This window comes from Mesoplodon mirus (assembly GCF_964341445.2).
Source record: "Mesoplodon mirus genome assembly, chromosome: 15".
Classification (NCBI taxonomy): domain Eukaryota; kingdom Metazoa; phylum Chordata; class Mammalia; order Artiodactyla; family Ziphiidae; genus Mesoplodon; species Mesoplodon mirus.
Genome location: NC_138991.1, coordinates 53,717,335 through 54,005,692, shown reverse-complemented (window position 1 = coordinate 54,005,692; position 288,358 = coordinate 53,717,335). Strand labels below are relative to the sequence as shown.

The window sequence follows — 288,358 nt, the reverse complement described above, 5'->3', positions numbered from 1 at the left end:
TGGTCAGAGGAATGAGTTGCCTAGAGGGAGACAGGTCCGGATGATGTGCCAGCCCCAGAGTCAGGAGTGGGTCTGCTCCACTCAAACCCCAGGTCCGAGAGGAGAGAGCAGTGGTGTCCAGAGGGGAATCTGGTGTCTGATGTCTGGCAACTGCCCGCACTTTACAGCCTGATATCCCAAAGTGGACATTGATGTGTGGACTTCTGTAATCCCAGGGAACAGAACGGACTATAGCTGGGCTGCAAAGACTGGCGCCAACCAAAATTAAGAGCTCTCATCCGAGACTCCCTCAGTGCCAGCTTCTGACCAACTGGACCAGCTGAACTCAAACAGGATCCTTCCCGGAGCCTGACCTGCAGCCTGCCAGGTGCAAAGCCAGCATCCTGGATGGGAGGCTGACAAACTGGGGGCCTTTCCAAAAGCCTCCATCATTAATCCTTGTTCCACCTCCATTGTGATTTACTACTTATTTGTCTTTCCTCTGAAAAGAAACCAGCCATAATGCAAATGTCCCTTGATGGTGCCCCAAAATAAACACAATGCACAGCAACACTGTTATTAAATTGCAGCCAGTTGCTCTCCTGTGCTCCAAGCTTGAGGTCTGCTGTTGAAAGGAAGGTTAGCCAGTGTCAGGGAGGCGTTAAGGACCCACCCAGCACCAGCTCCAGACTTGATGAAATTAAGACAATTGAAACAACTTAGAAAGGGAATAACTTCCCACCAGGTGATTTCGTGGTGTTGAACGCTTTTCAAGTGCTGGTACATCGAAAATTCTCACTGCCAGGGAGTGGGCCACGCCTCACAGCTTGCCCACTATTTGATACTGGTTGATCTGTAACCCCAAAGGCACTCTCGAAACTTCCCCTCTCCCCCCTCCTCCCCCAGCCTGCAGCAGAGATGGAAAAGAAATGGATAAGAGAGTACGAACAATTTTTAAAAAATAATTATGGTTATTATGTATGCATTTCCAGTGGGAGATTCTGGGAATTATTCCTAAAAGGCTGGAAAGAATTTTTTCTTTTGATCTCAATTCTGAGCCAGAGAAAATCAAATTAAGAAAGAAAAGCAACAGAGAATTCTCAGTGGGGAGGAAGGAGCAGGGTCTGGGCTGCTCACAGGGTCCTGGGGAAAAGAAAACGGAAAGAGAAGTCCCCAGACACCTTCGTGTCCTGATGTTGGCAGCCTAGGAGGAGGGGCAGCTGGAGGAGCCGGACAAAAGCTGCGAGGAGAGTGAGGCTGTGTCCCCACATCTTCCTGCGAGCCTTCCTTCCCTTCTCTTGAGAGGCTGGAGAATGTTCCCCTAGTTCCTGTGGCTCTTCCCACCGCACACGTGGCCGCCACCCTTCCTCCAATGGCCCTGACTTCCAGAGAAGCCCAATTCAGAACAGCCACAACAGACCAGCCAGTGTGGGCGTGTGAACAGTTCTTTTAAAAAAAATCCTGCCTTAGAGGACCGGGAGAAATGGTCCTGCCACTTCCCTAAATCTTCTGCGGTTGCTAAGCAGCCCGCCTCCACCCCTTTCCACTTCCCTCTGCTCTGTGCCTTTGTCTCTCTCCACCCTCCACCCCCACCCCAGCTCTTCCCCGCCTCCCTGCCGGGCTTAGAAATCAGAGAACAGTCCCTGAGTGTCTCCCAGCTCCGAGGGCCACAGCAGTGCCATGGCACGCAACCTCCCTCCCTGTTCTGCAGATCGTGCTCTTATGGCCTGGCTGGAAAGACCACTGCTGAACCATTCCCATCTTCCTTCCTCCCTGCCTCCCTCCCTCCCTCTCTCGCTCTCTCCCTCCCTCCCTCTCTCCCTCTCTTTCTTTCTTTTCCTTTCTTTCTTTCTTTCTTTCTTTCTTTCTTTCTTTCTTTCTTTCTTTCTTTCTTTCTTTCTTTTTCTTTCTTTCTTTCTCTTCTTTCCTTCCTTCCTCCCTTCCTTCTTTCCCTCCCTCCTTCCCTCCCTCCCTTCCTCCTTCCACAAATAATATCAAACACTTACCTTGTGTCAGGATCCCTCACGGAGCTGAGTGGGGCGCAGGCACTAGCAGCTGGAAACCATGGGAAGCACTAGTAGTCTGTCAGCTGCCCCATGTGCAGCCTCATCCTCCCATCAGCATTGGTGCTCTGGTACCTCTTCTCAGGGCTCCCTGAAAGCACCTGTTTACCCCTACACGTTGGTAAGGGCCGTAGGTTTTCCTGAGGATGTCACAGGAGCATCCAAAGAGGAGGTTGGCAGCCACTGCTCCAAACATCCCTTGCACGTTTCTCTTTTCTTGAAGACCTTCTCCACCTGGGTCCTCACTCTCTGATCCTTTTCTGACAGCCTGTCTCCCTCCCCCGGCTTCTGCTCTCGTCCCCTCTCTCCCACATCATCCCTCCCCACCTTCCCTCTCCCCTTTCTGCTTTTTGTGCTATGCAGTTTATTGCTCTTCTAGTTTTTGCCTTCAAAGTTGCAGGAAGTTTCACCCACTGCTTCCCATACTCATAACGCCACCACCCATCAGGAAAGGGCCATCCAATTTTCTGGACTCAGGTGTGTGTGTGTGTGTGCATGCATGTGCAAAATAGCACTCCAATATCATTTAGGGATTGATTAAAGTATAAAGAAAGACACACAAATGGTAACCCTCAATTTTTTTTAACATCTTTATTGGAGTATAATTGCTTTACAATGGTGTGTTAGTTTCTTCTTTATAACAAAGTGAAATAACCCTCAATTTTAATATATCAATGGTTTCCTCTGATGGGAAGCTTGGGGGGTTATGATTTCAAGGAAAGGGTATACACGGAGGTGAGGGTAGAGGAGGGCTGCTCTAGGGTGATCCATTCTGGTTTGCCCAGGACTGAGGGGTCCCAGGATGCAGAACTTTCAGTGCTAAAACCAGAAAAATCTGGGCAGATGGGGACAACTTGGCCACTCTAGGCAGTGCTGTATCTGCAATGCTTTGTCTATTAAGGATGGGTGGTCAGTCCATGGCACTTTGTTACATTATCTCTGTACCTTTTTGTAGACTTAGAACATTTTATGTATTGTAAAAAGAGAGAGAGAGACAATCATCTCTCCTGAGAGATATGTGTCTAGGAGCATCCAAGAGAGAGTCACTGATTATATGGGAAGATCAGAAAAGATTTGGAGGAGATACTATTCAAGGGGAAGCTTGAAATAAAAGTGAGAATTCCTCCTGCACTTATTGCTTATTTTGGAATTCTTTTCCAGCCTCTCTGAATACCCTGCTGAGTTGTAGGCTCCAGGAGAGCAGGGGTTGGATGTGATGGCTAATTTTATGTGTCAACTTGACTGGGCCATGGGGCGCCCAGACATTCAGTCAAACACCGTCCTGGGTGTGTCTGTGCCGGTGTTTCTGGTTGAGATTAACATTGGAATCAGGAGACTGAATAAAGCAGATTGCCCTCCTCAGAGTGTGTGTGTGTGGCGGGGGGGCGACGACTCATCCAATCCATTGAAGACCTGAATAGAAAAGGGTTTAGTAAGAAAGAATTCTTTCGCTCTGCCTCACTGTCTTGGAGCTGGGACGTTGGTCTTCTGCCTTTGAACTTGGACTTGAACTTATGCCATTGGCTCTCCTGTGTCTCCAGCTTGCTGACTGCCGATCTTGGACTTCTCAGCCTCCATAATTGCATGAGCCAGTTCCTTATAATAAGTATCTATCTATCTATCTATCTATCTATTCTATTAGTTCTCTCCACTGACAATTTTTAGTGGAGAACCCAGACTAATACACTGGGCCTTATTATCTTTCTATCCCCAGTACCTGGCTCGGATCCACCATACATAATATATATCTGCTAAGTGAAGATATATAGAAGTACAGATAGTGGAAACTGTGTGGAATGTAGAGCTGTGTTGGTACCTGGCTGGTTTGGTGAGCAGAGAGATTGGTGTGACCAGTATGCTGGGGGATAGGGCTGAGGGGAGGGAGGAAATGGAGGGCTGAGCAGGAAAGCAGACAGAGGTCATGTCATCTAGTGCCCCTCCAAGCCTTTGCCTGGAGACTAGAGGAGGAAACTCAAGAGCATGCAGGTACCAGGCAGGTCATGTAAAAAATACTGGCTGTAAGACAACAGGGAGTGGTGGAGACTGTTCCCCAAGGAACACCTGCCTAGAGAGGCATCGTGCTCAGTCCAGCCAACTGTGGTTATACAGGAATAGGGCTCAGTGTCTCAAAAAAAAAAAAAAAAAGCTGGAAAAGCCAGCTTTTCATGCAAAGCTTAATTTTTTTTTTTTTTTTTTTTTTTTTTTTTTTTTGCGGTGCGCGGGCCTCTCACTGTTGTGGCCTCTCCCATTGCGGAGCACAGGCTCCGGATGCGCAGGCTCAGCGGCCATGGCTCACGGGCCCAGCCGCTCCGCGGCATGCGGGATCTTCCCGGACCGGGGCACGAACCCGTGTCCCCTGCATCAGCAGGCGGACTCTCAACCACTGCGCCACCAGGGAAGCCCCGCAAAGCTTAATTTTTAAAAAACTCAATGCCGACCAAGCAAAAACACATCTGGGGGCCACCAGTCCATAGAGGGAGCAAAGCAGGGTTTTGCAGGCAGGCCTGTGACACAGCCCCATTTGAGTTGTATCAGTAGAGAGATGGCTTTGGCAGCAGAGTGGAGGAGGGACAGGAGGAGGGCCAGTGGCTGTGGGTCATAAGCTGCAACTCCCAGGAGCCCCTTGGAGAAGAAAAGGGCTTGGTGGCAGCCCTGGACCCTGACTTCTGGAAGGCCCTCATCTCGGGGGAGAATGGCCCAGCTAGACACCAGAGCAATGACTGGGAGTGGGGAGAATGAACCATCACTTTTCCCTTGGTTCCTAAAACCATCCATCCCATTCCATCCTGGCCCGCTGTTGGCCAGGAAGACCACAGGTTAATAAGGGTCAGTCACTGGACAGATGTGGTCCCAAAGGACCATGGGAGAGCTACAGTGATGCAGCATTTTCCAGGCTAAGTTGTGACCCCAGGGAGTCACAGTGGGATAATTGCAGCTCAGCCAGAAGTGGAGCAAACAGGGCCTGTGGTCTGACATGCGTGGGCGCCGTTGGGGGCCACACTGGGCAGTGCACCACCCACTGGGCCCCACGGGGCCCTGCCACCCTGCTCCCCTTTCCCATCAGCCACAGACCTTGGGTAGCCCTGAGGCCCGACCCAAGCACAGAGACCACAGCCCTCTCCAAACCAACCAGCCGAGTCTCAGAGCAACCAAAGGAATGGCCCCCTGCCAGGTCTCTGCCCTGGAACGGACATTTGGAGGCAAAAGCTTTGAGCCCAGAGCTCCGAGAATGCACTTCCCAGGCTCTGTTCAGTGGCTGGAATTACCTCCATGGGACCAATTCCCCAGCAGCTCCTACGGTTGCTCCAGCACAACCGGCCAACCTGGTCAGCTCCCAGCACAGGCCCAGGTCCCTTCTGCCTGCCTGGCCTCAGGACCCCTTTCTTCTATTTTTTTTTTTTGTGGTACGCAGGCCTCTCACTGCTGTGGCCTCTTCCGTTGAGGAGCACAGACTCCAGACGCGCAGGCTCAGCAGCCATGGCTCACGGGCCCAGCTCATGCAGCTCTGCGGCATGTGGGATCTTCCCAGACCGGGGCACGAACCCGTGTCCCGTGCATCGGCAGGCGGGCTCTCAACCACTGCGCCACCAGGGAAGCCCCTCAGGCCCCCTTTCTGAGGCCCGGCTCTCCCTGCAGGTTCTGGGCTGCCCTGGCAGGGAGGGCTGAGAGGCACTTGGATTTTACCTGCCAAGGGCCTGGACCAAGGCATCCAACCTTCTAGCCTCCAAGAAGGGCTGAGAGAGCCCACCTGGCTGTATGGGGGAAGGTTCCAGACAGATAAACACACACACACACACACACACACACACGCACACCATCATCCTTTCCCTTGGCCGCAGGGGGCTGGCCCTGCCCTGTGAGCCTCCGGGAATTGATGAACAACAGCTGGGAATACAAAAATGACCCATGGAGAATGACACAGCCAGCTTATTTATACATTTCTTCATTTTTAAGAGCAGTGAGGGGAGCTCTCTTCACAGGCCTTTTCAAAGTAGTGAGGAAGAGAGAAAGGAAGCCTGGCTCTCAAAGTTAATTCCACTCAGCAAGTTTTGACTGATGGCCGATCACACACCCTGCAAAGGAGTGAAGGATGGAACAGACGGGAGGGGAGTGGGGTCCAGACAAGAGCCTCACCCAGAGCAGGCGGGGCATCTGGGCATCTTGTGCAGGCTTATGCGTTCAATCTGCACCAGTTTTGAGGAGTAGGTGGTATTTTTCCCATTTGGCAGATGGGGAAGTAAAGCTCAGAGAGGTCAAGTAATTTGCACAAGGTCAGGAGCCTAATGATGGCAGAGTGGACATTCAAGCCAGGGGCTGACTGGCCCCAAAACTCCAGCTCTTTGCTGCAGAAATGCCAGCCAGGATGCTCCAGAGATGGTACCCTGTTTGATTCCATTCAAAGTATGTCTCCTGGGTGTGGGGAACCCACAGAGGCCCAGCTCTCTTCGGTCTGGCCCTGTACTCACCCAGTCCGGGGCTCCTGAGGCCAACCTCCCACCTACCTGCATCAGACACACATGGCCAACTTCCAAAATGTTGGCGAATGTCTATGAAAAGTGTTTACAAAGCATTTAAGTAAACAAAAAATGTATATGAAATAATATCAGGAACGCCCAATCTCCAAGCTTAAGAAATCAATGTTACAAATATAGTAGAAGCACCCTGCATTCTCCCTCGTCCACTAACCATCCCCTCCCTGGCTTGTAACTACCATCCTGAATTTGTGTATTTCTCATTCACATGCATGTCTTTATGTTTTCACTGCATTTGTACTTGTTCCTAAAAAAGAGTGTTGTTGTTCCTAAAAAAGAGTGTTGTTTGCACGTTTCTATTTTTAGAAATAAATGATACCATGTTATATGTAACCATCTGCAACTTGCTTTTTGTAAACAGCTTTATCGATGCCATACAACTCACTCATTTATGATGTACAATTCAATGTATCCGTGTACAAATGTTTAGTGTGTTCACAAGCTGTGTGTCCATCACCACAGTCAATTTTAGAACATTTTCATTACCTCACAACAAAACACTGCCACCCCCTTAACCATTACCCCCCTTCCCCGCCCGCCTCAGACCTTGGCAACCACTAAGCTCCTTTCTGTCTCTATAGATTTGCCCTTTCTGGACATTCCACATATGGAATTCCATAAATGGAATCCCTGGCCTTTTGTGTCTGACTTCTTTCCCTTAGCCTAATGATGTCAGAGTTCATCCACATTGTAGCATGCATCACTGCTTCATTGTTGACAAACAATATTCCATTATATGGATATACCATATTTTATTTATTCCTCTATCAGAGGATGGACATTTGGGTGGTTTCCACCATTTGGGTGACTATTATGAATAATGTTGCTGTGAACATTCATGTATAAATTTTTGTGTGGACATGTTTTCATTTCTCTTCTATATATCTAGGAGTGGAATTGCTGAGTCATGTGGTAACTCTATGACTAACTTTTGGAGAAACTGCCAAACTGTTTTCAGAAAGTGGCTGAACCACCTTGCATTCCCACCAGCAATGTATGAGGGTTCCAATTTCTCTATATCCTCACCAAAACTGGTTATTGTCTGTCTTTTTTTATTATAGTCATCCTAGTGGGTGTGAAGTGGTATCTCATTGTACTTTTGATTTGCATTTCCCTGGTATCTGATGATGTTGTGCATCTTCTCATGTGTTTATTGGCCATTTGTTTACCTTCTTTGGAGAAATGTCTATTCAGATCTTTTGCTCATTTTGTAATTGGGCTGTCCTTTAATTATTAGGTTGTAATACTTCTTTATATACTCTAGATACAAGTCCCTTATTAGATATATGATTTGCAAAACTTTTCTCCCATTCTGTGGCTTGTCTGCACTTTCTTGATGTTCTCTTTGAAACACAAAATTTTTCATTTTGACACAGTCCAATTTATCAACTTTTTCTTTGGTTGCACGTGCTTTGGTTGTTATATCTGAGAATCCATTGCCTACTCCAAGGTCATGAAGATTTACCCTATGTTTTTTCTAAGAGTTTTATAGTTTTAGCTCTTATATTTAGGTCTTTGATCCATTTTGAATTAGTCGTTGTTTATGATGTGAGTTAAGGGTCCAACTTCATTCTATTGCATGTGACTATCCAGCTGTCTCACCACCATTTGAATTGTCTTGGCTCCCTTGTAAAAATCAATTGACTATAAACGTGAGGGTTTATTTCTGGACTCAAAATTCTATTCTGTTGGTCTGTATGTCTATTCTTATACCAGTTCTACACTGTCTTTATTTCTGTAGCTTTGTAATAAGTTTTTAAATCAGGAAGTGTGAGTCTTCCAACTTTGTTCTTTTTTTTCGAGATTGTTTTTACCATTCTTGGTCCCTTGAATTTCCATATGCATTTAAGGATCAGCTTGTCAGTTTCTGCAAGGAAGTTAGCTGGTATGTTGATAGGGATTGCATTGAATCTATAGGTCAATTTGAGGAGTATTGCCATCTTGACAGTATTAAATCTTGCAATCTAGAACATGGGATGTCTTTCCATTTATTTAGGTCTTTAATTTCTTTCAACAGTATTTCGTAGTTTTTCAGTTCAAAAGTCTTATGCTTCTTTGGTTAAATTTATTCCTAAGTATTTATTCTTTTTTATGCTATTGTAAATAAAACTATTTTCTTAATTTCATTCTCAATTTGCTCATTGTCAATATATAGAAGAAATATAACTACTTTTAGTATATTGATCTTTTATCCTGCAACCCTGCTGAACTCATTTAGTAATTTTAATAGTTTTTTTTTTGGATGGATTCCTTAGGATCTTCTATGCACAAGATTATGTAATCTGCAAATAAAATAGTTTTACTTCTCCCTTTCCAATCTGTATGACTTTTTTTTTTTTCCTGAATAATCGTCCTGGCTAGAATTTCCAGTACAATGTTGAACGGAAGTGGCAAGAACAAGAATCCTTGTCTTGTTCTTGATATTAGGGGGAAGGATTCAGCCTTTCACCATTAAGTATGATGTTAGCTCTGAGTTTTTCCACAGATGCCCTTTATCTAGCTAAGGAAGTTCCCTTCAATTTCTAGTTCGTTGAGTGTTTTTATTGTGAAGCATGAGATTTGCTTTTTCCTCTCAACATTGTTTGTGAGATTTATCCATGTGTCACTATAGTTTGAAACGTCTACTACTAAAGATTTTATAGGGGAGATAGGGGAAAAGGTTAAGTCACATATCACTTATCTCCTTTTTAAAAATATTTATTTATTTATTTTTGGCTGCATTGGGTCTTCGTTGCTGTGCACGGGCTTTCTCTACTTGTGGCGAGTGGGAGCTACTCTTTGTTGCGATGCGCGGGCTTCTCATTGCAGTGGCTTCTCTTGTTGCGGAGCACGGGCTCTAGGTGCGCGGGCTTCAGTAGCTGTGGTGTGCAGGCTCAGGAGTTGTGGCTTGCAGGCTCTAGAGCACAGGCTCAGTAGTTGTGACGCACGGGCTTAGTTGCTCCACGGCATGTGGGATCTTCCCAGACCAGGGCTCGAACCCGTGTCCCCCGCATTGGCAGGCGGATTCTTAACCACTGCGCCACCAGGGAAGCCCATCACTTATCTCCTTTAATTAAGTCTTCCTTATCTCTCTCACACCACTCCCCAAGCACCCCTGTCACACTCTCTCCCCCCAGGCAACTCTCTCCTCTCTCATCTACTTGCTCACCAAAGGGCTTTCAGCAATACAAAAATTCTCCTCTTTCTCATCCATCTGGGGACAAGTATAAGAAATGTGGGCATTCCATAGAAGAACCCCTTCACTCTGCTTGATGATAGAAAAATAAATCATCAAACGCTTCCTGAAGGAGGATGCTTTTGAACCTAGATTAGAAGGATGGGTAGGATGTTGCCAGGAAAGGGAGGAATAGGTTTGAGCAAAGTTGTCCCAGGTTGTGCCCTGCCATTAAATGAAACTAAATGTTGCCCCTAACAAGGGCCGAGTAGTTTAGGCTCGATTTTTATCACAAGGATCTTCTACTCATATGATAATTGCATGGATTAGGTCTATAGACTCACTATGATTTCTGGTCTCTAGAGTTGCCCTATCCAATATGGTACCCACTAGCCACGTGTGACTATTTAAATGTAAGTTAATTAAAATTAAATAACATTAAAAATTCAGTTTCTCATTTGTACTAGATCCATTTCAAGTGATCAATAGCCACATGGAGTTCGTGGTTAGCAGAATGGACAGCACAGATATGGAACATTTCCATCATCATTTCAAAAAGGTCTGTTGGACACATTGCTCTAGTTCTGGAGGGAGGGAAGATGGAATTAAAGAAGATGGCTGAGGAGCTTGAGCCAGACATGTGAGCCCTAGGTGTTAGGTAAAGGCAGCCAGGCTTGGAGGTTAGTAGGCTCGGTGCCCATTCTGGCTCTGCCACTCCTCATTCTTGGGAAAAATCACTTCCCCTCTCTGGTTTTCTCATTGCCAAGAAAATGAAATTGTTGGGCAATGTAATCCTAAGAGCCCATCCAGTGATTTATAGATTCTGTGGTTGTTTAGCCAGAAAGGGATATATTAAGCTGTTTCTTCCAGATGTGAAGAAAAGAGCCTTGGACTCAGAGAGAAAGCAGCTGGTTCTGGCACTACCCAGCTGGACCATCATGGGCAAGTCATTTAACCTCTCTGAACCCCATTTCTGCATCTGTGATGAGGGGATTATTGGGAGGATGACCTGAGAGGATGAAAATGAAAGCACTTAGAAAAAAGACCAGGGATAATTGGATGCCACTGGGTCAGATGAAGTAGGAAAATTACAGTAAACAAAGCTAAATGAATTTATCTGCTGCATGATTCCTTCAGTGCTTATGTGCACTGTGAATCTCTAAGTGTTTCCCAAATTGATATGACTGCAGAACTCCATTTTTTAAAAAATTCTCTCAAGAAATGCTTACAGGCATTAGTTATGATTACACAGAACACACTTGGGAATCGCCATTCGCAGGGATGGAGCGCTTTCTGGGGCCACAGCTTATATTGATGGCCATCACCCATGGCGGTCCCCGAACAGCGTGTGACCTAAGGAAGAATGTGAAAGATCAGGATTGGATGACATCACAGAGATTGCTTAGAGTGGGGGTAGCCACAAGAGGAAACCAGAGAAGTGAGAGAAGAGGGCAGATCTGGGGAAGGTGCGGAGCAGCACGGAGAAGCTATGGTTACTGAATGCAGATGCAATCGACAAGCCAAGCGCTGACCTTGACATTTTCATATGCATCGTCTCCCATCCTCAGAACAATTCTGAGAGGCCGGTGGTGTCATGTCCATTTCATAGATGAGGAAACGGAAGCTCAGAGATGTTAAAATATTTACACATTTCAACATGTAGTAAGTAGATGATAGAGCTGGAATTTACACCCGGGGCTTCCTGAGTCCAAAGCCCCATACCCTAACCCTTCTTCCTTGGAGTCTAAAATGTAGCAACCCTAGAGCATTAATCCTGTAGGGGATGGGGACGGGGCCCAATCTGCCTGAGGTTTATAAACCTAGTACTGTCATCATCTGGCTTTGTCCTTATATCTGAGTGAGCTCTTTTCAATGGAATGAGCTTCATCCATTATCCTCCCCCAGTCTCTCCAGCCTTCAAAGATGATTCAAGAGGCCCCAAAAGCAGAGCTAAAATCAGCCTTTCATCCCTTCCACCTCCCACTAACTCCCCCGGGAATCGCCAGCACTTAAGAGGCCAGTGTGAATTCTGAGATTTCAGGAACTGTTTTTGAGGGCCCAACACCCATATCCAGAGCCCTCTAAGTGAAGCCCAGAGGCACGGGCTGGTAGGTGGGAGGCTGGGCTCTCAGCAAGGATGAGGAAGCAGGGCATGGAGCAGTAATTGCATGAATGGAGGGTACCTATTGGTGGATTGTGCAGTCTCCAAATCTTGGGGACGGGATACAGATCAACTGTGATCAAAAGCAGTTGTACCAATTTGTTTTTTCACAAATCTAATGTCCTAAGGGCACTGAAGCTTTGCCTGTGTGGTGATCAAGCCAAAACAGCAAACAGAAACCCTCATGTCATGTCACCAGCACTTTGGCATTCAAAAATAGAATGGCAGGTTGGGGGGGCCTTACAAAGAGAAAAGAGGGAAAACCATTGTAAATACTGTGTCCTTGTGACCGTTTTGGCTGAACTTGAAAACAGGCCTCTTCCTTTGCAGTTAATTAGGTTAACTCAGCTGAGGTTACAGATGGACTCCCTTTGCTCTGGTAACAACCAACGTTGGCTGGACATGTGTTGTAATCTTGCCTTTAAATACAACCACATGTATAACATATTTTGTTTTCTCTTGGCCATTGGACTGGAAAACTATTAAGACAACATCTGCTTTGCTTTCCGATTGAATCAGGGGCAAAGAGCAGGCCTCTCTAGTGTCCTTGAGATTATGCCTGGGATATCAAGTTACAGCCACTAACCACTTTCCCACTCCTTGAGAATCCGATCCTGAACATGAGTTTTCTACCGGAAACACAGCTTTCACTCAGTCAAGGACCAAAGTGCCTTCCGACCTTGGCTTCAGTATGTGAAGTCCACCCTGGTATATCCCATGCCTCTCCAACTTGCTATTGCAACACTTGTCGTTTTTTATTTTGTTGTTTGTTTAGGGATACTCCATCCAATTTGAAATTATTTTATTTTCCGTGTTCTCGTTTGTCTCCCCCATGAGGATTTCCCCAGCCCTATGTCTCTTCCTCACACATACCCATTCCTCTGGGGCCAAGAACACTTAGCAGAGAGCTCGATAAATATTTGTTCAATAAATCATGGTGTTCCCAATCCGGGTGGCGAACGAAGTAAGAGTGAACCATTTGGTGAGAAAGCCATTGCCTTTGCAATCATTGCAGTCCCTCTGATAACATCAAGTATCCAAGTTTTGTGTTAATGCATCTCTAACATCTCTTTTACACTTGTTATCCCCTCCCCACCCGCCTTACCACCCACCCCACCCCCCACTTTACTCTCCCCCCTCTTTTTTTTTTAACAGAAAGAACATCTCTGGGCTCAGAGCTAAGTACAGTTACCAAGACCAGCTAGGATTTGATAACACTGTTTGGTTTTCTGAATGTTTCATTTTTTTTTCAAATAACAGTCATGGCTCTCCAATTATGGTAGGGATAGAAAGTTTCCTTTTAAAAGAAATTTAAGTTCAAGTGTATTGTTTTAGAGAAAAATTGTAAAAGTGCAGGTGGAATGAAGCCAAAGTTTTGAAGGTGGTACCTGCGTGACTGACGTTTGGGAATGAATAAGCACGCGCATGTCTGAACGCAGCCTGTGTGCGCGTTCATCCCTGGGAATAGCCACTTCGAGTTCTGTTTGGCCAGTGCCTTAGGAAAGGCAGTTCAGTGAAGAGCACTGTATTTTCCTCTCTTCCTCAATAATTTAGCTCCCTGCTGTTAAATCCCACCTCCTGATCTCCTCCCCTTCTTTTTCCCCCAAGGCTGTCTTTATTATTGAGAAAGAGACCAGGAAAGGTAAGGGACTTGGGACAACATTAGGCCTCGATGGGAGACAACACTAGCCCTGCAGGACACTGGGAGGAAATACCTAGAGCTATAATCTTAGCTGAATCCTGAATTGCAGACAAATCGTGCCCTATTCTGGAAGGAAGGTTGCCATCATTCATCAGGTTCTGAATGTGCCCTAAGAAGGTCTCAGAAGGTCCTAGAGGTTCCACCAGGAATGAATCGTTGCTGTGGAGTTCTGACCCTTGGTTTTCTGCCACACACAGCTGGTCAGTTAATAATGCAGCAAGTTAATAATTAAAATGGGGGTTATAGGGGCTTCCCTGGTGGCGCAGTGGTTGAGAGTCCGCCTGCCGATGCAGGGGACGTGGGTTCGTGCCCCGGTCTGGGAGGATCCCACATGCCGTGGAGCGGCTGGGCCCGTGAGCCATGGCCACTGAGCCTGCACGTCTGGAGCCTGTGCTCCGCAACGGGAGAGGCCACAACGGTGAGAGGCCCGCGTACCGCAAAAAAAAAAAAATGGGGGTTATGTGATCCTTAAAGATGCACACTTGTTCGTTCACATCTTCCCTTGAAGACTGCTGTCGCCATCAAAGTCGGCCGGCTTCTCCCAGAGGGCTCTGTGCTTACCTGTGTCGTAAGTACAGGGAACAGTAGGGTGTGCTTCTTTGTGCCCACACCAGACTTTAAGCTTATGCATACAGGGACCAAGTCTGTCTGGTTCACCTTCTGCCTTCAGAAACTTTCATGTTTAAATTAGCCTGTCATCCTGCCTCTCCCCTATCCTATTTTCCCCATATCTCTTGTTAGCAACCAGGACCAGAGTGGGTAGACCCACTGCTCTGGTTATAAGCCAGGAGGCAAGAAATCTGGGGTGGCTGTGTGACTTAAGCAAGTTACTTAACTTCTCTGGCTCATAGGAGTGTTGTTAAATGTATATCGAATAAAGGAACAGATGTAAGAGCTCTGTGGAAAGTTAGAAGAGTTATAAGGTATAAAAGATCTATTCAGAGAGCAGGATTCAAGTCACCCTCATGAGGAATAACTACTGGAAGCCCCTGGATTAAGGCTCTTCCCATCCAGAAATAAGATGTGAAACTGGGACTTCCCTGGTGGCGCAGTTGTTAAGAATCCACCTGCCGGGCTTCCTTGGTGATGCAGTGGTTGAGAGTCCACCTGCCGCTGCAGGGGACACGGGTTCGTGCCCCGGTCCAGGAAGATCCCACATGCCGCAGAGCGGCTAGGCCCGTGAGCCATGGCCGCTGAGCCTGCGTGTCCAGAGCCTGCGCTCTGCAACGGGAGAGGCCACAACAGTGAGAGGCCCGCGTACCGCTGAAAAAAAAAGAATCCACCTGCCAATGCAGGGGACACAGGTTCATTCCCTGGGCCGGGAAGATCCCACATGCCACGGAGCAACTAAGCCCATGCACCACAACTACTGAGCCTGCGCTCTAGAGCCTGTGAGCCATTACTGAGCCCTCGTGCCACAACTACTGAAGTCCATGTGCCTAGAGCCCATGCTCTGCAACAAGAGAAGCCACCGCAATGAAAAGCCCATGCACTGCAACAAAGAGTGGCCCCTGCTCGCCGCAACTAGAGAAAGCCCACGCACAGCAACAAAGACCCAACGCAGCCAAAAATAAATAAATTTATTAAAAAAAAAAAAAGACGTGAACCTTGCAGTGTTTGCAGCATTTTTAAGCATGATTTTGGTTTTTTTTAAAGATGGATCCCACTTACATTTTTCAAAGAATAATAAATACCCTCTGTCAGTAACTATCCATGGTGGGTGGGTGTGGTTGTTTTAACTACTCCTTTTATATGTGTAAACCACCCAGCCCCATTTCCAGTCCAAGTGAATGATATGGTATTGATTGGTTCCAGATATGGTCATGTGACTCAGAATTGGCCAATTAGATCATCACATTCCCCCCTCAAACTATGTCATTTAGTTTGGGCCAATGAGATGCAAGGCTTTTACAAGAATTTCTGAGATGCCACCATGTTCCTTTCACATAGATCAAAACCTAGCTTTATATGGGGCTGAAGCTGCTGCAGACCTCATGTCATCAGGAAGAGGGAATTTGTCTGAGGATGGCCAGCTAGAAATGGAAAAAGAGATAGAGAGACGGAGTTGTGATTTTATTACTTGAGTCCTTAAATCCAACTGTTTCTGAATCATTGAGCTTTTTAATGATATGAGATATAAGTTGTATCGTTTTATTCTGAAGCCACTTTGGCATGAGTTTTGTGTTGCTTGCAACCATAACAGAGTCCTGACTGACTACACTATTCATAACGTCCTTGTCAAGAGCTGTTCCTCTCTTAATGTTGACTGTTTCCAACCTGTGTTCTCAGGTCCCATCTAAACCCACTGACCCACTGAAATTATTTTTTTTAATTTATTTTATGGAAGTATAGTTGATTTACAATGTTGCATTAGTTTCTGGTGTACAGCAAATTGATATATATATATATTCTTTTTCATATTCTTTTCTATTATGGTTTATTACAGGATATTGAGTATAGTTCCCTGTGCTATACAGTAGGACCTTGTTGTCAATCTATTCTCTATGTAATAGTTTGCATCTGCTAATCCCAAACTCCCACTCCATCCCTCCACCTTCCCTCTCCCCCTTGGCAACCACAAGTCTGTTCTCTTAAGTCTGTGAGTCTGTTTCTGTTTCACAGATAAGTTCATTTGTGTCATATTTTAGATTCCACATATAAGTGATATCATATGATATTTGTCTTTCTCTTTCTGATTCACTTCACTTAGTATGATAATCTCTAGTTGCATCCATGTTGCTGCAAATGGCATTATTTCATTCTTTTTTATGGTTAAGAAGTATTCCATTTTATATATACGTCATATCTTCTTTATCCATTCATCTGTCAATGGACATTTAGGTTGCTTCCATGTCTTTTTTTTTTTTTTTTTTTTTTTTTTTTTTGCGGTATGCGGGCCTCTCACTGTTGTGGCCTCTCCCGTTGTGGAGCACAGGCTCCGGATGCGCAGGCCCAGCGGCCATGGCTCACGGGCCCAGCCGCTCCACGGCATATGGGATCCTCCCAGACTGGGGCACGAACCCGTATCCCCTGCATCGGCAGGCGGACTCTCAACCACTGCGCCACCAGGGAGGCCCATGTCTTGGCTATTATAAATAGTGCTGTTATGAACATAGGGGTACATGTATCTTTTTGAATTATAGTTTTGTCCAGATATATGCCCAGGTGTGACCCACTGACATTATTCATCTTAATTTCCATTTGTTTTTTGCATCAGTTTAGCACCACACATATGGTGAGAACCATCTATCACATTTATTCAGCGCTTCCCAGTTTACAAAGGGTTTTTGCTGTGCTATGTCATATAACCATGTATTATCCACTTTATAGGTGAGGAAACTGAGGATCAGAGAACTAAAGTGACTTTTGTGCCCTAGGCCACACAATTAGCAGGTTGTGTGTGGTCTCCAGCCCAGGGCTTCTGGTTCTCAAGAGTATGTTCTTTTGTACATACCAGTGGCAGATGATTTAAGGGTCTGAGGAGATGTGGGTAACATGCTAACTTCATGAACAAGGTAAGTACTCTATTCACGATCCTCCTTACATGTCCCCACAGCCCTAATTTTCTGTTTGCAGTAGCAGGTGCCCAATAAGCTCCCGATAGTGTCTGGAATACCAAAGCAACCCTAAGGTTTGTTTGCCCCCAAGCTGAAGATACTTCCATCTCAGACTTTGGCAAAATTGGCATCCTCAGCTGTTATGTTCTCTTTGCCATGTAAGACTATTTTTCACCCCTGTGCATAGGCTCCTTTCCTGCTTCCTTTCCTACCTTTTCCCCCTACTTAATCATCCTTCCTGTATTTGTCAGAGCTCTTGGTTGCAAACAACAGAATTCATTTTAGCTACTTTGAAAAGAAAGGGAACTCACAGAATCTCCAGCAGGACCAGATAATCGAGCTTGGAGGGTACCCGCATCTTATTTGAAGGAGTCTAGGAAAGTGAGTTTCTGGCTTCCACCTTTAGGGGAAGAGACCCTTAAGTTGGAAAATTTCCCTAGGCATTGTATGTAAGAGGTGCAGCCAAAAGCACAAGAAACTGTACATTAAACTTCCTAATTCTGCTAAGATGTCACTACTACCACTAACCCGTGACACCTACTCAGAGTTAGGTGCTACCTCTGTGTTCTCATGGGACCTGTGTCTACAGCTATGATGACACTTAGTTCTCATTTGTGTACTTCTCCCCCAAGTTGAGGGCATTCTTTCTCCATTCACAAGGCCACGCAGTTCACTCTGCCTGAATTGCTCTTCAAATCCTAACCACCACCCCTCTACCTTTTCATCTAATAGCTTTGAATTCTTCATGTCTCACCTCATAAGCAGTATCCTAGAAAAGCAAACACTGATTTCTATCCTGAGTTATGCAACACCTTAGTCCGTTCAAGCAACTATAACAAAAATACCATAGACTGTTCAGCTTAAACAACAGAAATTTCCTTCTCACCATTCTGGAGGCTAGGAAGTCCAAGATCAAGGTGCCATCAGATTTGGTGTCTGGTGAGGGCCCACTTCATGATTCATGGACAGCTGCCTTCTCACTGTGTCCTCACATAGTGGAAGTGGGTGAGGGAGTGCCCCACCCACTTTTATAAGGGCACTAATCCCATTCATGGGGGCTTCACCCTCATGACCTGATCACCTCCCCAAAGCTCCACCTCCAAATACCACCACATTGGGGTGAGGTTCCAACATATGAATTTTGAGGGGGACACAAACATTCAGTCCACAGCATACATTCATAGTATCTTGTCCCTTTAAATTCACCCACTACTCTTCATAGTTTATGTGTTGTAAAAATTGTCTTCCCTACCAGGCTCTTGATTCCATGAGGACAGAGAAACCCACGTGTTTTGACTACCCTCAGCCCCTAGCCCAGTGCAGGTACTCTGTAAATAGCTTGGATAGAAGAATGAATTGAGTGGATGTATTCATCCTAGACTGAAGTCAGGATGTACTTCAGAAGGTTTCTGTCCCAACAAGAGATGATCACACAGTCCTTTCCTGTTAGAAGTGGTGCTAGGATACCATTGAGATCACATGAATCTGATAATTATGTCAGAAGAACAGAACACGTGTGAGGGGGACAGGGAGGCTGTTTTTCTTGGAGAATGCAAAGAGGCAGCGACCATTTCCCAGTCTTGGAAAGAAGCAGAAGCTGGATGGTTGTGTGAGCGACATATGCTAGCAGACCCTCTGAGCACACGGACCCCAGTTCTTTCAGCGTGAGCAGGCTGCTGGCAGGAGCCCCATGCGAAAGCAGGACAGGGTGGGCAGGTGGGAAACGCTGTCCAGCTTTACTCCTGGGGAGGGGGTGGGCAGAGAATAGGAGGGAAATTCCTCCCCCTTTGTGAAACCCTGTTTTGGTTCAGCTCAACCAGCCTCCTTGGGATGCTCAAGCTTGAGAGCCAAGGATGGCTATTTTCCTTGCTTTGTGAGAACCATAAATCCCTCAGTCTCTCCCTCCACTCTGGCCCCCTTCCTCAGTGGACAAAATGCCCAGGTCTCCTTTATCTTAAGAATCTTCCCTTACCCCTGCTTTCTCTTCAAGTTACTCTCCCCACTGTTTCTCCCTTCACTGCCAATATTCTAGAAAGGGCCCGTACCCACCATCTACAGCTGACTCTCTCTTTGACCCATGACCATCCAGCTTCTGTACCTTAGTCTCTGGCTCAAAGTTATACATGGTCCTAAATCAGACACTCCTCACCTTTTGAATCTCTTTGGGAACTTAATGAAAGCTGTGGACTTCCTTTCCAGTGAAAACACACTCTTGTATCCACATACAAATTTGTAAATAATTTCAAGAGTCCATGTGCCTTCTTAACCTCACCCTTAATCCCCAGGATAATAACCTGTTCTCGAGTGTGGAATCCAGAGGTCTTTTCTTAACCAGCTTTGGGGATGAAGAACCCAGGTTCCAGAGTCAGACTGCTTGTTATAAATCCCGGCTCCATCCTTCCTGGCTACATGAACATGAGCCTCTCTGAGCCTCTGTTTCCCCAGTGATTAAAAAGGGGATAATAATATCTAACTTTACAGGGTTGTGAGAAAGATTAAATGAGTTCATTCAGGTCAGACATTTAAAATAGTACATGGCATATATTAAATATCCTCCTGTTCATCATCATCATTTTAGGTTCATTATGTATTATTCTCACTGACCTCATTAATTCTAGATCAAACATGGTTCCTTGTCTGACTCATAGATATGTCTTGTGGGCTAAACATTATTCTAAAAAAAATGAATTCATTGACAAAATTTAGAAATTAAGAGTTCATACAAAAATCTGACGTTTTGGCTTCTCATGGAAAATCGGATCTGACCATCCTCGGTCCACATTTCCATCTGACATCGTGGGCTGGGGCTGAGTAGCTAGAGTAGTTCTTCAGTTTTCCACAATCCCCATCCATCCTCTGCACTGAAACCAAGAATCCATAGCCCAGGATCATTTCACATACTTAGTCGTATTCCTTTCAGTCAAAAAAATCATTCTTGTACCCGGGAAAATGAAAGCTAGACCAAGGAAGCTGTTTATTTTTTAAAAGAAAACGTAAATTAATCTGTGTAAGTAAAGACGACGATTATGAGTTTTATGCTATAAACACCCTCACTCACTTACTGAACTGCTCGGCCCTGCAGGCATTTGAGTTTTCCATCTCTGGCTCTGCGAGATGTCTACCCATTGGCCACTGCTTGCTTCTTGCTCACATTCTCTCCCCCACCAGCTTCCTTGTCACTGCCCCCAAAGCACTTCTTTCTCATCTCATTCCTCTTGGGTGGGAATGACATGAGTTTTAGAGCAGAATAAACCCGGGTTCAATCCTAAGTGCTTCTGAGCTTCAGTTTTGTGTCTATGAAAAGGGTACAGTATTCTTGCCTTATAGGGTTGTTTAAAATTAAACCAGAGAGTAAACATCCAGCCCTTTGCACAATGCCTGGAAAATAATGCTAGTTCCTTTCCTCCGGTTAAATGAGGATGATGCTCAAGGTTCTGTCCTCTGACCTTTTCCCTCACTATCCAGCCCTCTTGTTTTAGCAATTACTCAACTATACGAGGAAGTGACTGTGAACTGCACAAATATAGCCCACTCAACCCAAACTAAATGTATCCCCCACTCAACTTCCCTTAGCTAGGTCCAAAAAATACCCACGGAAACTCCAGTGCCCCCCAACACAAGAGGAAGTGAGACGGGTGAGGCAGAGGGAAGTCAAGTGGAAAGAAACATTGGTCTTAATTGATTAAGGTGACACTATCATATTCCTGCAAATTTTACAGAAATGTACAATCATGTGAGCTCCTTGCTAGGGCCTTGGAAGTTCCCATGCAAGTGATAAACCCTGAAGCTTAACCTTAACAAGCTTCACTCTTCACTCTGGTCAAACTAGATTGACACCCATTGCTGAGACTTTGCTTGTGTTAGTTCACCTTCCTGTGGACCAAATCCTATCTAAGTCAGACACCATGAAAGCATCCCTGTCCTTTCCAGTTAGTTCTCTTCCATCCTCCTCTATACCCTTATAGAATCTCATCCTTTATGTCTTTTATTGTGTATGGCAGACATTACCTTGAATTTTAGTGTTCCATTCATTCAGCAAATACTTGCTGAATGCCCATAATGTTTCAGCCATTGTTTGGGCACTGGGGATACCTTAAAAGAGACCAAGTCTTAGCATTCTTGGAGCTTATAGCTGGTTGGGGTGGGAAGTATAAGCACCTTAAAATTCAAAGAAGATCATTTCAGAGGTGCCATGGAGAAAATCAGAGTGACTAGGGGAAGGGGATGCTGCTTTAACTGGATGGTACGGAAGGCCTTTTTTTTTTTTTTTTTTTTTTTTTTTTTTTGCGGTATGCAGGCCTCTCACTGTTGCGACCTCTCCCGCTGCGGAGCACAGGCTCCGGACGCACAGGCTCAGCGGCCATGGCTCACAGGCCCAGCCATTCTGCGGCATGTGGGATCTTCCTGCACCGGGGCACGAACCCGTGTCCCCTGCATCGGCAGGCGGACTCTCAACCACTGCGCCACCAGGGAAGCCCTGGAAGGCCTTTTTGATGATCTGGCCCTGGATGATGAAAGGAAGCTGGCCCCAAGGAGAGCTGAGGGAAAGGCATTCTCAGCCTAGGGAAGAGCAGGTGCCAAGGTATAAGGCAGGAAAACTGCAAGACCATGGTGACTCCAGATAAATTATATTGGGGGCGACTCTCCTTCCTGTTTCTAATGTACCCTTAGTCTCTGCGTGCTGTTTGGGACTCACTTATGTCTCCTACCTAGATCTTTCACTTTAGAGCAGTATCTTTTTCTGTTTGGAATTTGTGGTCTCTGCATCAGAACATGCCTGTTTCATGTTCCAGAGCAGGAAAAGCCTCTGGTTGCATGTTAATTAGTGATAGATTACGAATGTGTTACTTTGTCTCAGATAGTGTCTGTGATTCTCAACAATACTTTTGAAGGAAAACAAATGCCTTAATTTCAAGACGTGCCTCTGACAGCAGGAATATCAGTCAGTGTGGCAGGTCCGTAGAAGAGATATTTTTAGACCGAGTTAGTGCTCAGGCCCTGCAAATTGCCTGAGGTGTGGTGACACCAACACTGGGTATATTCGTTTTCTATTGCTGCTTTAACACATTACCATACCTTTAGTTACTTAAAACAATATCTATGTATTATACGACAGTTCTGTACATCAGAAGTCCAAGTACAGAGTGGTTCGATGAGTCTTTTACTTAGAGTCTCACCAAAGTATCGGCAGGACTGCATTCCTGTCTGGAGGCTCTGGGGATGAATCAATTCCAATTCATTCAGGTTGCTGGCTGAATTAAGTTCCCTATGGTTGTAAGACTGAGGTACCTGCTTCCAGCTGGGGGCTGGTCTTTGCAACTAGAGGCTGCCCGTATTTCTTCTCATGCTCTCCAGGTGTCCCCGCACCAGCAACAGTGGAATGGCTCTCTCTCATGCTTTGACTCTCTCTGACTTCTTCTGCCACATCTCTCTGCCTCCAGCCAGACAAAGATCTCTGCTTCTAGGGACTTTTTAAAATCATATAATTAGATTGAGCCCATCAGGACAATCCAGGATACTCTCTCTATTTTAAGATCTATAACCTTAATCACAGCTGCAAAGTCCCTTTTGCCATGTAATGTAACTCTTCACAGGTTCCAGGGATTATGGTGTGGACATCTTTGAGGGGCCATTCTGCCCACCACAATGGGCAAGGAGGCAGAGTAATGGAATTTGCACTCTTGCTCTGACGTTGACTGTAACTATGAGCAAACCTGTTAATCCCCTAAATTCCAACTTCTACGTCTGTAGAGGAGGGATGAGAGCCAAGGCTTAACAACCCTAGCATCATCCCATTTTACAGTTTCAGTTTAAATAAAACTACATGCACAAAAGCACTTCATCAATTCAGCATACATACATGAGTCATTGTTATTTTTATTGTTCTTATGTCACATGGTGCTATAATTGTTCTGATGTTGTCTGGTGGCCCCTCTGCCACCTCCAGTAATTCTCCAGCAGGAAGGGGCAGCTTTGGCAGAGTTGGTTAACAATCTGGGCTCTGGAGCCATATTGCTTGCACTTAAATCCTTGTCCCTCTGGTTACTGTGTGACCCTGGGCAGGTTTTTAAGCTGCATGCTTCAGTTTCACCATCTGTAAAATGGAGAGAGAGTAATGTCTGCCCCATGTGGTAGTTACAAGGAAGAAATGAGTTTACACATGCCAAGTGCTTGGAACTGGGCCTGACACATAGTGGCAGCTGCCATTATCTCCATCATCCACCTTATTATCAGCACCCACATCACCACATCCTGCTGGTGTCCTTCACAGCCCTTTTTTACCATTTGCAACCACAATTTTTATCTGTGTGTTTGCTCAGTGTATGTTACTTGCACTGGATTTAAGCTCCAGTGCTATTATGTTGAGGGGAGTTGCTTATGATTAATTTTTAATTACATTAGGTCATCAAGAATACATTTTGTAAACAAGTGGAAACATTGAGGATAAAGCTAATGTCTCCTTTGGAGACTGTGTTTCCTCCTGGCCCTTCCTCTCCTCCCCAGAGAGAAGTAGACTGAAGACTGACAGTATCAAGTATTGCTGTAGGTGTGAAAAATGGAAATGCCCAGACATTGTAAATTGATATGGCCACTGAGGAGGGCAGCCTGGCAGTGGGTATTAAAATTAAAAATGGGCACTTCTCATGCCTCAGCAGTTTCACTTCTTGGAAGACACCTTAGAGCCACATTGGCACACATGCCAAAGAAGCCACAGAGAAGGATGCTCATGGCTGCATCCTTCATAATAGCAAAACAGGGACAAGCTAAACCTTCATCAAAAGAGGAATGGTTAAATAAAACATAGCATCTTCTGAGAGGTGGTGCAAGAAGTAAATGTAGAACTTCTATCTCTATTATTAAATTTCATATTTTTTATACTTTACATGTGTCAATAAGAACAAACTTGCTATGAGTCAGACCCTATTTACTCATTTAATTTTCACAACAACTTTATGAGGTTGGTGCTATTACTATCCCTATGTTATAAATGAGGAAAGTGAGACACATGGAAATTAAGTAATTCCCCCAAGGTTACCCAGTGAACCTGAAATTTGAATCTAGGCAACCTGACTCCCAAATAAGTGGGATTAATCACTACGCTAAGCAGCTTTTCTTTTTTGTAATGTATGTAATATATTCATATAGTGGCTCATGTCTTAAAGTGTAAAAAAGCAGTATGCAACAGCTGAGGGTTGTTTAAAGTTTAAAACTTTCAGGATTCTTGATCACAAAAGTTTTGAGATAGTTATGGAGTAGTGTATGGCCATAAAAAAGGATGAAGTAGGTCTCTTTTTTTTTTACTTTTTATTTTATATTGGAGTATAGCTGATTAACACTATTGTGATAGTTTCAGGTGCACAGTAAAGGGACTCATCCATATATATACATGTATCCATTCTCCCCCAAAATCCCCTCCCATCCAGGCTGCCACACAACATTGAGCAGAGTTCCCCGTGCTATACAGTAGGTCCTTGTTGGTTATCCATTTTAAATAGAGCAGCGTGTGCATGTCAATCCCAGACTTCTTAGCTATATCCCTTCCCTCTACCCTTCCCCCCTGGTAACCATAAGTTCATTCTCTAGGTCTATGAGTCTGTTTCTGTTTTGTAAATAAGTTCATTTGTATCATTTCTTTTTAGATTCCGCATATAAGTGATATCATACGATATTTCTCTTTCTGTGTCTGACTTTGAAGTAGGTTTTATGGGCAAATTTTGTCTTGTTTACTTGTGTTTCTCTGGTGTTTATTAAGGTACCTTCCACATAGTAAGAACTGGCCAGGAACTGGGGAATAAATGAATAAGGTTAGTGCATGTCTGTCCTAGTCTGACTCTGAAGGTAGGAAAAGGGAGCCCAGTCTTTGTAGTCCTTGCTTCCCCTCCCCCAGGCCTGTGTCCTAGGGTCCTAGCTGGGCAGGTGCAGGGAGGCTCAGGTTTCTTGAGCATGGAGATGAAGGTCTTCAGAGCTGGGGATTCCTGGAATAACAATAAGCTACCTTTAAAAAAAACTTCTAGAACAACTAAGTGAGCATAACAAGGTTACAGGATGCAAGTGCAACACACAGAAATCATTTTTCCATTACTAACAATGATAGCAATGAACCACTGGGTCCAAGATTTAAAATACAGTGCCATTTAAAATTGCTCCAAAAAAGTAATAATAAAATGCTTTGGTATAAACCCAACAAAACATGTACAGAAACTATATGCTGAAAGTTTTAAAATATTGATGAAAAAAATGTAAAAAGACCTAAATAAATGAAGAGATACAGCATGTTCATGGATTGAAAGACTCAATATAGTATAGATGTCAATTCTCCCTGAACTGATTTATAGGTTGAACACATTTCCTATCAGAATCCCAGCGGTGTTTTTTGTAGATATAGACAATATGATTCTAAAATTTACATGGAAAAGCCAAGGAATTAGAATAGCTAAAACAAATTGAAAAAGAAGGAGAAAGTGAGAGGTTATATGCTTACTCTGATGCTAAGGCTTATATAAAGTAATTGAAATTGTGCAGTAATCGCAGGGTAGAGAGATGAATGATCAGAATAGAGAACTCAGAAGTAGACCCAGGGGCTTCCCTGGTGGCGCAGTGGTTGAGAGTCCGCCTGCCGATGCAGGGGACACGGGTTCGTGCCCCGGTGCGGGAAGATCCCACATGCCGCGGAGCAGCTAGGCCCGTGAGCCATGGCCGCTGAGCCTGCGCGTCTGGAGCCTGTGGTCCACAACGGGAGAGGCCACGACAGTGAGAGGCCCGCGTACCGCAAAAAAAAAAAAAAAAAAAAGAAGTAGACCCACACAAGTATGCCCAACTGATTTTTGACAATGATACGAAAACAACTGGCCATCCATAGGCAAAAGTATGATCCTTGAACCAAGTCTCACACCTTGTACAAAAATTAACTCAAAATGGATCCTAGATCTAAATGTAAAGCAGGAAAATGTAAAACTGGCAAGAAAATATAGGAGAAAATCTTCATGATCTAGAGTTAGGTGAAGAGTTCTATACATAACACCAAAAGAACAATCATAAAAGAGAAAATATTATTAAGTTGGGCTTTATCAAAATTTGAAACTTTAGTTTTATGAAAGAACCAGTTATGAGAATGAAAAGACAGCCACAGACTGTGAAAAAATATTTGCAAAATTTTGGATCCAAAGTATATGAAAGACTTGGATCCAGAATATATAAAGGACTTAGATCCAGAATAGATTTTTAAAAACTTTAAAGACTCAAAAGCGGAAAAAAAATACCCAATTAGAAAATGGGCAAAAGATGTGAAAAGACATTTCACTAAAGAGGAAATACAGATGGCAAATAATCACATGAAAAGATGTGGCCATTAGGGAAATGCAAAATAAAGCTACAATGAAATATAACTACACACCTATCAGGAAGGCTCAAACAAAAATATATTGACATACCAAGTGCTGGTGAGGAAGTAGAGCCCTGGATCTCTGCTACATTGCTGGTAGGAATGTAAAATGGTTTGGTGACTCTGGAAAAAAGTTTGTCAATTTCTCATAGTTAAACATGCACTTACCATAGGACTCAGCAGTTGCGCGCCTGCACATTTAAAACATAAGAGCCACACAAAAACCTATACATGACTGTTCATAACAGCTTTATTTGTAATCGCCCCAAACAGAAACAACCCAATGTCCCTCAACAGGCAAATGGATCAAACAACTACTACTCAGCCAGTGTGTGTGTGTGGATAGATAGATAGATAAATAGTAGATAGATAGATAGATAGATAGATAGATAGTATCCTGAAATGACAACATTATAGAGATGGAGAACAGATCAGTAGTTACCAGAGGTTAGGGTTGGAGAGAGCCTAACCATAAAGGGGTAGCATAAGAGGGTTTCTTTATGGTGATGGAACAGTTCTTTTTCTTGATGGAGATGGTGGTTACACAATCTGTGTATGTGTTGATATTTATGCTAAAAAAAAATAAAATGAATGCATGGGAAAACTGCTGAAGTCTGAATAAGTTCTGCAGTTTAATTTACTATTGTAGTTTAATGAGTTTCTCTAGTTTAGTTTCCTATTGTACCATGGCCAGTTTCCATGTTTTGAAAGTATACCATGGTTATGTAAGGTGTTATCACTGGAGAAAGCTGGGTGAACATATGTGAGAACTCTGTTCTTTTTGAAACTTCTTAGGAGTCTAAAAATTATTTCTAAATTAAAAACAAAAACTTTAAAGGGGCTTACTCATGAAAGTTTGGGGCCAGTGATAGAGTAGTATACAGCCATAAAAAAGGATGAAGTATCTTTATGGAGCAGTCCTGTCTTATGTACTGTTATTTCCCCACTGCCACAGTGCATAGCAAATCACAAGAACTTAACAAGTGACTGGGGAGTAAATGAAGAAGCTTAGTGCAATGTCTGTCCTCGTCTGACTCTGCAGGTAGAAAAAAGGAGCCCAGAGCTTCGTGCTCCTTGGTTCCCCTCCCCCAGGCCCTGTGTCCTGGGATCCTGGCTGAGCAGATGCAGGGAGGCTCGGGTTTCCTGGAGCCAGAGATGGATGTCTGTGAGGCTGAGCAGCAGAGCTGGAGATACCTGGAAGAGCAACAAACAGGTGGGCAGAGGGCACCAGCGCTGGCACAGGCCTGGCAGGGGACAGTCTTCCCAGGGTTCCTTTCTGGCCATTTGGTTGGGTAGATGGCCCCGGGGAGAAGGAGCCTCTTCTCCTGGCACAGGCTTGGGCTTTGGGCTCTTTGAACTGCCTGCCTGCAGCTCTTTGAACTGTACTGCCCTGCTCGGAGACTCTTAGGCCTGGGTTTCAATCCCCATTGCAGCTTCCTAGTTGGGTGATCTTGAGACATGTCACCATCTAATTGAGCCTCAGTGTTTCATTCTGTAAATTGGGATTAATATCCCCTTAACTTGCCAGACTCTTGTGTGGACATTGAGATTATTCAGGTCAAGGACTGAGAGCTGGGCAGGTTCTTGTTCAGGGAAGAGGTGCCTTTCACTTTCCTGTTTGTAACGTGCAGCAGGAGCCAATGGAGAAGGTGGGCCCAGCATTCTGGGTGGGTTTGTTCTTCCCACTGATCCACTGCACTGACTTCTCTCTGTATCTGGCTGCATGTAAGTTAAAACAAGCATCCCGGGCAATCTCAAGAGGCCTTACAGGGCAGGGGTGTGGTCAGGGCTTTGGTGAGGGTGCCAGGATGCTGTGTACTGGTGGTGGGTCAGGCTGCCTGGATTCCTATCCCAGCTTTGCTCTGTGTCAACCCTCAGCACCTTATTTAAGGCCTTAGAATCTCAGTTTCCACACTTTAAAGTGTAGACAAAGGCCCCCAACTCAGAGGGCTATGTGAGCATTAAGTATTTGGAAAGAAAAAAATACTGCATGCAAAACACTTAGCACCATGCCCTGCACTTGGGGGTTCTCAGTAAATGGCAGGGATGCTAATTCTCAATCATCGCCATTGTCTTCATGGTTACTGCATGCACGCACGTGTAGGGAATGGCATTACAGAATTTGCAGGTGTTTGGAGCTGTAGGCACTGCCTCCTCTTCCACCCCCGTGGCTGTCGTGAGGAATCCATGGCCAGCCATCACAGCAGAGCCGAGGCCTCTGCCCTGTGTGCTGTCCCCTGGGCAGCCTCCTCTGGGGACCACACAGACAGTGGCTATGTGGGTTACCTGCAGCCTCACCCGACTCATTCCCCGGAAACTGGGCCCCAGCGTTCTGGGCCAGATAACACTCTCCTCGTCCTCAGATGCCCTAAGCTTCGTAGGGTAGATGCCTGGGCCTGGAGAGGGGAGGACGAGGCGTGAAAGCCTGCCTGTGATCAGCCAGCAGGCTCTCAGCGGGCACAGTGAGGAGGAGAACTCAGTGTTCTGGAAGACAAGCTTCTGCTGCCTTCACAGGGCCGCTGACTTCCCCTCTGGCCCCGCTGCCTGGTCTCCCTGAAAATACAGGTCTTAGGAGAGAGCAGGAGCCTCAGAAAGCGTTCAGTCCAAAGCTCTTATTTTCTGATGGGGAAACTGAGATCCATAGAAGGTCGGGAACGTCCCTGCACAGAAAGGAGCAAAACAGCTTCCCAAACTTGGTTTCCCAGTTCCCAGTTAGTGCTCTCCCCTCCCCCTCTCACCACGTTACCACAGAGTCAGATATAACAGGGTTCAGCCCCTGATTCCACCGCTTGTTTGTTGCGAAGGTAAAGCTGTGGAGGACATCACTCTATGCCTTCATTTTCTCACCTGTGAAATGGGATCATAATATGAACCTCACAGGACTGCTTCGAGGATGAAGTAAAGTGTGCAAGGTACACAGCTGGAACACGGTAGACAATGAAACTGTGTGGGTATTAAGCTGACCTCCTTTGCTTCCTGTGTGCCAGACACCATTTAGAGGCTCTGCGTGTATTAACTCACTTCATCCTCCCGACAGGCAGGTGCTAGTTCAGTGTCAATCTACAGAAGGGGAAATGGAGGCGCCGACTCACTGAGTAGCTCCTCTGCCACTGGGGATTAGAGCTGATTATCTAAGGTTATGTCATTGCTGTGCACATACATTGGCTTCTCAGCAAAATGGTGAGACTTAGAGGCTGGGCATTGTGGGGTGAGACCAGGAACTGGTTTGTTTTGACCAGGAGACTCCTAGGAGTTGTCTCAACTGAGGGCCTTGGATATGTGAATGGAGAGGGGGGTCTGGTTGTCATGATGACAGAGCCCACAGTGGGCCTGTAATGGGAGGGGCCCAGAGATGGGAAATGTCCCTCAGGAAAGACACAAAGAAGTGTCCTGCTCCAAATGCCAATAGCCCCCAACTGAGAGACCTGAGCGTTAAGAAACATCCAAGAAGAGGGGACTATCTTGTGAGGACAGACCCAGGGGCAAGTCTCTGATGAGACATCTGGGGCAGAGCATCCAGGGCGCCTGCAGGATGGGGCAAAGCCCTGGAGCCCTGGGCCTCTCTTTGGGTCACCTAGGGAAAAAAATAAAAGGGAGAAAGGCCAGGATTAGATGAGGCCTTTGCTTCCCAATCTTTGGTAGGTGGACCAATGCATCATTTCAGTAGTTACATATTTCAATATGTACTAGAAAAATGACTAGCACGTCAAATCCACGATCAAATGAATATGATATTCCAGATGAGTGTAAAGGAAGTATTTAAGATTGTTTTTGAAGCGGATAAGAAATGTTCAGTAATAGGGCCAGCGGTAAGCGGGTTTGCAGAAATCAGTAAAGTTATTGTTGGGGAATGACTGACAGTTGGGAAGCTCTGGACCCGGGGTCCCCCAAACCCTTGTGTTCTTAAAATAGGCATTAAAAACCACGATGGGGCATGAAATCGTTTAAAAGGGAAATCCACTACTACTCAGGGGACAGACCAGAGGATGAAGGGGAAGATGCCCCGTGTTCCTCTTCCCTGTTGTGTGGCTGTGAGCCAAGGTCTGTTTTGGCACTAACAGGTGGTCCTACCCTTCCCCTCTCCTCGCCAGGACCCACCAAGGTAGAGGAGGGCCTAGGCCAGGGCCTTGCCACTGCTCTTTGTCATTCAGGCCTTATATTAGTTGCTGAGGGCTGCTGTGGCAAAGTACCACCAGCTGGGTGACTTAAACAACAGAAATTTGTTGTCCAACCATCTGGAGGCTACAACTCCAAGGTCAAGATGTTGGTAGGGTTGGTTTCTTCCAAGGCTGGGAAGGAAATCTCTTCCATGCCTCTCTTCGCTTCTGGTAGCCTCGGGCATCCCTTGGCTTATAGATGGTGCACTTCCCGTCTCTTCACGTGGTCTTCCTTCTGTAAGTTTCTTTCTCTGTGTCCAAATTTCCCCTTTTCACAAGGACACCAGTCTCAGTGGGTTAGGGCCCACTGTCATCGAGTACGACCACATCTTAACCTTGATGATCTGCAAAGACTATTTCCAAACAAGGTCACATTTACAGATACTGGGGAGTTAGACCTCAACCTCTTTTGGGGGGACACAATTTCAACTCATAATCAGCCTGTTTCAGTGAGGGGAAGGGAGGACCCCACACCCACCAGCCTCCCTCTCCTGGCCCCAGTCTCCTCCATGCTCTCTGCTGGGTCTGCCCTGTCTTGGCTTCCAGGAAGGGTATGTTTCCCTCCATCAGTGGAGACAAAAATATGGTCAGGAAGTAGCTGGGCTTGACCCTTTGGAGATTTCACTTCTGGGGTGGCCATACTCCGGGATGTGATCCCCCAAACCCAAGAGTAGTCAAAGCTGCCAAAGGATGCTCAGTTACACCCTAAACAACTGTGGCAGTCCCTGCGTTGAACTTGACCTGGCAGAGCATGCATTCAAGTGTGCTCCTCCCCGCCCTGTGATAATCCCCTTCCTAGAAACCAGCAGGTTGAGGAATAGAGGAGTTGTGTGACCGCGGCGGGGCATAGCCGACGGGTGGCGGATCCCCAGGTGTGCATCTTCTGACCCCCAAATCTGCTTTTATTCCAACCGATCTGCTCCACGGCATTCTTCCTGCCTTTCTTTCTTGAAAATTTAGTTAATTGTTGAATAGGCAGTTTAGATAGACTTGGTGCAAACTGCACAGCTGCATCTTGCCTTTTGATGGCTATGGGGCAGTAGTAATCCTGTGATAACTTCTCTCACTTCTACTGATATGCTTAGATCGTGTTACTAAAATGTGTGCCAGACGCTTATCTAAACGTTCATCATATATTAATGCTCAGTGACTCCATGATGTAGGTACTATCATGTCCCCACTTTCCTGATGAGAAAACTGAGGCCCTGTGGTCACTTGCCCGAGGCCCCACAGAACTAGAATCTGCACTCATGGTCTGCACTACTCACTGTGCCACAGTCTCCCATGTAAGTGTCTGGTTGATAGATGGGCCTAAATGGATTTGATCAGCATCCAATCTTTTGCCACTATTATACTGCTATGAATTTCCTCAGACATGTGTGATTTCTGCATGCAGGTGAATATATCTTTTAGATAAATGCATCAGAGTAGACTTCTTGGATCGAAGGGCCTATGCGTATATTACTTTATCTTTACCCTGATTCCTTGCCTCTCCTATGAGTGAACAGAACAGCAGCCAGGCTATAAACTAACTTTGTCTTGGTCACCAATTCTTATTCAATGTGATGTAAGAAACATGTATTGGACCACCCCTGCGGAGGCAGAGAAAGGATGTCTTGAATGCTAGCCTCACAATCTAGCAGGGGACACAGACCAATCTCTGGTCCCTGGATTACCTATATCTGTTATGGTCTGGGGCTTCACAGGCTTACTGTTTCAGAATCTGGCCTGGGACAGCACTCCAGCTCCACTGTGCATGCTCCTGGCCCACCATGAGTGTACAGTAAACATTCACCATTACTAGCATCCTGACACTCTGGGCCAGCGTCACCCCACCTCCAAACACTCTCTAGTGCTGAGTAGCAACTGCCTCCTTTTTATTATCCCTACTGAGTCCAGAGAAGTTAATGATCTTGTCAAGCTTACACTGCCAGATCATCTTTCTCTCCCTCTCTCTCTCTCTCTCTTTTTGGAGACTCCAGAAATCTGGCTTTTTATGTGAAATGTCCTGACTTTTTCAATGTTAGCAACTAATTAGGATTAAAAATAAAAAAGCAACAAAAACCCACTGTCAAGGCCAAACAAAACCCATCTGCAGACCAAATGTGGCTGGTGGCTCACCAGTTTGCCTTGGAGTCAGGCAGGCATGGCTTTGTGTCCCAGCTCTGCCATCTAGGAGATCTGTGACCACGTCATCGTTGGAAGCCTGGGTGTCCTCATCTGCAGAAGGGCAATGATAATCCCCACTTCGCGTGATTGATTTGAGGGATGGATGATTCGTGTAAATTACCTGACATATTGCTGGCACTCAGTAGGTGGTAGATCACAGTGATTATTATGGCAATGACATTAAATGAAGTCAGGGCTGTGGTAGGCGGAGATGTTCCAGCAAAGCTGATTCCATGTTGAGCCCGTAAAGTTTTAGTTGTTGGGGAGACACCCAGATGGAGTTGTCCAGAGGTAATTGGAAATGTGCGTGGGGGAAGGAGATTTTCATATGGGGGAGGGGTGTCTTCTATTGAAGACAGTTTCTCTTTACATAGAGATAAGACCTTTTTTTTACTCTTTATATACTTTTCTGAGTTCTGAAAGTTCATGGTCTTCTGGCCACACCTTCATGTTGGATGGTCTGAAAGGCTTTCTGTCATTGCTTCCTGGAAAACAGCACATTTCTCCGATGGCTGATCTTCTGATGGGAGGTGAACCTGGGGAGAGAAAATCAAACCAGGGCTGGTTCTCAGAGAGAAATTTGCAGCATGTGAGGCAAAGGTGATGGAGGCTATCGGCAGAGGTTCTATCATGTACAGGAGCTCAAATGATGCCAAGAAGCATTTTCTGAGAACTCTCACTGTTTGGAAGAACCCCTGGACTCCAGTTAGGGAGATACGGGCTCTCGTTGCCGTTCTGCTGTGTATTATCTCTGTGACCTTGGCCAAGTCACTTCCACCCTTTACACCTCGGGTCATTATTTGCAAAGCAAATGTGTTAGACTGTGTTTTAGTTTGCTAGGGCCACCAAAACAAAGTACCATCAATGGACGGCTTAAGCAACAGAAATTTATTTTCTCACCATTCTGAAGGCTGGAAGTCCAAGATCAAGATGCCAGCATGGTCAGGTTCTGATGAGAGCTCTCTCATCAGGCTTGTAGATGGACATCTTCTCCTTGTGTCTTCACATGGTTGTCCCTCTGTGTGTGTCTGTGTCCTAACCTTCTTGTCAGGACACCAGTCATATTGGATTAGGGCCCACCCTAATGACCTCATTTTAACTTAATCATCTCTTTAAAGACCCTATCTCCACATCCAGTCACATGCTGAGGTATTGGGGATTAGGATTTTAACATATGAATTTGGGGAGGGGGCCCAATTCAGCCAATAACAGACCAGATCAGTGTTTCCCAAAGTATGGTCTCCTGCTACCGTTAGAATTGACTTTACATCAAATGCAGAAATAAGCCTTAAAGAACAATCAATTCTTCTGATTACTTGAGGAAGAAAGTATTTGGTTCAGTACTAATGTGCCTTTAATGCCCTTCTGACACTTGCCAGAACAAATGGAAAGCAGGCCTCAGGCACAGAGCCGTAGGCAGGCAACCATATCTGTATTAGTCACCTATTGCTGTGTAACAAGCTACCCTCAAACTTAGTGGGTTAAAACAATTCACATTTATGGGTCAGGAATTCAGAAACAACCTAGCTGGGTAGTTCTTGTTCAAGGCTTCTCATGAGGTGTCATCACTTAAAGGCTTGATTGGGACTGGTAGATATACATCTTGAAAGTGAACCAACTTGGTGCTGGTTGTTGGAGGGAGCCCTCAGTTGCTTGTCGTGTGGCTGCTTGAGCATCCTCACAACATGGCAGCTGGCTTCCTCCAGAAAGAGCAATGGAGAAAACAAGAGAGCAAGGAGAAGCCACAGTGTCTTTGGTGTCCTAGCCTCAGAAATCATACACCATCATTTCCACAGCAATCCTATTGGGAGATTGTGAAATGAACAAAGCACAAGCCAGCCCTATTCGTTGTGGGAAGGAACCACACAAGGGCATGAATACCAGGAGGCAAGGATCATGGAGGGCTAGCTCAGAGACTGACACAATAGAAATGAATAAGAATTTTATTTTCTGGTTAACTATTTTTCTGGTTACCTTATCTATATTTGTACACAGAGAAAATATATATTAATATGTTGTGCTCATTTAATTTCCATGAGTGATATGCTATATATAAATATATAATCTGCCTTTTTTTCCACTCAATAATATGTTTTTGAGATCAGTCTGTGTTGCTCTAAATAGATTTGGTTCATTCCCTTAAATGATCATTTATTCATTCCCCTATTAACGGCCATTTAGATTGTTTCCAATTTTTTGCTTTTATAACAATGATGGCTGAAACATCCTCGTACATGTCCTAGGATAGATAATGAGAAGAGAAATTGCTGAGGTATAGAATATGTGTATTTTATATTTTGCTGAATGGGGCCAATTGCCCTTTAAAACAGTTATACTGATTTTACTGATTTACACTCCCCTACAAAATACTGTTTCCATTTCTCCACAATATTACTAACTCTTGATGTTGCCAGCCATTTTAGTTTTGGCCAATCTGATGGGTAGAAAAATGGTATCTCAATGTTTGTTTGTTTTTTTAATTGTGAGAAACACATAACATAAAATTTACCAATTTATGTGTACAGTTTTGTCATGTTAAGTCTATTCGCATAGTTGTGCAACAGCTGTCTAGAACTTTTTCACCTTGCAAAATTGAAACTCTATACTCCATTGAACAATAACTCCCTTTACTCTCTCCCTCCAGCCCCTGGTAACCGCCATTCTACTCTGTTTTTCTATGAGTTTGACTACTTTAGATTACTCATTAGGTAGAAACATATGGTATTTATCTTTTTATGACTGGCTTATGTACTTAGCAGAGGTCCTCAAGTTTCATCCCTGTTGTAGCATGTGACAGGTTTTCCTTCTTTTATGAGGCTGAATAATATTACATTGTATGGATAAACTATATTTTCTTTATCCATTCATCTGTAGGTGGATATTTGGATTGCTTCTACCTCATGGCTATTGTGAATAATGCTGCCATGAACATGGGTGTACACATATCTCTTCTTTTAATTCTTTCGGATATATACCCATAAGTGGGACTGCTGGATCTCATGGTAATTTTATTTTTAATTTTTTGAGGAACCTCCATTCTGTTCTCCATAGTGGGCTACACTATGTTACATTCCCATCAACAGTGCACAAGGGTTCCAATTTCTCTACATCTTCACCAACACATGTTATTTTCTGGGTTTTTTGTTTTTTGTTTTTTGCGGTATGTGGGCCTCTCACTGCTGTGGCCTCTCCCGTGGCGGAGCACAGGCTCCGGACGCGCAGGCTCAGCGGCCATGGCTCATGGGCCCAGCCGCTCCGCGGCATGTGGGATCCTCCCGGACCGGGGCATGAAACCGTTTCCCCTGCATCGGCAGGCGGACTCTCAACCACTGCGCCACCAGGGAAGCCCCTTTCTGTATTTTTTTTATAATGACCAGTCAACATTTTCATTTTACACCTTCCTGAGTTGAGAGAGGTTGGATATTTTACATAATCCCACTTGAGCAATGGAGACATTATGGTTCTGGGAGATAAAGTCACTTGCCCTAAAGCACAGAGCTAGTCAGTGGTGAAGCCAAACCAGAACCCAGGGTTATGAGGTCCATACCCCCATGTTCTTTCCAGTACCTGACCCTGCCTTTAAACTTTCAGTGCTTCCTTAAGAAAAGAAAGGAGATGGGGAGAGCAGCTCCTTGTTTCTGAATTCCTGCCTGATATACCTCTGACGAGTGGGGAGTCTACAGAGCAGTATTGTTCTCGGATCCGCAGGCCAAGTGGCGTTACCTCCACCTAGGAGGAAGTGGTGTCTAAGCTAATACCCTGGACGGGAAATGTGTGCCCAGAAGATTAGCTCCATTGTGTGGGGCTGGACGCTTTCCACCAACTTTGTTTATGGGACAGATTGTTTTTGTGAAGTTGTTTGCTCCGGTGAGTCTCCAAGTGCTTGAGGCCTGCTGGCCATGAAGAAGGCCAAATTTACGGGTAGCCCAGAGTGCAGCCAGGAAAGGCCCACAAAGGCACAGATCCCCTGGGGGACTTCTGGAGTCTGTCTGGGGCTCCCTCGAAAAGCAAAATTGTGGCTCTGTTATATTTTATTTTATTTTACCTTATTTTATTTTACTTTACTTTTATTTTATTTTAATTTCATTTTACTTTAGCTTTATTTTATTTTACTTTACCTCACCTTATTTTAATTTACCTTTATTTTATTTTACTTTACCTTACTTTATTTTTTTTATTTTACTTTACCTTTATTTTATTTTATTTTACTTTACCTTTATTTTTATTTTACTTTATTTTATTTTAAAAATTGGCTGTGTAATGTACCCCAGTGTTCATCGCAACACTATTTACAATAGCCAGGACATGGAAACAACCTAAATGTCCAACGACAGATGAATAGATAAAGATGTGGTACATATATACAAAGGAATATTACTCAGCCATAAAAAGGAACGAAATTGGGTCATTTGTAGAGACATGGATGGACCTAAAGTCTGTCATACAGAGTGAAGTAAGCCAGAAAGAGAAAAACAAATATCGTATATTAACGCATATGTGTGGAATCTAGAAAAATGGTACAGATGAACAGACGCAGATGTAGAGAACGGACATGTGGGCACAGGGGGCGAAGGCAAGGGTGGGATGAATTGGGAGATTAGGTTTGACATAAATACACTACCATGTGTAAAATACATAGCTGGTGGGAACCTGCTGTATAGCACAGGGAGCTCAGCTCGGTGCTCTGTGATGACCTAGATAGGTGGGATGGAGGGGTTGGGAGGGAGGTCCAAGAGGGAGGGGATATATGTATACATATAGCTGATTCACTTCATTGTACAGCAGAAATTAACACAACATTGTAAAGCAATTATACTCCAATTTAAAAAAAAATTGGCTGTGTAACAGGGTGGTGGACTCTTCCCTCTTTGCTCTTGGTTCTGACATTTTTCTGTCACTGCCTACCTTCCACGTCAGCTCACCTCTGCACACTTCCATGTGTTGGGAGGTTGTTGAGGTTGTTGTTTTTTTCCCTAATTATTTCTGCCAGAAGCATCATGCATCTAACAGCACATGTTCCCTTGCACCCATTTGTCCCAAATCAGTGAGCAGATGGCGCCTGTAGGGCACATGGCTTACACTCCTCGCCGAGGCCACTAGGCAGCTCTCCTCGGATGGTCTGGGAGGATGCCTGGTGTCTGGCAGGTGGTGCAGATGCCAATTGCTAACATGTGTTCCCTCTTCATTGTTCCATCCTTCCTACTCACCCAACCAGCCACCCACCCGGACAGACCGCCCCATCACCCTGAGCTTCCATTCTGTTCCCAGACCTCAAGAATCTAGGCCAGGCACTCTGGCAGAGAAGGATGCAGAAATAAAGAAGAGAGAGAAAGCTTCTTAGCTTCTCTGAGCCTCAGCTTTCTTAACCATACAATGGCATGATAAGGCCATCTGGGCTTCCGAGGTTATTGAGAGTCAAGGACATTGGCAACTAAAGCACGTTAGTGATTTGTACTTGGAAAGCACTCAATAAATGGTTCCTGTTATTTCCCCAGTGCCCTCCTTGGGGCCAGAGTCTGTTTTAGGGACACAGGAAGATGAAATGAGCCAGAACCTTGTCTCTAAGAACTCACCTTCGAGTGAGAGAACCACAGTGAACAGACCAGTATATATAGTGCAATGAGAGGCAGGAGCACAGAGGAAGCACCTAAACCAGGGTGGGGGTATCAGGGAAGTCTTCCTGGAGGAGGCAACATCTGAACTGAGACTGAAAAGTGACTCCCTCTGCTATTTAGGTGATCCTGCCAAAAGCATGCCAGAGCCTCATATGACATCAGTGGCAATGTCCAGTGGGAGGCCTTTCCTACCTTCTCCAGCCCTGGCTGACCTCCTTTCTTGAACCCCCTCAGTTCTGTGCTGGAAAAAGAAATTTACATTTAACTATTTCTTCTCTCCTATAATATGTTTTCAATGCATATGAATGTATCTAAAGACACCATCTTAAATGTTTCCATGACTCCCATATTCTCCAGCAAAGACCTTAATTGTTCATTCACTCATTCATTCACTCAGTTAATCAATCTACTAAGTCTCAATCAACACTGATTGGTGACAAGATGAGGAAGTCAGGTCCAGGTTCATTAAAGTGAAGTCTGTCTGAGGAATGTTTAAAGAAGATGTGGTACATATATACAATGGAATATTACTCGACCATAAAAAGGAATGAAATTGGGTCATTTGTAAAGATGTGGATGGACCTGGAGAGTGTCATACAGAGTGAAGTAAGTCAGAAAAAGAAAAACAAATATAGTATAGCATATATGTGGAATCTAGAAAAATAGTACAGATGAACCAGTTTGCAAGGCAGAAATAGAGACACAGACGTAGAGAACAAATGTATGGATACCAAGGGGGAAAGGGGTGGGGTGGGAGGAATTGGGAGACTGGGATTGATATATATACATTATTGATACTATGTAAAAAATGGACAACTGATGGGAACATGCTGTATAGCACAGGGAACTCACCTAGTGCACTGTGGTAACCTAAATGGGAGGGAAGTCCAAAAGGGAGGGGATACCTGTATGTGTATGGCTGATTCATTTTGTTGTTCAGTGGAGGCTAACACAACATTGTAAAGCAACCATACTCCAATAAAAATTAATTTAAAAAACAAAATAAAATAAAAATAAATACATAAAAATTTGCATATTAAAAAAAAGAAAAAAAAGTGAAGTCTGTTCCTTTCCTGTCGCTGAGCTGCCATCCGGGTCCCAGTGGCTCCAGGCATCACTAATGACAGCATCCATGGCAAGATAGCAGGATAGAAGGGCGGCTGAGTCTTGAACACCCACTAGACATGTGTGTAACCTTTGTCATGTTCCTTCCTGGCTCTGACCCTCATTTTACGCTCATAATCCTGGGAGGTGGCATCTTTTATTCCCATTTCGCTGGTCACTGTCCCAGCAGGTCATGGTTGGGACAATTGGTGGTCAGCTCAGTCTACTCAAGGCGCCCAGCTGGCCCTACCTCAACCCTTTCTGTTGCTGAATTTCCCTCTGGGGTCTGGCTGCCACACCCATTTGCCCCTGGTCATCTCTAGTCACTTTGTAACTCTATATCTCAGAGCCACTTTACCCCTCCCATGGCAACTCCTATTAATCTCACCCACGAGAACTGTCAGCTGTTTTCTGTATAGGAAGCCAGCTGACTGATGAGGAAATGTATGTCAGCAGATACTTGAAAATCTTACCTGTTACACTACCTGCCAAGGGTCTTGGGAAGGTTAAACGGGAGATGTATATGCATGCTATCTGTACACATGGGAATAGATTTTTTAAAAATACAGAGCGGATAAACTCTAGAATCAAACTTCTTGGGTTGACATTCTACCCCCACCAGCTAGAAGCTGGGTAACCTTTGGCAAAACACTTAAACTCTCTGAACCTCAGTTTGCTCAACTGTAAAATGGGGATAATATTAACCCCTACCTCACTGACTTATGAGAAGTAAATAAAAGAATGCCCCATGTTCATTAGGATGTGTGTTTGGGTGCTAATAGTAAAAATTGGGTGCCAATTTTATTTGAGGATAGGTGCTCTTTGGTGTTACCCTGAATAAAAATGAGATTTTTGTTAATAGGGAAGAAGAAAGTGGGTGTTGGGTAGGTTTCTAGCAAATGATCTTTGCCCTGGTTGGTAAAGTCATCTCAGCATAGTGCCTACTACTGAAAAATGCTAGTTAGTAGCAGTGATATTGGTCATGAACTACATCCATGGGACCTGAAATTTGGACTGGCAACTACATGGTTACAAGGCAGTTAAGGGAAGAAAGGCTGTGGGGTCCTCTGGATTCACCCAGTTGTCATCATTGCAGACAACTTAGTACTCATCATTTCCTTGCCAGATCCCTCTTTGCATGGCAGAGATTAGGTGCTTAATAAGTATTTTGTTGAGTGAATGAATGAATGAACCCCTTTGGTTTACCCTTCCCAATGCATGTTGAATCTCTGTCCCCACAATCTCCTACTGACCTCTGAGTGGCTTTGGTTGAGCACCAGTGGCAAAGCCCAGCTCTGTACTTCCCACAGTGCACAACAGCAAAATCTCATATTAGATTTCACTTCCAGCATTTCCTGGCCTGAACTTTGGAATATGACAGGCTTTATGCACCCTACCCTTTTGTGTGCCAGTGTCTGTCTCCCTCGCTATCCCCTAAAGGTGCTAATCCAGCCACTCACTGTAAATGGTGTGAATTTCTTCCAACTGCCAAGGTCATGTTTCTTAATCAATAGCCCAACTTGTCAGCACCAAGTAAATACAGCTTTGATTTGAAGAGGAAGAAGCCAAAGGACACTGCTGCAAAAGCACACAGAGAAGGAATCCTTTCTTCTGTACACTAATTAGTTAAGTCAACAAATAATAGCAATCTTTGAGCGATGATTATGTGCCAGGCACTGCTCTGAGCATTATACACGTGTGGACTCAGTTCATCCTTACAATCTTTCAAGGTATTGTGACTGTCCTATTTTATATGTGAGGGAACAGATAGCTTAATAGTTAACTGAAATGTATCATGAGTCAGGCACCAGGCCTAGGAGCTGAAGATGTGGTAGTGAATAGGAACAGGCATGAATTTCTCTCTCATGGTGCTTAGACTCTAGGAGAAGGACATGGACAAAAAGAAAGCAGCAAAGTCAACACACTCATTTCAAACACTGTTTCAGCTGGGATGCTTTGGGCTGCAAGTACCAGATAACCTAATACAGTGGTATAAACCCTAGGGATTTATTTTTCTCCATGGAAAAGATGGTAAAAGGATGCTGGTGCTGGTTCTATGGCTCAAGAATCCAATATTTGCCAGGTCTTTCCCTCATGGTCGTGGCATGGCTGAACAGTTCCAGTCATAGCCCCTGTGATTCAGCAGAAAGGTAGATGATGGGGGAGGGGCAGTGCCTGCATCTCTCATTGGCCAGATCTGGGTCAGATGGCCACCTCCACCTGGATGGTCACTAAGGAGAAGGATGCTGACAGTGGAAGTCAGGTCAGCCAACCAACAGTGTCTGACACAGAATGTGCTATGGAAGAAACCAAACAGGATCGTGGGAGGGAGGGCTCCTGGTTTGGGGAGGGGACCTTTGAACAGAAAGCTGATGACTAGGGGCCAGCCCTGCAAAGATCTGGGGACATAGCAAAGCAAAGAACCTTATTCAGAAATGAGCATGGTGAGGTCCTGGGAGAGAGAGAAGTCCAGAGTGGCTGGAGCATGCAAGTCACGGGGAGCAAGACAAATGGAGGGTGTATAGGAAGACAAGAGTTAGATCATGCGGAGTCTCTTAGGTCCTTTAAGGAGCTTGGATCTTACTCCCTGTGTGAAGAGAAGTCACTGGAAGCTTTTAATTGGGGTGTGTGTGTGAAATGACCTGATTCACGTCTTAAAATGAATTATTGGAGCAGAAGAACTGTTTGAGAGTCACGAGGCTTAAGGAGACTTAATTCTAGGGGATGGTATTGTTTTTCCCTGCTCCTTCTTCTCGGGTTTACTTTTTCTGCCTTTTAGATCTCTTCCATCCCCACTTTTTATTTCACAGCAGCTGCTGGAGAGCTGGACTGTGTCATCTCTGTGCTCCCAGTACCTAGGTCAGGGCCAGGAACGTGGTAGCACTTGGTAAACATCACTTGAGCTGAACAGGATGGAGGCAAGCACTTTACTCCAGGGTTCCCAAACTCCTGCCACTCACACTCCACGTTGGTGGGTTTTGGCTAGATCAGTGGCTCTTAACCAAGGAGTTTGCCTTCCAGGGGGCATTTGGCAATGTCTGGAGATATTTTTGGTTGTCACAACCAGAAGGAGTGCGGGATTTGCTTCTGGCATCTTGTGGGTAGAGACCAGGCATGCCGCTAACCATCCTACACTGCGCGAGTCAGTCCCCGCACTGCAGAATCATCTGGCCCCAAATGCCAACAGCGCTGAGGCTGAGGAAACTTGGAATAGATCTATATACCTATTCTATTATTTCCTTAATCTTTTCCTTTACATTAGTTCACTTTTTAATTTTAAAAAACATCTAGAGAAACCATTTATCATTGCACAAGAAAGAAACCAGTGTCTTGCAAATATTGATTACATTCTAGCTGGACATTGTTACTAGTCAAGGCTCTGAGTTTTCTTTTCTTAGAAAAGGAGTTTGGGGACTCCCCTGGCCAGGGAACTAGATCCCACATGCATGCCGCAACTAAGAGTTTGCATGCCACAACTAAGAAGCCTGCGTGCCGCAACTAAGACCCAGCACAACCAAATAAATAAATAAATAAATAAAGGGAGTCTGGGGACTTCCTTGGCCGTCCAGTGGTTAGGATTCCGAGCTTCCACTGCTCGGGGCACAGGCTCGATCCCTGGTCAGGGAACTATGATCGCTCATGTCAAGGCGTGGCCAAAAAAAGCGGGGGTGGGGGGAGTTTGGTCAAAGTCTTGAAAGACTGAGGAACTGTTTCAGATTAAATGGGAGTTTAGAGAAGTAACAGATAAATGCATATAATTCTGGACTGGACCCCGGATCCGAAAATCGAAAATTACTAAAATGACTTTATTGGGACAATTCACAAACTTTGACTATGGACTACATATGAGATACTGGCATAGTATCAATATTAAATTTCCTGAATTTAGTAGCTCTATGGTGGCTATGCAAGGGAGTGTTCTTGTTCTTAGGAGATACATGTAATATTTAGGAATAAAAGATCACAGTATTGGCAACTTATTCTCAAATGCTATTTTTAAAAATTGTGTATATGTGCATGTTTGTGTATATATATGTACACACACATATATATGTATGTATATATGTGTGTCTATTTTGTGTGTATGTACACATACGTATACATAAACACCCGCACAGAGAAAGCAAAAATGCCACAAATGGTGGATCTAGGTGAAAAGTATAAGACAGTCTATTGTACTGTTCTTGCAACTTTTCTGTAGGTTTGGCTTTTTGCAGAATAAAAATTAAAAGCAAGCAAACAAATGAAACATCTCTCTTGAATGTATCTCTAATATGACAAAGTTCTCGAATTTTTTAAAAGCTCAGGAGGGCTTCAATGTTAGTTTCTAATGAGTTGAACACTTTGTAATTTACTCCTAAAATAGTTTAAAAAAATTAAGATGTCTACCAAATGGAAAAATACCGTGTTTCCGCCATCATATTTATGTTGATAAGATAAGCAAGTTGACTCAAGAATGGTGCTAGAATTGTTTGGTGGCGGGGGGGGGGGAGGTGTTCTAATGTCATGACATCACTTGTCTGGAGAGGTTAGTTACATAGAGCTTTGAGAGTGTGTTCCAGTCAGTGTGCCTGAGGTTGTGATGCTCTTGGTAAGTGTCGATTGATAAATAAAGGAAATTTTTTTCTTTAAAAAAAGATTAGCAGGCATCAGCCAGGTGTTAAAGATAAAGGAGCACCAGCAAGAGACTTTCTCAGCAGAAGGACAGACAGCCAGTTGAAAGAGGGGTGATTTTCTTGCTCTGTGAGTCAGGATTTTCAGCCCAGGGTTAGCCACCCTGAGGCCTCTGGAGGCTCAGCCACTGGTATTTCTCTTCAGTCCCATGAAAGTAGGAGCTGTGAGACTCAGTTTTCTCAGCTGTAAAATGGACATAACACACCACAAGCCAGGTGCCAATCTGGAGACAGGTGGTCCTGCGATCTGTGGTCTCTCAGCAGTACTGACTTGACTTGCCACACCCACCCGCATTCCAAGTCCCAAGGAAATTCCAGTGTCCTTGCAAAGATGTCATCGGATTCCTGGGGCCTGACACTCTCGCTGTCAATGGAGTGGGCCTCGACTGCCTCCTGTCTCAGCCCACTTTTCGTTCTCCCTCTGTGTCTCATGGCAATCATCTCCACTCTGCAGGCATTCGGTCCCTTGCTGTGATTTCTGGCATACACACAAAGACACACACAAACACACCCAGACACAAACACACACAGACACACAGGGACATACACAAACTCAGAAACAAAGGCACATGAAAACAGACACGCCCAAGCATAGACAGGCACAGCGATACGCACAGACTGAGACAAAAGCACTCACAGACACACACACAGACACACACAGATGCACATCCAGACACACATACAGATATACACAAAGACGGACACATACAGACACACAGATATACACAAAGACAGACACATACAGACACACCAGACCTCAGTGTGTGGTAGACTTTACAAGGGACTGGGGGTCTGGAAGGAGTTTTCAATGCAAACAATTGATAAATGTGTACTTGGTATCTTCCATACAAGTCCCCAGAATATCCTTCTCTTCCTCCCTTCTTTTACCCCCACCCCACCCCCAATATTCTTCTCTACTTTTATTTTTTAAAGGAACAACTACTTTCTTCTCAACTTCCTAATTTCAAGCTCTGCTCTGGACATCCCCTCGCATGTCTTTTCTCTCACGAACGTGCTCTGCTAAGGAACAGGCCTTCCAGTCTGGCCTCTTCCACTCATAGCAGGTTTCATGAAGGAAGAGAGCAGCAGAAAGATTGATTTCCTCACTGATACAAATTATGCCACACGCCCTCACACAACCTTAAAATACTGGCATGGTGTCTTAGTCTGTTCTGGCTGCTATAACAAAAATACCATAAACTGGGTGGCTCCAAAACATTTATTGCTCACAGCTCTGGAGGCTGGAAGTCCAAGATCAAGGTGCCGGCAGATTTGGTGTCTGGTGACGGCCCACTTCCAGGTCCACAGACACTGACTTCTCACTGTGTCCTCACATGGTGGAAGGGGTGAGGGAGCACTGTTGGGTCTCTGTTATAAGGGCACTAATCCCATCCATGGCGCTCCACCCTCATGACCTAATCACCTCCCAAAGGTCCCACCTCCTAACACCATCCCAGTGAGTGTTAGGTTTCAACATACAAATTTGGGGTGGGGGAGACACAAATATTTAGAGCACAGCACATGATTACGCTGTCTGTTATTACACTTAGGGAGGGTTTGGCCTGGTGGTGGTGGTGATGGTTTCATTCATTGCTGCCCGGTAGGGTCGCTGGGAGGACCACGTGAAATGCAGTGGTAGTTGTGGTGGTGGTGGACACTGTGGGGTTAAGATTCTTTTCTTCGTCAACTTATGGCCTAGTGTGCCTGGTGGTCGGTGCCTCATCTTCTCAAACACACCAAGCCCTCTCCTGGCTCAGGGTTTTGTACATGTTGTCCCCTCTGCTTGGGGTTCTTCTTCTCCAATTTTTTTTTTTTTTTTTTTGCGGTACGTGGGCCTCTCACTGCTGCGGCCTCTCCCATTGTGGACCACAGGCTCCGGACGCGCAGGCTCAGCGGCCATGGCTCACGGGCCCAGCCGCTCCGCGGCATGTGGGATCTTCCCAGACCGGGGCACAAACCCGCATCCCCTGCATCGGCAGGCAGACTCCCAACCACTGCGCCACCAGGGAAGCCCTTTCTTCTCCATTTTTGACGTGTTTATCTCCTTCTCATTCTTCAGGTCTCAGCCTTGGTGTTATCACCTTAGAAATATTTTCCCAAACCTCTTGTTGATTTCCTTCATGCTATTTGTCATGCAAATAGTAGTTATTTTCATTTTCTTTTGTACTTTATTTCTGGTCTCATCCCCTAGATGGTAAGCTCTCTGAGGACAGGAACCATGTCTCATGTTCACCATCATATCCCCAGAGCCCAGCAGAGGACTTAATATGCATCTGAGGTTGAATGAAACACCCCCTCAAATCCCTCCTCCAAGAAATGGATAGCTCTTACGGGCCTTACTTTTTTTTTTTTTTTAACATCTTTATTGGAGTATAATTGCTATACAATGGTGTGTTAGTTTCTGCTGTATAACGAAATGAATCAGCTATACATACACATATATCCCCATATCTCCTCCCTCTTGCGTCTCCCTCCCACCCTCCCTGTCCCACCCCTCTAGGTGGTCACAAAGCACCGAACTGACCTCCCTGTGCTATGCGGCTGCTTCCCACTAGCTATTTTACAAGGGCCTTACTTCTTATACCAGTTTTAGAATGGACTATTTCCAGGTTGCTCCCTATCAGCAATAACTAGGTAAATTCAGCACCTCATTTTTAAAAACTTTTTCTTTCAGACCTACAGAAAAGTTGCAAAAACAGCAGAATATTTGCGTATACTCTTCACCCTGCTTCTCCTAATGTTAGCGTCTTTTACAACTGCAGTACAATTGTTGAAACTAAGAAATAAATATGGGCATAATATTATTAATTAACCTATAGACTTTGTTCAGATTTCACCAGTTTTTCCTTCTGACATCAGTTTTCTGTCCAGGGTCTCACGTTGCATTTAGTCCTTGTGTCTCCTTGGTGACCTCCTATCTGTGACAGTTCCTCAGTCTTTCCTAGTCTCGTGTGAATTTGATATTAAAAAAAAAAATACTGGTCAGGTATTTTGTAGAATACTTCCATTTTTTTTTTTTAATGTTTTCTCCTGATGAGACAGGGGTTTGGGGTTCTGAGGAAGTGTACCACCAAGATGAAGTGTGCTTCTCATCGAATCGTGTCAGGGATAACTAAAAACGTGACTTACTACTAGTGATGTTAAACTTAATTGCTTGGTTAATGTGGTGTCTGTTGGGTTTCTTCACTGTAAATGTACCACTTTTTCCCTTTGTAATTAGTAAATATTTGGGGAGAGATACTTTGAGACTATCCTGTTTCTCCTCACAATTTTGACCGCTTAAATTTTAGTATCCATCTGTGGATTTTACCTGAGGCAATTATTACTGTGGTGTTCTGGACGTGATTCTTCTACTTCCCTTATTCCTTCTACATTTATTAATTGTAATTCTTCTTTAAGGTAAGACTCCCTTCCTTTCTTCTTTCCTTCCTTCCATCAATATGGACTCATGGGTATTTATTTTATTCTATGGCTTATAATCCAATCCTATCATAATTTTCTTGCTCCAATTGTTCCAGCTTTGACCACTGGGAGCTATTTCAGGCTGGTTCATATACCCTTGCAATAAGCCCCTAACCTTTTTTGAGCAATTCCCTATTTTCTGACGCTACGTGGTGTTCAAGGCTCATCTTGTATTTTCCTTGCCCCAGCTTTGGAATCAACCACTTCTCCAAGGAGCCCTGGTTCCTTTCATTGAAGAATGGTGTTTAGAAACCAAGATCTTGGTGGCAAGTGTGCTCATTGCTACTGGGGAATCCTTGCTTCTAGGTCCTCGCAGTGTTCAGAGCTTGGAAATATATTGTGTATGCTAATCCATGCATACACGCTTCTATATTTATATCTGTATCTGTCTGTCTACCTATCTATCTATTTTTTTAAACTTTAGTTCATACTGATACTACTGATTTCAGTTCATCACCATAGGGTCATCCATGCCTCCCTCCTTATTTGTAACTTTCCTGATTTGTAACTTCATTTGTTTTTTAATTGAAGAGCTTGATAAATTGTGAAAAATGTTCCCTTCTCATGCCTACCCTCTTCTTTTCTCCCCTGGAAATGACTAACATGAGAATAGGACGTTGAGTGCTAGAGGCTGCTGTCAGAAGCTAGACAAAAGAGAACCCAGTAGATTTCATGGTCCTTCTTAGTGCAAAAAGCACTAATTATACACTTTATCAGCAGTGGGGTGCAGGAGGGTCAGCCCAGGCTCTGGAATGTGAGCTCATTGTTCCAGCCAAATGAGTCAGATGGGAATGCAAATTTTATTCGAGCAGTTGTGTATCAACATTGTTATGGAAAAAAAATTTTGCCTATTTTTTTTTCTCTCTGGAGAAAACTCTCACCCAGTGGTCCTCTTACCCTGACCACTGTCCTTGCTCCTGGAAGCACCTTGCCTCTTGCTGCTGCCCTCTTACTGCTGCCCTCTTACCTCCTCATTGGTTTCTGCCCTCTGTTCCTCCCAACATGCATGCTGTCCTCTTTCCCTCTGACTTCCCATTTCCATTTTCACAGACTTTGTGAATTTTCACTTAAATGCAGATCCCAGCAGAAACCATTCATGGCTGGGTCTTCAGAACCTTCTCAATCAAAAAAGCCAACTTCATATTTTAAAAAATTTTGTTGTCTGAGGTTTGGTTTTCCTCTTCCATTCCCTGTTCTTGTAATACTTCGGGTGTGGGGGAATGTTCTGTTTTTCCGCCCTTTCATAACAGCTTGGAGTTGTTCATCATGAAACCTCAAGAAATTCTTTGCTGAAAACCCATGTTTTGCCCTCCACACTCCGGATATGTGAAAGATAAGCAAGGAAGAGCAAGAGTGGCTCACTCTGATGGCATATGAAGCACGTTTTATTTGAAACTCAAAAGCCTGACTCTTTTAGCTCCCCACAAAAAAAAAAAAAAAAAAGCCCATTGGAGGTATTATTCCTTTTGGTGTTATCAACAATTCCAGAAGCCCACAGACCTATTTGATTGGTATCCGGTCACTCCCATAGCCAGGGGACGGGGCACCCTCGCAGTGGCCTGGGCTGACCAAAAATGAACCCAGAATGAACCCGGAGGGGGATGATGTCAAGTCAGTGAGAGAGAGCACCTCGGGAGAGCCCATATTTTCTTAGCTGTATCCAGGAAGCCTGGATGGAAAGGTCTTGGCAGCCACAAACTTCCTGAAGAGCCAACTGGGCATCTTCCTAGGGGGTAGCAGGGATGCTAAATCATAGTGGGCACTGAACCATCAATGAGACAATGAAGAACTGCTTTCGAGAATTTCAAGAATACTGTCTATTCTTGGAAGGAATGCTTAGCAAAGTCACTTAGGGCTGGCGGGAAGGGAGGAGGATGTGGTGAGTAATAATTTTAACAATGATAACTATGGCGGCACGCTGAGCCATAGTAATAGTAATAATAAGAAGGAGATGATGACAACAGTGATAGCAACGGTGAAATCAGCTGGAAATTAATTCAGTTCTTCCTTATGAGCTGGGTGGTATACATAAATTTATTGTACACATCATATCTCATTGAATTCTCACAACAACTGTGTGAGGCAGGTACTGTCATTAGCCCCATTTTTCATCTAAGAAACTGAGGCTTGCAAGATACTACATACGGGGCTTGCAGTCCCCAAGCTACAAAGTGGCTGGATTCGAATCCTGCTGTGTTGTCTCCTTGGGAGGGTCTGTCCAGTAAGCTGTAGGGTCTTGGTTTTGCTGAGCTAGGTATTCGGGTGGTTGTGGCGGATGCATCAGCAGAAGTGCCCACGATGCTAGTCACGCGGCCTAGAGAAAAGAAGCGAGGGGCCCTCCCTCCACAGGCTGCAATCTAATGGAGGAGGCATTTGCAAGGCCATGTGTAAGACCTACTGTGGGGCATGGTCAACCACGGAGGATGGGTTTATCAAACCATTTATCTAAAGATCTGGCAGCTGTTTGGAGGCAGGGTAGTGGGAAGAGAGGGAAGGCATGCCAGGCAGCGGGGCCAGCAGGAGCCAAAGCACAGAGGTGTGAAATGGTAGTGTGGGCGAGAAAGGCAAGCAGTTTGATGTGGCTAGAAGCTAGGCTAGGTGAAGAGGTAGACAAAAGCTATAGCTGGAGAGACAAGCAGGGGCCTTGTGTGAACCAGCTACACCCAGTGTTTCGGAAGGTCAGCTCTAAATACAGAAGAACCTGGGTGTGGATTCCAGTTCAGCCTTGTACAAGCTGTGTGACCATGGGTGATGTTTTAGAACTTCTCTGAGTTTCAATTTTCATCTTTGGAAAACAGAGAGGCAAATAATACCATCTACGTTAGGACGAGGAAATGGAGAGCCCAAGTACCCAATCTTGGATCACACCATTGATGAATGGATTTGCCAGGATGCACATCTACTTTCTATTACACATACAACTTTACAGTTCATAAAGCTCCTATATATTGTCACTTAATTTTACAGATTTCAGATCACTAGACTATATTTGCATTGTATTTTTTCTCTCTGTAATTGTCATGCCTAGTCCACGTGGCGTTCTGGGGTAAGCATCCTGTCCGGCTCTACCATGACATGGTGGGTCAATAGTAATGCAAGGGTCTCAGGTTTGCCAGTGCATCAGAATCATGGGGGAGCCCCAGAAAACTGCAGTGGTCTGGGCCCCATCTCAGCATAACTGCACCAGAACCTTCAGGACTGCTGCTTGAGCTTTCTCTTTTATCCATCTGTGGTTAGAACCATAGCAGAAAAGTTTCTTGAGTAAGTGAGTAAATGACCGTACTGTATGTATCGATCAGTATAGGCTAGTAAATGCTATGACAACCAGCAACCCCAAACAATAAAGGTTTGGTTTTTGCTCACATTATATATCCATGATGGATTGGCTGGGGGCTCTGCTGCTCGACAGAGCAGCAGCCCGGAAGTGACACATACTCCCTCCATTCACACACCCTGGCTGGGACTCGTCATGTGACCCCACACAGGTGGCCCAGGAAGTGGGTTCCAGTGTGTGCACAGAAGGTGGGGAGCCAGAGGTGGGCCACACAGATGACTGCCAGATTCTATGAAGCTGGCATCATTAACTTCATTTTCATTTCAAAGTGAGACTTAAGAAGCTTGCTCAAGGCCAGATAGCAAATATGGAGCTGGACTTGAGCTCTTTTTCTGTTTTTCTCCTGGCTCAAGGCCATACTTTTTTTTTTTTTTTTTTTTTAATGGAACGAGGCTGGATGGTGCATGGCATTAAACATAGTAGTTAAAAGCCTGGGATCTGGATTGCCTCCAGACCTTCAGCTCTGCCACTTACGAGATGTGTGAGCTGGGCAAGTGACAGAACCACTTTGTGGCCATCAAAGAGACAGTCAAAGGCTGGGAAGGGCAACGGAAGGAGATGTTTTCTGGAATGAAGTGTTTGGGGCCAGGTAGGGCTTCCTGAGTGGGATTGATATTGGGTGAGGATGAAGGAGGTTGGTGTCAAAGGTTCCCAGGATTTGGGGTGGCCCCTGACACACCCAGGAGAGATGAGTGCCTGTTCCCCATAAGTTGCTTCCTTCCTCCCTGCCCCAGTGGGAATGTTTGGGCTGCAAGGAACGGAGAAGCCAACTCAGGTTGATTTAACCACATGCATTAGCTCAGAGAAGGGATGTCCAGGGACTTGTAGGTCTGGGATCAGTCCAGCAGCTTGGTAATGTAGTCAGGGACCCAGGATCTTTTGGTTCCTCCGCTCTGCCTTGCAGACTTTACCTTATCCAGCAGTTATGGAAGAAGCCACTGATGGCAACTGAGATTCCATGCCAGGCAGGGAGAGCAATCTGGCTTCCCGGGGCTCTCTCTTCCAGTAGAGAAAGTGCCCTTTGCCACTGCCCCAGCGAGTCTCTCTCCAAGTCTCACTGGCTCCAACCAGCTTCAGCCTATGAGAGGTCAGCGTTCTTGGTGGAAACACTGGCCGATTTAAGCAGAAAGGGGAATGTAATAAAGGATGTTAGGTAACCCACAGAATCATTGGGAGGGCTGGAGGAAAGAAATTGAGGCTAAGCTTCTAGGAAGAATGCCCCAAACCACACTGCAGGCCCGGCCTGATCAGCTAACCATCACCCTGCCTGAGTTTGCCGTCACTACAACCATCACTGCCGTCAGCACCCGTGCGGCTTCTCCACTGGGAGCTCAGCCCTGCAACCGCCATCCCCAAAGCTGGTTGCTTTGGCCACTGGTCACATCAACAGAACCGAGGCTCACGACCAGATTCAGCCTCACGTGGTACATCTTGCTGGCAGAGCTTATGTCATATCCCTTGTCCTAGTTGCAAGGGAGGCAGGAGGTGTGCAGCCTGATTTCTGCTCTAGGGTGGTGGGATGTAAAATGTGAGATCTCCTCAAATACAGATCAGCTGGAGATACAACAGCTGTGTCACGACAGCCTGCCCATCCTTGACAGAGCACTGGTGGGGCAGAGGCGGTAGGAGTCCATAATGAGCTTGGATAGACCAATGGGGAAGGATGGTATGTGGAGACCAATGGCGTTGCCCGGGACACACATCTGTCTCCAGGCGGGCTCTCTCCTCTCTACTGTCCCCATGTGATCAGGGTGTGTACCTGCCTGAGATGCCTCTTAAGGCCCCAGTCCACCTGGCTCTCCCAGTTACCTACTCTCACCTATTCTTTACGGACCCATCCCTGTCTCCGCAATGCTCTCCCCTCTCCTCCTTACCTAGTTCACACTAATGCATCCTCCAGAACTCAAGTTCAAGGCAAATTCTTTCTTACCCTTCCATCCAGCCTCTTTTGTTTTTCCTGGTCATTTGCTCTTCTTTTTCATTCTGTATATCACAAGACATTTCAACATTTATTGGTTCAGTTATTTAATTAACACCTCTCTTCCCTCTAGGCCATCAATATGATGGGAGCATAGACTGTGTCTTCCTCACAGCTACTAACACAGTAATTGGCACTTAAGTGCTTAAGTTTTTATTGAATGAATGAGGGTTAAACAAATCCCATTATGGTCATTTATAAAGTTCCTCTTGGATCAAAGACATTTTAATAGTGCTTTTTGGAAACCATAGGTTAAACCCTTAGAGGTATACATATTAGAATCACCCTGATTTTTTTTCTCCATCTATAATGCCCTCTATGGATGTTATTACATCCACCCCTGCCCTGTGAGAATCACTTCCACAGTGAGCCATTGCCATTGATGGGAACATGTGACATGCCTTGTATCAGGGTAGAAACCTAACCTGGGGTACCATGGCCTGAGGGTAGTGGCAGCTTCAGTTCCTATAAAAACTTTCCTCATGATGTCACAGTGATTATATTAACCCCCAACCTCACGAAAATTCTCTTAACAAGTTTCTTTTTGTTTTTGCCAACAACTTAAAAATATTTGGGTGGCTTTTACTATGTAAGGGGAACCTTTTGTAAAACAGGCTGCCAGTCTCCCAGGAAACTGGGAAGAGAGGGTGTATCAGAGCTTCAGGAGAGCCTGGTCTCTTTCCACCATCAGGAGGAAGGGCGGGGGTAATTTTGTCCACTAAAGAGCAGTGGATTGTTTCCAGTGAGCTAGAAACTAATTTTATTTCCATATCTGAGCATATAAGGTCACACTCTCCAAATTGATTTGGAATTTATATCAGGAGATGGGGAGAGAATAAAATAACTCAGACATGTAATAATAGCTATAATTTCCTGAGTGCTTAATCTGTGCAAGGCACTTTTCTACATGCTTCACATACATTAACTGGGTCCTCTTCCCAGCAACCTATTTATATCTTTATTTTAGATCAGCAGCCCTCAACCTTTTTGGCACCAGAGACCGGTTTCATGGAAGACAGTTTTACCACTGACGGGGTGCAGGGGGAGGGGGGAGATGGTTCGTCGGTAATGCGAGCGATGGGGAGTGATGGGGAGCAGCAGATGAAGCTTCACTCGCTCACCTCCTGCTGTGTGGCCCGGTTCCTAACAGGCCACGAATGCAGCCCGGGGGTTGGGGACCCCTGTTTTAGATGAGAATATCAAGGCACAGTCCACCCAGATATGTATGGTATCTTAGATTGGAGTCCTGACCTCAGGGGATTTCTACCTTTACAGCTTTATGAAGGCCTTTGGGGCAGAGAGAAACTTGTTGGTCCTTGAGGCCAAAGTTTGCAGGTCTGAGGACAGCCTGACCTGGTGGAACTCCAGCCTTCCCACTTACCACCTGTGTGTATCTTTGGGCTGGGCAACTTCTCTCCCCTCTTATGCCCTTAGTTTCCTCACCCGCAAAATGGGGACAACGATACCTCCCTCCCGATGGGATTATTGGGAGGACTAAATTAGCTAATGAATGGACAGCACCTGGAGCAGTGCTTGGTACCCTGTAGCTGCCCATCAGATGTGATTTCCCTTCCTCTCTCACTTCTTCCATCAGGTGGGTTGGGTGCTGTTCACACATGGAGGGCACCTATTACCTCTGGCCTGCAGGAAGTGGCATTATTTCTGGAGGGAGTGAGCAGCCTTGCAGGGTGGGCAGGCCAGAGATGGATGTGACTGTCAGGTGGCCTGGGCAAGCCCCTGCAGACCCTGATGCAAGGTTAAGGAATAGCTAGAACCTCCAAGGCTTTTGATTTTACAGCAGCTTGTTGGCCCAGACATGCTAGCTCATGGGACTTTAGTGCAAGGCAGTACTGGGTTCTGGATTCAGACCCAGGTTCAAACCCTGTCTTACTGTGGAGGCTTAGGCTAATTTCTTCATCTCTCTGAGTCTCCATTTTCCTATGACTTGAGTTGGAAGAATATTGGTAGTGACCTTGAAATGCCCTCAATAAATGTTAGCCCCTCTTTTTTAGAAACAATTATATGTATAAAGTTAAGATTTTACCCCTAGGAAGAAGTCACACCTTTCTCTGCACCCCCTGACATCCATGTACATTCTGGTTCTGTGTCCTGTGTCCCATTCTACTGTGCTCTCTACCATCAAAACGCCACCAGTATAAAGAGGAGACCATCGAATATAAATAGTTTTCAGGGCCCTGTACAGGGTCTGGCACAGGGAGGTTTAGGAAGTTCGTGTATTGGGGGAGAAGCATTTTCCTGACGGCAGCTCCATAAAACCAGAGGGACTGTAGCAACTGCCCTCCTAGGAGCGCCTCCTCTCACCTTGGTGAACCTTGGGAGGGAAGTGAAGAAGGGCTGAGATTTGGTGCCCTCAGCGGAAGGAACAGGGACAGGGTCTGGGGACTGTCATGGAGGCGGGAAAACTGGGCTTTGTCTTGAGCGTCAGACAACCCCGAATGCCCACTCCTAGCTTTGTGACCTAGAGGTAGCAGTTGTTAACCTGGCCAAGCCTCCATTTTATCCTCTCTGAAACGGATAGGATGGTAATACCCACTTCTTGGGGGCTCTTGTGAGGACCCAGGAGGAGCTGTAAAAGTACTCGGCACCTAGGAAGCATTCCAAGACTGGCTGCTGGGATTATTGTTGTCACAGTGGTCACAGCCTTTGCAAACACTCCAAGGTCCGGGGCCCCGGGCGCGCGCATGCGCACGCGCACCCGGTCAGCCAGGTGAGAGGGAAGCTGCCGACCCGCACCTGGCTTTTAACCCTTCACCTTCACGGAGCGGAGGTGGGCGGAACGGATGCAGAGACCCGGACGCAGGGTCGCGAGCCCGGCTAGACCTAACCCCGAGGCGAGGGGGCGGCTCTTCGGGAGCGCGCCTAGCCTGCTACAGGCCGGGGTCCGCGCGCGCCGCGGAGAGGGCGGGGAAGCGCGGAGGGGAGCGAAGTCTCGCGAGATCGCGCGGCGGCTGTAGCGGCGGCTGTAGTGGCGGCGGCGGCGGCGGCGGCGGCGGCCCGGGAGGTGAGCTGCGGGAGGCGGCAGCGGCGGCGGCGGCTGCCGTTGGGGCTGAGGAGCGGGTGAGAGCGGCGGAGACCGAGGGCCGGACGGGGGAGCCCGCTGGGCGGGCGGACCGTGTCCTGGGCGGCCTCCCCAGCCGGCCCTGCGAGGAGCCGCCGGGTCCGCGCCGTCCCGGGACCCGCGCGGGCGGGGCGGGGCTGCCGGGCCAGGGCCGCGGGGCCGCAGGGCCAGTCCCCTCGCAGCCAGTCCCCGCACGCGGGTGCGACCGCGAGGCACGCCTCAGTTTTCCCCGGCGGCGGGTTGGCGCCGTGGACGCGGCGCTGCTGCCCGCGGCAACACCATTTATTGAGCCTTAACCGTCTGTCCGCGCTTACGCGGTTCCACTGCTGGGCTGCACGGAGAGGTGAAGCGCCCTGCCCAGGGTCACGGTGCTGGGACACGGTGGAATCGGGGTTTAAGCCCAGGCACAGCGAGTCCAGCGCCCCGCCCCGTACTTGCCTCCCATCCTTCTCCCCACCCCCACTCGCTGGGTTTTAGGGCTCGAGTTCTACTCTGGTCCCGATTGGGCTGCAGAGGGTGTGTCTGGGAACCCCCCTCCCCCTACTTGAATGCAGCATGGCATATGAGTTTATTGGGTGAGAGTCCTTGGCTTTTGTCGATTTCCCAAAAGGGTCCCTGCTCCCGAAATGGTCAATAACTTTTGTTTGGCCCTGTGTGAAGGCAGAAGTGGACTTAAAAGCAGCGGTGTGTGCCGGGGGTGGGGCGTCAGGTCGAATGGAAGTGGAATATTGGAGCCCAGGGCTTGCTTTAAGCAAAGGAAACTTTTCAAGTTTGTTTTTGGTTAAGCACGTGATTCCACTCTTTGGAGCAGTGGTGCTCAACTTTGTCAGACCAAGGCTCCTCCCACTTGCAGCAGAAGTTTGTAAAGCCCCCATTACAGCTCTGAAATGAACTTCGTCAGTAATGTAACCTACCTACATACATAATTGAAAATCAGTGTGATGCTCCGATTTAAATGTAAGGGAGAAGTAAAAGGAGAACTATATATGACATGCATTGCCATATCACATCTAGCACATACTGCTGTGTTGTACCTGCTTCTAGTGAATAAGCTTGGCTTGAAGAGAGGTAAAAATATCAGGAGCTATTTAATACAAGAAAAGGAAAGATAAGAGAGAGAGATAGACACAGGGGTAGGGGACGCCTAAGTGTTGGGATAAACTTTTTATGATAATGAAGAGAGAAACAAGTCCGGGTTGAATTAGGAATAACATGCCAAGATAAAGTACAGACTATCTCAATCAACATGTAAATAATATTAATATAATCCCTCCATGATCGCCACATTTTCAAACGACATTGTAGGGCAGCTTTTGTGCCACAAGCTTGGAGGTACTGCTGCTTCGAGGCACCATGATGGATTCCTACCGCTTATCACTGATAATAATGAATAAAATATTAGCTAGATTGAAAGGGTTTTTTTGTTTGTTTGTTTTGCTTTGTTTTTGATTCGGTGCCAGTATGTTACTTAGTAGTGTAGGTATGCTCAGTATTGTGACACTGCAATTATATGTTGAGTTAATGCATGGTGTGAGGAAATGGTCACTAATTTTCAGACACTAGTTATTATTCAATCTCAACTTCCCTCACGTTAGCTACCTTCCCCTGAATTACTGGGGTTTTTCCATAGTTTCTTGTGAAAACTGTTTAGTATTGTGTTCTAAAGTAACACCAGTTATGGTGATAAATCTGGCTGGTCATTGAAACGATTCTCAGGACCAGGATAAATCTTCATTATGTAGATCTGTCCCATGCATTGTGAGAAGTTCAAGCATCCTGGCTTCCAGACACTAAATGCCAGTGGTGTGCCCTAGTCACTTGATAACTAAACATATCTCTTAGAGGACCGTACTAGCTCCTTTGAGATCCACTCTAAAGAACAGTCATCGTTGTCTAGTCAGTTATAACAGGGAGTGGGGCAGAATTTAACTGACATTCAAACAATTCAACAAAACTAAAATGACCTATAATCATATTGTCCTCAGTCCTCCTAATATGATTCATTAGAAATTGTTTTCATTTGAAACTCTGTTAGTCTTGCTGCTATGGGGAAAATGCAAATTGAGTTGAGAAAGTTCAACTCCGACTATTATATAGCTACAGTGTAACATGATGAATTTCTTCAACTTTTGTTAAATCTACAAAGGAAGTTTATTTTTCCTTTTCTTTGGATAGATAAATTGCTTCTTTGCTATAAGATGTTTGTTTATTGTTCATTGCTTGTTACTTTTGAAAGGTGCTATGGAAACAAGCATGTAAGTAAAGGCTTTTGTCAGAAAAGAAGGATATATTTTGTACCTGCTTTTTGTATTTGGAGAGAGTGTGACTATTGAACTTGAAACCTTTTATCCCGGAGTCTTGGTAGTTTCTGGTGGGATTAATCGGGTGAGAGGGAAGAAGGGAGTTGGGGGGCTCCTTCCTTTCAGAACGTGAAGTTTCTCCCACTGCCTCCTCTCCAGAGGTCTCCCAGGTGCCAGACCTAAAGGTTTTTCTTACAGTGATCCTCTGATTATTTTTACTTCCCCTTGACCCATATGTTTTAACAGGACTTTAACAAACTGCACTTATTAAGAAATGTGTTTGCCCTGTTTTGTTTTGTTTCAATAAATGACATGGCACCTCCTAGCAGGAAGGAAGCAGGGTTTCAACCCTGAAGTGTTACTGCAGTTGGCCTTTAATTGGGTTGGGGGTCTTTTCAGGGGGACATTATTTACTCACTCATTAAACACTTATTGTTGGGGGAAAATAAATAAATAGCCTAGAGATAGCTACATTGAATACTTTTGGATTGGAAAATTATCCAAATTGAGTGATTAATTTGTATTACTTTGTGCAAGCAGTATCATGTTCCAGGGTAAAAAGAGGTCACTCTTTTTTAATCACTACCTTTTAAAAAAATACTCATATGTACAAAAATGAACCAAATAATATTGCGTGGAAGTTGAAACCGTTCCAGTGTTTAGGCGTGGGACAGATTGTCATATGGACAAAAATCCATGCCTCTGTGGATGAAAATGCATAATTTATTATGTGCATATGTCTGAGACTTATAATTAAGCTATTTCATTGATATATTTTTTAAGATGCATATCTGAGATGGACTGGTATCTTAAAATTGACAAGTCATGGTTTAATTGGCAACTTTTGTTCTTTCTTAGTGGTACATAAAATAATAGTGTGTCTGGAAATGATGGCATCTTATCGATAGATGCAGTAAGATAGGGATATGTAGAAATTTCAGCACATTGATTAATGTTTAACACCAAAAACTTTATACAAAGGATGACTTGCAAAATGAAGATACATAACAGTTCCAGGTCCTTCCATCTCAACTAGAATTCTTTACTTGGAAGATTCCTTTAAAGATTTTCCCCCCATGTAAAACAAATGGAGAATCAGTGTTTGTAAATATAAGAACCATTTTCAAAATGTTTAGAAGGAAACAAACTGGTGATTTTTCATGGAAAGCAGATGGTATGGTTAATGTGTTTGAAATAAAGTTAATCAGACAGTATAACCAGGCAGATGTATGAATATGCCTTCTTGGTTTTTTTTTCCCATTCTGGAAGGTTCATGGGTCCACTTATAAATGAAAGTTGTCTCAAATGAGACATCCTTAAATTGAATTTCAGCAATTCACTGTTATTTTAATAAGACATATGCTTGAAAATGTATTTATTCCGAGTTAAAGACAGAATTTATATGGGAGGCTACATGATGTCTCCCATCCTGGAAACCTGTGTACGGACTCTGCTACTGCGGGCAAACTTCATAGGAAACTCAGCCACGTGAAGACTATATACCTTCTTCCCCAGGTGGATTTGAGCTTTTCTTCGCAAGTGCACTCCCCAAACCAGCAGCACATCAGCAGCTTCCTGGAGCTTGTTTGAAATGCTGACTCAGGGACTCACCCCAGACTTCCTGAACCAGAATCTGCTTTTTAACAATATCCTCCTCCAAGTGATGCATGACGATGTGTAAGAAGCATTGGACCAAATCACTGGCTCTCAAACTTGAGTGTGTATTACCAGAATTACTCCCTACCACTCCCAGAGTTTCTGGTTCAGTAGGTCTGGGCTGGGGCTTGAGAATTTGCATTTTTAACAGGTTCTCAGGTAATGCTGATGCTGCTGGTCCAGGGACCATACTTTGAGAAGCATTAGGCTAAAGCATCCTCATTGCGCTTTCCTATTCTCTCTTCTGATTCCTTGCCCCCCAAATAGCGCTTTTATAGATTATTATAATCATGTGCTTTAGCTTGATTAAAGGAAAAAAAATCGATTGTCTTGTATGATTTTTAGTGATGGCCACACTAATCTTGCTTGTTAATATCTAATTTCAGAGAAAAATTCTTTCATTTTTATTTACTATTACTGTTTTAATTGAAGTATAGTTGATTTACAATGTTGTGTTAGTTTCAGGTGTACAGCAAAGTTACTCAGTTATACATACATACATATATACATATATACACATATGTATACTTTTTCGGATTCTTTTCCATTATAGGTTATACAAGGTATTGAATATGGTTCCCTGTGCTATACAGTAGGTCCTTGTTGTTTATCTTTTTTATATATAGTAGTGTGTATCTGTTAATCCCAAACTCCTAATTTAGGAAAAAATTCTCTTTTAATGCATGTTGGATTTTGACTCTAGGTGATAAGTAGTTCTCTTTCTCTTCGTCCTGTGAGTTATACTTTTAACACTTTAAAATTCTTTTTGTATATATAAAATGTTCATGTGGTTCAAAAACTAAAATGGAGTATTTTGAGGAGTCTAATTTCCAACTCTGTCTTGGTCTAATATGCTCCCTTCGGCCACAGGTAATTTTTTCTATTTGTTTCCTATAGATGTCTATTGTTTCTTTGTGTAGATACAAGCAGATACCAGTATACTCTATATATTCCCTCCTTTTTATATAAAATGTAAATTGTTCTGACCTTGTTTTTTTTTTCAGTTAGTATACCTTTAGTATCTTTCTACATTAGTATATAGAAAACATTTATTTAACAGATGCAGAATATACCATTGTGTGGCCTGTGCCAGAGTTTAAGTAGCCCCAATAAATGATGAAGTATCCCAATAAATGATGGATACTTGAGGGTTTTCCAGTCTCTTCCAGTCACAGCCTGTGGTGAATAACCTTGTGCACATATCATTTCGTATATGTGAGGTGTATCTGTGGGATATCTTTCCAGAAGTGGGATTGCTGGGTCAGTGAGCAGTGCATTTATAATTGTGACAAATGCTGCCCTCTTTCAGGGTTGTACAATTTTGAACTCCTGCAGGTAATGCATTAGAGTACCTGTCTCCATAGCCTCTCCCAATAGAGTGTTTACCAGCCTTTGGATTTGTATCAGTCTGAAAGGTGAAAAGTTACTCGTGGTGTTAATGTGCATTACTTTGATTATGAATGAGGCTGAGCATCTTTTCACATGCTTAAAGGCTGTTTCTGTTTCTTTTTCTATGAACCATCTGTTCATGCCCTTTCCGTGTTTTTCTTTTGGATCGCTTTTTTCTTATCAGTTTCTAGGAATTTATAAATTAGAGAGATTAGCCCTTTGTGATGTGAGTTGCAATTTCCTCAAGCTTGTCGTTTTTTAAAAAATTACTGTCATGTATTTTGGTATAGAGAAGTCTTTAAAGTTTTTTCTTTAAATTTTAAGTAGTTAATATTTTATGGTGTCTGGATTTTGAGTCACGGAAAGGCCTCCAAGAATTTGGATTTGGCCCATTTTTTTTCTTTCAGTGTTTTTTTCTTTTATGGTTTCATTTTTACACTTAAACCTTTGATCCATTTAGAATTTATTCTGGTGTTCAGGAGTGATATATAGATTCAACTTTTTCCTTATGGCTACCAGTTATCTTTACCCATTTGTTTCAGAATACAATACACCTTCATTATATTCTGAATTTCCAGATGTGTTGGGGTGCATCTCTGGACTTTCTGTTCTATTCCATTAAGTCTTTCTATTCCTGCACAAGTACACATTATTGGTTTTATAAAATGTCTTAATGCCTTGTAAAACTAGTTTTGCCTGTTGCACTTCGTTTTCCTGGCAATTCTTGCTTGTTTATTTTTCCATGTGAACTTTAGAATCATTTGTCAGTTCCAGAAAAAAAAAAACTTAAGCAAATTGAGATCGTGTTAAATTTATAAACTAACATAGGGAGAATTGATATCTTTCAGATATTGAATTTTCCTATCCAAGAACATTGTGTATTTTTTCATTTGTTTGGTTTTACTCCCGAATCCTTCTGGAGCATTTTCAAGTTTTTCTCATATAGGTTTTGCCCATTTCTTATTAAATTTATTGTGTGTGTGTGTGTATATATATACACATATACATGTGTTTATATATATATTGTTTTTGTGAGATCTTCTTTTCCTTTATCTTTTCTAAGTGGTTTTTTTTTTAAGGTTTGTTTTTAGTTTTTTTAAATTAATTAATTAATTATTTTTTGGCTGCATTGGATCTTCGTTGCTGTGCGCGGGCTTTCTCTAGTTGCATTGAGTGGGGGCTACTCTTTGTTGCAGTGCACTGGCTTCTCATTGAAGTGGCTTCTCTTGTTGTGGAGCACAGGCTCTAGGCATGCGGGCTTCAGTAGTTGTGCCACGTGGGCTCAGTAGCTGTGGCTCGTGGGCTCTAGAGCGCAGGCTCAGTAGTTGTGGCACACGGGATTAGTTGCTCCGTGGCATGTGGGGTCTTCCCGGACCAGGGCTCGAACCCGTGTCCCCTGCGCTGGCAGGCAGATTCTTAACCACTGCGCCACCAGGGAAGTCCCTCTAAGTGGTTTTGATTGTTTGTATGAAGGCTGTTTATTTCTGTGTAAGTACAGAGGTTTATATACCCTGAAGTTCTAAGTAGTTTTTAACAGACGTTAAATTCTGCAGAATCCTTTATACATTTTTGCCTAAGAGAAAAGAAAGCCTTGGGAGTCAGGCTTACAGTTAAATTCTGTGGCTGCATTTATGAGCTCTGTGGACATCTGGGGATCTATTTGACTACTCTGAGCCTCAGTTTCCTAATGAGTAAAAGGAACATTTCTGGCTTGGTAAGAATGTTGGGAGTATTAAAAAGAGCTTGGGACTCATCACTTAGTGCCACTTCCACCACCATCACTGCCAGCGGCAACATAGGTTGAGGTTGCTGTGCTCTTTTTCTTCTTCCTCTTTCCCCTCTCACCTTTAAAAGAGAAAAAAAGAAAAGAAGAAAAATAATAAAATGATGCTAGACTTAAAGTTAAAAGCAAGTTGTGATTCACTCCGAGCAGGATAATCAGTATACTGAGAAGAGAACAAACTCAGCCCCGTGTTTGAGGGCCCTCCTGCCTGCCTTTCTAGCCTTGGTGCTGCTTGCCCTCTCCGGTGCACCCTGACCAGAGGCTGCTTAGCTTTCCCCAAAGGCCCCGTGTTTCCTATAATGCCATCCCTTCCACCCAGAATGTTCTGCTACCTAATTCTACCAGTTCAGATATGTGCTGCCCTGCACCCAGTAAAAAACACGATCTGTCTCCATGTGTAGCTTGTCGGTCCTATAGCTTGGCCTTGATGGACTGGAAACTGTGAGGAGGGAAACTGTGTCCCTCATGTCCACCAAAGAATGCAGAATACCTGGCAAAGAACAGACACTCAGATATTTTAAAATAAGTAAATGAATAATTGACTTCGATCTTTCTTTTGCCTTGTATTATGTGTCTGGGTAATTCATCTGTCACCCAGTACATTGTAAACCCCTTGAAGATAAGGCTTATGCCATTTCTCAATAATAATAGTAACAGTAATAATGGTGGTGGTGGAGGTGGTGAGAGGCAAATGGATTTATTTTATATAAGAACATGTAATAATAAAAGCGAAAATTGATGTTCACTGAACATTTATTATGTTACAGGAACTGTTTTAAGGTCCCCAATGTGGATTATCTCACATAACCCTCAGCAGTCCTGTGAGTTGGATCCTGTTATTATGCACGTGGGGAAACCGAGGCACATGGGTTTATGGACTTGCTCAAGATCAGACAAGCTAGGAAGTGGTAGAGGTGAGACTCAGGTGCAGGTGTTCTAAGTCTAGCAACCCAGCTTTTCACCTGCTGTAAGGTTGAATACAGTCATGTGTAGGCCCTCCACCCATTTAAGAAAAGTTATTTATTCCACTTGCACCTGCTCATTTTCCTTCCCAGTCGTGCCATTTTAGTAACTTGTATTTTACTCTCTCCGATTCCTCTCAGACTTCATGTTCTCCAGGAGGCTTTCTCTGACCACCCTGCCTGGCATGAGTAGATGTTCAATTAAAAGTAATTTTAACTTTTTTCCCCCCTAGGTTCACAGTAAAGGTGCTAAGAAAGAGAATGTAAGACAGGAAAATAACTAAATATTTTTACTGAGGTAAGTTTTTTATGATTTAATTTTTTTAAAGGAAATGTCTCTTATTTTTTAAAAATTCCTTTCCATAGCCTGCTTTCTTAAGATGTAAGAGGGAGATTGTTTTAGGAGTGTTTAAGTTCATAGAACCTGAGGTTCTTAAAGTAGATGCCAGGAATGTAGGCTGTTTGAATAAGGTCATTTGGCTTCCTTACTTCTTTGACTTGAATCTTTAAATTTCCATCATCTCATGGTTTTTTTTTTTTTTTTTTTTTTTTTTTTCCGGTACGCGGGCCTCTCACTGCCGTGGCCTCTCCCGTCGCGGAGCACAGGCTCCGGACGCGCAGGCTCAGCGGCCACGGCTCGTGGGCCCAGCCGCTCCGCGGCATGTGGGATCTTCCGGGATCGGGGCACGAACCCGTGTCCCCTGCATCGGCAGGCGGACTCTCAACCACTGCGCCACCAGGGAAGCCCCATCTCATGGTTTTAAAGCATGGTGCTGAGAAGGAGGTCCCACAGGTGGAAATCCATAAGCTGTTTGGTGATTATATATACTTGCAACATTCAGTGAGAACTTTGATTTTAAAGTAGGGAGTTGAAGGGATTTGAAGCCACTTGGTGAGATTGCAACACTTTATTTTCTTAAATGAAAATGTGTTGTTTATTTTCCTATTATAATAGTGAGAAAAAACCTCCCTCAATGACACCTAATTCCTGCCACCCAGAAATGGCTGCCATTAATATTAATATTTTGGTGAAAATCCTTTTAGAAATTTATCTATGAATATAGAAGTATTTATATACAAATCTTTAAATAAATTGGTTTATACTATATATGGTGGTCATTTTTAAATGCAACAATATTTTTATATATCTACACATGAATTGTAAGAGGCATGCATAATCATATATGATCACTTTACTGACCATGTAATATTCCATTGTTTTAGAGGCACCATACCTTATTGAATCATTCCTTTGATGACCATTTAGATTGTTTCTAGTGGATAATAGTGTGTTGATTAACCCTGTACTTAAATCATTGTATACGTGTTCATTTATCTTCTTAGAAGGATAACTACCCACACTGAGTTTTGTTCATCTTTTTAATCCTTGCCAGTCCAATAGGAGAAAAAAATGGTATCTTTTTTTTCTTTTTAATTTTATTCCTTAATTTATTTTTGGCTGCATTGGGTCTTTGTTGCTGCGCACGGGCTTTCTCTAGTTGCAGAGATCAGGGGCTGCTCTTCGTCGCGATGCCCGGGCTTCTCATTGTGGTGGCTTTTCTCGTTGTGGAGCATGGGCTCTGGGCATGTGGGCTTCAGTAGTTGTGGCACGCGGGCTCAGTAGTTGTGGCACACGGGCTTAGTTGTTCCGCGGCATGGGAGATCTTCCCGGACCAGGGATCGAACCCGTGTCCCCTGCATTGGCAGGCGGATTCTTAACCACTGCACCACCAGTATCTTTTTTGAGATAGCAGGGTTTTTGACTGGAGTAAACCTTTTATGTTTTGAAGACCTCTTTCATTTGATAGTCTTACATAAAGAATTTCCTCATTGAGAGCATACCTGTGATTCTCATGTGTAAGTGAGACACTCTCTTGGACTTTAAATGTGATGAAAATGTTAAAATATGTTGAGTTCTTTGATTTTAGGTCTATTGCCCTGATTAACTCATTATAAGTATTTTAAGATTATTGGCAACTAACTGTCTTGGATACTGAAAGTTTTCCTTTATAGAGAGCAATACCTTTGTTTTTTATTCACTTACAGTGGACCTTAAAGAAGCTTTAAAAACTAACATCTTTCAAACATGGATACCAATTGTAGAATAGCATACAGAATGTGATTTACAAATTTGGGTGATAACAGAACATTGCTGAGTTATGTGAATATGTGTTCACGTGTAAACCTATGAATACTGATGTTGAGTCTCACCTGTCCAAAGGATTTTGCCAGTTTCTGATATGAATGTGAGATCTAATTTTATGTTTGTTTTAGATTTTATTTCAGTCAAATAAGGGTTACCTAAGGAAGGTCTCACATGAAACAGATACCAACTTTGTTATTGACCTACTGTTTGTTCTTTGACTTAATAAAAAGCCAGTTAAAATTCATCTCTTTTTCCTTGACATAAAATGTATCTTATAGAATGCCTTTCATGTGGGTACTTTACTTTTCACTTCAAGTTAACATTGTTGAGGCTGGGACCAAGTGTGTTTTATTCACCATCTTACATCCAGCAACTAATGTGATATCTGGCACGTACATGGCAGACACTCAGGTCGTTTTTGAAGGAATTAATGATTGGTGAATATCATCACTGTTAAGTTAGAATTAAGATGTAAATGAGAAGTGCCTTAAATTTTAATTAAGAAATTTAATTTCTTGGAGAATAAAACTAGCATTTGTGATTTTTAAATGCATCTAAATCTAGACATGCATAATTGTAGTGACACTTGCTACCATAACATTTTGTGATGTTTTGTTTGGACTGTTGATTTGGATTCTGTCCTGTTTCTTTGCAGAATCACATATACTACTGTGTTTTAAATCTGCTTTTTTGTCTGTTTTTTGTTGTTGCTGTTAAGGGCAAAGTAAGTGAAGTAGGTCAGGTACTAGATCTTATTAAAGAACCCTATTTGTTTCATATTACAGGCATGGGAATATCTTACAGTTATGTTATTTGAAGACAAGGATAAAGTAAATGCCCCCAAATATATTTTAAGTTATAATGGAGAGAAATTGAGTTATGTTTTAGTTGGGGTTCAGCATTTATTAAAAATAAAGTAGATAGGGCCTCCCTGGTGGCGCAGTGGTTGAGAGTCCGCCTGCCGATGCAGGGGACGCGGGTTCGTGCCCCGGTCTGGGAGGATCCCATATGCCGCGGAGCGGCTGGGCCCGTGAGCCATGGCCGCTGGGCCTGCGCGTCCGGAGCCTGTGCTCCGCAACGGGAGAGGCCACAACAGTGAGAGGCCCGCATACCGCAAAAAGAAAAAAAAAAAAAAAAAAAAAAAAAATAAAGTAGATAAATAGATTGCTAGCCATTAAGAAGAATGTGTAAATCTTTGTTAAGTATCCTGCCTATTAAGCTTTTCTGACTCATAACCCGTTTTTCACAGCCAAAATAAACAGAGAGAATGGAACAATTATCTAATAGAATAAAGCAATGTTGAGGACTCTTGTTTCATACATTTTGTTTCCACTAGAGTATGGTATTCTAAAGAATGCATGTGCTAGTTTTTTGTTTTTTTTTGTTTTTGTTTTTGTTTTTTTGCGGTACACGGGCCTCTCACTGTTGTGGCCTCTCCGGTTGCGGAGCACAGGCTCCGGATGCACAGGCTCAGCGGCCATGGCTCATGGGCCCAGCTGCTCCGCGGCATGTGGGATCTTCCCAGACCGGGGCATGAACCCGTGTCCCCTGCATCGGCAGGCGGACTCTCAACCACTGCGCCACCAGGGAAGCCCGTGTGCTAGTTTTAATCAGTATTTTAGCAGCAGTTATTTCATGTAAAAAAAATTTAACTTATTAAATAATCCCCTAGCAATTTTTATTTGTACTTTAATTTTCTTAGCAACTCCTTCCTTAATAAATAGTCTAAAGTTAAATCTAGGCAGACTTGAAAGGAAATTATTGAGTCTTCATTAGTAGGGTCTAAATTAATTAGATTTCCTGGACTTTACCCTCTGATATCATATTGTGGCAAATGGTATGATCCTGTATTCGTTTTCTAAAATACCCAAAGTTCTGGGTTCTTATATCTCTTTTCTGCAGTAGTATAGGGATTTGCTTATATTGTAGCTTTCATTTCACTGATGAGTTAATTTCTTTAATTGCATGCTTTAAAACCCCAATTCTAAAAATACTCCTGGAAAGTGAGGCATTACTAGTAGTAGTAAAACTGGAGTCTTAATTAAACTTAAGACTTTAGCATTTATTTCTCCTTTTAGCTGCATTTGTAAAAAATGTTATACTGTATTTAAACAGATTTCAAGACATTCTTATGTATTTAATGGGTTGGATTCTGTGCATTTGCAAGTTTCCTCCTATTTTAGGCATAAAGGTTAAAGTTTAGACTGGCAGTGTAAGTGGTTATTTGATTGGAAAGTTAGAAAGAGGAGAAGTTCTGTCTTCATATACAGGGTGTGTGGTGGTAGAATATTTAGGTGAAACTGTTTCATGGTCAGGGTGAGAGTACTGAACTGCAGTAGGAGGGCAAAAAACTTGTTAAGTGCTTGTATGTGATATAGATAACAGCTCCCTAGCAAAGCCGGCACTCTGGCCTTACTCCTGTAGTATCTGTAATGAGGTGGTCTCTCACAGAGGTTTTTTTTTTTGTTGTTTGTTTTGGGTTTTTTTTTGTTGTTTGTTTTGTTTTTTTGGTTTTTTTTAGAGGGCTGTATTATTTTTCACTTGTGAGATCAATGTTTTATTTTTTATTTATTTTATTTATATTTTATTTTTGGCTGTGTTGGGTCTTCATTGCTGCGCGCGGGCTTTCTTTAGTTGAGGCGAGTGGGGGCTGCTCTTCGTGGCGGTGCACGGGCTTCTCATTGAGGTGGCTTCTCGTGTTGTGGAGCACAGGCTCTAGGTGCACGGGCTTTAGGCGCACGGTCTTCAGTAGTTATGGCACATGGGCTCAGGAGTTGTGGCGCATGGGCTTAGTTGCTCTGCGACACGTGGGATCTTCCCGGACCAGGGCTTGAACCCGCGTCCCCTGCATTGGCAGGTGGATTCTTAACCACTGCACCACCAGGGAAGCCTCCAGAGAGGTTTTATTAAACTCTGAGTCTTAACGGGAGAGTTTTGGAAAGAGGGGAGAGAACAATAGCTTTGGGCCACAAGTTCCATAATGAACGTGGTGCTTAGTGAAACTCTCCAGGAATAGCTATCTCCAGCCTCCGAATGTCCCATTACCCTTGAGACATTTCCCTCCTTGCTAACCCTAGAAACTTTTCCTGGTGTTGTGGTGTGATGGAACATTGTCTGGAGCTGGGCGGAGGGAGTCTGACCGTCTACCGCCGCAGAGTCTAGATGCTCTCTTTAAGTAGACTTCCAGCATGGGAGTATGGCATATCCTAGCACTGATGACAAATATGGGAAGTCCATACAAGCTTTACCTTCGTTCCAGTGTGTTCAGAGAGGACTCCTAGTTCATGGTGAGGGTTATGTTTGTGTCTGCTAAACCCAGTAAGTTTTGTTTTAAGTAGATTTCAGTCTATTCTAATGTAACAAAGTTTTTCAGTCTGAATGTTCTAGCAGCCATCACTCAAACGTTAATTGCTGTCAGTGGGAAGGGATATCCTCCTACATCTTTTCTGGAGCGTTTGAAACCATCCCACTTCCTTTTTCTTTTACCTTAAGAACTGATTACTGACCCTTGGGAATTATAATCAGATTGCATCAATCTTTATGGAAAGGTTACCAATTATTGCACTGGAAAATAGACATTTGTCTCTCATAGTAAGTGTTTCTCTTGGTGTGTCTCTCTCAGTTCATTGCTTTTAAATACCTCTTAGGTGAATGAATGCTTTGTGTCGTGCCCTGATTTAATACATTTAAAACAGACTTTATTGATGGCTTTCTTACTTTCAGCTATATGGGAGGGGGAATAATTTATTCAATATGGAATTTTCATAGGATATTTCGGTTGCTTAGATGTCCTTGGGGTAGAAAAGAAAGGTTGATGTCAATTACTTACACTGTGATACAAGCTCCAGAATCAGTATTTGCATTGAAGAGTTGAGAGCAGTGAGGATATTTATGGTGGGGATGTACATATAGAGCATTGGACTCTACCTCTTGTGTGTATTCTCTCATTTTGTTCTCTAATGACTCTCTGAGGCTAGATACAGTCACTCCAGTTTTAGAGAATAGAAGGCCTTGGTTATGAGATTTGTCCTTCGGCACTCAGCTAGTAGGCTTAAAACAAAAAAGAAAAACAAAGCAATGACTTGAATCCAGATGTCTCTGGCTCTTCTTGTGTACACCAACAGAGAAAAGGGTCTCACGGTTGTTAGAATGTTTCCATTATTGTAGGTAAGTGAAATGTTGGGTGGAATGAAGACACAGCTGCTTTACTACCACCATCACCATCCTTCTTACCCTCCTTTTTATTTCTAATGTTCTTCAACATTAACTGATAAAGTTGAGGAGCCTGCCAGTGTATCTGGCTTATTGTGTTCAATACAACATAGGCTTGTTTAATTTAGCAGTGCTCTGAGATGAAAGGTTCATGACGGCCAAGTACAAACAGACCTTCTGTGGGATGTTAATTTTGTTATAGGAGAGAATGCTTGTTTTTCCTCGCTCTGTGCTAATAAAGAAGCTGGCACATTTTCTCGTGAGTTAAAAAGGCCTTGGACTTGTTGAAATCTGTGGAATCAAAGGGAAGTGAGTGGTTCTGATAAACATTTTTCTTTGCACAGTCTTTGGTTAATTCCATGTCATACCTGCCAGGGAAGTGCAGTGTGCTCTTTCCTTCTTTCCTCTTTTTACTTTGGATTTGATATTATGGTTGGGATTTGGTGGTAGGAAAATAAATCATTTCCTCGTTTGAACAGATTGTGTGTTTTTTTGTTTTCTTTTATGACAGATTATCCTGTAGCAGGCAAAGTGATTCAATCAGACCTCTACACAGAGGTGTCACTATATGATTTTGTGCAGTGATTTTTTTTGTTAACAGTTCTATTGAGATGTAATTCACATACCATAAAGTTCACTCGTTTAAAGCATAGAATTCGGTGGATTTTAGTATATTCAGAGAGTTGCACACAGATCCCCACTAATTCCAGAACACTTTCATCACCCCAAAAAGAAGCCCCAGGCCCAGTAGCAGTCACTTTCCATTCTTCCCTCTTGTTAGCCCGTGGCAGCCACCATTCTACTTTCTGTGTCTATGGATTTGCTTATTTAGAGTATGTCATATAAATGGAATCATAAAATATGTGTGACCTTTTGTGTCTGGCTTCTTTCACTTAGCATGTTTTTGGGGTTCATCTGTGTTGTAGCATGTATCAGAACTCATTCTTTTTTGTTGCTAAATAACTCTGTGGCACGGAGATATACATTTTGTTTATTCATCCCTTGATGGCCACTTAGGTGGTTTCCATGTTTCGGCTATTATGAATAATGCTGCTGTGAACATTCATGTACAAGTTTTTTGGGTGGACATCTGCTGTCGTTTCTCATGGATTTATACCTAGGAGTAGGATTGCTGGGTCTCATGGTAATTCTATATTTAACTTTTTGAGGGACTGCCAAACTGTTTTCCAAAGCGGCTGTACTATTTTACGTTCTGATCAGCAATGTTAGAGGATTCCAGTTTCTTCACATCCTTGCCAACACTTGTTATTTTTTGTTTTGTTTTGTTTCTCATAGTAGCCATTCCAGTGGGTGTAAAGTGGTATCCCATTTTGATTTGCATTTCCCTAATGGCTAATGATGTTGAACATCTTTTCATGTGCTTCTTGTCCACTTGTATATCTTTTTTTAGAGAAATACCTATTCAAATTCTTTTCCCATTTTTAAAATTGGGTTGTCTTTTTATTGTTGAGTTATAGGATTTCCTTGTATATTCTAGATGAACCCCCCCACCCCGGCATATGTCCTTATCAGATATATGAATTGTAAAAATTTCCTCCCATTCTGTGAATTGTCTTTTCACTTTTTTTAAATGTTCTTTGAAGAAGTTTTTAATTTTCATGAAGACCAGCTTATCTATTTCTCTTTGGTTGCTTATGTAGTCTTGTCTCTGCTTGAGATTTTCTGTAAGTTAAAAAAATCACACCTTATTTCTACACATCTCTCATTTTTAAAATTGGTGCAAAATTAAATGGTCAGCTGTTAACTATACAGTGGGTTAGAGGTTTTAAATATCTTTCATGTTTTTCAAATATTCTCATCTAATTCAAAGTGAGAAGACCAAGTTTCCTAATCTAATACCGAATGTGCCTTTTTCTAAATTACAAAAATGTCTTACGGTGTTCTGCCTAGCTCAGAATTCATGTGTCATTCTGTGAACATTTTTAAGTGTTTTGTATGTACTGAGCACTTGATTTGGCTTGGGGATCCAGAGGTGAGTGAGACATGGCCCTATCCTCATGTGAACAAGAGCTCACATGCCAAGCTAGAAGCATCCACGGAGGACAGTGGAGGTCCACAGAAGGCAGGAAGGAGTAGTCTCCTGTATCTAAGTAAGAATGCCTCGCTGAAGAGTGGCCACTTACAGCAGCTCTGTTGAGATATAATTCACATATCATGAGGTTCACCCATTTAAAGTATACCACTCAGTGGATTTTAGTATATTCAAAGTGTTGTGCTCAATTCACAAAGGTGGGTAACAATCAGAACTTTTAGTTAGGGTCATTGATTCTCTCCTTCAGTTTCTTGCTACTGTGTATACAATATGTCTGGGACCAGGTATCTTCTAGTAGCTGTATTTATCATTCTTAGTGTAATAAAATGTAGGCAAATGTAGGCATAGGTGTGATGACTTTGATGCCTAGAAGTGAGCCTAAAGGAAACCACTTTTCTTTAATTTCTTCAGGTTTTCCACGTTTTCAGAAAGGAAAATATCCTGCTTACCAATCAGTTCAGCATTGGGGTGTGTGTGTGTGTGCGTGTGTGCGTGTGTGCGTGTGTCTGTCTAAGCTGTAGCCCAGGTATTTCCATATAGTCAGAGCATGAAATGTTGCTTGCCTGGAGAGGAAGGGTGATTGTAGAGAGCTGAGTGTGTCCTGTTAAGGAAGTTAGATTTTGCCTGTATTGATGCTGGAGCCACTCCAGCAGGGGGAGAGTGATGTGGTCCCTCTGGCTACTGTATTATGGATGCTAGATGCAAGGGCAGGACTGGGGACAGGAGACCCGTTAGGCTGTTGAACTAGTCCAGGAGGTGATGAGGACCTGAACTAAGGTATTCATGGCAAAGTTGGATAAGACACAGGCTGGAAGTGTTTAGGAGCTATTAGTCAAGAATCCTGGCTACAAGTAACAGAAACCCTCCTCAAACTATCTTAAGTTCAAAGAGGGATTAATTGGAAGGTTCCTGGAGAAGGTTGTAAAAGGTATGATATGCTGCAGAAACCAGGAAAAGCCAGAGACCTTGTGGATTGGAACTGGTCTCCTCAACACAGAGATTCTTTCTCCCATCTCTGCTCCCTCGGGCGTCTGCATATGGCAGGGGCCGTTGTCATACTCTCCAACCAAGAGGAGGAAAGAGCTCCTCTTTCCCAACTTTAGTTTTTAAAATCCCAGGGGCTCTCTTGGCCTTGGGTTTTGTGCCTTCACCAGGCACTGGGATCTTTGGAAGCTGTCTACCACCATCTCATTGGGGGTTCCCAGAAGAAGTGGAAGAAGGTTGTTCTGGGCAGAGCCAACCATGTACATCTATTCTGGAAATTCTGAGATTAAGAAAATCTGAGGAGGAAGGGAGGGCCAAGAATGCCTCCCACATTTGTGACTTTGGTAACCTGTGATGGCACATTTCCATCCGAGAATGAGTTCAGGGAGCAGGCAGACCGGAGTGCAGTGGGTAAACTGAGTTCAGTTTTAGACCGACTTAGACTGGAACATAGGACTAATCACAATTTGTATGTTACATATTTTTATGATTATTAGACTAGTTTGGCTTTCTTTACAGTTAGAAGCCCCTTGAAGACAGGGACTGTCTTGTTTTCTTCTCTCTGAACCTTCAGAGCCCAGCATACTATACTTGGCACATAATAGGTATTCAGTAAATATCTTTGTGAATGAATTCAGGAGAACAGGTTCAACAGGCAGCTGTATGGACAGTCTGGATTTCAGGTGAGGACAGGAAATATGGATTTGGGAGTTATCAGTATAGGGCTACATAGTGGACAAGCTTACATAGTGGCTAAGCTCAGATATTGTATAGACCTGTAATTTTCATGTCCAGGTAATGAACTTATTCCTTTTCCTTTTTTTTTTTCCTTTGTCCTGCCGAGTATTTAATGTCAGTAATTATCTACTGACAGTTCTGCTATTTATTTTTAAAAATTTTGTGATTAGAATTAGATTTGTGGTAGATAGGGAAATAAAGGTGATAAAGACAGAGATTCTAGTTCCTTTTAAGAATAACTGACTCATAGGATGAAACCTTGGATATGATTTCAGATCACACCTGTAAACTCTCACAAAAGATGTTTATAAAACACTTGGAACAATACAGATTGTACTAAGAAAATGTGCTTTGATCAACTCTGGAGATACAAAGCAGGGAACTTAATAAATAAAGTTCTATTTGTGAATGGAAAAGACTGGAAGTTCACCTTAAAAGTAAGAACTCAGTTCACACCAAAACTTAAATTTTGTGTTCTGAATAGCAGATGTTAATTTAGTTTCATCTTTTCTATAAAAATAAAATGAATTGCAGATTTCAGATCTTGGCATCTTGAAATCTGACTCCTGATTCCTATCTCTTAATAGCCATTGGAACACTAGTGTAGAAATGGCATTTGACTTTGGTTTTTTACCCTTTAATTTTGAGGTGAGTGTGCTTCCAGCTTTGTCTTCCCCCTATATTCAAGAAAACCAAATCACTGGTAGCTTGGATATGGCATAATTTTTATTATTTAAATATTAGAAAAATAGGGCCTTGTTTATCTAAAGTAGTAATATTATGTTGACACTTGGGAATGATGGTTTTTTGGTTTTTGTGCCTTTTTTTTTTCATTTTAAGGCATAAATACAATTGTATTACTTTTGTGGGCTAAACACTCTCGTCCTACTACCTTGCCATATGACAAGATATTCTAGTAAATTGCGTATATTTTAAGTGTCTTTGTTTATTGCCTAGATTCCTTTCTTCCCCCCTGCAGTAGGGGTGAGCCATATTTATTTATTTATTTATTTAAATTTTCACCGAAGAACTTTCACTAAATTTGCCTGACCCCCGATGCAGGCAAGTGTCTTTTAGCAAGTTAATCTAAAGGAGCATTTCTAAAAACTCAAATTGAATAGATTATAGCATCCCTGCTTTTTAAATTACTGTAAGGTATATATTTAAAATATAACACAGATAATTTTCTTTTGGTTTATAGATTAATGCTTATTCTTTCAAATGGAGTTTCAACACATATCTAATAGACTAAGACTTTGTGCATTCTGAATTTTACCAAAGCTGCTCAAAGACTGGGAAAGAGAATACATTTCAGATTTTAATGATCAAAATTATGGATTTGACTCCTGCATAAATTAGTGAAATAATACAAGGAAAAATCTCTGTGCTGAGACCCCAGACCCCAGCAAACTGTATCCCTGTTGAAATCAGTTACAGAGCTGAAATTAAAGAATGTTGATTTTTGGAGGTACCCCTTATCAGCTCCTGGGAAAAAAATAGTTAATGTGCCTCACATAGAGTTTAGCTTATTCTGTATTCTGAAATGATTTTTATTAAGAGATACTTAGCTTCATTGTTTACTAATTAATTCTTCAGAGGTAGCATGATTCAAACTAGAAAAGTTCACAGCCTAGCTGTCAGAGAAGGAGTCAGCAGCCCTTACAGATGTTGGTGAACAGCGGCCCTGAAGAAAGAGGCCTGAATCCTTTATGCAGCTGGGCTCAGGGTTTGTCAGGGTCACTCTTCTACTGCACCACCTAAAAGAAAAAGATCGCTTTCACATATGCACTACTTCCATCCATTAATTTTTGGATTTTTTGATGACTGATAAATACAGTTCAAAAAGGAGCATTAAATAATGGGGGGGAATCCAGATATTTTGTTGCTACTCAGATTTAGTCTAATTAGGGAAAAATTTGAGTTATGGAAAGTATGTACAATTGAAACGCACCTCTGATTAAGTGTGGAATTTAGGCTAACGTGTTACCTAGCAGTTGTAAAGATTCTGGTAAGTCATTCTAAGTAATAAATACGTATTCTGTATGTAAACAGACATTTCTAATGTACTTCAGCTGTGGTTTCCATAGTTTAAGTAGTGACAGATCTTGATTATGCTCTCACTGGATAGTCTTTCTTACTAGACAGAGAATGCAGAAGGTCTTCAACCAGTTCTTGCTCCTGTGTTTGTAACGCTTGAATTTAAGTCAGTTTTATTCTTCATCTCAGAGATAGCAAAATAGTGTGCAGAAATGCTATAAGGGTGGAAGAGCGTGGTTTGTAAACTTCTTTTACAAGTGTGTTGTCCATGAAACTCTCGTACATAGAACAGCTCATCTTCAGAGGGCAGCGGAAGGCTGGACTGGCACTCCAAAGGGGCTCCAGGAGCACCATTTGCACCCGCTGTTCAGGCTGTCGTGAATCAAAGGTCAAGCCTGGGGAGGAATGAAGGATAAAGTACTCCTTCGTGTATCCTATTTATAACTTTATGCTGTATTAATTTACTTCCATGAAAAACACGGATACGCTTTTAAATCAGAATTGTTTTAAATGTTCAGCACCACTTTACACGTGGTCCGAAGTAATAATCACACTGCTAGCTACTCTACCCCATAGCTCTACGGCAGTCTTGTCGTCTTAGAAAAGAGACCTTGCCTGACGGCACGATTATGATAACAAAGCGTGGGAGAGAAATTGTCATATACACCTAGTCCTGTCACGACGTTGTTTCTCTTCCGTGCTAAAACTTACAGTCCGATTAAAGTGAATTAGAGAATAGTCACCACACTGAGAAAAAACAAACACGAAGTGCTCACAGCTCCAACAGTCCACATTCTCAGACAGGTGTGCTCCCGCTTGGGGCCTGGCTTGGGAGACTCACTGCTGAGGAGTTTTAAGATTTCATCTGTGCTGTTTGTCAAGGGGAATAGCTCTGTGACCTTGGGCAGGTTCTTCAGGTCATTAGCACTCTACCAAGCTGTGAAATGCTCCATCACAGAATTGTTGTTTGGGCTCGTGGAAATGCTGCCTCTGAAGTGGTTAGCACAGTGCCTGGCACGTTATAAGTTGTCGGTAGACGTTAGGTGACGGAACAATACTTCCCTCCAAAAGGGAATGTAACAGGGCATTAATGGACAGCGGAGGTGTTGTGAAGAAACACAGATTTGGTTCTCAGCTTGAGTGGAACTCCGACTGCAACAGGTGTCATTTCACCATTTTAATTAAAGTAAATATTGGAGGAGAGATGGAAAAGTTCCTTAATGGGAAGCTTATGTTAACAGCTGTTGACCGTCTCTACTTTTTGGACATATTTCCTACCACTTTACCTAAAACAAAATCATTTTCATTTTTACAAATCTGAAAAACAAAAACCAGAAGTTAAAATGACTGAATACTCTGGTTTTTCATCTTTTGTTTTAATGGTTATTGCTTCTCTGTGGGAATGAGAATATTCACAAACTATGCTCTCAGAACCTGTGGTCTGGAATGCCGTGGTTACCGAATATTTAGGAGATTAACCATGTTTAATGTGGATATGAATTTGGGTATGATGTGTTTAGAACATGTGACAGGGAATCATTGTGTCAGTCAAAATTCACTAAAAGCTTATCGTTTGGTAAAATTGTTCCTTTGAGAACAGAAAACATGATAGTTCAAAGGCAGCCTGAAAGTTTTAGGAAAGGAATAACAATGTCTAAGGGAATCTGAATCACAGTGCATCAACAGTTTTCTCTAACAAGGGATAATTATTGATTTTTTTGTCCATTGCATGAGTTCATTGGATTCTTTTATTAAAAAATCCTAGAAGAGAAGTACTACTGGAGGGGAAAAAAGACGGTATAGGTTGTCAAATGGATACCCTTGATAAACTGTAAAATTTTCCTATATATTAGTGGTAAGAGATGTGGACTTACTGAGATTTATGATGAATAAATAAGCTTATATCTTCCATCAGACGTAATTACCATCCTTGGTCCAATAGGCATGGAATTCTCTAAACAATAGAGAATGTGCTGTGGTAGAATGTCATCTCTGATACTAATAGGAAATTTACTTAAAGTTGCCTAGTTATTATATATAGTTAATTAATTAATTATGGGTCTGTCTACCTGTTTTTCACATCTTTTTATACTTGCAAGCTGGCAGGACCTCTTGAAGATAACAAGCTCCACTCTGGCTGTGTATGGAAGTACCATTTTTAGTATTTGTCCTGAATTCACTTAGGTTTCAAGATATACCTTTGTTCTGTAATTTTAAGCTGTCAGTGTACAATTCTCTAATCATCTATCACTGGCATTTATTATTTTAGCTTTGACCGTATTAGAAGAATCATCCTATTTCCATTGATATTCTTTTTTTTTTTTTTTTTTTTTTTTTGGTGGCACGCAGCCCTCTCACTGTTGTGGCCTCTCCCGTTGCGGAGCACAGGCTCCGGATGCGCAGGCTCAGCGGCCATGGCTCACGGGCCCAGCCGCTCCACGGCATGTGCGATCTTCCCGGACCGGGGCACGAACCCGTGTCCCCTGCATCGGCAGGCGGACTCTCAACCACTGCGCCACCAGGGAAGCCCTGTCTGTCTGCTTTCACTCAGCATAACTATTTTGAGATTCATCCATGTTGTTGAGTGTATCAGTAGTTTTTCCCTTTTTATTCCTGAGAAATATGGGTATTCTACGGTTTGGGTATGTATCTATTCACTGTTGATGGCCATTTGGGTGTTTCCAGTACTGACTATTTTAAATAAAACTGATCTGAAAGTTTATATACAAGTCTTTGTACGGACATATGCTTTCTTTTCTCTTAGGCAGATACCTAGGAGTGGGATGGCTGGATCATATGGTAGGTGTATGTTTAACTTTTTAAAAACTGGCAAATTATTTTTCAAGTTGTTGTGTCCTTTTACATTTCTCACCAGCAGTGCATGAGAGTTCCAGTTGCTCCACATTTCTCTCAGCAGTTGGTATGGTCAGTCTTTTTTTTTTTTTTTTTTTTTTGCGGTACGCAGGCCTCTCACTGTTGTGGCCTCTTCCGTTGCGGAGCACAGTCTCCGGACGCGCAGGCTCAGCGGCCATGGCTCACAGGCCCAGCCGCTCCGCGGCATGTGGGATCTTCCCGGACTGGGGCACAAACCCGCGTCCCCTGCATCGGCAGGTGGACTCTCAACCACTGCGCCACCAGGGAAGCTCTGGTCAGTCTTTTTAATTCTAGCCATTCTAATAAGTGTGTCTTGGTATCATCTCATTGTGCATTTAATTTGCATTTTCCTAATGACTAATGTGTTGAGCATATTTTCATGTGTTTATTTGCCATTTCTCTGTGAAATATCAGATCTGTTATCCATGTATTTATTGTATCTTTGTTTTCTTACTGAGTTTTGAGAGTTCTTTATATATTCTGGGTATAGATTCTTTATCAGATAAATGATCTGAAAATATTTTCTCCCAAACCGACTTGACTTTTAATTCTCTTAACAGTGTCTTTCAAAGAGCAGAAATTCTTAAGTTTGATGTTCAATTTATCAATTTGTCCTTTTAAGGGTTATGCTTTTGGTATCATATTTAAGAAATCTTTTCTTAATCCTAGATCATAGAGATTATCTCCTGTTTTCTTGTGGAAGTTTCACAGTTTGAGGCTTTACATGTAGGCATATGATCCATTCTGACTTGATTTTTGCACATGATACAAGGTGTGATCAGAGTTCATATTTTTTGCATATGGATATCTAGTTGTTCCAGCACCATTTGTTGAAATGACCATTCTCTCTTCACTGAATTGCCTTTGTACCTTAGTCAAAAATCACTTGTGAGGCTTCCCTGGTGGCGCAGTAGTGGAGAGTCCACCTGCCGATGCAGGGGATACAGGTTCGTGCCCTGGTCTGGGAAGATCTCACATGCCGCGGAGCAGCTAGGCCCGTGAGCCATGGCCGCTGAGCCTGCGCGTCTGGAGCCTGTGCTCCGCAACCGGAGAGGCCACAACAGTGAGAGGCCCGCGTACCTCAAAAAAAAAAAAAAAAAAAATCACTTGTGGGTCTATTTTGGAGTCTGTTTTGTTCCATTCATTGTTTGTCTGTCTTTATGCTACTATCACACTGTCTTAATCACTACTGTAGCCTTATATTATACTAAGTCTTAAAATTTGGTAGTGTTAGTCCTCCAACTTTGTTCTTTTTTTTTCAAAGTTGTTTTGGCAATTCCATGTCCTTCCCATATCCATGTGAAGTTTAGAATCAGCTTATCAATTTATACAAAACAGCCTACTGAGATTTTGTTTGGGATTATTTTGAATCTGTATGTCAATTTGGAGAGCATTGACTTCTTATAACAGTGTTGAGTCTTCCAACCCTTTTCTCTCAGCAATGTTTTAAAGTACAGATCCTGCACATCTTTTGCCAGATTTAGCCTGTTTCATATTTTTTGGCCTTATTATCAGTGGTGTTTTTAAAAATTTCAATATAAAATTGTTTATTACAATTCAGAAGTACAATACAATTTATAGATATACAATTCAGTTTTGTATATAGACCTTATATCCTCCAACTTTGCTAAACTCACTTATTCCAGTAGCTTTTTTGTAGAGTCTGTTGCATTTTCTATGTAAATAATTATGTCATTCCTCATCTTAGAGGGAAATCGTTCAGTCATTCACCATTAAGTGTGATGTTAGCTGTAGATTTTTTTGTGGATTCCCTTTATCAGATTGAGGAAATTCTCCCCTATATTTAGTTTACTAAGAGCTTTTTCAGGAATGGATTTTGCTAGATATGTTTTTGCATTTATTGGGATAATTGTATAGTTTTTGTTTGTTTGTTAATATGGTAAATTACATTGAATATATTTCAAATGGTAAACCAGCCTTGCATTCCTGGGATAAACCCCACTTGGTCATGATATATTATCCTTTTTATATATTGTTGGGTTTGATTTGTGAAAATTTTGTTTGAAATTTTTGCATCTGTGTTTGTGAGGGAGATAATAGCTTCTTGTAATGTCTGCCTAACTTCAGTATCTGGTTAATGCTGGCTTCATAGAATAAATCGGGAATTATTTCTTCCTGTTCAGTTTTCTGAAAGAATTGGTAATATTTTTTCTTTAAATGTTTTTTAGAATTCACTAATAAGTCCATCTGGTTCCAGAGTTTTCTTTGCGGGAGGATTTTTAAACTACAAATTCAATTTTTAAAATAGATGTAGGGAAAAAAAATAGGTCTAGGGCTATTCAGGTTATCTATTTCTTTTTGACTGGGTTTCAGTATTTTGTATTTTTCTTTTTGTTTTTTTATTAATTTATTTATTTTTGGCTGCGTTGGGTCTTCATTGCCGCACGTGGGCTTTCTGTCTTGCGGCGAGCGGGGGCTACTCTTTGTTGTGGTGCACTGGCTTCTCGTTGCAGTGGCTTTTCTTGTTGCAGAGTACGGGCTCTAGGGCGCGTGGGCTTCAGTGGTTGTGGCTCGTGGGCTCAGTAGTTGCGGTTCACAGGTTCTAGAGCACAGGCTCATTAGTTGTGGCGCACGAGCTCAGTTGCTCCGCAGCATGTGGGATCTTACCAGACCAGGGCTCGAATCCGTGTCCCTTGCATTGGCAGGTGGATTCTTAACCACTGTGCCACCAGGGAAGTCCCAGTATTTTGTATTTTTCAAAGATTTTGTCCATTTCGTCTAAGTTGTTAAATTTATTGCCATAAAGTTTTTCATTACAGTCCCTTATTATCTTTTTCATATCTGTAGGATGTATAGTGATATCACCTCTATCATTCCTTATATTGGTATGTAATTTGTGTCTTTCTTTTTTCCTGATCAGTCCATTTGGAGGTTTATCAAATTTATTTACCTTCTCAAAGAACCAGCTTGTGCTTCCTTTATTTCTCTTTTTAAAAATTTGGTTTTCTGCTTGGATCCTCATTATTTCCTTTCTTCTCCTTACTCTGTGTGTGTGTGTAATTTTAATTATTTTTCTTTTTGCTAAATTTTTCTAAGTTTATACAATACGGTTCTTTAAAGATCTTGATTTAAATTGTTTCCTCCCCAAGGTAAATGAGGATATAGAGGCTCAGAGAAGTTGAGACAACAGTTAAAATTCATAGCCTTATATCCATTTTCTTAGTGTCATAAATGCTGTGATAGAGGCAAGTAAAAGTGCAGTGGGACCACATAAGAAGGGGGTGAGACTGTAAAGAGTGCGTAACAGGACCTCTTTGGAGAATTGGATGTCTAAGGGATCTTATTTTGTTGAGGTCTAGAATAAATCTGTGAGACCAAATCCAGCGTATTAGTTTATTTTACATTGGTTGCAGATCTCCCTCTTGGTTGCTGTATTCTGAAAAATGAGTTAGAATATTCCAGGAGTTAACTCTGCATACACCTAATGTTCCCTTGGGTTTAATTGACAGATCTGCTTTTTATTTCTATTAAGACTTTTTGCGGTGGTCGTGGTAACTCTAGCTGTAACAGTGGTGGCAGGTTTTGCTGACAAGAGTATGTTGAATAGGAGGAAAATCTGGGGGTGGAATGTGGGGGGATTGTCATAAAGATTTACATCAGTATCTCACTGCAAACTTAGTCTCACTTAGTAATGAATATTTCTCTAACAAACTATTCCTTGTTTAACACATTATAACTTTTTTAAAAAGTACTTTTATCATTAAAAAGCCTTAATTCTGTAATTATTTTATAAATGGAGTGAAACCAACATGATGTAGTAACATCTCAGTGTCCATATTACAAGGTTGAGTTCCCCTCCAATCTGAATCAAGGTACTATATTTAGGGATTTTGAAAAATATATAACAGATGTTTGCTGGGAGGCACTAGTAGGGCTGGTGGTCAATTGTAGGGAAGAAACAAAAGGGAAAAAAGTAGAGGAGTTATTTTCAAATGGCCATGAGGGCCAAGAATTATGTGTATTGTTTTATTTTTTCTTAAAAAAAAAAAGCAGCAATGTGAACCTGAGCCTTTTTTAAAAAAAAGTTATGGTTGAGAGAGCAAGCTACTCCTTTAACTGTTTGCTTCTCAAAATTATCAAATTTTCCATCCTTTAAGTCTGTAGAGGAGAAAACAGTGATGGGATTAAGCAGCGAGTTGTGATGGTGTCCAGACAAGAACCCAGACTCCTAGGTCAGAAAACCTGAGTTCCAACGCACCCTCCTTCCTTTGCTCTCTGTGTAACCAAGAGTTTAGCTTAATGGTACTTTTCTTCTGGTGTGGTTTAAATGAGAAAATGTGTGAGTTATCACTCAGATATTTAATACTACTTTGGGTAGGGGACCCATTTTCCTCTTCTCAAGGACTAGAGGAAATAATTAAGAGTAATATGAAGATAAGAAGCTACTTAGAGTTTTTGTTTCCTAAAGTGATTCCACCTCATGCACTCTATCTACTTTTATTTATTTTTTATTAATTTTTTAATCAAAGTATAGTTGATTTAAAATGTGTTAATTTCTGCTGTACAGCAAAGTGACTCCGTCATACACATAGGTCCATTCTTTTTTATCTTCTTTTCCATTATGGTTTATCCCACAATATAGAGTATAGTTCCCAGTAGGACCTTGTTGTTTATCTATTCTATATGTAATAGTTTGCATCTACTAACCTTAGACTCCCAGTCCTTTCCTCCCCCATCCACCCTCCCCCTTGGCAACTACAAGTCCGTTCTCTGTATCAGTGAGTCTGTTTCTGTTACGTAGATAGGTTCATTTGGGCCATATTTTCTTTTCTTTTTTTAATAAATTTATTTTATTTATTTTTGGCTGAGTTGGGTCTTCGTTGCTGCATGCGGGCTTTCTTTCTCTGGTTGCAGAGAGCGGGGGCTACTCTCTGTTGCGGTGCGCGGGCTGCTCGTTGTGGTGGTTTCTCATTGCAGAGCACGGGCTCTAGGAGCATAGGCTTCAGTAGTTGTGGCACGTGGGCTCAGTAGTTGTGTCTCACAGGCTCTAGAGCACAGGCTTAGTAGTTGTGACACACGGGCTTAGTTGTTCCATGGCATGTGGAATCTTCCCGGACCAGGGCTCGAACCCGTGTCCTCTGCATTGGCAGGCGGATTCTTAACCACCGCGCCACCAGGGAAGTCCTGGGCCATATTTTAGATTCCACATATAAGTGATGTCATATGGTATTTGTCTTTCTCTTTCTGACTTTCTTCACTTAGTATGATAATTCTAGTTGCATCCGTGTTGCTGCAAATGGCATTATTTTGTTCTTTTTTTAATCTTCTTTTAGAATTATAATTTTTTTCTAATTGAGCAAACGTAACTGAATGTTCATGCATTGATAATTGCTTTAAAACCATCAAAGATTAGCTCTTAGTTTTGTTTGACCTCAAACTTTGTTAACGATGTGACCAGCAAACAGTATGTTCTAAAACAAGTGTTGGCGCATGCGCTCTCTCTCTCTCTCTACAAGTCTTGAAGTTTATATAACATTGTGTGGGGGGGGGGCGGGGCAAGGGTGCTCGCTTTTCTCTCTCTCATGATAGGTACTTTGGAATGTGCATCTTCCTCTAATTGAGGACTTCCCATTGAGTGGTAAGAAGTCTTGGTGTAGAGAGATCATTTGCAAATAATCTCCCTTTGCGTGGAATGTCCCTCCTTCCTCACCTTCCTGTCCTTCCCCTATCTTACTTTTTAGGATTTAGCTCCATTCCTATTTCCTCTGAGATCCCTTTGCTGATCCTCTTGCCCAGTTGTGTTAAAACGCCTCCCTCCCATGCTCCCATCACATCTTGTCTCATCTAATGTTCTTTACCACACCATGTTGTGATTGTTCTGTTTTCTTGTCTGTCTTCCTAACAAACTTTAAAGTCAGGGAATTGATCATGTCCATATCCCAGCACCCAGCAAAAAGCCTGATTAAAGGTGCTCAGGGAAATTGTGTTTGGAAGGAAGCCTTGAGTTTGGTGCATTACCTTCAGAGAACCATAAGAATACGCTATTTATCTAACGAAGGTATTTCTTCTTCCATATTCAAGCCTCATCTCATTTTTTTGTTTTTGTTCTTTGTTTTTACTAAGGAAACATTTGAGCTACAACAATGAGCTCAGGGGTTTTCTTAGTGTCATAAACACCCTTAATATTACTGACATCCTATTGCTCTGTGCTTCTTAGATCCAGGGACTTTAGTGGAACCCTGGGATACATCCATGAATTCCCATTTCCACTGCTTCAGTTAGGAGAATGGAATCTTACAGTAATAGCAAAAAACTATACTTTTGCATTAGGCACATACATAGGCCAGCTGGCTGCAGCTGCAGTCTGTAATACCTTCACAAAGCCAATCCAGCAAAGCTGCAGTGACTTAGGTGCTGAAATTGAAATTGAGATTGAAAGAGTAGCAATTTTAAAGAGGCACTGGTCCCTGCTCCCCTTTTCCATACTATGGAATAGTAAAGAGGATTAAAGTACTGCTGCTGTCAATCAGATGATACTTAATTTCCCTTCAGAACTTCTGTTCTGTCTAGTTTCCGGATGCTGAGGCATAGAAACCATGATTATTATTGGAAGAAAAAACAATGAAATCACATGATGACGTGACATATGTATTATTTAATTTATAATCTACCTAGTTAATGGATGACAATTTCTTTTCAAAGGGTGTTCTCGGAGGCTTCCCTGGTGGCACAGTGGTTGAGAGTCCGCCTGCCGATGCAGGGGACACGGGTTCGTGCCCCAGTCCGGGAGGATCCCACATGCCGCGGAGCGGCTGGGCCCGTGAGCCATGGCCGCTGAGCCTGCGCGTCCGGAGCCTGTGCTCTGCAACGGGAGAGGCCACAACAGTGAGAGGCCCGTGTAACGCAAAAAAAAAAAAAAGCAAAAAAAAAAGCGTGTTCTCGAACCAGAATGGGGGAGAAAAACAGAACAGATTACAAATGAATTTTGACATGGTATAGAACAGCGAGGTCCTGAACCAAAGTTTAGCCAGAAAGACAAAAGATTGTCTGTTTTTGTTTATTTGGTTGGTTTTTTTAGTCTATTTTTTATTTTATTGAATGACAGATTCTTTAAATTCTTTAGTGCTTTACAATTTTCAAAAGTTTCACACACATGATTTCATATAATCCCATAATAACCCCTTTTTTAACCCCCTACCACTATGCTGCCCCTCCCCGCTTCGCTCTCCCCACTGGTAACCACTAGTTTGTTCTCTGTATCGGTGAGTCTGTTTCTTTTTTGTTTTATTTACCAGTTTGTAGTATTTTTTAGATTCTACATATAAGTGATATCATATGATACTTGTCTCTCTCTCTGACTTATTTCACTTAGCATAATGCCCTCCAAGTCCATCCATATTGCTGCACATGGCAAAATTTCATTCTTTTTTATGGCTGAGTAGTAGTCCATTGTGTGTGTGTGTGTGTGTGTACACACCCCCATCTTCTTTATCCATTCATCTGTTGTTGGGTACTGAACATTGTCTGTTTATTCGGATCAGGAGGAACCTGTAAAGGCCTAATTTGTTTGAATTATCTGGGCTGAGCATATTTTCTCATTCATCCCTTTTCACCATTTCTTAGAGATTCTGATAGAGACTTCACAGAGCTACATGACACAGTCTCCTAACTTATTCCTGAAATTCATGTTCATCAGATGCAACAGCAACCTGACGAGTGAACGTGATGAATGAAGCTCATGAAGTAGATGGATGTCTCTATAGTTTTCACTCAGCAGGACAACATAGTGAAGTTCTGTTAGTCTATTCATTTAGCTGAATCTTAGCTCTTAAATGTATCAGTGTTAATTGAAGTTCATTAACTAAATTGTTGGGCTTTCACCTTACAAACCAAAGAGCATCCCATTTGTCAAAAAGAATCAAAACCAAAAAAATGAAAATTGTTTTTGTTAACACACAATTATTTCCACTGGTGAAGTTTGAAAAAGACAGGTTTTTAAATGTAAGCTTTGAGAGACTTAGTAAATTTCAGATGAGAGCTTTTCCTTTAAGATTTAATTAACTCATGGACTTAGGCACCACAGTCCATTTTCCCTGGGTAGCTGTCCCATTCACTGGACAGCTTTCCTAGTTAGGGTAGGTGATCACTATGTTTTGTGGCTTCCATGCTGCAGAAATTATAGCCGAGTACAGTTAGCCCACCTTTGAGCTGAGGTGTATTTACATTTCTACATTGTTATCCTTTTAAGGACTTAGGGCTGTCAAGATAGCAGCAGTGCTTTTTGTTGGTCAGATAATTAGGAGTGAAGGTAGTGGCTAGGAGGAAGGAGACCTTGTATTTTTTTTTAAAAAAAGAAAAAATAGGGCCTCCCTGGTGGCGCAGTGGTTGAGAGTCCGCCTGCCGATGCAGGGGATACGGGTTCGTGCCCCGGTCTGGGAGGATCCCATATGCCGCGGAGCGGCTGGGCCCGTGAGCCATGGCCGCTGGGCCTGCGCGTCCGGAGCCTGTGCTCCGCAACGGGAGAGGCCACAACAGTGAGAGGCCCGCATACCGCAAAAAAAAAAAAAAAAAAAAAAAAAGAAAAAATAAGATGTGAATGAATGCCCAGATGTTGAAATTTAATATTATGGAAACCAGCAAACTTTCAGAAAATAAGCAGCCTAATTAAGAATGAAAAATTGAACCCATTTTTCCTTTCCTTTGAGTTAAAATGACTGAGCTGGTAGAGGCCTTCAGAGGTTGTCTTATTCCACTGCCACCACACCCCATTGCCTCTTTTAGGCCATGTTTTAAATTAGCCCACAGAGGTCTCTCCATAATCTCTTTCTTATATATAGAATTGTTCATGACATATTTTATAAAAAGTCAGTTGTCAGAAAGGAGTGGCATTTGTTACTTTAAAAATAAAATGTCACAATTTGTATCTTTTGGTCTGTGGGAGTCTGAAATACAGCTATGGCCTGATTAGGTGTACTGTTCTTGAATAGATATTTTAGATTTATGAAGTAATAAGATTCTGTCCCTTTGTTTATGGAAATTATAGTCTAGTTATGTTTGAAAAAGTGTTTTGATTTATTGTTAATGGTAAAGCTAGAGTGTTCTTAAAGAGAGAGGAAGTTACAGAAAGTTAAATGCTATCATTGTGTCTCTTCATACTAAGAACAAAAGCAGATGACTGTGAAGTATTTCAGTGTGTTGAACCTCAAGTTAGAACTTGCCTTTCCCAGTATTGTAAGAAGTACTTTGCCTAGTTGCTATGGAATCACATTTAAATTATTGAGTTGAAATTTATGATGTAGATCTCTATACAGATCTGCTGTGAAAGATAGATGTTGCAAACTAAGAATCTTAATGCTACTCCTACAACTATTTCAAGAACAAATATTGACCACACACTTGCTGTTTGGAAGGTACTGTGTGGGAGACCCGGTACACAGCTGGAAAGACAAGGTTCTCAGCCTTGAGAAGCTCAGATTCTTGTAGGGAAATAGTAAACAGCCACATGGACCAGAGCAGGACCATTGACAGAATGTTGGTGTGTGCACGGTGCAACGGGAATGTTGCTGAAGGGAGTGCCTGAGGTAACTTTAAGGATGTGTGGAATTTCCTGGTAGACAGGGATGTGGGATGAGGATTGTGTTCCCACAAAAGAACTGCCTGGATAGGGGCTGAGAGGTGAAGAGTTGTTTGTTTTGTTTGTTTTTAATCACTATACGTCTTCTTAGCCATACTTGTAGGATATATTGGGGGAATCTTAAATTTTTGAATTCATGAGCCAGTTGAATGTAGACTCTGGAGTCAACCTGCCAGCTGCCCCACTTGACTGCAACTCCAAGGTATTTAACCTCTCTAGACCTTGTGAGGATAAAAGGAGAGACTGTTTGTGAAGGGCATACTTCAAAGCTGGACATTTAGTAAGCTCTAGGTAAATGTGAATTGCTGTTTAACAGCATCAGCATTATCAATGTTCATTCTAGCCTTCTGGCAATTTTGAATGCTTTTTGTTACTGAGGGTTCTGTGTCTCTGCTTGCTTGTCCGTAGTGTCCCGTTGAGTAGTGACCGAGTGCTCCGCACTGGGCTGGGACTCCATGTGGGGGAAGTGTGCATAGCTCCTATCCTCAGGCAGTGTCCAACTAAGCTGAGAATGAAAATGGGAAAATCTGACAAAAAGCGAGTGCACACTGAACTGTACTATACGGCTGTCTGTGCACATGTTCAGTATATTAATTAACGTACAGGCATCTCTTGTTTTACTGCACTTCACTTCATTGCACTTTGCAGATACTGCATTTCTTTTTACAAACCGAAGGTTTGTGGCCACCCTGCATCGAGCAGGTCTATTGGTGCAATTTTTCCAACAGCATTTGCTTACTTAGTGTCTGTGTCGCATTTTGGTAATTCTCATAATATTTCAGTTTTTCATTATTATTATATTTTTATGGTGATCTGTGATCAGTCATCTTTGATGTTATTATGACTCACTGAAGGCTGAAATGATGGTTAGCATTTTTTAGCAATAAAATATTTTTTAATTAAGGTATGTACTTTTTTTTAGACATAATGTTAGTATGTACTTAATAGACTATAGTATAGTATAAACATAAATTTTATATATACTGGGGAACCAAAAGATTCGTGAGGCTCACTTTACGGCGATATTCGCTTTATCGTGGTAGTCTGGAACTGAACCTGCAGTATCTCCGAGGTCTGCTTGTATAGTTGCTTATGTGGCCCAGTTACTCTTCAAGGGGGTATAGGCATAGTTACCAGAGAGAGCACAGAGGGTAGAGATAGTAGTTAGGCAGAACCAAAGTTACCGATGACTCAGAAAAAAAGAAAAAATGGAAAAACTTTTCTGTGTGGTGGACCTGCTGGATGTAAGAGGGAAGCAGTTGCCCCCATGGTGTGATTCCAGAGCTACCGCTTAGTTCTCTCTCCCATTCACATCTGGGTAATTGAAATTCCATCATTTTGCAGGGCCACTTAAGAGGTCAACCACCTATCTGTCATCTTTCTTTTAGAATGAAGGGATTTATTGTATCCTTTGCTGATAGTAGTTTTTGATCAGATATAGGAATGAGTGCTAAGTATAGAATAGGAGGTGGGTGCAGTTGAGGAGGGGGGTGAACATGCCAGAAGTCAGACCTAGTTTTGGTCTCTAACAACTCCCCAATAAAAAGTTCAAGAACAAACTGCCTTGCACCATCTGCTCTGCTAGAAACAAGGGATAAACACAGAGATGAAAAGATGAGAGCTCCTCACCTCAGTGACCTTAGAATCTTACGGGCAGGTGAAAAGACAAAGGTAAACAGGTAAGTGTAGTGCACATGGGGTGCAGTTACTGGAGAGGAAGGTGCAGGAAGGTTAGTGGCGAAGTACACCAAGGACAGGGCATAGCAGGGGACTTTGGGAACTCTACAAGGCACACTTTCCTTTGTTGTCCTCTCCAAGTGTCTCATTCCAGGCAGAGACAGGATGCCCTGAGCTCTCATTCCAAACATCTGCCACCACTGCCTCTCCTCCAGGCACCCCTTTACTTCAGGGGGTCCAGGGCACAGCAGTGAACTGCAGTGCTTCCCGAGTGGGAGCTTTCAGTGAGTCCTGCTGCTGTCCACTGGCTTCAGTCTCCTTGACAAGGGCCATATGCTTCTCTGAGCCCTGGATTTGAAATCGCTGCTGACCCTGATGTTGGGTGTTATGAAGGGGTAGGACTGGGGCAGGTTAAAGGATATCCAGGGAACCATAGTATCTATAGTGTCGCATGTCTGTATTGCTCTTTCGTACATAGTCCAAGTGTTTGGAATTCTCTTAACACACTTGAATCTTGAATATTTGAATATGATGAAAGGTTAATATTCAGAAAAGAATACTGTGAGAATGGGAGGTTGAATTTCATATAAGCTTGAGTTCATCTAACAGCCCTTGATAAAAATTCCTAAATGCATAGTAGTAACATACTGAATTACGCACAGAGGGAACTTAGAGCTGATGGACTGCGTAAACGGCTTTCTGGCTGTGTACATTGACTGTTGAGATCCGTGTGAGAGAGATGGCCATGGAAACAAGGCACCGTGGGTGACTTGGCCACTTCATAGAAGTTTGGGAGACAACATTTAAGGCCTGTACCCTGAGTGGGGGTGTGTGTGGTTACTTCTGTCTCCCCTGAGATTCAAGGTTTTGAACACATTTATTTTTATTTTTAAAGAGAATACTCAGTTATCTCTTGTTCAGTTATTAGAGTCTGAAAAGCTGTGTTTAATAATGAACTTGGTGTGTGTATGTGTGCTTGTGTGTTTCAGTCAAAAGTTTCATAACAACAATAGCAAAGCTTTGTCCCGTCATCTCTGCCAAGTACTACAGTAGCTTGATATTTGGGACTTTAAAAGCCAAGAGTCTTAATGCCTGTTATTTACTGTAAGAAAATGTGAAGTCCTTACAGTAATCTGAAATATGTGTAATACGTTTTAATGGATTATAGAAATATGTACCACATTTCTATTTTATTAGTTTATTTTTCTGTTCCTGGCTTGATTTAAATATCAAAATTATTGGAAGAAATTGTTTAAAGGATTTGCAGCTTAACTGTCTAAAGGCTTAAATATAATTTCTTCATTGTTTCTTTGCAATTTCTATAAAAATACAATACTATTTTCATACAGGAAGCTGAAAAAGCAGGCTGTTCTAAAGGAAGCTGTTCTGTAGTTCCTTCCTTTCTAAACTTTAAGCTGAGTGCTTTTCCTCACTCCAAGTTCAAGGGCTTAGTTTACGTGCATGAAAATAAACTGAACAGCACCTGCCACTTAGTCACAAAGGGCATGTCTTGAAGCTGCGAAGCAAACAGATGTACTCAGTTCAAGCTTTTGAGATGCTCAAAGCATGTGGTAAAAAAATAAATTCCAAAACGAATAGTATGAGGAAATAAAGTCAGAAGAAAGCATAAACAAACCAAGGGGTCATGTTTGATACCTGAACTGTGTACATTTTAATCCCAATACTGTCATCACTGCAGGGACTAGTACTTTGAAAATCTGTCCTTGAAAACACAGAATTGTCACTGTTTTCCCAAAGAAGGATTTGGCGTATTTTATAGTTCTTTAAATTTCTTTTTAAAAATTTTTTCGTTGCACTCTGTGCAATAGCAAGAGGAGAAAAATAAACAATACTAAATAATTCTGCTGTAAAATTACTCAGCTTTATCTGTTGACTTCAGTTAGTTCAGGCAGTCCACTCTATATTTCTGCTTTAGTATGGACAAGTATCTGCGTGCTGAAGTCCGTGGTAGCTTGTTACAGTTCTTCTTGACACTGACAGAAGAAATGAGATAGCCAACTTGTCTATATTTTTTTAGTAATTGTGCTTGGTTTACATAAAACACTGGAAGGTCTATTCATGTTAACTTCTGTCAAGGCTCAAAGTTCACTAGCAAATTACCTAGAAACTCCTATTTTACTAATTGTCTGGGAAAATATGTAGAAGCCTTGCTAGAAATATTATGGCTACGTTTTGTTATCAGCAGAGTTCTATGCACTGACAGTATGAGGAATAACAAACACAAATTCTGGTCTTTGCCAAGGAATCATACAAGATTTCCATCACAGATGAGGCAAACAGCGTCTGAAATTCTGTTACTGAATCAGAATAGGAGGGGAAGAAGGAAACAGTAAGGGTCAGTATGGTTTGCCCTTTACTCTCAAAATAATTTTAATGAGCCTTAGGGTAGGGCTTGTGTCTTAGTTACTCTGTTGCCCTGAGACTTACTAGAAACTTAAAAACAGTGCCTGAGCTGGGCTCCCCACGAAAGGACAAGGCAGGCTTATCTTCAGGAAGGTCCTGGATGGAGTCAGTGCAGCAGCTTTGAAGCTCTGGTTGGATATTTGCAGAGGCCAGAGCCAGGTGGCTGGTTCCATCGTGTAGTATTTGTCAGTGAAGTGTGGCACCAAGGGTCTCAGTGGGCAAATGGAAAGGGCTGTCGTGGAAGGAGCTCCGAAGGCAGACAGGAGACAGGGGTCCAGTCCCAACTCTGTCAGCGGCTGACTAGTTTTGTGACTTCAGACAAATCAGTTCACTTCCTTGGGCCTCTGCTTCCTCATGTGTAAAGTGAGGGAGCTGAATCCCATGATCTCAGAAGTCCCGACCCCTCCCAGCCTCCAAACCAGCCTCCAAGTGCTGCCATTCTAAGAACTTCACCAGTGTAGCACCGTGTCTTCCATCTCGTGACAGTTACACAGCCCCTTTCCTGGAATTTGGGTTGACATTGTTCCACAGTATGCAGTCAGTCACCAGGTTCTGTTCATTTCTCTCTGAGAAATGTCTTTTTTCTTTTCCTTTCTTCCTTCTCACTACCTCCGCATTTGACTAGGCTCTCACCGTGCTCGTCAGGATGTTTGCCTCACCCGCTTGCCTCTCGCCCTCCTTTCCTCCGACACCCCCCCCCCCCACAACGTCCTATTTCTGGTCCAAGTGTAAATCCCTCCTTTCCCATCCCAAACCATCCCATCCCGTGCTGTGGGTCTTATCTCCCTTAAATCCTGCTTTCATCATGAGCATTTTCTTGTTTAGAAATCATCAGCCTGACACTCTGTGGTAAGATACTCTGTAATCTTGTCCCACCCTATCCATCTAACTTTGTTTTCTACCACTTTCCAACACACCCCACTATGTAATAAGGCTGGTTTTAGCACTGTTTTCATAAGCATTCCGTACCCTTTCCTGCCTGTATAACTTGTTTATTTTGTTTCTTTCACCTGGAATACTTTTTTCTTTTCATAACCTATACATTTAACAAATTCAAGATGCAGGAAAGGTAGGGTAACTGAATAAGGCTCAGTAGCTTGGAGATGGGAGTGGTAGAGAGAGAGGTGGGTTAGCCATAGCCCGAAGGAAAGGACATTCAGGAGCCAGGGGGAAGGACAGGTAAAGGTTAAACATGCACAGATTTTCAGTCATAGAGAAAGGAAATTTTAAAGAAGCTCACATACATCAAGTGGCTTTTGCCTTCAGTAAAATAGAAGCCAAGTGCATCTGCTGAGTGATGGGGGCAGGGGTCGGGGGAGTGATGCTAGGAACTTGAAGAAAATAGAAAACCACCACCTGCCTTGGGCTTTGGGATGGGCGTTACCAGAGGTGAATACAGTATTTACTGAAAAACATTACGAATCCAGTTGAAATGAATTATCATGAGTTTGTGGTGGACTCATTTCAGTTTTCTGAATTTGTTCAGCAGTGCTTGGTTTTAGGGGTCTACATGGGGAAACCCTGACTTCGATATTATAATTGTTGAAGTGGTTCTATCCCTCTGCTGCCCTCCACCCAGTTCTAGGCTGGATGCAGAGGCAAGTGAGGGCAGAGGGGCTGGTTAACTTAGCAGAGGGAGGAGCTACAGCCTCAGGGATGTGCCACATGTGTTCATTCTCTCACTCTGCTAGTTTCTCCTTTTCTCAATCCTCTGACACCTCTTTCCTTGCCTCACAATCACTTAATGGCCTCACTCCCATTCACTGAGAAGCAGCCAGAAGAGAACATCCTCAACCTTTTCCTGCCAAACCTGCACCCGTCAGATGTGTGCCCCACACCCAGCCTTCCCCCCTCAGAACTGCGTGCAGTTCTCCACTCACGTCGAAGGCATTCCTTCCGTACAGGATGCCATCCTCTCCCCTGCCCAAGGGCGCTGCTCCACTGGCTTTCGGCTTCCCTCCCGCCCATCGGTTTTTCCCTGGTCAGGGGCAAGTGTGGAGTGGGGGTGGCATGGGTTTAAGCAGCACTGAGGGTCTGCCAAGCAGGCACAAAGAAGCAGTGCAGCTGAGTGCCCGACCGTGACGTAGAGGAGGGGAGAGACCATCAAGGTATGAGGGGCAGTAAAATGGTGGTGGGGTCAGTGGCATGGAGACCCCAGGAGGTGAACGGATTGTTGGATCCAGAATTGGAAAGAAAGTGAGCTGGGAATCTGAGAGGTGGTGGTCAGAGGGTAGGTGCCAGAAATTGTGATGCCAGAGGCTAAGTCCTGGTTTGGTGAATGATCGTGGGGACAGGTGGCTGAGGAAAGATGAATTGTTGGACAGCAGCCACGGTAGTCGCGACAGAGTCTCATGATATGACATTCAAAGCCGAGAGACTTAGGGAGGAGGGAGAGAATGGTTTGGAAACCACAGTGATGACCAGGGTGATGCCACCTTGCCTCCAGCCCAGTAGCGCCAGGGCTGTGGGAGGGACAACCAGCACCACGTGAAAGAGCCGCGACAAAGCCAGGTGAGAGCCAGGTCTGCTTCTCCTCTCACTCCTCCCAGGTCTGCTCTCAGCCCAGCAGCCAGAGCTGTGGTTTTACAGTAGAAGCCGGTGTTCTCATCCCCATCTTACTCAGGGCACCCTTTGTAGCTTGACCCTCACCTCCTTCAGGGCTAGGTCATTCAGCTGTCTCCCTCTTGGGGCATCTCTGACCACCGTGTTTGAAACGGTGTCCTCTTGCCAAGCACTCACACCCCCTTCCCTGCCTTTCTGTTTTCCTCTACAGCATTTATTACTACTTGACAGTACATATTTTACTTATTTACTTATTTGTATATTCCATGATGGCAAAGATTTCTATATGGGTTATTATATTTTAATTTTTAATACTGCTTTTCCCCCTGTACCTAGAACAAAACTTGGCAAAAGGCAGCTATTTATGAATAGTAGTTGAATAGTAGTAGTTGAATAGTAGTGAATAGTAGTTGAATGTAGAATGAATGAATGGATGGATGGATGGATGAAAGGAGGGGTGGTGGGACAGGTACGGGAGGCACGAGGAAACAGTGTAATCACAGGAGGTTGTTCCAGAATTCAGATTCTAAGATGCATCTAGGATGTGATTGTTCTTGTGGGAGGTTGGAGAGAATGGGAAGGTTCCTGTTGTTGAGGAAATTGAATTACTGGGACAGTGGATAATTAGAGGGAATTCCAACTCCTCTAGCATGATGGCAGAGATTACATAGAAAGAAAAAATACAAATCAGGCCCAGTCACCAAGGAATTTAGGAGTGTCTGGATGGTCAGTAGATGACCCTAACAAAAATTGGGGAGGAGATTGTTTAAAAAAAAAAAAGAATACCCACAAAGATACTGAGTAACAGTTGTGAGGTATTATTGCCTCCTCTTACATCAAGCTTGATTTTTTTCCCCAAATTCTCCCAGGTCTGTCTAGTCAAATGTGGGTGCCTTTGGTTTAGTAGATCTCTTGAATTTTTTTTAGGATAAAAAGTATTACACAGATAGAACGAAAATGTGCTAACACTAGTTTTTAAAACTCTGGTACTCTGGCATGGAGTAATGAGTTTGTCAATAAAAATAGCTACTATGGATGGCTAGTTCCTTCGGGTCTTTGGGATAGAATACAAGCAGTTGCTTTTCAAACTGTCATAGGTTCAAAATATAACATATGACTTATACTGATGTATTTGTGGTTGGAATCTTTAATGTTGCCAAAGTCTTCTCAAATGACATCTGAATATCTCAATTATGTTTCTGGTAAATTTATTATTTTAAAATACCCTGCCAGACCATAGTGCTTTACAAAGTTGGCAGCATATTGCTGATGACCTAATTTATGATTCAAACTCATTGTAAGTGTTCTAAATGTTTCAATATACAACTATTCAATTTATCTGTTGGAAGTGCATTTTAGGTGTATTTTATTACATAGAAGGGTTGTTTTCCTTTAGTCTAAATAAGCGTAAAATAAATGTTTAAGTATTTTAAACCCCACTTCCCACATTTATTCTGTCTTTAAGTGCAAAGTACCTTCCAGAACATCAGAAAATGTAGTCCAGTTTCCAGTAGGATTTCTTCAGGGTAATAGCTTCTTTCAAGCCTACACTTGAGGCTGCAGTCTCTGAGTTCAGGCATTATTTTCTTCTCTTCTCTGGTTTTCTCCAATTTTCTGGTTTGCTTCAGTTCAGTTTCTTACTCTCTTTAGATCCCTTTAGATAATTTTTAATTATCCTTTAGGTCTCAGCTTCAATATCACTTGCTCAGAGAGGTCTTTCTAGATTCTTTTCTTCCTGCTACATTTGGTCTCTCTGCTGTATATTGTCATCATGCTTTCCCATCATAACTTTTTACACCTGATTGTGATTGTATGCTTCACGTCCGTGTGCCCCTGTAGAATCCATAACCTCTGAGGGGTCTCATGAACGCTGTATCCCCAGCATCTAGAACAAACAGTGCTGGGCACACAGAAACCTCTTCACAGCCGTGTGTTGAATGAAGGAATGAATGAATGAGAGTGAGTGCCTCCTTGCCCCTGCAGCTGTGGCCTGTGACCACTTGACACAGCTATTCGTATTTGCAGTACTCAGGCCAAGTACAAAACAGCCAGGTCTCCTTTATCAAGCAAGCGTCAGGCAAGTTACTGATGTGTTTGCGGCTGTGCTACCGGCGATTAGGAAGGCGACCTCAAGTCTCTTTTAACTTCCAACTGGCTTTACTTGGAATTATTCTACTAAAAGGGAGATCTGGTTCTTGCTACTGATTATACCTACTCTTCCTTCTGTGCAGCAATCCCAGGAGGAGGAATTGTGAAGTAAATAAGTTTTTGTGAAATAATTTTTTAAAGTTCTTTCCCCAAATCCCACTACTGTGAGTCTGCTAGGATCACATGCCAAATTTCTAGGTTTTTTTAAGGCAAAGTTCCGTAAAACGTATGTGTATGTATATATGTGGTATCTGGAAGTTTCATACTGCTTTTAGAAAAATACTTTGAACAAATAATAATTTAGTAACCTACTTTGCCTAATTTCATGTAGTTTGACAAAAGTTTATTCAGCACCTTGTATAGAGGTCCACAATCCCTTATCTTAAACCCTTGGGTCCAGCTGCATTTTGGAATACAGACTTCTTTGAATTTTAAAAAGTGAATATGCTACCCAGTGAGGTCTGGGGCAGCATCCTGCAGTCAAACATTAATCCTCTGCCTTGAAACATTCACATTAAATAGGATAAATGTACTATAAATAGCTTCAAGTCAGTTCAGGTTCTGGTTTTGCTGCCCCATAATTCTGGTTAGGTTGGGCCACAGATGAATTGCAGAAAACTTAGCTTTGGAATTTGAGGGCTCTGGAACGGCTAGTTCGAGAACTGTGATAGGTACACATCACAGCCTGTGTCTGAGCATCCCTGAGTGCCTCCCTCCGCCCTCAGAACCACCATGTGGTCAAGCCACGCCTCTGTCACCTGAACCACAGGAGCCCCTCCTACTCAGTTCCCTAGCAGTTCATTCTCTGGGCCGGTTGTCCTAAAACAAGCTTTGTCCATATCCCTCCTCTGTGTAAATCCTTTCGGTGGCTTCTTATTGCCCTAAAGATAATGTCTGCATTTCTTAACCCATTACGCAAGCTCATTATGATCTGGGCCCGTTTATCTCCTCAGCCCTTCCATTAGCCACTCCCCATGTTCCCATCAAACGAACATTTTTCTTCTATTCCATGGTCCCTTGCCTACTGGCTGTACCTTCTGTCTGGAAGCTGCTTTATCCTGCTTCTGTCCTTTCATCCCATACTTAACTCATCTGTTTTTCAGGTTTTGAATTAGGTGTCACTTTCAAGGAAATCTTTCTTACCCCTGGTTCTATACTAGATACCTCCTCACCTTCCTATGGAACACCTTGTACTCCTGTTGCATTGTGATGTAATAATGCTGCTAATTCTCTGGAGCAGGTTTCTCAACCTCAACACTACTGACATTTAAAAAAAAATACGCCTGTCTAACCTCGGCACTATTGACTTTTTTTTTTTTTTTTTTTTTTTTTTTACACCTGGTGTTTAATATTCTGCTAGGCCTCTGGTCATCGTCCTCTGACATTTGCCCTGCTTTAGCAGTCAACTTACAGACGTGGTTCTAAGTAACCTGTACCAAGTCTCTCTACCTTGGCATTACTGACCTTTGGGCCAGATAATTCTTTGTTGTGGAGGGGCTGTTTAACAGCATCCCTGGACTCTACCCCGTGGATTCCAGTAGCACCCCCCCTCCCTTCTGCCCCACGTGACCACCAGAAATGTCTCCAGGCATTGTTAAATGTCCCCTGGGGGACACAGTCACCCCCATTTGATCCACTGGTCTAGAAGGAAAGCTCTTTGAGGCAGAGGCTATGCTTGTGTGGATCTTCATAAACCTAGCTTGGCACATGTAGGTCCACTTAAATGTATTGAATTGAGTAACTAGGGGATGAAGTTACTGGGCAAGGAAGGGGATGGATGGCTGGAAGATTGAAGAGAAAGGTTAGCTCTTTCAGGACAGGAGGATGAGAGAATATATGGCAAGTGCTTTTTGAGGAACTGAGCTACCACTCAGTGGGCTCAGACTCTGTTCTGCCTCTTGAACGACTACTTCTTTTGCCTTTTGGGCCATCCCCAAGGACTTCTTTCTTGCGTTAGAGCTATAGGCACAGAATCTCCTGATTGCTCAGAGGCTTCTTAGAACCAACCAAGAAGCGTTTGTTAAAGCACCATGAAAGTAGTGGGCACAGCTATGGGTCAGAAGCAACCCCTGCCATCATTGCTTCAGGCTAGTAGGAAAGACACGAGTGGGTTTTGTCTCTGTCTGGAGGCCCTTCCACCCCTCCCTTCCTGGCATATTGCTATTTCTCCTATCCAATGTAAATTATATTAGGCCTTTCTATTATGTGGTCTCATGGCACCTATTCTTTTCCTTCATAGTATTCCTCACAGTTTTAATTATATATCAGTAGTTTTTTTCTATGTTTAATGTTTCTATTCTTTGAGACTATAAACTCTATGGAGGAAGCAACAGCATATGTTTTGTTCATTTATCCTTCCGTAGCTCCTGGCATGGTATCTGGTGCATTGTAGGTATTCAGTACATAATTTTTGTAAAAATGAGAATGCATGTGATGGGCCCTCCAAGAACCCATATTCCAGTGTAGGAGACAGTGCATACTACAATACCAAGTCTGTACCAAAGGAGCAAGAAAGTACAGTTTTGGTTTTGGGAGTAAGATGGGAGAGAATAAATTGGACTAGAAGTATCTGGGTTGACTTTATGGGAAGAAAATTAGAAAATATGGAAAACTAAGAAGGAAAGAAGAAAAGTTATCCATAGCCAGGGGCTCAGTATCAGAAGACAACCATTTTGATAAATTTCAGCCTCTGCTTCTTCTTCTCTTTCTTTAAAATACAACTTACTTCATGCTTTTGAAATATTTCATGAATACAGAACAGTGTAGAGAATAATATAATCTTTAAACAGCTTAGTCAAATTTCAACATTTTACTACCTTGGCTTTACATTAAAAGCTTAAGATGATATAAAATAAAATATTGCACGTGTATCATATTTGATGCTTCCTGTGTACCCTCCCAGCTGACATTTCCCCACTTCCTTATGCAGAGAACCATCATCCTGAAATGGGTGTGTGTCATTCCCATGCTTGGCTTTCTACTTACCTTACATGCATACGTATTAATAAACAGTGTATGTAGTTTGTGGATCTTGTGTATATATTTCCGCAACTTGAGTTTTCATTTAACATTATGTATGAGATATATCTGTGTAGAAGTATGTAACAGTAATTCTTCCTTTTTGCTCTATGGTATTCCAGGATTATACTATAGTTTATTCCTTCTCTGTCAGTGGAAGTTTTGGTTATTTTCATGCTTCGCTATTAAACAATGTTACTGTGAACATATCTTCTTGAGCATATTTAAGACCTTCTCTAGCGTTTGTACCTAGAGGTAGAATTGCTGGTGCATAGGGCATGTGCATCCTTGACTTCACTAGATGTTGCCAGATCATTTCGCAGTGTAGTTGTACAAATTTCAGCCCCTAACAGCACTGTCTGAGAGTTCCTGTTGCTCTGTATCCTTGCCAAGCCTTGGTATTGCCAGACTTTGACATTTTTGCTAATTTGAAATAGTGCATTTCCTTGATTTCTGGTGTGTTTGAGCATCATTTCTTATGTTTATTTGGCTGTTTCAGTTGCCTCTTTTGTGACTTTGTGTGTTTCTTTTTTTCTCTTTTGTGACTTGTATTTTTTTTATTGGTTTACTTCCCCCCCCCCTTGTATATCTTTAGTACTTCATATATTCTGGCTATTTATCTTAGTTGATTTTTTTTTTTTTGCAGTACGCGGGCCTCTCACTGTTGTGGCCTCTCCCATTGCGGAGCACAGGCTCCCATCGCGCAGGCTCAGTGGCCATGGCTCACGGGCCCAGCCGCTCCGCGGCATGTGGGATCCTCCTGGACCGGGGCACGAACCCGTGTCCCCTGCATTGGCAGGCAGACCCCCAACCACTGCGCCACCAGGGAAGCCCTTAGTTGATATTCTGCGTTTCAAATATGTTCTCCCAGTGGCTTATCTTCCCACTTTCTTTATGGTGTGCTTTGTTGTGTACAAGTTTTACACTTTAATCAAGTCATACTTATTAGTCTGTTCACTTATGGTTGGTACTTTTTATACCATGTTTAATAAATTCCTCTGTACTCTGAGTACTTTGGGGTCATAAAGAGATCCTACCATATTTTCTTCCAAAAGAAGAGTTCTGCTCTTCAGCATAAGTCTAATCCACATGGAATTTATTTGTGTGTGGCTCTGAGATAGGGAACAATTTTCCATGTGAATATAAACTAGTTGCACGGGCCGGCATCTCTGATTGCAGAGTCTGTCTTCACCCCCACTGGTTTGTTCTGCCGCTTTGTCTTTTGTATCCAGATTGTTTGTATCCAGATCGCTCACTATGCATGGGCTCTGCTCCACTGGTCTATAGTCTATCCATGTGTCACTTCTACACTGTCTTAATTACTGTGGCTTTATATCTTTATATATTATGCATGACCCTGTGGTAAGTACCTTGAATAGATGGTTATGATTGGAATTTAAGGTCTGGTGATAGGCTAGTGGGTGGTTGCATTAGGAAAGTAGGTGGATGTGATCTGTGGAGGGTTTTGAGGAGAACTTTCAGGGCACAGAGTAGATCTGCCGTGGGACCCTGTGGGTTACTGGATGCTGACGGGGATGCCAGCAGGGACTGGGGCTGCAGTCTTCCAGCAGCAGTCAGTGGTTTTTCAGAGGGGACTCAGGGTCTCCAAATGGTATTACCTGTGCATTCCCCACAAACTTGTACATGTGCCTTATGTTTTTTCCTGGAGACCTTTCTATTAACTTTTCTTTAAAATGTTACCTGCTTAAAACCTCACCAGATGCTTCAAACTTCTATTACATGAGAAAGCCCTGAGGAACTGGTTATTATGAACATTCACCACTTTGATGTTACAGCCTTCAGTTGAAAACTGGTTCTTAGCATTGCCATTCTCTTTTTCAGTTAAAGTGGCACTTTTTTTTTTTTTTAAGCTTTAGGCTGTTTTTTTTTTTTTCTTCTCTACTTTGTACCGAATTGAATCAGAAAAAAAAATGAATACTATTTTTAAGTGCTGTTATTCTTTTGAAGAAAACCTTCAATTTAAAATGTTTGTCTAAACTGCAGAGGGTTTCTGTCAACTGTGCTTGCTTCTACTAAGAATGAGTAACATAACCTTTTTAGATTTTAGAGAACGAGAGCAGTGTCACGATGTTCCAAATATATGTCGTTGTCTTCCTTCTTTTGGTGGCATCTGAACTCTTGTTAAGTAGAACTGAATTAGTAAGAATCAAACAACTTGGAGAAAATTGGCAGAATAAAGGTCATTAAGCCCTTATGAAACCTCTGGTGCTTCTGTGGTGTTTGAAAAATAACTATTAAAAGAGGTACAGAATGAGGGAAAAAAACCCAAAACCTGTTTTTTTTCCCAAAATGGAAATATCTTTATTTTCTTCGCAGACTAGAAAAGTACAACACACTTACTGTAAAAAAATTTACACAATACCAAAGCATATAGAACAGCACTACCCAGTAGAACTTTGTGCAGTGATGGGAACGTTCTGTCCTGTGCTGCCAGTACAGTAGCCACGAATCACATGTGGCTGCTGAGCACCTGAAATGTGACTGGTGTGACTGCAGAACTGAATTTTTAGATTTATTGAATTTTAACGATTTTAAATTTAAATAGACACATGTGGCTAGTGGCCACTGTATGGGACACTCAGAGTAATAGCCATTTTGAGTGTATACTTCCATGTCTGTCCCTGTGCATCACTTGGTCTCTCTTTGCCTCCTGCCCATTTCTTCTCTTTCTTTGTCTCCTGCCCCATCTCTTCTCCTCTCACCTTCTCTGTTTCTTTGGCATTCAGCCTGCCTTACACACACTCTCCCTGCCTGCCCTTGGCTGCAGCCTACATGCCACTCTCCTTACCTGCCCCATTCTTTCTCTTGACTGCTCTGTGTATGTGTTATCTGTACACATAATCCATTCTGTTCAGTAGCCACGTTTTTCTACTTAATTATATATATATATATATATATCTCATAGACATTTTCCCTTTTCAGTTTGTATAGCTCTATATGGTTTTTATTTTCAGTTATAGCATAACTTCAGTGAAATGAATGTACCAATATTTATTTAACCTACTGATGGGCAATAGATTATTTTCAGTTTTTCTCTATAAATATTTTTAAAATAACTACACTTTTCCCTGTTTTTTTTCCCCCCCTGTGTGTTCTTTGAGTACTTTGCTGGTGTGCATGGGCTTGAGTTGTTCAAAACTGAGAAATCTGCCTTTTGTTTTGTATTTTGGTACTTACTGGAATCCCCTTAGCAGTTCAGGTAAAGACCTCTCTAGAATCACTTCCCTTCAGCCTCCAGGACCATTTAAGGTTGACAGTCTTTAACCATGCAGCGTGCTAAGGAGAAAGAGACTGTATGTCGTGCTAACAGGGGTGTCTGCTCACTGCTGTCTACCTCAGATAAGTCGGCGAGGGCAGCTGCCTCTACCTGGGGGCAGGTGTATGTAACAGCCGTATCTGGCACACCCTCTGCTCAGCCCTTCCAGAAAGGCCATCTTTGCTTCATGGTCAGAATTCCATTGGGGATAAATACTTGGGGTTCCAGGTCTCTCTTGGATTCGAAAGGAAATCTTAATTCCTACCCAAGGTTTAATGGAAATCCTGGCCTGGCAAAGAAAGAATGGTTATGTCAGCCAACAGGGGCAGCTTGGAGAGGGAACCTCAGAGGAGTGAGGGCAGCAGTAGGGGTGGGTGAGGGTAAGCAGAATCCCTCTCTGGCTAACACCTCAGTTCTCTCCAGATGGCAGGTTTTTTATTGTTGTTGTTTTGTTTTTTTTACCATATCTCCCGGAATTTTCTGAAAATACTCTGTTGCCGCTCATCTGATAAAAACCCTTAAGTCTTTTTCTTCTTAAAATAATTTGATTAATGAAATTCCGTGTAATAGTTGCTTTTCTTATTTGGCAAATGGGTTTTCATGCACTAAATCTGTTTTAGAAGTTTTGTAATGTGCTGAGGTCATTTCCAAGCGATGTTCCAAGTGATGATTAAAGATTTTTAATCTTTATCTGAAAAATATTTTTCTTAAGGACAGTGATATATTTATAGGAAATAATTAAAATAATGCTGCTTGAAAAACAAAGGGCTTGCGGAACACAGAAACCCAAGCTCCTTCCCCTGCATTGGTTTAGTCATTTCCAGTACAGAAATTGTAGCCCTAAACAATTACTTTCAAGGACTAAATTCTAAATCCTGAACTTTTCTGGCTACTTTAGGAAACAGCTAAAGAGATAACAGTGTTATAAGGAATAAAAGTATTTAGACAGCTTTTATTTTACTGATGGTACTTAAAAAAAAAACAACTCTGTGAAATTCTTGTAATCACCAAGATTAGTGTGGGTACCTAGTTTTGTTTTGTTTTTTCTTTCAGAAAAAAATTGGTGTATATATATAGCCATGTTATATTGCCAAGTATCTAGAAATCCAAAGCCTGGTAAATCTCAAATATTAGAGAAAACAATACAAAATATGAATATTGATTTCAACCTCTGTTACTTTTAGAGCTAGCCTGTATTATGCCTGTGTTAGGGAAATCTAAAAACCCTATTATCATTTATTCATCAGAATGTTTGTGTGTGTATGTGTGTCAGAAGAGTTGGTAGGAATAAACTTTATTTGGAAGTTTGAAGTATAATTAGAAAGTCAAGAGAAGCTAGAAATGAGATTTAGCATGAAGTTTTTATGAAATTCAGATAATAATTGCAATATTTCTTACGTTATTTCACATAGTAGGGAAACAGGAATGTGGTAGACAAAATAATAGTACCAATTGCTAATATTTATTGACTACTTACTATGTGCTCAAAGCTCTGCACCTCAACTCCATTCAATTCTCCCTTTAATCCTGTGAAATAAGTACCGTTGCCACCCCCATTTTAAACTAAAGATCCTGTGGCTTTGGAAGTTTAAGTGGTTTGCCCACCAGCTAGAAAATTTCAGAGCTGGAATTTGAACCCAGGCAGCCCAGCAAACAGAAGAAAGCTTTCACCACCACAGGTCTTGTGTGACAAGGTCTCTCATGAAATATGGGCTGAATGCTGTGACGGTTAGATGAATGCATCAGCCAGGAAGCACCCATAACTAAAAATGAAGGCAATGAGCAATTATTGAATGCCTGCTCAGTGCCAAGCACGATTCCAAGCACTTGACATATATTGCCTCATTTAATTTGCACCCCACAAGGGGGATATCAGTCACACCCATTTTACAAAGAAGTTTAGGGAAGTTAAATAACTCGCCCACAGTTGAGCTTCATGCAACTCATGAAGTCGGGATAGTGTGTGGTAATGGATTAACATTAATTTAAGATTTTTATTAGTTTATTGCAAGGACTTCTCTAGTTCTCTTCAATTCAATATTTTAATCACTGACTAAGAAGAATATACAAAAGGCAAACAAATTTCGGATGACACAGTGTTGAGAGTATGTATATATTGGAGGATGGAACAATATTCAAAAAATTCTTTCTGTTTTGATTTGTTTCCTTTTTACATTCACATGTTCAAAGATAATAATAAAACAATCCTAAAAATCACTCTCACCTCTGGCAGCAGCCACCGCATTGCACACCCCATTCACACTCACTCACATAGTTGAAAACGGCTCTTCTGCTTTCTTGTGTCTTCCTTCAGAGTTTCTTTTTAGCAAAAATGAATGTGTTTATATTCTTCTTTTTCTCTTTTTCTAATTCACTGTTTCACTTACCAATAAATCAGATATCTTTCCATATCAGTATTACCCGGAGAGCTTCTCATTCTTTCTTACAACTGTGTCGTATTATATTGTATGGATGTACAATAATTTATTTAACCCGTTTCCTATTGATCTTGACCGGAGTTGTTTCTGATTGGTTGCTATTAAAAATCATGCTGCAATGAATAATCTTATACAACATCACTAAATTTATTTTTAATATACACATATGTCAATGTTTCTGACGTACAGTTCTGATTTTTGACAAATATATAGGGTCGTGTAACCACACCCACAGTCAAAATACAGAACAGTTCCATCCCCCTGAAACTCCCTGGGCTTCCTCTTTGGTATCAGCCCCACTCCTGGCAGCCAGGGATCCATTCTCTGTACCAGTAGCTTTGGCTTTCTTGCAGCGTCCCTGTACTGAAGCCCTCTGAGGGTGGCTTCTTTGACTTAGCATAACACATCTGAGATTCTGCCTGAATTGTTGCAGTTGTCAGTGGCTCATCCCTGTTATTGCTCAGTGGTGTTCTGTGATACACATGCACCACAGTGTTTTATTCCATTCAAATTGAAGGATGTTTGGGTTGTTTCCGGTTTTTGGCAATTATAAATAAAGCTCCTATAAGCATTCACACACAGATTACAATACTTTTTGAAAGCAGCCTTATTGAGGTATCATTTACATACCATAAGATTCACTCATTTAAAAGTGTAAACTTTAATGGTTTTTGGTAAATTTACAGAGTTGGGCAACCATCACTACAATCTGATTTTACATTTCATCACACCAAAAAGAAATCTTTGACCATTTACAGTTAATCCCTATTCCCATCTCCAACCCTGGAAAACCACTCATCCATTTTCTGCCTCTACAGATTCGTTTTTTCTGGAAATTTCATATAAATGGAATCATACAACATGTGTTCTTTGACATCTGGCTTCTTCCACTTAGCATAATGTTTTTTGGTTTATTTGTGTTATATCAGTATTTCTTACCTTTTATTTGGTGGCCGAATAATATTCCATTGGGATATACCACATTTTGTTAATCCATTCACTAATTAATCGACATTTAAGTTGTTTATAGTTTTGAGCTATTATGCATATGCTGCTATAAACGTTTGTTTACAAATCTTTGTGTGAATTTTATGTTTTCGTTTCTCTTGGGTAGATAACGAGGAGTGGAATTGCTGGATCATGGTAAAATTATATTTAACACTTTAAGGAAATACCAAATGAAATGGTTTTCCAAAGTAGCTGTATCATTTTACATTCTCACCAGTACTGTGTGAAGGTTCCTGTTTCTCCATCCACATCCTTGCCAACATTTTTTATTGTCTGTCTTTTTTACTGTAGCCATTCTAGTGTCAAGTGGTATCTCATTGTGGTTTTAATTGCATTTTCCCTAGTGACTGATGATACTGAGCATCTTTTCATGTGTTTATCAGGCATTTGTATATCTTTTGTGAAATGCTTATTCAAATATTTTGCCCAATTTTAAATTGGAAATTTTTTGTCTTTTATTTTGAATGTTAAATCCTTTATATTCTGGATGCAGTCAGTTCCTTACCAGATAGATGTGATTTGCAAAATGCCACAGAATATTTTTTTTTAAATGAAGGTTCAGTAGTTTTTTTATTGAATAAATGTTTCTCCGTTTGGTATATGCCTTTCATCAATTTCTGGAGTTTTGAAAACGTTGTTTTTGGCAATTTTGTCTTGTTTTATCATTGCCATTAGAGACAGGATTTGCTGAGCTCTTTTCTCTGCCATTCTAGAAGTCCCACCTACAGTTTCATTTTGAACATGTAAATTCCCAGATGATAAATTGCTAGGTCAAGGAGTTAGTGCATTTGTAATTTTAATAGATGTTGACAAATTTTTATCCGTAAAGGTTGTACCATTTTATATTCCTCTAATTTATGAGGTAAGGCCCAGTCTTGCCAATCTGTGTTATTAAACTTTCAGAATTTTGCCAATCTAAATGAAATCGGTTTCTCGTGGTAGTTTTAACATTTCTTTCTTCGTGAGGAGGGTTGGGCATCTTGTCATATTTTAAAAGAATATTCCTTTTCTCTGAGCTTTATTCATATCCTTTGCTCATTTAAAAATCTCGATTATCGGGGCTTCCCTGGTGGCGCAGTGGTTGAGAGTCCGCCTGCCGATGCAGGGGACACGGGTTCGTGCCCCGGTCCGGGAAGATCCCACATGCCGCAGAGAGGCTGGGCCTGCGCGTCCGGAGCCTGTGCTCTGCAACGGGAGAGGCCACAGCAGTGAGAGGCCCGCATACCACAAAAAAAAAAAAAAAAAAAAAAAAATCTCGATTATCGATCTTTTCCTTTTCTGTTTGTAGGGGCTTATTTCTGTGTATTGTAAGTTGTAAATACAGACTTCCTGGTAAGTCACTTTTCATCTTGTTTATGGTTTTCTTGGCATGTAAAGTTTATATGAATATACATATAAGTACATATGCATATATAATTATATAATTTATCCATCTTTTTTTTGCGTTACGCGGGCCTCTCACTGTTGTGGCCCCTCGCGTTGCGGAGCACAGGCTCCGGACGCGCAGGCCCAGCGGCCATGGCTCACGGGCCCAGCCGCTCCGCGGCATGTGGGATCTTCCCGGACCGGGGCACGAACCCGTGTCCCCTGCACCGGCAGGTGGACTCTCAACCACTGCGCCACCAGGGAAGCCCCTATCCATCTTTTTTTATGGCTTCAGGAGTTGGAGTGATGGAAAGGTTTTCCCCACTCCAAGGCTATGGAGGACTTCCCATATTTTCTTCTGTAACCTTTTTTGTCTCATATTTTAACCTTTAAATCTCTGATTCATGAGCCATTTATCCTGCTGAACTATGTTAGGTTTGGTTCTAACTTTTTTTCCCCCAAATGGCTACTCAGTTATCCTAGTACCTTTCTTCAAAAAGTCCATGTTTTTAACTCTAATTTGCAATTCCAACTTTATTATATACTAAATTTCTATGCATATATGTATCTAATTTTTAGACATTCTCCTCTGTATCATATGTTTTCCTGTCTCTCACTTCGTATACTAATATCATACTGTTTTAATCATTGAGGTATTGTAATATATTTTAATATGTGCTAGGTCTAGTAGCACTCTCTCCTCTTTTTCATTGGTTTTTCAGACAACTTCTGCTTGTTTTGTTTTGTTTTTTTCTTTTCCTTAAGGGCTTTAAAATTAACTTGTCTAGGTTCCCCACCCCACTTCCAAAGGAAAAATAACCTTTTTTGTATTTTTATTTCAATCATTTAAATTTTATAAGTTGAATTAGGCAGCACAGACATCTTTATGATGCTGAATCTTCCTATCCAGTAATATAATACACTCTAGTTCTTCAAGTCTTCTCTGGAGTTCTTCAGTCATGTTTTAACATTTTCCTTATAAAGATTTTATACATTCCCAGTTACATTTATTTCTAGATATTTTATCTTTTTGTTGCTATTGTTAATGGGGTTTTTTCTTCCACTACATCTTCTATAAACGGTTATTTGTGTAAAAGATCATAAGTGAGTGAAGCAATGGGCTGTATATAATAAGAGCTACTTTAATAGAGATAAATATGAGGCCCTGACCTTGGATCAAAACAAACAAAAAATCAGTTCAACAGGAAGAGGATGAGGAGCATTGTGATTGGAGAAACCATTATAACAGTAGCTACTTGTGTGCTTACGTTTAACCTTTGTCATAATCCCATGAGTTGGGTACTGTGACCCCAATTTATAAATGAAGAATTAAGCTTTATTGAGGTTATACACTTTACTGAAGGTCATATAGCTTCTTAGTGATAGTGCTGAACTTTGTCTCCATATTTGTCTAACTCCAAAACCTTAACTCTTAACTGATATCCTGTACTATACCATTTCCTGTGGAAAAGGATTTTATTCCAAGTTTATACATATGAACTCACACCAAATTAATAAAAGCCTCGCCAGTGAGTGACATAGTCTTCCTACATTTCTCAACAGTTCATGTATACTGTCATTGGAGGACTGGATATAGTTCTGGGTCTCATGATTAAGAAAATGTAGATAGGGCTTCCCTGGTGGCGCAGTGGTTGAGAGTCTGCCTGCCGATGCAGGGGACATGGGTTCGTGCCCTGGTCCGGGAAGATCCCACATGCCGCAGAGCGGCTGGGCCCGTGAGCCATGGCCGCTGAGCCTGTGCGTCCAGAGCCTGTGCTCCGCGACGGGAGAGGCCACAACAGTGAGAGGCCCGCGTACCGCAAAAAAAAAAAAAAAGAAAAAAGAAAATGTAGATAAACTGTCTTTTAACTAATTCAGGCTAGTATGACCAGAATTGTGAAAAGTGAAACCATGATTTAAAATATAAAATTGTCAAATGATTTAATACTCTCACAGAAGACTGAGAATCAACTATGATTTTTTTTAGTATTTCCAGTATTGAAAAATTAATTGGACTTAGTCTTCATGATCCCAGGTGTAGACTCTGGGATTAAGGAGTACATGTTGCCTAGAGTCAATATTCCAGTTACTATTGTTGTGTAGCACATCACCCCAAAACTTAGTGGCTGAACGCACAACAATTACTTATTATCTTCTATGACCTCTGTGGATCAGGGATTTGAGGAGGGTTCAGCTGGGCAGTTCTGGCTTGGTCTCTGTTTTGGTTGCAGTCAGACAGTGGCTGAAACTGCAACAGCAAGGGAAGGTGGCTGAAGTAGCTGGTGATTGGGTGGGCATCTCTGTCTGTCTCTTCACTTCACCTTAGTCATGGGCTAGTTTTGGTTTCCTCACCGTATAGCAGCCTCAGGGCAGTCAGATGGCTTATGTGGCATCTCAGCAGCTCCAAAGATGAACATTCCAAGAGACCTAGGCAGACCTATTATGACCTAATCTTGTAAGTCATATAACATCCCTTACCCTGTAGCACAGACTAGCACAAATTCAAACAGAGACAGCTTAGTCCCCACCTTTTGATGAGAAGAATGCTGAAGTCACATTGTAAGAAGAATATGTAGAGTTGAAGATAGTGTCATGTCTTCTTCTTGAAACTACAGCCTACTGCAGTGATGGTTTCCTTTCAGTGTGGGGAAGGGCGTTGTGGTAGAATTCTCTGAGATGAAAAGGACTGCCTGTGGAGGAATGAGACATTTTCATCATTGGGTATGTTCAGAAGGCAGCGAGGTGTGCACAGGGTATGGTGGTTCTGATATCTGAAGCGATTTTCATCCTCTTATACTCTGGTGTTGTAGAAATCCTTCTGGGAACGTTTAAGCTTAACTAGTTTGAACATAATAATAAGTGCTTTTTGAAATTTGTGAACACCACACATTGTAAGGATAATGTGGATACTGTGCATTAAGATGTATATTATATCACCTTGTGAAAAGTTTGGAGCTTTAAGAATATCTTTTCCAAAAAACTGAAATCAGTAACCTAACTTGCCACCTTAACAAAACTAGAAAAGAAGAACTAAACCCAAGGCAAGCAGAAGGGAGGAAATAATAAAGATTAGAGCAGAACTAAATAATAAAGAAAACAGAGAAAATCAATGAAACCAAAAGTAGGTTTTTTAATAGATTAAAAAAAAGGGGACAAAGCTTTAGCTAGACTAAGAAAAAAAGAGAAAAGATTCAAATTACCAAAATCAGGAATGAAAGTGGGGATATTACTACTAATGTTACAGAAATAAAAAGAATTATATGGGGATACTATGAACAGTTGCATGTCAACAAATTAGACAACCCAGATGAAATGGACCAATTTCTAGAAAGATGCAAACTACCAAAACTGACTCAAGAATAATCAGAAAATCTGAAATAGACCTATAGCAAAGAAGTTGAATGAGTAATCATACAACTTCCCAAAAAGAAAAGCCCAGAACCAGATGGCTTCACCAGTTTAAAGAGAATTAACTCCAATTCTTTGTAAACTCCTCCAAAAAATAGAAGACAAGGAAACATTCAACTCATTCTTTGAGGCCAGTATTACATTGATACCAAAACCAGTTAAAGACAGCACATGAAAAGAAAATTAGACTATATCCCTTGTAAATATAATGTAAAAATCTTCAACAAAACACTAGCAACCCAAATCCGGCAGCTTATAAAAAGGATTATATACCATGGCCAAGTAGGATTTATCACAAGAATGCAAAATTGATTTAACATCTAAAAATCAATTAATGTAATATATACTATATAGCAGAATAAAGAGGGGGGGAAGCCCACAATTAATGAATACAGAAAAAGCATTTGACAAAACCCAACACCCTTTTGTGATAAAATCACCCAAAACATTAGGAATAAAAGAGAACTTTCCCAGCCTGATAAAAGGCATCTGTGAAACACCTACAGCTAGCATCATACTAATGGTAAAAGACTGAAAGCTTTCCCACTTGGATTAGAAACAAGAAAGGATATCCACTCTTGCCACTTCTATTCAGCATTGTACAGAGTGTCTAGCCAGGGAAATAATGCAAGAAAAGAAATAAAAGTCATCCAGATTAGAAAGGAAGTAAAACTATTTAAATGAAATGTCTAGAATAGGCAAATACATAGAGACAAGAAGGTAGGTTAGTGGTACCAAGGGCTGGGGGTGGGTAGTCACTTCCTGGCTGGGAAGTGACTACTAATGGGGGTGGGATTTCTTTTAGATATGATGAAATGTTCTGGAATTAGATAGTGATGGTTGCATACCTTGTGACCGTACTAAAAATTACTGAAATGTACACATTAAAATGGTGAATTTTATGGTATGTGAATTATATCTCAATTAACAAAAACACTTATCCACACTGTTGTTTCACAGCTGATTGAAATTGCTGTTTTATGATGTATGCCAAAGTGCGTTTAATGGAGAGAAGAATTCACAAGTATTTTGAAAGGACTGTGATATAGTGAGAATAGATTATTTCGTATTTAACTAACGGCATTAGAAACTTATGTATAATTGTACTATCTGCTAGAGTACTGTTATAAAACTCTGAATATTAACATTTATTTGGTATGTACTCTGTTGTCTCAGAGTACAATATTAACGCATTTTGCATGAAGTTAGACAGTAATGAGATAATATCTATGAAGTAATTTGTATTAACAGACTCCAGAAAACTTAAAAAGATCAAGTTTCCAATTTGAAGTGCCCTTGGCATCAACATGAATTTTAAAATGTTTCGGGGTGGAACCTGTGTTATCCATCCTAAACTTGTTCGGCTTGAGGGGATGACCAGCCTTCTCCAACCCCTTTGTCCCAGGACACACTGAATGGGCGTGATGAGGAGGTGACCCTGAAGTGTGGTGATGCATTTCTGCTCTCACTAACTAAGTTATGTGCTAACCAAAAGTCAGCTGTGTTTATTCCTAAATATGTTTATGCCAGTAGTAATAGTAATCATAATTACGCAGTTTAACTAAATATTATGTAAACTGATTAACTATGAATGCAAAAATGTTAAGTGTCTGGGACCACAAAGCCATGTTACTTAATACTATTGGATTGGGTGTGGGCGAGAAACTAAATAAATTGGGTTCAGAATTGTAAAAATATAAACACACGCTGTGCTCAAAATCCTTTAAATTTTTTTTCTACTTTAAAGAAATGGAAACTAGGAGTCATAGATAGTGGTGGTTTGTGCCAGAGAGCTGACACATCTGCAAAGAGATGGCCTTGACCCTGTGTTGGAATACTGGCAAACACATGGACATTTCTGCATTCTAACTTAAAAGAAAATGTCTTAAGATTTATGTGTATCAGTTGTAATGGCTCCTCTATTAACTAAGTTTTTCAGTTTACCAATTTACTATCTGGCGTGGTCGCCTCAGGCAAGAGGGTTTCTCTTCGGATTAATTAGGAACCAAAGAACTAGATTATAAATTAGGGGGACTCATACAGAGGAGGACTCATGGTCCCAGCTCTGTTATTTAACTAGTCAAGATAGCTTGGACAAGTAAATTAAACTTCATCTTTCTTCATGTATTTTACAATACTTTGTTTAAATTTAAATTCAAATTTACTGATTTCTACTACCAAGAAGTGTAAAGAGCTAGAAAACAGCAAGAAGAGACTGCCCTCCTTTTAGTGGCCCTTTCTCTTCCCCTTTCTTTCTGTTTTTCTCTTTCCTTCTTCCCTTCCTCCTTTTCCCTTCTACCTCCTCTCCCTGCCTTAGAGAACTCAGAAATAGGAGTACAGTATATTTTTTTTCTGTTAAGTAAACATTTGTTTAATCTGTTTATAAATATTTACTTCTTAGCATTTAGATCAAAGGCTAATTTATGGTTCAACAAAACTAGAGTTTGTTTTTAACCCAGTATTTGATAAATATGGAAATCATCTCAGCTTAAAATTAATCCTCCAATCAATTATTATTCTCTGAGAATCACTCATTTTGAATAAACTTGGAAAATGCAACTGTTCAAGCTAAAAAGACTTGGGTTTTGGGTGTTTTACTTGGGAAACAAATAAAATTTTCTAGTTCTTTGTTTCTTTTTAGATAGTAATTTTAAAACCACATGTGTTTTAAACTTTTGCTAATTCAAATTTTTATTTATAGATGGATTACAATGAATTTTTCAGAAACATTCTTTACGTAAATGTTAGTTACAGTACTTCAGAATGTCTCACTGTGGAGTGTTAGGTATGCATTTTGCTCCATGTTACGTTCGTTTGAAACATGTCTGCAGTAAGCAAGTTAAAAAAAAAATGATCACATTGGCATGTTTAGAGCTATAACAGCCACTTCAAGCACAGAAGAGCAGTTATATAACTTCTTCTATGTAGTGTATTGTCAGTGTTCTGTATATTTATAGTACATTTCGGCTATGTATTTAATGGCTACACATAAAAATCCAACTGCTACAAATAAAAACCCTGCTTAGAAGTTGTTTATTTGAAAGAATTATATAACCTGATGTCAAAAACGTGTCCTGTTTATGTGCAGTACATCTACAATTTTAGATTTCATCTTCTTCCAATCTGGAGTTTACTTCCAGCTACACCTTGTGTGTTTGCTCAAGGGGAACAGTAAGAGGAGAGTGTTTTCTTCCTCTGCCCCGAAGCAGGTGCGTGCTGCTAGCTCCTGTTCAGCACTGATACGTCATAACTGCCTAATGGACAGGGTCTTTACACGGAGGTGTGACTGAGCGGGCCGTGGGCCCCCAGTGCGTGTGTGAAGAGTCGTGCCCATGGAGCCTTCCACAGCTGCCTCTCCCCTCCGCACCACTTCCTCCTACCCCAGTCACATCTGTCCCTCCCAGTCATTTGCTCCAACTCATTTGAGCTTTGGCACATAAATGTATTATTTTAGAAGGACTGCGGGCTCTGAAGTTGGAATCCTGGCTTTTGCGCTAATCTCTCACTTTTGTTTAATCTTTCCAAGTCTTGGTTTTCTCATCTGTAAAATGAGAGTAATACCTGCCCACAGGGAGGTCATTAGGGCAAAGGTAAGGAAAGCATAGAGTAAAAAACTTAGTGCCAAACTGAGTACATAGAAATGTAGTAAATATTCTTCCCTTTTCTTCTTTTCATTTGTCATTTCCATATTTTTGAATTAGGAAACCAGATCCCTGAGAGGTTAAGTGATTTGCTTCAAACCAAATAGCTGTCCCGTCAGCCACAGCCTTTCTCAGAGCTCCCTCTGAGGGGCCTGTAGTCTCTCACAGTGAACACTCATCTTCCCCACTACTCATCCCTGCCTGCCAGCTTTTCCAGCTGCCCAAGTCAGCCACCTTCAATTCTTTATTCTCCTTTACCTTTCAACTGAGCCAGTCATTAAGCCTTGAAATGTTGTCTCTGAATTATTTTTTGAATTTATTCCCCTTTCTGCATTACCACTATCTTAACTTAGTCTGTCAGCTTTTCAGCATGAAATTTTTTAAAATGGTTTTGGCCAAACAGTTCATTCGGTTTCTTTTTCCATCAAGATGGCTCTAGTAGCGCTTAGTTGTCTTTAACTTCGTTTGAAACAATTTTGTTACATTGTATGTGACAGCCGTCCTATCAGCGTGCATTTTAAAAAAACTTATCAAAATTGGGTTTTGTGTAGCCATTTTAATATTGAAGATGGAAGAAAAACAACGGTTTCGGCATATTATGCTTTATTATTTCAGGAAGGGTAAAAACGCAGCTGAAACGCAAAAAAAAAGATTTGTGCAGTGTATGGAGAAGGTACTGTGACTGATCGAACGTGTCAAAAGTGGTTTGCGAAGTTTTGTGCTGGAGATTTCTCGCTGGACAATGCTCCATGGTCGAGTAGACCAGTTGAAGTTGATAGCAATCAAATTGAGTAATTAATTGAGAACGAGCAATGTTATACCACGCGGGAGATAGCCGACATACTCAAAATACCCAAATCAAGCGTTGAAAATCACTTGCACCAGCTTGGTTACGTGAATCGCTTTGATGTTTGGGTTCCACATAAGTTAAGCGAAAAATCCTTTACCGTATTTCGGCATGTGATTCTCTGCTGAAACGTAATGAAAACGTTCTGTTTTTAAAACAAATTGTGACGGGTGATTAAAAGTGTATACTGTACAACAATTTAGAACAGAGGAGATCGTGGGGCAAGCGAAATGAACCACCACCAACCACACCAAAGGCTGGTCTTCATCCAAAGAAGGTGATGTTGTGTATAGTGGGGTTGGAAGGGAGCCCTCTATTATGAGCTCCTTCCAGAAAACCAAACGATTAATTCCAACAAGTACTGCTCCCACTCAGACCAACTGAAAGCAGCACTCGACAAAAAGCGTCTGGAATTAGTCAATAGAAAACGCATAATCTTCCATCAGGATAATGTGAGACCGCATGTTTCTTTGATGACCGGGCAAAAACTGCTGCAGCTTGGCTGGGAAGTTCTGATTCATCCGCCATATTCACCAGACACTGCACCTTCGGACTTCCATTTATTTTGGTCTTTACAAAATTCTCTTAATGGAAAAAATTGCAATTCCCTGGAAGACTGTAAAAGGCACCTGGAACAATTCTTTGCTCAAAAAGATAAAAAGTTTTGGGAAGATGGATTTACGAAGTTGCCTGAAAAATGGCCGAAGGTAGTGGAACAAAACAGTGAATACGTTGTTCAATAAAGTTCTTGGTGAAAGTGAAAAATGTGTCTTTTATTTTTACTTAAAAACCAAAGGAACTTTTTAGCCAACCCAATAACAGCTTGGACTAATGAGTAACCATATTTTATTTATTAACTTTTTAATTGAGGTATAGTTGGTTTACAATATTAGTTTCAGGTGTACAACATAGTGATTCAAAATATTTATAGATTGTACTCCATTTATAGTTATTTTAAAATATTGGCTATATTCCCTATGCTGTATAATATATCCTTCTAATTTATTTTATACAGAATAGTTTGTACCTTTTAATCCCCTACCCCATCTTGTCCCTCCCCCTCTTTCTTCTCCCCGCTTGTAACCTGTATCTGTGAGTCTATTTCAGTTTTGTTGCATTCACTTGTTTGTTTTATTTTTTAGATTCCACATATAAGTGATAACATACAGCATTTGTCTTTCTCTGACTTATTTCACTGAGCATAATACCCTCCAGGTCCATTCATGTTATTGGAAATGGCATTATTTCATTCTTTTTTGTGGCTGAGTAGTATTCCATTGTGTATATATACTGCATCTTTATCCATTTGTCTGTTGATGGACCCTTAGGTTGCTTCCATACCATGGCTATTGTAAATAGTGCCGCTGTGAACATTGGGGTGCATGTATCTTTTCAAATAAGTGTTTTTGTTTTCTTCAGATATATACCCAGGAGTGGGATTGCTGGATCATATGGTAGCTCTGCTTTTAGCTTTTTGAGGAACCTCCATACTGTTTTCCATAGTGGCTGCACCAATTTACATTCCCAGCAACAGTGTAGGAGGGTTCCCTTTTCTCCACATCCTTGCCAACATTGGTTATTCAGCATGAGATTTTTATCAGTAACATACCTCTGCCAGAATGATCTTTCTAAAATACAAATCTGATCATATCACTGTTTCTTAACATTTCTTCACAATTGTGCTTTAACTCACTGCACCAGCCTTGTCTTCTGCTTCTCCATGTTATGCTCTTTCTGCACTGGCCCCATCAGACTTTCTGCTATTGGATGATAGCTGTTCATGCCACTGTACTTTTACTAATGAGAAAAACTTCTGTGTCTGCAAAGTCCTTTTTGTTCTAACTTACCCAAATACAATTAGACATTTAATTCTTTTGGTTTCCACAGCACTTTGTACCTACTTATATTCTGTTGTTTTCACACATGCTATAAAAATTTGGTTCTGACCTCTGTTCTCACTCATTGGGCAAATGATTTATCCTCTCTATAAAATAAGGGGGTTCCACTAGGTCAATGATTCTCAGCACTGGCTACACATTAGAATCACTCTTTTCAAGTAACTGTATCAAAATCTATGGAGAGATTCTCCTTTACCCCTACCCATTAGGAATTTTTTTAAGTTCTTCAAATGATTATCATATTGTGAGGAGGGTTGAGAAGCACCTACTAGGCATAGATTCTAAGATACCTTTCAGCTAAAATGTTCTGTTATTCTGTGAACTTCCATAGTCTTTGAACATATAAGTACATTCAAGTAATCAAAAACAGGAGTTAAATTAGAAAAAATAGGGGAACAAAAATACTTTTCATAATAATAATAGTTAATGAAAACAGTACATAGTAAAATAATATTTGTGTAGAAACATGTGCTTTTAGAACTCTGATTTTCTGGTTCCATCCTAATTGTTACGAGTGAATATGGACAAATTGGATGAAGTGTTCCTTTTTGTGATTGTTTTTTTTTCCCCAGTTATAAAACTGGGAGGAGAATGTTACTTATACAAAAATGTAAACAGACTTGATCCTGAATTCTTGATACCATTAAGAAATTTTATTTAGAACACAATACAGAAACAGCTGTATAATATTTAGAAAATATCTTTGCATATACAGTTGACAGGAGTTTTGTCCTTATATTCATAAATAAATTTTGAGCTCTAACATTATGTTTAACAAATTGCCACCAGGAGCTTTGAAGGGAGAATTGATAGCATAAAATAATCAATTAAGGTTGATGTCACTAATTTACCCAACCCAATGACAAAATGTTCTGTTTCTCAAAAGTGTGTTTGATGTAAAATTTTCAATTTGTTTGATCATGGGACTTAATAGTAAATACTCTTGTAATGCAGAAATTACTTTTTGTGTGTGGTCAGCTTTGTCTTTGAACTTCTTGATCCAAGTTTTATCTTGTTTGAATGTAAATAAATTTTTGCGGGCTGTTAGCCAGGCATTTCCCTAATATTTGTAATTCAGGGGAGCTTTAAGGGCAGGGACAACAGTTTTGCTGTTGCTAAAACATTTTTTGTTGAGTGTATTTGGATATTCTACCTGTCTGCATTTGGCTGATTATATATTAAACTTCTTAAGTTTGATATTGATATTCTTTGAACTCCTTTATTTTTTAGCATTTCTTTTATATAGCAATGACTATATACTACTTTACTTATTAATATTTCACACGAATTAGTCATTACGAGCCGTAAGGTACAGTGGAAAGAGATTTGGCTTTGGACTTCACTTGGTTCAAAACAAACGTTAGCATTGATTTGGGAACTACCTTAGCCCAGCATCTTTTTAAATATAAGATCATTATTGGTGTTATCTTGACTCCATTGAGAAAAAAAGATACGAGTGAATCAATAGATGGACAAATGAAAGTGTGATGCCTCTTGTTTTTTCCTGTGTTATTTTCTCTGTCTCTGGTGTAGTATCTGACAATGAAGTGATTTGTTTTTTGAGAGCAGAAGCCATATCCCAGGTTGATCTTATACTACTGTTGTGCTGTGCTTTGACCTAGCATTGGATAAATGTTGGATTAGTTTCATTTTGGAGTGAAGTTATATTATTGGGACGTGTCAGATATTAACTCCACAGTCATTCATTCTGTCAGTTCTAGACAAATTAATATTTTATCACAGTTTGTATTATTAAAGCTGAATGATTGCTTTACTTTCATAACTAGATTATGACCCAATGAAAGAATTCATTCTAATGCCATTTCTTTAACATCTCAATTAGAGACTGTTGGACAGAAAGTGTTTCTTTATGTTTGACGTTGAATTTCAATTTCAAAACAAAATTGTCAAGCGTTTAAGTAGATATTAGATGACAGCTTGCAAATTTGGTAGTAGAATTTCAGAATAGAAAGAGTCTGTATGTACTCCATTAAAAATGTTCATGAATATTAAGTTAAAAATTTTGAACACTTTTGCTACATTTCATAAAGATTTTCTTAGTTTATAATGTTCTTAATTTGGAGAGATGTGTGGGAGTTTGAGGTGAGCATAATGTCAAGGAATAATAGGTTGAAAAAAATTCTTCGATATGAAGTGCAGATAATAGTGCATGAAAATATTTTTAAATTGTATGCCTAAAGGATCTTCCAAATCATTAGCGCTAATGTTCAGAGTTTGTACATCTTGCCATTAAAAGGGCATTATGGTACTTGTATCTTAGAATTAATTTGCTATTAACAGATTTTATTTTATATGAATAAATAATTTGAAATGAAAATTCATAATTTTGAAAAAATCTAAGAGTCATATTTTAATATTTCATAGCAAAATAAGTCACTTTACATGCAAATTCACCTACCTAACACATCCTTTGAGGTCTACTTTGATTGATGTTAATGTAGTCATTCCAGCCTTGTTGGGCATCTTGTTGTGTGACCCGTCTTTTTCTATCTATTTACTTCCATCCTATTTATGTCTTCATATTTAAAGCATGTCACTTATAGACATACATTTTTAGACTTTGAAAAATCCATCCTGTCAATCTTTCTTTTAATCATAATGTTTAGTCCATTTACATTTAATATCATTATTGATAAGGTTGGATTTAGGTCTACTATTTTACTGTTTGCTTTTGCTTGTCCCATCTCTTTTTTGTTTCTCTATTCCTTCTTTTTAAGTTGAATAAGTATTTTTAGAATTCCTTTTTAATACCCCTATTGGCTTTTTAGCTAAAACTATGTCTTTTTTTAAATGGTTGTTCTAGGAATTACACTGTACAACCTTAATTTCTCAGTCTACTTCAAGTTAAAATGGTACAACTTCTTTATAATGTATAGAAGTATTTATAAGAATGTTGTAATACGGTTACCCCTCCCCCATCCTTTATGCTATAATTGTCATATATATTACATCTACATACATTATAAACCCCATAACACGGTGCTATAATTTTTACTTGGAATGGTAATGTTAAAGAAATCAAGAGGAAGAACTAGTCTTTGGTATTTATCTACATGTTTACCATTTCTGATGCTTTTTATTACTGAGACCCAAGTAATATGTGGCATTACTTTCCTTCAGCCTGAAGAAATTCTTTTAGCATTTCTTGTAGTGTGTGTCTGCTGGTGACAATTTTGCCTTCATTATTAAAGGGTTTTTTTGTTGGATACGGAATTCTGGATGGACAGTTGTGGAGATTTGGACTCTGTAAGTTTCCCTCTTAGAGTATTATTTTATTTTAGCAGGCAGTTAACTTTGCTGAACTCACCTTTGCAAACTCTGTCTTTCCAATGGTGAGCAGCAGCTTAGATGTCAGTTCTGTTATTTTTGCTTTAATAAAAGGAGTTGGGAACCTGTCCTGCATGTGCATAGTTTAGGGGTCAGCCAGAGACTTGGGCAGAGTTTATACACAGAATTTAGAGTCTCCTCCTTTGTGGTTCTCTCCTTTCTGGGAACTATATAAAGAGTCAATAAATAGATCCACATATACATGGTCAGCTGGCTTGCAACAGAGGTGCAAAGACAAATTAGTGGAGAAAAGATAACCTTTTCAACAAATGGTGCTGGAACAATCAGATATCTTTATGCAGAAAACAGAAAACTTTGATTCGTATCTCGCAGCAGATACAAAAATTAACTCAAAGTGGATCATAGACTTAAATGTAAAATATTAAACTATAAAATATCTAAAAAAACCCATAGGAGATCATCTCTGTGACCTTGGGTTAATCAAAGATTTCTTAGCTACAACACTAAAAGCATGATCCATAAAAGAAAAAATGGATAAATTGGACTTCCTCAAATTAAAAACATCTGCTCTTTAAAAAACACTATTAAGAACACAAAAAGGTAAGCCATAGACCGGGAGAAAATCCAGGCATACCTCAAAGATAATTGCAGGTTTGGTTCCAGACCACTGCAGTAAAGCAAATTTCACAATAAAGCAAGTCACACAAATTTGGGGGTTTCCCAGGGCATATAAAAGTGATGTTTACACCATACTGTAGTCCATTACGTGTGCAATAGCATTATGCCTAAAAAACAATTTATGTATCTTAATTCAAAATACTGCTAAAAAATGCTAACCATCATCTGAGTCTTCAGTGAGTTGTAATCTTTTTGCTGGTGGAGGGTCTTGCCTCAGTGTTCATGGTTGCTGACTGATCAGGATGTGGGTGGCTGTGGCAATTTCTTAAAATAAGACAACAGTGAAGTTTGCTGCATCAAATGACTCTTCCTTTCATGAACAATTTCTCTATAGCACACATTGCTGTTAACATTTTACTCAGGAAAACTTTCAAAATTGGATTCAGTCCTCTCAAATCCTGCCACTGCTTTACCAACTAAGTTTATGTAAATAAAGTAAATTTTTTGTTGTCATTTCAACAATTTTCACAACATCGTCACCAGGATTAAATTCCATCTCAAGAAACCATTCAAAAGAAGCAACTCCTTTATCATGAGATTGCAGCAATTCAGTCACATCTTCAGGCTCCACTTCCGATTCTAGTTCTCTTGCTCTTTGCACCACATCTGCAGTTACTTCTTCTGCTGAAGTCTTGAACCCCTCAAAGTCATCTATGAGTGTTGGGATCAACTTCTTCCACATTCCTTTTAATGTTGATACTTCGACTTCTCATGAATCGCAAATGTTCTTAATGGCATCTAGAATGGTGAATCCTTTTCCAGGAGGTTTTCGATTTACTATTTGTCCAGATCCATTGAAAGAATCACTATGTATGGCAGCTATAGACTTACAACATGTTATTTCTTAAATAGTAAGACTGGAAAGTTGAAATTACTTCTTGATCCATGGGCTGCAGAATGGATGTTGTGTTAGCAGGCATGAAAACAACATGAATCTTATTGTAAATCTCCATGAGAGCTCTAAGGTGACCCAGGTACCCTGTCAGTGAACAGTAATATTCTGAAAGCAATCTTTTTCTGAGCAGTAGGTCTCAACAGTGGGCTTAAAATATTCAATAAACCATGTTGTAAATAGATTACTATCATCTAGGCCTTTTTGTTCCATTTATAGGGCACAGGCAGGGTAGATTTAGCATCATTCTTAAGGGCGCTAGGATTTTCAGAGTAGTGAATGAGCACTGGCTTCAACTTAAAGTCACCAGCTGCATTAGTCCCTAACCAGAGTCAGCCTGTCCTTTGAAGCTTTGAAGCCAGGAATTTGACTTATTCTCTCTGGCTATGAAAGTCTCTAGCTATGAAAGTATCCTCCCAATATAAGGCTGTTTTGTCTACACTGAAAATCTGTTATTCATTGTAGCCACTTTCATTAATTATCTTAGCTAGATCTTCTGGATAACTTGCTACAGCTTCTACATCAGCACTTGCTGCTTCACCTTGCACTTTTATGTTGTGGAGATGGCTTCTTTCCGTAAATCTCATGAACCAACCTCTGCTAACATCAGACTTTTCTTCTGCAGCCTCCTTACCTCTCATAGCCTTCATAGAATTGAAGAGAGTTAGGGCCTTGCTCTGACTTAGTCTCTGGCTTAAAGAAATGTTGTGACTGGTTTGATCTTCTATCCAGACCACTAAAACTTTTTCCATATCAGCAATAAGGCTGTTTTGCTTTCTTATCATTCATGTGCTCACTGGAGTAGCATTTTTAATTTCCTTCAAGAGCTTTTCCTTTGCTTTCTCAACTAAGCTAACTTTGGCTGAGAGGCCTCACTTTCAGCCTGTCTCGGCTTTCGGCCTTCCTCACTAAGCTTGATCATATCTAACTTTTGATTTGAAGTGAGAGATGTGTGACTCTTCCTTTCACTTGTAGGGTTAGGAGCCATCGTAGGGTTATTAATTGGCCTAATTTCAATATTGTTCTGTCCTAGGGAATAGGGAGGCCCAAGGAGAAGGAGGAGACAGGCAATGGCCGGTTGGTAGAGCAGTCAGAGCACGCAACATTTATCAGTGAAGTTGGTTATCTTATATGGGCGTGGTTTATGGTACCCCCAAACAGTTACAACAGTAACGTCAAAGATCACCGATCATAGATCACCGCAACAAATTTAATAATGATGAAAAAGTTTGAAATGTTTCAAGAATTATGCAGAGCCAAGAAATGAGCATATGCTATTGGAAAAATGGTGCCAATAACCTTGAACAACGCAGGGTTGCCACAACCTTCAATTTTTAAAAAAATGCAGTATCTGTGAAGTGCAATAAAGTGAAGCACAATAAAACAGGGAATGCCTGTGTTTACAAATCACACATCTGATAAAGAACTTTTGTCCAGAATATGTAAGGAACTCTCAAAACAATAATAAGAAAATAAACCACCTATTTAAAAAAATCAACAAAATATTTGATCAGATATTAGCCGAAGAAGATATACAAATGGCAAATAAGCACATTAAAACATGCTCAACATCGTTAGGGAAATGCAAATTAAAACCAGATATCGGGACTTCCCTGGTGGTGCAGTGGTTAGGAATCCTCCTGCCAATGCAGGGGACACAGGTTCGAGCCCTGGTCCGGGAAGATCCCACATGCTGCAGAGCAGCTAAGCCCGTGTGCCACAACTACTGAGCCTGCATGCCATAACTACTGAAGCCCGTGCGCCTAGAGCCCATGCTCTGCAACAAAGAGAAGCCACTGTGATGAGAGACCGGCTCACTGCAACGAGGAGTAGCCCCCGCTCGCCGCAACTAGAGAAAGCCTGTGCACAGCAACGAGGACCCAGTGCAGCCCAAAATAAATAAATAAATACATACATACATACATACATAAAACCATGAGATATCACTACACACCCATTAAAATAACTAACATTTTAAAAATTGACCATAATCAAGTGTTGGCAAGGTTGTAGAACAAGTAGAATTCTCATTCACTGCTGGTAGGAGAGCACAAGGGCACAGCCATTTTAGAGGATAGTTTGTTAGTTTCTTTAAAATTTATGCATGCAGATGCCAAACAATCCAACCACTTCACTCCTAGGTATTTACCCAAGAGAAGTGGAAGCATATATACATATAAATACTCATGCAATAATGTTCATAGCTTCTTTATTTGTAATAGTCAAAAGCTGAAAACAACTCAAATGTCCATCAGTAGGTGAATGGATAAACACACTGTGATGTGGGATGCTGCTAAGCAGGTAGCCTATCAGATGCTTTGCCGTCACATAATACGGACCACCATCCTTTTAGCTTTCAACTTTCCATAACAGTTTTCTTATTGCCCACTGCTCATCCCCACATAAGCCAATGTCACATATTTAGGGTTTTTATTGTGTCTTTGGTATTTCTGTTACTAATTTCTATATCAGTCAGAATGGGCCAGGTTATGCTGTGATAGTAAACAACCCCAAATCTCAGTGGCTTAAAATAAAGTTTTGTCTCTTTGTTGTGAACTCTATGTCCATTGTGGGTTGGCTGAAAGTTTTGTTCTCTGTTCTCACTCTTGAGACCGAGGCTGACAGAGGATTCATTATCTGAAACATTGCTGGTTGCTGGGAATGTTGACTTCGTGTAAAGTTGTTTGATTTGTAGGAGTTGAGATAGATTTTTCAAACCAGACTGCTTTTTTATTTTCATCAGCATTAGTTGACTTTTGTCTCATTTTAGGATGCATTAAAATCTTTAAGTAATGACACCGATAACTATAACTTTCTTTGATCCATAGTATAAAAAATTATACAAAATACCTTTCAACTTTTATTTATCTAGTAAGCACTTTTTTAGATGGGAGGTATATTCCTGTGTGTTAGACAAGGAACCTGAATGCAGAGAGGGTAAACGAATGGCATTTGCCACATAGCAGTGAAACTGAACTAGAACCCAGGGTTCCCATTTTAATACTTTCGTGCAGCTCAGAGAAAAATAAAAGTACCATCTATTTACACATTCTTTATTTTGACAGTCTCTTCAACAGGCCACATTTAAGAGGCGTCTCGTACCCTCTGCTGCCGGTGGCTGGGACACAATGGATCACACAGGGGCACTGGACACCGAGGATGAGTTGGGACCTTTAGCCCATCTTGCTCCAAGTCCTCAAAGTGAAGCCGTTGCCCACGAATTCCAGGAACTCTCCTTGCAGTCCAGTCAGCACCTGCCCCCTCTGAACGAAAGGAAGAATGGTGAGTTCAGCGTGTGTGGTAGGGGCTTACCTCTTTGTGAGCTAAACGTATCCCTCTTTGGTAGTAATTTTTTGGTCCGTTCCATTGGGCGGCCTGTCACAAAGGAGAGAACCTCAGGGGGTGCTGGCTGGTTTTGAGGAACAGGCAGAGTTTCACTTTCTATCCAATTCTTTCATTATTTCCCCAATAAGTATCTCTGGTAGCAAAGTTATCTTTGGAAATAAGCTTTAGGTTCAACCATTTTAGCACAAGCAGAAGATTTCACGCTAGCATGGTACTGGAAAGCAGCTTCCTATGTTGACTCCGGGGAAAATAGATGGTGGATTTGACTAGATTCTCCTGCCATGTTCCCCATCTCCAATGTGTTGCACCTTAATTTCGGAATTGGCAAAATTTGAGCTATCTTAATGATCACTAAGAAAGCAAGAATTTCTTGTTTGAGTATTTTTTGTATTAATGAGTATAGGATATGGCCATATTCTCAGTCTTCGGCTGGCTTATACTTGTATACAAAATGAATATCTTCTGTTCATTTGTTATCTATTCAGGAAATTCTCCTGATTAATCAGAAGCATCCCGTAGTCTCCAGAAAACACAGTACTGTCAGTTTTTAACAAAAATGAGTAGAGATAGATGATATACGTCTATTTTTAATACTTAAAACATAAAAACTAACAAAGTATTAAAATTTACAAACACACCAAGCATACATATTACAGGGAAAGAATTAAGAATTTCAACTGGATTTCCCATGCTTTCCACAGTTCTGATGAGTCTTACAATCCCAAATGTGTTTTTTTAATTTCAGTTTTAAAAGCCAGAAGAAATAAAACTTTCCCTATAGAGCACTTCCTTACGTATCTTGTTACTTATCTTCTGGGTTCTAAGTGTTTCCTGATCCTTTTCAAATAATGGCCTTATCTTATTCAGGAAAATGGATTAAAGACTTACGATGCTATTCTCAGTTCTTCAGTGCATGTCTTTGGGATGTACTTGTTCTCCCTTCCAACAAGATATCTGATACTTGTGTCTGATGCTTGTTGGGCACAACCCTTGTCCAGTGCGATTGGTATAAAGCAACATCTTGCTCGGAGCTGTCAAAGCCTTCAGGAGGCTGTGGTTGGCTGGTGATGGCTTTAGAGCCTTCCATCAGTTAGGAGCCTAGCTTTATCTTAGGCAGTGGCTGAGAGAGTATAACCACATAAACTGAAACATGACTAAATTGGTCAGATTTACACAGTATACTTGGACCAGTATAATATTCAAATTATTTCCCTCAAAAAAAAAAAAAAAGACCAAAATAAGAGTTGAACTGGTATAAAATTGCAGTAGTATACAGTTGCTCAAGAAAATGGTCATATGTAGCAGAGGAGGGACGTGTAAGGGGAAAGCTTATGCTTTGTGGTGATTTTACTTGATATAGCTTGCCACATTCTCTTGCAAGAATGTTCTTTTGAATATGTATGCCTGAACATAAGGTAAGCCCAAATATGAGGTAGTCCTCCCCTTATAAACTTTTAGAGGGAGGTAGATGAATGGTAAAAATTAGAATTTATTAATTTAGTTAACATGTACGTAATTAAAACCACATATTATGAAGCAGTGCAATAAAATAAAAGGGTTGCTTTATCCACACTCATATTTCATAAAACTATCTTGCCCAAACTCTGCCTGTGTATCTGTGTGGTGTTCTTATCATCAGTAGAAAACCTCTGCATCATCCAGCTAGCACTAAAATCCAGGGCGTATCTTCATTTCAGTCTCTCTTGTTAGAGTTACAGCAGTTTTTGGATGCATGCACGATCTGACACTGAAGATTTTATGTCTAAACCACAAGTACCATTCACAAAACAGTGGGGCTGTTTTTGGTTTTTTGTGTGTCTTACAGTGTGGTAGTCATCATCACTCATGTTTGATTTGTGATTGGTCGTAACATTTTACGAGGCTGTAATTTCTGTTATAGAATTTAATCACTTTTTTTTTTTTGAATAGGTAATACATTTATCTGGCTTGAAATGTAGGGGGTACAAATAGGTACACAGTGAAAAGTAGGTCACCCTCCCAGTCTTGTCCCTCAGCTACCCAGTTACTTCTCCAGAATTAACTACTCTTACTTGTGTCCTTTCTGAAAGAACAGTATTTGACTACTTTTTTAGTTTAATTTTTTTTTTAATTTTTGAATTTTATTTAATTTATTTTTTTATACAGCAGGTTCTTATTAGTTATCTATTTTATACATATTAGTGTATATATGTCAATCCCACTCTCCCAATTCATCCCACCACCACCATTCCCCCTCCACTTCCCCCCTTGGTGTCCATACGTTTGTTTTCTACATCTGTCTCTACTTCTGACCTGCAATCCGGTTCATCTGTACCATTTTTCTAGGTTCCATATATATGCGTTAATATATGATATTTATTTTTCTCCTTCTGACTTGCTTCACTCTGTATGACGGTCTCTAGATCCTTCCACGTCTCTACAAATGACCCAATTTTGTTCCTTTTTATGGCTGAGCAATATTCCATTGTATATATGTACCACAACTTCATTATCCATTCATCTGTTGATGGGCATTTAGGTTGCTTCCATGACCTGGTTATTGTAAATAGTGCTGCAATGAACATTGGGGTGCATGTGTCTTTTTGAATTATGGTTTTCTCTGAGTATATGCCCAGTAGTAGGATTGCTGGGTCATATGGTAATTCTGTTTTTAGTTTTTGAAGGAAATTCTATACTGTTAACCTTATGGGAGTTCCCTTTTATGTTATTTGTCGTTTTTCCCTTGTTGCTTTCAATAATTTTTCTTTGTCTTTAATTTTTGTCAATTTGATTACTATGTGTCTCAGTGTGTTTCTCCTTGGGTTTCTCCTGCCTGGGACTCTCTGCGCTTCCTGGACTTGGGTGGCTATTTCCTTTCCCATGTTAGGGAAGTTTTCGACTCTAATCTCTTCAGATATTTTCTTGGGTCCTTTCTCTCTCTCTTCTCCTTCTGGGACCCCTATAATGCAAATGTTGCATTTAATGTTGTCCCAGAGGTCTCTTAGGCTGATTTCATTTCTTTTCATTCTTTTTTCTTTATTCTGTTCCACAGCCATGAATTCCACCATTCTGTCTTCCAGGTCACTCATCCGTTCTTCTGCCTCAGTTATTCTGCTATTGATTCCTTCTAGTGTATTTTTCATTTCACTTATTGTATTGTTCATCTCTGTTTGTTTGTTCTTTAATTCTTCTAGGTGTTTGTTCTTTAATTCTTCTAGGTCTTTGTTAAACATTTCTTGCATCTTCTCGATCTTTGCCTCCATTCTATTTCCGAGGTCTTGGATCATCTTCGCTATCATTATTCTGAATTCTTTTTCTGGAAGGTTGCCTATCTCCACTTCATTTAGTTGTTTTTCTGGGGTTTTATCTTGTTTCTTCATCTGGTGCAAAGTCCTCTGCCTTTTCATTTTGTCTTTCTGTGAAGTGGTTTTCCTTCCACAGGCTGCAGAATTGTAGTTCTTCTTGCTTCTGCTATCTGCCCTCTTGACTACTTTTTTAAAAGCAGTGTTTCAAAATCTTCTTTGTAACAATATCCAACACTTTAAATTTTAAGATTACTATCTGGGAATAATTAATGTGTTGGTTCTTTTCTTCTTTTTTTTCCCCCCTTGTTTCTCTTAAGATGTTTCTATAAACATCCTAAAACTAGCTTCGAGTGAGGTTGATTTTTAAGCTAATGCGTTTTCCTCAAGTACTTTTTTGTTCAATATTAAGTAAACAGAAGAGCATCTCATGATACGAGATACTGTGTAAGGACTCAAATATGAGACAGTCTCCTCTTTTCTAATTAGTGACTTCAGGAAGTTAAAAACCTTACCTTGTATTCAGGCATATTACACTTTAATTTCAGGCTTATGATATGTTAGCCTAATTTGCGTATACATTCCAAGGCGTAAATGGAATTGTACAGCTATCAGAAATCTAGGTTTTTGATACAGGTTTTGATGTGAGCGGAGTAGAAAGAACCACATCAAGCCATCTATAGATGGAAGAACCGTAACTTTCTTACCTTAGTGATTTTTAAATGTTTATTCTTCATCTTTTCAGGTCTTCTTAATGCCATGTTTAAATCATAACATGTACAAAAAGTAGATGTTAGCCTCAAAATTAATTAACACAAAATACTGTTTAGATATTATGAAATAATTGAACATAGTTTCTTGGTGATTGTGTTTTATTGTTGTTGCTAAGCCTTTGAATTTCACTTGTCAGAATTACTTTCTTTGGGGAAGGAAATGAAGATGTTTCAATTTGGGATTGGTGTATAGAAGGATTATATCACCAAATAGTTTATAATTAAACTTTACAAGGAAAATGAAGTTGATATTTAAGTACAGTAACAATTCTAGGATCTTCCCTTTTTTTTGGTTAATACTTCTATTGGCAGTGGTAGTGGAGTGACAGAATATTCCCACTACTGGAGTAAGTATGAAAGATGTTTAGTAAAGATAAGTTAGGGCTTTCCTTTTACCCCTGAACGTGGCCAAAATATTTCTGTAGTTAGTGGCACCTCAATAGTAAGGCAACCATTTAGGCAATGGACTCTTCCCAACAAGATAGTCCTTCATAAAGGAAAGTGGGTGTACTTTTACTAAATAATGTACCTTTACTAAAACAATGCATACACAGGAAAATTGAGCTTTGTTTTGACATTTTATGCACGTAATAGATCCATTTTCATGCTTCAACATTAACATTTTCAGTATTAACACTGGGAATAAAAGGGAAATCAGTCAAAGGGAGAGTTAGTCCTTTTATTGTTTAAAAAGGAAAAGCTCAGGTGCTATAAGGTGAATATAAATTTATAAAAGCAGGGAAAGGCAAAGTAGATGGAAACAACATACCTGAAAGAGCTACAGCTCTTTCTGCCCATACTTAGATGAGACCATGAGGAAGAAACTTTTCATTCATGAGGTCATTTGCAAAACTGATAATTAAGTATGCTGGTTGGCGAACTTAAGCTTTTAGGTCATTGCCAGCATTATCACAGAGTAAGCCAATAAGTTGACATAGATTCTCTCTTTATGAAACAGTTTGGTATTTTAATACTTTTTTGCACATCTCTGAAGATGAGGCTCAGTCATGTTAACATGGCCCCGGACATACCACAGGCCAGCTGTTAGTAGTATCATGTAGGTGGAAAATGAGTATCTGCCACCTTTCTCGTCCTGTATTAGCAGGCTTTTTGAAGCTATGTGTATTATGAAATAGTCAGTGTGTTTTAGGCCTCCATAAAGAGGAGAGACTTGTTATTCATATTTTAAACTTCAATATCATTGGTTACTGCACTTGTTAGGTTTTTGAGCTTATAGTCCCATCTTGAAAACTTTTTTAAAGATTTTCCATCTGTTAAATGGGTCACTGAACAGTTTTAGACTTCTCTTGTTCTGTTCCAGGTGACCACTTACTAGAGAGAAAATAATGTATTCCAAAGTTTGTTGCACCCAAGGAAATCAAGGTGGCTCTTTGCATTGGATTCAGTACAGGTATTAATATATTGGCAAACAGATGAACTTTGCCTAGCCATGGAGCCCAGCCAAAGGAAACTGCTTGCCTTGTACCATAGAAAATAAATTGTATGTGTTTGCAGCTGGTCTTTTTTTTTTTGGTTTTACTTTGAAAACATTTACCCACACCTCATTAACCTGTTAGACTTACTGTCAGTCTAGGTGTTGGGAATAGTACAAAGGTGTTGAGCATTTTTCTTGAGTAAAACCCTGTTCCTTAGAATGTACACTAGCTAATATGGACTAATAGAGGTTGGTGAGGGAAAGAGAGGATAGTTCTATTTTTCTCTGGAGCAAACAGCCAGACACGAAATTCTCATAGTGTCATAAATGGGAAGGAAATAAATAGATGCTAAATAGCCAAGACGTGGAACTGTGGGATTCCTGCTTTCCCTTTCTATAACTGAACGTAATAGAAATGAATACTTTTATGTAAAATTGTCTTGTCATTGGCTTTATTATTAATGTATTTAGGTTCTTGAATATTTAAAATAATTCTCAAGGATATTAATAAACATTCTGATACATTTAGACAGTTTCTTTTCCTGCTCTCAGGAGTTACTGAGGAGTACTTAGACTGAGAAGAGAAATATATACTCCTTGACTGTAATTTTCCTTAGTTTCGAATACATTTTTTAAATTAGGCTTTAGGACTTATACTAAACACAATTAAAAGTTTAAAGTTAGCTATGAATTTCCTGGCAGCTGCAAATGAATTTCTTGATTAATTGTGCCAACTCTCATACTTTTTGTTTGTGACAGCTTCTTGAACCCTTCAAAATAAAAAGGAAGCCATATAAGTAGCTTAAGGGTGAGGTACTCTCTTTCACAGTGGTCTCTATAAAGTCTCCTATTAAATAGCATGTTTTGTTCCACAGTGTAAATAAGCACCTGTAACCCTGTCCACCTTCTTTTTTCTACTATCGGTTTCTTATTTCGATAGTTTTGCTGTTACTGAGAATTTCATTTACTCAGTGCATTGCTGGACACACCCAGGCAGTGTGTATGTGGACAGAGGGAAGGCGGGGGCTGGGCATGAACTCACAGCCTCTCGTGTTTGTAGCCGGCAGTGTCAGAACACTAACTTAGGAGTGCTTTAGCTTTTGCTGAGGGGGTGTGTGAAGCTTATAACAGTTTCAGAAGTGCATCAGCAAGACCATAGGCCCCAGTTATAGCACCCTTGAAACCTCATTCTGAGTTATTTATCCAGTCTTTAAATCGTGTCCTCTTGCAAAAATGCCCTTGGAGCGTCAGCAATTAACATTTATTTAAAGTAAGATTTAGAACATAATAGTAATTAGCAGTTTAATCCAGCATGAGACCTCATCATCTTAAACTTACAAAAATGTTTACCTAAAATTTTTACAAGACTTTTTTAGAGTTACTAGAGTCATAGAAATACTTTTTTTTGGTATAGATTGATGTAATTTTCATAAAACTAGAGACCACCGTGTGATGTATATTCAGCACTGGACCAGTGAATAAACTGAAACTATTAAGAAACAGTCTTTCCTCTTCCTCAGCAAGCAATTTTTAAAATAGCATATGTGTTATAAATGCTTAGTTAGTAAATATTACTCAACTGTAACCTCTTAGCTACTTAGGCCCTTCAAGGCTATTTGGAATTGAATAGTTAGTTTATAATCAGACCTTGTGCTGGGCCAGGAGACTTTGTAAAATTAAGTCAGGGCTCTTCTTACTTATGTCTGCCTCTGACCCAACCACAGTGACCTCTTCTAGCTACAAAGGAAGAGAAAGGGTTGATATGGGACACTTGCTCTCTACCATAACTCTAAAAAAACCTGATAAATACACAGTGTATTGAAAAAAAAGTGACCCATGATTTTTTCTTTGTTATTTTAAGACATCAGTGACACTACTGTGACAGAAAGCAAAAGGGCAAATATGTTGGAGTTACAAATGAACTGGAATGTTCTCTTTGGTTTATAGTTAATAATCACCCAAACTAATTAGCAAATATCATACCCAATGTTTTTCTAACTCCTTTAAATTAATCCATACTGCTGGCTACCCTCACCTGCTGCCCTCACTATTATTAACAGGAAGTATAGTCTTTTGGGAGTCAGGACTCCAGTCTCCTCTGCTGACTCAGTCTGTGAGCATGGGTAAGTCTCGAGCTCTCTGTGTCACGGTTATGCCCATTGTAATATCCGTATGGTAGCTTTCAGCCCATGTGTCTTCTTTCTCTGGCTGCCCTTTCTCATTACATCATGTGTTCTTATAGCTAGCTCATTATCACTTTTGCCTTGTACTATTCATTGGGCAGCAGAAACAGAAAGAATGGAAGATAACTTCCATCTCAGTTAACGGATGGAATTTTCCATAGATATGAATTAATGTCTCTCTTTAATACGTTCCTCACAGATGTATTATTAAACATACATGCCAGCTCTCTCAATTAGTCAGACTTCCCCCCCCCATATTTAAAAGTGAAAAGAAATTGACTCAATTTGTGTTATCCTCAAAAAAATATATCTAATTTAGAATACGCAATATCTTTCTGTTCGTGGTTTCCAAGGGTTGGCAGGTATGTGTTAACATTTTTATAACAGGATCAGACTCAGTTAAAAGACACTGTTGTAACTTTTTTTTTAATCCCAAATTATTCATGTCCTTTTCTGGTTGTTTATGTTGTCTTCATTAAGAAAATGCTAATAGTTAGGTATCTGTTTCACCAACTTAAATTGTTGATGTGTGACCTCTATGTTTAGTAAAGATAGAACAAGAAAAGCAAAAAGTCTGATTCACAACTTGCCTTTGGTTCTTGTAGGTTAAGTTTAAAAACTGACAAATGTTAGAATTTGTCAGCACTCTCTGCAGATTTCGGATTCATAGCTACAAAATAGGAGATGCTCTTTTACAATCCCTGTTCCCGGCATAAAAGTTAAGAAGTATATCGATTAGAGTTCTTGATCAGACAGCCATCATGTACTATATAAAAGAGAAGTTTACCATATCAGAATGCTCAGCTTTCCCAAAGTTTTAAAAGAAATCAGTATTTCAAGAGTGGAAATGGGTTTACTTTTTATTATTAGAAAACATTTATTGAATAATCATTGTGTCTCTTACCCTAACTAATTCTTAGATCTTATACCTCTAGTTCAGTGTTGGCAGTTCAAAATGTAAGATATTCTCATAAAATTGTTGCATGCATAGATCTTTGAAAGTAATTCTCTCAACTAAAGAAAATTAATTTAGAGATGGTTCTCCCAGATAACTGGGAGGAAGAAGAACCTAACTGTAAAGAAAGTGAGTGCAGAGACAAGCCTAGAACCTGCTCCGTGGCACTAGACATGCGGTGTGAGGCCACACAAGCCTGTGTCTGTCATCTGTAAATAGGGGTCACGCTAGATGTACCTCCTAGGTTATTGGGAGGCTTAAATGAAATAAAGCACTGATGGTAACTACATGTACATGACACAGCGTAAGTACTCAGTACATGCCATAGGCACCCAGCACTGCATGCTTGATGTAAAATACCATGAAATAGGCAGTGGTTAAATATGCACAGTGGTTAAGGGCACCAACTCTGGAGCCGTCCCATCTGGCTCTACCATTACTAGTTATATGAACTTAGACAAATTAGTCTTCCTCTCTTTGCCTCAGTTTCCTTCTCTGCAAAATGCGGATCATATAGTACCTGCTTCATGGGGGTTGTTGTGAGGATTAAATGAGTTCATATAAATCAAGTATTTAGAACAATGTGGGCATATAATTAGCACTTTATAATTATTTGTTATATATATTTTGAGAATTCAATATTTAAATTAATACTTAGCGAATAGCTTTTCAGGGTTCCATCATGGTGTTTTATACCTTAATGTTTCTTTCAGTAGTCCCAGTAATTTTTGCCCCCATTTCCACAAGTATTTCTTTTTAAAAACGTCAAAATGACATGCAGTTTTTTAATGTCTCGCCATGGACCTACATAACATTTGAAGAGCACTTACCCTATGGGAGCTGAGAGGGCAAATGTAGTAGGCACGGATTTCCCATGAAGTTTGTCTCTCTTGTTGGTACTGCCAGTTCCCACAATCCTAGCATTCCCTGGGCATCAGTCAGTGTCTACAAGGAATGATTTTCAAATATTAAAGCATGTGAAAAGACAAACAGGCCAAAACTCAGAGCTCTCTAGGGACTATGACCTCCAAAACAGACTCTGTTCTGACATTTTCACAGGCTGCTTGAAGGAATTCCAGCAGGGTCATTCCATTTGGTAAACCCCTAAACAAACCCTCTGTCATCAAGGACTGATTTATAGATTCTTCTCCTTATGTACTTGTTCTGAAGAGATTAAGATAGTAGATATGGTTGCTGAGACTCTTTTAAGGCATCTGATGTATATGATAAGTACTATACAGAAGACTTTTGGTATTTTGAAGTAATAAAACAGTTATTTGTTATGTTTAAAGAGACTTCTTGCTCTGAGTCGTCTTTTAAATTTTTTTCTTTTTCATTTTGATTCCAGGAAATCTATGCCATAATCACATCTCTAAACGAAAATTCTTTCATTTATGAACCCAATTATTTAACAAATTCATTAAAATCAGAAACGACCTTTTAAAAAACAGATATACATATTAAAATATGTACATGTATATGGTGACTTGTTTCACAGTGACCTTTGGAATGTGTGAAAACAGAAACAGATCTAGTGTTGTAGAATATTCTGTGATATCTTGCTGTTATGACAGTTGTTCATATGATGCTTTAAGGTCATGGGGGGGCAGATCTATAAATTGATTTTCAATTAATCTGAATTCTCAAAATATTTTGTATATTATTATACATTTCTTTAAAAAAAGAATATAATGTTAAAAATAAATGAGAAGGGCAGAACCCAAGAGATTTGAAGGCTGGACAACTTAAGGAAATGGGTAATTAGGGTTATTTGGTTTATAGTTGGCCTTAAATGCTGTATAGCCTCATGGTTATCCCAGTCTGAAGTCTGAGTGGCATGTATGAAATTCCAGGGATGAGCAGCATTCCACATTTGAAGGATCAGGTTTATTGGGGGATTTTGTATGGTTTGTTTCCTTCTGTGCATGTTTCTTTTCAGTGAGTTAATCCTTTGGATGAATGTACAAAGTTTTAACTATTAAATAAAAGAATTGTACACAGTCAAAAATTTCTTATGATTTGATATCAGATTCTGTCATAGAATTGTAGTGTGTTTTGAACAAATTTTAAAATGAAACACAGGAAGTAAATTAATATATGATCTCAACCAAGCCTCTTAAAATTAGTAGTAAAAAGAAAACTTATTTTATCACATTTTAGTAACCTGTCACAAACCCAGGATGTTTAAGACGTCTCCTTAGTGGGAATTCCCTGATGGTCCAGTGGTTAGGACTCTGCGCTTCCACTGCAGGGGGCTCAGGTTCGATCCCTGGTTGGGGAACTAAGATCCTGCAAGCCGCATGGTGTGGCCAAAAAAAAAAAAAAAGAGGTCTTCTTAGTAAAATGGAAATGAAAATGAAATAGAAAGTTGCTTAGTAATTGATCATGAATAGTTATTGAATGTACTAAAGAATTTTGTGGCTCTTGATTGAGGTATAAAATATATATGATGAAAAAGATACATATGCTTATATTATCATTTTTCTCAAGCCAAGAATTAAAAAGTGATATTTTAACTAGATATGCTCTTAGGAGAAAGTAGTACTTTTCTAATACATTTTTCAAACGTAGATTTTTCTATCGCTCACTATTTCTGCGAAATAGTCTCTTTTTCAAAGAAAGGGAATTTGGTTAAATAACTTGCTAATAAAGTAGTGAAATCTCTAGTTGTGTAATTGTATGCTTGTTTTGTGTATTTCTGCATAGAAGTGGAGAAGCTGCTTGCTTGACTGCTTTCTCCACCCTCAACAGAAACAAATGCATACACCTTCAAAAATTTGAAGATTTTATTTGGACACCCAAGTATTTTAATTTGGAGGATTTTCCAAATAAAGGAATTTAAATTTACTCCTATCAGATCAAATTAGGATTGAAAAAATTGAAATTTAAAGAAATCCAAGAACTTAGTCGTAAACTCTGAATTTCAGAGTCCAGGGGCTTTAGACAATACTTTGATTTTTGTTTTTATCACCTGTTACACTGAAACTATTTAAAGTATACTCTCTCATAAAAATGTATTACATTTCTTAAATGACCATGAAATTTTATATACCATTGATAGTGGAATGTTATGTAAATTCAATTAGGTCCAGTTGGTTTATAAGGTTGTTCAAGTCTTGTATTACCCTTACTGGTTTTTTTTTTACTTGTTTTATCAACTACTCAGAGAGATATCTCCTGTTGTGGATTTGTTTGTTTCTCCTTTCAGTATTGTTTTTGCTTCATGTATTTTGAGCCTCTCTTATGTGTTCTTGATGAATTGATCCCTTTACATTATGAAATGTCCTTCCATTCTTGGTAATGACCCACTCCTAAAGTCTACTTTGTTGATATTAATATAGCCCCTCTAAGTTTCTTATGTTTAGCATTGCATGATATAGTCTTCCCCAGCTTTTACCTTTAACCCATCTGTACCTTTATATTAAAAGTACATTTCTCATGGACAGCATAGAGCTGGATTTTTCTTGTTTTACTCTAGTCTGACAATCTCTGTCTCTCAGTTGCGATGTTTAGATCATTTACATTTAAGGTAATTATTGATATGTCTGGCATATTAGTTACCTATTGCTGTGTAACAAACTACTTCATACCTTAGCAGCTTAACACAGGATGCATTTTATCATCTGGCAGTTTCTGTGGATCAGGAATTCAGGAGCAACTTAACTTGGTACCTCTGCCTCACAAGCCTGCAAGGCTCAGGTTTCATTTGAAGGTTCAACTGAGAAATGATCCACTTCTAACCTTAGTTAAATTGTTCTTGGCAAGATTCAGTACTTTGAGGGCTGTTGGACTGAGGGCCTCAGTTACTTGCTGGCTGTTGGCTGGAGGCTGTGAGGGCAGCCACACAGCTTGCCACATGGGCCTCTCCAACATGGCAGCTTACTTTATCAAAGGCAGCAAGAGAGAAGAATGCTAGCAAGACAAAAGTTTTGCAACATTTCCTTAACGTTGTCCTATTCTATTGATTAGAAGCAAATTACTCAAGGGGAGAGGATTATTTATTCAAGGCCATAAACATCAGAAGGCTGGGATCACTGGGGAATGTCTTAGAGGCTACCTACCACAATTGAGTTTAAATCTGTCATTTTGTTGTATGTCATGTTTGTTCATTTCGTTCTCTGTTCCTTTATTTCTCTCTTCTTGCCTGTTCTGTTTTTTTGTTTTTTCTTTTTTTTAGTATTTCATTATTGTTTTTACATCTCATTAGCTATGCTTCTTTTTTTTCTGGTGTTTACTGATCTTTTCTAATGCAAGTGTAATATGTTGCTAATGCTATCCAATAAAATGTTTATCTTAGATATTTTTAGCTCTTTTTGCATTGTCCATTTCTCTTTTCATTATATTTATGTTTTCCTTTAAATACTTGCACATAGTTATAATAGGTGTTAATAGTTCCTTTTTTTCTGTCATTCCTGGGTCTGTTTTTATTGACAAAATGTTTCTACTATTAAAGACATTTTCCTGCCTCTTGGCAAGTACTCTCGTATTTTTTTTGTTGGAGATAACATTATGAATGTTACATTGCTGAGTGGCTGGATTTTGTCTTTGTTGTCTTCCTAAGTGTTAGGCTTTGGTTTGGTAAGAGTGCTGGACTTCTGGATCACCCACAAGGCCTTTTTAAAGCTTTGTTAGGAAAAATCTAGGGTAGCATTCATTGCACAGATGGTACCTTAACTACTAGGGCTTGAACCCCTTTGGAATCTTACTGAATGCCCTACTAGGTTCTCAGGGAGGACTTTTCACTATGGCTGATTGGAGCTCAAACATTCCCAAACCTTGTGTGCACTTTGGGAATTGTTCAGTACAGTTTCCTGGTCGTTTCTTGCCCAGCCTTATGAAATTTTACTTTGTAGACTTATAGCTTAGCACTCAGCAAAGACTCAGAGGCACCCTTATGCAGACTGCTGGAGCTCCTTTTCTACACTGCAACTTCTAGCTGCCGTAGCCTCCCTAAGCTCTCATCTCTGTCTCAATTCAGCGAGTCTGTTTGAGTTACAGTCTAGAAATTGCCTCCAGACAGAAAGCTAGGGAGGTTGTAAGGCTCATCTCATTTGTTTTCCTACTCTTTTTTTTTAAAAAAACATCTTTATTGGAGTATAATTGTTTTACAATGGTGTGTTAGTTTCTGCTTTATAACAAAGTGAATCAGCTATACATACACATATATCCCCATATCGCCTCCCTCTTGTATCTCCCTCCCACCCTCCCTATCCCACCCCTCTAGGTGGTCACAAAGCACGGAGCTGATCTCCCTGTGCTATGCGGCTGCTTCCCACTAGCTATCTGTTTTACATTTGGTAGTGTATATATGTCCATGCCACTCTCTCACTTCGTCCCAGCTTACCCTTCCCCCTCCCTGTTTCCCGACTCTTAAGGGTCACAGTCCTGTGTTACCTGCTTCCCAATGTAGGAAAGCCAAGTTTTTCGTGTATTTTGTCCATTTTTCCAGTTTCTTATAGTGACAGGTTAAGAGCAGTCCTGTTATTCCATAACAGCCGAAAACGGGAGTCGGGATTGGGATTTTAACACAAGGCCTGTGCTTTTCCCCTGAAGCATGTTTCCTCTCTGTATACAGGTACCTTAGCTTTCTGACTAGACTACAGCAGCAGTGTCATTTTAACTTTGGGATCCACCTAAATATTCAGACCTTGTTGGGCACCCCAAGGTGCTCCTGGCTATTTGATCAGTGAATGAATGAAACCAGATTTTTGGTTAAAGACTAAGGCTGATAGTTATGGTTGGTTCTCGTGGCAAGTAGCTTTCCAGCTTCTGCTCTTGGCACAGAATGGTCAGCAAGATTGTCATAAAAGATAACATGTTAGACCTTAGATCACTTGGAGCCAATGACATAATTATTCATTTGGTTCAAGAACTCATCTTTTTACATGCACCCCAGGGTTCATAGCAGCATTATTTACAATAGCAAAGACATGGAAGCAACCTAAGTGTCCATCAACAGATGAATGGGGTATAACTGATTAAATTTGTTATAAAGCAAAAAAATAAAAAATAAATAAAAAAAGAAGATGTACACACACACACACACACACACACACACACACACTGAAATACTACTCAGCCACAGAAAAGAATGAAATTTTGCCATTTGTACAAACATGGATGGACCTGGATGGTATTATGCTGAGTGAGATAAGTCAGACAGAGAAAGACAAAGACTGTATGTTATCACTTATATGTGGAATCTAAAAGATAAACTAGTGAATATAACAAAAAGAAACAGACTCACAGATAGAACAAACTAGTGGTTATCGGTGGGGAGAAGGAAGTGGGGAGGGGCAAGATAGGGGTAGGAGAGTAAGGTACAGACTACTATGTGTAAAATAAATATGCTACAAGGATGTACTGGACAGCACAGGGAATATAGCCAATATTTTATGAAAACTATAAATGGAGTATAATCTATAAGAATTTTGAATCACTGTGTTGTATACCTGAAAACTAATATAATGTTGTAAATCAACTATACCTCAATTTAAAAATAGTTATTAAAAAAACTTTTGGAGCCTCAAGGAGAAAAGTTTTCATTGGTTGGCAGAATTCATTCTTCATATTATTTTCTCTTTATAATATTGAAATTAAGAAAAATTCTCTTTTCCTCAGTATTTGAATTTTATCCAACTTGGCAAAATGCTATATAATGGGAATATCATCGTGATTTGATGGCTCACAATTATATAGATATTGGAGGGGTTCTACTTAGAGCCAAGCAAATGTCAAGTTGAATCTTCACAACACGTCACAGCTCCTCATCCTTTGTTGACGAACAGAGCTTCAAATGAGACTTTTTGTTGATAAAGAGTTTTATCATGGTGGTAAATGGTGTAATAGAAATAAAGTAGACTATCACTGAGGTGATCTGGGAATCATAGAAACACAATTTGATGAAAATCTCTGTAGTCCTGCTTCCCGTAGTCCATACTTCCTACTTTACCCTTGGGCTCAGTGGCTGAAGGCTCCCACCTCGGTTCACAGGGCCACCCTCGCTGCCTGTCTGTGCCCTTGTGTGGCTGTCTCAGTCACTGGGAAGCTTGCGTGGGTTAGGAGACAGAGAACAGATGGGAGTCGCTGGTAGTGGGTGGAGTGAATGAGGCTGACGTGTCAAAGCTGGCCCCAGAGACCCAGAAGGACAAGGCCTGGAGCAGGTGTGCAGCCCCATTAAAGAGCTGTCAGGGTTGGTTCTCACTCTTATTTGGTCCAGGTGACCTGTTGATTATAACAGAGAGAAATCAAATAAATAAGATACTACTGAATAACTGAAAAGTAAAAAGTGATTATTTTTTTGAAAATTAGAATCATCAATGTATACTCCTATGGTATACTTTAGAATATACTATATTTGTTTTTTTATCAAATGTTTCATGTATGCAACTCCATTTTCTTGTCCCAAATGTTTGAAAACATAATTATTTGAATTAATGTGTTAAGTGGTTTAAATATACTAACATGGAACTTTTTTCCAATAGAATTTTTATTTTTAAGCTGTACACTTTATATAAAGTGCTGTTCCCTACCTTTGCTTTTTTAAGAAATATAATCATGTAAATTAAATACGTAACACTTACAGTCTGACCTTCTTAGTACCCTGTGTCTTCTCAGGAAAACAAAACACTTTTTTTCTCACTCCCTTTTGTGATATAACCAATCAGTGCATAGTTTTTTAATCCAGCTACACCAAGGGCACTGTGTGTGTTCTTCCACATGTTTCTGAACATCTCTTCATTCTTCCCCCTTGCTCACACAGTGGGCCTGGAACCCAAGTTGGTAAATAGCCAAGTTAAAGTACTAAATTCTGCCAGTGAAGAGAGGTTTTCTTCCCTGAATAGGTAAAGACATTTTACTTTATGAGGTAGGTTTTAATTGTTCCCGTCTTATAGAACCTGTAAACTGAGGGTCAGAGGGATTAAATAATGCAAAGATAAGCAGCTGAAAAGGAGTAAAATTGTAAAGATGGAGTTGGCTGTAAGGCCTAGGGTTATAAAGACCACTATTACAATAGGAAAGATAAGTTTTATTTGGAAGAAAGACAATTAAAAGTATTTTTAAGATAAACTATTGCTTTTAACTTTCATATAAAGAAAATAGTTACAAAAGGTATGCATGTAACCACATATAAAGCTAAAATTTTAAATGTTTAAGATTTTACTTGAACAGAATAGTTTTACCTAAAAAACTTGTTGAAGATTAAGACATTCTGCAGTCACCATCAACCTCATTGAATCTGTCAGGATCTCCTCCCGTTTCAGCTCATCCAGCATGTGTGTGGGTGCTGTAGAAAGTTTCTTCACGTGGACGTTCATACAAATAAAGAAAAACTCAGGCATGTTCAGTATTTCCCTCTCACGTCATATTTCACTTTATACCCATCTCAGACATTGCCATGTGAGGAAGAATTACTTTAGCAACACGCACCTTGATAGTTTAGAACAGAGAACTCTAGTCAATTTTGTGTCTCTCTACATTCTAGCCTAGTACCTTTGAAGGTACTCAGCTAAATGAATAAGGAAAATTTAAAAATTCCTCTAGTGGAAGATATCCACCTAGTCATTTTGTCCTTTTTAATCTTTTAAATATATTTTCAGATTTGCTAGTAAAATTGAGAACCTAATAATAGATCATCCTGTTAATGGCAATTTATTTCATATTAAAGTATTTGACATTAAAAGACTAAAAGAAAGATCTACTTGCTATAAATCATTTGTATCTTTTCTATGGAAAAATAAAAATGGACATTTTTTCTCTTCTAGTTTCCTAAATAGGGTAGCAATCTTTTTGTGTGTTCTTTTTAACTCCTGAACTTAGAGCAGTTTATTAACTTTTTTTTTGAGAACCATTTACTAATAAGTTGTAGGCGTATCTAAATATGGCAGCGTGCATCTTCTAAGAATAAATACATTCTCACTTTGCCAAAATGCAGTTATCACCCTCATAAAAATTAACATTGGTACAAAAGTATATTTACTATATAGCCCATGTTCATACTTCCCCACTTTCCCCAATAATGTTCTTCATTGTTTTTTTTAAAAAACAGAATCTAATCAAGTATCATTTATTGCATTTAGTTGTCATCTCCCTTTAATCTCCTCTAATCTAAAATAGTTCCCCTACTTTTTTTTTAAAGACTTTATTTTTTTCAAAGCAGTTTCACATTTGTAACAGAATTGAGAGGAAGGTGCAGAGATTTCCTGTATACCCATAACCCACCCACATGCATAGCCTCCCCTGAGTGTACCCAGAGTGGTACATTTTTACCAAGGTTTAACGTATACTGACATCAAAGTCACCCGAAGTCCATAGTTAACCTTGGGGTTCACTGTTGGTGTTGTATATTCTGTATGTTTAGACAAATATATGATGACATGTATCCATCATTATAAAATCATATAGTTTCACTGCCCTAAAAATCCTCTGTACTCTGCCTGTTCATCTCTTCTTTCTCTGTCCCCCCTCCCCGAACATAGTCTCCGTAGTTTTGTCTTTTCCAGAATACTATGTGATTAGAATCATACAATATTTCAGACTGGCTTCTTTCACTTGGTAATACGCATTTAAGTTTTCTCCATGTCTTTTCATGGCTTGATAGCCATTTCTTTTTAGCACTGAATAATAATATTCCATTGTCTGAATGTACCACAGTTTCTTTATCCAATCACCTAGTGAAGGACATCTCAGTTGCTTCCAAGTTTTGGCAGTTATGGAGAAAGCTGCTATAAACATTTGTGTGTAGGTTTTTGTATAGACATAAGTTTTCAGCTCCTCTGGGTAAATACCAAGGAGCGTGATCACTGGATTGTATGGTAAGAGTATGTTTAGTTTTGTAAGAAACTATCTTCCAAAGTGGCTGCACCATTTTGTATTCACAACCACTTTCTTTTTTTTTCAAATCTTTCGTTTGACATTTTTGGGGAGTCCAGGCCAGTTATTTTGCAAAATGACCCTCAATTTGGATTTGTCTGTTTGGGTCCTTGTGCTCAGTCCAGGTTAAACATTTTGGTGGGAATATTACACAGGTGACATTGTGTACTTGGTGGATCCCATCAAGACGTACATGACAGTTTGCTCCATTATTGGTGATACTCAGTTTGATCACTTGGTTAAGGTAGTGTTCCCCCTCAACTCCTATTTCTCCTATGTAAATATACCCTGTCCTCTTTGTAATTAATAATTAATTATAAAGTAATGTGTAAGATTTCATCCATGGTTTTGATGATCATTCTTGCCCAAGTTATTATAAAGATACTTGAAATGGATGTTTCTCTAACATTCCTTCTTTCTATTAGCTGGCATTTTTCTGGAAATAAGAACCTTTTTTAAGGGAAGTATCTCTACGGACTTATAGATTGTTTATTTTTTAAAATTGGAAAGGTACTATCCACTACTATCATCATTTTTGATATACAAATTGCCCAAATTTGGCTAAAAAAGAGCCTGTTAAAGGTGGCTTTTGTATCACTTTGACATATCCCCCTTAATTTTTGAGCACTTACCTACTTTCTGGCACAGGATATTTCAGGATCTCCTTATACTTTTCATTGCCTGAAATGAGCCCTTTTTCTAAGATCCCTGGTTCCTTTTAGTGAGGAAATCAAGATCTGAGAGCTAGGCATACTTCTTGTTAACTTGGCTGTCATTGCTTCTAGCCCTTTTCAATAGACAGAGCTAGGAAATTTTTTTAAAATTATGAATCCAGCCAGGAATAGCCATATAGTCTTGAAAAAGATGAATAAAACCAGAGGAATGGGCTTCCCTGGTGGCGCAGTGGTTAAGAAACCGCCCGCCAATTCAGGGGACACGGGTTCGAGCCCTGGTCCGGGAAGATCCCACATGCCGTGGAGCAACTAAGCCCGTGCGCCACAATTACTGAGCCTGCGCTCTAGAGCTTGCGAGCCACAACTACTGAAGCTCGTGTGCCACAACTACTGAAGCCCGCGTGCCTAGAGCCTGTGCTCTGCAACAAGAGAAGCCACCACAATGAGAAGCCTGCGCCCCGGAACAAAGAGTAGCCCCTGCTCACTGCAACTAGAGAAAGCCCGCATGCAGCAGCAAAGACCCAATGCAGCCAAAAATTAAATAAATGAATAAATTTTTTAAAAAACAGGATTTATATTACCAAATATCAAGACCTACTATAACACTATAGTATAACAGTTTAGACAGATAAACAGCCTGACCAATAGAACAGAATAGAGAAATCAGACAATATTCTGTCACCTGATTCATTACAAAGGTGACCTGTACAGGCAGTGAGGAAAAGATGGTCTTTTTAAATAAATGGCTCTGGGTTAGTTAAATATCCAGTGGAAAGAAATGTACCTGCAATTTATACCATAAACAGAAAAAATTCAACTCTGAAAGGTAAAGAAAGCTTTTGGGGGAGAACATCTCTATAACCTTGGGGTGAACAAAAAATTCTTAAATAGAACACAAATAGCACTGTTCATAAAAGAAAAGCGTGATAGATTGTGCTATATTTCTTTATTTTAAACTTTTTTTAAAATTTATTTGTTGGCTGCGTTGGGTCTTCATTACTGTGCGTGGGCTTTCTCTCTAGTTGTGGTGAGCAGGGGCTATTCTTCGTTGCGGTGCGCCGGCTTCTCATTGCGGTGGCTTCTCTTATTGCAGAGCATGGGCTCTAGGCACATGGGCTCAGTAGTTGCGGCAAGCAGGCCCTAGAGCACCCAGGTTTCAGTAGTTATGGTGCGTGGGCTCAGTAGTTGTGGTGCACAGGCTTAGTTACTCCGCAGCATGTGGGATCTTCCCGGACCACAGATTGGACCCGTGTCCCCAGCATTGGCAGGCTGATTCTTAACCACTGCACCACCAGGTAAGTCCTGATTGTGCTATATTTAAATGAATTACTCCTGTGCACCTAAAGACATCACTGAGAGAGAAAAGGCAGCCCACAGAGTGGGAAGAGATAATTCGTAAAACATACGTTTAACAAAAGATTCTTGTCCAGAGTATATAAAGGTCTCCTACAAACCAGTATAAATACATGGACAAAAGCCTTGACACAAAGTTCACAAAAGAGAAATCCAAATGGTGTGCATGGATATGGATATATATTCATTAGTCATCAGAGCCGTGCAAATGAAAACCACAGTGACGTATTATGCATAGCAACTAGAATGGCTGCAACAAGAAAGAAAACACCAGTTCATCAAGGATATAGAGCAATTGGACATGTAAACTGGTATCAAACCATTTTAGAAAACGGTTTTGTGTAATTCTAAACATCAGCAATTTCACTTCTAGGTTTAACTCAACAGAAATATATACATATGTTCATCAGAAGATGATGTATTCATTTGAATTATATGAAATGCCATTTTTTTGTAGGTACTATCAACAATTGCACGTGGTTCAATCTACTGGAATACTCATAGCAGCACTACTTGTTATAGGGAAGGACTGGAAGCTCCCCAAATACCCGTGTACAGTAGAATGTTACAATAGTGATGTGTCACACTGGACTATAGCCACGAGAACGAGCAGACTACAGCTACATGTAAGAACATGCATGAATCTCACCAAAATAACATTGAGCAAAGGCAGCTAGTCACAAAAGAGGACATGCTATATATTCCATTAAAGTACGAAAACAGGCAAAACTAGTCTGTGATGTTATAAATCAGAGTAGTAGTTATCCTTATTGCAGGAGAAGGAAATAGAAGGGAAGCAGAAATCAGGAGCTCTTAGGGTACGAGAAATGTTTGGTTTCCTAATGCTGGTTGCATGGGTGTGTTCAGTTTGTAAACACTCAGCAAATTGTACACTTATGATATGTGCACTTTTTTGTATGGATATTACAGTAAAATTAAAAGTTAAAAAATAAAAATCCTAAATCTAATTTCAGTCTAACACCATTGGCTTTTTCCTCTCTTTCCTCCATTTCTTATTTGTATATCTTTTCTCCAAAATGAAAACCTTGATTCCCAAAACATCCATCTATTTACTCATTAGCTCAGTCCTACAATATACAAACTGATTTCAGGATTACACTCCAATACTACTACTGGCAACAAACCCATGGAATTCAAAATTTCTTTGTCGTTTGTTTTTGTCCTTAGACTGTATCCCATTGAGGGTGGACAGTCATGACTGTGTTTAAAAGTTTCTTGGATTCTTTTCTTTCTTTTGTGATATTATCAGTGTGATATATAATTAGGTTCATTTGTTTCTGCTTGTATTCATTTTTAACTTATTCCCAATCCTTATTGATTTAAATTCATTTTTAAAAATATGTAAAAAATTACCATGATCCAAAGAATTAAGTAAAAAGGATACTCAGAAAAGACTCGTTCCCTTCTGTTCTTCTCCCCCACTCACACTTATCCTTTTGCTTTTTTTTCATTATTATTCCTTGTACATTATTATTTACTGTTATTGAAATAGGTAATAGATTTCATAGTGTACCATTTTTTATATTTTTATATCATTTGGGTAGATTTTCTTGGGACTCAGTTGGGAGCAAGTCAGGCATGACCATTTTGAAGAGACTTTTTTTTTTTTTTTTTTTTTTTTTTTTTTTTTGCTGTACGCGGGCCTCTCACTGTTGTGGCCTCTCCCGTTGCGGAGCACAGGCTCCGGACGCACAGGCTCAGCGGCCATGGCTCACGGGCCCAGCCGCTGCGCGGCATATGGGATCCTCCCAGACCGGGGCACGAACCCGTATCCCCTGCATCGGCAGGCGGACTCTCAACCACTGCGCCACCAGGGAGGCCCTTGAAGAGACTTTTTAAAGAGGGGTTTCAACTTCCCAAGGAAGAGAAATATTTTAATTTGCAGGGAAATCAATAGTCATTACAGCCTTGACTTCTGTTTATACATTTCCCAATATTTTAGCATTATCTATCAATTTATTTGAGATCTAAGCCCAAGGTACGTTTTAATTTAATGAGGGTGTTGAGAGAGAAAGCCCATGTGAAAACCATTTTCCAAATAGTTCACACATATTTATGTTGTACGTGGAAAAGCAAACCTTTATTCTCTTTCTCTTAGTTATTTTCACTGGAAACTATAGGTATGAAGAAGAATGGAATGGGCACCCATGTTTGTTGACGGCTTCTTATAGTGTAGACACTGCTCTGGGTGCTTTTACTTGCATTACCTCATTTAATGCTCCCTGCAATTGTGCAAGATAGGTAAGAGTTATCTTTCCTGTTTTACAATAGGGAACTTACCTTACCATTACCTTATTATTTGGAAACTTACCCAAAGTTACATGGCTGGAAATGGCAGGTTGGGATTTGTCTGAATCCAGATCTTTATGACTCCAGTGCAGATGCTCAGTTATGAGCATCTTTTGTGTTCTTAGAGTCAGATCATTTTTAATTGAGATTTAGGATTGGCTCTGTATGAAAAAGAAAAAAACTGAAGACAAAGAAAATATTTCGAATTGTGTCTTCCTTTCTTTTCAAGTTTCAGGATTGAGATTTTAGCATTTCTTTCCAAGCTAAAAAATATCAAACTGTTGCTTGCTCTCTTGATTTGAAATATAGTTTTCTTGATAATTATTGATCTTTTTGTCCTAATACTGAGTTTCCTTTAAGATAAGGATGTATATAGTATTAGTAGGTTGAAAGTTTAGATAATTTAATTGCTTGATATATTGCTCTGAAATCTAGTCAGCACTACCAGTTGAGGATAGATCCCATGGTTAATAGAAGGATTATCTGAGAAACCGTAGGAAAGTGACTTCTGTACCTCCTCCTCCATCTTTGCTGCCTTGGAAAATTGCAATAAGCTTGCTGTGTTCCTCCTCCCAACCACACAGCTGCCAGACCATCTTTCTGCTTCATATATTTAGGTGTGACACCCTTGCCCACTGTGGAGTGACTCCACATTGCCTTTAGGATACAGTCCAGACACCTTATGGACTTTTAAGTCCTTTTATGGCCTAAACCTTGCCTAGCTATCCGATCTTTTCTTGTGCCATTCTGCACGCTGCATTCCAGCCCTGCTGAACCTCTAGCTCTTTCCCGTGCATTATTCACTCTTGGGACTCTATATTTTTGTACAGGTTGTTCTGCCTGCCTCTTATACATGTTCTGCCCCTCTCACCCGCACCTTATTCGTGTTGCACCATCTTCCAACACTCCTACTTCTTGCCCTGCACCATAGAATGGCTTTCATCCAACTAGATGATTCAGAGTCAACTGCTGTTAGTCATTCTGTGCAGTGAAACAGTCAACAATCTTTGCCTTGAGTGTTAAACCTGAATTTGGGCGTCTTCTCAGTTCTGGTATACTTTGCTATATAAAATATTTAGTGTTCCCTGTTTTTTAGGTACTATTTTGTAATTTAACCTTCTCTGAGTGTTTTACTTTAAATGACAGGAGGCACAGTTTTTCTGCAACTTTGTTTCTATTTCTCCTTCCCCCTTCCTTGAAAGTAAGAAGTAGAGCCTAATAACTTTGAAGGAAGAAATTGTGATATTTGCTTTCTGTGCAAAACAGAGTGGCTCTTTCCAAGTGTGCGTGTCAATCTTATCATTTAAAAATTAACAAGAGGGCTTCCCTGGTGGCGCAGTGGTTGAGAGTCCGCCTGCCGATGCGGGGGACACGGGTTCGTGCCCCGGTCTGGGAAGATCCCACATGCTGCGGAGGGGCTGTGCCCGTGAGCCATGGCAGCTGAGCCTGCGCATCCGAAGCCTGTGCTCCGCAACAGGAGAGGCCACAACCATGAGAGGCCCGCGTACCTCAAAAAAATAATAATAATAAAATAAAATTAAAATTAACAATAAGATGACGTATTATTCTCTAATTACAGAAATTTTTAAAAATCCTGGGTTTTTAATTTATTTTTCAGCCAACATTTTATTTTGAAAAAATTCAACCATAGTGAAAAGTTGAAAGAATTATACACAAAATACCCATCTAATAAATACCTAGATTCTGTAATTAACATTTTTTCTGTATGACCTCTGTTCATTTACCAATCCATCAAATTTTTCGTGTACTTCAAAAAAAGTTGTGGTCATTATTAGTACACTTTAAACACTTTAGAATGAGCATCAAAAGTACAAAAGTGATTTACATTTTCTAAGGCAAAATACATATCATATGTAGGTGTAATGAAATGCACAAATCTAAAGTACACCATTAGATGAGTTTTTGCATATGCATATGTACCCCAAACCCATGTCAATCAGGATACAGAACATTGCCATCACCCCAAAAAGTTTCTTCATGCCCCTTCCCGGTCAGTCTTCACCCCAGCCCCTTGGAGACAACCACTGTTCTGGTTTTGTTCACCACAGGTGAGGTTTGTCTTTTGGAGAGTTGTATATAAATGGAATCATACAATATATACTCTTTTGTGTAAGGTTTCTTGCACTTGGGGTTCATGGTATGTATCAATACTTCATTCGTTTTTATTGCTTAGTAGTATTCCATTGTGTGCCACAGAATTTGTTTATCCATTTTCCTTTTAAAGGACACCTGAGCTGTTTTCCAGTTTGGGGCTATTATGAATAAAGCTGCTATGAATATTCTTGTACAGTTATTTATTTCTGTAGCTATATATGTGGGAAGAAAATTGCTGGATGTTTGTTTCATTTTCTAAAAAGCTGCAGACCTTTTTCAAAAGTGGCTGTACATTTTGCACCCCCCAAAATGTATGCGAGTTCTGGCTGGGCCCATCCTCACCAACGTTTGGCAAAGTTATTTAAACCATTCTGGTGGGTATGCAGTGGTGTCTCATAGTTTTAATTTGCATTTTTATAATATCTAATGATACTGAGCACTTTTTAATGTGCTTATTGGCTGTATGTGTAAAAGATTTTTTCCAAAGCTTTTGTGCATTTTTCCAAGAATTGTACAGTGAGCACTCAAGTATACACCACTCGGGTTCTACCATTACTAGTTCACCATGCTTGTTTTATCTCGTGTGTACTCATGTGTCTCCCTCCAGCCATCAGTCAGTCTTAACCTTTTTTTTTTTACATGTTTCAAAATAAATTGCAGGCATCTGTACCTGTCTCCCTAAAGACATCAGCATATATATCATTAATGTAGAGCTCAATATTTATTTAAAATGCCCTTATTTTGAGAACAAATTATCCATGTTTCTCCATCCCATTTTCCTTCACCTCAATCTATTGCCTACCCTCCCTGCCCAGATGTGCTATGAGATGATAATCAGTCCACCGCAGGCCCGGTTCTGAATATTACTTAAAACACAATAGTAGTGCCTGAAGCACAGCTGTTCATTTTTAAACTGGGTTGTTTGTCTTTTTATTATGAGGTTGTTGGAGTTCTTCATATATGCTTTATATTTGTCAAATAATGTGTTTTGCACATATGTTCTCCCAGTCCGTGGCTTACTTTTTCATTTTCTTAAAGTGTGTTTTGATGAGCAAAAGTTTTAATTTTTGAAGAAGTCTAATTTATCCATTTTTTATGATGATTGCTTTCTGCGTCCTGAAAAACCTTTGCCTACCCCCAAGCCATGGAAGTATTCTCCTTTATGCTCTTTTAAAGGCTTTATCATGTTTGATTTTACATTTATGTCCATGATGCACTTCAAATTGACTTTTGTGTCTGGTATGAAGTAGGGGTCAAGGCTCATCTTTTTTCAATGGATTTCTGGTTGTTTCAACAACATTTGTTAAGAAGTCTCCCTTTTCCCATTGGGCTGCTTTGGCACCTTTGTTTAAAATCCAGTGATCATTTAAGTGTGGATCTGTTTGTGGGCTCTCCATTCTGTGCCATTGATCTATTTCTTAATCCTTATGCCAGAAACACTGTCCTGATTACTATAGCTTTACAGTCAGTCGTGAAATCGGGTAGGGTTAGTCTTCCAGCTTTGTTCTTCTTTTACAGTATTGCTCTGGATATTCTAGTTCCTTTGCATTTCCATTTCTATTTTAGAATCAGCTTGTTTTAAAAGAAAAAAATACCTAGCAGGAATATGATTGAGATTGTGTTGAGCCTGTAGATTAATTTGAGGTTAATTCCAGTCTATCAATATGATAGCTCTCCATTTATATAGGCCTTCCTTCATTTCTCTCAACAAAGTTTTCTAGTTTTTAGTGTAGAGGTCTTATACATAAATTTATTTTTAACAATGTTGCCAGTGAAATGGTTTCTCAAATTTCATTTTAGATACTCTGACTTTATGACCTAAACACTGCTTTCTGTTTTGCTTTGCTGATGATTTTGTAGACTTCTAATAACCCTTAACTAATTGTTATTGAGGTGGGACGTTACATATTAATTTACATTTCTGTGAAGCATAAGTTGAAAACCCCTTTGAAAGACATTTCATTCTGCAGCAGTTCAGATTAGGATTTATTTTGCCGAAACTGCTAGAAACCTCTAAAAAGAGTGAGTTTATTGGTGCCTGTATGTTATGGTCACTTAGTGTGTATAGATAACGGATATTTAAAAAAAAACAATACTAGATAGCTGTCGGTGGATGCATTTTGACCTAACTGGTTTTATGAGTATTGTTTATTGACATAGCAGATATTTATTAAGTGTTGGACTTTGTGCTAAATGCCAGGGCTGCAAAGGGGGAAAACTACAATCTCTCCTCTCAAGGAACAATCCAACAGTTTAGTTCATTCCACAGCCATTGGTAAGTGTTATTGGGGTTTGTTTGCTATGGAAACAGATCAACCAGATACAAAGAAACCCAAGAAAGTTGGTTTAATTTTCGTCATATATTTTTGAAAATATTCCTTATCTGTTAAAAAGAGGGCTTCTGTGTTATTGCTGAACAGTATACTGTTTGTTTCATTGCTTAAGTATATATACTGCCATTTGTGACTGAAAATTCTTGTCAGTGAGCTGGCACATGCTTTAGGAAATCTACTTTTTTTCCCCCGTCTGGCTCACAGAACTAGCACCACACTCTGGAAATGAAAAGTCCCTGCTTGGGCCCTAGAATATATTCAGGTTGTGTGATGCTCATGAAGTTATATGGTATTATGAGTGTTCTGAAGTGGTAATGAGCCTCATTTTGAAAAGAATTGTTGATTGCCGGGAACATTAATATCATTCTGAGCTGTATGTATTTAATTATACACAATTTAGTGCTTTACAGATCTCCATGTTCAAGAATTTGCCCTGTTATTTTAAGATTATTTCTAGAATATTCTGGTTTCCCATTCTTTGTTTTCTTGGTTCATTTGAAAATTGTATGTACTTTAATGAAAACAGTAGAGATGTACTTTGTCATGGTATTTCCCAAGGTTTCTTGTCTTTCCTTATTAAATAAATTTAGGTATACGTATATATAAAATGTTCATAATACATCTAGTATCCCACTTCTCATTTTTCTCTTAAATTTTTTGGTTATATTTGTATTCTGTGTATAAATAGTATCTAACACTGTGACCAAGAAAATGATTCTCCTTGACAATGCTTTGCCCTGCTATTTCCTATTTTCTTTCCTGTTTATCTTTTCCTTGTTAGAAGTTCTTACCCTTCTCTTTGAAACTTCCTAACTCTTCTTAGGTTAGCATATAAGTAGTGTTCTCTAAGGTTAAAAAAAAAAAATTCAGATTTCCAAAAATAGTATATAGTGGGAAAATTTAAACCACAACAAACATAATACTGGAAAAGAAACCATTGTGATCATACATAACTAAAAAGCTGGTATTAGTTTTTAAGTGTTTTCATTGTCAGTCATTGTTTGCACTTCTCATTCTTGGTTTTGCATTTTCTTTGGTTTGCGTGTGTGTGTGCACGCGTGCACGTGTGCTGCTGAGCTACTTAGCTCTTTTGAAAATAGTTTGATTATTCGTTCTCAAAATGGCAGTGGTATATACTTATGGTAAATTTGTGAGAAAGAAGAGGAGACACAAAAAAGTTAATACATATTCCCACTACTCAGATAACACTTAAATTTTTTAGTATCTCCTTAATCTTTACTGTGTAGGCTATTTTGGTTTTAAAATGTCATTTATATAAATTTGTTTCCTGGGTTTGTTCGTTTTCAATTTCACATACTGTTTTTGGTAATTTTTAATATTTTGTTTTATAAGCATCAGTTTAGTCATTTCATATCCACTCAAGTAAGTGCATCAGATAGTAGTTCAGTTAACCAGATCCTCACTCTTGGACACTTAAATTGTTTTTGTTTTTGCTTTTATTTGCCATAGGTTAAAATCTTTGTATACGATAATACACTACCACTTTTGAAATTGTTAAAATACATTTTAATTCCATTTGTTAAGGTATGCCTTATTAGCTCATGTAAAGTCTTCAGATGTATCCTGGCTAAGACCAGGGAATTTGGGCGCAGACAGCTCTGAGGTTAAGAATCCCAGCCAGTTTTACCTTACCACTGTTTTGGTTTCGTCATCTGTAAATTGGGATGAAAGTAAAATAAACGTCCTTATCTGTTAGGGTTGTTGAGGAAATAAAATGAAATAAAACAAAGTTCTTAGCATAGTCTTTTTTTTAATTTAAAAAATTTTTGTTTATTTTTTACTTATTTATTTTTGGCTGCATTGGGTCTTGGTTGCTGCGTGCCCGGCTTTCTCTAGTTGCAGTGAGCGGGGGCTACTCTTTGTTGCGGTGCACGGGTTTCTCATTGCGGTGGCTTCTCTTGTTACGGAGCATGCGTTCTAGGCGCGTGGGCTTCAGTAGTTGTGGCTTGTGGGCTCTAGAGTGCAGGCTCAGTAGTTGTGGCGCACGGGCTTAGTTGCTCCGCGGCATGTGGGATCTTCCCGGACCAGGGCTCGAACCCGTGTCCCCTGCATTGGCAGGTGGATTCTTATCCACTGCGCCACCAGGGAAGCCCCCTAGCATCATGTCTTATATACAGTTAGTTTTCAATAAATGTCTCTAATAATTACTATTATTTAATTGTTTCTATTTTATAGGAATAAAGGAGTTACAATGAAATTTAGTCTCATTTATATATTATGCCTAGAATGTCATCTGCTCTTTTTGAGTGGTTCATTAAAATATGTTTACATGGTAAACAGAATTTCAATTTGTGAGATGGTAAAAGTCCTCTTGTTGTAAATTAATTTTGTAGCTCAAAATTCTGGAGTGCTTGTTGTTCTTATAGACTCTTCATTAAAATGTTTTTCTCTAGTGAGCATTTACTAGACTGCTTTACTGAATTGTGGCTTTGGGGTTGGTAGTATGTCGTGTGACTCTCCCTCAGACGCTCAAACTGCAATCCTGGATGATGTAGAAACTTTTAAAAAAAATTTAATCTTGTTAATTCTTTTCAAGTGGCCTCATTCTTAATGTTTTAAAAGAAATGTCAGGCATAACTTATTTGCCAAAAATCATAGAGAATGATGATAGTGTGTAATATATGAGTCATTTCCTAGAACAATATCAGAATCATATGAGGTAAGGAAATACCTATTTTGCAAAGAGTCAGAATACAATGATTCGCTGAGAGGTCTGATGAAATAAAATACTCATTTCTTTTCCATTTTAAATCTATAGAAATGCTTTAAAATTGTAATAAGTATTTTCTCAATAGTTGTCTTGCTTCTTTTTATAGAATTCTATATTTGCTTATCTAGAATTACAATACCTCAAGATTTGTTGAAGTGAATTACATACAGGCTGTTACTATGAGGAAACAGTTTGGATTACCAATTCAAGACATTTTAATATAAGAAATATCTTGTTAAGGTTTAGTTTTTTCATCATAAATATAGTACATAATCATTTTAGACAGTTTTTAAAATTTGAAGGATAAAAAGCAGAGCATGTAAGTAAACTGTAAGTCCTACCACTCAGAGTATTTTGTCCTAATCTTTTTTTCATTCATATAGTTTTTAGAAAAACAAAATGGGGACCATAATGAGCGTCCATTATTATGGCCTCCTTTTCTCCCCTCACCCTCATAGTGCACATTTTTCCATGTTATTAAAATATTCCTCTGAAAATGAAATCATTTTTTACTTCTTTGGCTCACTGTAAGCATCCAATAATTACTTTTTTATTTTGAAGCCATTATTTCAGTGGCTGTACAATATATCATTATATATTTGCTATAATTTAATCACCCTTTATTGATTAACATTTAAGATCATGTCCTGGACTTTGCTGCTGTGGTTAATGCTAAGATGAATAGCATTGCACATAAGTCATTTTATTTCTATATATATTCCAGAATATTTCTTTATAATAAAGTCATAGATATTGAATTACAGGGTCAAAGAGTTTAGACCTCTTTCTGGGTTCTTTAACATATTTCCAGGAGCTTTCTAGAAACATGATACCAATTTATACTTTTATTGGCAGTGTTTGACAGTATTCACAGCATTCTTATCTGAAAAATGTTTGTCATTAAAATTTTTTAAAGTTGAAGTTATGTTTTGCATACACTGAAATGCACAGCTCTAATATGTACAGTGGGATGAGTTTTTTTAAAACTTTATTTAGAAGTAACTTCTGACTTAAGGAAAGTTACAAAAAATAATACAAAGAATTCCTGTATATCCTCCATCCAGTTTCCTCAAATGTTAATGTCTTAATTAAATTTGCTTCATCATGCTCTTTCCATATCTATACATAATGTTTTTTCCCTGAACATTTGAGAGGAAGTTGCAGACATGTTGCTTTTTTTCTTTTTTTTTCTTTTTTTTTTTTTGCGGCACGCGGGCCTCTCACCGTTGTGGCCTCTCCCGCTGCGGAGCACAGGCTCCGGACGTGCAGGCTCAGCGGCCATAGCTCACGGGCCCAGCCGCTTCACAGCATGTGGGATCCTCCCGGATTGGGGCACGAACCCGTGTCCCCTGCATTGGCAGGTGGACTCTCAACCACTGCGCCAACCAGGGAAGCCCAGACATGTTGCTTTTTTACCTGTAAACACTTAAGTGCGTGTTTCCTAAAAATAGAGATATTCTCTTATTTAACCACAGTACAATTATTTAAATCAGAAATTAACGTTGATACAGCATTATTAACCAATCCCAGACCTTATTCAAATCATGCCAATAGTATCCTTTGTAGCAAAAGAAATAAAATATGTTTTCCCCGTTTCACAATCCAGTCCAGGATCACATGTTGCATTTAATTGTCTGGTCTCTCAGTCTCCTTTAAAATAGAATCTTTTCTGTAATCTTATACTTTTTCATTTTTTGTCTTTTATAATGTTTTTGAAGAGTATAGGTCAATTATTATGTGGAATGACATTCAATTTGGGTTCATCTCTTGGCTTCTTATGATTAGATCAGGTCGTTCCCCTTTGGCAGGAAGACCACAGAAGTGATGCTGTCTTCTCAGCTTTCCCTTTGTAATTTTGTAATTAATAAGTATAAGGAAATACTTTTACATTATGTAAACTCTCTCCTCATCCAACTCTCACCTATACTAAATAGTTTTAGTATCAATTGGTAATTGTTGCCTAAAACAATTATTATGCTGGTAATTGCTAAGTGGTGATTTTCTAATTTCATCATTCCTTACATTTTATTAGACAACGTTCTACTTTAAAGGCAAGCTTTCTTTTCTGCTGCTTTTATCTGTTAATTTATATCATTGTGGAATCATGGAATCTTATTTTATTCTAATTATTAGTAAATAATAGTATGTACTAAGAGCAGTTCTCTTACTATTATTTATTTTATTGCTCAGATTGTGTTAGATTTGGCCAGTGGGAATTCCTTCAAGCTGGCTTCTATGTCCTTTTTTTCTTCTTTTTTTTTTTAACATCTTTATTGGAGTATAATTGCTTTACAGTGGTGTGTTAGTTTCTGCTGTATCTATGTCCTTTTGACAGGTTCCCTTCATTCTTTGAGAACTTATTTGCTTTCTGGCACAGAAAGATGTTCCAGCCTCAGCTTGTACTTTGCCCTAGCCCTGGAATCAGCCCTTTCTCCTGGGAAGTCTAGTTCATTTTAGTGCAGTATTTATAAACCAAGATCTGGGAGCGAGCTGTATTCATTGCTACTGTTTGTTCTGTTTGTTCATTGCTTCTAGATCCTCTCAGTAGGCAGAATAGGAAATACATGTGTGTATTCACATTTACACACATACATCTATATCTATTCCTGTCTGTCTGTGTCACTGTATATATTAAAAATTAGGCATCCTTACTGATATCTCCAGTTTCAACCCAGCATCACAGGGCTCATTCTACCCTTCCCCTTTTCCATGTTTTTAATGCTCTTCTCTGACAGTGAAGAACCCCTCGTCCCACCATCCACAATATATTATGTGTTTAATTCTTGAATCCACATAAAGTAGTTTCAGAATTACTAACCCATACCACTGTGAAAAATAAATACACAGTGTAAGTTTAAGGTGTTCAGCATGATGATTTGACTTATATACCTCATGAATTGATGACCACGTTAAGTTTAGTGAACATCTGTCATCTCATATAGATACAAAATAAAAGAAATAGGAAAAAAATTCTTTCCTCTTGATGAGAACTCTTAGGATTTACTCTCTTAACAACTTCTTTTTTAAATTAATTTATATATTTATGGTTGCATTGGGTCTTCATTGCTGCGCTGGGCTTCCTCTAGTTGAAGCGAGCGGGGGGCTACGCTTCGCTGCAGTGCATGGGCTTCTCATTGCGGTGGCTTCTCTTGTTGCAGAGCACGGACTATAGGCGTGTGGGCTTCAGTACTTGTGGCACGTGGGCTCAGTAGTTGTGGCTTGAGGGCTCTAGAGTGCAGGCTCAGTAGGTGTGGTGCACAGGCTTAGTTGCTCTGTGGCATGTGGGATCTTCTCGGACCAGGGCTCGAAGCTGTGTCCCCTGCATTGGCAGGCGGATTCTTAACCACTGCACCAGCAGGGAATTCCACAACTGTCCTATATAACATAGAGCAGTGTTAATTATATGTATCATGTTGTGCATTACGTCCCTAGTACTTATGTGTCTTATAAGTCGATGTTTGTACCCTTACACGGCTTTCATCCAATTCCCCCTCCCCCCACTCCCACCTCTGGTAACCACAAATCTGATCTCTTTTTCTGTGAGTTTGTTTTTGAAGTATAATTGACCTACAACACTATGTTATTTCCTGGTGCACAATATGGTGAGTCAGTATTTCTATACATTTCAACATGATCACCACAATAAGTCTAACAACCATCTGTCACCATACAAAGATATTACGTAATTATTGACTCCATTCCCTACACTCTACATTTCATACCTGTGACTCATTTATTTTGTAATGGGAAGTTTGTACCTCTTAATCTCCCTTACCTATTTACCTCATCCCCCACCACTTACGCCTCTGGCAACCACCTGTTTGTTCTCTGTATCTGTGACTGTGTTTCTGTTTTGTTGTGGTTTGTTCATTTGTTTTGATTTTTAGATTCCACATATAATGAAATCATATAGTATTTGTCTTTCTCTGACTTATTTCACTTAGCATAATATCCTGTAGGTCTATCAGTGTCACAAATGGCAATATTTCATTCTTTCTTATGGCTGAATAATATTCCTGTGTGTGTGTGTGTGTGTGTGTGTGCGCGCGCGCCACATCTTGTTTATACAGTCATCTATTGATGGGCACTTAAGTTGCTTCCATATCTTTGTTATTGTAGATTATGCTGTAATGAACTTAGGGGTACATATATCTTTTTGAATTAGTGTATTCATTTTCTTTGGGTAAATACACAGGAGTGGGATTGCTGGATCATATGGTAGTTCTATCTTTAATTTTTTGAGGAACTGCCATACTGTTTTTCTGCAGTGGTTGCACCAGTTTACATTCCCACCAACAGTGTACAATACTAGAGTTCCCTTTTCTCCACATCCTAACCAACACTTGTTATTTGTTGTCTTTTTGATAATAGCCATTCTGGACAGATGAGAGGTGATATCTCATTGTCGTTTTGATTTGCATTTCCCTCATGATCAGTGGTGTTGAGTATCTTTCCATGTGTCTATTGGCCACTATATATGTTCTTTGGCAAAATATCTGCTCATATCCTCTGCCCATGTTTTACTTGGGTTGTTTATTTTGATGTTGAATTGTATGAATTATTTGTATATTTTGGATATTAACCCCTTATTAGAGATATCATTTGCAAGTATCTTCTCCCATTCCATAGGCAGCCTTTTCATTTTGTTGAAAGTTCCCTTTGTTGTGTAAAAGCTTTTTAGTTTGATGTAATCCTACTTGTTTACTTTTGCTCTTGTTGCCCTTGCCTGAGGAGACATGTCCAAAAATATTTCTAAGACCCATGTCAAAGGGCGGACTGCCTATGTTTTCTTCTAGTTTTATGGTTTTGGGTCTTAACATTTAAGTCTTTTGTCCATTTTGAGTTAATTTTTGTATATGGTGTAAGAAAGTGGTCCAGTTTGATTCTTTTGCATGTACCTGTCCAGTTTCCCCAACATCATTTATTGAAGAGGCTGTCTTTTCCCCATTCTACATTCTTGCCTCCTTTGTGGTAGCTTAATTGACCATATAAATGTGAGTTCAGGGCTTCCCTGGTGGCACAGTGGTTGAGAGTCTGCCTGCCGATGCAGGGGACACGGGTTCGTGCCCCGGTACAGGAAGATCCCACATGCCGTGGAGCGGCTGGGCCTGTGAGCCATGGCCGCTGAGCCTGCGCGTCCGGAGCCTGTGCTGTGCAACGGGAGAGGTCACAACAGTGAGAGGCCAGAGTACCGAAAAAAAAAAATGTGAGTTCATTTCTGGGTTCTCTATTCTGTTCCATTGATCTGTGTGTTTGTTTTTGTGCCAGTACCATAATGTTTTGATAACTGTAGCTTTGTAGTACAGTTTGAAATAGGGAGCGTGATATACCTCCAGTTTTGTTCTTCTTTCCTAAGATTGCTTTGGCTATTCAGGGTCTTCTGCGTTTCCATACAAATTTTAGAACTATTTGCCCTAGTTCTGTGAAAAATGCCATTGGTATTTTGATAGGGATTGCATGGAATCTGTAGATTGCCTTGGGTAGTATGGTCATTTTAACAGCATTATTTTTTCTAATTCATGAGCACGATATATCTTTCCATCCATTTGTGTCATCTTTGATTTCTTTCAGGTTCAATTTCTTTATAATTTTCTGAGTACAGGTCTTTGTTGTTGTTGTTGTTCAGCTTCTCTTTAATTTTTTTAAATTTTTTTAACATCTTTATTGGAGTATAATTGCTTTACAATGGTGTGTTAGTTTCTGCTGTATAACAAAGTGAATCAGTTATACATATACATATGTTCCCATATCTCTTCCCTCTTGCATCTCCCTCCCTTCCACCCTCCCTATCCCACCCCTCTAGGTGGTCACAAAGCACCGAGCTGATCTCCCTGTGCTATGCAGCTGCTTCCCATAATCTATCTATTTTACATTTGGTAGTGTATATATGTCCGTGCCACTCTCTGACTTTGTCACAACTTACCCTTCCCCATCCCCATATCCTCAAGTCCATTCTCTAGTAGGTCTGTGTCTTTATTCCCGTCTTACCCCTAGGTTCTTCATGACATTTTTTTTCTTAGATTCCATATATATGTGTTGGCATACAGTATTTGTCTTTCTCTTTCTGACTTACTTCATTCTGTATGACAGACTCTAGGTCCACCCACCTCACTACAAATAACTCAATTTCGTTTCTTTTTATGGCCGAGTAATATTCCATTGTATATATGTGCCACATCTTCTTTATCCATTCATCCGATGATGGACACTTAGGTTGCTTCCATCTCCTGGCTATTGTAAATAGAGCTGCAATGCACATTTTGGTACATGACTCTTTTTGAATTATGGTTTTCTCAGGATATGTGCCCAGTAGTGGGATTCCTGGGTCATATGGTAGTTCTATTTTTAGTTTTTTAAGGAACCTCCATACTGTTCTCCATAGTGGCTGTACCAATTGACATTCCCACCAACAGTGCAAGAGTGTTCCCTTTTCTCCACACCCTCTCCAGCATTTATTGTTTCTAGATTTTTTGATGATGGCCATTCTGACTGGTGTGAGATGATATCTCATTGTAGTTTTTTGGGTTTTTTTTTTCGGTACGCGGGCCTCTCACTGTTGTGGCCTCTCCCGTTGCGGAGAACAGGCTCCGGACGCGCAGGCTCAGCGGCCATGGCTGATGGGCCCAGCCGCTCTGCGGCATGTGGGATCTTCCCGGCCTGGGGCACGAACCCGTGCCCCCTGCATTGGCAGGCGGACTCTCAACCACTGCGCCACCAGGGAAGCCCCTCATTGTAGTTTTGATTTGCATTTCTCTAATGATTAATGATGTTGAGCATTCTTTCATGTGTTTGTTGGCAATCTGTATATCTTCTTTGGAGAAATGTCTATTTAGGTCTTCTGCCCATTTTTGGATTGGGTTGTTTGTTTTTTTTGTTATTGAGCTGCATGAGCTGCTTGTAAATTTTGGAGATTAACCCTTTGTCAGTTGCTTCATTTGCAAATATTTTCTCCCATTCTGAGGGTTGTCTTTTGGTCTTGTTTATGGTTTCCTTTGCTGTGCAAAAGCTTTTAAGTTTCATTAGGTGCCATTTGTTTATTTTTGGTTTTTTTTCCATTTCTCTAGGAGGTGGGTCAAAAAGGATCTTGCTGTGATTTATGTCATAGAGTGTTCTGCCTATGTTTTCCTCTAAGAGTTTGATAGTTTCTGGCCTTACATTTAGGTCTTTAATCCATTTTGAGCTTATTTTTGTGTATGGTGTTAGGGAGTGTTCTAATCTCATACTTTTACATGTACCTGTCCAGTTTTCCCAGCACCACTTATTGAAGAGGCTGTCCTTTCTCCACTGTACATTCCTGCCTCCTTTATCAAAGATAAGGTGACCATATGTGCATGGGTTTATCTCTGGGCTTTCTATCCGGTTCCATTGATCTATATTTCTGTTTTTGTGCCAGTACCATACTGTCTTGATTACTGTAGCTTTGTAGTATAGTCTGAAGTCAGGGAGCCTGATTCCTCCAGTTCCGTTTTTCATTCTCAAGATTGCTTTGGGGCTTCCCTGGTGGCGCAGTGGTTGAGAGTCCGCCTGCTGATGCAGGGGATGTGGGTTCGTGCCCTGGTCTGGGAAGATCCCACATTCTGTGGAGCAGCTGGGCCCGTGAGCCATGGCCGCTGAGCCTGCGTGTCCAGAGCCTGTTCTCCGCAACGGGAGAGGCCACAACAGTGAGAGGCCCGTGTACCGCAAAAAAAAAAAAAGAAAGAAAGATTGCTTTGGCTATTTGGGGGCTTTTGTGTTTCTATACAAATTGTGAAATTTTTGGTTCTAGTTCTGTGAAAAATGCCAGTGGAAGTTTGATAGGGATTGCATCCAATCTGTAGATTGCTTTGGGTAGTAGAGTCATTTTCACAATGTTGATTCTTCCAATCCAAGAACATGGTATATCTCTCCATCTATTTGTATCGCGTTTAATTGCTTTCATTAGTGTCTTATAATTTTCTGCATACAGGTCTTTTGTCTCCTTAGGTTTATTCCTAGATATTTTATTCTTTTTGTTGCAATGGTAAATGGGAGTGTTTTCTTAATTTCACTTTCAGATTTTTCATCATTAATGTATAGGAATGCCAGAGATTTCTGTGCATTAATTTTGTATCCTGTTACTTTACCACATTCGTTGATTAGCTCTAGTAGTTTTCTGGTAGCATCTTTAGGAGTCTCTATGTATAGTATCATGTCATCTGCAAACAGTGACAGCTTTACTTCTTCTTTTCCAATTTGGATTCCTTTTATTTCCTTTTCTTCTCTGATTGCTGTGGCTAAAACTTCCAAAACTCTGTTGAATAAGAGTGGTGAGAGTGGGCAACCTTGTCTTGTTCCTGATCTTAGTGGAAATGCTTTCAGTTTTTCACCATTGAGGACAATGTTGGCTGTGGGTTTGTCATATATGGCCTTTATTATGTTGAGGAAAGTTCCCTCTATGCCTACTTTCTGCAGGGTTTTTATCATAAATGGGTGTTGAATTTTCTCAAAAGCTTTCTCTGCATCTATTGAGATGATCATATGGTTTTTCTCCTTCAATTTGTTAATATGGTGTATCACATTGATTGATTTGCATATATTGAAGAATCCTTGCATTCCTGGAATAAACCCCACTTGATCATGGTGTATGATCCTTTTAATGTGCTGTTGGATTCTGTTTGCTAGTATTTTGTTGAGGATTTTTGCATCTATGTTCATCAGTGATATTGGCCTGTAGTTTTCTTTCTTTGTGACATCTTTGTCTTGTTTTGGTATCAGGGTGATGGTGGCCTCATAGAATGAGTTTGGGAGTGTTCCTCCCTCTGCTATATTTTGCAAGAGTTTGAGAAGGATAGGTGTTAGCTCTTCTCTAAATGTTTGATAGAATTCGCCTGTGAAGCCATCTGGTCCTGGGCTTTTGTTTGTTGGAAGATTTTTAATCACAGTTTCAATTTCAGTGCTTGTGATTGGTCTGTTCATATTTTCTATTTCTTCCTGATTCAGTCTTGGCAGGTTGTGCATTTCTAAGAATTTGTCCGTTTCTAACAGGTTGTCCATTTTATTGGCATAGAGTTGCTTGTAGTAATCTCTCATGATCTTTTGTATTTCTGTAGTGTCAGTTGTTACTTCTCCTTTTTCATTTCTAATTCTATTGATTTGAGTCTTCTCCCTTTTTTTCTTGATGAGTCTGGCTAATGGTTTATCAATTTTGTTTATCTTCTCAAAGAACCAGCTTTTAGTTTTATTGATCTTTGCTATCATTTCCTTCATTTCTTTTTCATTTATTTCTGATCTGATCTTTATGATTTCTTTCCTTCTGCTAACTTTGGGGTTTTTTTGTTGTTCTTTCTCTAATTGCTTTAGGTGCAAGGTTAGGTTGTTTATTCAAGATGTTTCCTGTTTCTTAAAGTAGGATTGTATTGCTATAAACTTCCCTCTTAGAACTGTTTTTGCTGCATTCCATAGGTTTTGGGTCGTCGTGTCTCCATTGTCATTTGTTTCTAGGTATTTTTTGATTTCCTCTTTGATTTCTTCAGTGATCACTTCGTTATTAAGTAGTGTATTGTTTAGCCTCCATGTGTTTGTATTTTTTACAGATCTTTTCCTGTAATTGATATCTAGTCTCATAGTGTTGTGGTCGGAAAAGATACTTGATACAACTTCAATTTTCTTAAATTTACCAAGGCTTGATTTGTGACCCAAGATATGATCTATCCTGGAGAATATTCCATGAGCACTTGAGAAAAATGTGTATTCTGTTGTTTTTGGATGGAATGTCCTATAAATATCAATTAAGTCTGTCTTGTTTAATGTATCATTTAAAGCTTGAGTTTCCTTATTTATTTTCATTTTGGATGATCTGTCCATTGGTGAAAGTGGGTGTTAAAGTCCCCTACTATGAGTGTGTTACTCTCGATTTCCCCTTTTATGGCTGTTAGTATTTGCCTTATGTATTGAGGTGCTCCTGTGTTGGGTGCCTAAATATTTACAATTGTTACATCTTCTTTTTGGATCGATCCCTTGATCATTATGTAGTGTCCTTCTTTGTCTCTTCTAGTAGTCTTTATTTTAAAGTCTATTTTGTCTGATATGAGAATTGCTTCTCCAGATTTCTTTTGATTTCCATTTGCATGGAATATCTTTTTCTATCCCCTCACTTTCAGTCTGTATGGGTCCCTAGGTCTGAAGTGGGTCTTTTGTAGACAGCATATATATGGGCCTTGTTTTTGTATCCATTCAGCCAGTCTGTGTCTTTTGGTGGGAGCGTTTAATCCATTTACATTTAAGGTAATTATCGATATGTATGTTCCTATTCCCATTTTCTTAATTGTTTTGGGTTTGTTATTCTAGGTCTTTTCCTTCTCTTGTGTTTCTTGCCTAGAGAAGTTCCTTTAGCATTTGTTGTAAAGCTGGTTTGGTGGTGCTGAATTCTCTTAGCTTTTCCTTGTCTGTAAAGGTTTTAATTTCTCCATCAAATCTGAATGAGATCCTTGCTGGGTAGAGTAATCTTGGTTGTAGTTTTTTCTCCTTCATCCCTTTAAATATGTCCTGCCACTCCCTTCTGGCTTGCAGATTTTCTGCTGAAAGATCAGCTGTTAACCTTATGGATTCCCTTGTGTGTTATTTGTTGTTTTTCCCTTGCTGTTTTTTTTTGGGTTTTTTTGGTTATACGTGGGCCTCTCACTGTTGTGGCCTCTCCCATTGCAGAGCACAGGCTCTGGACACGCAAGCTCAGCGGCCATGGCTCACGGGCCTAGCCGCTCCGCAGCATGTGGGATCTTCCCAGACCGGGGCACGAACCCGTGTCCCCTGCATCGGCAGGCGGACTCTCAACCACTGCGCCACCGGGGAAGCCCTCCCTTGCTGTTTTTAATATGTTTTCTTTGTATTTAATTTTTGATAGTTTGATTAATATGTGTCTTGGCATGTTTCTCCTTGGATTTATCCTGTATGGGACTCTCTGTGCTTCCTGGACTTGATTAACTATCTCCTTTCCCATATTAGGGAAGTTTTCAACTATAATCTCTTAAAATATTTTCTCAGTCCCTTTCTTTTTCTCGTCTTGTTCTGGGAGAAGTGCAATTAAAGTTACATCAGAACATCAGATGGCAAAAAAGTATGACAACACATTCTGTAGGTGTGGCTGTGGGGGAAATGTTTATTTACATCTCTAATTATGAGTAAGGTCGAACATCTTTTCATATGCGTAAGGGCCATTTGAGAATCTTTTTTTGGAGAAGAGTGTGAATTATCTGTTCATTTCTCTGTCAGGTTTTTAAACTCTTTCATTTTTACAGAGTTATTTATGTATTAAGGAGATTAGCCCTTCCTCTTCAGTGTTTTTGTTCTGTTTTTAATGTGGCCAGAATTTATCAGTCTTTTTATTGCATTTGGGTACGGGGTCATAGAAAACTTTCCCGTATGTCCAAGGATCCCATCAGTATTTACTTACAGTACTCATGGTTTGATTTTTTTTTTTATTTTAACATTTTCATCCCTGATCTACTTCAAATTTATTTTTATCTAATCAGACTCTTTCTTCCTCCCCTATATGACACTTTTTTTTTTCTGTGTTTTCCTGGTTTGCCTTGGGTGTTTTTATTTTTTCCATATGAACTTAAGAATCACCTTGTCTAGCTCAATTAAAAAGCCTGTTGCTATTTTTATTGAAATTGCATTAAATGTGTAAATTAATTTAGAGACAACCAACATTTTAATAATGTGGTATTTTATCCTATTCATGAACAAGGATTATCTATGTGTTCAAGCCTACTTTTGTGTTTTTCAGGAGTTTTATGCATTTCTTGTCAAGTTTACTCCTGAGTTTTTGTCTTTTTGCTATTATTAATGGAGTTTTCTCTACTATTATGCTCTGTAATGGCTTGCTTGTGTATCTGAAGCCTGTTGATTTCTGTATGTGCTTGAATTTATCCTACTTGAAAGTTTGCCAGGTTTCTTGAATCTGTAACTTTATGTATTTCATCAAATTTGGGGAGTTTTCAGGCATTATATTTGCAGTTATGTTTTCTGCCTCATTCTCTCTCTGCCCTCCTGGAACGCCAGCTGCTCATAACCTTATGATATCATCCCAAGGGTCTCTAGGACTCTATTCTTTGTTTTTTTGATCTTTTTTCTCTGAGGCACATAGTTTATTTTCATTCTTTCATTTGTACTGATATAATGGTTTATGGATTTGAATTTTTCTCTGCTCACTGCTTTAAATATTTGCCATAGATTCTGATTATACCCCCCAAAACTATCTTTTAAAAAAAAATTCTTTCATTTCAGTTTGTATTTTTCGTCTTTTCTGTGAGTTAATAGAAGATATTATTAATTTCCAAGTAGACAAAACTTTTTAGTTTTTTATTTTATTAATAATTTTTAGTGTTATTACATTGACATCAGAGTGTTGTTTATAATATTTTTTATTTTATGGAATTCACTGGAGTTTTCTTTGTGACCTAATATATGATTGTTTTTTGAATAGTCCGTGTTTTTTGAGAAAGTGTCTTCTCTGTCATCAGGGTGTGAAGTTCACTATATAGCAATAAGATCTCCTTATTGATTATGCTGTTTTGGCCTTGTATATCCTTACTTATTTTTTGTCTACTTCATCTGTCTTGTACTGAGCTTGGGAGATTAAAGTCTCCTGTTATTTGTGTGTTTTTATCTATGTCACATTGCATCTCCTGTCCTTTTTGTTTTATAACAGTAGTTATGTTGTTTCGTACATAGTCACAGCTGTTATAGCCTCATTGTTGAATCCGGCTTTTAGCATTAAAAGATGTCCTTTGTCATGTAAAATGTTTTTCACTTGAATTTTATGTTTTCTGTGCTCAGGATCACTACCCCTTCACCGTCCTCATCTGTAACACACATCAGTCCACCCAAATCATGCAGGCCTGTCAGTCACAATGCTCCAGGTCACACCACTAGCATGCACATGAGAAATAACGCAGTTATTACACATGGGACTTAGTTTATTTTACTTACTTTAATAGGTTGTTGTTTTTTTGTTTTTGTCTTAAGATTCTTTAGAGCAATTCTGCTCAGTTGTTTTCAGGGTTCAGACACCCAGGAAAATAATCTTAGACTGCATTAAAGTTTGTAAGTAGTAGAGACTGTTTCAAAATTATCATATCACATCAAGGAATTTGTCTGTTTCCACAAGTGCCATTGTCTTAAAAAAAACAAATTTATTGAAGTATAATTGACATACAGTATATTGCACATATTTAAAGTATTCAACTTGAGGAATTTTGATATCACCATAATCAAGAGCATTTTCATCACCCTTAAAAATTTCTTCATGCCCCTTCATTCTTCTTTCCACCACTGTCTCCAAGCAACCACTGATTTGCTTTCTGTCACTATAGATTATAGTTTGCATTTTCTCGAATTTTTTATAAATGGAATCATGTGCTCTTTTTTTTGTCTGGCTTCATTCCTTCAGCCTAATTATTTTGAGATTTATCCATATTGTTGTTTATTATTCTTTTTTGATGATTAGTATTGTATGGATACACCAAAATTTATGTATTCATTTACCTATGTATAGATGGTTATTTGCAGTTTCTGTCTATTACAAATAAAGCTGCCAATAAAGTTCTATTGAAGAAACCATAGTTTCAAAAGCTAAGCATATACCTACTATATGACCAAGGCTTTATTCAAAAGAAAGGAGTATAATTATATACACAAAGATTTATACAAAAATGTTCATGACAGAATTATTCATAGTAGCTCAGAACTGAAAAGTACGCAAATGTCCATCAACAGGTGAATGGATAATCAAAATATGGTCTCTCCATACAATGAATTATTGCTCAGTAATAGAAAGGAACTAACTACTGATGTATGCAGCAACATGGGTGACTCTCAGAATCATTATGCTTAGTGAAAGAACTCAAACACAAAAGATGACATACTGTATGATTTCATTTACTTGTAATTTTGGAAAAGGCAAACTATTCCGTAATGATAGAGAGCAGATCAGTGATTACCTGAAGCTGGGTGCAGCAGAAGTATGTACTGCAAAGGGGCAAGAGGAAACTTTTGGGAATGATGAAAATGTTCTGTACCTCACATGGGACCATGGTTTCACAGGTGTGTACCTCCGTCAAAACTCACCAAATTATATACTTTAAATGGGTGTATCTCATTGTCTTTATGCCTCAGTAATCTTGATTTTTAAATGCCTGTCAGATACAACCAAAAAAATATAACAGGTAGTTTTAGTTGTTAGTTTCCTGTAAGGAAGGTGCTTATCAACTAGCCTGGACTACTGAATGTAAGAATTTACTTAATTAAAGAGAAACATGACCATGTGAACCTGACTTAAACACTGGGATGGCTCTGAGAAAAGCTAGTAGTCTGCATCCATACTGCCTAGGTTACAAATCCATCTTCTACTCCTTAAAAGCTGTGTAGCTGGAAAGTTACTTAACCTCTCAGTACCCCAGTATAAAAAGGAGAGAGTAGTAGATAGAGTTATTGAGAAGAGTAAACTGAGTGGGTATATGTGAAGTGTTTAGCATCATGTATAAATAAAGCACTTCAGTACACAGTAAGTGACATATAAACGTTAGTACCAGCATCGTCGTCATCTTCATTATTATTCACAGAAGGCTGAGTCCTCCCATGACAGGTATCATGAGTGTTCAGATCTGACTCTTTGGGGGTGTTGAGAGACACCCTGAAAAGCTTTTGAAAGAGATTGATACTGGAGCTAGTTCTTGCTTAGGTACGGTTTCCATGGGCAGAAATAGAGAATTTCAGACAGAAGAAAAAACTTGAGCAAAGGTAAGGAAAACTCAGTGTATCAGGAGGTAAAAGAAGCTTGATTTAGCTGAAGCATAGGGAACATGTTGGGGGTTAATAACGCTCCTCAGGAAAGTGGGAGACAAAGCATCAGTGGCTTTGAATGCCAAGATAAGAAGTGTGGGTGGAATTACATTGGTAAGGAGAGGCCTGGATCAATGTGGGTCGGTTGAGTGACATTCTTTTATTTACCCAGGCACCATTACTTGGGCAGGCGGTGTCCCAGGCACTGAGACTGTGAGGATGAGTGAGACAGCTTTGGTTTTAAGTGCATTGTCTGGAGCTGGACCTACCTGAGGTCTAGGCTAAGCCCATTGCTTCCCTTTAAAACAAATAAACAAACATCTTTGTTTTTTCAGCAAAGCCTAACTTACAAAATTAGAGATGATTGCGTCCTGAGTAGAGCATATAATCTTAACATCAAGGGTATTTTAACTGCAGAAGGAAAACTCATTTAGGAATTGCTGTTTAGAAAGCAAGAAGCTCCTGAATCCAAAGTAGGGCACGTGTGTTTCTGTGTGCAGTGATGGGTGTTTAGGGTTGACAGTTGATGCCAGTGCAATCTCAGTGGGCACAAAGGATCCTCGCGGAGAAGGTTCATTCATTGATCACAATTTTGTAAGTAGGTGGGAGGGAACTACAGTCCTGTCTGGATTCCCCTCTGCAAGAAAAAAGATTGCTTTTTCCTCAAAGACAGGAGGTGGGATGGGAGTTGGAAAGTGGAGTGGAGTTTATGTCTGAAGACCTCAATATTCATAAATCTTAGGATCCCAAGTTACTTGCTGAGAAAGGTATAAGGGTGGTTATGTAGCGTGGCCTTGAGGAAAATGGAGATGCTTTGGAACAGTGGCTCAGGTAATTCAAAGTAGAGTCAATAAGAGATAAAGGAAACATTTTTGAGCAGGGGTGAGGGCATGACATGATTTTATATTGAAATTGCATAGTCCTCTTGCCTCCTTAATTTCTCAAGCCATGCTCAGTGTTATCTCCACCTTTTGTCATGACTCCCAAGATGGCAAAATAGGATCCCCAGTCGGATTAGGTAAACAAAGGCAAATGCTTAATTCTCACCTCAGGAAAATGTTGTGGAAGGTGAGCAGCAGAGTAAATGGGTCCCCTCTCCCCACTTGAGTTATACGGTAAAGCAGTGGTTCACAAACTTAAGAACATACTCACCCTTTAAGAACAGTTAGGAGATGACTTAATGTTTATTAGTGTAATGTTGTGGAATTGGGTACAACTGTAAAAGAAGTATAAACTCCTAGCACTTACACAGCTACAAAATAAGAACACTTTTGTATGTTATTTACAGAAATCTACAAAGCTAGTGAAATTCAGATCGGTGTTAATTTCCTGTGACACCTGCATTTCTGCATAAATGTGACTGTGGACACCTGACCGTGGTGCTCACTGCTCTCACCCAGGCTCAAGCCTGTGCTGCCCCCTGCCACGGTGCCTTGCTTCTCCCACCCGCTTCTCTGTTAAGACCGCTTCAGGCTGCTATCACTTTGCCTTCTCTAGGCCTGAATATGTCATCACCACAAGGTCCAGCTCTCTTTACTTTGCATTCTTATATGGCAACACTTGATTCTTTTTTCAAGGTTAACAAAATGAAAACACGAAATTTTAAAATTTTCCACAAAGAACTCATCCAAGAAGACATCCTTGGATTCCTGAAAGTATGTCCTCGGGTTTGTTCTACCCAGTTCTCAGATCCCATGGCTGACTACTTGGCTGTGATTAGTCCCCTGGGGCAGTTTTTCTATTTCATTATTCCAGTTAAGTGAAAAAGAATCAGCAGGGTTCTCTGCGAGTATACAAATTTCAAATTTAATCTAATACATGAAATCTCAAGTAGTAGAAAGACACCAGAAGGTGTTAAGTGCCAAACCAAAAAATGATGAACTTTATCTGCACCCCGCTGCGGCCTCAGAGGGTGGGGTTGGAAAACAGAATGCGTGTGGTGTGGTGGTTAGTGTGGTGGTCTGCACTTACGTCTGTGTGTGTATGTCTTGCCGGAGAAACCGCAAGCCTAGCAGACAGGCAGCCATGGGGGAGACAGACAAAGGAGATCATTCCAGAAATGAGCCCCGACAGACTCCACCGTTGGGGAGTGCCAGTTGTGCCTGTCCTAGGAATTTCATATGCATTTTTCCCTGATTTTTATAATCACAGAAAACAGCTACTGCTGTTGTTATCGTTAATGCACTGCTGTAGACGAGGCAGCCATGGCACAAAGATGTTGCCACTTTTCCAAGACCTCATAGATCTCACAACCGAATTATGTTTAACCCTGAAGTTGTGTTCCTTCCACAAAACCATCCTGGCTCTAACCTTCATAAAATCCATCTGTGATTTTATATCCCCCTGAAATTAAATTACCAATTTTTCTTAAATACATGCCTCTGAAAATCACATGTCAATTTAGTAAACAGGAAAAAAAAAACCCACAGTCTTTTGCTTTTGGTGAAAAGAATGTTGGAGTGAGAAAACCAGGATTAAGGATATGTGTTCACCAGCAGAGCGACTTGAAAACACATCATTTCGTAGCTGAGCTGCACTTTCTTTTTTAACAAAACAAATATCGATACGTGTTTCCCTCAGAGCTGCTGAGGGTCAGAAAGATCCTCAAGATCCTGCTAAATTTACTTGTGATCTAAAAACCATTATCACAGATGGTGAACATTTGTTATATTCTCATTGAGGGTTTCCTACATACAGTTCATTCTTATTATCTTATTATTTTTTTCCTCAATAAAATAGGAAATACTGGCTTTCCCTCTTGTAAATTAAGCATTCTCAACAGGAATGAAAATTGGCTCTTGGGGTATAGGCAAAGAAATCTTTTTAATGTATAATATACAGATATACATAGAGTACATAAATACATACAGTACATCTCTTGATACTAAAATTTCATGGAAAGTGACTTAAAAAATTATATTAAAAAGGGTCAGGAGCTATGATGTAAAAAAGGTCGAGAAATACTATGGTAGTCAGTTTCCTTGTTACAGGCACTGACCTCAGCATCAAACTGGTCGTAACTGGATGATGTGCCTTCCAGTCTTCGCTAGGACTCGATCCTCTTAACTTGTCACTCCTCCCATCTGTGCTAAACCCTCAAAGCTGTAGTCATTTCATTCTCCCTTATAGTCCATAACTCAGAATTCAAGGAAGTCTGCTTTGAAGAAATATAATCTAAGGAAAGCTCTTGGTTGTAAATCTTCCAGCCGGTTGTCTGTATTTATACATTTATAAGTAACTCTCAGGCTTAGAAGTAGAGAAAGGATTTGGATGACTTTCTCAAAGCTGATAAAGTATATCCTCTCGTCTCTTGATTATCCGTACTAAAGATCTGGGGTGGTGGGAGAAGACAAAGGGCACCAGTAACTGAGATGCTGTCAGAATGCTGCGATTGAGTGGTGCCACTGTCACGTGAGGACCCGCCTGAGGAGGAGCTAGGAAACATGTCCTCTGCCTCCCCCACTGGTTGCCCCGCCCCAAAGGAAGTTCTCTCCCCTCAGTGTAAGCAGGGGTTAATCAGCAAAGTGTTAATGGTCCAAATTCAGTCCTGAAAAACCTTGCCAGGGTTGCCGTTCACATCTTCAGAGAGGATAAGGCAAACACAGGAGGGAAGTGCCTCCGTGCCGGTCATGGCTGCATTCTAGGATGAAAGATTATGATAAGCACAGATTACAAATGAAACTATCAGGCTGTTTGGCCCTGTTGTAGTGTTCAGTTATGCTACAATACTTAGTTGCTCAAATCATTGATATTCTTTCAAAATCTTATCTTAGAAGTGTTAGAAAAATGTATCCCTCCTCATGAAACAGTTGTTTCCATAATCTCTTTATATCTGCGGTATTATTCAATATCCATGTATTTAAACAGTGGTAAAAATGAAGGACTTTTAAGATATGCTGTCTGATTTCACAGATAGCACTCTGTACTTGTCCTTGTTTACAAAAATTTTTTAAATTATCAGTATTATCAAATTGGACTTAATAATTATGAAATTAATGGAATTTACCATACCATTTAGTAATTGTCTAAAGATATATTTTATAGTGGCATTTGTAATGTTAAAAAGGAGAAAATTAAAGATCAAATATGTATTTTACTGAAAATATGACACCCTTAGGAAAAAAATTTAGGTGTAACCTGGACTGAAATTTTTCTCCCTAAATGCATCCAGTCTGACTGACTATGACTCCATAAATGTTGTAATACCATGCTCAGACTGTGTGAAGGAAGCCCCACAGTGCCGGCATTTTCTTCAGTGAATGGTACCTGAGGACCTGTTCCAAAGCACCCAGAGGTGGAAGGCAAAAAGAAAAGGGCACCTTCCTCAATCCCGAGGTCCAGAATGCTGCAGGAGAAGTACAAACAGTACTTAGTATTTAGCAGTCACTTTGCATTCTGTTGCTAATTATTTTATTCATTACTTTTATTTTATTCATTACTATTGAATATTTTTACGTCGGCGGAACATTGCCCAGCTGGTAACATCCTCAGGTTTTTCCTTGTTGAAGGACAGCATCATCACAATGATAGTCTTTCTTGTCAGCAGTTTTGTAAACGTATATTGACTCTGCCAGGTTTTTGTGTAGGTCCCTTGAGCCATGTTTGTTTCTGTTCTGATTCCCTGAGGCCTTTCTTGGATTGTTCCTCGTCTCCAAGCCATACAGTTTTTCTCACGCTTATTAAATATCTATGCTTGGGGTAGTGGGAAAATTGACTTGATTTATGGTACTCTCTTTCATACTAAAACAGCTCTTTTGAGTGTAGACACAAACACTGTGGAAGCATATTTATCATAGCCAAAGTGAATTTAATCACCTATCATTTGAAGTTAAATACCACTCGTGACAATAGAGCCAAGTGCCCCTGAAGATGAGGTAGCACATAAGGAACGAGGGCAGACCTACCGGAAAGCAGTTCACATGATAACTGTGGGCTTCTCCTACCAGGAGAGAAGGCAGGTCTCCTTCCTCCCTCCAGCCCTACTTCAATCCAAGAGACATTATGTGGGGCTGAGCAAGGCAGCTGCCCCGTGGGAGTGGGGGCAGCAGTCCAATACCACGCTGCAGAGCCAGTGGGTGAGCAGACATCTGCCTTGGGTTTGGCCACAGCAGTGACAGTAATGGGGTGAACGGGGTATCCATGAGTGGGGTGGCAGAGACCATGGGACAAGAGTCTCACTATAGGAGGAGGAGTTTACAAATATAGAAAAGAAAGAAACTGAGAATGACTCTGTGGGGTCGGACTGGAATTGGAGGCATTGGGGTGAACGCATGGTTTTCAATATACATAAATACAGATGTACGTACTTAAGTATAGGTCTGTATTTACATCTGTTAATAGTGAGAGATGTAAATATGTTTGTGTTTACACACACAGAGACATAAACTCACACATATTTCCTACCTCTGACTACAGAAAGGGCCTGGGAACAGTGACACCCAAATAGCATTGAGCACACCTAGCTTGGTTTCTCAACAGAACAGGAAAAGTAAAAGGTGAGCTTGGAACATCTTATGCCAAAAAGTAAGAAAGTGCTCAAAGTGCTCAGAACAATAAGACGCTGAAGCCAGCTCAAAGGCATTCCCACTGGCCAAATCTGGAATTATTTGAATTATTTTTGAGCATCAAAATAAATAATGATAGGAACATGTTATAACCCATTGAAAGAAGTAGGAGTCACTGAGTCCATGCTGATATAAATAGATAACATAAACTGAATAAAGAGAATTTTTTCTTACAGTAGGATGTGCCACTAATAAATGTAGAAGGAATGATAGAATTTTCAAAATCATCATTTGGAGTCATTCTAGTAATAAATAACTCAGCCCCATGAAATAATTAATTACAAGGAGAAAAATTAACTTTGCAGTGAAGAAACCTGGTCAATACCATTTTAATAAATTAAAATAAACATCATCAGCTATGAGACAAATTGAATTTGTGCACCACCTGATGGGATGCAAAGAACACATTACATTGCTTCTGTGGTATTCCTGCCAAAAATATTCCTGCCACGACTGGTATGTAATCATGAAGACACATCAAACAAACTCAAACTGAGAATAATTCTACCGAGTAACCAGCCTCTAATCTTCAAAAGTCAAGGAAAGAAATATCAAGAAAGACTGAGGAACTAACTGTTCAAGATGGAAGAAAACTAAAGAGACTTGAAAACTCAGTGCCATATGTGATTCTGGTTTGGGTCCTTCTGCTATAAAGGATGTTGTCGGGACAACTGGTAGAACTTGAATGGAGTCTGTGGATTAGGTGGCAGTGATATATCAGTGTTAATTTCATGATATTGATGGTCATATTGCGGTTATGTGGGAGAATAGCCTTGTTTGTAGGAACTATAAACCAGAGCACTTAGGGTAAAGAGGTATCGTGTCAGAGCCTTCTCACAGATGGTTCAGGGGAAAAAGGCTTTTTGAATTTGAAATTATTTCAGAATTTTTAAAATAGCAAAATAAATGTTCTTTTAGGCATATTCACCACTAGAGAAATTATTATTCCCTTTCAAAACTACAAAGGCAACACTTTTAACATAAATCTACAGCCAGAAAATGTTTCCTTATTGAGATCTTTTATATTTATCAGAAACAAAAATAATAAGACTACAGAGGATCCTTAAAAGAGAATTGTATTACTTTTTTTTTTTTTGTATTACTTTTTAACATACTAAACACACACACACATACACATGGCCAGTAAAGAATTTTTTTTTTTTTTTTTTTGCAGTACGCGGGCCTCTCACTGTTGTGGCCTCTCCCGTTGCGGAGCACAGGCTCCGGACGCGCAGGCTCAGCGGCCATGGCTCATGGGCCCAGCCGTTCCGCGGCATGTGGGACCCTCCCAGACTGGGGCACGAACCCATATCCCCTGCATCGGCAGGCGGACTCTCAACCACTGCGCCACCAGGGAAGCCCCAATAAAGAATTTTTAAATGGGTGGTGTAGCTCTGTATCTACTTAGGTTTCTAAACTTGTGGCCAAAAAATTGGGTACAATTTTATAAACAACATCCTGAAAAGGAGAATGTTGGGGTTTATTGTTTTTGTTGTTCTTTTTGCAAAGCAATTAAAAATGTAGGCTCTGGAAACAAGCTGCCTGTTTGGAATCCTGGCCACCACTTATGAGATATTTGATCTCTGACAAAATATTTGATTTTCCTGTGCCTCAGTTTTCTCATCTGTAAATTAGGATAACAACACTGAACTCACAGGTCTGTCAACAGAATAAATGAGATAATATATGAAGAGCACTTAGATGGTGTTGTGCACTACAACTTTGTTTAGAGCACTGAACAAAGTTGGCTGCTGTTGTTATTATTTCAGGAAAAGTTAAATTGCTTTCATAAAAGCACTCTAGTATGATTATGTTGCCTTCTTTCTCCCTCACCAGGAGTAGAATTACCTGAAGGCAATGAAAGTAATGGTCTCTGCTCTTAAACCTGTCCCAAGATCAAACTAAAGCGTGGAAATGGAGCGTGTTTTAGAAGACAGCAGGCATTGCAGTGCCATAGAAAAAAGACGTGGGCTTTGGAGAACTAAGATGTTGGTTGAATTCCACATCTGCTGCTTACAAGCTCTGTGACTTTGGTCTTGGTCTGTAAAATGTCTAGAATGTACAAATAATCATAGTGATCACAAAGGGCTATTAGGGGTTAAATGAGATAAACTTCGCAAAACTTTCTGCAGACCGACCCAAAGAATGTCCGCAGAAAATGATGGGGTTTTTTCTTACTCCTTTCCAGGTGTAGGAACAGTTAATTTAGAAGAATGGAGGCCTTAGGATCAGAAATAGTAGCAGAGCATTTGAGGGCATTTATTGAGAAGTGTGTTAAGGTCGTCGCAGTATGTTCCTGCAGGGGTTAAGACTACCAACGATGGACTTAAATTGCCTCAGAAGGAATTTCAGTTGACAAGAAGCATGTCATGTGTTGTGTAATCCCATTCTTGAGAGACGCTGGAGGAGGAGGATAGATAACTATCTTTCTAGAACAGCACAGATTTAGTGCACACCAGCCTTGGAACCAGGGACAAAGGAAAGAATCTTCATCCAGTCCCCACCTCTGTTATATGTTGAAGAGAATATTGATTTTTCTGGCTGGAAAAATATAAACCTTTCTTTATCCCGCAAAAGGATCATGTCACATGCACATTCAAAGTGTATGTGTGTATTTTCTTTTAAAGAGAAAATGTGCTTCCTTTAAAGAACACGTAGCTGTTCATCTAAAAATTAGTGACTCTTGGTCACTGACCTAGGACTTCTTTAGAACTCTGGGTATTATCAGAAGAAGAGCTCTGAGTATTATCTTCTGCTTTCATTCATTCACTTAGTCATGCAACAGGTATTTGTTGAGAACTCCCTAATATTCCAGGCACTCTGTTAGATGTTGATTATTTTAAAAGTGAACAAAGCAAAAGCAGATCTCTCATGGAGGGAGGATTCAGTCTCCTGCTCTTACAACCTCTGATGGGTTTTATGGGACCTCTTTGCAAAGGAGCATACTTCAAACCATGAAAATCAGATTCTTTTGGCTACAGCTATAGATAGATGTTTGGTGTGTATGAAAGCAGGCATTTCCACTTTGCCTGGAGTTGCCTTACCTGCAGATTTCCTTCAGGCAGCGTCCCTGTGCCTAGTGGGCAGCCAGTGACCTGGGGAAGCAGTGCCCGTTGATAGCTCACGTGAAATTAAACTTGGCTGCTTGCTGGTGGAACCTGTTATGAACTAGAAGCTCTCAGTATCTGCCTTTAATACAGGGGAGATTTTCTTCCTTAGCACAATCATGGCGATGTTAACTCTCTCGGCCGACTAGTGGCACAAAAGAAAACTGCCGCCCGGGTCTGCATTGGCGAAGGCTGAAAGCTGCAGTTACGGGCATTCCCTGTGACAGAGAGAACCGGCTGTGCCTGGGAGAGCCGGGAACGGCAAAAAGCACACCACGAAAGCAGTGTGGTGGTGACATGCTTCTGTTTTTATCCAGATATGCTAGTAACATGTTTATTCAGTGTGGTGCCTCTGCTGAGATAAGACCCTCTTCCTTCGGGTGCTTTAGACCGCCGTTTGTTTAGCTGGAGAACTTAATGAGTAATGGATGTGCTTGGCTGGCTGATAGAAAGTATTTCCACAGCCTGTGGCTGTGTTTATAGAAAGCCGGAGAGAGACCACAGGCAGCAATTTGTCTTCTTAGGTATCAGCAAAGTCTTGTCTTTTAACAACTAGAGGATTTATTTTTAACTGCTTGAGTCAGTGTTTGTCAGATGACGCGGACCATCAAACTGCAGATTGAAGTCCCCAGTGCGGGGGAAGCTGGGCTGGCTGGGAAAAGGGGTGGGATTTCAGCATCATCGTGCTTCCGTGCCTCTGCCTCCCAACGTGGGAGAGAGTTTCGGGCTTCCAGCAGCAGGAGTCGATTTGCAGGTCCAGCTGGCAACTAAAGGGTAACGGCTCCCTCAGCTGCTTAAAGGCATAATTGCCCAGTGATCGGGGTATTGTGAGTTGCCACCCAGGACCCAGGGACCAGAGGATTCCGAGCGCTGGCCTCTGCTGTTTGGCAGATTGAGCTTTTCTCTTGCTTGATGCTGTCTGTCTCCAGAAGCCTCTCACCATGATCGATAGCTCCAAGAAGCAGCAACAGGGCTTCCCGGAGATTTTAGCTGCTGGCGATTTCGAGCCACTAAAAGAAAAGGAATGCCTTGAAGGGAGCAACCAGAAAAGTCTCAAGGAAGGTCAGTCTGTCTGTGAACAGGGGCAGAGCTGCCAAATTCATACTCTCGTCAGCCAGGCTGAGCGTGTGTCTGCTTCCCATGCCGTGTGTCTGCTCTCCGTCCACTGCCGTACCTTACGCGCTCTAAGTTCTTTGAAATGAAAGCTTAATGCTGTTCTTGGTAGCTCTTTCTGAAGATTCATTAACTGACAGGACTCCAGGGGGGTAGCAGTAATTGATAGAGTAAGGGGACTTACGAGGCCAGTCCTCATTTCGGTGAAATCCTGCCAGGTTCGTTTTGTCGATTTTCTCATGTCCTCTAATTTTTTTGTTTCCCCCCACCTCACTTTAGGAGAGGCCATTTCCTTTTCAGTGTTATGCAGAACCCTGCTTCTTGTACATTGACGAACATGTAGTTCCAGGGAAATGATTTCTTTTTCCAATTAACATGTTTATGCTTTTTATTGTTTAAAAGCAGGAAGGTAGCTAGCTCTTTCTTAATTGTATCTTTAAATGATTGGTTCAGTTGGTTATAATGCACATTGCACCATCACTTTGTTTTGTTTTTTAGGCACATTGCGTAGGTTTGTGGGTTTTTTTAACAAAGCAAAGAGTAAGCTTAAGAATGCTGTCAGTGATTGTTAGTGGCCACCATGCAGGTACCTCCCTGAATGATTTAAGAAAATGTCCAAAGTTCTGGGCACTGCTGTCCTGTGTCCTGGTATACTGAAGTGTGGCAAGACCAGTGCCCAGTGTGCTTTACTACAGCAGCTGGAGACCAGGGACCACGGAGTAAGAAATTCAGAATCTTCAGAGAATAAGTTTTTTCTGAATTTGAGATATGAAAGTCACCCCTCTCGATGCTTGTTTAATTTGAAATTTGATTTTCTAGTGTTCTTTGGGGGGAAAACACCCCCACAATAACCATCAGCTGCCCCCTCACCTCTCCACTGGCTCTTCCTCATCTTCTGGAGACCCAGACAGTAAATATAGTTATCTGCCCAAGCAGCAGTTTGAGCTTCTTCCAAAATGATATTCCTTCTTTTCTTTTTCACACATTTAGAAAAAGAGAATGTGGTGACGGATTGTTGCATATTTGAACAATAAGAAGGAACGATAGTTGTTTTCTTATTGGAGATGAACTTCTTTTGGGTACTGGTTGAAAAAAACATGTAGATGGAAACAAAGGACACACAATGAAGTATCAATAGCTGCTGCCAGGAACCAGACGGCGGGGTTGCCCCCGCTCGTGCACTGCAGATCTTCTTGTAGACTCCAGTAAAATCAACACCGGTAGAGCTTCTAGGGCACGTTCTAGAGACTCACTGAGGAGAACTTAATTTTTTTTAATCATTAACTTAAAAGGGGGATTATCTATGTATCATTGAAGTCAAGTTCTAGTGTTAAGCTCCTATTAACATCATAAATTTTTAACAATTTTTACGCTACTTGAAAAACTGGGAAAAGTGGAGGAGAATGCAATTGGAGAAATAAAAAGATGTTACAACAACAGTATGATAAGGCGTGTAGAGAGCAAGAATTAAAAATATAAAAACAGGGTAGGAGAATTATCAACAGGAACAGCAAAACTGCCTTGAGATGATTACATAATGTATCGATTCTTTCCCTAACAGTTGTGACCATGCTTTGAATTTATACATGTGCTGTAGTATAATGTCACAGAGCAAGAGCATGGACTCTGAAGTGAGATATACTTGGGATCAAATCCCATTTTCTAGCTCTGTGACCCTAGACAAGTTCACTGCTCTGAGCCTTAATTTCCTCCTTTGTACAATGAAGATAAACAATACCTACTTCATAGTGTCTTTATGAGATACCAAGTTTCATGCCAGTTTGCCATCCCTCTTCTTATTTTTTTAACCCTTTGTTACTTTTTCCATTTAAAATTTAATTTTTAAAATCTTGTGTATATTGACAAAGTAGAGAAGTATTTATATATCTTACTGTCATGTAAATTCATCAGTATAAAGAGGTGTACAGGGAGAGAACTTTGATATTTTTAAACACTCCACAGAAATGACTGGATGATAAAATTCATCTACCTCACCACAGTTGCACTGAACTAGGCTTCGCTTTCTATCTCAACAGACTGTATTTCTACTTATTTTTTGCTAGCGATAGGGCTGGGTGGGGGGAAGATTTCAAAGGTGATCTGTTACCTCAAAGGTAGTGACACCGAAAGAGGATTAGATCTGAGTTTAATTAGAACAGAAAAAAATAGGAGACATTTTGCAGAAAGCTACTTTTTTTCCTTGGTGTCCTCTGAAAATGACTACGTTCCTTTGCAGGGTTGAACTCCTGGAATTCAGTGTGTCACAGGCACTGCCTGCAGATGAGCACCAGCAGTGACCTCATCAGACTCGGGACAGGCCACTGCTGAGCTTCTTCTGCTGCTAGGTCCTGGGTCATATGTCAGTTTTATTAATCTGTGAAAGCTTATTGATACGGCAGCAATGTTCAAACACTAAAATGCCCCAGAGTCTAATTAGATCCTATGCTGTCTTGTCAAAAGACAAATTTCTGACTATTTAGTCATGTCTATGGTTTATGCCTCATGTGAAGGGATACTAATTTAAAATACTATCTTTCACATGAAGAATATTTGGTGTTCCACTCATTTGTGGCAGTGTCTGAATCAAAAGTTTTCAGGTCATGAAGGAAGGATACATTTTGGTCCATTCCATTCTAACCGTAGTGACACAGCCGGGTCTCTGGCGTTTGTGATGGTGTCTGCTGCGAGGGGTGGGAGGTCTCTGCTTCTCAAGTAGTTGCTGTAGTTCTTGCTTATTTGGGGACATTTTAGAATGCCTGTTATTGTTGACAGTGCTAATTAGCTGAAATTATTATTAGGGGGAAAAACAGATTTTGTAAGCAGATAATCATAGGTTTCAAAATTTATGTGACACCTTAACAAGAAAATTTAGTAATACCTGTTGAAAATTTAAGGGAAAAATGTTCCAAGTGTCAACCACCTGTGAATAGTTGTCACCACATACCAGAGAATTCTTTGGATAATAAAGCATATCTCCTCACAGTTTTGTTAATGCTTATATAAACTTTCTGATAAATACCAACCCACATATATAATTGGAGAATTTAATTATTTTTTGCTTCAGGTGAGAAATAATAAATGTCATGAATTCTGATCAACTTCAAAATAGGACATTTTCCTTAGACTAGTTTCTTTTGTCAAAGCAGCAGTAGGGAATCTCACCTTTTGACTTATCCACAAAAGGTTTAGAACATTTTTTTAATAGCGCTCATCACAGATGAGATTTAAATTTAATTTCTGGTTCTAACAACTAAAGGATATTACACATCGCTGACTTGACAACTTAACAAATTAATAATCATGAAACTTGGAAAAATCAAATAAATTGAGATGTTTAATTCAGATAAGTGGTTTAATATGAAGCGTTATTGAGATAATGAATCATAATGCCAGTGCTACCAGCTAGTTATATCCCATATTTATCAAAGACAAAAGGGTAGCAAATCAATGTAAAGAGGAAAAATTGATGTTCAATATACAGAGCTCTCTAATGGTAAAAATGAAACACCAGAGAAAGAAAACTGGCTTGTGTATTAATTACTTTGACTAAATTACCTGCTCTGACAGACAGCCCCCAAACTCAGTGTTTTAACCAATCAAAGCACATTTCTTGCTCAAAACATAGTCCCAGGTGGGTTGGGCAGCTATCCTAGTCAGCTGTCCTCTAAGAAATGACTCGGGGATCTGGGCTCCTTTTATTGTGTGGCTCAGCTGTGGCTGGTGGGGAAAAGAGCTACTGCTTTGGGGAACCACATTCCCAATTCTGTCATAGACTGGCTAGTAACAGTTGCGACAAAGCATGTGGAAGTTTGTGGCAGACTGCATCACAGACAGCGGCGTGGATTAATGGGGTGCGCTGGGACATGGCTATAGGAGATGTGTGTGTGGGAAAAATGCACATTTGTCTGAGACGTTCTGAGCAGTTCAACCTAGGGAAAATAGACTAAATAAATACCTTTATTAAAGCACCAAAACTTTTCTAAGTGACAAATTATCTCATACATACTCTACCTGCACTGTCCATTAGCCTCATATGGCTGTTCAGATTTACATTTAAAATCATTAAAAATGAAGTAAAATTTTTAAAAATTTACCTCCTCAGCCACGTTCTCCACATTTCAGTTACTCAGACGCCACACCTGGTTAGTGGCTTCTGTATAGAACCATGCAGATTATAAAACATTTCCATCACTGCTGGACGTTCTCTTGGAAAGCTGCTCACCCCAGCTTTGCAGGTCCAGAGTCTCTTAAAACCCAATCCCTGTGCCATTTCCTAAAGAAAGTCACCTGATCCTATCAGCCAAAAATAATTTCTTCTCTATCATATACTCCCAGTAACTTGCTCTGCATCTTTTTATGGCATGTCACCTTTTGCTACTGTGGTATGTGTCTGTACTGTCTTCACTATTAGATCATAATATTTCTTGGAGATACTGTCATTGTTTGGATGATTTTTATACCTCACTCCCAGTGTCCTGCATCTCAAAGACACATTACTATTATGCAATAAGTATTTGAAGAATATTATACCCCTCTCTGCCTTCTTAAACAATATAGTTTGAACTGTTACCTTCAGATATTATTTAAAATTCAATTATAAATTAATGGCTAACCCAAAACGTAATGCATTGGTGCCTTAAGTCATTGTTGAGGTGTATAAAACCATTTGCCCATGCACAGAATGATCCCTAGATCATTACTAGATTTCTAGAATCATTGTTTATTATTTGATTTTTGTCATCTGCCACGTTCGGCTGCTTTTCCCTTTTCTGACCTGCTGCTTCTAATCTTCCAAGTAAGCAACAAATAAACAAAATGTAATAGTGGAATCCTGATTCTGTTGTTGATTCAACTAAAATTTATTGAGTCATACTGGGAGAAGCAGACAAATAAGCAGTTAAAATAGAGAATGCTACCGAGCCTTCTTCTATAAGTAAAGCACGTGAACTTTGCAGCATCTATTTTTATTTCTTTGGGAATTTCTTCTTTCTTTGTTTTCTGCCAGTGTTCTACATAATTAAAAGTGTTGTACAAGTGAGGTATTGCTAAATTAATGGTTTTTTTAAAGATAAATTTGAAGTGTAAGATACGGTCCTTAAAATAAATTCAAATAACATACAGGTATGAAGGAAAAAGTAGAAGATTCTTTTTCCCAGATGTAATTCAGTGTCTTTTAAAAATGGGTATATGCTGCCTTTGAGATAAAATTGTATAATTTAACTTTTTATTGGAAATCATTTTATTTGGCAGAAATTTGAGTGCTTCTCCACAGCATCATTCTAGAGGTTGTAAACCTCTATAAGCAATGGCATTCAAGGAGCTCACAGCCTGCAAAGTGGGAAACTGAACTGATAATATAGAAGTTAAAATACACACACACACAAAAGAGATAGCAGAAGAAACCTCTATGTGCTTTGGTCCAAATGAGTGAGGATCACAGACTGAGCGCCAGGTGTCTCTCTTGTGCTTCAGACCTGCACGGTCATCTACATCCCTGACGGCTCCAGTAGGCCCCTTACTTCTTCCCATGAAACACATTCCTCCAGGGTTTCCTGTCTCTCGGTCAGTGGCACCTCTGTCCCCCCATTAGCTCACGGCAGGAACCCAAAATGGGAGTGATCCCTGACACCTTCCTTGACCTTCTCCTCATAGCCTGTCACCAAATCTGGTTATCGAATCTGTCAATTCTACCTCAAAAATATTTCATTTCTCAACAGCACTGTTTCACCACAGCCCCACCCTTATCCAGGTCCCCTTCCTCAAATAGAATCTCAACAGGAATCTACTCAAGCAGAGATAGAGCTGCCCAGCTGATCTCCGCCTACACTCTGGCCGCCTTCAGCGAGGCCCTTCCTCTGTGCTACTTCTCTCTCCCTCCGCAGCTGTTCTCTCCCAGAACGCCTCTCCCTGCCCACCCATCCCCACCCCATTGGCCCGAACAACTGCAGCTCATCCTTTGATCTGCATCATCATGCACAGTTGCTCTGACATTAGGATTGCACACAAGTTGTGTCACAAGTTCTCTGTTCTCCTTATGTTTTTGTGGGCAAATTGGCACATGTGTGTGTAGGTATACATATATAACATTGAACAACGTGGGAGTTAAGGGCGCTGGCCTCCCACCCCCCTGCCATGCGCAGTCAGAAATCTGAGTACTGCTCTCCCTGCCTCAGAAACAAAGGAATTGACAAATGACTCAACCAAGGGCAGGAAACCAAAACAGTTTGGGTAGAATCAGGACTCAGACCCTAATTCTTTTGACTCCACATATCGTGATCTCTAATCAAACACAAACTTTTCCCCCACTTAGTTAAAAATGTGTAAAATGAAAATACAGGTACTGTATTTATTGAAAAAAAGTCCACATGTAAGTGGACCTGTGCATTTCAAAGCCGCGTTGTTCAAGAGTCAAGTGTGTGTGTGTGTGTGTGTGTCCCATTCCTGAATCCACAAAATGGGAAGAAAAACCAAGATATTGAGCCAGGATCAAATGACCTCAAGAGAGTAGCATGTGCTTACTATTCTGGGAAAAACTGGAGGTAAATAATATTCCACTATTTTCCTGTTTCATTGTTAATTGTCTTTTTATTCAGAGAAGCTGCCTTAGGAATTTACACTAAGGCATTTCAGAATCTTTTTTTTTTTTTTGCGGTACATGGGCATCTCACTGTTGTGGCCTCTCCCGTTGCGGAGCACAGGCTCCGGACGCGCAGGCTCGGTGGCCATGGCACACGGGCCCAGCCGCTCCGCGGCACGTGGGATCTTCCCAGACCGGGGCACGAACCCGTGTCCCCTGCATCGGCAGGCGGACTCTCAACCACTGCGCCACCAGGGAAGCCCCAGAATCTTTTAAACAACGTACATTTTCCCAATTTAGAGGGATTAGGAAAGAGCTTTAAGCTGTCAGCACAACGCACATATATGGAATCTAAAAAAAATGGTACTGATGAACCTAGTGGCAGGGCAGGAATAAAGACACAGATGTAGAGAACAAACTTGAGGACACAGTGGGGAAGGGTAAGCTGGGATGAAGTGAAAGAGTGGCATGGACATATATACACTACCAAATGTAAAACTGATAGCTAGTGGGAAGCAGCTGCATAGCACAGGGAGATCAGCTTGGTGCTTTGTGACCACCTAGAGGGGTGGGATAGGGAGGGTGGGAGGGAGACACAAGAGGGAGGGGATATGGGGATATACGTATGCATATAGCTGATTCACTTTGTTGTACAACAGAAACTAACACAACACTGTAAAGCAATTATACTCCAATAAAGATTTTTTAAAAAAAGCTGTCAGCACCTTTGCCTATGGCCTCACACTGAAATTCTAATGCAGCAGTGAAACGTAGACTTTTTGATTACCCCCCAAATAAGAAAAATAAACATTATCTTCTTTTGGAAACATGGAAGGTTAAGAAATCTAGACATTCAGGTATAGAACCAGCATGGTCCTACATATTAAAAATTAATTGTCTGAAAAAAGAAATCAAGTTTTTTTTAAATCTCTTTACATTGCTGGTGATCAGGCATTAAGTGAATGATTTTACTTTTGCAGTGCCTATTATTTGTGTTATACTTCCATTTATTCCACTGTGTAATTTATTTCCACTGCTTTTTAACCGAGTGAGATTTTTTTAGATGCACATAGGTATGTATAATATCTTTCTGTATGTGTGCCACAGGCTAACGTTGTCCCTGCCATTCTGTACCAGGTCCCCTGGCTTGACATCACGTTGTCATACCATGAGAAGCATACTTAATTCATTCCAACTTTTGACAAAAAGGAGAGGGGAATTTGTGTGAAGGTATGATCAGTTTAAAGAAACATGCCCCATTTTTAGCAGCCTGTTTCCATGGAAACAGAAGCAGCAGCCAACCACAGAGTTATCAAAGTACCTGTAAATTTCCAAGGGCTGAGTGTTGAAAACATTGTCTTCCTGACCTCATGGTGCAGATTAATGCAGGAAACCTGCAGTGCATTAGCCTGAACTGCTAGCATTTTTAGTTTTTACTTCATTTTTGCTCTTTAATTCATAATAGAGAGTAAATGCTGCATTCTTTTTTTTTTTTTTTTTTTTGCGGTATGCGGGCCTCTCACTGTTGTGGCCTCTCCCGTTGCGGAGCACAGGCTCCGGATGCGCAGGCCCAGCGGCCATGGCTCACGGGCCCAGCCGCTCCGCGGCATATGGGATCCTCCCAGACCGGGGCACGAACCCGTATCCCCTGCATCAGCAGGCGGACTCTCAACCACTGCGCCACCAGGGAGGCCCAATGCTGCATTCTTGACTGTGACCTCCCTACCAGCAAGGGACAGTGGTTTAGAATTCCAGTTTGTTATCACCTGCGTCTTCCTCCACACCCCTCACCCCAGTGGACTTCAAAGGATGCAGTAGACTTTCTGATATTGGATGAAAGGCAGTATTTCCTAGGTAGTCTAAGGCCTAACTTTCAAACACTGATTTGCGCAGTTTTTTTTAAAATTAACTTAATGTTGTCTCTCCTTTTCCTAAGTGGAAAATAATCATAATATAAAAATTCCTGATCAGAATGCTCTTTGCGCTCGGTAGTATCAGAGGTTTAGATTTATGTGCATACTGTGTTAACTCTGCTTTTGCTTCAGAGAGGAGTGTTGACGGGAGTTTGCTTAATCAGTGCAGATAGCATGGCTCTTACATGACAAACCGCCATTTTATCTTTGGCCTCTTTGCATTTCATTATTTTAAACTACTTGAAGAAGAACCTTATTTTATAATTGGCAAATTAGACCCCTGAAAATACAACCAAAAGTCTGTAATCTTCGGTTGCTACTTTTTATCATCTATGAGAGTGCTTAAGTGCTTATACGCTTCTCTAATGCAACCTAAATTTCACATTAACTGTAAATGGAGATGAAAAGAAATTACTGTCTACCAGTTTTTCATGCTCTTCTTTACTCCGTTGCCCTTAGTGTTCCCTTTTTCAGTCTTCTTTTACCCTTCAAAACAATATAATTAGATTTTGTCTTCTGTTCTACCACCAACATCAATTCAGAAATACCTGAAGCCTCCAATTCATACAACTAAGCAAGACAAGTGTTGGTTCTGTCCCATGATAATCACTTGCCCGTACAAAATCCTCTTGGTGATTTATTCTTAAATTTGGCTAGAATTCTTTTTCCTTAGAAAATAGTAACTCAGTTATATACTTGTAAGTATACCGTGCAAAATTAAGTAAAACATGTTTATTAAAACTTCTATATGGTGAGCATTGTAGAAGGTGCTAGAATATAAGGATGAGATCTAGAAGGGGAATTAGAGGCCCCCAAGAAACCAACAAAACCTAGAATTTGGTGTGACAAGGAATATGATATAATATATAGCTGTTATTGTAGTTATCAAATCCTTAAAAGATGAAGTCACCGTTGGTGGTTAATGGAATTATGATGGTGAGGGGGGCTAGCTAGCGATGGGTGGGAAATAAGAAATTTGATTATTGAGTAATTAGTTTCTTAAAGTCAGTTGCTCTGCCAACTGTTCCATTTTTTCTACTGAGGTAAAATTCACACAACATAAAATTAACCATTTTAAGTGAACGATTCAGGGGCATTTAATGTATTCACAGTGTTGTGCAAGTACACCTCTACCTAGTTCCAAGACATTTTCATCAGCCCAAGAAAAAACCCTGTAGCCATTAAGCAGTGACTTCCCCCCAGTTCCAGGTAGCCACCAATCTGAGCTCTGTCTCTGTGTATTTACCAATTCTGGATGTTTCACATCTATGGAATCATATATATGACGTTTTGCCATCTGGCTTCTTTCACTTAGCGTAATGTTTTTCAAGTTCGTCCATGTTGTGGCTTATATAGTACTTGATTTCTTTTTATGGCTGAATAATATTCCACTGTATGGATGGACCAGGATTTGTTTATTCATCTGTTGATGACATTTGGACTGGACTGTTCCACCTTTTGGCTGTTGTGAATAGTGCTGCTGTGAACATGGGTGTACATGTGTGTGTTTGAGTACCTGTTTTAACTTCTTTTCAGTTCACCTAGAAGTGGATTTGCTGGGCTGCAACTGTTCCTAACTAAAATTTTATATAATGAGCTTGAGAAAGAACTGCCAAATGTGCTAATTTTGTATCTTCTGGTCTTTTTCTCTGATGAAATGATATCGTTCACAGGCAGTGAGTGACTCGCCGTTTCCTAACTGACTTCTTTCCCCCAAGCTGTTGCCATTATTAGTTGGAGCATGTCAAGACAAAATAACCATGTTTCTCTTTTCAACTTGTTCTTCACAGTCTGCAATGATTATTTCAAACTCCTTCACTAGCCTCAAAACTGACGTTTCCTTCATTCATCTCACTTTGAAAAGATGACCTTTCTTCCTCCTTCTCTGAGAAAATAAAAGCCATCATCTGGGAACTCTCTGGACGTCCCAGACCACATCTATAAACCTATCTGCAGCTGTATCCAATCCTCATTGCCTTCCTGTCATGATAGAGGAAGTGTCTTTTAACAAGGTTGTAACAAGGTTGTTCTTGTTTGCTCTGAATCCCCTCCCCTTCAAGGGATCTGCTACCTCTTATTCTCTCCCTTATTCTCATTCATATTCATTCATTCCCATTCTCTCCCTTCTCTCCCCTCCCCTTTTCTCTCTCGCTCTTCATCGCTTGTAAACCTGTTCAAGTAATTTCCAACCTGAAGTTCCACACCCCTCAAGCTTTCACCTCTCTCCTACCTTCCTGGGCAACATCTTTTTTTTTTTTTTTTTTTTTTTTGCGGTACGCGGGCCTTTCACTGTTGTGGTCTCTTCCGTTGCGGAGCACAGGCTCCGGACGCACAGGCTCAGCGGCCATGGCTCACGGGCCCAGCCGCTCCACGGCATGTGGGATCTTCCCGGACCGGGGCACGAACTCGTGTCCCCTGCATCGGCAGGCGGACTCTGAACCCCTGCGCCACCAGGGAAGCCCCCTGGGCAACATCTTGAAAGCATTGTTTCCATTACTGTCATTCTTACTCTTACCCCTCCCTAACCTCTTCCAGCCTGATTTCCATCCATCACTCCAAAAAGCAGCTCCTTCATGTATTACAACAGCAGCATTGGACCCAGTTGGTCGTGACCCCTTTCTAGAAACACTTTTATACGCACTCTCCAGGCTCCTCCTCCTCCTTAGGCAGCTTCCTCTCACTTCCTTTTTTGGACCTTCATCCCCTATCTGACCTATAAAAATGGGCTTTTAATTGTTGGATTTCCTAGGAACTTGGTCCTGTGCTTCTTCTTGCCTCCTCTTTCTATATTCTCTACCTTGGTAAACTCCCATAGCTTCAGATACTACATAAGTGACAACTTCCAAATTTTAGCCTCCTGCCAAGAGCTACCTTCTGAAATCTGGACCCATAGAGCCAGTTGTCGCTTTGACATCTCAGCTTCTAATTCAGACATGTCCAAGACTGAGCTCCCTAAATGGCCATGATGTATTCTTGAGTCAGTGGTCCACCCACGTGCTTAAGCCAGAAACCCAGGCATCGTCTTTATCTTTTCTCCTTCAAACACAACATCCAGTCCCTCAGCACACAGTGTTGATTTTGTTCTAAGTATTTCTCAAATCTGTCTATTACATCTCTCAGCTGTGTTGGAATTGAAGAAAAAAGAATGAGAAGTCTTACGCTTATTAGGTTTCTGTCCTGGAACATGAGAAAAATTCTACCAAATTTATAAATAAATATGTGGTTTACAAGAGAAAGCTTAACCTGAACTTCTGACAACCACTGTAAATATCTCTGCATTCAGTCAAAAACCCAGCCCCATCACTCTCACTAATTCTTTTGATATCTATTGGTCCCTTACTGCTTAATAGTTATTTCAAATTTTACTATTACTTTGGCATAATATTGCTGATAGCCTTAGGTAAGAGTAAGTGATCTTTGTTTCTGAATTTAAAATTACCTTAAAGCATGATGATGTATATTATGGGGAAGGGATAAACAGAAAGGTCCTCTCTCTTGCCTTGTAAGTGAGGATATAGATTGGTACAACCATTTGGATTGCAAAGGGTCCCTATCAAAATTTTCAGTGTGTGTGCGTGCGTGTGTGTGTGTGTGTATTTTGTGTGTGTGTGTGTGTATACATATATCTTTAAGTGTTTATACATACACATACACACACATGATGACACAAAATGAAGATAATCACTGCAGCATTGTTAATAATAACAATAATAGCAGGAAATCTAGAAACTTAAATGTATATGATTGATACATCCATATGTTAGATACAGCCACTAAGATAGCCAGAAAGAAGAATGAGCTGGATTTCATGGGTGGTTTTTTTTTAAGCAAATTATCGAACTATGTGAATGGTATGACCCCTCCACATGTATTTCCTTTGCACATTTTATACTTAACATTGCCAGAATATTCACGAAACATTCTCTAGAGCCATAGAAATTTAATAGTGGTTACCTTTATGGGGGAGGACTGGAGATCTCTGGTGGGATGGACTGACTTTCACTTTTTTTTTTAATTGAAGTATAGTTGATTTGCAATATTGTGTTAGTTTCAGGTATATAGCAAAGTGATTCAGTCATATATTTTTTCAGATTATTTTCCATTATAGGTTATTATAAGCTACTGAATATAGTTCCCTATGCTATACAGTAAATCCTGTTGCTTATCTATTTATTATAGCAGTTTGTATCTGTGTATCTGTTAATCCTGTATATACCACATCTTCTTAAATCAGTCGTCTTGATTGTCACTTGGGTTGTTTCCATATCTTGGCTTTGGGGTGCATGTATCTTTTTGGAATAGTGTTTTCATTTTTTCCGGATACATATGCAGGAGTGGAATTGCTGAATCACATGGTAACTCTGTTTTTAGTTTTTTTAAGGAACCTCCATAATGTTTTCCATAGCAACTGTACCAATTTACATTCCTACCAACATCATACAAGGGTTCTCTTCTCTCCATACCCTCTCCAACATTTATTATTTGTAGACTTGTTATTGTTGTAACTGGCCACGACGTGCAGCTTGTGGGATCTTAGTTCCCTGACCAGGGATTGAACCCTCGGCAGTGAAAGCACAGTCTCAACTACTGGACCACCAGGGAATTCCCTGTAGACTTTTTGATGATAGCCATTCTGACCAGTGTGAGGTCGTTGTGGTTTTAATTTGCATTTCTCTAATAATAAGCGATGTTGAACATCTTTTCATGTGCCTGTTGTCTATCTGTATGTCTTCTTTGGAGAAATGTCTATTTAGGTCTTCTGCCCATCTTCTGATTGGGTTGTTTGATTTTTTTTGGTATTGAGTTTTATGAGCTGTTTGTATATTATGGATATTGTTGGTCACATCATTTGCAAATATTTTCTCCCAGTCTGTAGGTTGTGTTTTCATTGTGTTGATTGTTTCCTTTGCTGTGCAAAAGCTTTTAAGTTTGATTAGGTCCCATGTGTTTATTTTTGCTTTGGTTTCTTTTGCCTAGGGAGACTGATCTAAGAAAATATCTTTTAAACTTTTTCGGGTTTTTTTGTCTGTGTTGGGTCTTTGTTGCTGCGCGCGGGCTTTCTTTAGTTGCACCAGGTGGGGCTACTCTTCGTTGCGGTGTGCGGGCTTCTCACTGTGGTGGCTTCTCTTGTTATGGAGCACGGGCTCTAGACGTGCGGGCTTCAGTAGTTGTGGCCCACGGGCTTAGTTGCTCCATGGCATGTGGGATCTTCCCGCACCAGGGCTCGAACCCGTGTCCCCTGCCTTGGCAGGCAGACTCTTAACTGCTATGCCACCAAGGAAGCCCAAAACATGGATGTTTAAATATAGGTGTTAGTGGTACATATACTGTATATTTCTGAATCCCAGGCTTAGAAGGAAAGCCTTCAGGATGTGACTGCTTACCCTGTGACTACAAAATACCCATTCACAGCAAAGAACTAAAAATATGGGAATCTTTATGGAGTTAAATTTGTTTAATCTTGTTGATGATGGGGAAGCTCAGTATGTTTGATGGTAGGGGGTGTATGGGAAATCTCTGTACCTCCCTCTTGATTTGGTTGTAAACCTAAAACTGCTCTAAAAAAGTTTTTTTTTTAATCCTTATGGTATTATGTTTGGAAAAAAACGTGGTTATCTTCACCAATTATCTAAAGTAGTAGTAGTAACAATAATAATAACCACCACCAGCTTTTTAAACATTTACTTCTGAGGAACAGGAAAAGTAGTCCATCAGTCTTTTGATACAGATTTTTTCAAGATGTCATTTGCCCCTACCTGATTGAACAAATGCAGTTGTAAACTTTACTGCTGAACTGCTGCTTGATAGAACACTGAAATCAGGGTTGAATGGGGCCCCCAAATGTAACTGTTCTAAGGTATTACTTAGGGGCCAGTTAATCCCTCCTGTATCTAAGTTCAAAAGATAATATGAAGATGTTGGCTTTTCTAAATTGTCTTGTTTTTATAGGACCAGGCCCCTAAATTAGCACTCTTTAAACAATACATAATAAATTTTTGCCAAAGTACAACTGCTTCATTCTCTTAACTACTCAAACATCTTTAAACAAATTTTTAAAAACTGAAACCAGGGTCTGTTTTTTGCCTAATATTATCTTCAGAGTCAATACATAGTCAATTCTAGAGTATTTTTCAGTTTCCCATCTTTGCTTTTGCCACTGGTTTACCTAGCCTTTACTTGACTGGCTCAGGGTTTTGGGGTGTTTTTTCCTCCCCTCATGATTCTGCAGTTTATTCTATCCAGTGTCCTGTAATTAAATAATATACATTGGATCTTCTCTTTGACTTGCAGGCAGCTGCTCATCCCCCCCCACGCCCCGTCCCCACTCATCCCACCCTCCTTCATACCCCATAACTGAAGCTAGCTATTTATAAAGAATTTCTTAAGACCATGGCTGCCTGCCATACTGCTTCCCAGAAAGTGTCATTTCTGCCTTGTTTTTGTTATATATGTTCCTCAGATGTCCCCTTGCAAATCCCCTGGCCCAAAACTGTGCTTTGTTTTGGCTTGTTCAACTCATACCAAATTGCTATATGTTATTAAAATGCTGCATAATGTGGGTTTTTTTCTTTAGAGTAAAAAGGCACTTTATGTCATATTATGGAAACATTTCAAACATTCTACTTACAGAAACAAAAGAGAAAAGACATAACTTGGTTCAAAAAGCAGCTAAAAATTTTGAAGGGGGTGTAAATATTATATGAAAGACATTATTCTATTTTGAGGTTGTTTTTTTTTTTTAATATTGGAAACTAATCCTAAAATTTTGCTCTAAAAGCACTTTAATCCATTTAAGATTCAGGCGGAAGGAACTAAGAGATACTTTGTGTGTGTGTGTGTGTGTGGTACGCGGGCCTCTCACTGTTGTGGCCTCTCCCGTTGCGGAGCACAGCCTCCGGACGCGCAGGCTCAGTGGCCATGGCTCGTGGGCCCAGCCGCTCCGTAGCACGCGGGGTCTTCCCGGACTGGGGCACGAACCCGTGTCCCCTACATCAGCAGGTGGACTCTCAACCACTGCACCACCAGGGAAGCCCAGAGTTGATACTTTTTAATTCTAAACTATTTCTGATGATGAATAAGAATGACATTTCCTCTTTGCCATTAGATGAGCTACCTTTCATTTTTCAGAATGGTGGTTAAAATTAAGTTTGTACTTTTCTTGTATTAAAAAAAGAGCAAGTTGAAAACATTTATGTTGACAGAATATTGTTTTTGTCTATTGTAACAAGGCATAACACTTAAGTAGAATTTTCAAAATTATATGCATTTTTCTTTTTGTTGAAATGTAATCGGAAACCATGAATGTTAGCCCTAAGAAACAATAACACACATCATCTTGGAAAAATTCAAAAATTAATTAAAATTTTTTCTCTAAATGCAACAGATATAAAGTAGTCTGTATCCATGTTTTCACACGTCTACTATAATTTCAAAGATGATGGTTTGCATATGAATTAGTCTCCTTACTTTATGGCCATGCCTTATATGGACCACATAGGGATATTCCTCCTTTTAGGAATTAAGGAAATAACTAAAAATAAGGAATAAACTTCATACACAAAAAACCCACCATAGCATTAGTTATAGTAGTTGTAAAAGTTGGAAACAACCTAAGTGATAAATAATAGGGGTATATTTAGTAAACTATGCATGTCCACCCAATAGAGTATTTTATGTAGCCATTGAAATAACAAGAATGTTTATCATTGTACAGTGCGATCATAGTATGTAGAAGCAGAGAATCAAAAATTAGCTTAGCTGGGCCTGCCTGGTGGCGCAGTGGTTGAGAACCTGCCTGCTAATGCAGAGGACACGGGTTCGAGCCCTGGTCTGGGAGGATCCCACATGCCGCGGAGCAACTAGGCCCGTGAGCCACAACTACTGAGCCTGCGCGTCTGGAGCCTGTGCTCCGCAACAAGAGAGGCCGCGATAGTGAGAGGCCCACGCACCACGATGAAGAGTGGCCCCCGCTTGCCACAACTAGAGAAAGCCCTCGCACAGAAACGAAGACCCAACACAGCAAAAATAAATTAATTAATTAATAAACTCCTACCCCCAACATCTTCTTTAAAAAAAAAAAAAAAATTATGCTTAGCTAAGAGACAGAGGAATACACCAGTATGATAACAGTAGTTGTATGTCTCTCTGGTTGATGATATTATTGGTGATTTTCTTTTTTGGTTTCTTCCTCCTCCTTTTTAAAATTTCCTTATTTTCTGTAATGAACATATATCACTCTTTTAATAGGTAAAGAGATTTATTTTCTTTTTAATAAAAAATAAAAACCTTGGACTCAGGCTAGTTAAAAAAGATGTGGCACAAAGGGTAAGCAAATGGCTCTGTAACCTCATCTCCTTCTGTCAATGGGGCTCCTTTGTGTACCTCTTGTGAGTTTTGTCATCGGGAAACACAGAGCTGTTACAGACTTCTCAGCCTGTGGTAACGGTTTTTGCACAGAGAATACAGTGCTAGCTGTATAATGAGATACGCTGTTAACACCTGTGTGCCACCCCCCCCCCACCTTTTTGAGAAAATGAAACAGGTTTAACCCCACCCATTTTAAACGTAAGAACTTCTTAGGTCCCTGTATCGGATTATTTTCATTTCTACATGTTTCAAAGATAAAGACATTCTTTGAAAATGTTCAAATGTGAGCAGTCGTAACATGAATTCTATTTCAACACCATTATTACTGTGTCCTTTGTTTTCTGAAAGGATGTAGCTGCTCACTCACTGAGTGTTTTGAACTCTTTTTTTTTTTTTCCTTCCAGAATTCTGTAGATTTACATGTTTTCTTTTCTGGCATGTAATTATTTGTTAAGATGGCCATGGAGTTGCTGTATTTTAGTCAGTTTCCTAATGTGTTGGAAGCTATGATGTCAGCCCAGTAGCACAATTTATCAATCCAGCAAGGCACCGGGGGCGAATGCTCTCAGGTCTGTTTTCAGACACAAGGCCATTGCCCCGAGGTTGGCTTCTTAGGCAGCCATACACCACCACCACCCACTGCTGCCACAGGAAAGCAGTGCTGGACCAGCGTCTAGTCTTCTGTTTGTGGCTACAGGAGTGCAGTCTCGTGAACGTGTGCAGAGTATGTCAGGTTTCCAGGGATCAGCCAGCCTACCGGGTTATCCACTGGTCTTAAGAACTGCAACTGTGCAACAGGCCCAGTAGCATTCAGTGATCTGGGCCGTCCTGCCCTCCACACAGACGTGAGTTTGGAGGCTGCAAAGGGAGGAAGAGGGTCTCCAAGGTTAACTTGATAAAGCATCTTGAGATGCTCACATGCCCACAACGGTGAACGCCTCTATGATCGTTAAGAGTCAGGCAGTCTCTATTCAGGGTCTCTTCCCCCTTCAAGGTCTGGATAAGCTCTGCCCAGCTCTGGGCAGCTCTAGCTTTCTAGTGTTGTAGGACAGTTAAGCTGTCTGCATCATTCAAGCCTCGTTCTTCCCGGCCTGGGTGGTCTGCCTTTAAGGGACAGGTATTGCTTGTCATTTATTGTGTTAACTTTTTTTTTTCCACTCATTTGATGAGTGGAAAAGAGTAAAAGGAAGTTTGCTATTGTCCAAAATTATGAGCCTGTACCTATCTGATAGGTACTTTTTATAACCATTAGTTCTCAGAAGAGCCTCCATCAGGTTGCAAGTGATCGGTTGTATTTGATATGAACGAATACTATAATTGTGTTTTAACATTGACCAAAAGTAGCAATGTATCCAAGTCTCTTGATAGGGCATAGTGCCTTATATTCAACATATTGTGTCCCGTGCTGCCCATCTTTTGGTATAAATGAAGACTAAATCAAGCTCGGTAATCTGCAGTCTTAACAACATGGCTAGTTATTTGCCTCCTCTTCCATTCATGTTCTTCCTAATGTCTGCCTAAAAACAGACCCTCTGTTCACAGCTGCTGCTGTTCTTTCCCATGCATGCACCCTGCAGTCACTAACAGACACCTAATACATAGGCTCTTAATGAATGAACATGCCTCGGGAAGGCTGCCTGCCACACCTGCTTTGAGTAATATTTGTAGTGTAAGGATATTGCTACTTGGGAAAATTAATAGGCAGTGAGAGCATTGATTGGGAAGATTATTCTCCCACCTTCGAGCAGTATGAAATAAATAGGATTGATTGTTTTGTTGTGAAGAAAAATGGATGGAAAACACAGTGGTTTTGTTTTATTTTAACAATTGGTGGTTGGTGACATGCATTCATTTTGCGTATCACCCTCATGGCAACAGATACCTTCGCACAACAGCATGAAAATGCAGTCTCTGGTGAAAGATAATACAGCTGACAGGACTGCCATGAAGGCGCATGAGGGCAGCTGGCCAGCGTACAGTCAGGAGATGCTTCAAGACTAACAAGCTGTTGTCACCATGCTGTTGCGAATGTATCTCTCATTCCAAGATGCCATTCGCCTAGAAATATGTATTGTGTTTGACACATTTGTCTCACTAGTATGGTGCTTTGTTTGTCTTAAACCAAAAAAGAGGCTGTTGATATTTTCATTACCCTTTTTATTTTACTCCTTTCTTTGAAGACTCCCGTGGGAGAAAGGAAAAATACTACTGCTAGAGAGTCTGCAACAGACATGGACCACTGTGTTCCAGAAGTGTCAGCCTTTGAACTAGAGATTGTTCTGACCCTTTTCTCCTCTCAGTATTCCCTTTCTTGGTATTCTGCCTCTCGAATATGACCACCGTGATTTCAGACAAGAATTAACTTCGGCATTCATAGAAGAATGTCGGAGTGTGCAGGCGTTTGGGTGCTGTCAGATCCACAGGTCATCTCCTTGGTTATTTTTGTTCCTAGTAAAGTACAGTGGGAACATACTATTCTCAATAAACTGTAAGTTATCAGGGAAAAGATCTTTGTGTTAGAGCATAATTGATTCAGAGAACTGCAAAACATTTTAATGTGAGAAATGTGCATATATTTTTTGACTCTAAGTTTTTCTTTTGCTGTGTGTAATAGAATCTTATGTCAATTGCTTCAGTTCTAAATGGGATGTCAGTGAAGCTTTGTGGCCCCCAAAAGAAGCATATAAAAAAATTTTTCAGTATTAAGTAAAGGACAACATTCATATCTAGCAGTGAATATGAAAATATATTTAAAATATAACTAAGATTGGGCTCTGCTCTGCAGTCAGCACAAGGGCAAGCAAAAAGCAAAGGATATGAGGGCCACAGGCCCTGCATCTTCAGGTCTTGGGGTTAATTGCAAGTAGAAGCCGTATGTGCCTTGCATTTGAGCCTGGTCCAAGCCAGCCTCATCACGCCCTTGCTAAAAAATTGTCTTCCTTCCCTACCATTTAAGAAATACACATAGTTAATTTTTTTTTTCATATTGACAACCCTTAGGCGGACCCTTAATAATCCTAACCTTGGTTTTCATCCATGGTTTGAAAGAAAAATTAAAAATGGAAACTTAAAATTGAACGTAAGGCAAACCAAGGAAAATATTTTTCAAAGTTACTTCATATATTACTCTTTTTTGAAATCAGCTCACTTTCCAGACAAAAACATAGAGATGCTATGAAAGGAATCTGCTTGAGAAATCTAGGGGAAAAAGTATATTTTATTAAATTTGGCAAGCGGGATTTCCACGTTTTGTGATGTATACCTTGTTTTCTACAAGTTTAATGATTTATTTACTCTTTTAATTAAAATAATTAGGTACCAATTGATTTGTGGCTTTCTTAGAACTTCTGGAGTGAGATGCAGTATTATGTTTTGCAAAGATTGTTAAACTTCAAAGTCTTAATTCAGAAATTTTCCTTTGGGTCATTAGTAATATCTCATAGGTCTAATTTGTATTATGAAGTTGGCCTTCATTAAAGCGATTTAAAATTTGTTCCAGATGGAGTGAGTTCCTCCAAATACATTCATCTTTCCTTAAAATACATTTTTGCTATTAACTTGTTTTTTAAAAAACTAAGGAATGTCAAGGTATCTCACATTTCTATTTTTATTAATAAGAATATATAAGCCAACCATTTTTGTTTATTTGCTGAGTATGATGTGATTGTATTTAAACAACAAATACTTAGCTTTAATCATCAACTTAAGATTATTAACTGACTAAACAAAAGATAAGCTGAGAGAACTTCAGAGTTCACCCAAAAGGCAGAAATCACAAACTGATTTTTTTTTTGGGGGGGGGACAGGTTGAATGGTGCCAGGTAGTATCCTTATTCAATTATGAAGTATAAGCTTTTTAAGTAAGCTTAATTGTATCTCCTCTGGAACTTTGTAAGTTGGACCCAACAGTTTGCCTGTAAACTCCAATGGTGATTATTTCCTTTTCACAGTGCTCCAGCTGAGGCTGCAACAAAGGAGGACAAGAGAACAACTAGTGGACCAGGGCATCATGCCACGTAAGATTGAAGTGTCACTGTCATTTCTAATGTGATGTAACAAACTGTGCATGTCTAAGAAGAAGCTGTTTCACACTGTACTTTCAGTGGTATCCATTTAATCCATATACAATTTATAAGGAAACACCAGGCATCAGCATTGCTAACCTAACAGAATCATTTAAAATACATTTTGGAAACCAGATGCAACTTAAAAGATAGACACGAATTTTATATTATCGAAGAATACCTTTAAAGTTCTGTAATTAGGCTAACATCAGTTCTTACTTCAAACTTGAGCATTAGTTTTAGTTTTAAAATAACTGAAGTAATCACTCTAGATAATGAATCCAATGATACTGGCAAAAGTAACATGATAAGTTAATTCAAAACCTGGTTCTACTTTAATTTAATTCAAATTAATTATCTTTGATGCTACAGTATAGTCTGTATAATTATGTATCTCAATTACAGGACTAATAAACGTTCTATTTATAATTAATAAAATCTTTCTTGCCCAAGTACAGGTATTTTCCCAAGTAGCTCTAGGCTTCATTCCTTCATTTTTGAGAGTCTGTTAATTTTAGAATATTTGTCCAAGTTGTCTTCTTTACCTTTAATCACCAAATTTGGAGGTGATTTTATATTTTAGAGGAGAAGAGTGGTGGTTTTGTATAGGCTGTTAGCATTATTTTGGGATTTTTGTCTAAAAATTGATTTCTCTAAGAAGTAACTTATTTGGCTTAAAAAACTAGAAAGAAATTACAAAATGCACTTACGCTTCCCAGTCTTCACAGTCACTGCTGTTGCCTTTTTTTGGTTTATGATAAGGAACGATTTTTCTCTGTGAAAAATGTTTTTCCCTGTGAAAACTTTTTTTTCTGAACTACTATTAATTGAGTATCTACATATTTTAAATCTAGCATTGTGATAAAACCAGTTATCAGAAGCTGGTTTGATAATCTGCCAGATTTCTCCACCACTACATTCCTGATATGAACCAATCAAACAGGATCAAAGTGTGGTGCTTTAAATACCACTGTGAAGCCAGCTGTATAGTCTGCTTTTAGGAGCTGGTCCCTGGCCAAACCTGTTTGGGCTGGGCTTCTGTGAGTCTTTGCAATGCTTTAAGTACCAGAATTGAAAAGAATGTTACCAAGAGCTGATTGGCCAATATTGGGAGGTGATAGCCCAGGTTAAGCCTAGTCCTGCATTCCATCCACATTCTCTGACTGCCCATAGTGATAAGTGCAGGGTGTAATCAGACAGCAGTGGACATACACACAGAAGATTTTGCAAAGATAATTGATAGAAATACTGTAGTATGTGATGTTTTAATAAACACTGCCTCTCTCTCTCTGGGACTTTGGAATAATGTACTAGCAGTTAACATATTAAGGAATCACTGTGTCTTTAGAGTGAGTTGCATTGTGGTATGGTAGAAAGAGCATGAACCTGCCAAATTCAGAATTCTAGATGTAAATCCCGCTTTGACCACCATCTAGCTGTATAACTTCAAGAATTCATTTAACCTCTTTGAGCCTTTCATCTGTACTGGGGCTAATACCTATGTCACAAGGCTCTTGTGATGATGAGCAACAATATAACTGTGATGGGCCACAGAGCACGGGGCTCAGTGTGTTGTGGGTTCTCAGTAGGTGGTAACTCTGATCTCTTAGACATGAACTGCAGAGTGTCCTCAAGTTCAAGGCTAGATCCCTCCAACATTAAATGCCCTGAGGACATGTGGGCTTTTCCCAGTAACTTGTAGGGCCATAAGAGCAAAGGCCTATTAAGGAACCATCAAACAGTTCCCTTGGTAATGGTAATTTGCCCCAAATTATGGGCTGGAACTAGTCTGACCTGATATATGCATTGTCATTATGTTTACAACTCTGTTGTGAATGTTCACTTGTTTTATTTGTGAAACAGATAATTTTAATTCTGAAACATTTAAGGTTTCAATTTTACAGATCTCCTAAAGGAATTAGGAAATAAATGGAACTGTAGAGGCACACTAATCAGATTAAGAGGAAACATCACCATGATACGCTGTAACATTTGACTGAAGTATTAACTCCTCTATTTATACCACGGAAATGATTTCTTTTCCTCTCACAGCCCTGAAGAGCCCAGCAGCATTCCACGAGCAGATAAAAAGCTTGGAACGAGCCAGAGTAAGAAATTTCAGTTTAAAATATTCTGCTTCTCTCTTTCGTATTAAAGTACCTGTGGACAAGTAATGTCTTACTCCTACGTATATCAATAGAGAAAATATAGTGTATTTTCAGGATACATGGCATACAGAGTAATATATCCTGGGGTAGTTTTATCTTGGAGGTTTATAGAAAATACAGGACATTCAAATTTTGTTCTTTTAAAACTAGTAAACTAGTGTTGTACATAAGGACAAGTCACACTTTTTTCTTACTTTTGGAGCATAACAACAGTTTTTAGAATAATGATGGAGTCATTCTGCCATTTGTTACCTCTGCAGACAGACAGCCCAAGTGATGTACTGACACCGGATCCTTCCTTCGTTTCCCTCCTGGGTCTGTGTTCGCAGTACATTTGACCAAGGGTGGGAGAATTTGGCTGAGTGAGGAATATTGCCATATTCAGCCCTGTTTTATTCTTTGAAATGACTCCATCACAGTTGCACACTAAATCGGTGTTTATCATTTTTCTTTAAAAGTGCCATTATTCTTTTTGTTTCAGAGGAAACTTCTATCATGCAATATGAAAATAAGCATGTTCCAAAAATTCCTTAAGACTTTTCCCAGGATGCAATAATGATCTCTCAGAGTCTTATAAAATACAAAACCCATTTTAAAGCCTTATTGTTTAGAACTGAGTACAGTTCTGAATAAGAAAGTATGATTAAAGATAGGAATTCATCACAGAAAATACATTAGGATTTTTAGGAAATGTGTTATCTTAGATGGATTTTTACTTGACCTGAAGTGTAGATTTTATTGATTTTAGATATTTAAATGTTCAAATCCTCTGTTCAAAAGTCATCTTCAAAATTATGAGCCTTTGCCTTTTCCAGGTTTTAAAATAAAAGTGCTTACTTTATACCAGCATACACTTCAAATCTCTGTACCACTTTGAAGGCTGCAATTTAAATCATGTATTGGATAATAGTTTTTCAAAGTACTAATTTCTACTCTTCCTCTCAAAATCATGATCAAAAGAGTATACAGTTTATTTAAATAGAGTACCTTGAGAAAAAAATGTAAAACTACAATAAATCATAAACAATTTATGGTAAGAATTTTTCTCTCTCTCTCTTTTTTAAAGACCGAAAACTTTTTGAAGCACAAGATTCGGAGCCGACCAGATCGTTCTGAACTTGTCAGGATGCACATTTTAGAAGGTAAAAATTCTATTTCTGCTTCTTTTGCTACATTTTCTCAAGAAAAGAAGTGAGAATTCCACCATTTCTGTTTATTCCCATTTTAATAACTTTTTACCCCACAGGCTGACATCCTCCAAACTGGATAGCAACATGAAGACCCAAAGCTAAAAATGTTATGTTAGATACATGGGGAAGGTTTGATTCTCCAAATAGCCAATTGATGGACTGACTCTTCCCCGCCAGCTGGGGGTGCTATAGGTATCTCTACCATACAGTTCTGGAAAAACATTTTCGGTCCAGAGGATTTCTTCATCAGTGAGGCATGTGCGCCTGCTCATTTGGTCGTAAGGGGTATGATAGCCACAAGTCTAACCCTAGATTTTCAACGACTTGGACCCTGTTAGGTCTTCCTGGGGCAAGGCCCATACCTGACATTTTCTCTTTGTTGCTACTTAACCCACAACAATCCAGCTTGATCTGACCATTATCACAAACTAGCTCCACCTGACCCACCAGATTTTCTCGATGACTGAGCCTCATCTCTTACGAAGCTAGTAAGGACAGTTCCACTCCATCTTTGGTGAGACATGTGGCTCAGGCCGTGATGTTTTTCTAAAAACAGAGCATTCTCGAAATCTGGTATCTCCACCATAAATTCCTGAGTTACATTTTCTTTCATTGTTTTGCTTTACTGACTAATTTGTGGAGCAAGACTAGGAGCTTGACCCTGTGATAGTCTTGAGAGTGTTAAACCCGGAGCAGAAACAGAGACTTCTCAAACATTTAGAGACAGTTATTAGGTAGGAGGAAGATTAGATTTGTGTTCTCTGGCCCAATGATAGAGTTAGTGTTAGAATTAGGTTGATATGACAGAGTATTAGATTATAGCTCAGCATAAAGGTCAGTCAGATATGTCCAAAATAAAATCTTCAAGAAGTGATACGGCTGCCATTATTAGAGCTGTTAGTTCACTGGCCCGCAAGCTAGACACCAGAGACCCAAGTGAGCCAGATGGATGCCCACCTTCATGGAGCTTACATTCTAGTGGCAGAGACAGATAATACACAGGCAAAACAAGTAAATTACAGATTGTGAAAAGTGCTGTATAGGGAATAAACAGGCTGCTGTGATAGGGAATAAACACAGGCTGAAACCACATTAAGGATGTTGTAAAGAAGTTCCAACTATCAAGTTGGCCTCTGTAACCCCAAGTAGCATCTCTTCTAATCCAAATAATCTATGATTATGTAACTATCTTCATGTCTGGGATGGGAGGTGAGAGGTCTGTTCCTGTCTCTACTTTGGGTTGTGAACATCTCAGAAGTCTCCTGGACTAAAAAAGCTTTTCCAGAACTCCAGTGGTAGGGTAGCAGCAGCTACCAGCTGTCAGGGATAAGTGAATCTTCAGAGAAGCAAATTTGCTGGTAAGTAACTTGGTAAATGGCTCCTTCTGTGCCTCAAAATATCTTGACCTATAAGGAACATTTTTGTAGGAATGATGCTGTCTGTTTCAACTTGCCTTCTAACTGTAACGGGTTTTATTAATATAATTAAAACTAAGGCAAATACATTTAACTATCAAAAGGAATCATATCTGCTTTTTCCAAAAAGAGACTACTCAGCATTTAAAAACCTAACTATGTATATGAATGAACCATAAGTGATGTTTTTAGGACATCTCTTCTAAAGTAGAGACTTTGGAAGTAAGAAAGAATGTCTCATCTATAATTTCAAAAATACCTTAAAACCACGTTCCCCAACTTATTATAACATTATCCCAATTTTGATTGAATTGGATGTTTGGCAGGCAAAAGTCTAAATTATTTCCTGAAGTTCAGCAGCCGAAACCCAGCCTCGGCCTCATGGAGATGATGAAGCACTCAGACCAGGAACAGAAGCATACCAAAATGCCAGCCTCTAATTATTTACTTTTGGAATATTTTCTTCCCAAACATTCCTGATATCACTTGGATAATGTCAGTGGAAGAGAGGAAAAGGCAGAAGACTCTCCTGCCTAGATCTTAACAAAAGCTTTTAAACATCAACCTAAAAGTGGTTTGCACGATCTGCTTCCCCCCCACCTATCGTCTTCCTGTGTGGCTAGAAGGGTTCTGTCTAATAAGATTGGGGCCAGAGTTGTTTATACAGGAAAATTATAAAAATGAGATGGGCATACATGTTATTTTAACTTATAGAAACATGAATTTATTTGCCAGTATTCCAACTTAGGGGTAGGACCTTCACGTGCGGGGAAGGCTTTAACGAACGGAGCTCACATCTTTCTTGTATAAAGCATAGCCATTGTGCATCATCTACAATTTCCATTCATGGTGGAACAATACTCAAAGATGCTTGAAAAGCAATCTGAGTTTAAAAATCCTAGATTTTATAATTTTTTTCCCCAGATCTTTTACTGTTGTTAGTTGCCCTAAGTAATGGTGACAGTGATTTTTTTTTAATGGCTTACCTTTATCAAGTCATTCCAAAGCATTTAACTCAGGTTTCCAAGAAATAATCATTTTATTTTTGAAGTTTATGATTTCCCCATAACATCTGGTTAAATTATGTATTGACAATAGCAGTCACAATAGTGATGAGCTGTTTTGTAGACGATCAAGATTGATACTTGGTAAGCACATAACTTAACCAGTAGAAAGACAGGTGATCAGCTGTGCTGGAGGGTAGTTTATTGGCCCTTGGGGTCTCAGTGCTCTTTGGGCCTCAGCCAGGCCATCTAACCTACAGAATGAAGAACATCAGATAATCCTGAGGTTACTTACAGGGAATTTCATTAAAAGACCTTATACTGAATAATTTAAGGGGCAAGCGACTTTCAACTCAGTATTGGGTTAACCCCTCATCATTATCTTTAATCAATCATAAACATTATTTAGAACAGTGTAATAAAATAATGAGTTACCAGAAACACAAGTAATTGACAGAATTATGCAAATGAATGAGTTATGATATTTATAGTAGTTTCACACCTGTTATACAACTTTATGCATATGTGGGTAGATGAGTTGATGCTTCTGTATGACTATTAATTACTATGTAATTGAATGTCCCAAGGTTATGTATTCAGAATAAACCCAAATTCTTAATTATGATGAAGGACTGTGAGATGCACATGGATTGATCTAAGGATATGATTTGTAGCTCTTCCCACTGACTCCTGCAGAGAAGCTTATATCCTGAGATAACAGTTTCTCCCCTTCTACAAATTGACTTTCCAATGAAGCCAAATCTAAAACTGCAAACTTCTTGAGCCATGAACCCCATCTCTCTTGTTCATCCTCTGTATCCCCAATGCCTAATAAATATGAATTTGACTCTCCTACCATAAATGAGCAATAGCAGGACCCCATTTTTGGCTTGAGTTCATATTAATTTGAGTCTGAGGACATCCATATTGTATAGACGGTATAAAGCTATCTAGGACTAAAAATGTAAATTGTATACAGGAACGTTCTTAAACAGTCATTGTCTCTCCATAAATATGTTAGGAACACATAAGTCTGTTTATACCAGTTTAAACTAGTTGGCCTGAAATAACATTATGGAATAGAAATAGTAATTCAAGTAATGGTTAAAACTGTGTTTCCTGTTTTAGAAACATTTGCAGAGCCATCCCTGCAGGCTACTCAGATGAAGTTGAAAAGAGCTCGACTAGCTGATGATCTGAATGAAAAGATTTCTCAAAGACCTGGTCCTATGGAGCTGGTAGAGAAAAACATCCTTCCTGTAGACTCCAGTGTTAAGGAAGCAATTATAGGCAAGATTCTAAAATTTTACTGTTTTCTGGGAGAAAAAGAAACTTGGAAGTTTTAAATAAGAAACATTTAATTTAAAAAGCCAGCACTATCATGACTATCGTTTTCTGGGTAAATTAGAAATTGATGAACATTTGCACTGATTCCCATTATTACTGTTAGTGTTATTATATTATGTATTACAAGACAAGCATCTCTTACCAGTTAACACAGAGATTCCTCTTGTTACATCTGAGGTTTAAGTCTGTCTTTCTTTTTTTTTTTTTAATTAGGGTATAGTTGCTTTACAATGTTTAAGCCTTTAAGTTCTGATTTTGTTACCATGTTTTCTAAGTTAAACTTATTGTATTATGTTTAGTTTCTGTTGTTTTAAGATTTTTACAGATTTTTCATTATTTTAGTTCAGTTTACTTCTAGGAAAGATAAAAAGAGTTTGTTCAGTCTTAGTTCAGCAAGGTGAATAGCAGATGCATATAGATGTATTCATTAAGAATGGTAGAATCTGCCCATTTTATCCCAGTCTTATCATACTTAGTTACTAATATTTACCATTTTTTTCTGGCATAAACTTCAGCAGAAAAAAAATTTTTTCCAGAATAATGCCACTTTTTCAGCAAGCAATTTTGAAAAGTTAATATCCTACTTTAAAAACTATTATAGTTTCCATTACTCATGGGGACTTCATATTTTGCATTAGTATGAATTTAAATCTTAGGTAGTCTGTAGTCAGTAATTCTAAGTAGTACAATTCACTATGATTCCATTCAGTTCCGAAGAAATGGGTCCCAAAAGGTAAGATGTCAGTACAGCAGGGCTGCTCCGTGAAGTGGGACTTATCAACAGATACCCAGTCAGAGCCCCATTTTGCCTTATAATGTTTTTTAACAGTTGGATTCCAAATGTTGGATCCAAGTTGGATCCAAAGAAGGTCCACACATTGCCTTTAGCTGATGTATCTCTTAAGTCAATCTCCTGGGTGGGTCTTCCTCCTCCTTTCTTTCCTTACTTTTTATTTGTTGATGAACAGGCTTTTATCCTCTAGCATTTCCACATTACTAGATTTTTCTGAATGCATTTGCATCCCTAGGTGTCATTAAAAGCTTTCTTGTCTCCTGTACTTCCTATAACTAGTATTTGGATCCAAAGACTTGATCTGATTCAGGTTGGGTTTTTTCCCCCAAGTATTCATCTTAGATAGTGTTGTGTTCTTCCATGGGGAAGTACATTATGTTCAATTTTGTTTTTAACCAGCTTCTTAAGTCCTTATAATGAATAATATTTCTCCTTTTTCATTTTAACCTTGGTATTCCAAGGCGAAGATAAATTAAGAATCATTTCTTTCTTTAGGTGTTGGGAAGGAGGACTATCCCCAAACTCAGGGCGATTTCTCATTTGACGAAGACAGCAGTGATGCTTTGTCTCCAGACCAGCCAGCCAGCCAGGAGTCGCAGGGGTCAGCCGCGTCCCCAAGTGAGCCAAAAGTTAGTGAATCGCCATCTCCTGTGACTACAAACACTCCAGCCCAGGTATCACCTTTCTTGTTTTTACCCCTCAACAGAGAAAGTGCCTTGTTTTTTACATATCAACATAATACGTTTTCACCAGAGGAGAAGTCTGAAAGTGAAGAAAAATATAGGTTTGTCACATGTAATCCAACTACTAACATTTTCAATAGATTCTTAAATTATTTCTGTTCTATATACATATTTTTATTTTATAGTTTTATAACTCACTTTAAAATTTTTTCATGTAACTTTTTTTTGAGATGTAACTCACGTACCATAAAATCCACCCTTTTTCTAACCATCTAACCACTTTAAGTGTACAGTTCTGTAGTGGTACATATATTCACATTGTTGTGCAACAGATCTCCAGAACTTTTTCGTCTTACAAAACTGAAACTTAAACCCATTAGACAACAACTCCCCATTCCCCCAGGCCTGCTAACCACCATTCTATTTCTGTCTCGATGAATTTGACTACTTTGAATATCTCATATAAATGGAATCATACAGTATTTGTCTTTGTGACTGGCTTATATCATTTAACAATGTCCTCAAGGTTCATTCACGTTGTAGCATGTGACAGGGTTTCTTTCAGTTTTAAAACTGAATAATATTCCCTTTTATGGATATTCCACATTTTATTTATCCATTCATCAGTGGACATTGGGTTGCTTCCATCTCTTGGCTATTGTGAATAATGATGAGTACATGAATGTGGAAATATCTCTTCGAGACCCTGCTTTTAGTGCTTTTGGGCATATATCCAGAAATGGGATTGTTGGATCATATGGTAGTTCTATTTTTAATTTTTAAGGAACCTCCATACTGACTGCAACATTTCACACTCCCACCAACAGCGCACAAGTGTTCCTATTTCTCCACATCTTCACCAACACTTGTTAATTTCTGTTCTTTTGATAGTAGCTATTCTAGTGGTGCGAAGTGATCTCACTGTGTTTTTTTTTAATTGAAGTATAGTTAATTTACAATGTTGTGTTAGTTTCAAGTGCACAGCAAAATGATTCAGTTATACATATAAATATATATGTGTGTATATATACTTATATATTTTTTTCAGATTCTTTTCCATTGTAGTATTACAAGATATTGAGTATGTTCACCTGTGGTTTTGATTTGCATTTCTGTAATCATTAGTGATGCTGAGCATCTTCCCACATGCTTGTTGGCCATTTGTATATCATCTTTGGAGAAATGTCTATTCAGATCTTTTTGCCCTCTTTAAAATCAGGTCATTTGGGGCCTCCCTGGTGGCGCAGTGGTTGAGAGTCCGCCTGCCAATGCAGGGGATACGGGTTCGTGCCCCGGTCTGGGGGGATCCCATATGCCGCGGAGCGGCTGGGCCCGTGAGCCATGGCCGCTGGGCCTGCGCGTCCGGAGCCTGTGCTCCGCAACGGGAGAGGCCACAACAGTGAGAGGCCCACATACCGCGAAAAAAAAAAAAAAAAAAAAAAAAAAAAAAAAAATCAGGTCATTTGTTTTTCTGTTGAGTTGTAGGAGTTCTTCATATGTTCTAGGTATTAACTAACCCCTTATCAGATATATAATTTGCAAATACTTTCTCCCATTCCATGTGTCACCTTTTCACTCTGTTGATAGTAACCACTAATGAACAGAAGTTTTTAAGTTTGATCTACTCCCACTTGTGTATTTTGTTGCCTGTGCTTTTGGTGTCATACTAAGAAATCATTGCCAAATCCAGTGTCATGAATTGTATTGTTTTGGATTGATTGGATCCTGTTTTCTTCTAGGATTTTCATGGATTGGGGTTTTATATTTAGGTCTTTAATTGGTTTTAATTTTTGTAATATGGTATAAGCTAAAGATCCAACTTCATTCTTTTGCATGTGTATATCCAGTTTTCCCAACACCATTTGTTGAAAAGACTGTCCTTTCCCCCACTGAATGGTCTTGACACTCTTGTCAGAGGTCATCTGGTCATGTACAAAGGAATTTATTTATGGGCTTTCTATTCTATTGCATTGGCCTATATCTCTGTTTTTATGTCAGTACCACACTGTTTTGACTACTGTAGCTTCATAGTAAATTTTGGAATCAGGAATTCCTGTGTGAGATCTCCAACTTTTGTTCTTCTTTTTCAAGACTGTTTTGACTACTTGGGGTCCCTTGAGATTCCGTATTAATGTTAAGATGGATTTTTCTATTTCTGTAAAAAAACAAAAAGGCACTGGGAAAATTCACCCTTTTAAAGTGTATAATTCATTGCTTACTAGTATATTCACAGACTTGTGCAACTCTCACCATTATCTGATTCCAGAACACTTTCATCTTTCCCAAAAGAAGCCCATACCCCTCAGCAGTCACTCCCTGTTAGCTCCTCCACTCAGCCCTAAGCAACCAGGAGTCCACTTTCTGTCTCTGGATTTACCTATTCTGGATATTTTATATAAATGGAATCATACAATATCTGGCCTTTTGTGACTGGCTTCTTTCACTTAGTGTAATGCTTTTAAGGTTCATCCATGTTGTAGCATGTACCAGTACATCATCCCTTGTTATGGCTGAGTAATATTCCATTGTGTTGATATACCACATTTTGTTTATTCATCAGCTAGTGAACATTTGCTATTATGAATAATGGTGCTGTGAACACTTGTGGACAAGTTTTTATGTGGACATATGTTTTCACTTCTCTTGGGTATATACCTTGGAGTGGAATTGCTGTGTCATATGGTAACTGTATGTGTTCCTTGCTTTTATACCTCAGTATTTAATTGAACCAATACACTGTATCTCTTTTAACCAGTTACCTGGTATTTGTTACCTAGGGTTGTTTCCTGTTATTCATTCCTAAACACACAAGTGCCCCTGTTGTATTCTCACATTCTTGCTACATGCTGGTTTTTTCATACATACATTGTTGGGCATTTGTCTAATATTTCTTTGAATAATTACTAGATAATGAAATGGATTTCAATCTTTTGTTAAGCAAAAGGTAGGCACTCGACTGCCTTCCAGGAAAGGAATACAGTCTTTATTCCACCATCACTAAGTCTTTATCACAAGTAGGTAATATCATTACTTTAAACCTTGCACACTGGAGATTTGAATGTTTTAATTGGCCCCTTGATTTTGGTTAGATTGAATTCATTTGTTCAACAAATATTTATCAAGCACCTATTATGTGTCAGAATCTAGTGCATCTAGTGCATGCAAAAGATCTAATATTTTTTGATAATTGCATTGGAAATTTACATTTCTTATTTTTCAGTGAGTGTTAGTGTTTCTTTTGGTTTTATAAGAACTCTGTGCTGCACGTAATCTGTTGTTTTTTCTCTCTCTTTATGGTGTTTTTACCTTACTGAAATTTTAATAGTATTTAGTTACATTAAAGTCAAAACTATTGAACTACTTAACGGGATTGGTCAAGTTCAGTAGAAAATTTTCTTGTTAAAGCCCAGCATCATAGAATTTTTGAATTGGAAAGGAATTTAGCAATTAATCTGCCTTAACCCTTTCATGGGGGGAGGCCTGGGTTCAGAGAAATATGGAAATTTGGGGATTAAAAATGTTTGCACATTTTCTTATGGCATTTCTTCTCATTCATGAATATCTATTTGTTGGGGACTGTGTCTTTCAGCATTATCTTCTTCATTGCACTTATCACCATGATCTGAAATAGGGGGGTGGGGGAGGGGGGTTATCTTTAACACCTAGCACAGGGCCTGGTACAGAAAGAGTGCTCAATAAATGTTGAATTGCATTCAGCACCATGAGCTCTGACGCCGGCTTGCAGAAGCAGTGTTTGTGTTCTCTCATTTGCGAGTAGAGCCTCTCCCTCTTGGAGTCACAAGAGGTAGTGTGGGTAGCTACACTTCATATTCTCCTGTCAGAGTTTACAGGGCAAGTGTGACTGGCCCCTCAGCTTCGCTGGAACCTGGCCTGGAGGAAGGATGAGGGTCAGCGACCAGCCCATGGTCTGAGGTCTAAGCAGGCAGGAATGGAGAGAAGGGAGACCAGCCCCTACTGTTCTCACCGTATTTGCTGCACCCTGGTTTTGAGCTTTAAAAATAGGGCTAGGGCTTCCCTGGTGGCGCAGTGGTTGAGAGTCCGCCTGCCAATGCAGGGGACACGGGTTCGTGCCCCGGTCCGGGAAGATCCCACATGCTGCGGAGCAGCTAGGCCCTTGAGCCATGGCCGCTGAGCCTGCACGTCCGGAGCCTGTGCTCCACAACGGGAGAGGCCACAACAGTGAGAGGCCCGCGTACCGCCAAAAAAAAAAAAAAAAGGCTAAAAAGAATGTCAAATATGTAAGTACATACCATTAGAAAGCAGTTCTACTTATCCACTTGGGTTGTTTGTTCTGTTTCTGTCTGAGTAGGTCAGGACATCAGACAGCTATTAGCATGGCCTTAGCTTTTTAGTAATAGAGAATTTTTGTCACCTCAGCCATCTACCTGGTAATGGCTTCATGACAGTTCCACCTATGTAAGAGACTATCATTCTCCTTTTCCCTGCATTGCTTGTACTATTACATTCTTAGCTTTGGTCTTGAAACTTGGTCTCCAGCTAAGTTTATAAGTGAGAAACTTTAACTGGAGGCTGTCCCACCCAGTGGGCTGACATTCCAGAATTCCTTGAAGGAAAAAAGGAATAGCAGTGTTTCTTGAAGAATAAATACAGCCTATTTATTGCCAGTGCAGCACACACTAAGCCTCAGGTCATTCATGAACTTAAACATTAGTTTTTATAACACTCTTTAGTGTTGCTGCAATGCCAGTTCTGCCTGTTACACACAGACCATTAATAGTCTGCTTTTTATCTGTCAGTAGTGCCTTTGGGAAAAGACCCACTTTAGAGAATGGTGCCCTCCCTACTTACACGTTCAAGTAAAAGAACCTAGAATCAGGGCTGGCTTACTGCACCTTTACCCATTGCACATTTCCTGCACCGTATATCTTGAAACCTTCTTAAATTGTGTCCTTTATAAAATTCCTTTTGATTGTGTTTTAGTATTTATAAGTAAGGACTCTGACAAAGGTTCTTAATATTATACTTTGATTTGTGCAATTAAAAAAGCATCTCCATGTTAACTGTGCAATATTGACGTCAGATCGCAAGTATGTTGTAGGTATTTGTTTTGTTTCTGTTTTCTTAATCAACTGCAGAGGCCAACTTTATGATGCCTGTAAAGTCTTTGGGATTTTTGTGTCTAGAAGTGATAATTAGGTTTTGTTTTGGCAAATTTTTTGTGTGTGTGTGGTACGTGGGCCTCTCACTGTTGCGGCCTCTCCTGTTGCGGAGCACAGGCTCCGGATGTGCAGGCTCAGCGGCCATGGCTCACGGGCCCAGCCGCTCTGCAGCATGTGGGATCTTCCCGGACCGGGGCATTGAAGCTGTGTCCCCTGCATCGGCAGGCGGACTCTCAACCACTGCACCACCAGGGAAGCCCTGTTTTGGCAAATTTTATACTTTAATTATATTCACTGTTATCTAGTGTTTGTCCAGGCACCTCATTTGATATATATGTAAAATATATTTATCTCCCTAAATATAATTACTTTCACATTTTCTAGTTTAAGGGAAAGTACCTGAAAAGATTCCTTCTCATTGGACATCAAGTTTACAGAGGGAAGGGACAGCCCCTCATTTTAAAAGAGCAACATAAACATCTTGTGTTTTGGGTGTTCTTTGATATTCTTAGTTTTTAATCTTTAAAATGGAAACTCAGTATACGAGTTTGATGGTGAATTTAGTTACTGTAGACCAGTGGTCTTCAAACTGCCTGTAGTGAAGGAATAATATGTTTGTTTTGTTTTGTTTTGTTTGTTTTGTTTAAATCACCCGTAATTCCTCTTACAAACTTTCCTAAGTATACATATATTCCTTTTATTTTTTATTTTTACAATTTGAAATTCTGCTGTAAACACTACTCAACATATCGTGAACTTGCCTGTATGTTAATCATGTTCTTAAATCATTTTCTTTTTTTTTTAAATTTATTTATATTTGGCTGCGTTGGGTCTTTGTTGCTGCATGCAGGCTTTCTCTAGTTGTGGCGAGTGGGGTCTACTCTTCATTGCGGTGCACGGGGTTCTCATCGCGGTGGCTTCTCTTGTTGCGGAGCACGGGCTCTAGGCGCAAGGGCTTCAGTAGTTGTGGGGCACGGGCTCAGTAGTTGGTGGCTCGCGGGCTCTAGAGCACAGGCTCAGTAGTTGTGGCGCATGGGCTGAGTTGCTCTGCGGCCTGTGGGATCTTCCTGGACCAGGGATCGAACTCATGTCCCCTGCATTGGCAGACGGATTCATAACCACTGTGCCACCAGGGAAGTCCCAATATGTTTGTTTTTTTATATAGTTTAATTTCCAATGCATTGTGGACTAATCCTCTTGTAAAATAAAATAAAAGTAGTGGGATAACATCAAATTTCCTAAGACTTCCTGTCCTTGTCACTGGCAGGTAACAAAGGTCCACAGACCACACTTCTGAGTGGCTCTGACATATATTTCACTTTGCTTCTTATTTACCTGAACCAAGTTTTTTCATATGGTGATTAATCATCATTTTATGCTGCGCATTTAATCCTATGGCTTAAACACATTTTTCTAATGTTCCTGTTCAATTATTTTCATACTTGGCCTACTGTAATGTTCAAGACCAATTCAGGGAATTTCTTCTAGGTTCTTTAAAAGTTATACTTACAGATAATTAGTTGGGAGAAAATTAGGCTCAAGATTTCCATATGCCTTGCTGTATTCCAAAATGTCTTATGACATATAGTCTCCTTAATTCTTTTTCAGAACACACGGATAGATACCAGAAGTTTAAGTCCTACAGGAAAGTGTTCAAATAAAAGAAACATTCCCTACCAAAAAAAAAATTTTAACACATAATATCTAGGCAAGAAACAGATTTTTCAGGCACTTGTTTTACAGTCCCAGTGCTAGAAAGCTAATGACCTCACAATGTGAACAGTGTAATACACAACCATGACCTTCCTTCAAAATGTAAATTCTTTGATATATCTCTTGTTTCTTTGTCATTTGTAAGAGACTAAAACTGCTTTTCCTTGGACTTTCCTCTTGTCTTTTCAATTCTGATCAAAGTACAGCTGGAAAGGAATTTGCCAAAATATTAATGAAACACACATCACATATTGGAGCTCAATTTATTTTTATGCTGAAGCAACTCTTGAACAATGGAAAGCCGTAGAAAATTAAGACCAGCAAGCCACACATGGGTACCACAAGCTGTGACACTGGTCCTTTTAATCTGAGGACTTTTTTTCTCTCAAGTCATTTAATTAATCATTTATTATAAACACCCAAATGTTTAACTGTAAGTATGATCTGACAGGATCTGTGTTCAAATTCAAAGTAGTACTGAAAGGAACCTTCTTGGACACTTACTCTGTGTATTTTCAGGAAGACAAGCTTAGGAGAATTTGGCAAACTATTTTTTACCATTGTTTCAAGTAACTTTCAGGTAGGTGACCTTTTGCCAAATAATAGAGAAATTTTAGGTTTAAGCTAACAAAGAGAATGAGCAAGGTCTGATATGTAAGCCACGTACATATATACTAAATAATCAAAATTAGACTTTTATTACAAACACTTATCATTAAAGGCCTGAATAGGACATCAAAGATATTGACTGTAATTCCTATGATTACCCCTTCAGTTATGCTTTTTATAACTTATATATCAAGAGGAGTCTGCCACTATTAATAGATTTTTGAGCTGGTTTTCAACATTAACTGTGAAGCTATGTTCCATCCCAATTCTTAACTCAGTTCTCCTGTGACCAACAGAAAAGTGCCTAAAATGGTGCATTATGCAGAATAGGCCTTTCCTGTTTATTTATTAATAAATAAATCTTTATTGAATATAACTGAGATGATGATAAATAATGGCCAACATCTGCTGGCCATTACACTTACTTCAGTGTTGTTCAGGCACTGAACGACTTACTTTATATATATTATCTGGGGGCAGATATCATGAAAAAGCATCTATCTGGCCTGCAGGGGATTTGAACTAATGACTTTGTTCTTATTAGGCCAACAGTGTGAGATTCTTCTTAAGACTATTTTCCAGAACATCATCCTGTTTCATCCTGTTATGACTCATAGTGACAACTGGTATTTGTATTACCCAAGAAATAACATACATAACATTTTTTTCTCTACTATATAGTCTACTCAAGTAACATCATTCACTTACCAAAAATGAATAACAGTAATTTTAATATTTATTATGCTTCCACATTCTGGCCCCTAATGGTCACTTTAACTAACTTGTGAATCACCAACATGGTCACACAAAGGTTGTAATAGACATTCTGCATGATTCTGGAGAATATAATAAATAATATGTGACAACTTTATAAAGAGGAGTATATTTAAATAAGGTGGACATTGGCTCTAGGTTTTCCGAAGTTGATCCTAAAGTATTAATGAAATTTGTATGTTATGAAGTTACCACCAAAAGTAACAAATTCATTAATGATTAGAGTAGTTGGTGATACTCTGACTAATCACCCTTCTGCTGTGTGGAATTATTTTAATAGTTGTAGTATTGGTTATAATTGAACTATTAAAAATTAGAAGTACTAAATAAATAGGCTCACATTGAGATTTTTGTGCATGTATTTGCATACTTAACACTGTGTCACTATAAAAGATACTGCACATCAACAATACAGCAGAATAGGAAGGTCCAGGCCCTCATTCTCTCACAGAAGCATTAAATAAATGACAGACTAACTAAAATAACTTTATAAGAGCTCTGAAAACCAGTCAGATATCTACACCAACCAAACACCCAATCAAGAAAAAGCCGCATTCAAAAATGTAGAAAATGTCATGGTGTTTTCACTCACCCTTGCCCACACCCTTCCCAGCATGGCATAGTCAGAGGAAGTGGCCCGACACCCAGTTCCCTCCCTCCAGATGGAAGGAGTAGCACAGAGTTTGTCTGCAGTATTCTGGCCTGTTGGGGGCTGGCCAAGGGACTAGTTTCTGACTTGACTCAGAACTCAGACGGGGGAAAGTGCATAGTTTGGATCTCACGCTAGCAGAAGCTGTAGAAGGTAGTGGCCGGAGCCACATCATGTGACAAACTGCAGACCCAGACACCTGAGGGCAGTAGATTGCAGGCCAAAGAATGCAGCAGAACTCTTTAAGGCCCTGAGAAGAAGCTAGGGTGAGACTCTGGGAAATTAAGACATTTAAAAGCAGCCATGCATGAGGGGAAATTTTTAAATTTAATAAACAGAACCAAGCAAAAAAAACATGCACTTAGGCCCAGACAGGACACATGCTCAGAAAAGACTTGACAAAACCTTAAGCCTCCACCCAGAGTTAATCCCAAGACCCAGAGGCCAATAAAATTAGTGAAGGTCTTCAACAACAGTCTGCAAAGATTGTGAGAGGTGGATGTTTCTTCACATGCCCAATTTTAAACCAAAGATACAATGCCCCACCACCACCAAAAAACAAAAAGGCATACAAAAAACAGGGAAATACGGCCCACTCGAAGCAAGAAAATAATCTCCAGAAAGTATCCCTGAAGAAACACACACATCAGACTTCCTAAACAAAGACTTTAACTGTCTTAAATATGCTCAAAAAGCTAAAGGAAAACACAAGCAATGAACTAAAGGAAATCAGGGAAACAATATATGAACAAAACGAGAATATCAACAGAAATTATTATTTTTTTATTATGGAGCTGAAAAATACACTAACTGAATTGAAAAATCCATTAGAGGGCTTCAACAGCAGACTCAGACAGCAAAAAATATCAGCAAACTTGAAGACAGGTCATTTGACATTATTGAGTCTGAGGACAAAAAGAATGAAGAAAAGTGAACAGAGCCTAAGAGACTTATGGGATGCCATCAAGCAGATCAATATGGGCATTATGGGAGTCCGAGAGGAGAAGAGAGAGAAAGGGGCAGAGAAATTAATTGAAGAAATAATGACCCAAAGTTTTGCAAATTTGGGGCAAGACAAGGATATACAAATCCAAGAAGCTCAATGAATGCCAAAGAGAATAAACTCAAAGAGATCCACACTGAGACACATAAAAATCAAATTGTCAAAAGTCAGACAGAGAGAATCTTGAAAGCAGCAAGGAAGGTCACTTATCACATATAAGAGGAAATCTCCCAGTAAGAATATCAGTGGATTTCTCAGCAGAAACACTGCAGGCCAGAAGACATATTGTGATGATATATCTAAGTGCTGAAAGAAAAAACTGTCAACCAAGAATTCTATATCCAGCAGAACTGTGCTTCAAAAATGAGGGGGAAATTAAAACAACAAAGCCAGACAAACAAAAATCAAAGGAGTTCATTATCATTAGACCTGCCCTGTAAGAAATGCTAGAGAGCCCTTAAGTTGAAATGAAAGGATGCTAGACAATAACTCAAAGCCATTCAGAAATATAAAGTCCTCTGGTAAAGGTAAATACATGGACAAATATAAGGAATGGTATTATTGTAATTTTGATGTATAACTCCACTTTTTATTTTCTACAGGATTTAAGTAACAAATGCACAAAAATTATAAATCTATGTTAACGGCTACATAATATATAATGATGTAATTAGTGACATAATATAAAGTGGGGAGACATGGCTGTAAAGTAGTTCTTGTAAATAACTGAAGCTGGTGTCAATGTAAGTTAAATGTCATAGCTTTAGGATGTTATGTGTAATCCCCATGGTAACAACAAAGAAAATATCTATAGAATGTACACAAAGGAAATGAGAAAGGAATCACTACAAAAAATCAACCAAATACATAAATGGAAAGACATCTCACACTCACGGATTAGAAGACTTAATATTGTGGTGATGTCAGTACTACCCAAAAGCAATATACAGATTCAGTACAAATTCCTATCAAAATCCCAAGGACAATTTTTTGCAGAAGTGGAAAAATTTATTCCAAAATTCATATGGGATCTCAGGAGACCCCAAATAAGTCAAAACAGTCTTGAAAAAGAATAAAGTTGGAGGTCTCGTACTTCCTTATTTCAAACTTACTACAAAGCTACAGCAATCAAAACAGTGTGGTTCTGGCATGAAGACAGACATACAGACCAATGGAATAGAATAAAGAACCCAGAAATAAATCTTCACATATATGGTCAAATGATTTTAGACACAGTGTCAGGGTTACTCAATAGAAACAGGACAGTCTTTTCAACAAATGGTGTTAAGAAAATTGGATGTCCACAGGCAAAAGAATGAAGTTGGATCCTTACCTAACACCATATATGAAGATTAACTCAAAATGGACAAAGACCTAAACATAAGAGTTAGAACTATAAAACTCTTAGGGAAAAAACATAGGGGAAATCCTCATGACATTGGATTTGGCAATGCTCTCTTAGATATGACACCAGGAAACAAAAGAAAAATAGATAATCAGGCTTCATCAAAATTAAAAACTGTGCAGGACTTCCCTGGTGACACAGTGGTTAAGAATCCTTCTCGCAATGCAGGGGACACGGGTTCAAGCCCTGGTCTGGGAAGATCCCACATGCTGTGGAGCATCTAAGCCCATGTGCCGTAACTATTGAGCCTGTGCTCTAGAGCCCATGAGCCACAACAACTGAGCCCGTGTGCTGGAACTACTGAAGCCTGCGTGCCTAGAGCCTGTGCTCCACAACAAGAGAAGCCACTGCAATAAGAAGCCTGTGCACCGCAACAAAGAGCAGCCCCCACTTGCCGCAGCTAGAGAAAGCCTGCGCCCAGCAATGAAGACCCAACGCAGCCAAAAATAAATAAATAATTAATTAATTAAAAACTGTGCATCAAAGCACACTATCAACTGAGTGAAAAGCAACCCACAGAATGGGAGAAAATATTGGCAAATCATGTATCTGATAAGGGGCTAATATCCAGAATATATAAAGAACTCCCACAAATCAACAACAAAAACTATAAATAACCTGATTTTAAAATGGGCTAAGGACTTTAACAGACATTTCTTCAAAGAGGATATATAATGACCAACAAGCATATGAAATGATGCTCATCATCACTAATCACTAGAGAAATGAAAATCAAAACCACAATGAGATATCACCTCATACCGTTAGAATATCAAAAAGAACAGAAATTAAGTTCTCAGCAAGGATCTGGAAAAATTGGAACCCCTGTGCACTGTTGGTGGAATTGTGAAATAAATGATGCAAATGGCTATAGAAAATGGTATGGCAGTTCCTCAAAAAGTTAAAAATAGAATTACCATATGATCCAACAATTCCACTTCTGGGTTTATGGCCAGAAGAACTGAAAGCAGGGACTTGAACAGCAATTTGTACACCCATGCTCATAGCAGCATTATTTACTATTTGGCTATTATTTAATAGCCAAAAGGGAGAAGTAACCCATGTGTCCATTGACAAATGAATGGATAAACAAAATGTGGTTCACATTCAGCAGAGTAGTATTCAGCCTTAAAAAGAAGGGAATTCTGACACAAGCTACAACATGGATGAACCTTAAGGACATTATGCTAAGTGAAATAAGCCAGTCACAGAAAGGAAAATGTATGATTCCACTTACATTAGATACCTAGAGTGGTTAAGTTAATAGATACAGGAAGTAGATGGTGGTTGTCGGGGCTGCGGGGAGGGGAGAATGGAATATTGTTGTTTAGCGAGCAGAGTTTCAGTTTGGGGTGATGAAGTTCTGGAAATGGATAGTGGTAATGGTTGCAGAACAACGTGGATGTACGTAATGACGTTCAGTTACACACTTTAAAATGGTTTGATTGGTAAAGTTTATGCTATGTACATTTTACCACAATTTTTAAACAGTAACCGATTTTTTAAAATGAGGGATACATGAAGGCTCAGTACTAATCAGGTACCAACTAAAAGTCTTCTAGCTATTGCGCCAGTGGTGCTGCGCAGCATGTGGAACTTCCCCGACCAGGGATTGAACCTGTACCCCCTGCATTGGAAGCGCAGTCTTTTTTTTTTTTTTAACTTTTTAATTTATATTGGAGTATAGCTGATAAACAATGTTGTGATAGTTTCAGGTGCATAGCAAGGTGACTCAGCCATACGTATACATGAATACATTCTCCCCCAGACTTCTTTCCCATCCCAGCTGCCACATAACATGGAGCAGAGTTCCCTGTGCTCTACAGTAGGTCCTTGTTGGTTACCCTTTTAAACTACAGCAGTGTGTACATGTCAGTCCCAAACTCCCTAACTATCCCTTCCCTTCACCCTTCCCCGCCGGTAACCTTAAGTTCATTCTCTAAGTTTGTGAGTCCACTTCTCTTTTGTAAATATGCTCATTTGTATCATTTCTTTTTAGATTCCCCATATAAGTGATATCATATGGTATTTGTCTTTCTCTGTCTGACTTACTTCACCCAGTATGACAATCTCTAGGTCCATCCATGTTGCTGCAAATGGCATTATTTCATTCCTTTTTTATGGCTGAGTAATATTCCATTGTATATGTATACTACATCTTTTTTATCCATTCCTCTGTTGATGGGAAGCGCAGAGTCTTAACCACTGGGCCACAGGGAAGTGCGTGCCAGTAGATTTTAATGTTCAGCTACTTGTTCTATAAATGAAACACTTAAACTTATAACTGTATATTACAGAAACAAGGGGTAATGCTAGGTGATATGTTTTAACAAAGCTAGAATTTTACATAAAATATCCATCCACTGAATATACAAAGCATATGTTTTTGATTTGTATTCAACTCATTCATTTTATTTGAGGATTGGAATATGGAAATATTTAAAGAATAACTCCATCTTGAATTTCTAATTTGCATACTGCCATCTTAATTAAGATCTCTGCTACATCCTAAATTAAAAACACATTTATTGTAGATTTGAAATCTACAGTACAAAAAAGTTTTGTTTTTAAATAGCTAGTTTCTATCCCTCTAGACTGCATAAAGAAATTCTAATAAAAAAGGAACTTACCAGAGAAGAATGATTGGTCTTTGGCAAATGTATCATCTTTTCAGAAGGAGCCAGTGCAGATACCTAAAATATTATAAAACTCTAATCAGCTTAAACATTTGCTCTTTTTTCTTTTGTAGCAGAACTTTTCCATAGTAATTTCTAATAAGAGAAAGATCAGTCTTTAGAATTTGAAGTGCTTTCTTTTGAGTTTTATTTAAAGCATAAATATCCACTGGTAAACAACGTTTTCCTGACATTTCCTTTCATGGTGTTATGATGACAAAGAACCGTTGTCATGAGACGAAGTTATGGTGAGAACAGTGTATCAGATCCAGTAAAACAAAGCACAGTTTGAAGCTTTTTTGTTTCTTTGGAGAAAAGATCATTTTGAGATTAAATTTTGATAGTCCATAAGGTGAATTTAGATCTTGGTGTCAATTTAAACATATATAAAGGACTCTTTTAAGATTTTAACATATTGCTCAACTTACTGAGGAACAAAATAAGTGTAGTATCCTCTATGCCTTGAATATTCTTGTGGTCCTTTTTGGAATACTATCATTTCAAAAATATTAATATTTAGACTTTGGGGGTAATTCTCACCACTAGAATTCTAACATTTAGATATGATCTAAGATTGGAGTGGGGGCAGGGGGCGGTTCTTTCTAAGGCACATAAAAAAGATCAGCAAAATGTAAAGAAGTGTTTAGATATTTCTCCCTTTTTAACCAGAATTTATCTTCAGATTAGGTAAAGTTAACAATCGGTGTATCTCAGTTGAGCTATTCTTGTATTATGCTGAAGTCTGTGGTTTTCTGGGTAGCAGAGTCACACTAAAATACCAAAGAAGCTAATAAGGTGGGAGTATTAGTAATCAAGGATGAAGTCAGTTAGGCAAAGTCTAGAAATACAGGCCAAACGTTTTCATAAATATTACAGCTGATACCACATTCACGTACCTGGGTTATTTTTCAGATTATTAAGACTGCTCTCCAATAAATCATTACTATCATTATCAGTCAGCAGGGTCTGGGCTGGTAAAAATAGCTTGCCAGGTTAGTAGAATTTATTTGCAAGGAGATATATACATATCTATATTTCAGAATTCAAATATCTGGTTCTCCTTTACATGCCAACTATTTAATAGCCAAAGAATGTTCTTCCCCTGCGTGAAAACTGACCCAGAGGGGCTTCCCTGGTGGCGCAGTGGTTGAGAGTCCGCCTGCCGATGCAGGGGACATGGGTTCGTGCCCCGGTCCGGGAAGATCCCACATGCCGCGGAGCGGCTGGGCCCGTGAGCCATGGCTGCTGAGCCTGTGCGTCCGGAGCCTGTGCTCCGCAACAGGAGAGGCCACAACAGTGAGAGGCCCGCGTATCGCAAAAAAAAAAAAAACTGACCCAGAGATAAGTATCCTCGTGTCCAAAAAAAGTACAAAGTGAAAGGAAAACAAATAACATAAAACCATATCCCTTAAATCAGGGATCAGCTGGCCGTCATCGTTCACTGCACATCTCAGAGGTTCACTGAGGAGCTGGCTGTCTCGGGGCTGTTTGGGGACAGACGTCACCTTGGAACATAGGTGTCAAGACTCCTGGAGGAGTTCCTTCATTTCTGTTTGAAAATGAAATTGAGTGTGGCCATCTTTAAAAAGTCAAGTCTTCTATACCATCAACACTTACTAACAGTTACTTAAAAATCAAAATCAGTGGCACAATGAAAACAAAGCTCAGGGAGAGAGGCGACATGGGCATGGACAGTCAACTGCACCCACACACATCTCCCAGGCTCAGCGGGGCCGGAGGGCGTGACCCAGCATGAGTAACGCCACCAGGAATTTCCATTCACCCATTAAACAAATATTTATTGAGTAACTAGTATGTGCCAAGCATCATATTTCTTGCTGCTAATAGCCCTCTGAGTTTTCAGGTCATTTATTTTAAGGAGGGAAAATACAGTTTGCTATTTTTTAAACCCAAGTGCTTCAACAAGAGAACAGATTTTGATTATTATAATGAATTGGACAGTTGTTCTGGGAAGTGGAAATGATAAAGCCATTTTCCTTTAAGATAAGGCTGTTGGGTCCAAGTAGCAATCAGTGCAACGTTTAACTGATTTATTACAATAGTACTATCTCTTTCCAGTAAGTGAATACTTAAAATCTACTTAAAGAAGATTGCTAGTGGGAATAGTCTGTTGGGTTGTTGATGCTTCCTTCATTAATATACGACCCCACATTGAGATTCAGTAATTGCTTATTTTGGCCTAGGCAATGAATTCACTTCTTGCTTTAAGTGTGAGGGGACTGTCAATGCACAGGTCAATCCTATCAATATATTCTTCAGGTTTTCTCCTGCTGCAAGAAATGGGAGGGGCGGAGGGCGATGGGATGGTTGACAAGAGTGCTGGTCAGGTTTGGAGATGGGGAACAGAAGCTGTAAAGCACATTGAAGGACACATGCATGGAGTGGGCCTCCAGGAAGTGGAAGCTTTCTTACCAGAGGCTTCCTGACGGTGGATCTGGGGTGTGGTCGAGCGGATTCATAGACTAAATATCATATCTGAATTAGCCCAGATTAGTGTGACCTATAGGGCAAGAAAACCTTTCAAGTACCATGTACTGTTTTGATCATTTTTACAGGAGTCTTGGACTTTTTTTCTGCCAAAAAAGGACAGTTCTGGCCATATTTCTGAGAAAACACTAGAGTTTTGTCAATCTATCCTTATTTAGCTTTAGCTTTTCATTGCTATCAGGGCAAAGACTAAATCATTGGCTCGACGGATGTAAAGCATGTTATTCCGCCATCTGGGTCTCAGACATAATACTATATTTTTCTTTTGTTTCTTTTCTAGTGGACTTTTTAAAAAGTGAGGTCATTCCCTTATAATTTTGGTTTTTCTCTTTTCACTGTCATTGATTTCACAGACTTGTCCCTTTCTGCCTTTTCCACCAGTTTACTTCAGTGTCCCCAGCAGTTCCTGAATTCTTGAAAACGCCTACTGCAGACCAGCCCCCGACACGGTCCACAGCGCCTGTCCTCCCCACCACCACCGTGTCCTCAGCAAAGCCTGGGCCAGCACTGGTGAAGGTGGGTACCCTGCATGCATGCCGCTTTGAGCGTCTTTACCTTCAACTGTGGTGTGTAGCCCTGAGCACAGAGGACAAAGGCTGTGTCCATGTTGCCTGGGCTGCCTTTTAGCCTGAAGCCTTGAAAACAAAACCACTGAAGGACTTGCTCACCCAGGCCTTCATAACTGAAACCACCACCACCTTCAACAAATGACCTCTCGTTCGATGGTCACAGAAGAACAGCACAAAATTCAGTCTGTATAAATGACTGCAGCAGTGCAGAAAGACTTTAGGAATCATTTTATCAGCAGTTCCCAATTCTGCTTCCACCCAGGCCACTAAGATGAAACAAACAAGGGAAAGAGAGGGAGAGTCTGTAGCACTTGGGATTCATGAATCTCACAAGCAGATGCCTGTAATGGTAACGTGATTTGGGGCTTTATACACAAGGTCAGACTCAGTGGTAATGCAGATATGTGACAGGTTAAAGGTTTTTGAGAAGCAAATACATTTTTTTGATTTAGCAGATTTGGCCTGATACAGCTTGATTTGTTCTTCAGATAAGCTGCAGATTTGTGGCACTGTTCTGTGCATTTTACTTGGTCAAAATAATTCAGTCAGAAGTTCCAAGGAAGATTAAAATTTTCAATATATAATATATTTTTTAAGTTTTTTAACGTGTATTTAGAACTGGTAAATAAAGGGGGGGTGTTATAAACTGAGGAATAGTTTAATCATTTCAGATGTGACTTTTGCCAAAACTAGCAGAACACAGATCTCAAACTTTTAGAACTAAAAAAGAACCTCAGAGGGCTAGCTAAGCCTCTCAGCACCTTTCAGATGAGGAGACTGAGGCCCAAAGAAGTGAGGAAGTGACAAGGCCAGAAGGATCCCGTCTCCGAATCTCAGTCTGGCCTTCATCCTTCCTTCCCAGTTAGCCGTTGCAGCACTCCTGGAAGGCAGCTAGCCTGGGGCGTGTTCCTCACTCCCCTCGTCCCCAGGACCTGTGCTTGTCCTGACCTCCCTGGAGAGAAGGCACTTTCGTTCATCCGTGTGCCCAGGTGTCCATGCCTTCAGGGCACATACCAGTGTATTTCACCAGAAATCCCAAAGCGTGGCAAGTGTAATTGTGCCAATAAAATCAGCTCTTACCTCCGCTTCCCACAACCCCCAGCGTGTCCCACCAATAGCACAAAGGGGGTTCGAATGCCAGCCCGTCTTTCCCTGCAGATACTGAGAATTTGTTCACTGCCTCTCCTGGTCTCTGAATTTCTGCTCCTCACTAGTGTCTGTCTCTAAGGAGGGCATTAGTTCTAGAGCAAAAGGCATTGTTTAAGACCGAGGGGTTGAGTAGACTATCATGGGAACTCTGCCAGTAGAGGAAAGGATAGGTACACATTAGGAAACAGACCATAATTCTTTGGGGTTTTTCTATGAGGAAAGCTATTTCCCATTCTCAGTCCTAAGAGAATAGACATGTGCAGGCTAACAGGTAACAGCCAATTTAGTCTGAGGAATGCTGGTTATTATATTTCTGTCCCCTTCCTGACTGTGTCTGGGTCCGTTGTTTTATTACATAACAATTATAGTCAACCATTCTTAACCCAGACCCCATTCATTTTATGATCAGTCTGAAAAGATTAGAAATAAAATTTATTATTGATAAAATAAGCAGATGACAGTGAATTGATTAATATTGTGAGATTGCAGGAGGAGGCTGTTTTAGCGACAAGAATATTTTCTAACATTGTGATGTATTTTAAGTGTCTGATAATTCAAGTGATTTCTAATTAGCATACACATTTATCATTCATTAATTCAGCAGATATTTATAGAGCACCTTCTGTGTGCACCAGAAGGTGCCAGCCAGGTGCTCTTCTGGGAACGAGGAGTAGATAAAGCAGTGAAGAAAACATCACAGTACCTCCGCCTTGGATAGGAGCTGGAGGTGAACAGACATAAAACACAGAGTGTGCCGGGTGGTGAAGAATAAAGCCAAGCTCGGGGATGGAGGCAAGGGGAGACGTTTCTGTTTTAAATAGAGTGCTCTGGTGAAATAAGCAGATGACATTTGGGCAGAGATCTAAAGGGGGTGAGGGAGTAGCTGTGAGGACATCTGTGGGCAGAAAATTGAATGTCACTGAACAAGGAAGCCAGTTCAACTGAAGAGAGATGGCCAAGCAGTAAAAAGTAAATATTAATAGTGACGATTTCTGATATACAGAATATGGTGATTTTTCTTTTCTTCTTTATTTCTGTTTTCTGGGGGGTTTTGCAATGTCCTAATTCTTTGAATGTGAACTTATATAACATGATCACACTGATAGCTATATTTAATTTAGTACTTCTCAAAGTCTTCTTACTAAGTTGAGTATTTTACCTAAAGCATCTGAGAAATAATTTTCTATACCTTGTTGTTTTGTGCTGTTTTGTTTTGTTGGTGGACTTTTTTTTCCAGATGGAGTTATCTTACAATTTGAATACTAAAAAGTAGAAAGTGATCCGATAACTTATGAATGGAGGAGGTGAAAAGAATCAGAAAAGTCATCTGATTCTTAATCATAAGACAGGGTCTCACACCCCATTTTCAAAATAAAAATGTAATATTTTTGAAAATTTTTTAAAAATTCGTATTCACATTACTCTGTATTTTTTCTGCGTATTTGCCATAGAAATTCATGGCTTTATATTCTGCTTTATTCTCATTAGAAGCATTTTTCTGCTTTTACATATTCACCATAGATTTTTTTTAATGACCGTAAAATATGACATAGTTATGGTGAAGTATACTTAATCTTTTCCCTATTGTATATTTAGTGTGAGACCTGCTTTTCACTAGGAGATAGTATATGTAAGTACTAGGCAATATCTACACAGGAGACCCAAAGTAAATGTTTGTTGAGCTTGAATAGATAATGCTGAGCTGAGCATCTTGCCCTTAGTCTAAGGGACCAATGCATCAGAAGTAAGTCCTTAGGAGCAAGTTTTTGGTCACAGGGAGTACTCAGATGTTCTCACAGCTCTTGAAATGTATTTAGTATATTGCTCTCCAGAGCAGCGACACTGATTTCCAAGGTGCGTTGCGTTTTCTTTTCAAATCAGTTAGGCACACAGTACAATGGATTGCATTCTCTTAGAATTTTCTTACTGTCTTTTTCTCGAAAATAGCAAAGCCATCCCAAGAATCCAAATGACAAGCACCGTAGCAAAAAGTGCAAGGACCCGAAGCCCCGGGTGAAGAAGCTGAAGTACCACCAGTACATCCCGCCAGATCAGAAGGGGGAGAAGAGCGAGCCGCCCATGGACTCCAACTACGCCCGGCTGCTCCAGCAGCAGCAGCTCTTCCTGCAGCTGCAGATCCTCAGCCAGCAGCAGCAGCAGCATTACAACTACCAGACCATCCTGCCTGCGCCACTCAAGTACGGGCTGGGGTCGAGGCGCTCCGTCAAGCGGGGTGGACTCTGGTTGTTTGTGAGGGGCCATTAGTTGCTGGAGGTTGGATGTTGTGATTTACTTGTGCTCAGTGATTCTTTTCATTTTATTACCATCAAAGCTCACACAGTGTCTGAAGTCAGCACAGTCCCTTCCAGTTCATTTTTTGTCCTCCAGAACAGGTTCTGAACTTTTCAAGTTAAAGATCACTTTTCGCAATTATTCATCCAGGAAAGATCTGCCTGTTCTTCACCTGAATAGTATTAGATGCTATGAGAAAAGCATAAAAAGTGTAAACCTGGTGGGCTTCCCTGGTGGCACGGTGGTTGAGAGTCAGCCTGCTGATGCAGGGGACGCGGGTTCGTGCCCCGGTCCGGGAAGATCCCACATGCTGCGGAGTGGCTGGGCTCGTGAGCCATGGCCACTGAGCCTGCGCATCCGGAGCCTGTGCTTCCCAACGGGAGAAGCCACAACAGTGAGAGGGCTGCATACCACAAAAAAAAAAAAAAAAGTGTAAACCTGGTATAAACAGTTAAAAAAAAAGGACGGAGGAGCATAAAAGCTGGAGGCTGCAGTGGTCAGGGAAAGCTTTATGAAAAAGGCAGGATATTTACATGGGAAAGGGCCTGAAACTTGGGAAGGAGCCTTCCAAGCAAAGAGGAATGATCTGAGTGCAAGTATAGAGCAAACAATGCCTATTTATTACATGGTGAGGAAAAAGAGCCTGAATAAAGAATGTGGTTAGTTTTTAAGAAAAGTGGAAGACAGATTTGAGTAGAGCCAATGTCTAGAGGAACATGAAGTTGGGACGACTTTAATCTTGATACAGTGGATGTTTCAGAGGGCCACAGTGACATGGTAAAATCAAAATGCATGAAAGAACAGTTTGACACCAGTATTGGAGGGGAGTCTGGCCATTGGAAAACCAGTTAGAAACTCTGCGATAAAGTAGATGCAAGAAGTTGAAAGGGCACTGATAATGGGAAGGCAGGAACAGGTGACAGATGTTTCAAAAGACAGTGAAAGGTCTTGGTGAGCGATAACTGTGAAGAAGGAACATATTTCCAAAGTTTGAGCCCAATCAGGAGGGACAGAAGGGAGTAAGTTCTGACGATTTCTGAGACTGAATTCATAGCAGGACGTGCACAGCTAATTTTAATTATGTACTAGAGGAAATCTCTAGATAACAAATCCTCAGTACACTTTTCTGGGAAACAGATAAAAATGCAAGGACTCTGTCCTTCATTTCATTCACTTTTCAGGAAAAAGGAATATTTACAGTCAACTCGAGAAAAGGAACTCTAGAAAAAGATCCAAAATCTCATGACAGGGAAAAATGATACTCTGTGATCCATGCACTCAGTTTATGATTACATGATCTATAGAAGCTTTACTTCTGTTTGCTACACGTAGGCTGAGCACTCCTCCATGGAGAGCTCCTATTTTCTCGGAGTAGAAAAGGATTAAGACTTACTAAAAAGCTTCTCTTTAAGAAATATCTCCTCATATGCTAATAATTATCAATTCACTTTTTTCTTGTAAGATACAAATATCTTGAGGAAGATTAGACCTATTAGTCATTCAGACCTTCCTGTGAAGTACTTAAATCGAAAACATCAGGGCACAGAGATGAAGGAAGAAAGAATTTTTGTAGCATGTTATTATTTTAAGAGCAAGCAGGCCTGAGAGAGCTGTTGACATTGGAAGGGACCCAGGGAAGGCCAGAGAACTGGACGAGTATCAAAGACAAACCACCGCTGCTTTACAGCTTCGTCCAGGACCCAGGGAGGCGGCCCCCACCGTCACCACCACTGGGCACCAGTGAGGATAACGGCAACGGTGGCTCACATGTAGGTGCCACTCTCGGTGCCTGACCGTGTGCTCAGCATCCTCCTCCTCACAGTGACTCTCAGAGGAGTTGATGTTATTCCTGACCCCATTCCCAGATGAGGAAACTTAACTGAAAATCACATAAAAGGTGGTGTCTGTCCATGAAATAGTCTTTTCTGTAATGCAAGAAATTGTCTGTATGGGGCCAACTTTGTAGATGGGAAGAAAACATCTGAGGTGTGAGGTACCTGAACTCTGAAGTTCTTTGTCTTTCCGTGAAGGCTTCAGTCCCCCTCTCCTCCTCAGACATTCCTGCCACTGAAGTAACCAAGCCTCCTGACCCAGGAAGGCATCATCCAAAAAGATCCAAGAACTAGGAGGAAGAAGGAGCCCCCATTTTTGTGTCTTATTGCACCAGCCAAAGAGGGAAAGCCAGTTTTATTTAATTTCCAGGTCCTAAAAATGGAGATGTTATTTTCTAACACATTGTTTCTTTTTACCAAAATTCCATACAAGAAACTGAATGTGGCAGTTCTCTAGTGCCCGCAGTGGTGGAATTTTACTGATAACACAGCCCTTTGGTATCTTGGAAGAAGCAAGAGCCTGAAGACATGGGACTTTAGTCCCAGAGTGGCCACACGCTGACGGAAAGGAAGGGTCCTGGAGGGTCTCTGGACCTCAGCATCCTCAGCTACACAGTGATCACATTCATCAGGCATCCATCCCCCTTTTCTCCCTCTGGTTGATTTGGGGAAAAAAATAGACCAACTTATTTCAGTTATTTTAAAAGTTGAATTCAACACTGTACTGTTAATCATAGTAACAAGTAGAGTATTGTAGAATCTCAACCAAAAAGACAGCGTGAATAGAATAATTAATTTAAATCGTGCATTCTCAAGGAGAGCCTGTCATTCGCAAAGGAGCAAAAGTTCCTTGGAGGGAATTTTACACTTTTTATTTAATAAAGCATAGACCTACATACATAGTATGTGGACAAAAATGCAGTACATCTACGGTATTAAAATTTCATAGGGAGAGTGATTAGGGAAAAAATGTCTAAAAAGGCTTCTCGGGGGGACAATAATGAATATAAGGCTGAGAAACAATGATTAAAATAAAATGTTTTCGTAATTCTAAAATAAGATTTAAAAGTTGAATTTTTAGAAAGAATAGTGATACATTTTCAAATATTTGTCATTTCCTCCAACTTCAAGAAACTTCATTTCGAATACTTCAAGTATTTAATTTCAGCAAAATGCAGGCAGGTTTAAAAAGACTCAAATGTATGTCAAGAATTAGCTGTTGACAAGGCCAGAACTGGCTTCAAACACAGGCTTCCTAAAACCCATTTGAGAAAGCTCATCCAGCCATGGACCTCGCCCCATAGGCACCATGACCTAGATCCCTATTTCAGAACGTGGAATTCAAGGTCTCTTTGGCTTCAGTACCAAAGCTTACATTGACAGTAAAGCCTGAGGCTGCACTGGAATCGGCTGTACAGTATCAACCACCATGTGCACCTTTCTTTAATGAATATCAACCAGCCAGAAAAGGAAATGCCATTGTTGCCAGGAGTATTACAGTCGGAAGGGGTTGGGAGGACCTGGCTTCGACGTGGAAAGGAGTTTAGGGAAATTAGTGCAACAGATTCACCAATATTTTTTGTTTTTGTTTTCGTTTTTGTTTTTTTGCGGTACGCGGGCCTCTCACCGTCGTGGCCTCTCCCGTTGCGGAGCACAGGCTCCGGACGCGCAGGCTCAGAGGCCATGGCTTACAGGCCTAGCTGCTCCGTGGCATGTGGGATCTTCCCAGACCGGAGCACGAACCCGTGTACCCTGCATCGGCAGGCGGACTCTCAACCACTCCGCCACCAGGGAAGCCCTCACCAATATTTTTAAAATAAGCTTTTAAAAATGTAGTATATGGTAGAGAAGTCCATAAATCATAAGTGAAAATTGATGCCAAAGTAAGCACACTCCTGTAACCACCTAAATCAAGAAATGGAGCACTGTCAGTTCCATTACCACCACCTTGCGTCCCCCTCAGTGACTATCCTGACTTCTGTCCCATAGATCAGTTCTGCTCAACATTATGTTTGTGAGATGCGTCTTTCCTGATGCAGACAGCAGCAGTTAATTTTTATTATTGTCTATTCTGTAATTCATACCTAATGAGGTTAAGCACTTGTTCACATATTTATCGACCATTTGGATATACTTTCTTGTGATATGCTTGTTCACGATTTTCCCAATTTCCCATTGGGCTTTTCTTTTTCTTACTAATTTGCAAGACTTCTGTGTGTATTCTAGATGAGGCTTTTGTCAGAAAGAACGTATTACAAAATCTTCTCCTGGGGCTTGACTTTTCACCCTCTGAAAGATATCCTATTTAATGAGTACTTTTTGTGTCCTGTCTAAGAAATCTTTGCTTATCAAAGGCTATGAAGATATTATCCTAAGTTTTCTTCTCAAAGTTTGTTTTCCAATTCACATTTAGGTTTTGGGATGGTGTGAGGGTAGGGGTTGATCAGAAGCCCTGTTCTGCTCTGTGAGAATATCCAGTTTAGGCTGTTAGCAGTTACGAGAAGAACCACCCTTTCTCCACCACACTGCAGTGCCGCCTTTGTGATGACTTGAGGGTCCTTGTGCGTGGGGGTCTGTTTCTGGATTCTCTCATCTCTCCCATTTGTCTGTTGTTCTGACCTTGCATCAGCATCACCATAAGTTTTGATATCTGGTGGTATGATGCTTCCAGCTTTGCTTTTTTACTTCAAAGATGTCATGGCCGTTCTTGGTTCTTTGCATTTCCATATAAAGCTTTGAATCACCTTCTAAATTTCTACCAAGCAAGCAAACAACACACAAAACCTGCAGGGATTCTGACTGGGGTCTAATTTGACTGACGTCTTTACCATATTGAGTCTGCCAATCCATGACCAGGTATTTTTCTCTTCGTAAGTTAACAGATTGTTAGCAGGAGCAATGTCAGTCCCAGAAATTATGTTATTAGAAGCTCTAACTTTCTTTTTCTTTTGAAGGCCACTCAATGACAAGAATAACAACAGTGGGAATCCAGCTTTGAACAACACCACGTCTAACACTCCAAGACAGAATACATCTGCTCCTATGAGAAAGCCAGGGCCTCTGCCTTCTAGCTTGGATGACTTAAAGGTGATCATTGCAAGTGGGGTTTCTTCACCCATAAGTACCACAAAGATGTAAATGATTTGCCAGATTTGCCTAGCAGGTGTAGGTAGTTCCTAATAGATATTCACCTTTACCACCAATAGGATAACCTTTATAGAGGTACTTTCTTTCTGCGTCCATTAAGTTTCCTTTAAAATGACCAGGAATAAACCTCCATTTATTGAGCAAATGCCATGTGCAAGCACCACACCACTCCTGACTCCAGAAGCGGATTTTTTTCTTCCCTCTTCGTTGCCAAGTTTGGGAGAAGCAGGAAAATGTAGCAGTTAAGAACGTGATCTCCAGGGCCATCCTTCCCGGGTTCTACCCCGCTCGGCCTTCTGTTATCTGCAGTAGCTTGCGCTAGTGACGCACCCTCTCCCCATCTGTAAACCGGGAAAAATACTACCTGGACCTCATGTGAAGATTAACTGAAAGAATAAAGCACTTCTGGCAGCGTCTGGCACATGGTAATTCCTCAATAAATGTAACTGTTAGCCTCATCATTTCTGGTAATAAATCTTTTGATCTAGTAAAGGAATTACCCTCTAACAACCCTTGCTTTATCACTGGCCTTTCAAGTCCTTTAGGTCTACAGCTCTGTGTGTTTTTGTGTGTTAAAAAAAAGAAAAAGGAACTGTCCCACTTTCATGTATGTAGTAATACGGAGATGTCTGACAGATGTAGGCACCTTTTCCATCTCAGAAGTGCACTGAAGGTTTGTGAGAAGGTCATAATACGAAAAAAGAGATCTTATTTGTTTGTACTTCAGGTGTCGGAGCTGAAGACAGAACTGAAGTTAAGGGGTCTTCCGGTGTCAGGCACCAAACTGGACCTCATTGAACGCCTGAAACCCTACCAGGAAATGAACAGCGGTGGTGCTGCTACCGGTGGCACCGTGGCCCTGTCGGCATCTGCTGTCGTCCCCAGTAACCCAGAAGTTACCATGGCCCTGCCAGTGACAACACTGCAGAGCTCTGTGACCAGCTCAGGCTCCACTTTCAAGGGGGAGCTGCCGCCCGCTGGATCCAGCAGCACAGCCCACGCGGACAGTGTTAACTCCCCGCTGCCCATCTCACCCGCACCCTCTGAACAGTCCAGTCTCAGCGCCGAGGACGCGAGTGTGGCAGACACGTTCACCGAGATCATGACCATGATGTCCCCGTCGCAGTTCCTGTGCTCGTCGCCTCTGCGAGCCACGAGTACCGAGGACAGCCTCAGCCCCACCAGCAGCACGCTGTCCACCCTGGAGCTCGACGCGGCCGAGAAGGACCGCAAGCTCCAGGAGAAAGAGAAGCAGATCGAAGAGCTGAAGCGGAAACTGGAACAAGAGCAGAAGCTCGTGGAAGTTCTGAAGATGCAGCTGGAGGTGGAGAAACGAGGGCAGCAGCAGCGGCCACTGGAGCCCCCGCCCAGCGCCCCGGCCCCTCCAGTCCCCAAGTCAGACCAGGCTCGGGGCGGCACCGCTCCCGCCGCCAAGGACGAGGCCCTGGTCCCAGACGGCCCCAGCCTAGTGGCCGGCCAGACCCTCGTTGCCAAAAAGGCCATAGTGATCAAGCAAGAGGTCCCCGTGGCCCCGGCCGAGCCGCCAAGCCTCGTCCCGCAGTTTTACGTGAGTTCCCAGGGCCAGCCGCCCGCCGGGGTGGCTCAGCCACAGGCTTTACTGACCACGCACACCACGCAGCTGCTGCTCCCCGTGTCCATCCGGGGCTCCGGTGTCACCTCAGTGCAGCTCCCAGTAGGCAGCCTCAAACTCCAGGTGTGAAGTGTGTCTTCTAACTCCTTTGCCTTACAGTTTGCATGGACCGGAAATTGCTTGTGGAGATCTCAGAGCCGAGCTGCTTCATGAGTGCAGCCGAGTCAGGCTTCACGGTTGCAGGAAACATGTGCACGTGTTGGGGGGTTATTCACAAACGCGAACAGCTAGCACTTTTTATATAGTAAAAACAAACAAGGGGTGCTTTTCCCTTTCTGCTGCCTTTCACCCCTAGCATGGTATTGTTATGTGTAGACGTTTTAAAATACCAGTGGCATTCTCATAGTGATGACAGCTACTGTCCTGAGTGCTTTTTGTGTTCTAGGCACAGCATCAGATACTTCAGGTGGCATGCTTCATTTAATCCTCCCTTCTCCCAGAAGACCCCAGTGAGAAAGCCCCCTTCTAGAAAGGAAACCGAGGCCTTCAGAGGTTTAGTAAGTTGTCCAAGGTCAGAGCTGGCACTCAAGCCGAGGCCTCGGACTGCAGAGCTCTTGCTCTCACACCCACTCCTGTGCTCTGGCTCCTAATTGTAGTTCTTAAAAGTCACCGCTGAGGTGAAGATGCCTAAACTAAGGAGAATGCGACCACAGATTCAGGAGTGAGGCTGGTATTGAGAAACGATGAAACACTGGTGAGCATGAAGTTTACTTCTATGCCAACATTGCCTGCAGCCGTTTCTGTGCAACTCGATTATGGAAGGTTTTTTTAAACAAAACATGGGCCACAGTACACAGAAACCATTTGGAGTCCTGCTTCTCTACCTCGACCACCCAGAGAGGAGCAGTCTTATACCCCCGGGGTCAGGAGGCCTGACCCAAGGGCCCTCGGCATGTTCTGAAGTCCTAACTCCCCTATTTCATCTTTAGTAGAGTGTCTGAAACTGAAAGTCCGCTCTGTGATACAGCTTTCCTAAACATTTGTTTTCCTGTCCAGCTCTTCCATTACAGTTGATGTTCGAGGAACAGGAATTAGTTTTATTCTGGGCCTGTGAGCGCCCAGCCCGTGGCTGGCTCTCCCATAGGAAGCACATATTGCAGCTTAAAAGCAGGAATTTGCAGTGTCAGGCCTCACAAATTTCCTTGCTGCTGTTAAAATTGTTATTATAACACCTGACCTGTTTATTATGTGTAGAGCTGCTGTAGGTTCTTTTGACTTCAGTCTTCTATTTTCCCCAAATTCTCAAATGAAAATCTGAGCCACTTACGAAACAGTAAGAGCATGGAAATAACTGATCTGGTGTTTAACTCTCTGGTTTCAAACGAAGGTTCAAATTTATGTGCCAATGAATTGAAGTGTGTATCTATAAACATTTTATCTTATTTTTCTTTTTAGATGTGATCCCCAAGTGACCAGTTATTCCACATCTAAACTCTTCATTCTAACCTTGATTTTGACAATTCATTTGATTTTTTTTTTTTTTTTCCTCCTAGACTCCACCACAAACAGGCATCCAGACTCAGCCTCAGATAGCAACTGCCACCTTGTCCTCAGGCCTGGCCCAGACTGCACCTCAGAAACAAGACACTTTCACGCCACATGTGCTCAGTCAACCTCAGCAAGTCAGAAAGGTTGGTGAATGCTAATAAGTGACAGACTGTTGCTGATTTTTGTACTATCATCCGCTGAACATTCAACAAGCATCTTATAGGAGCCTTCTCCGTGGGAAGCTCCTGTTTGTTCTTTTCTGTGATCCATCTCCCACCGGATGAGCTTTGGGTCAGATGCCATTTGGCTGCAGAAAGAGTTCTTTATTACTAAAAGATAGCTCATCTTAACAATTAAGCCCCTTTTCCAAGAAAAGTTTCAAAACTATTTTTTCAATCCTCATATATAGAATTTTCTGGGTTTTAACATTTCTTTTCAAAGTAATCATTTTGTGGGGGGAAGAAAAGTGCCCTGGGAAAAGGTATTTGAAGGTGAAAAAGACACTTGTTCAAATGTTTATCTTGAGTGAGATCTTTACATATTTTTAAGAGTTTGCCTTCTCAGGGATTAAGAGCCCAGCGGCCTAGGTCTGGCTGTCATTCTGGCTCACCACTTCCTCTGTGTTGTGCCTTATGCAGGATTCATGTACCGTCTGAGTGTCATTTTCCCCATCTTTAAAATGATGGTGCTGATCTAGGGCTCAGTGTCCTCTACAGGACTTCTACTAAGAGTTCTGTTGAAGAGCCCCAAAAGTCACCCAGACTCCCTGTTATCCAGTAGGTGGAGCTATGTGCCCATCTCCTTGCCAGAAAAATCTTAAGGCCTCAAAAGTAGATCTTAACTATTTTAAACCTTGAGAATAATTAATCCCAGAGTTTTAATCTTCAGTGTAAAAGAACCTCAATAATTAGGTGTACCTGTAGATATGCCCCAGGCTGGTGTGAACTCTCTGGGCTAAGACAACTTGAGGAACAGACAGGAATGACCTCTTGGGACAGAGACAGCCGTGTTAACACACATGCTTTCTGGAATCTCCTCTGAGGAGTGCCGTGAGCAAGGAGTTAGAGGTGGGCCCAAAAATAACAGTTTAGAAAGAAACTTAGTGAATATTGAAATGGTAAGACAGTTTTCTTTGAGGGAGGAGAGAGAAAAACAATATATAGATGGATAAATAAGAAGAATATAGTTATAGAACTTATCACCCAGAGAAGTTGTACTGTTGGGAGGGATACACACACACACACACACACACACACACACACACACATATTTTCATGCTTAAGGAATACTTATACACATTTATAATAAAAATACATAGGTTAAGTTTTTCTCTTTCAGAATACTAGTAGTATAAAGTATATTAAAATTTTTATGAGCAAACCAGTTCTGTGAAATACAGTTACAAAACCAACATTATGGCCATACATTTGCCACAGGCCCTAAAACCTTTGGCTCTTGATGGGAGCTAAACAACACACTTTGTAATTCCACAGGAAGAAGTTCTCACCTCTGCCTGACAAAGCAGAAAACAGCTTCTCAGAAGGGGGCAGATTTTAAATGAGGCCTTGCAAGGATTTGGAGAAATTTTCAGAAAAGTGGAAAATTGAGTGTGGCCACAGCATGTGCACAGCCTTTCAGTTAGGATGGAAAGGGGGCCAGGTAGTAAGAAGGTTGACATGCCAGCCAAAGATGAGGATTTTACCCCCAAAGAGAGAGAGAGAGAGAGAGAGAGAGTGTGTGTGTGTGTGTGTGTGTGTGTCGACAGGCAGGTAGGCGCAGGTAGACAGCAGTGGCAATTTTCCAGTGATGGATAGTGAGGAGCCAGATCAGAACAGCAGACCACAGGTCCCGACCCAGGAGGTGTGTCTGAGACGTGTGAGCGCTGAGGGCTCCCTTTACCTAAGTTTCAAAAATAAATGAAGGCAAAACCAAGAATTATTTTTGTGCAGAGGCTGGGGGCAGTGGGAAGAAAGGGGAAAGTTTAATTTGGAACACATTAACGTTGAGATGTCCCAGGTGTGTGTTTGTAAACGTTACAAGTGTGGCTTTGGCACCTGGGAGCAAGGCTGGAAGAGAGAGGTGGGCTTGGCAGCTATGAGCTAAAGAGCCCTGAGAGCAGATGAGGAGAATCATACTGAGCTTTCCCACAGCACACTGTCCCTGCTGCTGTCCACAACAGAGACCACTGACGCTGGGGAATCGCAGCCTGTGGGCCACACTCAGCCCCGCCCGTGTCTGTAGGTGGAGCTGTCCTGAGCCACGCACGCTCACTCTCCTCCGGGCCGCAGGGCAGGGCAAGCAGTTACAGCGGGTGCTGCACAGCGCCCGGCCCTAAACTATATGCTCTGTGGCTTTCATAGAAAACATTTGCCAACCCCTGTTCTTTTTTTTTTTTTTTTTTGGCTGCACTTCGGCTCAGTAGTTGGGCGCTAGAGCACAGGCTTCAGTAGTTGAGGCGCACGGGCTTAGTGGCTCCGCGGCATGTGGGATCTTCCCGGACCAGGGCTCCGACCCATGGCCCCTGTATTGGCAGGTGGATTCTTAACCACTGCACCACCGGGGAAGTCCTGAACCCCTGTTCTAAAATGTGGTTTTCTTTATTAGGAAGAGCAGAAGAACAAATTGATGGGCAAATATTTATTCATTACAGGTTTTCACAAACTCAGCATCCAGTACAGTTCTTCCGTATCAGAGACCACCCGCTCCAGCGGTGCAGCAGCCCTTTATCAACAAGACAAACAGCAGCATCCTTCAACCCAGAAGCACGCCACTTCCGTCCCTGCAGAATGGCCCCAACCCTCCCAACAAGGTAACCCAGCCCACGGGGCAGCTGTGCCAGCACATACAGGGTGCAGGTTCATCCCAGAGCCCCGGGCTTCGGGCCTGGACAGCCGAGTATCGGCATTAACGGGGGGAAACAGCCCAAAGTCCCGGGATAGTACTTGTTCCGGGGCAGCTTAGCCGTCAGCACAGTGGGGGTGGCCCGGCCTGCTGGCGCCTCAGCCTCACCACCCAGGATCCCCGGGAGGCCAGCCTGCCGCCGGGCTGACTCTCCTCCTCTGTCTGCCGCAGCCCGGCTCGCCCCCTCCGCCCCAGCAGTTTGCGGTCCAGCACTCTCTGTTTGGGAGCCCGGTCCCCAAGACGAAAGACCCTCCCCGCTACGAGGAAGCCATCAAGCAGACGCGCAGTGCCCAGTCTTCCCTTCCAGAGGTAAGGAGGCCGCAGCTCTGATGTGGTGGGTCCTCTTCAGCTTGAAGCCCCGGTCTAAGATGGACTGGCCTCAAGAGAGACACAAGTTTCATGACTAGTAGCCTTGCTTGCCTTTTAAATGCTATTTAAAATCAAAATATCATTCACTTTGGAGACTCCCAGTGGTTTTCAGCAGCCATATAACCTGCAGTTCCTATTTACTCAGAATTTCAGTGTTTGTCTTTAACTTCTCCTGGGGGCCAGAGGCAGGTTGTGTTAGGGATAGATGTGTGTATACGTGACCAGGGCACGTATTTTATACAGGACCCTTTTCTAAAGCCACCATTTGTCAGGCCAGCATCAAACTGACCCTCTCCTGCCCGGATGGCCTTCCAGACTGCCCATCACCCTCTGCTCCAGCAGGCAGGCTCACGCAAGCAACTCTGCTCATATTTTGAGCAGATGCACTTCGGAAGGGATAGACTGAGGCCCTCCCGGCCCCGCCATGTACTGATTCCCGCCTCATAACCGTGCGTCCCTCTCCTCTGAGCCTGCCTTGTTGCTTTGATAAGATAGGAGGAGCCGCATCTATTCCAGGGATGGAAAAAGGTAGAGCTCCTGCTTGTAAAAGCACCTGGCCTCCGGTGGGCGCCGAGAAACGACAGCCTCATCAGACCTTACCCTGAACGCTCCTCCTGGGCTCGCTGCCTATTTAAAGCTTAAAACTCAACTCACTTTCAAGAAAAAACCCCGGCCTCACAAGAGGATGCAGGGAGTGAACCTGACGCCACTGCGTGGGTGCTGACAGTGGAGGGAGAGGTGTGCTGATCAGAGGTAGACCTGCTCTCACAGCCACAGCAGGTGCCCCGGCAGAGTCGTGCTGCTTCCCTCGGTCCCCATGCCACTCCCTGGGGCCTCCTCGTGCAGGGGGGCGTGCAGAGCCAAGGACTCAGCACTTCCTGCGCAAGTGGCAGCCATGCCGTGGCCACCTTGACCTATGTGGTCACCCCAGCAAGCAGCTGCAGACACTGCTCCATGGCGGCCAGGGTGCCTGGTGTGGCACACTCACACGGCATGCAGGGTGCCCGGGCAGACGGCCTCCTCGAGGAAGCAGACAGTTTCCACGTGCTTCTTCACATCCACTTACTGCCGAAGGAAGGTGACTAATTGTAAGATGTTCCTTTAGTTCCAGACTCAGCCAGGGCCCCTATATGTGAGGAAAAGCCACATTTCAGAACTAGGTTTAGATATTTGCAAAAAGAATTGAAACAAATGGTGCTGGCCTAGGCTGTGCTCCCCTTGGTCCATCCAGAAGGAACATATCTTCAAGAAGATCCTTCCAAATCTGGCTCTCACGTGTAGGTTACTCTGTACCATTTCCTTCACCAGTGTGACGACAACAAAGAATCCTCCTCTCACCTTACCCTAAGAGAGCTGATTGGAATCCCTGCCCTTTGTCTGTCTCTGGTTCATGCATACAGACTGAGGGAGTCAAGTTCTGTTCGGATGAGGAGCTAGCTGTGGTTCCCCTTTATATACCACTGAGCATCAAAGTCCAGGGATGCTGATACATTTACTCGGACTTCCAATTCCACTACTGGCTAATAAGTAAGGCCCTACCAGTTCAGTCTTCCCACAGATAACAGTTACAAAGCCTGGTCATAACACAAAAAGCAATTCTATGAAGTCATTGAAGAGTGACTAGAAAGAGTCATATTCTGATGAGGAGTCTGCACTGAGAGGAAGGGAGTCAGATGGCATGAGTTCCCTCTTTCTGCTGCTTTTACTCTGGGGTCAAGCTAAGTGGTGAGGTTACTGGTAGAAAAACCACAGCCTTTATGCCGTGGGAAACCAGAGGACTGGTTCTTTGCCTTCTGGGTTGCTCTCAACTGAGAGAGGAGATGCCCAGATTCTGTCTGCCCACATCTCTGGCTGACCCCTAAGCCACATAGGTAGAGAGTAGAGTCATAGCAGATCAGCTAAAGACAAAAGATCTGACCTGAGGTTGGAACTTCTGCCCAAGAAACATTCTGAGGTTCAAGTCCAACCCAAGGTAACCGCCTCCTAAAACAAAAGAAACCATTCATCTGAGAAAAATGACAGAATACAGTCTCCACGATTTGATATCCATGACAGCCGTCCATAACTCGGCAATGTACAAAGAATCAGGAAAATGTGACCCTTTCTCAAGGGAAAAAGGCAATCAGCTAAGACCAACCCCCAGCTGATTTGAATGTTAGAATTTGCACACAAAGATTTTAAAACAACTATTATAACTATCCTCAATAATGTAAAAGAAAATATACCTGTAATGAAGGAAAAGATAAAAGAATGTAAGCAAATATAGAAATGCTTTTTTTTAATGAATGGAAATTCTAAAACTGAAAATTACAGTATCTGAAATGAAAAAAATTATAGATGATCTTAGCAGAATGGAGATGGCAGAGGTAAAAAAGTGAACTTGAAGAAAGATCAATAGAATTTATCCAATCTGAATAACAGAGGAAAAAAAAGATTTTAACTCATTATTGACCATGGGATTTTTGCAGAAATTAATGTCTGTGGCTGGCAATTTTTATTTTGGCCAGCCAAAAATTAATTCTGTTATTTCACTAACAAACACTTTGTGGGTTATTACATTCAGTATTTACACCTGACACACCTGTAAAGTCTTCTAATTTTCATGAGATGTCTTCAATCTGCTCTTCTGTAGAAGCACAGGAGCATTCTCCAGCACCGTGAGTTTCATTTTCACCTTCCGTATCAGTATCAATCACTAAGGTTTTTTGTCTTTTTGTTGGGCTTATAGTCACATCATCTGAATCAGAACTGTGTTCTGAAGAACTGTCAGAACTTCTGGGACACTAGTATGTATGTTGCTCAGACAGTCAGAGAAAGTATCTGCATAACATGCACTGAGAAACTCTGCACTCAAAATTTCGCGATGCGTCAGTTTTGAAAATTTTACGTTTATAATAGACACAAGGTTGGAACAAAAACCTAACAGAGCAAGAAATGTGAATGATAAGGACAATCATAAGTTGTATAATGAACCCTTGATCAATTTTAAGCTCTAACAACTTCGCACAGTGATATTAATTGTATCACTCTCTAAAAATGTATTAATACGTCTCCAGTCAATAATGTTCGGTTAACAAAAGATGTGTTAATACATCTCCGGTCAATAATGCGTTAAAAAAAGGTGAACAGAGCCTCAGAGACCTGTTATTTAACATCAAACAGTCTAACATGGGTATGATAGGAGTCCCAGGAGAGGAGAGAAAGGAATGAGGCAGGTAAAATATTTTAAGAAATACTGGTCAGATTTTTTACAGATATGATGAAAGACAAGTTTACAGCTTTGAGATGCTCAATGAACACCAAATGGGATAAACAGAAGGCCTCATCATATCCCAGTCAAATTGCTGGAAGCCAAATTTAAAGACCAAATCTTGAAAGCATCAAGAGCAAAGCAGTACAATACACACAGGGTAACAACTACCGTTGACCCTTTAACAACCACCTTTGACCCTTGAACAACACAGGTTTAAACTGCACAGGTCCATTATACACAGATTTGTTTCAGTACATACACAGTACAGTACTATACAATCCGTGGTTGGCTAGAACCATGGATATGGATGGCCAACTATAAAGTTACACATGGGGCTTCCCTGGTGGTACAGTGGTTAAGAATCCTCCTGCCAATGCAGGGGACATGGGTTCGAGCCCTGGGCCAGGAAGATCCCATATGCCACGAAGCAACTAAGCCTGTGCACCACAACTACTGAGCCTGTGCTCTAGAGCCCACATGCTGCATCTACTGAAGCCTGCGCACCTACAACCCGTGCTCTGCAACAAGAGAAGCCACCACAGTGAGAAGCCCCTGCACCACAACGAAGCGTAGCCCCTACTCGCCGCAACTAAAGAAAGCTCACGTGCAGCAACAAAGACCCAACACAACCAAAAATATATTTTAAAAAATTAAGTTATACATGGATTTTCAACTCTTGAGGGTGGTGGGCAGTGCCCCTAACCCTCATGTTGTTCAAGGGTCAACTGTATTTGATTTATGGCTGACTTTCCATCAGAAACTATGGAAGCATGAAAAGAATGGAACATCTTTAAAGTTCTTGTGGGGGGGTGGGGCCACTGTCAACCCACAATTCTATATCAATTAAAAATATCCTTTAAGAATGAAAGTGAAGTAGAGAGAATTTCAGATAAGGAAAAATTAAGAATTCATTACTAGAAAACCTGCATTATAAGAAATGACACTGTCTTGAGGGGCTTATAAAATATATAGCTATAATACTTAAAATAACTAATAAAGGGGCTTCCCTGGTGGCGCAGTGGTTCAGAGTCCACCTGCCGATGCAGGGGACACGGGTTCATGCCCTGGTCCGGGAGGATCCCACATGCTGTGGAGCAGCTGGGCCCGTGAGCCATGGCCGCTGGGCCTGCGCATCTGGACCCTGTGCTCCGCAGTGGGGGAGGCCACAACAGTGAGAGGCCTGCGTAACCACCCCCCCCCCAAAAAAAAAAAAACTAATAAGGATGGAGGAAATAAATGGATCTTTATGTTTACCAGGGTTTTATATTTTATATGGAATGGTACATTAAGTAGCCTATGAAAAATTTAGGGTGTGTATTGTATACCTACAGTAATAACTAAAGAAGTATCACTTTTTAAAAATAGAAAAATTAAGTTAGAATTCAAAAAAAAAATCAATCTTTTTGAAGGCCAAGAAAGGATGAACAAAACACAGGACAAATAGAAACAAATAATAAAATGGTAAATCCAAACTTAACCATATCAGTGATTATACAAGACATACTAGTGAAGTAAACAATACAATTAAAATGCAGAAATTGGGCTTCCCTGGTGGCGCAGTGGTTGAGAGTCCGCCTGCCGATGCAGGGAACACGGGTTCGTGCCCCGGTCCGGGAGGATCCCACATGCCGCGGAGCAGCTGGGCCCGTGAGCCATGGCCGCTGGGCCTGCGCATCCAGAGCCTGTGCTCCGCAATGGGAGAGGCCACAGTAGTGAGAGGCCCACGTAACGCAAAAAAAAAAAAAAAAAAAAAAAAAAAGAAATTTTCAGAATGGATAAAAAAATAGACCCAACTGTATGCTGTGAGGTGGTTTTAGTGGTTTTAAGATACACCTGCAGTGGGCTTCCCTGGTGGCGCAGTGGTTGAGAGTCCACCTGCCGACGCAGGGGACACGGGTTCGTGCCCCGGTCCGGGAAGATCCCAAATGCCGTGGAGTGGCTGGGCCCGTGAACCATGGCCGCTGACCCTGCGTATCCGGAGCCTGTGCTCCACAACGGGAGAGGCCACAACAGTGAGAGGCCCGCGTACCACAAAAACAAAAAAAAGATACATCTGCAAATTCTTTGACATCCCTCCCTGGGCTGAACTTGGTGACTTGCTTCTAACATATAGAATTGGCAGAAGAGATGGTGTGTGGCTTCTGAAACTAGGTCATAAAAGCCACCCCGCTTGCGCTCTTTTGGACTGCTGGCTGTGGGGAGCATGCCGTGTGGACCATCCAGCAGCGCTCTGCAGAGGCCCATGTGAAGAGGAACTGAGGCCTCCCATCAACCACCACCACCTTGTCAGTCATGAAGTGAGTCACCTTTACAAGGACATTCTCCAGCCTTGAGATGGCTGTAGCCCAGCCAGCATCTTGACTACCACATCCTATAAGACCCCACGCCAGAACTATCCATCTAAACCATTCCTAAATTCCTGACCCTCAGAAACTGTGAGAGAAAATCACTGTTTAGTGTTTTAAGCCACTAAGTTTTTTTGGACTAATTTGTAATACAGCAATAGATAACTAATATGCATCTACAAGAGGCATACTTTAAATACAAAGACACAGGTTGAAAGTAAGTGATTGGAAAAAGATATACCATGCAAACAGTATGCATGAGAATTTCTGGAGTAAGCAGAAGATTGGAACAGACATTTCGTCAAAGAAGATACACAGATGACAAGCACATGAAAAAATGCTCAACATCATTAGTCATTAGGGAAATGCACATTAAAACCACAATGCAATACCACTACTCACCTGTTAGATGTCTAAAATTAAAATGACTGACCATACCAAGTGTTGATGAGAATGGAGAACAACTGGAAATATCCATTGCTGTGGAAATATAAAACAATATGATCACTTTGGAAAACAGCCATCTCTTAGAAAGTTGAACATACACCTGCCCTATGATTCTGGCATCCCACTCCTGAATATTTACCCAAGAGAAAAGAAAGCGTGTGTCTATACAAAGACTTGTACACAAATGTTCACAGCAACTTTATTTGTAATAGCCAAAAAATGCCAACAATCCAAACAAACTGTGATATTTCCATACAATGGAATACTTCTCAGCAATAAAAAGGAATGAACTGTTCCTCAGCTGTACTCTACAACATGGTTAAACCTCAAATTTATTATGTTGAATGCAAGAAGCCGCCTCTACCCTCCCCTTGCTAAAGAAAGTACATACTGTATGACTCCATTTATATAAAACTCTAGAAAACATAAATTCATCTGTAATCAAGGAAAGCAGATCACTGGGTTGCCTGGGGATGAAAGGAACATTGCAAAAGAGCATGAGGAAACTTTAGGGGAAACGGATGTGTTCATTATCTTGATTGTGTTGATAGTTTTGTTGATGTATACATATGTCAAAACTTATCAAATTGTATACTTTATGTACGTGTAGTTTTTTGTATGTCAGGTAACTCTCAATAAAGCTGAAAAAATATAGTATGAGCACCTTTATACATACCTTATATTTTTACATAAATGCAAATGAATAAAGACATTTTTAAAAGAAAGTGTCAGAGGCCTCTCAAAATGCAACCAGTGATAGAAAATAAGTCAGCTGAGCTGGGTAAAAAAAAATCTTAGATTTTTACAATTTTTTCACCCCATTCTCACTCTGTCAACTTAACCAGCTGTGACACATTGGGAAAATGGCATAATGTCTCAGGTGACCTCAGCATTTTCAAAATTATCAAATGATAGATTAGGCTAGATGTTCTGTAAGGTTTGTAGTGCTCCCAGTTGTCTAATGCTTCCAGGTTTGTACGAAAGAAAGCTAACGTATATTCTCCTTTGTTGTAGATTTCCAATGCACACAGTCAGCAGATGGACGACCTCTTTGACATCCTCATTAAAAGCGGAGGTGGGTCAAAGTCACATCAGACCCCACAGGGGTCTTATCACAAGTTCATGAAAGTTTTCCTCTAGAGCTCACAGCATATCTGAGTAGTGAGAAACATATTCTTCTAATTCTACTTCAGTTTACTCTTTTAAATCTGTTAAATTTAGGTGATTAAAATGAAGGAAAAGCCATTGTTTCACTATAACACAATAATTTAATAGACTTAGCAATAGATGTATGCCTGCTGAAAAAGATAGACTACCTCAAAATAACACAGAAGAACCAGATTTCAAGACCACACTGAAAAACTTCAAAACTTGCTCCACGTAAATGTTGTGATGGGATAAAAATTCATTGTGCATTAGTTTCATAAAACCTAGTTACCTAGCTTGGGCTCTAGTAATTTTATTAAAATTTCAAAGGCAAGCACTTTCTACATATGATTGAAAATCTTAGATTTTTACAATTTGTCATCTTAAAAAGGGATAAGGGACATTAACCACAAGAAAAAAAAATCAAGGATCTCTCTGCCTCAGCTTACATATCTTTAAAAATAAGTATAAAATCAGTATTTCAAAACTTCAGATGCTATTTTGGAATATTTTTAAAGTATTCTCAAATTACGTTGGTGAAAGAGTTTTATTCAGGTTTTTAAAGTGATCAAAATTTCTCCATTCATAGCAGGTTCTATTTGATTTTGAAGTTAATGATTTTGTAATGTTTGACAAACATAAAAAATTCTTCATATTTGACTATAGATCTACATGTGCAAATAGCATTTTCTTTTTAAACTCATGATGTATATCTAAACTATGGAAATTAAAGAAATAGATAGACCATGGCCTGAATTGAAGGTTAAAAAAATAATAAAATGCTTTTTGCCAAATCTGGTGAAAATACTTTTTGAAATGATTAAAAAGAATAATGTTTACAGCCTAAACTTGGAAATTAAAATATGACAAAGTCACAGTAACAAAATAACAATTGAGTTATTTTCTAAAAGGGATGATTTCTTATGGCAAAGTATCCAATAAGTATATTATTTTATCTTATTGTATACTAATACCAGTAATAATGAGAGTAGAAATTTAAATAGTTGATTGTAAACTAATCATTTAGATTGCACTTTCAGCTTTCAGAACAGTCCTAGAGATGACAACAGATAATGAAGAGCAGCATAACTGTCCTAAAACCACAGGCAGCGCACAGTCTGCAGTCCACATACAGCAGTCAGATTGCAAGTTCTTTCTCTCACTTACTCATGCATCCCCATCACTGAGCTGTCAGAGTCATTATTAAATACATGTTTCCTAGTGTATCTGCATATAAATGAAACCAGTCAAATACTCATAAGAAAGTAAAAAGGATACTTTATTCAAATATATGTAGCTAAGTGAACACATCTATAGCAGATGGTCCGTTAATTTGCCACTTGATCTGGCAAGGAATAACATGTAATTAATGCTTACTAAGACATTTTCCAAATCCTCAAGATTTTATATGAACTCAGAAAATGAGACAAAGAAAAGAAAAATAAGGTAATCCACCTCACCTTGGAAAAGATGTGTTAGCTTTAACTCAGAAATGACATAAGAGAACATTGTCTCTTTTAAGGACTTTATATAGAATGTAAATGGCTAAATTCAGCACACAGTTCAACTATAATGATAAAAAAAGAATATAATTAGAGCTTTCATAATATTAAGGATGTACTTCATGAAGCCTGTACAAACTCAGGGTATCCACTTTGACATTCACTGTAAGGGTGGTGTGCCGCTGTAATAGCAGATTCAAGGTAGAGGGTAAGACAGGAGCCTGTCTTCAGCCTGGAATGACTTAGAATAAGAAAAGGATCAAATAATCTAAAACCATCGATTCCCATCTGGTGGTAGAGACTGCTTTTAATGCTTACTCTTACTAAAAAGAATTGAAAGCATATCAGAATGTTATCAGCTTAAATGTTTATCTATTTAACTAAAATATCCATCCTCCTAAAGGTTATCCAGGACCATACCCGACCAACAGCATCCTCTTCCTAACTCTGAGATGGACTGTGTATAAGTCATCACAAAAATACAAAATAATTGCCCTGGTAATGAATAAAAAACGTTTAAATAGTACCAAATCATTATTAATTACTTCAATTATTTTGCAGAGATTTCCCTCCCTGTAAAAGAAGAACCTTCTCCTATTTCCAAAATGAGACCAGTGACAGCCAGCATCACCACAATGCCAGTCAGCACAGTGGTGTCCCGGCCACCACCCCAAGTCCAAATGGCACCACCCATATCCTTAGAACCTATGAGCAGTTTATCTGCCAGCTTAGAGAACCAACTAGAAGCATTCTTGGATGGAACTTTGCCTTCAGCCAGTGAAATTGCTCCACTGCAAAGCAGCAGCGAGGACAGGGAGCCCTTCTCCCTGATAGAGGATCTCCAGAACGACCTGCTGAGTCACTCAGGCGTGCTGGACCACTCACACTCACCCATGGAAACTTCCGAGGCCCAGTTTGCTGCAAGTACTCCCTGCCTGTCCCTTGACCTTTCTGACTCAAACCTGGACAACATGGAGTGGTTAGACATTACCATGCCCGGCACGTCATCGGGACTCACTCCCCTCAGCGCCACTGCTCCGAGCATGTTCTCTGCCGACTTCCTAGACCCACAGGACCTACCACTGCCATGGGACTAACGGCAGATTTCTCATCCCAGATTCCATGAGGGTCAAGAAGATGAAGATGATTGGAGAAGGTCAGTTTTTAGAGACAGATCCATAGTTGCATCATTGCAATTATAATATGTTGTCACAGAAAGAATGGAGGGATGGTCAGAGGCTGGAAACCAAGTTTGAAAACATTTCATTGCATCCAGCAGTGAATGTCTACGATTTAAATATAGCACAGAGCCTTCTGAAAAAACACTACTCCAAGAAGACTTATGTATTTCTCCAGACTTCATTAAAGAATGAAAGGTACCTTTAGATAAAAACATGAAGCAGAGTGATGTGTGCAGGGCGGTGATACCAGGGCCTCTGGTCATCAGCTACATTTAAACCTCTGTGGTCACTTTGAGACCCTCAATAAAAGGCAAACGGCTCCGCTCAAAAAGAAGGGAGGTGAGAGACCACTGCACAGGGTATTTCCTAGAAATGGCCTGAGCCCAGCCCAAGATGCAGCAGGGGTCAAGGGCAGTGGTCAGCACCAGCCAGTTCAGTGACAGCTTCCCACTGAAGACTTTTTGGTTCCATTCAGAAACCAATGTAATTTTTTTGTGTGTTATAGTTTATTTTGTGATTTTTGGGAATCTTTAGATCTCCAAATTTAAATTGAAATGGAAGATCTTCCACCATAGCCAGACAGTGTCTACAAAAGACTGTCATAAACAATCCACTGTAAGAAGTCAGGTGTACTGATAACACTGAAAATTCTATTTGCAGCCCTCTGGGTTGATTAGGTTGATTTTAATGTGTATCTTAGATATCTGTATGTGTGCTCTGACATTGTGATGTGTACAGCCTACACTGGAGTAAGGCATTAGGTACCCAGTGGTCCTACTTCTTGTAATAACTCAAATATTTCTGGAGTACTTGAGCCACATGTATTTCCGTATTTAAAGAATTGCTGACTAACTTTCAGGTAACCAGACCCATCTCAAAGAACCAAGAAAAGGCTTTAGCATAAAATATATTTCTGAGCTGGTGAGTTGCAAAGAGAAGGCAAGGGAGAAGTCTGTCATCAACCTAGGACATTCCTACAACGGTTACAGGTGAGACAGAGGCGCCAGGTTGGCCAGTGGACCCAGCCCTGGCCGTCCTCTTCTCTGTCGCTTATCCCTTGTTACTGTTTTACAGGCTTGTAACTGGATGTCATACCTGAGCTCTCACTATATCATCAAGCTGAAGATGGAAAAACTGGAGGTTTTATTAGTAGTTTTTTATATAGAAAAAAGATTTGTTGAGTAGTTTCATAATTTTCTAAAATGCCAACTATCACAGGATTTCCAAGATTATTTCAATCAAGCTAGTCATTTAAGTAAGTATATGATAAAATATAAATAACTGAAAAAAAACCCACCTGAAATCTACCCCAAAGTGTGGAGGTTTTTATTACATAACATCATTGTGCTCTCCACCTCACCTTGTATAAACCCTACGTATGGTCAGGTGTTCTCTCGGTTGTTAAATGGTGAAAGTTGCCTCTTGCAAGTCACTGTGGGAACCTGACCCACTACTTGGAAAGAGTCTGTGAATCATTTCTGGGTTTGTGTTTTGCCTAAGAACTGGTCTTACTGTATATTTTTATTTCAGTTTGTAAATTTTACTACATGTAAGAAAAGTCCATTTTCCCAGTATTCAGTTGCCCACAACCCTCGAGCCCTCAGTTGAAGGCCCTCCCAACTGGAAAGTGCTTCTGGATGATTCAAGCAGAGGCAGTCACGCACAGTGTGGTCTGCAGTAGGTACTTCGAGTGTTTAGCAGTTGGTAATCCAACATGTGGGAACCAGTAACCGTTAACCACAGCGCCGCCACCTGACCAAGCCCAGTGGGACAGTTAACGTCCTGGGCATGACGTGCATCTCGAGTCAGTTCCTTTCAGAGGGCCTGTGGCCAGGGGCAGGGCTATTGACCCGGGAAGGTACTTTTCTTAGGGGCAGTCTGGGCCCTGGGTTTTTGTCTGGGGCTTCTGTGGTCCACACTTGGACTCGGAGCAGCATCTTCCTCCAGATTTAAATGGCTGATTAAATTAGCACCAAATACCAGTGAGTCAGCAGGAGGCAACTGAACGGCTACCGGTGCTGGCTCCTGTTGAGTAACTCTGTTTCCATCCTCCCGAGTTGTGTACATAGATTGTTCTCTAGCCCTCAGCTCCCCTTAGTGCTTTTTTAAAATAGATTTGAAACATGCCACAGGAAGGGTGCTCTCCAAAAATACACACTGCATTGCAAAGGATGCCATCTCATGAGCCTGGCCTCTCGACTACACATTGCTGAAGTGCCCACTTCACATGTGTGTCCAGACCTTCACGTACCAGCATTTCCTTTAAAGGCAGGCAAGGGGCGCCTAGTATTGACTCTACCAGCCACCCACTCGCAGCATTCCACCCGGCCCTCCGTCCTGGCTTGAGTAGCCAGCTGGGCCTCTGTGACACCAGTGCTGCTCACCAGGGTCTCAGCTAATGTTCCAGGTGAGAGTGAGGACACAGACCGTGCGCAGCGTGTGACATGACCAAAGGTGACCTTCTGTGATCACAGCCCCTCTGCCCTAACTCAGTGAACGTGATGGTAGGCGCAGTGGGAAAGGCGTGTGTTTACCAAAGAGGAGGACTCGGGGTTTGAGGTGAGCGTCACAGCCCTTTGCACAGAGGGCAGAAGCGCTGGCTGGATCTGCAGGTGTTCACGTGTGTGGGCTCTGGAAGTGGTGCTGTTGTGCCCCGTCCTGCAGAACGGCACACTGCCAAGCAGGAAAGCAGCTCCTAGAAACATGATCTCGTATCCAGTCTTATTTCCTAAATATTCCTGAAACACAGGGGTATCAAGCTGCCCCTGCTAGTGTATATAGGTATCAGGTCTCGTCATTAAGGATGGGAGGAAGAGAAGGTACACCGAAGCTTCAGGCCTATGTGGTCATCTTGTACATTTCAGCAAAGCATGTACTAGGAAACCTCTTAGGACAGTGTGAGTGGTTCACGTTCTAGTGTTTTTCCTGAAATGTGCAATCTACTGTATAGCACCTGCCACATATTTGTACATAGATGTAGTCTGAATTCATGGAACTTCTTGCTCAGATACTATTTGTGTTTGTTTTATATGAATATTTTTATGGCACAAAAGAGATCTTACTTAAAATCTCCTTTTTACAAACTGCACGGTTGTGTGATCCCTGGAAGTGCCATTTCAGAATCGTGGCAAAGGCAGTGTGGTGTCGCCCCCCCAGGCTGCCACCTGTAGAGGGCACCGTCACAAGCCGTGCAGTCCGTGGACCCCGAGTGATGATGGATCAGGAGTGTTACCCATTTTGTCACCAAAGCTGACTCAGGCTTCCTCTACCCCAGATCAACCCAGATCATTCCAGGCCACACAGCTTTCTCCAGAGTCCTTTCGCAATTCCCAAGCTGAAACCAGCCACAACAGTGCCGGGTCCGTCCCTTTACTGTCCACAAACAGCCTTTGCCCGGGTTTCCGCCACACCCTCACGCTGTTTCTGGGGCCCATCTGGTGGCTCCTGCCATGAGCCAGGTGGAGGGTGGCAGCCAGGGGCTGTTTCAAGAACTTCCAAGAGACTAGCTGTCAGTGTCCACCAGCAGAGCCACCCGGGGCTCCACAGCAGGTTCGCAAATAGCCCTCTGCGTGTCGCCATCCGTCACCACCACATCAGTCCCGACCACTGGCACCGGAGCAAGACACCAGGCAAAGTGTCCCCTGCCTGGAGGCCACAAAATTAGCCCACACTCTCAAAGAACACTAACTGGAAGGTCAGAGTTATTATCAAGGAACACAGCTCACAAGTGCAGAAATGTGTATTTGGAGAGCATCCTAACTGCATTTCAGCGCATCTTTTAAGTGGTTTCAGTCAAAACTGGAAAATAACAATTAATACGTAGTCATTCTTCTTCCTGGTTCAAACCTTTGATAACTTGCTTATTCAGCGATGTTTCTGAGCTACGTTTTTACTTGTGAAGTGACTGCATGGCAATAAGCAGGTCTGTGTTTGTCCCCATTCACCCTTTCTTGCAGTATTTGAGGAAATGCATCATTGCAAAGGGTTTCTACCTGAAATCTCTGATTTGAGGCCTGTAATTCAAAAAGCTGCACATGTTTACAAAAGAGCTCTTCCCCTCCACACAAACACGTTGCTCTGTGAATCATTGGAAAATGTCACGATTCTGTGACAAGAGGATGGCAATCTCGGACCTGCAAGGTGCTGTCTGGAATCAAATAAAACATGTCATTGGCGATCTCAACCTGGCTGTCGTGTTCAACAGAGCTTTGTGCCAACTACTAAGACAAAGCTTTAACCAAGTTCATAGAATCACCGAGACTCATAACGATTACCTCTCCACATTATGCTGTAAGGAAACTTGCTGATTTAGGAGGAGGAGGAAGCATTTAGGAAAGGGTTTAGTTGCTACCAAAAGCACTTAACCTCGAATAACTAATAGTAATGCAAACTTGCTTCAGTGGAACCAAAGGCATTGCCAAGTATTTGCCAAAAGGAGGCACTTTTTATTTAAAATTTGAGACTAATGAGATCTCAAAAATCAGTCCCAAAAAGGTATTATCCATTTAAGGTTATAATTTTCACAAAGATGTAGATATTTCTCTATTGTTTTCATGTAAAATAGTATAGATTTGTTTTGTTGGGTTAAGAATAATACGTATTTAGCAGTAATACAGAGTTTTTTCCTTTCTACGTACAAATTAGTTTTCTTCTCTTGCTTGCAATAGAAATGAGATGTGATAGGTGTTTCTCTTCTTATTTTCATTGTCACATTATGTCTTAGCATCTCACTCTATGAAAAAAAGGAGAAAGATACCAATCTGCAGAGCCCTGCTTATCAAAGCACTAGTTTAATAAACAAAAAACTATGGCAATCGGGGGTCCATTCATGTATTGCCTTTATGTTGTTTTTTAAAAGAAAAACCATGATGCCTTTGTATTTGCTGTTTGCACCCCTGAAATCAATTCCATATCATGTTTGAATGCCATACATTTTGCACATGTACTGTACATAGGTAATGCATACTGTATTTTTATATGTGTGCACATTTATCATCAGATCTTTTTGTACATAGTGGCCGTATTGTAGCTGATCGGGAAATGTTTGATATCTCAGCAATTTTGCATTTTTGTGTCTCAAATAAAAACATTTTGATGTACTATGATTCTTGCTATGCAGAGGAAAGACCACATGCTATGGGGTCAGGAGAGCTGAGGGGGGCGGGCGGGGAGGAGACACTGCCTTCAGAACAAGCCTTACAGCAGTCACCAGACACAACAAGCGGGTGTGCTGAGGCAGGTTTTGTGAATCACACATCCGGTGCACACCTCCCCTCCCCCAGGTCCAGGATCGTGGGATACAAAATAGAAACAGGTACCTAACTGAACTTGACCATGACAAGATTTGACACCAAAACCATGTGCATTCTCTCACAATCATAAGGAAACCCCGAATGAGAGACGTGGTGAAGGCTGTGGTCCCCGGGGGGTGGGTGTGTACACACATGCCTGGGGAAAACTGGCTCTCGCTTTGACAGTAATAAGTGAGCCACCAACAAGATTCCCAAAAGACCCAGGTAATCCTTCAGTTCAGCCACATTTCAGAAGCAACTATTTATATGAGGTGCTTTTATAGACCAAGAGAAACGGTCTTTAGAATTCAGTTTATTTTAGTAAGATGGCATTTGATTTTCAACCCAGAAGCCCATGGTTAAAATAGAGTTTTGATGACATAAAACAGTAATGGGTAAACCTGACTAACAGCCAAAACTTTCATATCAATATCTGACTATGAAAGTGGGTGTCGTATCACCCTCAGAGAGGGAGAAAAGAAAGATCACTGGTTACCTAACTACAACAAAATGTTCATTATCCGCTACCTTTAGGGACCAAGGGAGCAGCCTCAACAGACCAGTAAGTAGATGATGCTTCCAACGAACTAAGACATTTGTAACATCACATGTTACCAGCCAAGATCCTTCCCTTGGGGAGAGAAAGAGAAAGTGCCCCAGGCAGTCCCAGGAATGAGCAAGGGACAGAGCTGGGAGCTTTAGGGAAGGTGCTGGAAGAGATGCGTTAGGATGTGCAAAGGACATTCCAAACAGAGAAAACCACTTGGGGGAGGTCAGAGTAAAGCGAGAGATTTTGGCTGAGGCCCTGCTCTGTGCCAGGCCGAGGGCTAGGTGCCGGAGTTGGGCTGAAGGACAGAATCTGGCCAAGAAGTGCTGGGAAACAAAGTCTGGAAGCGTCGACAGCAGAGCATTTAAGAATCCCAGACCTCAAGGGGCTTAAGACTCTTCTGGAGATAATTCTGTTTCCTTTGGGTAATACAGGCCTTCGAAAGCCTTTTAGATAGTGGACACAGTCACCATTGAGCACCTTTGTAATCCTCTGCAGCACACTTGCTCTAGAGTCGACAGGACTACAAAAGCACTTGTAAACACAGACACACCCACACACTTGGTGATGGCTGGAAATGAATGACACCTAGGAAAGACCAGCTTCAGGACAGATGTAAACTACATGTCACCAACAATTTTATGTGCCACATAACCGTCTTGAAGATTTCCCAAGTCACCTAACAACCATTCCTTTGCCCCTCCTTCCACAAATAGCTTCCCTTTCTGATGGATATTAACTTTCAGAAAGAAACCCCATTTGGACATCCTGGCTATCTCTTCTGCTAATTTTTATGACCAGTTATTAAAACTAAACCCACAGTGTATACTTAGACAAAACATGAGGCCACTAATCAACTGTCGGACTGCCCCTTGTGGAAATGACCGTGTGACAGATCATTCCAGGAGGAAGCTGCTGACATGGCCCTGTGGGCGGTAACCACAGTGCGTACTCACCCTTCTCCCCACGTCCCTGGTACACAGCGCCAAGGCCCAGGAATGCAAGTGGAGACAGGTTAATAGAAGCAGCAGCAACGGTAGTAGATGCTGCTAAATGCCAGGTCCTGTGCCAAACACTTTATGTATAAAACCCTCGTTTAACAAGTCTACGAGCAAGGAGCTCTTCCTATCCCCATTTAACAGATGTGGCAACTAAGGACAGAGAAGGGAAATGTCTGGCCCGAAATTACAAAGAAAGCAGAGTGTGGATGTGAGACCAAGCTTCTGACATCCCAGAGCCCGGATCATTTCTGTAGACTCGGTACATTCACTCCAACGTCTTTGTTCAGATACGTGACAAAACCAATTGATTATAGCAGACTTACTTAGTTCATGTCAATCATGAGGTTCACCCCAACTGGGCGTCTCTCAAGTCTCCTCAATCTCACACATTTTACAAAGTAGCTACTCACACGGATGGTTAATAGCATCCACGGTACAGCTTGTACTAGGTTAACTCCAACCAGAACCTGGGTTACAAGACTAGGGCACCTTAAGTGAAGCCCAAGCCCACAGGTGGGGCCACACACAATGACTCACAAAACTACCAACCTGGGCTGGGTACCTGGAGCCACTTGAGCACACGCAAAAACCCAGCATTCATAGAGCAATTTTACAATATCTAGTAAAGTTGAAGATACAAACTCTGCAACTCAACTTTTTTGATACTCATCCTTGAGAAACACATGCCCACAGGCAATCACGTGCAAGAATTACACGAAAGCATAGTTTACAAAGCAAACACTGAAAACGACCTTTCATTTTGCAAACATTTAAACATAGCAATTTACACAAATGAACTAAATCTAATGTGCCAATGTAAATCAATCTCAAAATGCTGAGGGAAAGAAAAGTGCAGAATGAAGCCTACATAATTCAAGTAACATTTTAAATCAACAATGCTGTTTACTTTTTTATATAAAATATGAAAATATGGGTGGTAAGGACTCATGTCAATACCAAGATTCAAGATACTTGTGGAAAGAAAAGGAATTAGATTGCAGGAATTAAAGTAGGCTTCAATTAATATTGAAGGTTTTATTTATTTTTTCTATTTATTTCTTTAGTAATTCTATAGCCATCTAGCAAAATATTAACACTTGTTTACTGGCAGTTGATTTCTTTATTCTCCCTATTCTTTTCTGTGAGTTGGAAATAGTTCCTATTTAAAAAAAAAAAAAAAAAAAAAAAAGGACTTCCCTGGCAGTCCAGTGGTTAAGACTCTGACCTTCCACTCTAGTGGGTGCAGGTTCAAACCCTGGTCAGGGAACAAGGATCCTGCATGCCATACGGCACGGCAAAAAAAAAAAAAAAAACTTAAAAAGAAAAAGAATTACACAGGAATACATTGAACAACTGCATGCCAATAAATTAGTTAACTTAGATAAAATACACAAATGCCTACACAAACTACCAAAAATTGACTCAAGAAGAAGGAAAAGCTGAAAGCTTTTCCTTTAAGATGAGGAACAAGACAAGGATGCCCACTCTTACCACTTATTCAACATAGCATTGGAAGTCCTAGCCAGAGAAATTAGGCAAGAAAAAGAAATAAAAGTCATCTATATTGGGAAGGAAGAAGTACAACTGTCACTATTTGCAGATGACATGTTATTATATAGAGAATACCCTAAAGAGTCCACCAAAAAGTATTAGAACTAATAAATTCAGTAAAGTTGCAGGATATAAAATTAATATACAAAAATATGTTGCATTTCTCTATACCAATAATGAACTATGAGAAAGAAAATTAAGAAAATAATCCTGTTTAGAATTTCATAAAAAAGAATAAAATAATGGGTTGGCCAAAAAGTTCGTTCTGTAAGGTGTTACTGAAAACCCGAACGAACTTTTTGGCCAGCCTAATACTTCAGAATAAATTTAATAAATTTAACTAAGTCCATGTGCCACAACTACTGAGCCTGCGTGTTGCAACTACTGAAGCCCGTGTGCCTAAAGCCCATGCTCCGCAACAAGAGAAGCCACCACAATGAGAAGCCCGTGCACGGCAACAAAGAGTAGCCCCCACTCACCACAACTAGAGAAAGCCCATGAGCAGCAACAAAGACCCAACGCAGCCAAAAATAAAATTTTAAAAATAAACAAATTTAACCGAGGAGGTGAGAGACCTGTATACTGAAAACTATAAGACACTGATGAAAGAAACTGAAGACACAAATAAATGGAAAGATATTCCGTGCTCATGGACTTGAAGAATTAATATTGTTAAAATGTCCATACTACCCAAAGCAATCTACAGGTACAATTCTGATCAAAATTCCAATGGCATCTTTCATGGAAATAGAACAAACAATCCTCAAATTTGTACGGAACCACAAAAGATCTCCAAATAGCCAAAGCAATTTTGAGAGAGAAGAACAAATCTGGAAACACATCACATTTCCTGTTTTCAAACTATACTCCAAAGCTATAGTAATCCAAACAGTATGGTATTGGCATAGAAACAGATACATAGGGGGGTTTCTGGTGGCCTAGTGGTTAGAATTATGGGCTTTCACTGCCACAGCCCTGGTTCAATCCCTGGTCAGGGAACTGAGATCCCACAAGCTGCGCAACACAGCCAAAAAACAACAACAACAAAACACAGACACAGATCAATGGAACAGAATAGAAAGCCCAGAAATAAACCCACACATATATGGTCAACTAATCTATGACAAAAGAGCCAAGAATATACAGTGGAGGGAAAGACAGTGTCTTCAATAAATGTTACTGGAAAAACTCAATATCCACATGCACAAGAATGAAACTGGACCCTCACCTCATCTGGCACCACACACAAAAATTAACTCAAAATGATTAAAGCCTTAAATGTCAGTCCTGAAACCATAAAACTCCAAGAAGAAAACAGAGGAAAAGCTCCTTGACATGGGCCTTGGCAATGACTTTTTAGATATACCAAAAGCACAGGAAACAAAAGCAAAAATAAACAAGTGGAACTCCATCAAACTAAAAACCTTCTGCACAGCAAAGGAAACAATCAAAAAAATGAAAAGGCAACCTACAGAATAGAAAATATTTACAAACCATATATCTGATAAGGGGTTAATATGCAAATCATACAACTCAATAGCAAAACCAAAAGCAAATATGGGCAGGGCTTCCCTGGTGGCGCAGTGTTTGAGAGTCCGCCTGCCCATGCAGGGGACACGGGTTCATGCCCCGGTCTGGGAGGATCCCACATGCTGCAGAGCGGCTGGGCCCGTGAGCCATGGCCGCTGAGCCTGCGCGTCCAGAGCCCGTGCTCCGCAGCGGGAGAGGCCACAATGGTGAGAGGCCCACATACCACAAAAAAAAAAAAAAAAAAAAATGGGCAAAGGATATGAATAGACATTTTTTCCAAAGAAGACATACAGGCATACTTTGTTTTACTGTGCTTTGCTTTGTTGCACTTCACAGATACTGCATTTTTTTACAAATTGAATATCTGTGGCAACCCTATGTCAAGCAAATCTATGGGTACCATTTTTCCAACAGCATTTGCTCATTTCATGTCTGTATGTCACATTTTGGTAATTCTCAAAATATTTCAAACTTTTTCATTATTATTGTTGTTACAGTGATCTGTGATCAGCAATCTTTGACTTTACTACTACAACTCACTGAAGGTTGAGATGATGGTTAGCATTTTTAGCAATAAGTATTTTTAAGGAATGTACATTGTTTTTAAGTGTACATAATGCTATTGTACACTTAATAGACTACAGTATAGTGTAAACATAACTTTTATATGCACTGGGAAACCAAAACACTCACATGACTCACTTTACTTACTTTGCAGTGGTCTGCGACTGAACCTGCAATACTTTTAAGGTATACCTGTACAAATGGCCTATGGGTATATGAAAATCTGCTCAACATCACTAATCATCAGGGAAATGCAAATGAAAACAACAATGGGATATTAACTCATACCTGTTAGGATAGCTCTTATCAAAAAGAGATAACAAGTGTTGATGAGGATGTGGAGAAAAGGGAACCACTGTGTACTGTTGGTGGAAATGTAAATTAGTACAGCCTTTATGGAAAATAGTATGGAGGTTCCTCAAAAAATTAAAAATAGGACTACCATATGGTCTGGCCATCCCACTTCTGGGTATATATCCAGAGGAAATGAAATCAGTATCTCAAAGAGATATCTTCACTTCCATGTTCATTGCAGCATTATTTACAATAGCCAAGATACAGAAACAACCTAAATGTCCATCTACAGATGAATGGATAAAGAAAATATGATACACACACATGCAAGAATATTATTCACTCTTATAAAAGAAGGAAATCCTGCCATCTGTGACAACATGGATAAAACCCAAGAGCATTATACTAAGTGAAATAAGTCAAACAGAAAAAGACAAATACTGTACATGATCTCACTTATATGTGGACTCTAAAAAGGCCAAACTCACAGAAACAGAGAGTAGAGTGGTGCCTATCAGGGGCAGGGTAAGGAATGGCACGCTATTGGTCAAAGGGAACAAACTTCCAGTTATAACATGAATAACCTCCGGGGACCTAACGTACAGTATGGTGAAAACAGCTAACAATACTGTATTGTATTGTACTGAAATTTGCTAAGAGAGTAAATCTTAAGTATTTTCATCACACACCAAAAAAAAAATTGGTAACTATGTGGGTAATAGATGTGATAATTAGCTTGTCTATGGTTATCCTTTCACAGTGTGTAGGTATATCAAAATATACCTTACATATATACAGTTGATTATACCTCAATAAAGCTGGGGGAAAAAAGGAAAAAGTGCTGAACGAAAAAAACTGTCAACCAAAAATTCTATATACAACAAAGTGTCCTTCAAAAGTGAGGAAGAAATTAATACATTCCAAGACAAAAGCTAAAGGAGTTATCACCACTAGACCTGCCCTGCAAGAAATGCTAAAGGGACTCCTTCAAGTTGAAATGAAAGGATGCTAGACAGTAACTCAAAGTCCTATGAAAAATAAGGTTCTCTGGTAAAGGTAAATATATGGACAAGTAAAAACCTGTATTATTGTCACTTTGGATCTTAACTCCACTTTTTATTCTTTCATAGGATTTAAAAGAGAAAAGCATAAAAATACTTCTAAATCTATATTAGTGGGTACATAACATGTAATGATGTAATTTGTGACGTCAATAACGAAGGTGGGTGTAGAGGAGCTGTACAGAAGTAGCAGTTTTGTATGTGAGCAAAGTTACATAGTTACCAGTGTAAATAGACTGTTATAACTTTAGGATGTTAAATGTAACCACTGCAAACAAAATACATGGAGAAGATACACAAAGGAAAATGAGAAGGGAGGAGATTGGTTCCAGATGGAGGAGTACACGGACGTGCTCTCACTCCCTCTTGCGAGAGCACCGGAATCACAACTAACTGCTGAACAATCATCGACACGAAGACACTGGAACTCACCAAAAAAGATACCCCACATCCAAAGGCAAAGGAGAAGCCACAGTGAGATGGTAGGAGGGGTGCAATCACAATAAAATCAAATCCCATAAATGCTGGGTGGGTGACTCACAAACTGGAGAACAATTATACCACAGAAGTCCACCCACTGGAGTGAAGGTTCTGAGCCCCATGTCAGGCTTCCCAACCTGGGGGTCCGGCAACAGAAGGAGGAACTCCTAGACAATCAGACTTTGAAGGCTAGTGGGATTTGATTACAGGACTTCGACAGGACTGGGGGAAACAGAGACTCCACTCTTGGAAGGCACACACGAAGTAGTGTGCGCATCGGGACCCAGGGAAAGGAGCAGTGACCCCATAGCAGACTGAACCAGACCTACCAGCTAGTGTTGGAGGGTCTCCTGCAGAGGCGGGGGGAGGCTGTGTCTCACTGTGAGGACAAGGACACTGGCAGCAGAAGTTCTAGGAAGCACTCCTTGGCGTCAGCCCTCCCAGAGTCCACCATTAGCCACACCAAAGAGCCCAGGTAGGTTCCAGTGTTGGGTTGCCTCAGGCCAAACAACCAACAGGGAGGGAACCCAGCCCCACCCATCAGCAGACAAGAGGATTAAACTTTTACTGAGCTCTGCCCACCAGAGCAACAGCCAGCTCTACCCACCACCAGCCCCTCCAACCAGGAAACTTGTACAAACCTCTTAGATAGCATCATCCACCAGAGGGCAGACAGCAGAAACAAGAAGAACTACAATCCTGCAGCCTGTGGAACAAAAACCATATTCACAGAAAGACAGACAAGATGAAAAGGCAGAGGGCTATGTACCAGATGAAGGAACAAGATAAAACCCCAGAAAAACAACTAAATGAAGTGGAGATAGGCAACCTTCCAGAAAAAGAATTCAGAATAATGATAGTGAAGATGATCCAGGACCTCGGAAAAAGAATGGAGGCAAAGATGGAGAAGATGCAAGAAATGTTTAACAAAGACCTAGAAGAATTAAAGAACAAACAAACAGAGATGAACAATACAATAACTGAAATGAAAACTACACTAGAAGGAATCAATAGCAGAATAACTGAGGCAGAAGAACGGATAAGTGACCTGGAAGACAGAATGGTAGAATTTACTGCCATGGAACAGAATAAAGAAAAAAGAATGAAAAGAAATGAAGACAGCCTAAGAGACCTCTGGGACATTAAACACAACAACATTCGCATTATAGGGGTCCCAGAAGGAGAAGAGAGGGAGAAAGGACCTGAGGAAATATATGAAGAGTTTAGAGTCGAAAACTTCCCTAACATGGGAAAGAAAATAGCCACCCAAGTCCAGGAAGCACAGCGAGTCCCATACAGGATAAACCCAAGGAGAAACACACCGAGACACACAGCAATCAAATTGGCAAAAAATAAAGATGAAGAAAAATTATTGAAAGCAGCAAGGAAAAAATGACAAATAACATACAAGGGAACTCCCATAAGGTTAACAGCTGATTTCTCAGCAGAAACTCTACAAGCCAGAGGGAGTGGCATGACATTTTAAAGTGATGAAAGGGAACAACCTACAACCAAGATTACTCTACCTGACAAGGATCTCATTCAGATTCGATGGCGAAATCAAAAGCTTTACAGACAAGCAAAAGCTAAGAGAATTCAGCACCACCAAACCAGCTCTACAACAAATGCTAAAGGAACTTCTCTAAGTGAGAAACACAAGAGAAGAAAAGGACCTACAAAAACAAACCCAAAACACTTAACAAACTGGTAATAGGAAAATACATATCGATAATTACCTTAAATGTGAATGGATTAAATGCTCCAACCAAAAGACACAGTCTCGCTGAATGGATACAAAAACAAAATCCATATACATACTGCCTACAAGAGACCCACTTCAGACCTAGGGACACATACAGACTGAAAGTGAGGGGATGGAAAAAGAATTCCATGCAAATGGAAATCAAAAGAAAGCTGGAGTAGCAATCTCATATCAGATAAAATAGACTTAAAAAAAAAAGAATGTTGGGCTTCCCTGGTGGCGCAGTGGTTGAGAATCTGCCTGCTAATGCAGGGGACACGGGTTCGAGCCCTGGTCTGGGAAGGTCCCACATGCCACGGAGCAACTAGGCCCGTGAGCCACAACTACTGAGCCTGCGCATCTGGAGCCTGTGCTCCACAACAAGAGAGGCCACGATAGTGAGAGGCCTGTGCACCGTGATGAAGAGTGGCCCCCACTTGCCACAACTAGAGAAAGCCTTCGCACAGAAATGAAGACCCAACACAGCCAAAATAAATAAATAAATAAACTCCTGCCCCCCCCCAAAAAAAGAATGTTACAAGAGACAAGGAAGGACACTACATAATGATCAAGGGATCAATCCAAGATGAAGATATAACAATTATAAATATATATGCACCCAACATAGGAGCACCTCAATACGTAAGGCAACTGCTAACAGCTATAAAAGAGGAAATTGACAGTAACACAATAATAGTGGGGGACTTTAACACCTCACTTACACCAATGGACAGATCATCCAAACAGAAAGTTAATAAGGAAACACAAGCTTTAAATGACACAAAAGACCAGATAGATTTAATTGATATTTATAGGATATTCCATCCCAAAACAGCAGATTACACTTTCTTCTCAAGTGCGCACAGAACATTCTCCAGGATAGATCATGGCTTGGGTCACAAATCAAGCCTCAGTAAATTTAAGAAAATTGAAATCATATCAAGCATCGTTTCTGACCACAACACTATGAGATTAGAAATAAATCACAGGGAAAAAAACATAAAAAGCACAAACACATGGAGGTTAAACAATATGTTACTAAATAACCAAGAGGTCACTGAAGAAATCAAAGAGGAAATAAAAAAATACCTAGAAACAAATGACAATGAAAACATGACGATCCAAAACCTATGGGATACAGCAAAAGCAGTTCTAAGAGGGAACTTTATAGCAATACAATCCTACCTCAAGAAACAAACATCTCAAATAAACAATCTAACCTTACACCTAAAAGAACTAGAGACAGAAGAACAAACAAAACCCAAAGTTAGTAGAAGGAAAGAAATCCTAAAGATCAGAGCAGAAATAAATGAAATAGAAACAAAGAAAACAATAGCAAAGATCAATAAAACTAAAAGCTGATTCTTTGAGAAGATAAACAAAATTGATAAACCATTAGCCAGACTCATCAAGAAAAAGAGGGAGAGGACTCAAATATTTAAAATTAGAAATGAAAAAGGAGAAGCTAAAACAGACACCACAGAAATACAAAGCATCCTATAAGAGACTACTAGAAGCAACTCTATGGCAATAAAATGGACAACCTGGAAGAAATGGACAAAATCTTAGAAAGGTGTAACCTTCCAAGACTGCACCAGGAAGAAATAGAAAATATGAACAGACCAATCACAAGTAATGAAATTGAAACTGTGATTTTAAATATTCCAACAAACAAAAGTCCAGGACAAGATGGCTCCACGGGTGAATTCTATCAAACATTTAGAGGAGAGCTAACACCCATCTTTCTCAAACTCTTCCAAAGAATTTCAGAGGAAGGAACACTCCCAAACTCATTCTATGAGGCCACCATCATCCTGATACCAAAACCAGACAAAGATACTACAAAAAAAGAAAATTACAGACCAATATCACTCATGAATATAGATGCAAAAGTCTTCAACAAAATACTAGCAAACAGAATCCAACAGCACATTAAAAGGATCATACACCATGATCAAGTGGGATTTATCCCAGGGATGCAAGGATTCTTCAATATACACAAATCAATCAATGTGATACACCATATTAACAAACTGAAGAATAAAACCATATGATTATCTCAATAGAGGCAGGAAAAGCTTTTGACAAAATTCAACACCCATTTATAATAAAAAAAACTCTCCAGAAAGTGGACATAGAGGGAACCTACCTCAACATAATAGAGACCATATATGACAAACCCACAGCAAACATCATTCTCAATGGTGAAAAATTAAAAGCATTTCCTCTAAGATCAGGAACAAGACAAGGATGTCCACTCTCAACACTATTATTCAACATAGTTTTGGAAGTCCTAGCCACAGCAACCAGAGAAGAAAAAGAAATAAAAGGAATACAAATCAGAAAAGAAGAAGTAAAGCTGACACTGTTTGCAGATGACATGATACTATACGTAGAGAATCCTAAAGATGCCACCAGAAAACTACTAGAGCTTATCAATGAATTTGGTAAAGCTGCAGAATACAAAATTAATGCACAGAAATCTCTTGCATTCCTATACACTAATGATGAAAAATCTGAAAGAGAAATTAAGGAAACACTCCCATTTACCATTGCAACAAAAAGAATAAAATACCTAGGAATAAACCTATCTGGAGAGAAAAAAGACCTGTATGCAGAAAACTATAAGACACTGATGAAAGAAATTAAAGATGATACAAGGGGCTTCCCTGGTAGCACAGTGGTTAAGAATCTGCCTGGCAGTGCAGGGGACACGGGTTTGAGCCCTGGTCCAGGAAGATCCCACATGCCACGGAGCAACTAAGCCCGTGTGCCACAACTACTGAGCCTGTGCTTTAAAGCCTGCGAGCCACAACTACTGAGCCCGTGTGCCACAACTACTGAAGCCCGCACGCCTAGAGCCCATGCTCTGCAACGAGAAGCCACCACAGTGAGAAGCCCGTGCACCACAACGAAGAGCAGCCCCCGCTCGCAGCAACTAGAGAAAGCCTGCGTGCAGCGACAAAGACCCAACGCAGCCAAAAATAAAAAATAAAATAAATTTTTTTAAAATGATACAAACAGATGGAGAGATATACCATGTTCTTGAATTGGAGGAACCAATACTGTGAAAATAAATATACTACCCAAAGCAATCTACAGATTCAGTGCAATTCCTATCAAATTACCAATGGCATTTTTTACAGAACTAGAACAAAAAAAATCTTAAAATTTGTATGGAGACACAAAAGACCACGAATAGCCAAAGCAATCTTGAGGGAAAAAAATGGAGCTCAAGGAATCAGGCTCCCGGACTTCAGATTATACTACAAAGCTACAGTAATCAAGACAATATGGTACTGGCACAAAAACAGAAATATAGATCAATGGAACAGGACAGAAAGCCCAGATATAAACCCATGCACCTATGGTCAACTAATCTATGACAAAGGAGGCAAGGATATACAATGGAGAAAAGACAGTCTCTTCAATAAGTGGTGCTGGGCAAACTGGACAGCTACATGTAAAAGAATGAAATTAGAACACTCCCTGACACCATATACAAAAATAAACTCAAAATGGATTAGAAACCTAAATGTAGGACCAGATACTATAAATCTCTTAGAGGAAAACATAGGGAGAACATTCTTTGACATAAATCACAGCAAGATCTTTTTTAATCCACCTCCTAGAGTAATGGAAATAAAAACAAAATTAAACAAATGGGACCTAATGAAACTTAAAAGTTTTTGTACAGAAAAGGAAACTACAAACAAAATGAAAAGACAACCCTCAGAATGGGAGAAAATATTTGCAAACGAATCAACAGACAAAGGATTAATCTCCAAAATATATAAACAGCTCATGCAGCTCAATATTAAAAAACAAAGAACCCAATCCGAAAATGGGCAGAAGACCTAAATAGACATTTCTCCAAAGAAGACATACAGATGGCCAAGAAGCACATGAAAAGCTGCTCAACATCACTAATTATTAGAGAAATGCAAATCAAAACTACAATGAGGTATCACCTCACACCAGTTAGAAGGGGCATCATCAGAAAATCTACAAATAAATGCTGGAGAGGGTGTGGAGAAAAGGTAACCCTCTTGCACTGTTGATGGTGATGTAAACTGATAGAGCCACTATGGAGAACAGTATGGAGGTTCCTTAAAAAACTAAAAATAGAATTACCATATGACCCAGCAATCCCACTACTGGGCATATACCCAGAGAAAGCCATAATTCAAAAAGACACATGCACCCCAATGTTCATACAATGCTATTTACAATAGCCAGGACCTAAATGCCCATCAACAGATAAATGGATGAAGAAGATGTGGTACATATATACAATGGAATATTACTCACCCATAAAAAGGAATGAAATTGGGTCATTTGTAGAGACGTGGATGGATCTAGAGGCTGTCATACAGAGTGAAGTAAGTCAGAAAGAGAAAAACAAATATCATATATTAACGCATATATGTGGAACCTAGAAAAATGGTACAGATGAACCGGTTTGCAGGGCAGAAATTGAGACACAGATGCAGAGAACAAACATATGGACACCAAGGGGGGAAAGTGGCGGGGGTGGTGGTGGTGGTGTGATGAACTGGGAGATTGGGATTGACATATATACACTAATATGTATAAAATAAATAACTAATAAGAACCTGCTGTATAAAAAAAATAAAATTCAAAAAAACGAAAAATAGAAGCAATCTGAAAGATTAGATTAAGTTGGTAATCTACTTTCCTTCTTGTCCCAAACTTCTTTTTTAAAAAAATAAATTTATTTATTTATTAAAAAAAAAAGAAAAAGGAAATGAGAAGGGAATCGAAACATGTCACTACTAAAAAAATTCATCTAAACACGAAGGCAGTATGGAAGGAAGGGACAAAAAGGGTATAAGACATACAGAAAGCAAGTAAAATGGCAATTCCCTATCAGTAACTAAATGTAAAAGGATTAAGTTCCCCCAATTAAAAGACACAGATTGGCAGAACGAATTAAAAAAGAGAATCCAACTAGATGCTGTCTATGAGAGACTCACTTTAGAGCTAAGAACCTGCACAGATTTAAAGCAAAAGGATGGAAAAAGTTAGTCTGTGCAAATAGTAACCACAGGAGAACAGGAGTAGCTATGCTAATATCAGACAAAATAGACTTTAAATTTAAAAAACTATTACAAGAAATAAAGAAGGACATTATATAATGATGAAAGGGTCAATTCACCAAGAATATAATTACAAACATATGCAAACATCAGACCCTAAATATATAAAGCAAACTTTGACAGAATATGTCAAGAATTCCTGCAACTCAACAACAACAAAAGACAAAAACAACCCAATTTAAAGATGGACAAACAACTTAAACAGACATTTCTCCAAAGAAGGTATACCAATGGTCAATAAGCACATGAAAAGATACTCAACATCATTAATCATTAGGGAAATGCAAATCAAAATCAAATGTGATATCATCTTACACCCATTAGGATGGATACTCTTTCAAAAAAACAAAATAACAGGTATTGGTGAAGATTTGGAGAAACTGGGATCCTTGTGCAATCATTGGTGGGAGTGTAAAATGGTGCAGCTGCTATGGAAAACAATATGGCAGTTCCTCAAAAAATATTAAACATAGAATTACCATGTGATCCATCAATTCCACTCTAGGTATATACCCAAAAGGATTGAAGGCAGTGTCTTGAAGAGATATTTATATACTCCTGTGCATAGCAGAATTATTCACAATAGCCAAAAGGTGGCAGCAACCCAAGTGTGCACTGATGAATGGATAAACAAAATGTGGTATATACATACAATGGAATATTATTCGCCCCTACTAAAAAGGAAATTCCAGCACATTGTACATGGATGAACATTGAGGACCTTATGCTAAGTGAAATAAGTCAGTCACAAAAATATACATACTGTATTATTCCAACACATTCTTTTCAAGTGCACTTGGAACATTCTCCAGGATAGATCACGCTAGGACACAAAACAAGCCTTGGTAAATTTAAGAAAATTTAAATCATATTAAGCATCTTTTCCGACCACAATGCTATGAGACTAGAAATCAACTACAAGAAAAAACTGCAAAGAACCCTAACACGTGGAGGCTAAACAATATGCTACTAAACAACCAATGGATCACTGAAGAAATCGAAGAGGAAATTTAAAAATACCTGGAGACAAATGAAAGTGAAAACATAACAATCCGAAATCTATGGTATGCAGCAAAAGCAGTTCTAAGAGGGAAGTTCAAAGGGATACAAGCTTACCTCAGGAAACAAGAAAACTATCAAATACGCATCCTAACCTTACACCTAAAGGAACTAGAAAAAGAGGAACAAAACCCAAAGTTAGTAGAAGGAAAGAAATCATAAAGATCAGAGCAGAAATACATAGAGACTAAAGAAACAATAGAAAAGATCAATGAAACTAAGAATTGATTCTTTAAAAAGATAAACAAAATTGATAAACCTTTAGCCAGACTCATCAAGAAAAAGAGAGGGCCCAAATCAATAAAATCAGAAATGAAAAACGAGAAGTTACAACCAACATCATAGAAATACAAAAGATTATAAGAGACTACTATGAACAACTATATGCCAATAAAATGGACAGCCTAGAAGAAATGGACAAATACCTGGAAATGTATAATCTCTCAACACTGAACAAGGAAGAAATAGAAAATATGAACAAACCAATTACCAGTAATGAAATTGAATCAGTAATTTTAAAACTCCCAATAAATAAAACTCCAGGACCAAATGGCTTCACAGGTGAATGCTACCAAACATTTAAAGAAGAGTTAACACCTATCCTTCTCAAACTACTCCAAATACTGCAGAGGAAGGAACACTTCTAAACTCATTCTATGAGGCCAGCATCAACCTGACACCCAAACCAGACAAAGATATAAAAAAAAAGAAAGAAAGAAAATTAGAGGCCAATATCACTGATGAACATACATGCAAAATCCTCAACAAAATGTTAGCAAACCAAATCCAGCAATACATTAAAAGGATCAAATACTACGATCAAGTGGGATTTACCCCAGGGGTGCAAGGATTTTTCAATATCCACAAATCAATCAATATGATACACCGCAATAACAAATTGAAGAATAAAAATTATATGATCATCTCAATAGATGCAGTAAAAGCTTCTGACAAAATTCAACATCCATTTATGATAAAATCTCTCCAGAAAGTGGGCATAGAGAAAGCATACCTCAACATAATAGAGGTGATATATGACAAGCCCACAGCTAACATCATACTCAGTGATGAAAAGCTGAAAGCATTTCCTCTAAGATCAGGAACAATACAAGGATGCCCACTCTCACTACTTTTATTCAACATAGTATTGGAAGTCCTAGCCACAGCAATCACAGATGAAAAAGAAATAAAATGAATCCAAATTGGAAAGAAGTAAAACTATCAAAGTTTGTAGATGACATGATACTATACATAGAAAATCCTAAAGACACCATCAGAAAACTACTAGAACTCATCAATGAATTTGATGAACTTACAGAATACAAAATTAATATACAGAAATCTGTTGCATTTCTATACACTAACGATGAGCTATCAGAAAGAGAAATTAAGAAAAACAATCCCACTTACCATTGCATCAAAAAGAATAAAATACCTAGGAATAAACCTACCTAAGGAGGTAAAAGACCTGAACTCAGAGAATTATAAGACACTGATGAAAGAAACTGAAGATGACAAACAGACCAAAAGATATGTCATGGGGACGTCCACGGTGGTGCAGTGGTTAAGACTCTGTGCTCCCAATGCAGGGGGCCCGAGTTTAATCCCTGGTCTGGGAACTAGATCCCACATGCATGTCACAACTAAGAGTTCCCATGCCACAACTAAGGAGCCCACGAGCCACAACTAAGGAGCCCGTGAGCTGCAATTAAGACCCAACACAACCAAATAAATAAGTAAAATAAAATAAAATAAAATAAAAGTAATTTTTTAAAAAAGACATACTATGTTCATGGATTGGAAGAATCAGTATTGTTAAAATGACCATACTACCCAAGGCAATTGACAGATTCCCTATCAAAATACCAAGGGCATTTTTATGGAAACAGAAGTCCCCAAATAGCCAAAACAATCTTGAGAAAGAAGAACAGAGCTGGAGGAATCATGCTCCCTGCATTCAGTCTATACTACAAAACTACAATCATCAAAACAGTATGGGACTGTCACAATCACAGATACATAGATCAATGGAATAGAACAGAGAGCCCAGAAATAAACCCACATGCTTATGATCAGTTAATCTATGACAAGGGAGACAAGAATATACAATGGAGAAAAGACATTCCCTTCAATAAGTGGTGCTGGGAAAACTGGACAGCTACACATAAAAGAATGAAATTAGAACATTTCCTCATACCATATACAAAAATAAATTTGAAATGTATTAAAGACCTAAATGTAAGATCAGAAACCATAAAAATCCTAGAAGAAAACATAGGCAGAAAAGTCTTCAACATAAATCAAACCAGTATTTTTTGGATCTGTCTCCTAAAGCAAAGGAAATAAAAATAAACAAATGGGGCCTAAGGAGACTTAAAAGCTTTTGCGCAGCGAAGGAAACCATTGACAGAATAAAAAGACAACCTACTGAATAGGAGAAAATATTTGCTAATGCTATGACCAATAGGGGTTAATATCTGTAATATATAAACAGCTCATACAACTCAATATCAAAAAAACAAACAACCCAATTAAAAAATGGGCAGAAGACCTGAATAGACATTTTTCCAAGGAAGACATACAGATGGCCCAGGCACAGGAAAAGATGCTCAACATCATTAATCATCAGAGAAATGCAATTTAAAACCACAGTGAGATATCACCTCACACCTGTCAGAAAGGCTATCATTAAAAAGACCACAAAGGGCTCCCCTGGTGGTGCAGTGGTGGAGAGTCCGCCTGCCAATGCAGGGGACATGGGTTCGTGCCCCGGTCTGGGAAGATCCCACATGCCGCGGAGCGGCTGGGCCCGTGAGCCATGGCTGCTGAGCCTGCGCGTCCGGAGCCTGTGCTCCGCAATGGGAGAGGCCACAACAGTGAGAGGCCCGCTTACCGCAAAAAAAAAAAAAAAAAAAAAAGACCACAAATAATAAGTGTTGGCAGGGACGTGGAGAAAAGGGAACTCTTGTTTACTGTTGGAGGGAATCTAAATTGGTGCAGCTGCTGTGTAAAACATTATAGCAGTTTCTCAAAAAACTAAAAACAGGGCTTCCCTGGTGGCGCAGTGGTTGAGAGTCCACCTGCCGATGCAGGGGACACGGGTTCGTGCCCCAGTCCGGGAAGATCCCACATGCCATGGAGCAGCTGGGCCCGTGAGCCATGGCTGCTGAGCCTGCGCATCCGGAGCCTGTGCTCTGCAACGGGAGAGGCCACAACAGTGAGAGGCCCGCGTACTGCAAAAAAACTAAAAAAAAAACTAAAAAAAACCCCTAAAAGCAGAACTACCATATGATCCAGCAATTCCACTACTGCGTATATATCCAAAAACGTGCTGCGGAGCAACTAAGCCCATGTGCCACAATTACTGAGCCTATGCTCTAGAGCCTGTGAACCACAGCTACTGAGCACGAGTGCCACAACTACTGAAGCCCACACTCCTAGAGCCCGTGCTCTGCAACGAGAAGCTACCATAATGAGAAGCCCACACACTGCAACAAAGATAGCCCCCACTCGCCACAACTAGAGAAAGCCCACGCACAGCAACGAAGACCCAACACAGCCATAAATTAATTAATTAATTGATTATAAAAACAGATGTGGTGTATGTATACAGTGGAATACTACTCAGCCATAAAAAAGAATGCTATTTTGCCATTCGCAACAATGTGGATGGACTTGGAGGGACTAAGTGAAATAAGTCAGACAGAGACAAACACTGTATGATATCACTTACATATGGAATATGAAAAATAAAACAAACTAGTAAATATAACAAAAAGGAAACAGACTCACAGATATAGAGAACAAACTAGTGGTTACCAGTGGGGAGAATGAAGAGGGAAGGGGCAAGACATGGGTAGGAGAACAAGAGGTACAAATTATTATGTATAAAATAAATAAACTATAAGGATATATTATATGACACAGGGAATATAACTAATATCTTATAATAACTATAGATGGAGTATAACCTTTAAAAATTGTGAATCACTATGTTGTACATTTGAAACTTGTATAATGTTGTACATCAACTATACCTCAATTTTAAAAAGTATTTTTAAAATATTGTATGCTTCCACTCATATGAGATACCTAGAGTAATCAAATTCACACACAGACAGTAGAATGGTCATTACCAGGGATTGCTGTAGGGGAAAATAGAGAGTTATTGTTTAGTGAGTACAGAGTTGCAGTTTTGCAAGATGCAAATAGTTCTAGAGATGAATAATGATGATGGTTACACAATGTGAATTTCTTAATGCCATTGAATTGTACACTTAAAAATGGTTACAATGGTAAAATTTACATTATGTGTATTTTATCACCATTAAATATGTTTTTTAAAAAGCAGACAGGGAAAAGACACATTATGAATAATGGAGCAAAGATAAGGATGATGGCAGATTTGTTGGAAATGATACAGGGTAGTGGAGTACCATCTTTAAAATTCTGAAAGAAATCTGTCAACCTAGAGTTCTATAACATGCAAAAGTATCTTTCAAAAATGAAGGCAGGGGCTTTCCTAGTGGTGCAGGGGTTAAGAATCTGCCTGCCAATATGGGGGACATGAGTTTGAGCCCTGGTCTGGGAAGATCCCACATGCCATGGAACAACTAAGCCCGTGCGCCACAACTACTGAGCCTGCGCTCTAGAGCCACGTGCCACAACTACTGAGCCTGCGTGCCTAGAGCCCGTGCTCCGCAACAAAGAGAAGCCACTGCAATGAGAAGCCCATGCACCACAACGAAGACTAGCCCCCATTCGCTGCAACTAGAGAAAGCCCACACGCAGTAACGAGGACCCAACGCGGCCAAAAATAAATAAAAAATAAATTTATAAAAAAAAAATTAAGGCAAGACGTTCTCAGACATACAAAAGCTGCAACAATTCACTGTCTTCAGATTCTTATAAGAAATGTTAAAGGAAGACTTCAGGCAGAAGGAAAATAGTGCCAGACGGAAGTCTGGATATACACAAAGAAATGAAGAACACCAGAAATGGTAACTATGTAAATAAGTATATGACAGTTTTTCTTAGTATTTAAATCTCCTAAAGGTTAACTGACTATTTAAACAAAATTAACAACAAATGTTGTATGAGCTTTATAACATATGTAAAAGTAAAATATATGAAAACAAAAACATAAAGGTCAGGTAGAGAGAATGGGAGCATATTATTGTAAAATGTTTACATTATATGTTAAGTGGTATAATATCACTTAATGGTAGACAGTGATAAGTTAAAGATATATATTATGAATCCTACAGCAAACACTAAGTTAAAAACAAAAAACAAAAAACAAAATGATAGCTAATAAATCAAACAAGGTGATAAATGGAACTATAAAAACTAACAAAATCAAAGTTGTATAAAAAGAGAGAAAAGGGAAGGAAAAACAGATGGGACAGATAGAAAACAAGTAGCAAGATGATAAATTTAAACTTATATCAATTGTCTCATTAAATGTAAATGGTCTAAATAATTCAATTAAAAGGCAGAGATTTTCAGAATGGCTAAAAAAGCAAAACTCAACTCTATACTGCCTATGAGAAACATGCCTTAAATATAAAAACACAGATATAGGTTAAAAGGAAGCATATAGAAAAAGGTATACCATGCTAATACTAATCAATTATTGGAATGGCTATATTTATATAAGACAAAATTTCAGAGATTTCAGGACAAAGAATTTTACTAGAGATAACGAAGGTCATTTCATAATGATAAATTCATGAAGAAGTCAAAAGAATGCTAAATGTTTATGCACCTAACAACAAATTCAAACTACATGAAACAAAAAAATTACAGAAATTCAGGGAGGGATAGATAAATCCATAATTACAGCCAATGATGTCAATACCCTCTCTCAGTAATTGATGGAACAAGTCAACAGAAAATCAGTAAGGATTTAAAAAAAAAAACAGAAAAACAAAAACGATACTAGCAGCCAACTTGACCTATTGACATTTATACAACACTTCACCCAACAACAGAATACACATTCTTTTCAACAGCACATGTTCCCCAACCACAGTGAAGTTAAAGTAGGAATTAATAAAAGGAAGATCCTTTTGAAAATCCCCAAATATTTAGAAACTAACACACTTTTGTGTAACCTGTGGGACAAAAAAAAAAAATAAGCCAAAGGAGAAAATAAGTATTTTGAACTGAATGAAAACAAAAACACAATATATCAAGTTGTGTGATAACCTGCTAAAGTGGCATCTGAAGAGAACTTTTATAGCACTAAATGCCTTTATTAGAAAAAAAAAGTTCTCAAATCAATGGCCTCAGTGTCCACTCTAAAACAAAAACTAGAAAAAGAAAAGCAAATTAAACCTAAAATAGAAGAAAGTAAATAATAAAGGCCAGAGCAGAAGTCAATGAAATAAACAGAAAAGCAATACAGAAAAATCAATGGAACTAGAAACTGGTCCCTGGAGATCAGTAAAAATGATAAACCTCCAACAGACAAATCAGGAAAACAAAGCAAGACGACACAAATTACCAATATCAGGAATGAGAGAGGTGACATCACTACAGATTCTACAAATATGAAATGGATAATAAGGCAATGTTATGAAAAACTTTATGTCAATAAATTCAACGACTTAGATGAAACAATTCCTTGAAAGTCAAACCATGAAGTTCACTTAAGAAGAAATAAATAACCTGATTAACCCTATATCTATTTTTTTAAAAGTTGAATTAATAGTGAAAAACCTTTTCATAAGGGAAACCGCAGGCCCAGATGGCTTTCCCGGTGAATTCTACCAATCATTTAAGGAATAAACAATACCAGTTATATGCAAACTCTTCTAGAAAACTGAAAAGGAGGCAATACCTCCCAACTTATTCTATGATGCCAGTATTACCCTGACACCAAAGCCAGACAAAGACATTACTAGAAAAGTAAATTACTGACCAATATCCTTCAGGAACATAGAACATTTCTAAACAAATTTTAGAAAATTGAATCCAACAATATATAAAAAGGATAATATATCCTAACCAAGTGGAGTTTTGTCCAAGGAATGTAAGGATGGTTTAATGTTTGAATAATCAATCAGTGTAATTTACCATATTAACAAACTAAAAAAATTTAAAACCATGATCATCTTAATAGACAAAGAAGAAGCATTTGGAAAAAGCTGACATTAATTCCTGATTTTTTAAAAAATCCCTCACCAATTAGGAATAAAAGGGAACTTCCTAACCTGATAAAGGCCATCTATGACAAACCCACAGGGAATACCATGCCTAATATTGAAAGACTGAATGCTTTCTCCTTAAGATCAGAAATAAACTAAGAATGTCCTCTCTCACCACTTCTACTCAACATTATACTGGAAATTCTAGACAATAAGGCAAGAAAAATAAATAAAAAGCATTCAGATTGGAAAGAAGTAAAACTGTCACTATTCACAGATTACATGATTGCCTATATAGAAATCTGAAGGAATCTACCAAAAGACTACTAACAAGTGAGTTTAACAAAGTGGCAGAATAGCAGGCCAATATAAAAAATTCAAGTGCATTTCCATCTACCAGTAATGAACAATCAGGACTTGAAATTTTAAAATATCATTTATAATATACTCCAAAATATGAAAAATAAATCTGACAAAATATGTGAAAGGTGTGTACACTGGGAATGACAAAAACACCGCTGAGAGAAATTAAAGAAGGCCTAAATAAATCAAGAGATATATCATGTCCAGGGACTGGAGGACTCAGTAGTGTCCATATGCCAGTTCTCTCCAAACTGACCTAAAGATTTAAAGCAATCCCAATAGGCTTCTTGTATAAATTGTTACCAGATTCTAAAATTCACATGGAAATATAAAGGAACTAGAATAGTCAAAAGGAAGGACAAAGTTGGAATACTAACACTACCTGATTTCAAGACTTATTATAAACCTGCATTAGTTAAGATAGTATGGAACTGGTGTAAAAATAGACAAATAGATCAGTGGAACAAAATAGAGCCCAGAAATAGACCCACACATATGTGGACAACTTATTTTCAACAAAGGTACAAAGGCAATTCAGTGGAGAAAGGATGGTCTTTTCAACAAAAAAAATGGAACAATTTGATACCTATATACAAAAAAGTGAACTTCCATTCATAACCCACAATATATACAAATTTAACTATAAATGGGTCATCGACCTAAATGTAAAAACTCAAATTATAAAACTTTTAGAGGAAAACATAGGAAAAAACCATTGTTACTTTGAGTTAGGCAAAGTTTCTTAGACATAACAAGAAAAGAATGATGCAAAGGAGAACAAATAGATAAATCGGATTTTATCAAAATTTAAAACTTCTGCTCTTAAAAGAACACCGTTAAGAGAAGGAAAAGAGCCACATGGGATAAAATATTTGGAAATCATATATCTGATAAAGGATTTGTATCCAGAATATATCAAGAACTTTCAAAATTCAATAATGAGGGGGCTTCCCTGGCGGTCCAGTGGTTAAGACTCTGCACTTCCTTGGGACTTCCCTGGTGGCGCAGTGGTTAAGAATCCGCCTACCGGGCTTCCCTGGTGGCGCAGTGGTTGAGAGTCCGCCTGTGGATGCGGGGGACACGGGTTCGTGCCCCGGTCCGGGAAAAACCCCATGCCGCGGAGCGGCTGGGACTGTGAGCCATGGCCGCTGAGCCTGCGCGTCCGGAGCCTGTGCTCCACAGCGGGAGAGGCCACAACAGTGAGAGGCCCACATACTGCAAAAAAAAAAAAAAAAAAAAAAAAGAATCCGCCTACCAATGCAGGGGACACGGGTTGGAGCCCTGGTCCAGGAAGATCCCACATGCTGCAGAGCAACTAAGCCTGTGCGCCACAACTACTGAGCCGGCCTGTCACAACTACTGAGCCCACGCACCTAGAGCCCGTGCTCCACAACGAGAGAAGTCACCGCAATGAGAAGCCCACACACCACAATGAAGAGTAGCCCCCACTTGCCGCAACTAGAGAAAGCCCACGTGCAGCAACGAAGACCAAAGCAGCCAAAAATAAATAAATAAATTTCTTTAAAAAAAAAAAAAAAAGACTCCGCACTTCTACTGCAGGGGGCATGGGTTCGATCCCTGGTCGGGGAACTAAGAGCCCACAAGCCGCATGTCATGGCCAAAAAAAACAGAAAAACAACCCAATAAAAAATGCATAAGGTGTATGAACACTTCCCCAAAGAAGACAGATGAATAGTAGATAAACACATGAAAAAATGCTCAACTTCATTAGTCATTAGAGAAATGCAAACTAAAACAATGAGATAGCACTGCCCACCTGTTAGAATGGCTAAATTAAATTTAAAAGACTAACCATACCACGTGCTGATGAGGATGTGGAGGAACTGGAACTCTCCTACACTGCCAGTGGGGATGCAAAATGGCACAACCACTCTGGTAAACAGTCAGTTTCCTAAAAATATAAACATCTGATCCAGGCATTCCACTCCTATGTATTCACCCAAAAGGAAGGAAAGCTTTTTAATGTCCTTTCAAAGGCTGGTACACAAATGTTCATAGTAGCTTTATTTGTAATAGCCCCAAACTGCAAACAACTCAAATGTCCATACCACTCATAAGTAACAAGGAACGAACTCTTGGTTCACAATAACGTACAGCATGCATGGGTCTTGAACTAATTACACTGAATGAAAGAAGCCAGGAAAAGAATACATAAAACAACAAGGTCCTACTATATAGCACAGAGAACTATATTCAATATCCTATGATAAACCACAATGGAAAAGAATATTTTTTAAAAAGAATGTATGTGTGTGTGTCTATATATATATATATATATATATATATATATATATATATAACTGAATCACTTTGCTGTACAGCAGTAATTAACACAACACTGTAAATTAACTATACTTCAATTTTACATATATATTTTTTTGGCCGCACCACGCGGCACGTGGGATCTTAATTCTCCGACTAGGTATCCAAACTGTGCCCCCCTGCATTGGAAGCATGGTGTCTTAACCACTGCACTGCCAGGGAAGTCCCCAATTTTTTAAAAAAAGAAAAAGAATACACACTGTTTCGAGTCCATTTATATAAAATTCTAGGATATACAAACTAACAGATAGTGACAGCAGAAAGGCTGTTGGAGGGTGGGGGAGATGGATTACAAAAGGACAGGAAGAAACAACCAAAAACCAAAAACCAAAAACCAAAACCCCAATTCAAAAGAAAAAAGCCACCCTGGATTTCTACAAGTGTTTTTACCTGAATGGAACTAGTGGCTTTTATTTGAGATAAGCTGAGATCTGGATGTAGTGTTTAAACTTTCTCTAAATATTTCCCATCGTGTTATTTTTAGAGCTAGCATGGGATTAAATAGCACTCACTAATATACCGTGACAACTGGCAAACACACATAGGTAAACGCCAGAGAACCATTCACACTTCCAAGGCCTCTAGTTGGTCCAACGAGCAGTTAAAGAGACAGAAAGCATCACAAGAAAACACAGTGACAGCTTTTTAAGAACCATGGAAGGAGAGAGAAGAACAGCAAAATGTTTCCAATAAAATCTTACTCATGTTTCCAAAATAGCAATTCTAACTTGTCCATAGTGGAACAAGGAAAAAGGGAAAAGCTCATCTTTCATGTTCAACATCTTTCTACCTAAGTTTTACGTGTATATGTACAGTTTTACAGCACTAAAGCGGAACCACGAGGGGAAAATACAAAAGGTAGGTTCTGCTCTGTAAGTAAATTTATCATCACATTTGCTCTCGTTTCCTTCCACCCATTTATCTTTTCAAGTTGCCAAGAACATCCCTGGGAATAATCACCTCCTACGTCAAAAGCTGGGGATAGGATAATTGGCATCTGATGATGGGAGATGACATCTTTAAATAGTCACTTTTAACTTCATAACGTATATTTCATCTTTAACCATGTATATACTGCTTCAACTCCTAGCTTTAAAAGGCAGGGGGGGTATATTGGAAGATGCCCCAATAACAAGCATAAATTCTCCAAAACTTTGCAATGGCTAAAAAAAATTTTTGAAACCCATTAGATCAAGTGTCACTTATGTAACAAGGATCTTACAAGGCCTAGGAAAAGGTCAACATCCATCCTATCTATCTATCTGTCTGTCTGTCTATCTATCAAAATGACTTCCTGGTTAATGATTAAAGGTTTGAGTTTTTGAAATATCATGTACTATGAAAAAACCTAAAGGAAAATAAATGATTCTTTGTGGTACTAATAAACACACACCATGTATCATTCATGTGAGATGCTGGTACTACTTTATACAAAGTGGCAACATATGTGAAGGAACCCATTTGGGACATTCACATAATGTTTCTTACAAGCTCATAATACTGGAAACCAAAGGAATTTGTTCGGTTTGATACCAACACACTCACACCCATAATACGTCTCCACCACATTGGGTGGACCTCGGCCAAGACATCACACAAAGTGCGTGGCTGATTGTTTCTGCCTCGTCCAAACCAACTCCGCACAAAGTTGAAAAGGAGAGCCTCAAGCAAGAGCAAATACAACTCCCGTAGCCCAGTAGCACTGATGGCCGGCTCACTCACCAGCAAGCAGATGCTTGCAGCAGTGTTTGCTTAAGGCTGCTACAGTACGGCAGAAAGTTATCTTAGGAAAGCAATGACCCTGACATCTATGCTAAAGAACCTTCCACATGTGTGCACTGGGAGCCACGTGCAAAGATGCAAGAGCAGCTCTGCTTGCAATGAAGAAAACTTGGACACAACCCAGGTGGCCAGCAACAGGGGATTTATTAAAACTGTGCTACAGTCCCCCGAGCAGACTAGAACACAGCAGTTATGGCTACAGCCATAGGGAGTGACATGGTTAGACCTCTGATGCTTTGTAGAGTTAAAATCAAAAAGAAGACATGTTGGGCTTCCCTGGTGGCGCAGAGGTTGAGAGTCCGCCTGCCGATGCAGGGGACACGGGTTCGTGCCCCGGTCCGGGAAGATCCCACATGCCACAGAGCGGCTGGGCCCGTGAGCCATGGCCGCTGAGCCTGCGCGTCCGGAGCCTGTACTCCGCAACGGGAGAGGCCACAACAGTGAGAGGCCCGCGTACCGCAAAAAAAAAAAAAAAGAAGACATGTTTACAAAGGATGCACAATATGTACCATTTGTTGGGGAGAACATCCCCCCAAAACACTACGTTTCCTATGTATAAACACATAGCAACAGAAAAAGAAAAAGATGTGGGAAAATCCAAAAAAAACTCCTAAGAGTGGTCACCTCGAAAAGGAAGAGGAGAGAGAGGAGGGAATTGAGAGCTGAGAGGGTGGGAGTCCTCCACCGAATGCAGAACAAGTAATAAGAGAAATAGCGATTTAATCCTGTTACTGTCGACTGCTTTTTATATCCATAAAACCGTCACCAACTCTGCACACTAATGTTTGTGCCTCAGATAATCTGGTTGACCTTTTCAGAGTGTATCTGGGGAAAAAAAGGGAAAAGAGAAAGAACAAAACTTTTTATTGTTCACAGCTGCCAACTTGATCTTATTCTGGTTAAACTTATTTTTCCAGGGTTAGAGGTTCTAAGATTGACTTGATGAGGTGATATCAGGGCATTCTATACAGCTGTAATTTTTCTGCAGAATTCCTCTTTGTACCATTGTCTGTATGGTTGGCATTATTTGTGAAAGGGAGTTGAAAAACCTACTGCCTCTCTCTCCAAGCTGGGAGACCTTCAGTTTTTCAGAGGTTACACAGGCAACACATCCTGCTTCAGTCCTCACCTTGCTATGTTCTGCAGGGGCCTGCACACTGCCTCTATGTGGCAGGGATTCCTGCTTGGATGGAGTGCCGAAAGAAGGTAAACACAGGTACCATGAACTTTCTAGCTGCTCTTCCGCTGAAAATCACAGAAATCTCACATGATGAAATGCCAACGAAATGAATTTAGAATCCAAGAGTCATAGGCACCAGCAACAAACAACTGAAATATTCATAGATGGGGGGACTCAATAGTGTTAAGACATTAATTTCCCCCAAATTCAATTATAGCTTCACTACAATCCCAATCAAAATCCAAGCAGGCATTTTGTAGAAACTGATGAGCTGATTCTAAAAAGTATACAGAAAATCATATGGAAACAAAGGACTAGAATAGGCAAAACAGTTTTGTCAAAGAAGAACAAGTTTGGAGGATTTACAATACGTGATTTCAGTACTCTCCATAAAATACAATCAAAGACTGTGTGGTAATTGGCATACAGATAGATATACAGATCAATGGAACACAAACCACAGCAACAGACCACACGTACACGGTCAAGTGAATTTTAACAAAGGCACCACGGCAGTTGCATGGAGAGAGGATAATCGTTTCAACAAGTGGTGCTGGATATGGGAAAAAATGGACATCAAGCCCAACCTCACACCATACACAAAAATTAACTCAAAATGGATCCTAGACCTAAATGTAAAAGTTAAAATGATAAAAATTCTTGGAGAAAACCTTTGTGACCCAGGTAGACAAAGCTTTCTTAGGACACAAAAAAGCATAAAAGAAAAACACTGATAAATTTGACTTCATCAAAATTAAAGACTTCTGCACTTTGAGAGACCCCACTGAGAACATGCAAAGGCAAGCCACCAAGTAGGAGAAAATACTAACAATACGTATATCTGAAAAAAGACTTGTGTCCAGAATATACAACGAACACTGATGATTCAAAAATAGGAAGGTGGGCTTCCCTGGTGGTGCAGTGGTTAATAATCCACCTGCCAACGCAGGGGACACGGGTTTGAGCCCTAGTCCAGGAAGATGCCACATGCCATGGAGCAACTAAGCCTATGTGCCACAACTACTGAGCTTGCACTCTAGAGCCCATGAGCCACAACTACTGAGCCCACGTGCCACAACTGCTGAAGCCCACGCACCTAGAGACCGTGCTCCACAACAAGGGAAGCCACTGCAATGAGAAGCCCATGCACGGCAATGAAGAGTATCCCCTGCTCGCCACAACTAGAGAAAGCCTACGCGCAGCAACAAAGACCCAACATAGCCAAAAATAAAACAAATAAATTATAAAAAAAAAAGAACTGGGTTTAAAAAAAAATAGGAAGGCAAACAAGCTATAAAAATGGGCAAAAGATTTGAGCAGACACTTCACAAAAGATGTAACAGGGACTTCCCTGGTGGTCCAGTGGTTAAGAATCTGCCTTTCAATGCAGGGGACGCAGGTTCGACCTCTGGTCAGGGAACTAAGATTCCCACGTGCCGCAGGGCAACTAAGCCCATGCACTGCAACTACTGACCCGTGCACATCAACTAGAGAGCCCACATTCCACAATGAAAGATCTTGTGTGCCGCAACTAAGACCCAATGCAGCCAAAAATAAATAGATAAATAAAAAAGACAATGTAACAAATGGCCAATGAGCGCATGAAAAAGTGCTTAACATCATTAGTCATCAGGGAAATGCAAATTAAAATGAGGTACCACCACATACCCACTAGAGTAGCTAAAATAAAAAAGACAAGTGGACCCAGAGATTATCATACTAAGTGAAGTAAGACAAAGACAAATATTATATATCATTTATATATGGAATCTTAAAAAAATGACACAAATGAACTTATTTACAAAACAGAAATAGACGCACAGACATAGAAAACAAACTATGGTTACCAAAGGGGAAAGGGGTGGGAAGGGATAAACTAGGATTTGGGGATTAACAGATACACACTACTATATATAAAACAGATAACCAACAAGGACCTATTGTATAGCACAGGGAACTATATTCAGTATCTTGTAATAACCTATAATGGAAGAGAATCGGAAAAAGATATATATATATAAAATTAATCACTTTGCTATACACCTGAATAACACAACACTGAAAACCAACTATACTTCAATAAAAATAATAAAAATATAAAAGACAGGAATTGAAAGATGTGACCCAACTGGAACCATGTATTTCTGGCGGGAATGTACAATGGCACCACATCACCTGGTCCTCGGCCCCTTATTCCATGTGTCCTCCACGCATTCAATTCACAGGTTCATATAACCTGCCTGGCCTCATCAAGCCTGCTCTAAAACCCTGAGTTTATGAGATAAAGCAATGACAGGGGGCTGTGGCCTCTGGCTCTGGCTTCTAAACTGTCCGTCACCGACAATGCAGTCGCAGGGATGCTGTGAGTAGCTAAGTGAGCCTTCTTCAGGCAAAGTCTTGATTTAGGTTACCAGAGAAAAGCATGCTGTCATCACCTCAGGCAACCTAAATATCCAAGCCTGCGGGGTTTTTCTTCCCTCCTCTGCAAGAAAATTAATTTCTCCAAGAACTCTTTAAAGCAGTTCTCAGGGCTTCCCTGGTGGCGCAGTGGTTGAGAGTCTGCCTGCCGATGCAGGGGACCCGGGTTCGTACCCCGGTCCGGGAAGATCCCACATGCCGCGCGGAGCGGCTGGGCCCGTGAGCCATGGCCGCTGATCCTGCGCGTC

General features: G+C 40.4%; 1 protein-coding gene across 10 annotated transcripts; it reads left to right on the top strand.

Annotated features, from left to right (window-relative positions):
• Window positions 1-55,986: 55,986 nt before the first annotated feature.
• On the top strand, window positions 55,987-257,728 carry MRTFB (myocardin related transcription factor B). Of its 10 annotated transcripts, none has more exons than XM_082643463.1 (18): window positions 55,987-56,044; window positions 64,425-64,489; window positions 79,126-79,160; window positions 126,486-126,702; window positions 202,172-202,237; window positions 204,338-204,393; window positions 205,520-205,595; window positions 209,191-209,352; window positions 210,698-210,876; window positions 227,744-227,878; window positions 231,028-231,278; window positions 236,159-236,291; window positions 237,079-238,065; window positions 239,496-239,633; window positions 242,141-242,299; window positions 242,563-242,700; window positions 249,820-249,880; window positions 252,015-257,728. In XM_082643463.1, exons 3-18 carry the CDS (start codon window positions 79,158-79,160, stop codon window positions 252,548-252,550), a joined length of 3,297 nt encoding a protein of 1,098 aa, XP_082499589.1. In that variant the 5' UTR covers window positions 55,987-56,044; window positions 64,425-64,489; window positions 79,126-79,157; the 3' UTR covers window positions 252,551-257,728. The 10 variants fall into 10 exon arrangements, with proteins under 10 accessions (XP_082499589.1, XP_082499593.1, XP_082499595.1 ...); XM_082643462.1 differs by having other exon boundaries at window positions 56,014-56,100; window positions 237,079-237,918; XM_082643461.1 differs by having other exon boundaries at window positions 56,014-56,100.
• Window positions 257,729-288,358: the final 30,630 nt, after the last annotated feature.

Coding starts and splice junctions, on each gene's coding strand:
- MRTFB (XM_082643463.1), top strand. Junction 210,877..227,743: donor CTACAAACACTCCAGCCCAG/GTATCACCTTTC, acceptor CTTTTCCACCAG/TTTACTTCAGTGTCCCCAGC. Junction 242,300..242,562: donor GCCCCAACCCTCCCAACAAG/GTAACCCAGCCC, acceptor TGTCTGCCGCAG/CCCGGCTCGCCCCCTCCGCC.